The following is a 288,358-nucleotide window of genomic DNA, read 5'->3' on the forward strand; positions in this document are numbered from 1 at the left end:
AAGAGCCTGCACCTTTTGATCTAAACAGATGTGGTGGATTGTAATGTGCTAAGAGTTCCATAAGGTACTGTGGGGCAAAACCATTAAGTGCTTTGTAGGTTATTAGAAGTATTTTAGAACCAATATGAAATTTTACTGGGAGCCAACGTAAAGTAGCTAAGATAGGAGTGATGTGATCAAATTTTTTAGTTCTAATAAGAACTCTGACTGCTGCATTTTGACATAGCTGGAGTTTGTTTAGGCACTTATGGTATAGCCAGATAGTAAGGCATTACAGTAGTCCAATCTTGAAGTAATAAATGCATGGATTAGTTTTTCTGCATCATGTGAGGGGAGCATGTTCCTAATCTTTGAAATGTTCCTAAAGTGGAGAAAGGTAGTCTTATATATAATGTTATTTACATGGGTTTCGAATGAGAGACTGGGGATGGACGAAGAATAGCTAAATATGTTGTACTCAGCACACTGAAGGAGAATGGAAGTGGCCATGATAAGTAATGTTAACATTTCGCTTTTCTATGTTTTTGGTAATTCTTTGATTATAGTTTTTGATTATTAATTAGTTTTCGATATCTTTTGGAAGTGACTGGTTTCCAGGTAGAATGTATTACAGTAAGTCCAAGGAAACATTGATAAACAGCTAGACAGCAGTAAGGGCATGTATGCTGAAACAGTGGTGAAACAGTGATGAAACAATACCATTTGACAAGTAGAAACGTGTATTTCCTGAAGAGTGCAGGTTAAAGGATTCCCACAATGCTAGGGCCTCCCAATTGGTTGCTATGCTATTGCTAGTGTTTGCTGTGGTATTCTATAATGTTGCTATGCTTTTGATAAGTGTTTGCTATATTGTACTAGGTGGTTGCTAAGATCTTGTTGGAATTGCTAAGGTATGCTATGAGACTTCTATATGCAATTGCTAGTTGTTTCCTATGCTACTAATAGGAGGTTGATTACTGGTTGCTATGGTATATCGGTTTATTGCTAGGGTGGTGCTAAATGATTGAAATATTATCCAAATTTGTTAATGTTTTCCTAAGTGGTTGCTATAATGTTCAAGGTGGCTGCTATGGTCTTTTTATTTGGTTGCTGTAGTATCTCAAGTGACTACTACGCAATTGCTAAGTGGATTCTATGGAGTTCCAGGTGATTGCTATGGTCTTGCTTATCATACACAATCATACACACTGGGGCATACCAATAGTGATTGCGGACACGTGATGTGCAGAAAATATAGGAAAGCCAAGATAAATTACTTGGAAACAATATTTTTATTGTATTTAATTTGTAATATCAGGTGATCTTATTAAAATTATGCTAAAAATCTAAAAAACTGTGCTTTTCAGAAACATAATAGTCTAGCTATAAAACTGCCTTTAGCATAGTCAATGAATTAAGCATTTTTAATATTTTGATCTTTGGGTTGCGACAAAGGTTGACTGCCCAGTTTGTAGCCACAGCCTGACGTGTCCGTGTTCTGCTCAGCACCACCTTACAGGTGAGTAATCTCCAGTGGCACCATGAGGACGAGGGACACCTACGCTGGTTTGGCCATGTTAGATGTGCAGCTCCGGATACTGTTGCAAGCATTGCCTACCATCTTGAGGTTAACAGCTAGCAATCACATGGACGACCGAAGCAAAGATGGCAAGACACAATAAATGCAGATCGGAAGGCTGCACGCTGGCACCCTGATGATGGATAGAGTGAAATTGGAGTTCAAAGATCCAAACAGATGACCCTGCACTGGTGAGACAACACTAAGAAGAAGAAAGAATTAACCATTTTATATTAAAACTTGTTGAAATGTAATTTCCATCAGGTCTTTCCACCACACAATGATGCTAGTGGAAATGACACAATGTAATAAAAATGTTGGAAATATTTTTATGCTTTCTTTTAAGACATGTTAAACCCAGATTATATGATCGATTATGGATGTAATTGAAATTCTGAGTTTTAAAAACTATGAAATCACAGGAATAATTTTGATGTTGATGTTAACAATTGTGCACTTATACTAAATCGCTAGTGCTTCAATTAATATGTCTGAATGCACAGATGGGTTATAACAGCAGATGACCATTTCAAGTGCCACTAAGGGAAACAGAAAGACTACAGTGGGTCAGATGAATCCAGATTTCTGTTGCACCATGCTGGTGGGGGGGACAGAATTTGATGTAAGCAGCATGAATCAATGAGCCCTTCCTGTTAGGTGTCAACAGTTCAGGATGGTGGAGATGTAATAATGGTGTAGAGAATGTTTTCTTGGCACACCCTGGATCCTTGGATACCTGCAAATAGATATTTGGACAGTAGGGCTTACTTAAGCATTGTGGCTGACCAAATTCATCCCTTCACGGCAGCTGTTCACCCAATGGCAAAAGGACAATTTAAGCAGAAGAATGCACCATGCCACAAAGGTTACATAGTCATGGACTGGTTCTTGCATGAGTTTTCCTTGTTTCCTTGGCTTTCACATTTCGCACAGATGTTAATCCTATAGAGCATCTCTGAGACAAGGTAGCATTCACTGTTCAGAGCATGTCAGTACCTCTATCTAATTTGTAGCAACAGTGGCTATCATATCCACATGGGCAAAGATTCCTAGACTCATCCCTGAACCTTTACTAATCACAAGAAAGCATATGAAAATTACTATGTCTGGAAGAGATTGTTTCTAGAATTTGCTAGATCCTTGAACTTTGGGTAGAATGAGCTAGATCTAAAATTACTTTGTCACACGTCAGTCACCAGTCAACCAACCATCCTACAATGGTCATGTACGTTCATTTATCCAATCACAATCACCTGATTATTAGTGATTATTAAAAAATTAGCAATTTTCACCTCATTTTCTCTTAACATACTTAAATCCAAAAGGTACCTCACACCATTGCTTTGCATTCGAGTTTGTGGATCATCTGCTAAGCCTGCTTCCTGATGGAAGGACTGTTCTTGTCAATGCATTATTACATTCTTTGATTTAATTTGATATTCTGTTTTTGGTCAATTTTCATTAAAATTCAGTTCCATTTTTAACACTCGCTTCTTGTTTTGTGATTGTCAAAATGTCACAAGTGACTTGCATAAGTAGCCACCCCCTTGAACTTTTTCACATTTTCTTGTGTTACAACCTGGAATTAAAAAAACAAACAAACAAAAAAAACCCCAACAACTTAAGTGGGTTGTTTACCATTTCACTGACTTTTTTAATGTGATTTTTTGAACAATTTAAATGTGAATAAATTGCATAAATACCCCCCCCCCAATGTCACATGACACTTTTCTGCAATTAAATATGCAATTTTTAGGATATGTTACAATCAGCTTTGCACATCTAGATCCTAGTATTTTTGCTCATTCATCATGGAAAAAATTGCTCAAGTTCTGTCAGATTGGTTGGAGACCATTGGTGTCTCCAACAGCAATTTTCAAATCTTACCACATATTCTCAATCAAATAGAGTTCAGGGCTTTGACTTGGCCACTGAAGTTCTTGTTGTTGAATCACTACTGTGTGGCTTTAGCAGTATGTGTAGGGTCATTATCTTGTCAGAAGGTGGACTTCTGTCCTAGTCTCATGGCTCTTCCAGACTAGAATAGGTTTTCTACATGGATTGTCCTGTATTTGGCTCCATCAATCTTACTTGCAACTCTGACTGCAAATTAAAAAAATCCCCACAGCATGAGCCTACCACCAACATGATTCACTGTGGATCAGGTTCTCAGGGAGATGTTTGGTTTGGAACATACAACACTTTGGAACAAAGTAAATAAATAAATGATCATCATAACACAGAACATATTTCCATATTTTTAAATGGATTTTTAAAGAAAGGCTTCCTTCATCTTTTCACTTTTTCATAAAGCTCTCTCCATTCTGTCCATTCCAGATTTGTGGAGTATTCAGGAAATAGCTGTCCTCCGCACATTTTTTTTTCTTCCATCCTTTAGAATAATTTTTGGGCTCCACTTTGGTATCCACTTCTCAAAATTGTTGACCTCCTTAGTTGGTGTGACAGTCATGTCAAAGGAGTGGGATGCCAAACAAGTCTCCTTTCTCAAACTGGTCTTTGTTAATATGACAGATACAAACCAAAAACAACAATGCAAAGAACAGAGCAAGACTCACGAAACAGTAACATTGCAACAACCATCAACATTAAATGCCACTTGTTACAATATTTAACATACACTGGGTTAAACACTGACACCACACAGCAGAACAATAGGGATTTAAATACATGTGTTAACAAGGAACATAACTACAAACGGGAGGAGTCTAGTAGAGGGGGCCGTGCCATGACAGTTGGTCACTGACTTGTAAAGGATGTCATTGTATACGTGGAATTGTGGTTGTGCCATGTTCTTTCCATTTCTTAAGAACAGATTTAATGGTGTTCTGTAGAATAGTAAACTTTGTTATAACCATACCCTGATCTATACTTTCATATAATTTTGTCTTCATGATGCTTTTGTAGGTGTGCTCTCAAACTCTGTTACCTCTGGATGGCAATTGGCTGCACCAGGACTAATAATTTTTTTTTACATTTTTTTTTTCCTAGCAGTGGGGGGAATACTTATGCAATCACAGTTTTTATGTTTTTTATGTATGAATAATTTTGTAAAGCTACTTGTATTCATTACATATAATTCCAATTAGATTAATTTCAATTCCAGGTTGTGACACACAACAAAATGTAAAATCAATCAATGGGTGAATACATATGCAAGGCAATATATAAACAAATCAGCTGAATTCTAAAACTAAAACAATTATTTTGCACTTGCATTTTGTAGAAATCTTTATTTATTTACTGCAAGTGTTACTGGTTACTCTAAGAAATGTACAGACACAAGTCTGCATACATACATGATGTACTTTTTGCTTTAATTTGATGAGCATTGCTAAAGTTATTTATTCAGTTTAACACCTAATATGTTTAATTTATGAAGAAATTGATTGATTTATTATTTTTTTAAAGGTTGAAAAAATATTTATGGCATTTGACACAGACGCTAAGAGGAATTGTTATGGTGAATTATTTTCTCATAAAACATTATTTCAGTTGTAGTGGAAATAAAGAACAAACTAAAATTACAATATTATCTGGTGATGAAAATGCACGCACTTTATGATCTTGTTGCTAGTCAAATTACTTAAACGACTAAGACGGAGGAAAGGCTCTTTTGAGAGGCCATTTTTCCCTCAGGATTTACAAGACTGAAAGTTTCACAATTACCCAGGAATTAAATGCACAAGAATCAAAGTCGGGTGATCATATGACTGTCAGGTCTTGTTGTCGACCCTGTGAGAGTTCGCCTGGTATAGTTGAGAAAGGGAGTGTGAGGAAAGGAACATCCACTTTCCAAACAGCGTCTTCACAAACAGGGCTCACATGACCATTTAGTTTTCATGTTTAGATCTAACCTCATCATGCTGTAAAGCATTGACTCCCTCCACCCCCACCTTTTTTGGGTTTCTGATTCCAAGTGCAGGATAAAATTCCAGGAGGGATTTCTAAAAAAGCGAGGGTGTTTTGCTGCATAAACAGGCTGAGACCAGCTAGCGAGGAGTTAGCTGTTTAGTATTTATAGCTGTAACTTCAGAGAGATCATATTCAACTTTTGGACAGTTCTGTATTATTTATGATTGAAGTGATGAAAATCTTGAAGCACCGCAAAAGTTATTCATGGCATGAAAAATTATTTAGCTGATATGAAGTTTACATAAGTGATTTAAATCAACAGGGAATTTAACTGGAAAAAAATACTGAAAATGTCAGCAGCATTTCTGAGCTCTTGCATTAAACTAATACAACAGGTGAAAGGATTACACATTATTGACCTCTTCATACAAGTTTATACTGAAAACCAAAGTAGTATGTCACAGTGGTTTCTATTTGAGCTAATTGTATTCTGTTTTATTCTATTTTTATTCTCAGTGTATTATAATGGTAGTTACCCGTTTAATGTCATTAGCAGGCTCTCAGGAAAAATAATCAACATGCATCACTCCCTCTATCACTCCATTTCCCAGGCACCTTCTGCACATTGGTTAGTAGCAGTAACCAATAAGTTACACCCAGCTGTCTTACAAAAATAGCTAAACCCATTTAAAAGTGCCCCAGTAATGCAGTTTGGTGCAGGTCAAGAATAGTATGCTTATGCCACACATCTTATGTGTTCTGGTGAGATTAGGTGTGAGTAGATGCCATTGCCCCCCATTATGTTATGCCATGCGTTCAGTGGATTTCAATGTTCCAATATATCAACATTCATGTTATTCAGTGCACTGAGACTGAACCAAAATGTCAGTCCATTACTTAACAAATGCAAGAATGAATGGATACGGGGGTTCTAATTTACTTAGAGACACATGATATTTAGAACATATGACAAAATAGCATATTTGGATGCAAGACACTTAAAAATGACAGGCTAATCAAGCATACCAGTGTTCAAATATTCAATTGATCTTTATTTGTATTAAATTAAAAATATATATATATATATATATATTTTATTTATTTATTTTTTTGACAGGGTCATGTAACAAATGCAAGGAAATATATCAGTGATATATAAAGCCTCAGGTACCATATGCTGTAAAGTTCAGAGGAAAGGTGTGCCCTGTGCTGAAAAACAAAACAAAAAAAACAACACCAACAAAAACTTGAAATGGAAGAGTGTAATAAACCTAAACGTCCATAAACCTTTCTGAGAAAATCTATTTAAAGACAGACATCACACATTTTTTTCACAGTATACACAGGATTCATCCATTTGAAGCTCATCTGGGGCAGTTTGTGTGCATATAATTACAGAAATATTCCTAAGAACAGTATGGTCTAATTTTTGAAACATAATTTGAGTGAGGATTACTTTAAAGATAAAATAAACTCGCCAAAAGTTGTTTTAATAAATATAAGCTACATACACTCTTTCACACATTGGGGTTTAATTGGACAACCGAAGTACAGTATCTACTGTATCAGTAAGGTACAGTAGATAAGAAGCCTCATAGAAAGGGCCAGCAGTAGATGGTGTATTTCAAGAGTTCTCGTATCTTCCAGCAAGTCTTCTACACACATATTTACACTGTATAACAAAGAGAAAGATGGATGATAGGCCTTAAGGGAAAGGACAGAAAAAATGGGGCCACAGCAAATAGAAAAAGCAGATAGGCCAGAAGTAGTCAACGTCACAAAGCAGAGTTTGATACAAATCTTACAAAAGGTGTCGGGGAAGAAGAGAACATGACAGCACTGCAGACATAAGGTTCAAATCAGCACAGTACAATCACCCATGATAAATCAAAACCTACAGCATTCCACCTTAAACCAGCATGAAGACAGTGAATTACTGGTGACAGAGGCCAACGATGCAGGTATTTATCTATGTCCAGGTGATTTTACTGTAGAAAGATCACAATCATAAAAGTACACACAGGAACTGACACTATGCCAGACCACTACTATAGACACCACACACTGAACATAAATTAACAAAGTGACAACATAAAATGAAAATAATAATAGTAATAAAAATTCAGATATGAGAGTTTCCCTGTATTTACAATTCCATCTTGTAAATGCCTTCTGATGCTCTATAAAAATATTATTCACATTTTTTTAGTAACAACCACAAGATTATCTGTCCTCATGCCCATAACAATGCCCTTACTTTGTTGGCTCAGAAATCTTCTAAATTTTTCACACATTTTTTCACACTTCTACATTTCACACACACAAAATTCATGTGTTTAATCACTTAATTTTATATTACAGTTGTGTGCAAATTCTACTGCTTTTACTAGTTAGAAATTGTCATTTACAAAGACAAATATGTAGCAGTTAACACTTAAATGTATGTGATATGTCTGATGTGTATATATATATATATATATATATATATATATATATATATATATATATATATATATATATATATATATATATATATATATATATATATATATAGTGCAGTCTGTCAATAAATGAATGCTGACACATTTTTTGTTGTTGTTGTTGCATTGGACCTAGGTGTACTGAATTTTGGGAGGAACTCTGAACATGAACGTGTTTCCATACAGACTATCAGTTTGAATTTAGGTGGCATGTATAGCCAGGAATTATAGCCCATTTTAGGGATCCAAAGTATATTGGGCAAGTTTACCACCAGGTTTGCGCCACTGAAGAACCAAATGACCAGGTTACACTATGCTGGAACACCCACAAAATAGCCTGTAGAGTTCTTGGGCAAAGTGTTATGTGTGAGATTAAAAATGAATCTGTAACAGAGTGATGAAAAGCAGGAAGTGTGTGTGTGTGCGGCAGAGGAAGCCATCGCTGAGGTTTCAAAACACCCCACCTTCTCTGTGAGCCATGATGGGGCGGACATTACCGCCAGTGGAACTGACTCACTTGCCTTTACTGATGACATGACTTCAGAAGGGTACAGAAGCATTATAACTGCTCAGATCCAAAGGCATAAAAAAATCAGAGGAACGTTCACTTTGTAGCACAACAGCCTCAAATGAAACATACATCTGTAACCCAAAGGGCAGAATGTTCTTGACTGTCCCAGTTCATCTTCCAGACCAGTATAGCCTTAAGATACTGCATGCATTTCAGTCTTTAAAGACAAAACAAAGACTAAAGGCAGAAAGCCACCAAAACAAGCAGGAATTGAAAACTGTTGCATTATAGGCTTAGCACTATATAAATACATTTTAATTTGATTTAACAAATCAATCACTTTTAAGATATGCAGTGGTTGGTGATGCCTGTGTTCCCAGACTTTAGGCACACATTTAGTCATCCATTGCAACCAAGTAAATGGCAACTTAATTAATTAGACAGATTATTAGAATTTTAAATAATGTTCCTCTGAAATTGGGGTACTGTGTATAAAAATAATTCTGATTAGTATATGCCTCACCCTATGTATATGTAAATTACCAATTCAATAGATTGATATAAACACCAATTTAATTAAATACATTGAATTAGAGCATACATTCTTTACTTTAACCTCAAAGTCATCATTTCATGTTCTATGAGTTAAATATGGAAGTACTATGCAGAGACAAAAAGAGCAACACTGTCCAGTTCTTTTCAGATTCCACTGAATATGCCATGCAGCCCATGGCAAGTGAATTCAAAAGAAAAAAAAAAAGACTACTGCAGAGATTCAATATGTATCACTTGCTATCTCTCAGCCTGATTAAACAAATATGCTTCTTTTCCCATCCCTCATCTATTAAATACTATAAGTCATGATCATGACCTTGGGGCCTGTCAGTGCATATTAAATTATACATTTCAGCGAAGACTGGCCCATTGTGATAATGGACCTTTCCTGTCTTTAACAAAACTGTAAATCAACTTATCTGAAAATGCTAACTAATAATTGATTTAATGATATTTGAAGATAAGGCTTTATGAAAATTTGGCAGTTAAATACAGTTTGCTCTTTAGCAATAGTCTACTTTCTATAAGTCCATTTGTAGGAGAAAACTTGATTATGTCTGCAGGTTAAAACACATGTATGTAAAATAGAAACAGTCTTTAAAACACAACTGTTTACGTGAAAACAGCCTCGATCAAAGAACACTGTTAACAAAGAACAAACAGATGCAAAATACTGTGGGCCTGCTTTTAGTGCCATGTCCACTATATCTTCTGCATTTTAGCTTTGCATCCTGCAGCATCAACCCAGTGCCTATGAATCTCATACTGCGTTAAAACATGTTTTTTCATGCCTTTTTCTGGCTTTGTGCTTCTGGTACAAACAACTTGACTCTAATTCAACTCTTTGCCCTGAGATCTGGATATAATAAATCAGTGACCTGTCCAGACTTCACCATGAACCTGTCTGTGCCCTGTGGAGGGGTTACCTCCAGAGGTGGGTAGAGGTGGGTACTTACATTCACTAAATTATTTTTGATATATTTGTACTTTTTAAGTCTTTCCACTTAGTCAACTATATTTCTGAAAACAGGAAATAGAAGTTGCTCTTTGTACTAAGAGGGACATTGCAGATCTATAGGCAACTAGACACTTCAGTAGCTTTTTGGCATGATCCTTTTTTTACTCATATTCAAATTTATTTTTAACCAAGATTTACTCTTACTAAAGTTGGTGTCTAATTTAACTTTGAGTCATTACATACGTGAAGTAAGCCTTTACATTCAATGTGGTTTAGGCTACACTACTTGCCAAAAGTAATACATCCTGGTTAAATGCGGCATAACAAGCAGTCTACAGCATGGATCCCCTCATTACATTGCCCAAAGTGCAATATAATATGTTGATCCAGAATGAAGAGAACACTCTATTATTACCTGCTGGAGGATAAATAAATATTGAGTATTCTTTTTATGAAGGTTCTTTAAGTACTCCTGGAAGAGTTTGTACACTGGAAGGGTTTCATGTCTAACAGTTTTAAATGTTACATTATTTAACAGTTTAAGCCATTCCAGTTTCATTGATTTACCTTTTTGTGTTGAAGCTTTTGGCCATTAAGGTTTTGAACAATTTTAAACAAAATGATAGTTGTTTCAACCGTAAGTAACAGTTCTTAGCTTCTATTATGTTTTTGGATTGTTAAAGTAGCTGACATACCACAGGCAAAGTGAAGGGACAACTAGTGAAATTCATTCACATTATGACCAGGTTTTAGACTCTGCTATGTTTGTATCAATTCTGGAATTAAAGTAAAAAATCTGTTTTGCTGTAATTACTAATACATGATACCAGATTCTGAACCTTAAAACCAAGTCTGAGAAATTAAAGAAAATGAGGTGTTTCTTTTTCCGAGACAATCACATTTAGTCTTTTACAATTACAATATAAACTGTCAGTGTTTAGCATTTATCTCCTTTACAAAGTCTTGAAGTTACATTAAGTTCCAGATAGGATGAAGAAGAGGTACACATGGTTACACTTTTTTTCTCTGCTTTGCCTGGGCAAACATTCTGGGATGAAGTCTGCTTGGAAAGATTGGACTGACCTACTTTCCATGTTTAGTATTGTATTTCCTATCTCAGGAGCATCTGTTGTAACAGGAGAAGGGAGCCAGTGAGTTCAGTGCATAAACTTTCCAGGAACTGCTGAGGAACAAGGAAATATGTCTTAAGGTGCTGGTAGAGGAACCAGGCTCCAGAACGCAGACAGTCAGGACTTTATACCACAGTATTCCTCTGCCGGTATGGTGGAGGAGGCAGAACCATCCCTGTCTTCATGCCAGACTCTGACAGGTACTCCGGATTCTCGGCCACAGCAGACCGCATGCGGCCATTCTGCTTGTAGAGGAAACTGTTACTGCATACCTGCGAGAGGTCTTGCGGGTGCTGCGTGACCTTGGCTGGGAGGCTGTGGTGCCAATACTCTGGATTGTCAAAGGTGCTTGTGTGCATCTTGTCCACCATTATTGTTCCAGTGTGACTCATTTGAGGAACATTGCTCTGGTGAACAGTATGACCAGGGAGACCAGTAATGCTGCTTTTACCAGCAGCTATACACTTTGCCAAGGGACCCTGTTGGTCTGAGAGACCCCCAGGGACAGGGTATGTCACCTGGACCTGGTGGCTAATGTGACATATTTGGCCTGATGGTAAAGGATGACCAGGCTTACTGGGGTGATCGTTAGAGACCCCCTTTATCGAATGGGTGCTGTGACCATTTTGACTCATTGGTCCACTCTGAGGAGGCTGAACTGGTGGAATTGCAAAATGAACAGTTGCTCCTTGGCTGTGGTAATGGGGTCTGCCTGCTTGGTTGGTGAGAGGGGCATGGCTGTTTGTAGTTTCGGTTATGGTTAAGGATTGCAGAGGAACAGAAACCCCGTTTTTCTTCAGTGACTCCTGACTCACCTCACCTGCATTGTGGTAGAATGGCTCATTGTTGTACTCATCCTCGGCACTGGGATGCCCATCAGGGGTGCTATGGTATCCGGGGTTGTCAAGGGCATGAATCTCTCTGTTTTTTCGACGAGTGACAAACGGATTCTCTTCAATGGGATTGGAGGACTCTATATAAATTAAAGACAACTCACAATGAAGTTTATTAATATATACAAAGGTACAATAAATTCTTAATAAATTCTCCTTAGTTAATAGTAATCTCAAGTTGTTCACTAAACAAGATGCACAATTAAACGATTAGTAAATACTCCCTAAAACAGACCTACAAGAGGTATTTTTGCTCACAGACTCCACGTCATTGCTGAAATGTGTTCATGAGGATTCTCAGTGCCTGTGCTTTAGCTAGGTAGCTAGCTATCTAGCTAAGTAAGTGGTTCACCCAAAATGGTATGCAATGAAGCATTAAACAACTTGTTGCCTGTTAAGAGTTCTCTTTGTTCCTTCATTAATCACATAATTAAGTAGTTATACTGGTGGATTATATAAAAAAATATTGTGATGTGATGATTGTGAAGACAATAATGATGATTACTGTAATTATTAATGTAACTGGTGCCATTTTGCTCAGTGCAAAAATATAGCTATTTTTGTTGCTCTGGACTTACACAGATGAGCTGCTATATAAAATCAAAAGGCATAGTTATATGCAAGCTATGTAACATTTAACACTGCATTCATTATTATTATTGTTTTTTCTTAAGGGTAACATAAGGGTCTTTTCATATGAGCAACTACCCATACATGCGCATAAACAAAACATTTGGATAAAAGTATCAGCTAAATAATGTAAATTTAATTGTAATGTAAATTTATGTTAAAAACTCATTTATACTGTTTTTTTAGCAATCAACAGCAGACAACTGAATATTCAAGGGGAAGATATTTTTTTTACTGGAAGGGACTTACCTGAGGAACTCTTGTCCTTTCTGGGTTTCACATAGCCATCCTCAGTAGCAGCTCCTCTCTGGGTTTTCTCTCCCAGGAAGACAGTAGGGTCGGCACTGTAGCGCTGGCTGCTGCCATCCTCCCCAGCTCCAGGCTGCTTCTTCAGGCTCCCATTACAGCGCTGCTCTTCCTGGGAGGCATGAGCCACCCGCTGGACTCCTGCTGGAGCTGATGGGCTGACTGTAGGAGTGGCAGCTTCACAAGACTGTGCTCCTGCAAGCTCTTTAGGCTGAAGAGCTCCATCGTGGTAACAACACTGGTTCTGAGAGGGAAAGGGGTTATAGCACTCCTGGCACCTTTTTTCTGAAAAGAGTATACACCGACCTAACCCCTAATCACCATGGAAGGATAAGAAAAGGAACAATGAGGTCACACTACTTGTGTAAAACTGTTTGTTACTGAATAATACCTTCTCAGACTTGTAACACCTGCTATAGACTGACTCAGAAAGCAAACACCAATCATTGTTTCACAGTCATGAATGGACTAATCACAGTGGCATGTTTTGCAAGTTAGAGAAGTTCTGTTGTATTTTTTATTTGTTTTCCTTTGTTTACAGAAATTAGTTTTTGGAGGGTCGTTTAGAATGTTATGCTCTTGCAATTGTGATTCTGTGATTAACAGAATTAATGTGTGTGTGTGTGTTTTCTTTTTTGTTGCCTCCTTTTGGCCTTAGACCATCGAGCCAGTACAATAGGGTCATAACAACATCTTGGGTCCTGTCCTGTCAAGGAAATCTAGGAAAGTGGTAGTGTCCTCCCCCCAAACTCTATGTAACTGGAAATTCTTGAGAAATGTGTTTATTAAAATCACCATTTATTTGTTTAAAGCCTGAATTTCAATAAATGATCAAAAGTAAATTGTCTTCTGAAGTTCTAAGAAAACAAATACGTTGAACATATTCTTATAGTGACAGAGGTAATTCTCTGTGCTCACCCGATTGGAATCCAGATAAGGTCTGGAGGTGTGGGAAGAAGAAGGGGTATTACAGGGTTGTGGTACCAAGTACTCCTCAGCGTCCATCAGCTCTCCCAGATCTTCCTCACCCAGAAGACTCTGGAAAAACTTACTGTGGGTTGGACTGGGTGGCTTCATGCAGTCATCCCCCTGAAAAATGAAATAAAAAAAGCCTAATTACTCTCCACCTGAGAAAGTGTAAGAGCTAAGAGAGAAAAACAGTTTCTTTTTTATATGCAGGGACATAACAACAAAGACATTTATCATGTTGCCATTTGCACTACTTACCTGGATTACTAGGTATCTCTGTGGGTCTCTGGCCATCCTGCAAAACTCCACAGCAAGCTCTTTAAACTTGGGCCGACTGTCGGCATCGATCATCCAACCTTGAGGGGGTGATGGAGCAAGACGACATAAGTCACAAGGAGAAGTAAGCCCCTTCACACAACACAGTGGCAAACTTATCGTTATGATCATAGAGTCATTGGGGTACCATAGTGTTTCTTCAGTATAATGGAGTCTGTTATTAATAGATTGTGTTCCAAATACCAGAATGAAATGACATGAAATGATAAATTGAAATTCTTAAGCACTTGACCTTTGTTCAGGAAAATGGAAACAAAACAATACCTCATGTCATCACTGATTCATTTGACGGAATTCATTAAAGGTAATCTGAGAGAGTTCAAAGGTTACAAAAAAAAAAGGTGTGAAAGAAAATTGTCTAGTGTCTGCCTCTTAACCAGTCAGTTTCATATGTTTAGCTGACATCCAGGACATCACTGCTGGATGAATCAATTTACCCATGGCCATCATTTACTTGAACCCACCTCATGTTGTGTGATCCTCATTTCCTAACAATTATGATCCTCTTGGAGGGTATACTCCAGACCTTTATCTAAATGAGCAGCAATTACTAAAGTAATCAAACTGAATTTGATCTCTATCAATAGTTCATTATCTGTGAGTTTATTATGGATAAGGTTACAACTGAGTCTAATTGTAGTTAGATTTAATGCTTCTAATCTACATTTCTTGTGTACGTTTTATTTGGTTGAGAAAATTCACAATAGATCCAAATACTAATGTCAGGGACTTCTTTTTCAATCTACATATAATACAGTGTATGCTTAGAGCCTGTACTGTGATACTGTGATCTGGCCTATCTAGATATCCATGCTGAATACAGTGGGTTGAGCCTCCATATGAGACTCACATTTGACCATCACCATGTAGACATCTATGGTGCATATTGGGGGTTGAGGCAGACGTTCGCCTTTTTCCAGAATGTCTGGAATCTCACGTGTGGGAATCCCATCATATGGCTTTCCTCCAAATGTCATCAGCTCCCAGATAGTCACTCCTGGTATAGTTGATATCATAAATGTAAAAACATTTTTACTTATATTGCATGGCTCCTAAGTAACAAATTTATTAAAACTAAGATGGAATAACCAATTGTAATGTTCAATATAATACTTGTTTATTTAGGATGATAGTGGGAATGGAGCTAAGTAAATATATGATCTATTCTATTTGTTGTTTGGAGAGAAACTACACATACGTTGGAGCACGGTTGAGCACAGTTCATTTCCTTCCTGTCTACAAGTGTACAAAGATTGTAGCACACAAAATTAATTCTAAAACGTTGCACCTATCAAGGACTCTAAATCTACCACTGTGAGACCCATTTATATAGAAGCACTCACATAACTACTGTTCACAATGTAGGAAGTTCTCTTAAATGAGAATATAAAATACTCTTATTGGTAAACTACTAGCAATCATAATTCATCTCACCATAGCTCCAGACATCACTCTGGTGTGTGAACTTTCTGTAGTGGATACACTCCAGTGCCATCCATTTGATAGGCATCTGCACAACAGTAAGAGAGTGATAAAGCAAGAAAACCGCTTCATTTGCCTTTAGCAGGAGTAGTGAATAAATCTAAACTTCATCAATGCATAAGTTGAATGATATTTTCACCTCTTGCTTTTTGTATTGAGAATATAGCTATGAGCCAGGACAACTTACTGTTTGTGACAGTAAGAGTCTGGTCTGCTTCCTGACCTTGCCGCCATCTGCGTTGTACTCCTTCTCATCAGCATCAAGCAGGCGAGCCAGGCCGAAGTCTGTGATCTTGATGTGGTTGGGAGATTTCACCAGAACGTTACGGGCAGCCAGGTCCCTGTGGACCAGCCTCCTCTCCTCCAAGTACATCATCCCCTAAAAGTGTGGAAGCCAGAAAAATAAAGGAAAATATGTTAGTCTTTATTCATGACCAGAATCTGGCTGCAGGTGATTGTGGTAGCTATTGTTATGGATTTTCATTAAGGGTTTTATCACGTTTATTCCCATCTGATCATATGCTGTCATTAATATTCACTTCATGAGCTATTTCAAAACTGGTATTTAGGGATTTAAGTGTAACCCAATTCAATTGTGACATGCAGCACTAACTTTATGTTTTTCATAAGCACAGAAGTCTGTGTGACATAAAAGCCTCAAATGCAGATTCATTTTCCTCCAGACTATTGGGAAAATGAAGACTCACCTTCTTTGCACTCTTCTCTTTCACCTTATGGGTGATTCTCTTTGACCTTTGAGTGAGCACATCAAGGCTTTTTTATTAAGACATGTCATATTACATTCTGTCCCTGCAGGCAGGCTGGAAATCTGTACAACACCTTACATGATGACATCTCCTTGCATCCTGCTGTTCCACACATGCCCATCTAACCTCTACATGTGTGAACATGTACCAAACAATGATTGATAGCATTTTGTAATGTATAAATTAGTTAATTGGTGGAGGAAATGCATCAATTTTAAGACAGAATGCCGTTATCTAGGTAAATGTTTGAGGTTACACAGTTATACAGTAGAACCACTTGTTGTGTTTTAAAATGTTATATTATTATGTGTGTGCATTTGCATACACATCAGACAGCAAACTGAATCGAGCATACCAAACCAAGTTAAATAAAGCGATCGGGTGCGTCACAAAAGGAAAGCACAGGTGGATTATAAAGATAAGGTTGAAACTGAAGACTGAGGCTTGAAGACTGGAAATGTAAAAGAAGCCTGGCATGGATTGAACAAAACGATGGGAAGGAAAACAGAAACCAGATCCACTGTAACATGAATCTCTCAAATAAGGCAATTTTATTCAAGATTTGATGGGCATGATTTTAGCATAGTGTTTGAGGTTGCTTTTGTTGGTATGGTTCCACGTGCCATGTTTTTACAGGACAAGCAGGTGATTTCAGTGTTTCAAAGGATTAATCATCATAAAGCCACTGGGCCAGATGGCATTAAGGGGAAAGGTTTAATGAAATGTGCTGGGATCAGGCTTTACTCAGCTATTCCAAACTTTCATCATTGCAAGTTTTGTGCCATGGGCCTGGAAAATGGCCACAATCATCCCTATGTCCGAAAAAAACCATTAAATGATTTTAGTCCTATTGCCTTCATATTACTACTCAGCCAAAAAAATAGAGCACGTAGAGTACAAGCATAGAGCACTGAGCAAAATCATGGAGCACCTACTTTGGAAAGATCTCTAATCTCAGTTTAGTGAGTGTGTGGATCCAGTGCATATTGCTTAGAATTATTATTAACTGGATAAATAATAGTAACTATTATTTTACTGGATAAAGTTCACAATCACAAAAAAAGCAAATGTTCATCTCAGGATTCTTTTTATGGGTTTATCTGCAGTCTTTAATAAACCACATCTTCACCTCCTTTTAAAGTGCTTGTGCAATCTGCATGTCAGTAGAGGCCCGGTGTGTTGGATCTGGGAATTCCGGGAATTCCCCAGTGAGTCTGTTTTAAAAGTGTCCTGTTTGACTGCCATGTTCTGAATCCTCAAGGCTGTGTCTCCTTTGCTGTTCTCTCCCTTATAAGGTATGGAGATCTGGCCTTTTTTTCTTGCCAGAAAAATGCAGACAGTGCTCTCTACATCAACAGGTATTCCTATGTCAATACATCAATGTTGTTGTTGTCTTCAGTTTCCTATGGCTACAGAAATGGATATAAAGGTTTTGTCATTGTTGCTACAATTTTATTTGTGTTTAATTTAGTCAAATTAGTTATATTGACTTTTATAATGAATTTTACTTTACACTTTACTAAATGTGTAGTGTTTTATATGTCAGTGCCAAAGAACATTTTCCACATAATCTAAATTAAGTGGGCATTATTTCTGATTCTGATTCTGATACCTGATTAGAATTACTTGCTCAAGGGTCTCTGTACCAATGATGGAAAGGCACCAGAACAACTGCATTTAGATTCTATTACAGGTCTACAAAGCAGCTTTGTCAGTTTTCAGGATGATTAAACACCATGAAAATTGATGTCCTGCCAACACATTAATTATTTACATCAATGAACTCTAAGTCTAAAATGGAGGCCCATGGAGGATGGACATGGACAGAATAGGCACAGACAGGAATTTCTCATTTAGTGCTCAATCACCTAGTTATTAATGCTGAAATGAAAAGAAAAAAAAAACATCCTAACCTTCGAACCCATCTGGGAAAGACAAGAGTTCTCACAGAACAGTGCTGACTGGGAAACAGAACATAAAAAGGCAAGTACTCAAAGCTATGATGGCAGTCTGAGCAGGGGGCTGCATGGTTGTCCTCAGGAAACATTCCTTTTTTCTGTGCTAAACAGTGTGCCAGCACTTTGTAAGCCTTCTGCCAAAGACAGGAATCATTGCTGCTTAAAACTAGTTATACTGCAGCCACTGAAATTTATGTGGACATGCATAAGGCGGACAAAAGCTGAGTCAAGAAGATTGCACTAAAATGTATTTGGTACTAAACCTTTCCAGCGCACCAGATGAATGTGTGAGTTAATCGATGGAACAGACGCCCTGCGGGGAGAAAGTTGAGGATTCATCCATCATCACACCACTTTTAGAGAGTCACTGCATCACAGAACTCACAGCGCAGGAAGTGTACTAATGTCAGCAAGGTCAGCCACATTCACGCACACACATGTACATGCACACAGAGACACACACGCAGGCACAGCCTATCACTCCAGAGAGAGAGCTGAATTATAGTACAGCAAATTTAATTCTCCGCTAACACATTAATGGTATCGATTCCCTTGGATTGTTTACACAGTCACTCCAGTACGGATTCCAAGCTGCTGTTTTTGCCATTCTGAAAATACAAAGCTCCCCAAGATACATTATCCAACAAAGGATTTCACTCCTCTCCCTCGACCCCACACCTCCCCAACAGTAATACTGCCTAACAATAATCTGGTATCCAGCCTATACAATTACAATTGCATAAGATCCTTTGTGAGTACCACTGAAAGTGGGCCTAAAGTAGATTACCTTTGGACCCTGGACAACTGATCAATAAAGATGCTGTGATAAGGACCTGCTTTTCCTTTGCAGATAATATTAATCCACCGTCTTAAAAGTAACCGTACATGTGCATTAATGTACTTGATCAATGAGTGATAAAAGCGATGATTATTAAAAACAAATGTGCGAATGGAGGTAAGAAATCGAGGCTGATCTCTGATTCCAGTCCCTTTCGAGGGCAAGTATACATCTTAAATCATACCTAAGTCACTCATAGTCACTGATAGTCATACCTAATTAGCCTGTGAATATAAAGTAAATTCAAAATCATGAAAAAACTCTATTACAAGGACTACTACAACAAAAATAACAACCATCTTCATCAAAATCATTATTCAAGTATAGAGAGCTATAGTTAGGTTTTGTGCACTATTTACATCAGTGAATAATATACTAATCATCAGAGATTAAAGCTATTAGGCTAAATAATGCAATGTGATGCGAACTATAAAACAAACACTTTGAAGTGTGAAAATTATTGATGGACATTGAAACAACTTCAAGAGGGTGTGAGAGATCAAAGAAACAGTATGACCACACCAGAGGCCTTGAACACAACGTGTGTTGCCACTCAATGTTTGCTCAAAGCCAAAATTTAATAAATAAATTTTAAAAATTCAGTCATCCAGCAGTATTAATATAGGTCTGGTGGGCATGTGTGTGTGGCTTAGCATTACAAACCAATTCATTCCCCTTCAGGGTAGAGTAAGCCAGCCATGGGGCAGGCCTTCACATGCTCCACTAGAGATACAGTGGTGTGAAAAAGTGTTTGCCCCCTTCCTGATATCTTATTTTTTTGCATATTTGTCACACTTAAATGTTTCAGATAATCAAACAAATGTAAATATTACACAAAGATAACACAAGTAAACACAAAATGCAATTTTTAAATGAAGGTTTTTATTATTAAGGGGAAAAAAATCCAAACCTACATGGCCCTGTGTGAAAAACTGACTGCCCCCTAAACCTAATAACTGGTTGAGCCACCCTTAGCAGCAACAACTACAATCAAGCCTTTGCGATAGCTTGCAATGTCTTTTACATCACTGTGGAGGAATTTTGGCCCAGTCATCTTGTTGTAATTCAGCCACATTGGAGAGTTCTTGAGCATGAACCACCTTTTTAAGGTCATGCCACAGTATCTCAATCAGATTTAGGTCAGGACTTTGACTAGGCCACTCCAAAGTCTTCATTTTGTTTTTCTTAAGCCATTCAGAGGTGCACTTGCTGGTGTGATTTGGATCATTGCCCTGCTGCAGAACCCAAGTGCGCTTCAGGTTGAGATCATGAACAGGTGGCTGGACATTCACATTCAGGATTTTTTGGTAGACAGCAGAATTCATGTTTCCATTTACCACAGCAAGTCTTCCAGGTCCTGAAGCAGTAGAACAGCCCCAGACCATCACACTACCAGCACCATATTTTACTGTTGGTATGATGTTCCTTTTCTGAAATACTGTGTTACTTTTATGCCAGATGTAATGGGACATGCACCCTTCAAAAAGTTCAACTTTTGTCTTGTCAGTCCACAGAGTATTTTCCTGTGGCTGTGTGGCTGAAGATGACTGGGTCAAAATTCCACCACAGTGATGTAAAAGACTTATTGCCAGCTATCGCAAAGGCGTGATTGGAGTTGTTGCTGCTTAGGGTGGCCCAACCAGTTATTAGGTTTAGAGGGCAATCAGTTTTTCACACAGGGCCATGTAGGTTTGGATTTTTTTCCCTTTAATAATAAAAACCTTCATTTAAAAATTGCATTTTGTGTTTACTTGTGTTATCTTTGTCTAATGTTTAAATGTGTTTGATGATCTGAAACATTTAAGTGTGACTAACATGCAAAAAAATAAGATATCAGCAAGGGGGCAAACACTTTTTTCACACCACTGTATGTAAGACGAGAGGTAGAGGTAAACCAATCAAATGCTGCTAGAGACCCGAGGGACAGGGTAGGAGTGATTGGGGTGGGGGGCATCAGTGTGGCTCCACCCATTCCTGTCCAGCTGGCATATGTGCATTACCAGCAGATAAAGTTGCTCTGCAGTGAAAGCGGAGATGCTCCCTATGTGCCCTATTATAACGGTATCTTGCCTACGGCTGGGGAAATAACAACGATTACACTTACACCATGCTGAGGGCCTCATTAAGGGAAATCTGGTTCTTGAAACAAAGGTAGAGGTTTAGCTGTAGAGAAACAGTTACAGATACACTGAGGACAGTAGGGGAGAGAGAGAGAGAGAGAGAGAGAGGACAGAGGGGGACAGAGTGACAGAAAGGCAGAGCAAGAAGGTGAGAGAAATGGAGAAAGATGCAGATAAATGAGAGAGAGAGAGAGAACAAGTTGCCATTTCTATCTTTCATTACAAAAGTGACTCGAATCTCAGTGATCCCACAGTCCACTCAGCAGATGGTTTCAGATTCCAGACCACTGCCCAGAAAGTTGGTGGTTTGAAATCTGTGGCTGGTTAAAAAAAAGCTAAAAACAACATATGACTTTACAAATAAAGTTTTGTTCTATCCTATGAATTTTCTCAGTAGGAGGCTTCTAAATATATTTTGCTCTGTGTTTGTATGACTATTTTCTTCTGACAGCAGCCAAAAGCATTAATACAAACACACACACACATACACACACACACACACACACACACACACACACACACATATATATATATATATATATATATATATATATATATATATATATATATATATATATATATATATATATATATACACATACACACACACACACACATATATATATATATATATATATATATATATATGTAAGTATATTTAAGTTGCTTTGGCTGTGTCCGATACTGTTACCTGGACCTCTCTTGGAAAGGTGTCCAAATGCTAGAACAGTCTGGGCGCCTTCGTTAAGAGTTTCACTAATCCAGGCATGTGTTAAGGAGTGAACAACCCTGTGACCAGTAAAGGCATATAAATGCAAATGAACCTGTGGACATGCATCGGTAGGTAGCAGAACAAAAACATCCATGCAAGGACATAAAAAGAGTGTGTTCAGAATGTAAAATGGCTAGTCTCCTGCTGGCCAGGGGTGGTGATTTTTAATATCTTGACATGCGCTGTAGGCAGAGAGTCATATATTTAATAGCTATCTTCTTTCTTGCCACATGTGTTTACATCCAAAATCTTTTGGACAAGCTGGGGTCAACATGACACAGAGTGGGGGAAGAGTCGATGGCTAGGCTCTTCTCTTTTAAGCCAATAACAGAACAGGCCAAAACAGGCCGGAACAGGATAGAACTGGCTAGAGCAGTCCAAAACAGACCAGAATAGGGCAGAACCTGTGACGTAGATGGCACAAATGAAGTGAGAGGCGAGGCAGAACAGACTTGTTCTTTATTTTCCATTAGGAATGTAATAATATGAAAATACTCTAAGATGAAGCGTCTTTGTAGTATTTGCGTTGCACCGACAGGCACTTGAGGTTTTGACTGCTAATGCGCAGTGCAGTCTCTCTGAACCTGCAGAAATATATAGTGACAGGTAATGAGGAGCAGGCATCTCCTGTCAAAAGGCAGGTGATTGTGAACGGGGCAGGTTAGTGGTACAGTCACTGTCTGGAGTAGGTGTGTCCCTTCTGGTAGGAGACCGGCCTACCGTGACAGAACCCCCAACCCAAAGACCCCGCCAGGCTCTTGGAACGTGCCTCGTCCTGCCGACTCGGGGCAGGCTTCAGCAAGTGCAGCCTATGGAAGGAGGTAACGAGGTCAGGGTTCAAAATCTGGGAGGCCGGAACCCAACTGCACTCCTCCGGACCGTACCCCTCCCAGTCCACCAAATATTGCAGTCCCCTCCCTCTCCTTCAGGAATCCAGCAGGGTCTGCACTCTATACACCGGGCCCTCTTCCATTTCCAAAGGTAGAGGCAGGTCACCCAAGGAAGCTTCCTCTTCTGTGAGGGACCCTGTAGGACACCTCATTGATCTGGTCATTTATGGTGTAAGGGCCCTCATACCTGGCCTTGCTTGTGGTGCCAGCAAGGCCGTCCTTGGTGGAGACCCACACCTTCTGTCTGATCATGAATTGAGGGGTTTCTCCCCATTTTCTGTCCACCTTTATCTTGTAGGCAGTGATCACCTTACGTAGTTTCTGGTGCATCTCCTCCCAGGTCCGTTCGCTCTCCTTGCACCATCTCTCCACTGCTGGCTGTTCTGATGCAGGGGTGTTCCAGGGGTAGAGAGGTGGTTGGTAACCTAAAATGCACTCAAATGGGGTGAGATCAGTTCCCATGTGGCACAGAGTTCTGCACCTACTCCACCCATGGGAGGTACGTGCTCCATGTCTCTGGTGCTGACAGTAGAGGCGCAGGAAGTTACCAAGTTCTTGGTTCACCCTCTCCACTTGCCTATTAGCCTGAGGGTGATAACCGGATGTTAGGCTGACTGTGATGTTCAGCTTACCTAACAGTTCTTTCCATACCCGTGATGTGAACTGGGGGCTGCGATCCGACACAATGTCCTCAGGTAGGCCAAACTGTCTGAATACCCGGCAGAATAATATGTCTGCTGTTTCTAGCACAGTGGGCAGGGCTGTTAAAGGGACAAGATGAACCATTTTAGAGAACCAGTCCACGATACTTAGGATGGTGGTATTGCCCTCTGAAACAGGTAGGTCCGTGACAAAGTCCACCATCAGGTGGGACCATGGTCGAAGGGGCATAAGAAGGGGCAGAAGCTTACCTGCTGGAAGAACGCATGTCATTTTACTGTGGGCATAGTCAGCGCAAGAAGCCACATATCTCACCACCTCCTTGTTTATCACTGGCCACCAATAGTGCCCCGATCAGCTGTGTGGTGTGACTGGCACTTTGGTGTCCTTTCCCCAAAGATGTATGCACCCACATGATGAGAGCTTCCTGATGTTTTGGTGGCACATAGATGTGATTAGGAGGGCATTGTGGATGCGGGTTGGCTGCCTTTATTCATCGGTCCAACTCCCACTCTAGAGATGCCAAAAAGCATGAGGGAGAGAGAACAGGTTCCGAGCTCAACGATAGGGCTTCTGCATTGTGTTGCCAGGAGAGCGCGTCCGTTCGAATGTTCTTCTCCCCAGGCCTATAGGTGACCCGGAACTGGAACCTGGAAAAAACAGATTGACCATCTAGCCTGTCTGGCATTTAGTCTCTTGGTGGTCTGGAGGTATTCTAGGTTCTTGTGGTCCATATACACAGTAAAGGGGTGTCGCGCTCCCTCTAGCCAATCCCTCCATGCCTCGAAGGTGACCTTCATGGACAGCAGCTCCCTATCCCCAATGCTGTAGTTCCACACTGCCAGACTCAGTTTTTGGGAGAAGTATGCAATAGGTCTTAGACCGCCTCTCTCTCCTGTATGTTGAGATAGTACAGCGCACACTCCTGTCGGAGGCATCCACCTCCACCACAAATGGACAAATGGTCAATCTGGGTCAGGCTGTCATAAAACTGGCATTGTTGAGAAAGCAGTCTTGAGCTCTTCAAATGCCTTTTCTACCTTGGGGGTCCATTTGATCCTTCAGGCGGGGCCCCGGAGCTGGTCTATAAGGGGCCTTGCTAGAGAGCTGAAGGGTCAGATGAACCTCCGGTAGAAGTTGGCAAAGCCAAGAAAATGCTGTTGTGCCTTACGTATGAGTGGTCTGGGCCAAGCCATGCGGCCAGAGTCCAAAATTCCATGGGTAGCTCCGCCGCAGATCTCAATCCCTGCTTCAAGCATAAAAGCGCTTGTTCGCAGAGCCTCCCTTGGTGGGGAAGGTTAAACACTGCTCGTAGTTCCCTCAAAAAACTGGACGCGAGCCTTATCCGTGAGCTGGGAGATAATAAATGCCACTTTAGTGCGGTCAGATAGTTGTGGCTGGTAGCCGAAAAACAGTTCACATTGAACTATGAACCCTTCGCAGGTTTCAGGATCTCCTCTGTACGCCTTAGAGGAGATGATTCACCCCTTCAGGCACCGGTGGGCTAGCGGGGAGGTTGTTTGTGCCAGGCAGTTGACGTACTGGCCGAGAGTCTGTACCATTGATCGAACTTCCCCGATTTCCTGCCATTGCTGCTCCAGCGCCACCATCTGGGTAGCCAGCAGGTGAGCCCAGTCAGGGCTGCTCGCTTCGCTTCCTGGGGTCTGCACATTCTGTGACATAGGCAGCACAGATGAAGCGAGAGGCGAGGAAGAACAGACTTGCTCTTTATTTTCCATTAGGAATGCAATAATACAAAACAACTCTAAGATGAAGCGTCTTCGTAGCATTAGCGTTGCACCGACGGGGACTTGAGGTTTCGACCGCTAATGTGCAGTGCTGTCTCTCGGAACCTGCAGGAATATATAGTGACAGGTAATGAGAAGCAGGTGTCTCCTGTGAAAAGGCAGGTGATTGTGGGCAGGTTAGTGTTATGGCCCCTGTCTGGAGTGGGTGTGTCCCTCCCGGTAGGTGACCGGCCTATCGTGACAGAACCAATAACAAGTTGTCACTAAAAGAGCAATATGAATTGATGGCAGAGAGCTTTCACAACATGTACATCCACAAATTAACTGACATTATTAGTAAATTAAATACCTGGACAATAATTGTTTTTTAGTAGATGTAAATGCAATTGATAGCTCAAACAAATTGCTCTAAAGTAAACAAAGAAACCTAGGATACGTATTTCAATTTCAAATACAAGTAAAACAACATAGTGCAAATAGTTTGCGCTGAAGAAATGCAACATGCATATAAAATAATACAATTCAATAATACAAATAATAAAGTAATACAATTGTCACAAATAAATATACAATAAAACAAACTGCACACATACAGTGTATACACAATACAATGCATATAAGTATAATATAAACAATATAAGTCCAAAACCAATCCCGCTATTTATATGTTTTGATTTTAAAATTCTTTACGTGTTTCTTCTATATAATTATTAAGTCTTGATAGAAAATTGAGAATTGACCTTAATTTGCTCATGTGCGTGTCACGTTGGAACATCTTGTGGGCTGAAGAGACCCGTTGTCTTCGTGTCCTTTAGATTTCAATGTTCTTCTCGTACTTTCATTTTAGAAGCTGTCTATTTAAGGTCTCAGGTGATTAGTTTTAGTATCAGCGCTTCCTCCCTGAACTCGTGTCAGGGGAGGGCGAAACCCTGGACTGGACTGGAGATACAGTCTGTTATGGAGTTAAACCCTGACCTGGACCTGAAGCCCAAAACAGCCAATGCCACCACAAGCATCTTAGAATTCTCAAAAACTGTACCACTTGGCCAATAAATCATGACAATAATCTGACTTGCTCTCATAAAACAACACCAAGATGTGAAACTTGTCCCTATTAAGACCTACACATCAAATCACGAACATACTTTCAGAGACAGCTGGGTGGTTTTTAATATGCAAATGATGGATACCCTACTGTATATATATCAAAACAAAACATGTATGAAGTATTAAAAAACAAAAAAAGAAACAAACAAATAAATAAATCAGAAAATCAGCCTCTATAGGCTACAGTGGAAAGTATTTAATGTGACCTCCCCTTACACTTGAGCAACAGCAGGAACCTGGCTCTCTTAAACCTAAATAAAATGGAACCTGAATGGAATGTTATCCCAGAAGAGTTCAAGATGTGCTTAGCACCAAGGGAGGCCACAGTAAATACTGACTTATCCCTGTAGAAGCCATTTTGTTCTGAAAAATAGTTTTTAAAGATTTTTTTTGTACAAATTTCCTGTATTTTATGTTTGTATCTTAATAAAGAGACTGAGAAATAATTATATATGGTCATTAAACCATTGCTAAATCAAAAAATGTAATGGGAGCCTATATATATAATTTCTGCACCTCAACAGAAGGTTCACCAATCCCCTTTGTACTCTTCTGTTCCACCAATGAGAGGAGATGTGCAAGTGGATGGCGTGTGTTGATAAAAATGCAAATTAAAATGGAGAATGCCATCAATTTTCGTGTCTCCCTCCTGTAATGGCTACAATTTCACTGACACTCGTGCTGACATTACTGGGCGTCTTCCTCCATGCCATGTGCTGCAATTATCTGCAAATTAAGCCCTGATGGCAACAGTCTTGACATATGCTCACAACCCCTTGTACTTACACACACACACACACACACACACTTACACTTGTGCGATGACGTATTTGATAAATGACTGCTTATATATATATATATATATATATATATATATATATATATATATATATATATATATAATGCTTGTTTAAATATATATATATATATATATATATATATATATATATATATATATATATATATATATTTTTTTTTTTTTTTTTTTTTTTTTTAAACAGGCATTATATATATATATATATATATATATATATATATATATACGTTTAAACAAGCATTATAATCTCCCATTACTATGAATAATGACTAAACAGTCAAAATATTTGTTAACCTGGAAATGATAGATTTCTTTACCGATGGCTTGAAACAATTTCTTGTGATAAAAGCACTTTACAAGTAAATTTGAAGTAAGTGGTACTAGCAACTTACATGTGTATCAGATACTGTTTAAAACAAAACAACATACATGTGCATGAGATATTGCCTAAAACAAAATAACAAGTGTATGAGATACTGTCTAAAACAAAACAACATACACAGTTCCCCATTTCATCAGTGCGTCTCTCACAGCCAATATGTCTTCTGGCATTACTGCTTATGTTTTATTACACATTATCAGGAAGTCACAAAACTGTGATAAATTATGAACATTTCCTATGACCACTGGCATATATATCCATTATATCTAAAACCACTGATATTGTTAGGCACTAAAGGCCCGCTTCCTACACTTAGATTAAGCTTAAGCTTTGACTGAACCGATTGGTACTACAGTTTAGTCCAAGGCCATTTATGAGAGATCAAAACAAAACAAAATTCCTCTGATAGAAGTAGCCTAAAAACTAAAAGTTAGAAGGATTAGCCACAGTGCCCATACTAACTTGGAACTGGAGAACTGAAGACAGAGAGAGAATGAGAAAGAGAGAGAGAGAAAGAAATCTGTACACTGCCATAGACTGAGATATTATCCCCACTCCTATCTTCAAATGCAAACATTGCTAAATCATTCATGACCTCAGAGTCCCTGCACTGCTGCGGAGGAAAAGGTAGTTGTTGAGTTGGGTTGCCTCTCTCTAATTTGCCTTCATCATACCTCATTTTTTTAAAATATTTCCCCTTTTTTGTGACGTGCAAACACAGGCTGACCAATCCAATCAAATTCTGCAAATGCCCCCCCATCATGCCCCCTTAAACTGGCCTCATAAATTCTAACAAGTAATTGGCAGATTTGGGGTTTATGAACTTAAACCCCATTTCTCACAGCTTTAGGATGCTTAGAAAGTTTGGGCTGGTCTGTGTGTGTGAGCACATGACTGTGTGTGTGAGTGTGTGTGTGGGTGGGTGTGGGGGGGGTTGCCTTTTAAACATAGGAGAGTGAATGCAGCAGATAACCTGGCACGCATTCACTTAAGCTAAGGTGTCTCAGATCTGTTTGAAATCGAATATTACCGTGATGGTTTGTTAACCCTAGCTGTGTTTGGCGACCAGTCCTTTAGTGCAGAGGCTAACATTTTCCATGCCATGCCACACTATATTCGGTTTGTGAAGGGCTCCATAAACAACAGATGAGTCCATGTGAAGGTGCAAAGCATGCAATTCAAATAATACGAGCCACCGCACAGCTGTTACATCTAAAAGAACCTTCACTGGGCTGTTTGAGTGAAGTTCTCAGTACCGTCATAGACACATGTGTTATCAAAATAGGCATCGTACAAAAAACAAAACAAAAAAAAGATGCGGTAAAAGAGAGGCTGGTGGGATGTGAGACTCCACTAATGAGGCCAGTGTAGAGGCATTTGTTCGGCATGACAGAGCTATCTGCCCCGAGAGCAGACAGTACAGAGGTGGTGTCAGCAGGTGGTCTCTACTGAGAGAGAACCTGTAGAGTGAGAGACCTGTGAGAGGCTTGCTTAATTACGGCTGGTGACGTGTATGGCCACTTTGCTTTCCTGTTTTGACTAAACATGCTGTGGACACAAAAGGAGGCTCCACTCACTCACATTTTTTAAACAAACAAACAATTAAACAAACTTCGCACATTGTCATGTCATTTGAGGAACTCACTGCACTTGTGCGCCTGTGGTTAAATAAAACACTTGGGCTCTTCTTGAGTGACTCTCAGATCCATTTCTATGCATATACAAAGGCATTGTTTGGACGGATTTTGGAGGTGTGGCAGATTTCTTGATGTGTAGATGTTAAGTGTAGAATATAAAATGCCCTAACCAGATGGGTTAAGAAAGGCCTCAAATTCATAACTGTTTTTATAAAACACAAAGAATGTTCCCATGTTCAACAAATAATTGAATTAAATATTCATAAAAAGTACAGTAAACAATTCTTCAGGCAATGATGTTTGTTAACACTATGCTATGGCTGCAAAGCAACACTGAGCATGTGTATGTTGAACATTTTACAATGGCTTGCTATGGGACTACCAATTATACTCTAAAACTGGAATACTAATTTTTGTAGTTAATCACAACCATTCTAGCTATTTTTAGGAGGTTTTCTAAAAACAATGGATGCTATTTGCCATGGATCTGGCAAGGATCCATGCTGGGTGTTTTTAAGCAAGCGATGCAGCATCATCAGATTCCCAGTGCCCATGATGCAGAAAACAAGCTGTCATACAAAATGGCAAACATGCTCGCAGTCATTTGTGATGAGGTCTAGGACTGGCAACACAGACTCATTGAACAGTGGCGAGAGGGAGACAAGGCAGTGAGAACATACAGCACAGCACCGCTGACAGTTACAAGAGGACGATTACATCTGTTGAGCCACGGTGACTGATGTGTCTGTTTAAAATGGCCCGTCCGGTTACGTCATTGAAAAAGGCATAGCTGACAGAAAATGGTGAGGGTAGTGCCGCACGGCAGGACGACTCAGCACCATTACGCCCGCATTCAGCAAGTGTGCTAATTTATGCCGCGGGTATTGGAATGAGCCCAAGCAGAGCCAGATACAGCGTGGACCCTTGGATGCCAAGACGGCCTCTGTGAATGCTAATGAGTTCTATTATAGCCAGCACCAGTCAGTGGAACCGAGAGTGGGAGTGTGGGGGTTCAAGGAGAAGTAACTGTCTCATTTTTTTTTTACTGAAGAATCTGTTCATCAAAATGTACTTCCACAGCGAATTGTTTCATCAGGGATCCATTCAGCAGTAAGTGTAACACATTGTACCATTAGCGGAGCTTCCTGGCTGAGATAGCCGGTATAATTCAGAGCTTGAGGATCCTCGCAGTTAATCTGCTTTACATATATCATGTCCCTATTACTGTAATCCCATTGTAAGCATCAGGGTTATTACTCCTCACCATGTGGCTGTGCAGAGGACCTGCCGTGAACCAGGCTGCCAGCGCAACCAGGGACGACCTCCAGCAGCAAGCTTGTGCCACTGGTGAGTGTGCGTAGGGGCAGGGCCAGGTCCGGTTTGCCCCTGTGTTGTTGGCTTCCTCACAAACTCCTCCACTCCCCACTGGCTAGACGGCATGATTAATCGAAATCGTTAAGCTGAGGGCCTTGCTGAAGTGCCAGCTACTGCCTCATGGCCTGTTGACATGCTTGGGATGAAACAGCCACTGTGTGAGCTTGGCGACAGTGTAGCATCGGGTATAGTGAAACACACAGGCAGAAATGGAGAGTTGTCTTCATGAGACATGCCATGCTCAGCTGGGAGCTGCTGCTGAGCTCTCTCCCTCACAAATTCAAAAATTAAGACTGTAGAACTAGCTGAAATAAATTACTGGAAGGTTGGACAGGAAATGGGATATCTCAATGTATTAGGCAAGCTCTTGTCTAAGTATTAATACAAGTTAGGTACCTGGGAAGGTTCTGGAAACTTTTTTTATTTGAACATATTTTTCTGGGGTGTTTTGAAGTCTATTTATTTAGTCCACTTAAAAATGTCTCATTAGCTCAGCATTCCATGAGACACTTTCCTTTGTGGGCATCTATGCACAGAATCTATCTCTCTCTCTCTCTCTCTCTCTCTCTCTCTCTCTCTCTCTCTCTCACTCTCTCTCGCTCGCTCTCTCTCTCTCTCACACACACACACGCACACACGCACACACACACACACACACACACAGACACAGACAGCCACAGGGGAAGAGAGAACACGACCAGTTCTGCGGTTTTCAGTCATTTCTTTAGGCCTCTCACTCTCAGCAAGGCACAGGAAGATGTGTTTCTACTATTCCACTTTTATAATCACTCTGTTTTCATGTTCCAGCAGTTCTCTTACTACCCTGAGAACCAAATCTTTGCTGCCATGATTTTCAGAAGGAATATTAAAACATATCTTCAAATAAGAAATATAGAGAAATATAAAAATTAAATAAAGAAAATTAATAACAAAATGTGACTAATGTGTGTCTGATCATATGCACTCACTAGCTTAATACTGTGTTCCCTGTTGGTCCCTCCTTAGCAATGTCCTCAAATTTAGGAAAACATCAAGAAAATGATTTATTTGATGTGATCAACACTATGGCAAATATTCGTAGAAATGTGAACTGAGATCTCTCCAAGAACTCTAAGGTTAAGATTCAAATGACCATTACAAAACCTCAGTCTGCAGACTCACTAACAACTGTATTAGAGGTGTTAATGTCCTAAAAAACATTACAATCAGCGATGAATGAGAGCAAGAGTGGCTGATAACTTGCCCATGGTAACAGACCACAGAGTGGATATGATTATGTTAATGTATATTTTAATGTATCTGGCGCACCGGCACCTATAAGACCAATATATCCACTGAGTGTATGTGTTAGGTATGTGTTCCTAATAAAAGAAGCAGTGGATATATCTCTATACAGTAGTACATATATTGAATTCAATTCAACTTCATTTGAATATACCTTTTTATATCAGGTATTGTCACAAAGAAACTATAGAAATCTGTTTTAAAGAAAATCAGGGTTCAAGCCCCTAATGAGTAAGACAAAGGTGACAGTGGCAAGAAAAAAAAGTATGTCATAGTTTCACCCCTCTGAAATCTAAGTTCCCATAGTAACATTGCCTTGTGGTCTGTGCTTTGTTTTTGTTCTGTATTATGTTTCACTTTCTCCACCCCTGTCTTACTGTGTTCACCTGTGTCTTGTTTATCCCTTTTTAGCCTGTTTATTTAATCCTGTCCATATTGTTGTATGTGGTACATGTTCCTGTTTGCTGTTATGTTTTTTTGTTTTTTTTTTTTGTTTTTTTGTAGCTTGTTAAGGAAAACTGTTTTTTTATTCTGATTTCCTTTTTTTTCTTAGAATTGTTTGGTATTGTTTTGTTCACTGGGGCCATGGTGCTTTATTTTGAGTTGAGTAATTCTCCTAATAAAGCACTCTCTAAGGCTCACTTGACCTGTCTTGACCTTGAACTGTCCTTCTTGTTGTCACCGAGGAAGAAACCTTGACAGGAAACAAGACACAGAAGGGGGAGTCAACCCATCCTCTGATGGTTGACACTGGGACGAATTTATTAGAAATTAATTAAATTGCATTTATTAAGCAACATTACCTTGAGAATTCTTAAACTCTTTGCAGTTACGCGAGGAACATGATTATTACACTGCGAACCCTCAAAAAGTCAAGTGGAATTAGGCAGACATTTGTGTATTAAGTCACAATGAGATTGTAACCTGCTAATCAGCTGAAGCATAATTGTCCCTGTAATGTGGGTTAAATGGATTCTAATTACAGAAATAAGTGGTTGCTGAAGTAATCAACTGTGGAAGTTCACTGAAGTAATCAATAACAGGGTGGAATATGCCAAACGCGCATTGACAGCTTGGGGCACCTGAGACTTTGTGCTCATGGAACTGTGAGATCAGTCCACTGAACCATTGCAGCAAAGCACAGCTCAAACCACATCCTCACATCTGCTGGTGCCACGACCACGGAGGGTTTTGTCGGCAGGGACGATGAGTTAGCGTACAAAGAGGAGGTGCAGCAGCTTACGGACAGGTGCAAAGTCAACAGCCCGCCTCTGAATGTGAACAAAACAAAAGAGATGGTTGTCGACTTCATGAAAGGACAGAGTGATCACTCTCTGCTCATCATCGATAGAACCTGTGGAAATCGTCATGAGTGTCAGGTGCCTTGGTGTTCACCTAGTGGAGAACCTCTGATGGACCCTCAACACCAGCTCCATAGTCAAGGAAGGCCAGCAGTGACTTTACTTACTGAAGAGCTTGAGGAAAGCTCATCTTCTCACCATCATCCTCACCACATTCTACAGAGCATCCTTAGCACCTGCTTCACTACCTGGTTTTGGAGTTGCACCATCTTGGACCTCAAGACCCAAGAGCAAACAGCCCAACACTGATATTTACATCACATCTGCAAAGCCACCAGGATTGCGTATGATCCCACACATCCCTCATACAAACTGTTCTCTCTCCTGCCAACATTGAAAAGGTACATAAGCATTTGGGCCCACATGGCCCGTTATTGCAACAGATGCTTCTCCCAAGCCATGAGCTCCTCACCTGTCAGAGACTGATCTGACACTACTTCATGTGTACACACACAAATGCACACACACACATGCACGCACATGCACACATGCACACAAACACACACATATACTTGCGTGCATATTTAAGTAACACCATCTTACTCCCTGACTTATTCTGCATATTTAAATAACACCTGATGTCAGAATACAGTATTTAACATTACACTGAATTTCACATTCTTAACTCTTGCATCCAAAATACACTATTTAACAAATATCATATTCTATTTAACAAATATTGTATTCTTACATTATAATACTTTATTATTATAGTTGCTGCTACCTCAGTGACTGCTTGTTCATATATGCTATAATTGTGTCTAATAAATACTTAGATGTTACATCTTACATTATGTTACTCACTTCAGTAATGGTCGGTGTTGCCGTGTTCCTGTATTTCGTATTATTGTTGTTTGTACTTTTGTGTCCTGGAGGAGCTTTATCTGAATTTTACTGTGTGCTTGCATATAGATGGAATGATGATTAAAGCTTATTAAGTCTTGCCTTTTGCTACCTTTTCCCTAACCTTAACCATAACCTCCTGGTCAAAGAGAAAAAAAAAGGTAACTGCTTGTGCTTAGGTTACTTGGTTATGAACAGAACAGCTTGCTTACTTCAGAGAGCTTGGATAGAATGTTCACATTTCAAAAAACACTTTCTTTTTTTTTTTTTTGCTGATTTGAATTGTTTTTTGGACACAAGCCTCAGGGATCCCAACTGGAGAATGCAGAAACATACATACACCTTTACAGTGTTGCTATTCAGTTACTGTAATAATTTGCAGAGTGGCAACAGGACTAGACACATTTGGTGACACTAGGCTAACTTAAATGCCATTACTTAACAGCTACTTAATTGTAATGATTTACTACAAGTAGGCCTATTACTCAATACATTTAAGTTCAGAATAATAAACGAAATTAATACAATTCACCTAATGTACTTATGTTTACACAACAGTAAATATGTCTGTTGCTCATAGTCAGTTTAGGAAATAATTTATGCACAGTTACTTAACCCTAAAGATTAAGGCAGTTGGAGTCCTCAGACCATTTGAGGTGACTTAACTTGGCTGCTGGTGTCACCAGTTGCTCCCATCCTGTCTCATGAGAGACACAACACACATGAGGGCTACATCAGGATAAAGAAAACCAAACAAGGTTGGCAGAATTGGTGTAGCTGGGCTCTGAGCATACTCCCCCTTGCAAGTCATAAGCAAAGTCTCATGGCATAACCAACAATCGTGTGTGGAGGCGGACTGGAAACACAACATTCGCGAAGCTGTACTCGGCCATTCTCACCCGCCAGCATCTGCCCATGCCCCCCACACCCGACACCCCTGCCCTCCAGCATCCACCCCGCCTTCCTGCTGCTCTGCCTGAATGTGCCTAATTTGCCCATGGGTTGCGCAAGCACACTCTTGAGGAAGGAACGTGGGAAAGCACCAGCCGGCGCAAACATTGGGTGGAGCAGGGCGGGTGCAGGGGCGGTCAGGTTCATGGCCTTGTTGAACTCTCGATGTGGCAGAGGGGGAGGAGGGACAGCACCATCTCAGCACCTGAGGATGCTAACGGGGGCTCTGCAGTGTCCTGTCGCAGACGGTCCACACAGCTGAACTAGGAGCACAGTTGCTGAGCTAGTAAACTACCTCAGCTTCCAGCTGCTCATGGTTACAGCTCTTAACTGAAGGGGCCCCTGACCAGCTCTGCATGTGGGCCCTTCCCGCTGTGATGGGCCACATCTTTTTGGCACTTAAGAATTCCAAGATTTTATGGACTTGGACAGATGGGGAAAAAGATGAGTAAAGCCTGGAGAACAATCTGTGCAGCAACCACATTTTGACAAGGAAGTGTCTGGGCATATGATATGGCAAGCATGTCTGATTGGCCGATAGCAAGCACTGTAGTGAGTGACAACTTGAAAACATGTGTATAGTGCAATATGATTGAAGCCTAATAAATTATACAAGCATACACACATGCATTTTCTAAACACACAATCATGCATACAGATGCACACTTGTGGAGATGAGAAAGGGCAAAAAATAAAGGGTGTGTGTGTGTGAACCAATAGGGGGCGCTCTCACCTTGGCGATCTGCACACACCAGTTGAGCAGCATCTGCGAGCCGATGTTGTCCTTGTGCTCGTGCACGTAGTGCAGCAGGCAACTGTGGGGCATCAGTTGAGTCACCAGCTGGACGGTGGGGCTCAGGCACACGCCCAGCAGACGCACCAGGTGAGGATGCTCCACGCTGGCCATGATCAGCGCCTCCTGCTGGACAGGAGGACATCTGTCAGCCAAGTAACTTTAAGCAGTGGCTAAGGGGTCTTATTATAATCTTTTATAAAACCGAATCATGCCAGTTTGGTTTCGGCTCTCTGTTTGGAACGTTTTGGAAGTTTTGATCTCAAGTCCAATCTCATCGCACATTACCACAGTGAAAAGCACAGGTTTAAGAGAAAAGGATAAGGGCCAAGGAAAGAGCAAAACTGGATGTGCTGCCCTTTAAGGATAGACTGACCGAAGAACAAAGGAGCTTTTAGTGCTCTGAGGAAGACATGCGAGGCGGCCAACGGTGGAGCTACAAAAGGCCTCTCAAATCCCAGAGAAAACATTAACATTAACCCTGGAGGAGGAAAGGGAGACAGAGAGAGATAGTGAGACAGAGACAGAGAGAGAGAAAGAGAGACAGAGAGAGAGAGAGAGAGAGACAGACAGACAGAGAGACAGAGTGTGTGAGAGTCCGTGTCTGTGACATTCTCCTGCTTCTCAGTAGAGGTGACCCCATTAGTGAGACTGACCCCAACAATGTGAGTGTGTAAATTTTTACATGTGGTGGATGTGTCCATGAGAATGAGTGCATAGGGAATTTACAACACATAACTAGGACACATGGTGCATGAATACATATTGTGCAAGAATACAAATGGTGCATGAATACACAGGGTACACAAATACACATGGTGCGTCATGCATGATCCATATAGATCCAAATATACCTTATATACACACACATACACATGCACACACATGCGGGCATGCATACACACACACACACACACACACATACACAAACACACACACACACACACACACACATACACACACACAAAACATACTCATTAACACACTTTTAGACACCCAGAGAGAGAAAGAGTCAGAGAGAGCTCTGTCAGATTGAACAAGGCTATTTATTTTTGGCGTATGCATGTGCTGGGGTAAGCCTCACAATATGATGTGTTCCTGTACTTAGGTATGGGGTGCTGTTCAAGAAACAGTTTATAAGCTGGGAACACATTTAAATATCAGCAGTTTAGATATCAGCAGTGGTAGTTCAGTGGTTAAGGTACTTGACCCTCAGTTGCTCAAGTTGTACTTGGTCATAATTGTAAGTTCTTTCATCCTTACCATTTGAAAAAGGCCCTGCCCACCTACAGTTGCCAGGGCGTTGGTTGCTGGGGGGTTGGGCACGTGAGGGCACTTGGCCGCTCGGCCGTCTGCTCGGTGAGCCCACCTCAGTCCAATCAAAGGCAGCCAGACGTGCCCGACCCCCACCTCTCTGCTAAACACGTTCTGTTGGTGACCTCTGTGATGCGTGAGATAGTGCTCACTCAGATATGAGGTGAGATCAGCGATTAGCAACCATCTCACGTTTCTAGCTCCTCATGGCCTGCTGAGCGGTGCCTGGCGGCTCAGAGGAGGACTCTGCTCGCACTAGCAAGTGCGATGCTGTTATGAAACTCACCCGGAGCTCCTCACTTCTCCTCACATTTTATTCATTTTTACCAGCAAGCCACACTGATCTGGCCTGTTGGCAGGTCAAGAGAGTAGAAAACTGAAATTGAAAATTGAAGTTAAAAATTAAATTCTTTTTCTGTCTCTTAAGCACTGAATAGTTGTTGAATTTGTGGTGGACTTAGTGTGCCGAGCCCCCGAGCTGGTGGAGCTTTATGTGACAAGATAATAAAAATGGGACTTTTCATTCACCATGATAAAGGAAAAACATGACATGCCATTAACTGATCGAAATAACTGCCATGCTGATGGAAAGCATGAAGGCTGCATTAATTCCACTCACATCCATAAACTCCACGTTGGCTTTTGGCCCTGTTGTTTCATTCAGGATCTTTATGGCCACTGGGATCTTCACACGCTCACCCTCTGGGACCCAGATGCCCTGAGAGTGCACAACACAGATAATGACCAATAAGAACTGTGAACCTTGTACAAACGGAGGATATGCACTGACAGTATACATCCTTTATGTGATAATAAACACTTATCTCTCACTCACACTCACAAACACGCAGAAAACAAACTCATGCTCATTCTCTCTCTCTCTCTCTCTCTCTGTGTGTCTCTCCCCTTTACCTTGTAAACAGTCCCGAAGGCTCCAGTACCCAGGATCTTGACCCTCTTGAGTTCGGTCTCTTTCAGTATGCGCAGCTGAGCCTGGTTCGGTGCTGTTCCACTGGGTGTCAGCGGCTCCACCAGCTGCTCAACACAAAGCAGATCTCATTCTTTCAGTGACAAACCCATGCACAGTATAGACCTGTACACCAATATACCAACAGATGACCTAAGATCAGTTATTGCAGGGACAAACCAATGTACAGCACACATCTGCAGAGAGGGTGCTGATCCTACGCCAGTTTTTTTATTTTTTATTTTTTTTATTATAGACCCAAAGGGCAAATCCAAGCTCTGCAAATAAAGCCACAATCTGGTATACATTGTCATACACATAGCATTACACTTACTACAGCCAAACTATATTCATACCAGGATCAGATGTTCAGCAATAGCAAACAAACTGATTCCCCTTGCATCCACCCTCACACACACACACACACACACACACACACACACACACACACACACACACACACACACACACACACAAACACACACACACAAAAAAAACAAAAAAACAAATCTTTTGAAACCTTTACAAACTATACATACACTAATGAACTGTTCGTTCAAGCATGATCGCCCTGGTAAACACAGGAAGGAATTAAATGGCTTCATCTATCAATCTCTCAAGCAGAGCTGATCCTTCAATTCTGCCCAGCCCAACCGATTCATTACATAGAAATGGAAGTGGTTTTGAGGTCATTGTGTCCATTACGAGAACTGCCTTTCCTTGGCAGACATTTGTGTTGCTTTTGGGGAATGTAGGTACGGATTTAGCTTCACATGCTGAGATTAACAGAGGAAAGACAAATTGAAACCAATGAGGACTGGGATCTCAATAGGAAGAAAAGATAATTAGGGAGGGGGTGAGAGACATATAAAGGCATAGAAACAGAGAGGCATGGGTGGGGGGGGCAGGCATTGGTTATATTATCAAAAATATACAGAAACAAAGAGGTGTTGACTTAAGCAGAAATTAAAATAGGTCAGACAAACAAAGAAACATGCAGTGTAAACTAGACAAAGAAACATGCATAGTGTAAACTGAAGGGCAAAATGCAAGCTACGCAAGTGCAAAGTGTAAGTGTCAAGCCACTTGGACACACTGCTATTGTTCTACCCAAACACTGGTTTATCGCTGCAGCTCACACAGTGGCGCGATTGTCCAAGTTTTTGCCTTGAGCTGTCTTTGCGAAAGGCCAGCTCGAGCACGACACTGCTCTGTTCAGGCAGTGCTGTTATTCCTGCCAGCATCTGCCTGCTTTTTAACACATGCTGTGTTTTCCCTGGCACAGCAAGATGCAACCAGGCATTTCTGGAAGAAGCAGGAACCTTAGGTGGAAAAAGAAGGAAAAAAAAACAATAAAAGGCTACAGTGACAAGTTCCAGTTAAGTGTACTCAGCCACTTTACTGGAGCCTCTAAAAGTGATTTAAACATGACTTAATGGAGTCTGACTCTGGAATCAGTGCATTAGAATAATTACTGAACAAGTCATGGAGTGTATGCAACTTGCTAATTAATACCCCATAAGACAATTGTAAAGTGTTTGGGCCCTTTTGAAGCACACGTTTCAAAACCAGGGAGCTGACCAGGCATCCTGGTGCTGAAATCTTAAGCATGAAGTGTTTGCAGGAGCTGTCCATGTCTAGTGCTGAACCATAGTCTCAACATTGCACTGTAAAAAGACACTGTATGTTCATAAAATAGAGCAGCACTGTAAAAATGTCAGATTTTGTGCAGGTCTATTATTTACATTGTATATAATAAGGATGTGGGACAGCACACCAAAATAGAAGCACATGCACTGATAAAAATAATTTCAGAAACGAGAAGGCAGACCTTAACAGGTTTTCTTTAGTCCTGTTGTTGTTCATACTAGTCAGTGTTCTTCTGCTGTGACAATAGGAAGTTAGGGGAATGTTCAATGTACCCCATCACACTTCAGTTCACAGAGAGAGAGCGAGGGAGAGAGAGAGAAAGAGAGAGAGAGAGAGAGCGAGAGAGAGAGAGGGGGTGGGGTGGGGGGGGCAGCAGGGAGAGGGAGAGACGTGAACTTTTTGCTTTTATTTGGTATTCTATTTGAGCTTCCATTTCCATTTAAGTGAGTGAGAGCCACATTTGAAAGGAAACTTGAGAGAGATTGGGCACAAGTCCCAGGACAGAATTGCTCTCTCAATGAATCACACACACACACACACACACACACACACACACACACACACACACACACACACACACACACACACACACACACACACAGAGGTTTGTTTAAATAGATGTCGGTACTTGAGTGTATCAAGCTGTCCATCAGCTTCTGGACATGAGGTCGTCTCCTCTGGCTGTCTATAGCACTGATGCTCCACATGCACATTATTACTCAAACCTGCACTGGCAGGTCGTGTATTTTGTTTAACGGAACACCCAGTTCTTTAGGGTCTGAAGCAAAACTTTCCTCCTCTCCAACTCCAACTCTTACTGTTCACCTCGAGCAAACGTTTCCTAGTGCATTACCCCTCACCTCTGTTTCCAGGAAGCGCCGCAATGCCCTCTTCTTCTTGATGCTCTTGCGCCGGACGTAGACGGCAAAGCCGAGCGCCACGACGACGGCTACAAACATGCCCCCGATGACCCCGGCAGCAATCAGTGGAGTCCTGCAACAGGTCACCATTGGTATTGACAACAAAACAAATGAAGTTTAGGCCATAAAAAGAAAACCTTAAAAGAAAACCTGCTCCAATCAGCACTTATTCAAAAAGCTTTTACGTCCATGATGAGTGAAATACATGCCTTATTTCTATTCTGCATTTGAACAGTAGAGAGGACGAATGCAAATCACTGAGTTCAATGAATCTCACTGCATTTCATCAAGGGAGCAGAAATGTGAATATAATGTGAATATTGAAATGTGGAGCAAATACTTAGGAAAATAGAATTGGGCTTGTGGGAGTTATTCATGGGGGGTATCTATGCTTTTGGTCTTTAATGTGTGAGAAAAGAAGTGTGATGAGACGTAGAACAAATTGACAATGTTAGACGACTGTTGAGGTTCACATGAGCCTTTCCCAAATGTTAGCGAGCTGTATTGAGTATGCCAGTAGGTAAAGCCTATTGTTGTGAAATTAGTCATTCATCTACTGTTTGTTAGTGGAAAGGATGGGCAAATTCAATACAGTCTATGTGTTAATGTGTTAAAATCCTAACCGATCTATTAATTTGTAAAAATATTGATAGTTGTTCTCAAATGGTAAACTGCGTTTGCTAAGGTGATGGTGCATGTTGTCAATTCCAAATACACAGAGCAATATAACAAATATTTTTGCACAACACTGAGCACTTTCTCATTGCTTGCACATCAGTCTTCATGCCTTATGGACATTTTGCAAAACATTAGACATATTGATCATTTGGTAACAGAAATCACATGAAAATGTCTGATTAAGCAAATCACAACACAATAACTGAGGCTGCTAATTTCCAATCCCAAAACATTTCCTCAAATTGGGCCTGATTTGCAATTGCTTAACCATTGCCTGCAAATCTAACTCTAGATTGGTAAATCTAACCAATCAAACCTATGATTCAAGTCATCAGCCAGTGCTATGTAGTCATATGGGACAGTGTTCTATGTCATCACACATCTGCAGAAGCCCTGGTGGACAGAACCATCCGCAAGGCTCTGAACTCTCGCACTGCTGTCTACAATGCGGGGATCATCAGCGGGAACATGGACGAGTACAAGTCTGCAGCATACGGAGTGCGCAGGGCGGTGAGAGAGGCGAAGCGGCGCTACGGGAGGAAACTAGAGACACAGTTCCAGCAGAGTGGCTCTAGATCCCTGTGGCAGGGACTACGGACGATCACGGAATACAGGAGCCCACCCTCCGGACTGATGAGTGTGGATGAGTCTCTGGCGAATGAGCTGAATACATTCTTCGCTCGCTTCGAGGCTACATCTAGCGGCGCTAATGTTAACAGCGCTAACGCTAACAGCACTAACTGCTAGCAGCGCTAGTGCTAATGGTACTATCGGCGCAGCCAATGGCGCATGCGCAGGGCCCACCATAGAACAGCGCCCTCTCATCATCACGGAGAGTGACGTGAGTAGAGTGTTTAAAAGGGTGAATACCAGGAAGGCGATGGGACCAGACGGTATCTGCGGGAGGGTCCTCAAAGCCTGTGCAGATCAGCTAGCCCCGGTATTCACGGACATCTTCAATCTCTCCCTGACGCTCGGTATCGTCCCGTCCAGCTTCAAGCGATCCACCATCGTCCCCGTCCCAAAGAAACCTCGACCCTCCGACCTCAATGACTACCGCCCTGTTGCCCTCACATCAGTCGTGATGAAGTGCTTTGAAAAGCTAGTCAGAGACTTCATCACATCTTCACTGCCAGCCTCCATGGACCCACTGCAGTTTGCATACCGCCACAACCGCTCCACTGACGATGCAATTGCACATCTGCTCCACACTACACTGACTCACCTGGAGAAGGGAGGGGAAATTATGTTAAAATGCTGTTTGTCGACTACAGTTCAGCATTTAACACTATCATCCCCTCCCTACTCACTACTAAGTTGGGGGATCTAGGACTGCATACATCCCTGTGCGACTGGATCTCCAACTTCCTAACAGACAGACCACAATCAGTACGGGTGGGCAACTGTGCCTCATCCACCCTCACCCTCAGCACTGGAGCTCCTCAGGGTTGTGTCCTAAGCCCCCTGCTCTACTCACTGTACACCTATGACTGCACAGCCACTTCCAGCTCCACCATCATTGTCAAGTTTGCTGACGACACCGTTGTCATGGGTCTGATCTCAGACAACGACGAGAGGGCCTACCTGGAGGAGATTAAACACCTGGAAAACTGGTGCCAGGAAAATAATCTCCTCCTAAACATCAGTAAGACAAAGGAGCTGATCGTGGAGTGCAGCAAGAAGCAGGAGCAGCACTACCAACCTGTGAGGATCAGTGGAACCACGGTGGAGAGAGTAGATAGTTTCAGGTACCTTGGTGTTCACATCTCGCAGGACCTGTCCTGGTCCCGCCATACCAACTTCCTGGCAAAGAAGGCTCGTCAGCGTCTTTACCACCTCAGACGCCTAAGAGACTTCAGACTGCCCTCCAAGGTACTGCGGAACTTCTATACCTGCACTATCAAGAGCATCCTCACGGGGAACATCACATTCTGGTTTGGGAATAGCACCAAGCAGGACAGACAAGCACTCCAAAGGGTAGTGCGTTCAGCAGAGCGCATCACTCACATGGAACTTCCTGACCTGCAGACCATCTACTACAAGCGGTGCCAGACCAAGGCCAAGAGGATTGTGAAGGACCCCACCCATCCCAACAATAGACTCTTCTCTCTGTTGAGGTCAGGGAGGCACTTTCGCTCCCTGAAGACCAAGACAGAGAGACTGAAGAGGAGCTTCTTCCCACAGGCCATTCGGGCCCTGAATCAGGGAAAGTGATAAACTGTGGGGACCACCAAAACCATGTAACATAACTGTATAACTGTGTGTGTGTGTGTGTGTGTGTGTGTGTGTGTCTGTGTGTTGTGTGTGTGTGTGTATATATATATATATATATATATATATATATATATATATATATATATTCAATTACCTTGTAACACAACAACTGTAAATATGTTATTCTACAAAATGGATCTGTACATTCTGTAGATTGTGTACATATATACACAACCATATACATTGTACATTGTGTATATAATCATAATATACATATATTGTACATACATTATTAATATATTTTGTACATACATAGAATAGATATTTCTCTTTGCATATATATATTTCACATATATAGAATATCTATATTTCTCTATGCACCCCTGTTTTCTTTTCCTCAAGTTTGGACAGACCATTTCACTGCGAGTTATACTGTGTATGACTATGTATGTGACGAATAAACCAAACTTGAAACTTGAAACTTGCAGTGAGGGACTGATTTAGGGCTCATCCACACATCTGTTGAATTTCTACCTCTGTATTCCCCACTCAATCCTACTGACAAAAATCGTTTCTGCCTAGAGATGGAGAGAATATGATCACCATTCCTATGACCAAATGTTACTTTCAGATGTGATGACTGAGGCATGTCAGGCAATCACAACATCAGCCTGCCAGGGTCGGATCAGACACGTCCCTAGAGTTTTCCCACGTTGCATTGCCAGGGAATCAACATTCTTTCAAATGTTGATGAACATATGTGGCTCGATATCAGGGACAGGGTCAATCAGGCAGAGTAAAGCAAAGGACAAACCTTTGGCTTGTATTTTCTATCATCTTACGTATTTTTGATTGGTTGATATTTTGTGTTTAAGTATACACTTTTAATACAGTACTGTTTGTATGAAATCCAATAAAGTGACTGTAGTTACATTTAAGATGTCTTTCACTTTGTCACAGTATCTCTGTGTGTGTACTGATGATTTTACTGTAATTGTAGTGAGTCATGGTGGATTACAGTACATCGGTAAGAAACATCCATAGCACTTCACAACTAACTACAGGTTGTGATCTGCATCTGCGACACATGCAGTTAGTGTTTTACCTGTCAATGGTTCATGAATGCTTGTGTGTTTACTGTTGAACTGCTGTGTGTTACTGTTAAAGTTATACTGTTTGCAGCATGCATTTATTGTTTAGATTTAAGTAGAGAGTTTTGCATACAGGATGAGAAGTTTTTGCAAGATGTGTTAGAGTTTAGATGCTTTGTTGGCTGGTTTGTCATTAGGAACCTGAGAACTAACAACCAGTACGTATAGATGAAGGTTGGTAGTTCTCACTTAGTGTTAAACATCTCATTTTGTTTACTGCTCCTAAAATACACTCCAGCTAAAAGAATGCATAACAGTAATGATTCAAATACAAGCTCTCTTCACCAGCGGTTTATAGAGAATGTTTAATTCCTCAATTATCTGATCATTAGTGACAATCACTGTTCCAAATCATATTCATTTACGCTAATGGTCTCATCCACAGAGAGCTTTTCAAAAATCCTTTGCTCAGCTCCATCATGAATTGGACTCCCAGGAATCTTCCCTGCAAACTGCAAATCACCTGTTGCTGAACTTAATAAAGGCTAAAAATGGTGTATTTGCTTTTGCTATCCCAGCGTGCTTCTGGGTGAGAACAAACTGTGTGGCTTTCTTAATTATTAACTATAATTAATCACAAAAATCAACTGATACGTAACAAGGTGAGATACTGTTCAGAGGTGTCTCGCTGTATCACTCTCACTACTGCTATATCTGCCATGTTTTAAGAGAGCCTGCACTATTCACATCCAGTCCACTTTATAGTCTCAGAATGCATGCTGACTCCAATTTATCGTATACTGAGCTTCGATCAGTTCCACTCTCCACACAACTGTATTCTTTGGATCTAAAAAGATCAAGTGTGATCCTCCAACTGGGCTCTTCCTCTGAACTCTGATGACTTAGTGCTGTTGGATGGAAGCGCAAAGTTCCCCTGTCGACTTCTGTGTTGACACAAAGCTGTCATTTGTACTCAGGAAAGCAATCAGATTTCACAAACAATTTCTATCAGTCATCTGGGCTATTCTTCAAGCCGTGCTGAGTAGGTGCAGAGAGCTTCGTTCAGCTTCCAAGCCAAAAAATAACTCATTTCAAATGAAGACAAAGGGACTAGGCCTTACTGCTTTTGCCTTTACACCAGAGCATGCATTTTAAATGCTGTAGTTGGTTTGTAAGTATTCTTCAAACTATGTGCTTTATCATAAATATAAGCTCTCAGAGCCCTTGATGTTTTTAGCACTTTTTCAAGCACTAACTAACCTTGTCCACGATGTTAGGTTTTCAGGTTTGCTTTTCAGAAAGTGGCTTTTTTTTTTAGAATGTCTTCAGGGGCTCTCTGAGGTTCCTGCTAATCATCTGCTGATGCTTCACCGTACCTGTAGCCCTTGTGTTCATATGTTTTTATTTCACTGTCCTCAATGTCAATTTCATGCCCTACACATTTTCTCTTGGCTCTCTCGCTGAGTCTCAGACCTGGTGTTAAGACAGGCTTTTAAGACTCTTTTAGATACAAACTTTAGTGTAGTCCGTAAGCAATTGGAAAGTGACAATTTTCATTGGTTTTGCTCTACGGTCCAGTACATTGGATCAGAATTGAATCAATGGCCATGAATTTAAAGTGCAAAATGTCTGTTTTAGTTTACATCTCTAGTGGGTGAACTATAGAGCAATCAAAGCCCCCTTTTGTACATTATCACACATTTCAAGGGACCATAAGTAATGGGGAAAAATCACATAATGTTAAATAAAATGGGTTATGTTTCATATTCAAGTAACGACTGTGTGACGTGACGAGGAGGCAGAATGCCAAGGCTAGTCTCTGTTTTGCAAAGACATTCATTACACATGACACAAACCAAAAGAGGAAGAATGGCAATAAACAATAACTAGATGCAGAAAACGACAAACAACAAAGCAAGCAATACAAAACAGGGCGGCGGAAGCACAGTGTGTAAGGCACACACTATGCCATCCTGTCACGGGTGAAGAATGCATAGACAAAAGGGAAGAAAGAGAGCAAATGCAATGTCTCCAACCAAAGTATTTAATGAAATGAACGAAAATGAAAACGAAAATAAAACAAACGAGCCAACGTAACAAGTGCCATCGGTCATGTAACCCCCAGGTGGTGTGGTAAAGCACAACACACACTACCTGAGGGAGGAGTGGACAAACATAAACAAGACATGTGATAAGAAACACAATATCAACATAAGCATAAGTCCAGGTGCGCCGCCAAATGCTGGTAGCGGCCAGCAGGCGGCAATACTGTGACAGACTGCTAGAAAGATGCAGCTATGACATAAACCAGATGCTGGGTACCTTCCCTGGTGACATTCGTTAATGTCTGCAATGCAGCCATTTTCAGGTCCTGCTTGTTTCAGGACTGTGTATTTTCAGGACTGTTTTACTTTCAGAATTTTCAGAAAAAAATGCATGCTCAGGAGTGTTCTGACTGAATGATTCACGGTCAGTGGAAAACACTGGGAACATTACAGCACCATTTCAATCCCATTGCAACTCTACATAGTCTCATCAACAGTCACATCATCAGTCCAGAAAATGAATCAGCTCTGTGCCACCATGTTTCCCAGTTGGGTGGTATACTTTATTCTTTGCTTTATTACAAGTTAATTGCTGACTCATCCTTCCGTATGCCGTAGCACTCTACAGGTTTTTCATTCACTTCTTGAACCTTTTTTTACAATCTGCAACCTGGCCTTTCTGTTCCCGAGCTTGCACCCTGTAAATAGTGTTAATGATGTTTTCCACAGTTTTCATCATGATTTAAGGTCTTTCATAGCCTGCTGGCATGTTTGCTACTGCTAAGGACATGATTGTGCTTTGTAAATTTGTCCATGTGCGAAACAGCTGATGTTGATGCAGTTTTGCTCCATTTCAGAATAATTCCCCCCAATCAGACATGCTTACAGAGGACTATTGGACAAACTATCATGGAAGGCCGGCTCTACTGCTTCTGGGCCTCATGTTTAAAGGCAATACTAACAGACTCCAGATGCAAATGTCACATCTAGAATTAATTCAGCCCTTTGTTAGCTGTCTTTCGTATAAATTCAAGATACAATGACACACAGCTACCTAGTAAACAACAGTTCCATTACTGCATGATTACCTCACATGGACAAAATCTGAATATAAAAATAGATGCAAATACCTTTGAAATTCTGCACTTTTGACTCTGAAGTGTAGAGCCAATACAAAACAACAACAAAAAATGCCACACTTCAGTTGCTTACTACACTGTAACTGCAACTCTACTGCTTTTAAATGTCCTGCACTATAACAGGCTCAATAATAACAATGTGACAATTCCAGATCAATCTCACCCAATTTTATTCCTCTTTTGATAGCCAATAAAGATCAGCCTCATAAGAAGATCTTTTTAAACAGCTATTCTTTTTAAAAAGGTACAGCTCTACAACTTCAGGAAAAATTCTTAGAGGAAAAAAAATGAAGTAGACATCTCAGCAACGGAACCGGGGGGTTGGCCCTGAGAGGGAGCAAACACTTCTTGGGCAATCGACTTACACCAGTCCAAACAAACATGAAATTCTGTGAAGGCCAGAGGCATTGATGTGCAATGGAAGATTCAGAATTTCTAAGTGAAGACATTATACATGTTTACTGCATGGTAAGAAAAAGTGCCATATCCATATAAAGGTTCTGAGGATAACTTAATGTGTGTGAAAAGATTTTTTAATAGTTTTTGTACTACATCTATTTTGCTTACAATAAATTAGTACATTTTCCCATGGAATGGCACTTAAATGATGCTTATTTTCCAATGTGCTGGAACATTATTCCACACATATTAAATGATTTAATGGAATTACATTGCCTGTCATAGTGTGTCACATAGTATGTCACATATTAATTAGGAGGAAGTGTGTCTCATAGAAGGATGCAGGCTCTTACCTGTCCAGTGTTCCAGTGCAGTCTTGGATACGGGGTCCGGTACACCTGAAACATATGCAACAAACTACCATAATATTCCAAAGTCTAAAGTAACAATTATTTTGCAATACATTGAATGGGCACATTATTAGAGGCATCCTTCTGTTAGCACATTAGACCTACTTTGGTCTTCATATCTACAGCAGTTCATCATGGCATAGTTTCCAACAGGTGTTGAAATCTTTCTGCAGGAATATTTGTCCATGTGGGCAAGTTAGGTTTTCGCTCTTGCTGCAAATTAGATGGAGGTGCTGACATGCTCTGAGCAGCCTATTCTGCCTCATCCCAGAGATGCTCTATAGGATTAAGATCTGTGGACTGTGAAGGCCAGGGAAGCAATGCAAACTGTCATATTCCTGGTGTATTGTACTGCCATTGGGCAAACAGCTGCCAAGAACGGATGAATTTGGTCGCCCACAACTCTTAGGTGTGCTCTACTGTCCAAACATCCATCCACAGGTATCAGAGGACCTAGGGTGTGCCAAGCAAACATTCCCCACACCATTACCATTACACCAGCCAGAACTGTTGACACCTGCCTGGAAGGGCTCATGGATTCATGCTACTTGTGCCAACTTCTGACACGCCAATGTTTCATCTGACCAGGCGATGTTTCTCCATTGCTCAATGATCACTTGTTTTTACTAATTTCTACATGTTAAAAAAACGTATCATACCAATGAAAATACATATGTGATTATGCTGTGATAAACAAATATCTTAGATAGTAGATTGTTCACTGTATTGTATTCTATTTTATGATGACAGCTTCATATGCTCTTGGCCTTCTCTTAACAAGCTTCATGAGGCAACCTTGAAAATATTCTGTCTTGAAGACATTCTCACAGATGCAGAGCACATGTAGGGTGAGGAACAAAACTTCTGAAAGAAAAGTATTTCCTGAGGGTGCATCTAACTAATATATATATCTATATCTATCTATATCTATATCTATATCTATATCTATATCTATATCTATATATATATATATATATATATATCTATATATATATATATATATATATATATATATATATATCTATATCTATATCTATATATATATATATATATATATATATATATATATATATATATATATATATATATAGTAGAATGACAACAAAAGAAAAACATAAAAAACAAATGTGTAAACTCGTAAACTGTGTAACATAAATGCATCCCTTAGACAAGTCGCAAGTTACATTATCTGACCTGGCTCAGGCTATTTGTCCAAAATACACTGGAATAGGAGCAACGGAGTGGGGCAAATTAAAAATGGTGGCAGGGAATTAATTCTCAGCTGGACTCCTCTCAGTAATGCCAGACTCAAGCAGGCTCCAATTGCTAATTAGCTCACAATTTAAGTCATGTTGTGCAGTCCTTTATTTCTGGAATGTGCTTATATAAAGCCCTTGTTAATCAGCTGCATGGGTCGAAAGCTTGTTTTCTAAGTGACAGTGTGTCTTCCTGCAACAGTCTTCCTTGTTTAATCAATGCAGGTGAAACTAATATGGTGTGACCGACATTCTACTTGTCCTGTGGTGAGCTGCTTTGCACTGTTACTCCTGTGCTCTGGGCCTGGGGAGGGAGTCATCCTCAGATGGCATTCCTGCTGTCAGACTCACCTGATGCTAATCTCAAAAGCCTGTTATCAGTCCCATGGTCGGAGATAGACAAGTTTGGCATGTCGCACAGAGAGAGGGAGAGAGAGAGAGAGCCGTCTTCTCACACTGCACGGCTCCAGAATAACAGAGAGGCGGAGTGAAGATCAGTGGTAGGCCTGACAGTAACCCTGGGGCAATGACTGTCACACGGAGATGAAGAGAATGGTGATGCTATGGAATGGAGAGAATGGGGCCTTTGATTTTGGTAGCAGAGAGAGGAGAGGGAAAATAAAAAAAAAATGGTGAGGAGGGCAGAATCCCTTGCCTCTGTTGTGATGGACTGATCCTTGGACTGTCTCCATGAAACAGAGGTGAGTTTCTGGTGGTCAAAATAGAGCACTTCAGGTTCATATGTATTGAAGAACTGAACAGGATGATCCTGACCCAGCGATGAATGAAGTTTAAGAGGATGACATGGATGAGCTATGTTGATAACATTTGTTATGACATCACTCAGAGCACTCACCCCCCCCCCCCCCAAAAAAAACCAAAACAAAACAAAACAAAAAACAGTGTAGTTACACAAACATATACACTCACCCCTGGGTGCAGTTGGGGTGGCAGGGATGACACTCATTGTTGGCCTCAGCGTATTTGAAGATGAAGCTGTTGGCTCCTTGCAGGCCATCGGGGCATTTCTCCACACAGTTGGGCCCGTCTTTCAAATGAAGACACTTTGTGCAGTGATCTGGACCCTAGAGAGGTGCAGGCAGATAGAGAGAGAGAGAGAAAGAGAGAGAGAGAGAGAGAGAGAGAGAGAGAGAGAGAGAGAGAGAGAGAGCGAAAGAAAGGATAATAGAATCAAACAAGAAGGCCTGGTAAGCATGAAAGTTTTATTAAGTGCCTAAAGCAACAAACACAGTTCCATAGCAAACCATGAGTGGTGTACTGTACTAAATGCACTCATGGTATAAGATGAAAAAAACATTAGCAACTTGTCAATTGCAAAGTTTTAAAAAAACAAACAAACAAACAAAAAAAGGCAAGCAGCAGCTAGTCCACCTCAGCCCCGGTTTAGCAATGTTTCTGTTATTCAACACAAATGTGTACACAAATCAGTGCATGTAGGAACATGTCTGGGGAGCTCTTGGGAATCACCTAAGACTGGAGTAGAGCTTCACGTGTCTCTCATGGGTCGATGCGAACAATATTTAAATGAGGATTAGCTCACAAATAGAAGCATTAGCTGGTTGGAAAAACAAGGATGACACGTGACCCTCACCATTCCTCAGAGAGCTCTGCTTTCAGCCTTTGCCTTGTGGCCTTTCGACTTTTTGTGGTTTGAGGTTTTGATAATGAGATGGGCCACTTGAAAGCAGAAAACGATCCTCCATTTTCTGACTTAAAGTCATGGCTTGTAACGCTTGCTCTTGACAAGCTGCCAGCATTTTGGCTTTTGTGCAGTGAACGTGAACCATATGCATTAGTGATGTACTGTTTTTAAGAATCAGCCCGAAGTCAGACAGCCAGGCAGCCAGACAGCTAGACAGATAGACAGAATGAATGTATGCATGAGTAAATGAATGTATATAGTAACTTACCGGACCATGGCAGGTCAATGTTCTATCTCCAACCTTCTCACACTGGTTGTCACATTCTACACACACTGAGCCATTAGCAAACTCCCGAAACGCTCTGAAACACACACACCCACATCCAGCCATTCAAACACCAATACACCCATGCCCACACAAAACGTTGAGGCAGTAGCAAAACATCCAGTATCTCTGACACACAAAAAACTATTTTTGTTTCCCAGACATTTTTATGAGTAAGCATTTTATCATGTCAATCAAGGATTTCAGTTTTAGCAATGTCAGCAGATCGGAAATAACCTCAACCCATTATTATTGTTTTCTTGCTTTCTTTCCTTGGCCTCTGCACTCCAGAGTTGGACAAGGTCCGCACTGATGAAGTGAAGCCCTTAGCTGGGTCAATATGGTAACCAGCCCCCAGATAATGCGGCTGAGGGTGGGGGAGGGTGTGAATAATTTACCATGGAGTAATTCTCTGACAGGTAGTGCCTTTACTCCTTTAGACATAGGGGGAAGGAGGCAAGTGACCGTCCCTGGCCATGTCTGTGTCAAGCCTGACAGATCGCTACTGGGAGGCAGAGGGAGGGGGTTAGGTCCAGGAACCAGGGTGAAAAGAGGCAAAATAAATCAAAGCATTGCATAGGCAAACACGAGTAGACACAGACCAAATACTGATGTGAAAAACATCAACTGACCAAGCATCCAACCAAACACAAAACCAGCGAACACCATCAGAAACAGGAACCTCATCATCGCGATGGCAATTATATTAAATTATATTAATATTAAACCAGGCTTTGCACATAACCTGGGTAAAATAGGCCGGATGTATTTAGGGCTTAATGAATCCATGGACGAAGAACAGGTGTGGGTGAAGATGAGCAGGTGGTGCCAGAGTAAGGCTGTATCCAGTGTGGACCAATCAAGGACGACGAAATTGGCTCTGAGTCTCTAGCACAGTGACTCCCTGACAGCTGAGAGGAGTCCACAGGCTAAACCTGCTGGGAAACCACCTGGAAGAGCTGTCAATACCTGTCTTTGTCTCTGCATACATCAGGGTCTTTAAGTCTTGAGTTCACTACCAAGGACTGTGAAATTTGGCACAGAGATCTGTTTTGCGCACAAGAGAGCAATTAACTAGGTCCTTAATTAGGTCATTAACTGCTTACAAAATTATGTTTACATTTTTACAAATGGCTGGAAAATTGAGTCGGTATTAGGTATTAATTGGTAATAGATGCAAACAATTAACACTATGCTAAGAGTATACATTTTACCATTTGAATGAAATGTATCATGCCAACAACTTAAAAAGTCGCCAGATGGTGTGCAAAGAGAATATTCAGATATATTACAATTTTATACAAGGGCAGTTTAGGCACTAGTAAAGAATTACAGGTGCAGTAACGTTAACATGAGTAATAGTATTTCCAAATTAATAGGGACTAGCTAACATTAAGCAGGTTATACCGTGGTTATACCATGTTATACTAGCATATACAACCTCTGATTCACTATTAAACAGATTAACAGTTGTGATTGAAGTGGTTGAAGAGTGGAAGGGAAGCAGGAATATCAAACAGGATCTATTGAAAGTTTAAGAAAATGAACAAAAAAACTCAAGTACTCACTTAAAATCTCAGGAAGGAACATGGTCTGTCTCCTAGCAGGAAAGGAGCTACTAAATTCAATTAATGAGGAGGAATGAAAACGTATCTATAGATACGCCTGATACTATTGTTATCACCTGGGCAATAGTAGCTAAGCTAAGAGCCGCTCTACTGGGCTTAAAACTTGTCAGGAAGGAGTATTGCAATCTTTTATCTTAAAGGTCTGGTATTAGAGTTCAGACAATGCTATTCATGACAGGAATACCTAGACATTACATTATGATAGCAAATTCAGATTCTAAACTGACTGGAAAGACACTATATAGACAAAAGTATTGGGACCCACCTCTTAATCATTGATTTCAAGTGCTTCATTCAGTTCCATTGCTACAGGTTTAAAAAATCAAGCACCTAGACTTCACAAACATTTTTGAATGAATGGCTTGTTCTAAAGAGATTACTGAATTTGACAATGGTACTGTAATAGGATGTTTTGATATCTAGTGTACTGCTGCCTTCAGCAATGATAATCTAATTTACATTTCTATCTGCTACATCAAGCTTTCAAAATGGAGTGAATTAAAGTCTGCAAAGTTATTACACTGTCACCACAGCTAGATCACTTGTTCAAACAATGTTTGAGTGCTTCTACCACCCCCAGAGTGTTCGGATCCTTCATTTTAAAACTAACACTGAGGAGCTGCACTCTGTAAAAATGTTTATCAACTTTTACCTCAACATACTGTGATTAAAAAAGGCAACACTGTGTGTGTGATACTAGAAAAAATGTGAGCCACAGTGCAGTAGTTAAACTCGTATGTCTGATGCATGTGTACACAGAAGGGTGATTAAAATGTTCACTCTTGCACTGACAGGATGCAAGAATGACTTTGACCAGCCTTTCAAAAAGTAAACACTGTGCTATACATTTGTTATCACTCATTGATACATTTGTTATGACTCATTGATTTGACATGCTTGCTTGAGAAGAAGGAACAGTTGGACATACTTGGAAATAATAACACCACCCTGCCAATGACATACATGTACACAACACCATGCTTAATTTGCCTTTTTTGCTTTGAGGCCATTTTTATTCCTACTTTTAAAAGCCCCTTATAGGTACTTACTCTTTGATGGCAGCATATCCATAATATATGTCAAGATATTATCCTGCCCTCCAGTTCACCCCAGGAGGGGGCGGGGAGGGTAATCCTCCAACCAGGGTGAGGGCCCACATCTCAGATGTGTGCCAATGGCAAGTAATATGACCAGTAATAGTAAGATAATTCACACTTATTTTGCTCTACAGATGATAAGAAATTAAGAGAACACAGTGCACGTAGAGGCAAAGACTTTACATGATCATGTAGAGCCGAATTTCTTGCGCATAGTGGGAAAACAAATCCAAATCTTGTGAATGGGACGTATGATCTTTCTATTAATAGCTGTGCACAGAGAAAATCTCAGAAAGGTCTCCATGGGATTAAAAGAAAGGTTAAAAACAAAGATAGGGAATGAATATAATTAGAGAATGCCAAACCAAACACATCAAACCCAGCTCCATTCATCACTTATGACACCCCCCACCCCCCTATAGCCACTATCTATTGTCAGGTTCTAAATTAAAATCTTCCTAACACAGTGGAGCCTTATTCAGACTTGGGGATCACTATTGTTTAATGGATACATGGGGAAAAGCCATTTTTCTAGTCACCACTGGGGTAAAATGGTAATTTTCCTGTGTGAGAATTGCATCTCCCACTTAGTATGGGAAGGATTGCATGTTCTGTCCATTTGGTAAGTGCTGGGGGGGGGGGGGGGGGGGGGCATTAGAGATATCATGGCCCATTCGATCCAGGAGAAATTAGTATTGAGGCTAGTTCACCAGCCCAAGATGAGGGTCAGAGGCCTGCTCCATACACACATGGGTTCGAAATGACTTTGGTCCAACAGCAGTCTAAGACAACAGACGGCTGTTGGTGACCACGCTAGGATGTAGACCACATGACAGTGGCCCCCGGTGAGAAAGTCATAATCTGATCAGCAGTGTGGCACCTCTCCACTCTGCCAGCCAGCTGGGCCCTCAGTCTACGCACTGGGAAGTCCTCCAGCCATTCAAACACAGTGAACAACAGTAGCATATCAGCCATGACAAAGACTGAAGTTTGATATTATCTTTATATAGATTTAATCAGATTAAATCTATATAAATAAATAAATTAAATATATATATATATATACTTATAGTGTGTGATATTGGAAAAAGATATGAGGTGCAATGCAGTGGTCAAACATAGAAAAGTCATTAAAATGTTTACTTTTGCATGGTCCATGGTTGAGATTTCAGTTTCATAAAGGTATAATAACATGTTTAAGTGGATGCATACATGTACAGTCATTTGGAACTGTACACACTCACCCATGGTAGAGATTGCAGGACTTCACACAGGTTCGCCCCCGACTGTAGTACCTGCAGGACAGACACTGGTCTGGTCCAGGCCCCCAGCATCCTGCTTCTGAGCACAGCTTATCACACACCATTCGCTCTTGGGCTGTTAAACACACACACACACACACACACACACACACACACACACACACACACACATACACACACACACACACACTACTAAAATAGCTGCTTTTGTCTTAAAATAATTGCTGTGAATGAGAAGATGATTGATTATGACAAATACTTAAGTGATAATTACACACGTCCAAACAAGCTGTAAATGAACTAGATGCTTCACTGCTTTATAGAATAAACTAGGCATAATTGTCTTGTAGTTATTGACACTGTGTACTGGCTTCACCACCTGCAAACTGTGTGCCACTCCCATCCCATGAGTTTGTCCTCCACTTTAAGGTTTCAAACTCACTGCAGATTTAATTGAAAATATACATAGAAATAACCATCAGGCTGAATTTACCACAACTGCTGAAATACAAGCATTTCTTCATAACACACCACTTCCTTTAATCAGGCATGTCACACTGGCAAGCTGTTTCTTAGATTCTTCAAGTTTTATTATTTACCTGCTATCACTAAGCATGTGTGCAGACTGGGCTATAGTGAGGGCAGCAGCACTGGTATGTGAATCTGTCTCTGCTGTTGATCAGCATGGATAAGAGGCTAATGAATGAGGCAGCTGAGAGAGCCAAGCCACTTTGCCACTAGAGCGCTAATTCCAGCAAAGCCAGCCTGGCGAGGTGGTGCAGGTGGGAAGGAAACAGCTGTCTGCATGCCAGCGTCTTCATCTGCCGCTAACAGGTTGCTGCATGGAACGTCCACCTTGCTTTTTAATCAGCCTCCACATTCATGAAGGAAATGTTTAGATTTCAGTGTCCTAGATTACCCTTGATAGCACACTTTTTAATGTTTCACATTTCAACAGACCTATTTGTACGCAGGGCCAGCTCATCAACTGATGAAGTGAATCAGGGAAATAGATGTCTGCACATCTGTGCTCAATTTTTATATCAGTCTAACAGGAAACAATTTTTTAAGCTAAATGCCAGGTATTCATGAGCAGAAAGCAGTGTCAAATTTTTAAACCATATAGTTGCTGATTTGCAAAAAAACCCAAACATTTTCAAAACATCCTGTTATCAAGATTTCAAGTTATTCAAGATTGTTGTTTGAAGCACTTAGCAAGTAAATGAGATAAATAAATAAATCCTTATGTTTGTTCTTTGTCAATTGTCACCGGTTTGTCAATTGTCTGCCTCTACACATCATGCAAAACTGCAATTTGTCATTTTGCAACATCAGTCAAACTGCCCCACCCAGTCAATGTCCATTGCAATTGTATGCACTCCATTTCCATATATTTTAACTATATTAAGATATTGAGTTTCCTCAGCTGGCTGAATTACTCCAACAGCCCTGTCTAATTTGTGAAATAATACTGGATCCTTTGCCCAAACTATAATAATGCAACTTGTGCCACCTAAAACTCAAATTTTAGCCAGTTGAATCAGAGGTACATAACAGCAGCTATGTAAAAAGGATAAATATTTAAAGAAGTGAGGTAAAGTTTTCATCAAGTTTGTAAGTTCACTCACCGCACTCTCGGGGGTCCCTGTTGCTCTTGAGCAGGGCCCTCTGGCCCGTGGTGCGGAACAGGCCCGTCCAGTTGATGGTGTTGTAATAGCAGAGCTGGCTGTTATTCGTGATGTAGACATTGCCAGCACTGATCTCCTGCAGGGACTGGAACTGTAGTGAGGAGATCCAGCGCTGCTTAAGGATCAGCAGAGAGATTCCGCTGAGAAGGAGAAAACAGGGGACATTGATATCCTGAAACTGGTTTCACCAGGAGATAGCAAAGCATGGCAAAGCATCTTTTTATCTTGTCCAGAAATCACTGGTACTTTCAAAGCATTTTTTAAAACTTTGATAGAAACACTTAATCTAAGTATTACCACTGTATGTAATACTGGATACATCCACTTGCGGTATATTAGGATACTGGTTAATGAGTTAATAAGTCACAGAGTGGAAGAATAGGAGGGACATGCTTCTGTGACTATTTAAGAAATAAACCTCAATAAACTTTATGCTCAGATCAACAAAGTCCAAGACATGACCTGAGTTCAATGAGATTCTGACAAAAATAGGCCCTTACTTGAATCCGACGAGATCAGGAAACATAAACCAGTAATATATATTAACAAAGGCTTGCATATTAATCATAGGAACCATTTCACTGCATCAAAGGGGCCATTTGAAGGGGAGGCAGGAGGAAGCCTGAACACGACAAACTGCTTCATTAGTATGATCAGCATCAGGACAGCGAATGCTGCTCTTCGCTTTCCGAGCTGCTCTGGAGAAGAGCCAGAAAGCCTCTGGGAGGACCCAAGCAGGACCCAGACAGTGCGAGTTCAGGGGGCCTCTGCCTATGGGTGCTACGATCTGGCATCAGTTCAGCCAAATTAATAACTCTGAATAATTACTTATGGTAATTAATACCACTGGCAATGCACACGGATTGATGGAGATAGAAGCCATGATAAAGGACAGAGTTGATTTGTTAGGCCCTGCAAATAATGGCTTGCCAAGAAGTGCAAGTGGAACATAGGTGGAATGGGTGGGAAGTCCTTCAGCTTGGTTACAAGACGTGAAGCAAAACCCTCATTGAAGATATAAAGACAAAGCCACTGAATCCATATAGATGGATGTCTGATGTTCCTCGGCTTGACGTTCCTGATGACCAAATAGCAGTTTTCTAGATTTTGCATTTACCCTTACCTGTAGAGGGATCTTCCTCCAATGGTTGCAAGGTTGGAGAAAACAGCCAGGTCTGTCATGTTCTCTGGCCATGACTGAATATTTAGGAAACCTAAAAACCAGAGTTAGAATTATTGAGTTAAAATGGATTGATGTGGGAGCAAGTGTGTTACATTCAAAGCTTATTTACAAAGTATACTCATGCTGATAAAAGGAATAAAATGATAAGAACAACTGAAGAAGCAATAAAGTAACGACATTTAAATCACCCCACAATAGCTCCTTATGTACTGATGCTTTTCTAGTATTTTCTGTGGTGGCAAAGTAAGCTCATTTAAAAGAAACATGTCCTGTATGGAGCCCAAAACCCTAAATGCATAAAGAAATTTAAACAGTAAGTCAAACGAACGGGTTTCATTATTTGCCAGCAAGCGCACCCCGGTGACACGTGTTAATGATCGGTAAAACTTCAGCAGATAAGTGTGCCGGGATGGTGGGCTTGGTTGGAATGGTGGAGGGAGCATCCCCCACTCTTTCTTCTTCCTGGCGTTTTCATTATGAGGACGCTGTTTCGGCCCATTAGCTGTCTGGCACAGAGTTAAATGTGACAAAAGGCTGTGGCAGAAGATACAGCAGGTCGGACCTTTTACTTCCAATTAGATGTAATCAAACAAACAAACACATTACAATGCCACACAGGAGATGAAATCAGAGTAAAAGAAATTGTCATATAAAAAAGTGATAAAAGTTTAGTGGGACGGAAAGTTTTCCTCTTGGTAATATTGTATATAGCACTCTCAGCTACGGCATGATGCTATACAGAGCAGAGAAGTGATGAGGCTGTATAGTCATGTTTGTTTGTGCTTTATCAATGTGCCAACATTGTACAAATGTGATTATCCAAATCAACTGTGAAATTATGTTCTTTATGTTAAGCAGAATGCATCACTGGACATGTCTGTTTACCTTTATATTAAAATGCTTATCAAAATCACTGTGAGTTTTGGGTGATTTAGCGAGATTCTACCAAATAAAAAATGTCACGTGTTCACAAAGCCACTTGCCAGCTTCTTGCAGATCCGAGAGTGCAGCAGACGTCTAAACAAGGTACCCTGTGCCTGAGATCGATGCCTCACCTGTGACTTCTTTGACTGTGCGGAACACACTCAGCCTCTCTGGGTCCAGGGCCCCGATACCATGGTACATGTCCCTGTTATGGAGCCGAGAGGAGAAAGATCAGAGGCGAGGACATGACAGCACCACACCTATGAGCGTGTGGGCTCTCCACCTGTGGTTAGGACAGGTGACGCATCATAAGTGACTTCCTGGGATGTGCGGAAGCAGAAAAGTTGGTGGATTGAATGCTGAACCAGCTGTGTCCTATAAGACTGTAAGTTGCACAACATGTCAGCTGACAACAGTGATCTAGTGGTAAAAAAAAAAGCTGAACCTTCATTGTGCTCCCAGACACTGAAAAGATCGTGAGTCAAACACATAAGCCAAGTATATTTACCTATATTGTTATTATTTCCTGTAAGCTAAATTGCAACTTGATTTTTAATCGGACCTTTTATTTCTAATATGAATTTAATTAACCAAACCACCTTTAAAATTACTAAAACCTTTAAATATATTTCCAGTTGGGTGTAAAGTGATATATGTCTGTGTTTGCCTCCTGATGTAAAGCCTGGTTTATTAGTTTGGTTTTGGTATACAATTGGATAAGTTGTTGTATAATTTCTGTCCATTCTACACAAATGTTTCATATGGACTATTCACTGCTTTAAGATGTTAAGTAAATTGAAACTGACCTTTTATCATTACTAAATGTAATTAAAACAAGATGGGATATTTACCATTTGAATACTCTAGTGGTAGAGCACATGTGCGGGGGACAGTTTTGGAACTCAATTTGCAATTTGTAAGGCCGTTTGGTTTGGGAGAGCAGTGACAGGAAGTGAAGAGAATATGAGAATGTAAACTTCCTTTGGCCATTTGTGAAATGTAAACAGAGAAGGGAGGAGAATGCATGTGTTTGGATTGCCATCGCAAATGCAGAGGTCCAACTGCAATGTCAGTTTTCTATTCAATAGAATGTACTGTGAGGATTTAAACTCTAACCATTATAATAAATATGGTAAGTGAAATAAAACAGTATTATAGATTTGGGCTATGATCAAACAGTCAAATTGATATGTTGGAAATACAACATTATGTTAAATATACTGGTAATTATATGCATTGGTGGAAAGGACAGGACAATGGGACTGGTGTGATAAAAACAGGAGAAAAAGTGAGAAAGTGAAATAACCTCACCCCTTGATCCCAGTGATGAGGAAGATCAGATTTCCATTGATTTTGGTGCAGTTGACGAACTTGTCAATGTTACTGGAGTCCACAGTCTGAGCCATCTGCAAGCTGCCTGTACCAATGCCATCGCACACTGAAATACAGACATGGCCCAAACACAACACAGGCTGATGTAACCAAAAAAAAACATCATCAGTCATCAGAAATCAGCAAGACAGACATGACCCAAGCAAAACAACACAGGCTTACATAATCGTGAGAAAACCTTAGTCATATGAAGTCAGCAAGAAAGACACAACCCAAGTGGACCCCAGACATGTTTCCCATCAAACCACAGTGGAGTCTAAGGATCTTCATATTTATTAACTTGGCTCCCAAAGTTATAAAATTGTCACTTTTTATTTGACAGCTTGAGAAAGACAGTGGCAAAGTAGCCATTCAAAACACTACAAAATGCCATTATTCATTTTGACCTTGTCACAGTTCCTGTCGACAACACAGCTTGTGTTTCAACCATTGGCTATGTTGAGTCAATGAACTCACTCATGGACTACATTTCCCAGGAGCCAGTAGGAGGTCACATGAAACGCTTGCCACCTTGCTCCATCAGTTCACTTCTGCAGAAAGCACATTAATGTGAGATAATGGGAAGGCCTGTCCAGTAAATATGGATGTTGGAGTTTCACCTTTAGGACATATGTCAGTGCACGGGATGCACATCTTGATGCGGTTCTCCTCCACCTCCATCTTGTTGCTGGGGCAGGCCCGCACGCAGGAGCTGTGGTCCACCACAAAGTTATCTGTAGGGAGAGCACACAACAGGGCTTTGCAGTTTGAAACGCATCACACTTGCAGCACCACACTTCATACATCCATGTTACATGATTTGGAAATTAATAATGCTGATTATTCACATCTCACTTTATTTCCAAAATCTCAAAATGATGTATATAATTTATTTATTTATTTTTTTTGCCTTCGAGGATAGGCATGATGGCTATGGTGACACTCACGTGGGCATTTCTTGACACAGAAGGCTCCGTAAGTGTATTTGGCTTTGGGGTTGTGCTCCAGCTGGAAGGTGGTTGGGTTGTAGACAAAAGGCTGAGGACACTGAGTAACGCAGGCACCGCTGTCGTTGAAGTTGGTGCAGGCCTTTATCAGACAAGAACAAATAATAAAAAAGATTAAAGAAGAGATTATTGGGCCTGGAAACCCTCCAGGATGCCCTAATTATATTACGATCTAGAATATGTCTTCCTGTAGTTCATTAATCATACTTGTGGTGACCATTTAAGGGTTTGTTTTGTCATGAACTACAACGTAATGTTCAATTTGGGTAGAAAATGTGAGTAAAATTGGAACAATTGATCTAAGTCATGAAGCAGAAGGGTGAAATGCTGTTCTAATTAAAACTTTTGGCAGGTATACAACCAACAGCAGTGAACAGCAATAACCAGGATTAATCGAAACTCATAAAGCTGTAAATAATAAGCACAATATTTCTACAATGTGGTGAAATCTCTGAGTACCAGAGACCCATTGATAACCCATAATTTCATAATATTGATACAATTATTTTATACTGTCTGTTGTTTCCAGTACTGTACACATACTAGCATTGCTAGCATTAAAGTCGCATGATTTGACTGCAGTTAGTTTTCAGGAGGAAGCCAAGTTATGAACTAATCAATCAATCATTAGGGCATTAAATTAAATTAAACTGTACTGAAAGTTGACTAGTCTAGAACCAGGCTTAATATTGTTTCAGTATTTCAGTACTAACTCTAAAACACCTGTATCTATTAAAAACGCACAGTAGAAAGGTGTGCAGATGTATGTATAGAAAATGACTGCTTGAGAAATGCAACCCACAAAGCAGTCTGTGTCTTTAGGTCCAGAGCAGCCTCCAGCACACTCACGATGGCAACAGTCGCTGACATAGGGCCCAAAACAGCGGCCGTCACACTGTTCAGCACACACCGTCTTCGTCACTGGGCAACACACACAATCTGTGTTACTGAAACATTACACAACCTTAACCTTACCTGTATATAATTCATATAGCACACACCGTCTTCCACACTAGGCAACGCACACAGTCTGTGTTACTGCAACACCACAATCACAATTTTGATGTTACATATATATAATTCATATAACACACACCATCTTCTTCACTAAATAAATACATACATCCCTCTTATTGACATTTCCCTCATACAACCTTACATGCAATTATTCATATAGCATGCACCGTCTTAGATACCCAGACAGACGCAGCATTAAAGTGACCGTAATTCATACTGCACTCAATCTTCAGTTATGTTACACTTTTATAACTTGTACAGAACTCACTGTCTTTGATACTCATTTAGAGATGGGTGCAGACAAATAAATACACTTAAAATGGAGTCAGTGTCTTTGATGTAACAAGAAATTATAATCCAGATTTTTAGTGCACATCTCTTCGCACATGTTGTCTTTGCTCTCTTTACTGTGGATAATGTAGTCATGGGTCCACTTCAATGTATCTTATGGAAAGGAAAATACAGATTCTTCTGTTAAATTGGTCCAAAGAAAGTGAATAACATCCTACACCTGATTCCTAAGGGATTCCATTTCAGGGAGTTAATCTCAGAGTGTCAGATGAGATAAACTGAAGAATTGTTTTAAGGTGACACTACTCTGAGAGGTAATTCCACATTAAGAGGATTTTTATTATGAAATAAAAAAGGACTATATCTTTCTTATAAGTGGTATAAACTCAGCAGAGTAATCTTAAACTCAGAGTCTCTTCTTACAATCAAGAGAGACTATTCTTATTATAACCACCAAACCGAATAATAAAAACTCAGGAAATGTAATTTGCTCCTTATTAAGTAGAAGTCGCAGAATAAAAGTCAACCTCTTCATCCTGTTGTTTGTCACCCCTAGTCAGTCCTGCCAATTTTTTTTATTTTTTATTTTTTTAATGCAGTTTTGAGTCTAATTGAACTGTAAAGGCTGAAGCACTCCAAACACATGACAGGAGAGTTTTTGGCTCCCGACCTTTGCCATTTTCCCTTCACCTCATCTCCTCTTTCTTGCTCTCTCTCTCTCTCTCTCTCTCTCTCTCTCTCTCTCTCTCTCTGTATATATATATATATATATATATATATATATATATATATATATATATATATATATATATATATCTCCTCCCTCTCATTCCCTTCATTCTCCCCCTCCTGAGCTCAGACCTCCCTATGTAATTAGTGTCCTTGCAGCAGGGATAAAAAATCCCACCCCCTCGACTGCAGGTCACCATGGGAACTGTGACTCTGACAGGGAGGGCTCCTTGTCCAGCCAGGAGTCAGAGTTTCCAGGCCACAACGGGGGAGGAGAGATGGTGAAAAATTGCCCCCTTTTTTGTATTATTTTTCCAATATCTCCACTAATGAAACTCTAAGCATCTAAGGCTCACAAATGTCTGTAAGACGAATACTTAAATTCATTATATAGACTATTTATGAAGACAAATGGAGGGCAATAAGATGTTACAATATTCAAAAAACACAATTTTAGGCTTGGTTGTTTAGTCTGACACTGACTGGCTGATGCGTGTTACTTCAGAAATCTAAGATAACTTTTATTGTTGTTTCTGTAGCTTTCATGGCTGTTGTTTCTGTAGCTTTCTAGACTTTGCCTTGTGGTGCAGTTGGCTGGACATCAGAGTGGTTTGATTAATTATTTTCCAAAACGATGTCACTAAACACATCAGTATTTAGCATGATCATTTAGTTCTCTTGGTGTGTACATCTGAGATGCTATTTTGAAACACAACACATTGAATGTTACGTTGATGAGGTAATAACACTATCACAATGTGATAAAGTAACAAAGGCGACCGAGCAACTTGTCATGGTGTGTTTGCTTAATTAGCTGGTGGAGAGCTGGTCACTCACAGCTTTGGCACTGTTCCTCCTGGTGACCCCAACATCGTCCATTACAGGATCTATGACATCGTTTGCCTGTGGAGCACATCCGACATCATCACTGTTCAACTGTCGTTACCGAACAGGTAGAACATAACAGTTCATTCAAAATGTTAACAAAAAGAAGTTCTTCATTGTTTTTGTATCAGACCTGAATGGATTGAAAGAACCATGGATTGCTTTCTTCATCCCTTTCTTTAATTAATCAAACAAACCTAAAGAATAATAAGGTCTGAAGGATCCATAAATATAACAAGACAAAGCAATATGTTGCAAGATATGCCTTCACTGATTACGGTATTTCAACAGTAAAATCACTTTCACATCATATCCCAAATCCCTTTTAAAAGCGACTTTCATAAACCTAAGCACAGAAAAAAATAAAATAAAAATAAAAAATCTTACATGAAAAAAGCTCACAATAGAAGCTCACATCCACAGTTATGAAGTTAGAAAAGGATCATTGTAAGGATGAAACAGATGAAGCTAAAATCACTTTTCATAGAAAACTCATCAATTACTACAAAAATGCACAAAATTTATGAAGTAGTTGATGCACTGGTAGGGGGGGTATGCGTGCTGTTATTTTCTCAACTCTAAAAGACCACCCACTTTTTCCCATGGCTGCTCCACCAGAGCAATATATAATTTAATAGAAGAATACATTAGCTTCCATATCCTTGATGTTTTGTAATATCATAATTGCTAACTGAACAGCACATGAACTTTAGAATATGTTTAGTGCATTATGTTGTCTGTAGATGGTAGGTATTATTTTATGGTTTTTGCACAGTATAAAGCTGTATTAGCACAAAAAGCCCCCTACAAGTTCCTATCAAGCTACATTTTCCATATTGGAACTACAAATTAAGTACACTGTCTGCGTAAAAAGTGATCTCTGCACCACAGTATCTATCATTTTGCTCTATAAAATAGATCTAAAATGATGAAAATACTTAAATTTTAGCCATTTTATAACAGTAATTCAATGTGATGGCATACTTTTGAATGTTCAACTAATAATCAATTTTTATGGCATTAGTCAGCCAAATTTCCTCAAATGCTCATAAAAACAGGGCAGAATTTAGAAGCACCTTCAAATTATTAATAGCACAGTATAAATCTGGAGTTTACAGTCTTCTAAAGCATTTCAGCCATTTTCAGCCTCTTCCCTTTTGAAAGTTGCTTTGTTTCAGCACAACTGATAACAGCATGATAACAGCATCCTCAGCAGTTTCCAATTAGGGCAGGAATTATTGAAGCCTGGGAAGGCAGCATTATTGCACACTGCTGTGATGCTCCAGATGAAACAGCATCACTGTCAAAGCAGAATATATGTTAAGTGGGACAGGACACCATGCAGGCTTTGGCACTTGTTGAGGAAGCAAACATGCCAGTATTTCGGGGGTTAATTGCCTGCCTGGTAATTACAGAGTCAGACTGAGCTTGATTGAGAGTCGGCTTTTCCTTTACTGAAGGGTTCGGCAGACTCCATTTTGCTAAGGGCCTCAATTTGCCAATCTTTGATGCACATGCACACACGCACACACACACACACACACACACACACACACACACACACACACACACACACACACACACACACACACACACACACACACATATGGACTCTTTTTTAGCTACTATAATCCTTTGTTCTTCACTGAAGCCCAAAACTTGCATACACTTTAATTTCTTTTACTAATGTAGTTTCAAGATGCTAATACATTAATGAATCAAACAAGCAAGAAGTGTGTTTACATATTGTTTCACATCATGGCCACGGTGTAAATTCACATCATCTAATTTTATTTTTTATTCACGTTCTTGCTAGGATTCACCAATTTAACACTTTTGCAAGTTATTGTTGTATAATGTTGACACATTATAAGGGAACTGAAGAGAAAGTACTGTGAAAGAGCACTCTGACTCCCCTACTCTTAATTAATCCTGAGAGAGACTGAAATTACACAAAAATAATTATAAGAGGGTTTTTTTTACCCCCCTGCAGGGTTTTTCTTAAAAAAATGACAGAATAAACATAATAAACATGCCAAATTTGATAAGCTGTTCAATAGCAAGTCATTTATTGTACACAAAATGGATCACATCACAAGAGCCTGAAGCACATTTATGCTGAGAGAGTATGTTGTTTACTGTAGACTGTAAAAATGGTTGTGAGGCGATTTATAATGAATCTCCAAGCAGTGTGTATTCCTGTCTAGTTCATATTATCACTAACCTATCATTTCTCTATCTCATGTCATGACTGGTGTTATAACTGATTATAGATCAATTGGCCCTGGTAGACCAGTTATGGCTTGCATACACAAGCTCCGTGGAATACGCACATGAATTGCCGCTGTTGTTAGAAGGCACCACAAGCAGCTCAGCGTGGGGGTTCTTCACAATATCCTGCCAGTGAATGGTGTCTGCATGGCAAAGGAACTTATTTTGGTCCACATACACACCACCATTAAGGATTTCTGAGGAGGGAAGAAAAAAATAATCTCATGTAGTACAGTATGATGAGCATTCATTTTGACTTAACAGAGGAAAAACACTTAGAAGCAAAAGCAAGCATCAAGTTTATTCCAGTGCATCTTTCCAATATGAAAGCACTGTAGCCTACTTTTTGAACTACAAAATAATAATCCAGTGACAGTCACAGGGTTTTCATGTGTAATCAAAGTCACATTGAATGACATGTAGTCAAAATCACAACACTGCTTTGACAGATTTTCAGGACAAAAAAAACAAAGCAATCAGCTATACCTGGTATGCATAAAGGCAGCTTGTAAGAGATTGGTGAAGATTATGAAAGTGTGTACTGTCTGTCCTCCTGCTCATCAGAGGCATATGAGTTATGAGGATGCCATATGTTTTCAGGGTCAGAGGTGAGGAGTGACGCTCGGTCTATGTATTCCATTCAGTATATATTCAACTTATTTTATTTCTGTCTCTTAAGGCTCGTTCAGAAGGACATGTCCCAGTCTCAACTTTAAATTAAAAAAAAATGCCTTTCCACGATTTGATGTGATTTGTCCAGATCTGATTGGCCGTGAAAAGTGGACAGCCCATCCAATTCACGCCCTTCATTTCCGCATGAGCAATTAGGACGCTCAAAGGGGGTGGGGCTGGGAGCTGGTTGGGGAGTGCGAGGTGGGGTATAGATGACTGCTGTCTTCACTGCGGCTCTCTGTCTGACAGCCATGAAACGCCTTAGCAGTGGGAAAAGAATGTTTTCGCATGGCTCGTCCTCGCCATTACCCACTGGCCATCTCTCCTGCACTAGTGTAAGTTCTCCCCAGAGGAGAAACAGATGTCTCGACTGCTTCTGTACCCGGCCGGTTTTCTGCTGGGTGTTCTGAATGGCATCTCAAGGAGAGTGCCCCAGAGCATGCTGGGACTGCACCTATTTACACCCAGAATTTACACATTAAAGTCACACTCATTGTGTTTTATTAATTTACACATTTGTCTTGAGTGCACTGTTGCATTGCACGCTTTTAATGTGTCCTCTTAATTTGCAGTAGGCAATGGCTGCAAGAGTGTGCAAAAAAAACCCAAAAACAAACAAAAATGAAAAACACTGCTGTACCGTTTCCTTACCAGATCACTCAATGTAACAGAAAACTAGCAAGTTGTACAACAGAATCAAATGCAGAAAGTCAATTGTATGTAGAGTTCTGTAGAAAAACTAGCCCAGTAAGACACTGTGTGGAGAAATGTGAATGAGATGTAAGGGATGATATTGATATGATGAGCTAAATACTTTATGGAAAATTGTATTTCCTCATTTCATATACTTGAAAATAAGTCTATCTTACCAACCCATAATATAGTGTCAGTGCTGCACTGTTGATTTTACACTGTGGCAGCAATGTAAGTTTCTATATGAATCCTAATAAAAAAACTTTAAGATAACGCAAAATAAATTCTTCTGTTTTCCCTTTGGCATAAAAAAGTCAAATTTATTAAGCAGTCAAATTTTCCTCAAAAAGACATCCACCCCATAGCTTCAATGAGAGCATCTGCCACAGAGCATCCACCATAGCGCTTCTTCATGCTCCTTTTGAGTGTTTATAGTTTTCCAGTTGTTTGAGTTCTTGGTCCTCATTTCTGAGCACTAGCTGTGTTACTGCTGGGTCAGATTAGTCCTGAAACACTTTGCTTGCCCTCTCACTCTGTAAGCAATTTTTGTTGCTAGATTACTCCTTTATTCCATTTAATTAAATGTCAGGATCAGCACACATTACCCACAGAAAACGCCAGACGCCTCTCCTGGGACTGTCACATCTAACCCATTCCAGTGGAGTGACGTTTTTGTAAAGATGGCCACTTTTGTTTTTATTTCATTCTCAAATAAATCTATATTTAGGTGAGATGCATAAAACATGACAGTAACATGCACAAAATATGTGACACAGTAATTCCTATTCATAAGGTTACTGTAGCAATAATTAGCATACAAGTATCAACTTACCAATGTACTAAATTCACCTGAGCTCTAGTTGAAAACCTATCAAAACATTAAAGACAGTTGATTGACTAAGTGCAGTCTTTAGACCAGCAGTATGCTAAAAACTGCAAGTTACACAAAAATGTAACTTTCTGTAACTTTCACCAAGGCGGGAGCTGCCTGGTTCCACAAGTTGATGACATCAGTGCTTCTTCTAAATCATGGCAGGACAGTTATAACTCTCCTCAATCTATATTTGTTTATAGTTTGAGCTTGAGAAAGGCACGGTATAAATTAAACATACTATTATTATTATTTCTTCCTCTGTAACACTTAAATTTGCATTTCATATGGCAAAAGCTTGCAGCATTCTGAGGTACCTTTCAAGGAAACCACTTTGCTATTTGTGTACTGCAGTTACAAAGTTCCCCACCATGCTTAATCCAAACAGTCCAAAAATGTGCCTTTTACAATAAATTTGTCAATTATCTAAGTGATCATTTGATCATTTGCACGTATGACCAAACTCTGTTACAAAAGATCTTTCAGACCTTATCAACTACTGTCCAGGACATTTACCTCTGGACAGATTCAGTTTTTTTTTCTTTTTTTTTGCTGAATGATGTTCTTTTATGAATTATGTCTGTAAAGGAGGTCAAAACACGTAGCACCATGTATCGCACAAATATGCCAGCAACTCACATTTATGAAAGAGGAAAAGTGTTACCATGGTGCAATTTGTTGTTAACATCACAATAAATTTGACAGTAGGTTTTACACATTTGGTCTAATGTTTTCCTGTGCAGAATGGGTATGTGTATTTCACCAAAATGTCATTTGTAAATCATATGTCCTGTATAACAAGTGCAACCCACGAGCGATAGACCTGGGACATTAGAACTAAGGTATATGTGTTTTTTAATTTTAGTTATGGAATTTTAATTCTCTTTTAACAACCTTTGCAATGTCATAGTGAGGCTAACAATACTGAAGTTGAATGGAAGAAGAAAAAAAAAACTAGAGAGGTAGCTTTTTTACCAGGTAAAACTCTGATATATATAAAAAAACATAAGTCTTTTTTCAAGAGTGACCTGTGTCTGGACACACATGAATATACATGGGTGGAAGTGATCTATGAAGTACAAGAGTGTCTGTTGAACTTCGTATAATCCCTCACAAAAGCACCGCTGCGAGATATGGGGAGCTCAGCGGAGAAAGATAAAAGTATAGTCTCGGTGGACCCTGGCTCGAGAGAGCGGAGAGGTGGAGAGAGAGAGAGAGAGAGAGAGAGAGAGAGAGAGAGAGAGAGAGAGAGAATTTAACATTCCCTTAGCAGAGGGCAAAGGGGTCAGAAGGTCAAAAGCAAGGTGTGATGAATGTCACCAGATAGTCTACAAAATGTTTGACATGCGCAATGTAGCTCCAAGTCCAGTGCATGATTATTTCATTCATGAATTCCTCATTCATGAAGTACAAGTCATCTTGCCAAAAGAACAGGAGAAAGACAAAAGAGTAAACTACAAATCCCATAAATCTTCACCCAATAACAGTAATTTGAATGAGACCACTGAGCACATTAGAAGGAAGTAAGAATGAAAGATGGGGTTGTCTTTCAAGCAAAATTAAAAGCACAGAGAGGGGAGAAAGGGCTCACGCCAGCCAGAGCACTGGAGTAAAACTGCATTATGGAGTCGTTTGAAGGGCAAATGCTCATAATGGAGCCCCTATCCAGTGGAGAAAATTGGGACCTTTTTATATGCACTCGTAACACTAACCATCCAACTCCAACTGTAAACACAATTTAATCAGCTCAACCAACAAGAAAAGCTGCGAAAATCCAATCAGTATTTACCAATAAGAGAGTAAAGCACAAATTAAAGGTTACTAATGCTAAGGCTAATAATAATAAAAATAATAATAATAATAATAATTAAAAGAAGAAGAATACATATCATTATTGTTATTAGATTTAAACTATTAAGTTTACAAAAAATCATTAATTTTGGTTCATTTTTAATTCTACACCAGGACCAGCAAGACTGGCACTTGGTGGCACTGACACCCATTACTGGCATTTACTGCAAGAAATGTTACTGCCTGGACTTCAAAAAGAAAACCCTCAGTGTCTCTCCAGGAGTTTTCAGAGTCAGCCGGGAGGAGACAGTTTAGCATGACAAATGGGGGTGTTAGTATAATTGTGGTGTGCAGAGGTAGAACCCCCTCTTTCCTCAGTGCCCTAAATGGTAATTAGGTTTCAGGCCTCTGATTGCATTTCACCCATCCCAAATCCTATTGTTTCCCAATGAGTCAGGATGAAAAATGCCACCCGCTGAAGGATTATGGGATTCCTCATAATGGAGAGAATCTGTTAGAGGATGAAGAAGATAGTGAAGGGCTCCTTGGTGCATCAAAGACTCTTCCTCCAGGGCCACTCAGGTAGTGCCATTTTAAGAACAGAGATTTGCCTGGGGAAAAAAAAAATTGACACTATATCGGACCTTACAGGACTTAAAAATAGTGATGACGCAAGTTCACTCTTGATTTACCATGTCCATGAACTGAGCAAAACCCCAATTGGTAATTATGCAGTGGTATATTTATGTACAGTATAGCTATACATTTGTCACTTAGGGTTACTTGGGTCATGCTTGTAATAATTAGTAGAAAACTGAGATATGTGATTGTATGAAAATAATAAAAAAGTCATATAAATACAATGGATTCGACTGAATTTAGGTCAAGCGAGATTAGAGAGTGAATCCTCGCAATAGCCAGCCTGTGTCTGTGAGGTTTTCTCCTCCTCTAAGCCATTGAGTAATTGTTCATTTTCTTTTCACTATCACACGAAAGTTTTTTTCTTTTTCTTTTTCTTTTTTAGAGGTGACACCAAATGCAATCGGGCTGAACTGGGAGCTGGAAATCTGATAAAGGTGGCGAATGAAAATGTTCATCAGAACCACAAATGCATGAGAGTCTGTTATTTGTCCACCTTGCTGCCTGCTTTTAAACAGGCCTGACCATTTAATGGGTGTCAAATGTAACTGGGAATTAAGTGATCATTTCAAATCAAAGGAGGCTAAATTCTACTTTTCTGCCATTGCTTTTTATCCAAATAATTTTGTCTTCATTCGAGATGCTAACTCACACTTGCTGTCATGCAGTCATGCAGGCACACACACACACGCACACACACACACACACACAAAACAAAACAAAACAAAACAAAAAAAACAACAACAACAACAAAAAAAAAAACCTGAGCATCTATAATCAAAAATTATCAAGCAGGTTAAAAAAAACTTTCAAACTTTGAAATATATACACTTGACAAGTTCTCTCTTCATAAAAAAATCCGGAGTGTGCCTCCAGGACATTTCTGAGTTAGCTGGTTAAAACTGAACTCTGCTTTCAGAACCCCAGCCAAAGTGCCAAGGTACCTTACAGACCTGAAATATCTCACCGCACCAAAGTCAGCAATATTTCCTGGGAACATGTTGGAATGGGAATGTGATTGCTGTTATCCTGATGGGTCTGACTGCCATGCTGTCAGACCTGGGGCCAGTTTAAACCTAGCTAGTGTCTTTTTTTAGTCCTGCATTAATATAATCACTGGTCCAAAGGAATTCACCAAGGGATGCGCAATTAAGAATACATCTGTACTTGGGAGACATTGTGATCTCCACTACTGTGTAAGTTCTGTAGAAAGAGTTATTCCTCTATGTACAGCTACAGTAGAGTGCAGACTGTCTTCCAGATTACAGAGGCTCCCATGCTTGGCTTGAAGAGCAGACTCGCTCTCATACTTGCATTATGGACTCAAGTCAGTTCATCATCCAGTGAGACCCCCCAAAAATGTCAAATCAGTAATGCACACAACCCTTCGGGAAGACAGGTTGACAGCTTCTTTGAATACGCAATTAAGACCTGTCATAACAGATTTGATGCTCTGAGAAATACTGTATCCTACCCAAGTCCCTGTATGACTGAAGCCTGGCAGAAACACGTCTCCCAAATTACAACAATGGTGTAAAATAAATTACGTATATCAAGTCCTATAATAACAAAATAACAAACAAATATGGTGGGGGTAGAAAAACAAAGCATTTACTTCAAATGGATTAAACTTCAGTTGTGCTTCACATGTGAGATTTGTTTCAAATTAATAAAATAATAAAAACACAGCTAATTTCTCTCCCTTTGAGACTTTTAGCTACATGCACTTGAAAAAATAAAGGAAAAAAAAAATCCTTAGGGGCCAATCAAGATCCATTAAAAGCTGTTAAAAGGACTTTCAGAGATACTTGACCTCTAATGGAGACAAATCTTGGTATTCTCCGCCACATCAATCAAAGGCCCAGGGCCAAAGCACCAATGGCAGTTTTTGGCTGCAGGTGAAACAGGTCACTGCAGAAGTAATGCCTGCTGGGAAACGAACAACGATCCCAGACTGCGCCCTGGTCTCTCATCATCACACCATCATCATCATCATCATCATCATCATCATCATCATCATCATCATCATCATCATCATCATCATCATCTCTTTTATTTATATTATGTCTTTCCCATGCACAGTGCTGCTTCACAATCAAAACAAGCAGAAAATACACAAATAGTAAAAAAGTGCATAAGGAACACTGATAACAGTGAAACCATGTTCTCTCTTTGTCTATCTCCCCCCTTTCTTTCCCTGTATCTGTCTGACTCTTTCTCTTTCTTTCTCTCTTTCAGACTATTTTATTCTTTTGGCTTTCATCCCCTTTTCTCTCTTTCTCTCTCTCTCGTTCCCCATCTTTCTTTCCCTGTCTCTCTCTCTCTTCACTTGCCTACTAATGTCCTCTCAGGGCCTTTGTTTTCATTAGATTCAGCTTTAACGAACAGTCTTCTGAAAGACTCGGACTCAGCTCAGCCAATTATTATCCATAAGGCCCCTTCCATCTCAACTCCCCTTCGCTATTGACCGTAAGATGGGAAACTTTGGGAGCTGAGATATGATTCAATATTCATGCCATTTCCAGGGCTTAATGATTCAACAGAAATATAATCAAAGGACTTATAATTCACCCCAATGGCATGATGTCTTAAGAAAACGAATTCATCAGGCGGGGTTACGGGTGAAGATAATGAGTATGCGCAGCATGAGTTTATTATTGAGTAGGCTGTAGGTGTTACCTCTGCAATCGCTAGTGGGATGTTTTGAGCATTCACGTTTTTCATCTGAACTTCAAATGCCTAGAGATATGCTGGCATTTCCCCTCCCCTTGCTTTCACCACAGACCTTTTTTGGAAAATTGTTGGTGTGGGGGTTTGTTTCGAAAAATGAACATGTTGAAAACAAGTGAGGCCACCTCTGAAGCCATGCACTGGTGTAGGTTTTAAACATTCTGCTTAATACTGATAGTGCTGCATTCATTATTGATGGAGTGGTTTTCTCAGTTTTACTTTTCTTCAACACACCAGAGATTTGCATTAGTGTCAACATTAGCCACACCTATTTTTTAGTTTAGCTGCAACACTTTTTTTGCCCTGGCCTAGGCTTAATCCTAAACAACAAAACAACAACAAAAAGCAATACAAAAAACAACAAAGAAAACAAACATTAAGCAACACTAACCAGATTAAACAGTAAGTCAGGCTGCCAAATAGAAAAAAAAACCCAAAACAAAGCAAAACAAACAAACAAACATAAAAAAACCCAGTAAAATATGCTGTTCTCTAGTCTCTTCAGCAGCAAAATGAGGCCATATGATATTGCCTACAGACAGTGCTTGCCGAGGCCAGCTGGCATGGAAACTCCAAGCACACTACGAGAGGGGCGCTTGGCTCTGATTGGTTGTTGGTGGATTGTGGCTGCAAAATGGACCTGGCAGTGTGTTCTCTACATGCACACACACACACACACACACACACACACACACACACACACACACACACACACACACACACACACACACACACACACACACACACAGACACAGGGAGTTTTGTGTGTGTGTGTGTGTGTGTGTGTGTGTGTCTACCTCATTGTTTCAAAAAAGTCTCACAGGTTGAATAGCTAGCCAGAGGCCATGTCAAATATCCATTGCTTCTAATAACCATTACTCTCTCAAATTATCTTTATATTACCATATTTTGGGTTTGCAGGTCAGATTTAGCCCGAGCCATAAATCATCTCACAAAAGTCATAAGCTTTATACAGCTCAAGATGTGCATCTTATTTAAAGTTAATTACAGACATTGTTTACAAAAAAAAGGTTATTTATGAACCTTTAAAGTTCATAATAATTTAAATGCCAAAATATACATTTCCATATCATTTTGGGTGTAATAGGAAGCATGAGCACATCATTTGATATTTTTTTGATTTGGGTTCTTCTCACACTTTGGCCCTGATGGAAAGTTTCAAAGATAAGGTTTCAAATGATCCACAGCACACACCCTCATCTGTGAAGCATGGACAAGTTTTATGGCTTGGATGCACATGGCTGGCTTTGGACTCAACTTACTGGCTTTTCTTGATAACTGAAGCAGTGTCCTGAAGTAAATGGGAACATTTTGTCTTCCAGAAAAAAAAAAGAAAAGAAAAAAAAAAAGAAAAAAAGAATGAATGAATAAACTTAAAATGCCTAAATGCCAACTGATCAAAAAGGTTATAAAGTAAGTCAGCATTTGTTAAATATACCTGAACATGCATGTTGCTTGCAGAAGAGGAAATACAAATACAAACAAATCTTGCAAGTGTCAAACACTCTCACATGAAGATATCAACAACCTGTGAAAGGTGAGGGTCCTGAGGCTTAAAGGAGTCAAGGCCATTACACCCTATTTTTTTCCATGCAATTTATTAGGATGACAGTTGTGCGAAAATCTTGTGCTGTGTTGTAGTCCAAGAAGGAGACTATTGCAGACAGTAAAATGTAGTTTAATATAAATATAAACTTCATATAAATGTTTGTTAAGTCATATATATCCCTCTGCTTGTTCCTCATAATCCTGCAGTGGTAACTCAGTGTTTATGGTACTTGACTAGTAATCAGAAGGTTGCCAGTTCTAGCCCCACCTCCAGCAAGTTGCCCCTGTTGGCTCCCTAAGCAAGGCCCTTAACCCTTAATTGCTCAAATTATACTCAGTCATATTTGTAAGTTGCTTTGGATAAAAGTGTCAGCTAAAGGTCATAAATGTTCCACCACTGTATATGTAATCAACACTGACTTAATGAACAGTTCTACACATGCACAAATGTTTAAAGGTGTTCCTATTCAAGCCATGCTAACCCACAATTTGCATCTCTGTGCTGTGATGCAGATACAAACACAGTTTGTGTGTATATGTGTGTATTTGTGAAATCCTCAAACACTGAGGCAACCAATCTTGAGTTACTTTGTATTACACTTCTAAACTGATTATTATTGGCTGTATCAAATAAGATACTGTTAAAAATACAGGACATACAATTGAAAACAGTGATGCTTACAAGTGAGCTGTTTTTCTTTTCTTTTCTTTTCTTTTCTTTTCTTTTCTTTTCTTCTCAGTCTCTACTCATCTGCTTCAGAAATATTTGAAAAAGAGCCAAAGATGCTTTCATATGTATCTTATGTATCTTGGGAAGGGCAGATGAAAGTGAACCAGGATGGAAGGGTACTACTCTAGAGATTTGTGACTCAGCCGTCATTCGCCCTTTTATCAAGAGGCAAGCAAGGATGGCCTTTTCAGAAAAGCAGGAAGATACATTTCACATTTCAGGTGCATAGACCTATATTATCTGGGTTCTTGGATGCTGCTTTATTTGAGGTGTTGATCACATGTTCTGGGAAAAAAAATTGCCTGCAACCTCACTCCAAATCATATGATAACAAAGCAGCGCCCAGCCAGTCCAGGAGCCACTGACACTGACATGTCCGAACTGACACGTCGGCATGTCGGCAATGACACTCTGGGCTTTAGAACTTCGCCAGTAGAGGCCGTCCAACACCCATCAAGACTCCATCCACAATAATGCAGCATTATGCTTCTGTGTTGCATATGCTGCTGTCATGGCTCCAGTTCAAAGGGATCATGTGAGATGGAGAGGATGGACTCTCCGCGAGGCCTCTGCACATGGCCAGTATGCACTTGGCCTCACTCATTAAGAGCGCGTACTAGTGCATGCCGTCACCAGATGGGCCGGCAGTCTCATTCGAGACTTGGCAGCTTGGCCCAGCTCTAAATAGCCAATAAACACTGATAAAGAGACAAAAACAAAGATGAGGTAAACAAACAAACATCTCTTCTGCTTGACTTGTTTTCCCACTCCATTCAGTTTGCATGACCAATGAGACCCCTGACTAATCATGCATACCCACTACAAAAGTCACTGACAAATTAATGTTATTCCTATTATCTTACAAACAAATGGATAATATGTCAGTTTCCTACATACCTGATTAAAAAATAAAGCAAGTGGAAAAGATGATGAAGAGGGATAGGATAGGAGTAGGAATGATGTGAGCAAATTCTATGTATTGCGGTTCTTGACATCAACAGATTTTGGTTATTCTGATGAGGCTTGAAGACTTGATGATCTGATCAGTATGCACACGGGCTAGCAGCTCCATGCTACGTGTTCTGAGAAGCATTGTGGGGCCGAAGATAAGTGTGCTCCAAGCTTGCAATTTATTAGGGATCCTGTAGAGGCTGACACTAGAGCAGTATGGCTGAGCTGTTAAGAACGGTCACTGGGGGCCAGCGGACATCACAGCGGAGGTCGCGTTTGCTTTGGCAAGATGGGGTCACCGGTTGACTGCTTTGACAGATCTACAAGTCATTGTGTTACTTAGCTGCAAGCTGAGACCCTGTGAAGCTGATCTACAGGGTGGAGGCACAGAGTTTGCTGCTGTCCTTCGTGTCAGTGCTTTGAATTGGAATTAAGCTTGAAATATGATTCCAGTGGCTTTTTTTCCAGTACCTCATATTACACATCAGCATTTGCCTAATTACCTTTACTCTCTTTTCCTGGCATGCCGTGGTTTGCCATGGATACGGCTGCTCACGAGAACTGCATCACATGCACCACATGCATCCTGCATCAGGGAGCACTCAATAGGGTTCAGGTTTAGGAGCACTCCACAAGAGAAAATGCAACCATCAAATTCAATGTCCATGACTGACGGTGCGATCTCTGTCGTCTTCCACTCTCGTGGAACCCATCGATGGCGCACACCTTCGGAAAGCAGGCGAACGGTAAGGGGTGTAAGCCCCAGTGGCCCCCATCAAAGAAGGAGGTGCTGCATCTGGCTGGCGGGGGGAAAGTGAGAGTGAGGGAGGGCTTTCATCCATTAATGCACACAGCCAGTCGATTAGACGAGACGGAAAACAAGCGGGTTTGTGTTGAACCTTGCCGCCCGCCTGCCTAGCCAGGCAAGCAATTTGGCTTTTGTAAGCACACCTAGGTGCATCCCGGGAGTGCTCCTTTTCACCCCCCACCCCCACTCCCCCGGCTTTCAGACATTAGGTCGTGTAATTAGAAGCAAAGTCCATTAGATGGTCAACACGTGGCGTGCACTTTTTTTCCTTCTTTCAGCTTCCGTATCCTTAATGGAAGCAGCACGTTCAGGGGAAATGGTTTTGAAGTGCCTCCTTGATTCTGACCACCAAAACAAACAAATGCAATGCCGAAAGCAGTCCCCTCGCATCAAAGGTAGCTGGATGGAAGCAGACGAGTCGCATCAGGCACCCCTCGCAGGAAGCTCGCTGGGCTCTCGGCTGGCGTGTTTCTGTCCGAGATCAGCTACCATTGTCCCTCGTGCCTCTTGAATGTGGCATTACGCAGATACGGCTCTGATCTCTTATCTGTTTACCTGCGATCGAGCTCATGCAAGCTGCATTATCAGGATAAAAAAAGGTAAATAAAATTTTTAAAAAGCTGTGTTCAGTCACTGTTATTTCCAAGTTGAAAGAAATCCACCGCCAGGAAAATTTCATATTCATGTCTGCCATCCAATTAACATCAAGTTGGTAGTGGTTCCAGGGTCAGATGCTGAGCAGTGATAATGGGGTTAGGGTTCGTCTGTGACTGTAAAACAGTCCGTGGTTGGTGAAGGTATAACCAAATACCTGGCCATGATATTCATTCAATTCTGCTATATACTTAGCTCTGGGACAAATTATAAACTTTTATTGTTTAATTGTTTTGACAATCACAGACATATAAGGATGGGGAGGTTTATTCTCATTTGCTTTGTTTAAACGGAACTTCTATTTTCTTTTTCTTGTGCTTAGATATTAATTGGCCCGGTCCAACAGTGTACCAAAAAAAAAAAAAAAGAGTTAAACTTCAGGTGTACCTGCACACATACTCCACTGTTAAGAAATAGAATCACAATCAGAATCACACACCTCTCAAGTGCATTTATTTGTGTGTGTGTGTGTGTGTGTGTGTGTGTGTGTGTGTGTGTGTGCCATCAAGCAGTCACTACCCTCCTGCAAAGCGTGTTGTAATATGTTAACAAACATGACTGTACTTTAAGTTTTAATAAAAAATTAAGCAAAATAGTGTGGCAAACAGAGGAGGGTCAAGTGCATAAAGTTTCACATCACCCAATGGGTCTAATTCCTGCTGCTGGCTTGATCTAATTATCAAATCCTGGCACTAGAGAGGACTCTCACTTTCTGAACCTGAACTGCAGAGGCTCATTATCTCAAACACATGCTTCGGCCCTGAAACCTCCCTCATCATTAAGAAAACAACGCATTGCATCAGTTGGCCTCGGTTGACTTTTTTTAATCTTTAAAGCTGCAAACAGAATTTAGCAATACAATACTGGTGCCATGGCCATACCATGACCTGTAGTTTCAAGTCATTATACTTGTAAATGCAAGACATGGATACACTGGTGGTTAATTGTTGATAATTTAAATAGTGTTGTAGTCTAAACCTGTGTGAGTGGAGCCTGTGTGATTTTATTACACACACACACACACACACACACACACACACACACACACATATATATATATATATATATATATATATATATATATATATATATATATATATATATATATATATATATATATATATAATATATATAGCCAGTACCTAACCATTTAAGACATCTTTACAACAGAAAAAATTAGATCCTAAACTAGCAGTGAACAAACATCTGAGCTGCAAAAAAGTCATAGACCAATTTTTGTGAGAGTAAAATTCCCCAGCAAGCAAATGAATATTCAAAAACAACCTACTTAGCAATAAAAATAAGAATAAAATAAACAAAAGTGACAAGACGCAGCAGACGTTTGTGCCAGTGTACTCTTACTGGAAGACACACATTGTTTCACAAAGCTTAAAGCCTTATCATAAAACATAATAATGATAGCTAATGCTTGCAAAATTTACCAAACTCTATCCCCCAAAATATGTAGCAATAATAATAATAATAATAATAATAATAATAATAATAATGTGCTGATTAGAGTGTGCTGTTCAATTTTAGGTATAGAAGAGTTCTGGAACAGGTGCAAAATGTACAATGTTTGAAAACGTTATATGACTCAAAATAAAATGCATAGATACTGAATGACAATAACAGTGACTTGTTTTCTGTTTTTTTTTTGTTATCTGAGTGCAATTTTTATTTAAGCAGATAAATAACTGTTTTATTCTGTTTCAATAGATTGTTGATATTCAATATTGATAGAAAAAAAGTGTTCCTTTTCTAGGGAAAAGATTACCTCCTAAACCCGAACCTGAGACCAGACTGAGTGTAAATGAGAGACAGAGGCTGGATTGATACCGAGACCTGACTCGAGAACTACAACACCACTAAATCCTAACCTCTGTTCTGTTGCAATATTCCTAAATATCCTGACGGCCACTGCTGTCCCTGATGATGTGCAGTAAATAATGATAAGGGGGCCGGGCTCGGATTATACAGCACATACTTCTAATCTTTCATTAGCGGAACAAGAGATTTATTCTGCCTTCACTCGCAAACTTCTAACCCACAGTGGATTTTCAGGATGATCTCCCTTCCCCAGTATTACTGTAATGTAGTTTTAGAGCATCAGGAGCTGGCCAATGAATCCTTTGCTTGGCATGTGTAGCCATAGAAACCAATTTTATTCTTTTCACACTTAATAATACCTGCTCTGACTGAATTTTTGGAAGCCAAGAAGTTATTACTTCAGTCTGGTTTGAAGGAGTACTTTCTTGCAATACTGTGTGGCTCTCAGAGGAGTGGATCACTTGCTCTAAAATGAACTGTTCACTGGGAATCTTTTTTTTTTTTTAATGTAATAATAAATTAAAATTGCACATATTATTAGTGTTTCAAAACAAATTTTAAAGAGGCTGACTTGGGATTTGTCAGCAGTATATAGGCATAAGCCCAATGAGACAACATGTTTCTTAGAACTGATTTCACAACAAAGAAGATTAGAGAACATTGTGTAAAGAATATCAATAATCATGGCAATTTAGCAACTTACAGTTATGACAGAACACAACTTGTGCAGTCTTGCTCAGGGGCCCAACAACAGCAACCTGCTGGTGGTGGGGTTTGAACTGGCAACCCTTCGATTACCTATACCATTGAGCTACCGCAGCCCATAATATAACATTGCATTTCATTGTAGAAAAGGGAGTTAGACCTGCTTTAGTAAATGGGTGTAACACTGCGTTCCACTTTCTGTTTGAGTGGTGATTTGCATTCTGCAAGTTAATTTGCAAAGCTTTTTTTTTTTCTTCTGGTAAAACGTGTGTTCGGAGGTCAAAAAATGGCATTTAATTGGAATGGAAGAGCTGCACAGTGGTGGAGCCAAAACCATTTTTAAAATGCATTTCAGTCAGTGGCAATTATTTCTCCATCTGAACTAACAAATTAACAAGTGTGACTAATCATGATTTGGGTTGCCATGCTAATTGAGAACACATAACAAGAGCCATTTCAAAATGTCAGAGTTTACTTCATAGGGAAAGAATCAGTAATTCATTTAGAGGTAAAGAAAAAGGGGAAGAGAGAGAGAGAGAGAAAGAGAGAGGGGGGGGGGCATACCTGTGAGGTTCTTGAGGCCCAGCTGTCGGAGGCCATAGTAGCCGTCGCGCCTGTAGTTGAGGAAGATTGCCAGAGCGTAGCGGCCTTCATACAGCTTGGTGCCACGGATGAAGCGCAGGTTCTCCAGAGGCAGGTACTCGAACTGGTTCAGGGCCACCAGCAAGTAACCCGTCACCTCCCGGATAGACTGTGGGACACGCCAGATCAATTGTTTAGAATAGCCACGCTCACACTCTGTGAGAGCCACCAGGCAAAGTAACAGACTTTACAGCTTTTATAAGAAGTAAAAGAGAAGAAAATACACTCTGGTTACACTTGCAGTCTTCTGAGTTGAAGTGCAGACCCAGGACAAGATACAATTACAATTCCTAACATTAGTAAAGCAAGAAACACTGAGTTCTCCAGCTCCAGTCCTTGAGCCCAATGGCATGTTCCTGTACAAGAAGCTTGTGAACAGGCAATAAAATTCACCATAGAGCCACCAGTACTGTTCCACTTGTATACAATGTCATTCAATTTTGTGAAAATGTAGATAGATAGATAGATAGATAGATAGATAGATAGATAGATAGATAGATAGATAGATAGATAGATAGATAGATAGATAGATAGATTGATAGATAGATAGATAGATAGATTTAATTTGAACTTGAAGCAACCTACAAAGGAATATTCATTAAGGGAAACATAACTTTCACTTTAGGCACAATGAATATCTAGTGACATTTCACTACTGTTAATTAGGGCTAAACTAATCTAGCTAACTAAGACAATGACAGTGATAGTGATAAATGTTAATCCAATCGAGATGAACATTGCTGGTTGCAGACTGAAGTCTTGAGCTTTTTGTGTGTTTTGTGTTGGGGTTATTATTTTCAAACAATTATGCATTTAATTGTGTCTAAGTTATCAAAGGTTTATATATTTAATCTATGCATATACCTCAGAAATCAACCATGTGAAAAAAATTTTCAAGGGATCAAAAACCTGAGTTCGTTTCCTGCTTTGCCGGTTGAATTTTTCATCCTCTTAGAAATGATCATATTAAAGGCCATATGGATTGGCCCCTAAATAGTGAAATTCAAGACCTGCACTTGACTGCAGTCAGACGTAAACGTCTATTAGACTGCTGAACCTACTCTCTCACACCAGTATCGATCATGACAACCTCCAGCCCTAGATTCAGCCCAGCTGTCATCGGAGAATGGGCTTATGACATGGCCATGACATGACTTCCGGCCGTCTGGCTGATCGCCGGAGGAGCTCGAGTGCTGACCGCGGTGCTCCATGCAGAGCCAGTCATCCTGACGAGATGCTCAGCGCTGATGAGACTCACAGTGGAGGCTGACAGAATGATGCCTTCCAGTAAAGGGGTTTGAGCTAATCATTACTCCCCATCAAGCTGGAGACACAGAGGCTGGTTGGGTGAACATGGCTGTCACACTTATGTGGAAAGCAACAACATTGATTTGTAAACTTTGTGTTGACTAATGGTGCTGATTCCCTGTCACCTCCTGCAACTTATTTCAAGCCCTATACCAGTCCTCCTGATTCCCAACTCTCTAAAACCTGGGTGTGTTATGATAAGAATTCCTTATGCTGACATATGGGCTTGTGTTTTTTGGGGAAAAAAATCAATTACAGGGTTAATCCTTTTTTTCTCAACAGTCATCATATACTGGCATATCTCCAAATCTGACTTGACACTCAAAATCGTCTTTAAGTGAACTCCTTAAGTAATTTTTACACACTCTGTCAATGTACATGATATGCTGGTCAAGAGCTAATCACCTGCCTTTGTACAATTTTTACTGTCTTGTCTACTTCATGCAATCATAAATGCAGCAGTCGCACCCATTGCAGATACACCATATGCAAGAATTTGTTTATTATATTTTCTTTAAATGACCCAGTCACAAAAATGAACATCCACTGCTTTGTGACACCATATGTCCTGTGAAATGTGCCTGTAGTGTGGTGTATGGTGGTGAGGATGCTTATGTGTTACACCCGCATGCAAGTAAACACAGAACGCGGCATCACTACAGGATCTGGGAAAAATACTGCTCTATTAAAACAAGCAGACTGTAGCATCAGCAAATGCAAATGTTTCCTGATAAGATAAAAAGGGGACTCAAAAAGGAGACTTAAGAAAGCTATTTTTTTTAAGTGAGACATAATGAATGTACAGTCTCAGTGTAAAGTTTGGACACACCTTACTATATGTTCTTAATAGTAATAAAGGCATTTTAATCTAATGGATTATGCTTAAATTTGTTTCTAAAACAAATAAAAATAGTGAAAGTTGATATATATGAAAATATTTATGAAATTTCCAAAACAATATATACAGTATACGATTTAAAAATATAATAATAATGAAGTTTGAGATTAATTTTAATTGTCCCTTCAGCACATTCAGAAATTTAGTCCCTCACCCTACAAGTGCTCAGTATACATGAGAATGTCTTCAGGACATCATAGGCAGCTGCCTCATGAAGTAGGTATGAGAAGGTAAGAGAATACCAAGAGCATCCAAAACTGTTATCCAAAGCTGTCAGGTAATCGGTGGCTTTGAAGAATTTTGAAGAATATAAAGAACGTAAAGAACAATATAAAGATATTTGTTTAACATAGCATAAACATATTTCCTAATTCATTATTTTAATACCTTCACTGTTTTTCTAAAATGTAGAAAAATGTAAAAATAAATAAAAGTAGCTAAGTCCAAACTATTTAATATATAAATGGTATGGAAATTCTGCACTGACAAAATGTTTAGGACCTATACTGTATTGTTACCTACATATGTATACATCCTTTTTATGCTCATTTTATGCAAGTCTGATGAACACCTACAAAATACCAAAACTTTTCTGCTGTTATTAAACTATTACCTGGGGAGCATCACATCCACTGTGCAGGTGTTCTCTTCACTCCTTGTGGTCAGGGCATCTGGAAGTCCTAATTTCAATTGTCTGAGGTTAATTGGTTTTGTTAAAAGTTAGGATTGGCTCTAAATTTCAGACATTTTGTGCACCCTTGTAAGCACATCCCTAATTATTCCACCGCAGCTCTTTTCTGAACAGATGGTTGAACAAATTTGCAATGTCTTTGCTTTCATGGCCACATCACCAATTCGTTTCCTAGTCACAGCACCAGCTGCAGTGATAAAGATTGGTAAGGACAGGTCTCCACGAAGCCTTTGCCTTCAATGTTTGCTAATGCTGAAAGACTGTACGGGAGGATATCTGTGCAGTAGTCACCTACGTCTCACATAATAGCTGCCAAACTGAACTGTGCTTCATGTTACTCCCCAAGTAGACAGGAACTACAATTCCCAGTGTCCCCTTCTGACATCACACACAATGATCAAAGGTACAAGCCTGCCGCAGGCTGCAATTAGGAAGATTATACCTTTCAGTCGGTCATATCATTAAGTGAAAAACAGTTGTTGCATCACTGTTCCAAAAATAAGTCTCTGCCATTCATTTCACTTTAAGGCACGGTTTTCAATGAGCAAAAGTGGGAAAATATTACTTTCTACATTTTTACTGTACTTTATTTCCCACAATATTTCCTGGGAGAGTTACTGTGATTTATTATTTTTTTTTATAACAAATAATGCTTTATTATTTGTTTTACAGCTTTAATATCAGTTGTACTTTTTCCTTGTATCCAAAACTTCAGTCTGTTTGGGATCTGAAATTATTAACAACAACAAAAAAAAGAATATTGGTTAAAAAAGAAGGTAACAATCTTGTTACCTAGCAACAAGGACAACCACAACAAAGGGCACCCAAGCTGTGAGCTGGGCCAGAAGCCAGCAGCGGAGATTTGTGTGTAATTCACCTAATTCAATTGCTCTCGTGCCACTTTTTGCAACCTTTATCTATAATGCACTTTACTCCAACAAGATCCAATTTTCCCGACTTTCTCTGAACTGTTATGAGAGAGATGCCAAATCATTACAGCTGCATTGCCAAAAGAGACAAAAAGGAACCATGCGAGTCAACATCCTGTACAGTGCTAGACCTCGGCAGAGGCATAACAGACATAAGAAAATGATAAGCAAAAAATGTGGTGTACTTGTTTAATGTTATTTCCAAACACCTATCCTCACACATCAGCTGTGGGAAGAGATTCTCAATTAGCCCATTGAACCAGTGAACCAGTCAGCCACACCCTATTAGATCAATGCATTACCCCCCCACTCTCCCATCAGGCACAGTCCCGGACAGTGTCCCCTCCTATCATGCGCTGTGCTGAAGAGTGTGCCTTCTGGCCCTATTTCATTTAAATCCCAGCAATTATTAAAAGAGGAAACCAAGTGTGAAAAACACTTTTTGGGTGCATTTTTCGGCCTAACATTTTCTACTTCCCTCCCATTTTTTGTAATTATCTGCTCCACTCAGATAACTCTTTCAACACTCAGAAAATAACTTTGACACAACACAATTACAGTGCTTACATGCACTGGTCTGAATTCACACAGTGGCATCATTACATAAAACAAACAAACAAACAAACAAACAAGCAAACAAACAAACCAGAACAGTTCATTAAAGCCAAGACCAGGGAAGGTGCTGCATTAAGATTACTAAGCATAATTGTTACACTAGCAGATAACAGGCATTTTTTAAATAAAACATATTCACGTATATTTAAGAATAGGTTATTTAACATTAAATCTTGTTTGTGTTTGCCCCTGGGGGCCCTGGTGACTGCCTACCTTCACCTAGTGCAAAGTCTGCTGCTGTCAGTTCCTCAGATCCTGGCAGACATGTCCACAAAGGTTTTGTTAAGTCAGGCTAATGTCACCAATGTGTTCTGTGAATAAACCTATAAAAATGACTATTTAAGCCTTTTACACTACTCTTCTTCTCAAGCAAAGTGGTCACTGAATGCTACCCTCCATCCTGTAAGAAAAGAACTACAAAAGGCAAAATAGTGATATTTGTTTGCAATTACCATATTTGGTTGTGTCTTGCCGTTACTCTGAGCAGGTGAATGTTTCTAATTATAAAAAATAAACTGGTTATGATCTGCATTCTGTTCAGTATGCAGTGTTCTCGAGCTGCATCCGGACACGGTGTCCCCAAACTGTACACTATGGAGCACAGCAGAAACTGTGGAAACATTTTCAAATATAAATAAATAAATAAATAAATAAATAATATTTAAATTTACATTTTTATAGCATTTATCCAAGTGTTGCTTCCCTATTTTAACATCAGTGGCCTCATTTCGGACAAAAAATTTGTCTAGTCTTGAACTAATTGCTACTGTCCACAGGGATTCTCCGGTTAAAAAAAAAAGAAGAAAAAAAAAAGCTTTTTCATTTGTGTCAGAAATATTGGCTTTAGACACATGAGGGTTTGATTAACCCCATTCTGTTTGTCTGACTGCAGTCTTTGTCCCTGTGAAGTGACAAAGAACATCCTTTCCAGTGTTCACTTGAAGTTAGTCACTTTAAACATGGCTTTGTTCGTGGTTATAAGCTTTCATTTCAAACTTGAGACTTTGTTGGATTCTTGGCAGCACAATCTCCTATCAGTTGATGTGTAAATTTATCTTCATTCATTCTCCATTCCTTTCAGCTGAAATATTTGTGTTTTATCTTGACCTCCATTTTATTCCTTTTCATTTTATTCCTTCTTTCCAATAGTAATTGGGAAATATCACACACTGAAATTATCTGACAACTCCACTAACGTGTAGTTTTAATGTTATGAGTACAGTTGTTGGGTTGAAATTGTGCATAAGATAAACCTAAGTTTATTTTAGGTTAAATTAAAAATGCATCTCTTAATTAACACTAAGGGGTCGTTACCGACTTAACACTCAATGATTCCACAATTTATAAGTTGCATTTATTGTGTTAGGTAAAGATGGAAAGAACAGACATCTGACAATTAGGATGGTGATACTTATTGTGTCACAAAAACATATTCCATCATTTAATCTTTTGTGATGTTGCAAATCTAACCTTTAGAAGCTGATGCAAGTGATTTATGGTAATTTTGACACCTTTTCTTCTTGGTTTCATAACTCCAGCATGACTCCACACATAGAAGAACCTTTCCAAATGTAGCATTTTCATCACTGTGCCATAAAGCAGCCACGAGTAATCATATTTCTACAAAGGCACAAAAATCTGCACTACATCAAAACAGAGGATTCATATCTCAGATTTTTTATCTGAAACTATGATGCTTGTTTTGGTCTGGAACTTTTATTTCATGTCTCTGCATAAATGTAGCATCTTTATCATGGTCTCTGATTCATCAGAAATAGGCAATAAACTAAACAATAAACTTTATCTTACAATTGAATTGCACTGAAGATAAATATTATAAACAGCTAATATGATATAAATATATTAAGCTAATAGTACCTACCAATCTCAATCTGAAAAATAAATACATTTCAAACAGTAGTCATATAGACCCTGAACAAAATAGCATGACTCTTGCAAGCTGTCAAAACATTTTATCAAAATAAAAATTGAATCAAGAGGAGAGAAAATCAATAAAAAAAATGTCCACCTTATACTAGTCACACATTTTTTCACAGTACTAAGCTATACAATCACCCACTTATAGACACTCCATCTAACATATTCTGAAGAGATTAGGCATGATTATTCGCTGACTGGTTTGAAGTAACCCTAACCCTACCCTTGTTCGCACACCGGGAAAAGTCTATAGAAGCCTCTGTTTGGGACAACTCAGAAAGCAAAAGTAGAACACATGAACAGTAATAGCTAATTTATATGTTCCACAATATTTAGAATAACAATGCTGCTTAGATGCTGAGGTGAAGAATATGCTACTGAGAGTGTATTGTGTCATAATAGATCCTTCCAAAAGGTTGCAAACAGACATCGTGGACTTATTGCTTCAATAGATGCAAATAAGGGCCCAAAAATACCACCATTTACATAATGCATATAATACATGGAATTTAACAACAATTTTCATGGAACTTGAAGTGCCTGGCAGTAGAAAATCACTGAATGGTGATTCATCAATCTAACTGTAGAGCACAGGTTTACCACTGTGATGGAAATTTTGTTCAGTATTACATTTATGGCATTTACCTGAATATTATGCATATATATTTCACTAGTTAAGACCTTTTTTTTTAGGTTTTGTTAATAACTCCCAGCCCTATGTGGAAAGTTAATGAAACTAGAAAAGAAGATATGTATTAGAAAGACATTTACCAAATATGGTATGATGAAACTAGTTCTGACACATGCTGAGCAACAGTAGAGCAACCATAGGTGAGGGTGAGGGAGAGATATAAAGTTTCCACCACCAGGAAAATTTCATATTCATGTCTGCCATCCAATTAACATCAGGTTGGTAGTGGTTCCAGGGTCAGATGCTGAACAGTGATAATGGGGTTAGGGTTCGTCTGTGACTGTAAAACGGTCCGTGGTTGGTGAAGGTATAACCAAATACCTGGCCATGGTATTCACTCAATTCTGCTATATACTTAGCTCTGGGACAAATTATAAACTTTTATTGTTTAATGGATTTGACAATCACAGACATATAAGGATGGGGAGGTTTATTCTCATTTGCTTTGTTTAAACAGAACTTTTATTTTCTTTTTCTTGTGCTTAGATATTAATTGTCCCGGTCCAACAGTGTACCAAAAAAAAAAAAAAAAAAAGAGTTAAACTTCAGGTGTACCTGCACACATACTCCACTGTTAAGAAATAGAATCATAATCAGAATCACACACCTCTCAAGTGCATTTATTTGTGTGTGTGTGTGTGTGTATATGTGTGTGTGTGTGTGTGTGTGTGTGTGTGTGTGTGTTTGTCTGCTCAGGCCTCCTCTCCTCTCAGCTTCTCTGTGAGCAAGACCTGGTCCTTCTTATGCTTGGAAGTTCTTTTTACTATTAAATCTATTTCGCTTTAAATAAGGTCTAAGGTGTGATGAATTCCTAGAAATTCCATGACAACCTCTTCTTATCGTGTCATGATTTTTGTTTGTATTTATTTTGCAGCCTTGCATGTGAACTCGCAGGCTACAGATATGCAGCAAATCTACGTCGTCACTCCTCAGGATGATAACGGTATTGTCATGTTCATGTCGTTTGTGATGTAAGGTTAGCATATGGGGGGGCAGCAGCAGTAGGGCTCAATAGATAACAATTTCCCTCATTTTCCCCAGTAATAAGCAATAATTGCACCAACACTAACACACTAGTGCCCACACCGCTGCAACCCAGTGTTCTGCACTCACCACCATGGTTACAGCTCTCTCCTGCCACTCTTGGAGCGGGAGCGTGACAGTTTTAGTGCTAGCGGGTGCTTAGCTTCTGCCATGGAAGCTCCAAGTCAGAGTAGTCAAGTGACCTCTTTCAGCATGGTCTAATTTACAGCCCTGCCCACTCTGCTGAGGAAGAGGATAAGGAGCCCTACATTTTGAGGGCCAAAGAGCCTTCTAGAGGGGGGAGAGGGTAAAATTGCGACACATAGCTCACTGTGGAAAGGCACAAAATGGGAAAATTGCAGGCTTGACATTTTCACTCCAAAATAGGTGAGCCTATGAAGAGTTCCAAGTGCACTGAGAACAGGAATAGGATTAACCCTTTCATGGCTGTGGGTACAATAAAGCAATACATGCCCAGAAGCTGACACTGAGCCATTGTTAAAGCCACGTTTACATCAATTCTTGGGTAAATGGCTCTCTGTCTCTGTCGTAACAATATGCAATAGGGGTCATGGAAATATGAAAGGGTTAAAAGGGCAGATGTCAAATGCACCATATATTTTACATGATTCTGACATGTTTCCAGAACGCTGAAACACGTGAGGATAATAATTAGATGTCCTCAAAAATAATTTTAATTGTATTATTAAATGACTGCACATTTCACAGGGACCTAAGTCAGGGAACGTATTAGTTTGGGGAGGTGTGGGGGGGGGGTGAGATGTCTATGCATTATCTTGATTTGAATGTAAAACATGTATGCATTTATGCAGAATCCAGTGAACTGGACAATCCTCTCTCATATGGGTGAGCTTGATTTATGACCAGCCCCATTCTTGACTAATTCATAATTATACAACAGCAACAGCAACATATATATATATATATATATATATATATATATATATATATATATATATATATATATATATATATATATATATATATATATATACACATGCTGTGATTTGGAGGGAGTAATACTTAACCCTCACTTTAAAAAATGAATGGAGGCATTGATTATATCCCATATTTCAACAGTGCCAAAAGATTCAGCATTACCAGAGACTTAGTCTCATAGCTGCTGTCTCTTCAAGAGCAAGTCTCCCTTGTGGGCCATGGGAGGGCACTGAAGTCTAGTGGGCAGTGAGGGTTACGTTGATTCCAAAGCAGAGAGCGACCACGTGGAAAAGACAGAAATGCACAAAACATTCAAGGTCTTCATGAGAAGCGGCTCAGTAAAATGCCCAATGCCACCTACCCGACACACCCGCTAAATCCATCAACTCACCACACCCATCACAACCACTACACCTGGCTGTTCTCAGGAATGGTCTGATCTGTTCACAGTGCCAATTACACATTCATTGTCATTGTTTAGTAAAGTTTAGTAAAGTAATAATCATTGTTTACTAACAATTTGTTTTGTTAGTAAAACTGATTGTTAGTAAAGCAAAGTACTGCATAGAGAGGAAGATTTCAGACTGAAAACTCAAAAGTTTTTTATGTATACACTCAAAAATGTTTGTTTCACAGCATGTGGTAAAGGAACTTGACAATGTTGCATCCTACTTTATAGCTGTAGCTGTGTGTATGCATGTATGTGTGTGTGTGTGTGTGTGTGTGTGTGTGTGTGTGTGTGTGTGTGTGTGTGTGTGCGTGTGTGTGTGTTTGTGTGTGTGAGAGAGAGCTATGACACTGTACTGTACAATGAGAGCGTGAGGCTTTGAGAGTTGTCACAGGCTTGAAAAAGTCTAGATAAAGACAGACAGGCTCTGTGTATCTCTCCTCCTCTCTCTACCTCTCTTTCTCACTTCCTCTTTCCATCTCTTTTCCTTTTTTACTGTGGCATCCCTTGAGCTCCACTGTGATAAGCACTCTCGTCCATCTCTCCCTCTCTTTTAATGTCAGAAAAGGACTGCTATTATTCACTTGTGTGTGTGTGTGTGTGTGTGTGTGTGTGTGTGTGTGTGTGTGTGTGTGTGAGTGTGCATGTGTACGAGAGAAAGGCAGAAAGAGGTCGGGTGTGTATGCCTTGTATTATCATCTCACTTTTCCACAACTCCACCTTTCAAACAAGGCTGCAAACTCATGGATGCCACAGACAATGTCAGCTGATGGTCTGTGGGAAAGAGCTCCAGAGTGAGTGTACAGTTGAAGCATTGTTCAAAACAGAGTGGGCTATACTGGCAGGTCATTGTGCACATGCTTGTCCTCCTGAACACAGCAGAATCCACGCCACTGAATGGAGAACGACCTACCAGACATGCATGCTTCACATTTTTATGACTTACGTTTCCTTGTGTTAGAAAGTTGGATAACACCTACCCAGTGAACAACACATGAATATTCCTCTTCAAAGGAAAAAAGGCAGACAGCTTTGCATTTCTCTCGATGTGCAGTGAAAATTTACATTCAAACATGGTTCATTATTCCCATCTGATTATGATATGTGGGAAATGTGTAGGAAAAATATCTTCATAGTGAGTAGGGAAACAAAGCACAAACATTTTTATGCACAAGAGTGTGGCAATATGTGTCTGACCCTGCTGGGAGAAGCCTGTACACTTTTGGGGGATGTTGTGAAGAAGATGACCACATGTTGCCTGTGAGCACTGGCGGGCCATCTGCCTGGAGAGCGTTAACGGGAGGGAGAAAGAGGATGGAGAGAATTCAGGGCTGTGGGAGCAGGGCCGCATTCTGTGAAGTTTGTTGTCTCTGAGCCTCTGGGTCTCTGTTACTCAGACAGGCAGGGAAACAGAGAGGGAGAACAGTGAAGAGAAAAGAGAAAGAGAAGAGGGTAGGATAGGAGGATAGCTGTTGTTTCTTTTCTACCCCAACTGCTTTGAAATGTGCTTTGAAATGATGTCCCTAAACACCTCTCAGTTTGTGATGGAGGTGTGATTTCTGCAAGAGTTCACTATATGAAGGAAACAGAGTGAATAAAGCTTCTGACTTCTGTGGGTCAACCAGGCAAATCATTTGCAGGGCAAGCAAGCATAACTTTTCTTTGATTGCTGTTTTGGCTATAAGGCATAACATTGAAAATTAATGAGAGAGAGGGAGAGAAACAGCATGAGAGAGAGAAGAGGAGATACTGTTTGTACACGTGGTAAATACCATTATCAAAGTAGTACTCACAGACACCATGGCTGATGTAGCACTGAATTTTCAAACCAGGCTAAAAAGAAGGAAACACAATGATACATGCCTAAACTTCACAGAGAGCCCTGAATACCAGAATCAGCTAGATATGTAATGATCAAATCCATCAGTCTTTTATCTGTATGCATTGACTGTACTAATGGTTTGGCTTCCATTGGGGTAATAGAACAGTTTAGAAGTTTAAAGAGTTTAGAACAATTTAGCATCTTAAAAAAGTGAGAAATGTGTGCATGTGAGAGTAATATACCTATTGGATGAATGGAAATATGTTAAATAAATAAATAAATTAATTAATTAATTAATTTAAAAAAAAGAAAGAAAGAAAGAAAATGAAGATTCATTTACAGATCTTGGTTAAATATGTGATATATAATTTTCAGCCATGTAGGTTTAGCTTGGTTAACAGTGTGCCATACTGAGAAAACCTTTTCACAGTGTGTTTTTAGAATTCATTCCATTAAATGGAACACACTGTGAGAAGGGTGACTACAAAGGGCCTTTCAAGCTATTTTAAATAAGTACTTACATTTTTAAAGACAAATTTTCTAATAACATTATCTTCTAATAACTAAAAATGAGCAATATTGCTAATATACAGGCCATTTGGCATGTGCAAAATATGCTTATGCTAACGTGCCCATTATGTCTCTAAATCAGGTAGACACAAAGACTGCTTTGTCAGGATTTAGCTGTCAGGCCTTAGCTGAACCACCCATCAGACTCTACGCGTGCAAGTGCGACAGGCAAGTTTTCACCAAACAGTCATCTGCAGCCATAGTCTGGGAGTGTCTAGGAGTGTCTGGAGCATCTGGGAGCATCTGGGACTGTCTAGGAGTATCTGGAGCATCTGGGAATGTCTGGGTGTGTCTAGGAGTGCCTGGGAGTGTCAGGGAGTGTCAGGGAATGTCTTGGAGTGACTGGTAATGCTTGGAAGTGTCTGAGGGAACTCTCACTCTCTCACTGCTCTTGTCTTCCTGGCAGCTTAGGGTATGTTATCTTCCTACCTAGGCAAAAATGAGGCAAATCTGGATACAGGCAAAGACTAAAATCAGGTGTAGCTAAATCTGGGGAACTTGATACTTTAGCAGTAATGGTATATTTTAGGAGTAGGGACATGTAAGACATATTTTACCATGATTTCATTTTTAATAACATCTTCTGGGCAGCATATCATTTGCACCGTCATTAACATGCATCATTATCCCCAAAGGTCATGTAAAGTAAAACCTCTCATGTGAAGTAAAATATCTCAAATTCTATATGTATTAAATGCTTAGACTAAAAATACACATTTTTTCCCAGGAATGTATTTAGCATTACATTGCAATAGGTATGCATCATACAGTCTTCACTAACTTCCATTTACTGCTAACCACATCAGCATTTTTGGACAAAGCAAAAGCAGGGGTGTAGGGGTAGCTCGAGTCACTTTCAATGCTCGGAAATGCCCAATTCAAATTGTCAAAGGAGCAAACTTCCTTTAGCTATTTAGTTATCTCAACTGGTTCAAGTTCTTTCCTGGGGTTCACTGATTGGAATTATGTAAAAATTACTAAGTAATGCAAATACACTAGAATAAGTTTTGATTAAGTTCTGATTAAAGACGGCCAATCAGGCTAATAATGGCCTGAAATTCACAATCAATGCAGATTGTGAATTTGTCATATGCCTTATTAAGCATCTCAGAAAGTTTGGCAAACGATTATCCTTTAGTAAAACTTCCTCTCTACTTCTGATCCCTTCTTGAGAAAGTGATGCCATTACCCAAGCTGTTTGAATTTCAAAACACACATCATAGATGTTCTGCATGTACTTTTATTTACTCACTGTGACAGAAGAAAGTTTCTGAAACACTAGTCATGGTCAACACAAAGTTCAATAAGTTCAAACCGAGTATATATAAAGGGGAAGAAAGGTGGTTTAAGTGGCATGGTTGTTGGTGCTAAACAGATTGGTCTTTGTAATTCAAAAAGTACTAATCTACTGGGATTTTCATGCACAACTATCTCTGGGGATAGAAAGTTGTTCTCAAAAGACAAAATAACTTGTTGAGGCCAGAGGTTAGAGGAGAATGGCAGGACTGGTTAGAGCTTATAGAAAGGAAACACTAACTCAAATAACCATTGTTACAACTGAGGTATGCAGAAAAGCAACTCTGAACGCACACATCAACACTCGAAGCAGGGCTATTGCAGGGGAAAACCACACCAGGTACCACTACTGTGAACTAAAACCAGGCAGCTGAGGCTACAATTCTCACCTAAATTGGACAGTAGAAGATTGGAAAAATGCTTGCTACCTGGTTTGATGAATCTCCATTTCTTCTGTGACATTCAGTTGGAAGGGTGAGAATTTGGTGTAAACAACATGAAAGCATGGATCCATCATGCCTTGTATCAACAGTGTAGGTTGATGGTGGTGTTGGTGGTGGTGGTGTAGCAACTGCATGGTGGTGTTTTGGTAGTGGTGGTGGTGTAGCAACTGCATGATTCTATCATGCCAATATGGATAAAGATCTCTGAGGAATGCGAATGGTTCTAGCACCTTTTTGAATTGATGCCATGAAGAATTAAGACAGTAGGCAAAAATGGGTCCAACTTGTACCTAATAAAGTGGTCAGTGAGTGTATATAGAAGAAATATGTGGTTAGCATTTCATATTGATTGATACAATTTCCTTAATATGCATGGCATTACATACACAGGTATACAGATGGAGAGAACACAAATTAGGGAACGTTTCAGACCCCAGTGGAACATTTCACACATATACACAGCTGTATGTGTGAAAGAGGGTATAATGGTAACAGTAGTAACAATATATTATTTAATATAAAAGCAAACCTAAACATGTAATAAATAATGTTTCAGTTGCTTGAGATCAATGGAAGTGTCAAAGATTAAAAGAAAAGGCAAAGAGGGATTCCTTCGTGGGCATACTCTTCCTGAATCTGGGCTGTCAGATAAGCTCAAACCTCTCATACTGTGGCAGAGACTTTGCGCAAATGGCCATGAGACTAACCACGCATATGGGCTAGAAAGAGAAAGAGAAAGAGACAGACATAAAGAGACAGAGGGAGAGAGAGAGAGAGAGAGAGAGAGAGAGAGAGAGAGAGAGAGAGACAGAGAGAGAGCTTCATACCTACCAATACCCCTTATCAATCCCCCAGATGCCTAATTGTTGTGCTAATGACTCCGTGGCTAATGGAAATGTTTATGGACTCTATTTTGAAATGGGAGTGTGGTAATTAGCTGTGACTCAGTTCATTACACATGGCAAAAGCCAGAAAGGAAGTTTGCACTGGATGTGCAGATTGAGAATAGGGGTTACTCTGAGTATTTGCAGCAAACTGTGACTGCAGCTCTTTAAAATGTGACTCTTTTACAGATCCAATGCCAGAAGGAACACTCCCTTTTATGATTAAGCAGACAAACACTAATAAGCTTTTTACTTCATTATTTTTACATAGTTTCCAACCCAGTTTTCTCCTGGTGTTGGTCATACTCAACTCACTGCAAGTCTCCACTTGCACACATTGGTGAATGTGAGGGTGGAGCATAACACCCATAGTGACTGTCTGTAAATTTCAGACCACTTAGTGCTTAGCTGGATTTGTATGACTTGGCCCCACTGGCCTGAGCTAAAAGTACAGAATGGAGAACATAAATTTCTCTATTAGGAAAAATATAAGAAATGAAGCAGTAATGAAACAAAGATATCATTCTCATAAGTGAAGATGAATGAACCTTAATAACAAGGCAAGGCAAGGCAATTATCAACATTTATAGGCCCTTTCTCTCTCTCCTAACAGTAGCTTCAATGTGGGTGTCAAAACAAAAGAGCTGTAATGTAGTAATTTACTCTTCTTTTTAAATAATGCAACATCTTATTGATATTGTTGTGCCTATTTCGATGTGAGTTCTTTTTTTGAGATGACATGATTGAACAAAATTGTGATTTACAATTTAGAGCTAGAGAACGGGACATTCAAATATTGTCTACATTTCACTTGTCTCTTATCGTTATTCAGATGGAACAAATGTTTCTCAAGTCAGCAACAATATGCACATTATCTGAATTTCAATTTGAAAGTATATCTACTCTTGCTTAGAAACCGTGCTGCACTGACAAAAGCAAAATCAAGCTTATAAAGCACTAGTCGACATGGTAACATACCCACAGCTTACATTTCATATGGGCCATTTTACTGCACCAAACATGCATTTTCATCTTCTGCTGATATACTCATTGTTTCCACTGCAATATTCTGATGTAAGCAAAATCTGCAGCAGTGGAGTTTCATGCTCTCAACAACACAACAGCATGGAGATGGTGATGGAGGTGGAAAATTCAGCTTGTTAGGGGTTGCAGTTTGGAATTATGACTGGCCTACTTTTTTATGATGTTGATGCGGTGGTTTAGAATGAGGCTTTAGATTTTAGGGACTGATCAAGGTTGGCTTGACTCACATTTAGAATGCTGAGTTTGTGGTAAATTAGGTTTAGCAATTGGGATTTAGGGTTTAGAATTGTAGAATATAAAGGTAGAACTTGACTGTCTCACTTTGAGACTACAGTTAGTTAGGTTTAGGTCTGATGATATAGGGTTTATGTCAAGCATTGGCTCAACTCACCTTCAGAAAGTTGAGGTTGCGGTTGTGTTCGATGCTGGTAATCTCCAGGTTGCCCATCACCACCTCACAGTTCTCGTAGAACTTGCGCAGAGTGTGGTAGTGCTGGTCCAGATCTGACAGGGTGCTGAGCTTGTTATCAGTTCCAGGACACACTGTAAAACAGACAGAAATATGTGTGAATGTTTGAAACTATGCATATAGATCATCTGTTGCACTTGGCAACAGGCAGCTCATCATACATTGAGCTCATTATGCATAATAAATATTATAATATGCATAATTAACTGCATATATAATGAACCGCATAATACAAAAGACAAAATTTGGTGAAAATGAAGTAGACACTGGATTCAATGTCTCTGAAATGTTAAGTTGAATTCTAAGCTAAAAGCCTCAGGTCTGTAAAAATCATATATGATTGAGTTTAATAGCTATATTTTTTGTCATTTTTAAAACATATTAGACCCTCATTAGTCTTGTCGTTTGCAGTTACAGTTTTCATATGTTTTGTATTTGACAGATTCTTATAAATATCCTTTTATTATGAAGTACCGTTTTGACATGCTGTAATGGCATGCTCCCCCACCCCCCAGGCCCGCCACATGCTGATGTAATTGTTTCTTAGTCTGACAGCTTTGTTTGAACCCCCCGCCCTTTAGTTCAACTGAATTTAATAACCAATTCAATTACCAATCACACCTGTCTCATTTGTATCTTGTTAGTGTATGTATTTAAACCCTTGTGTATGTAGCCTAGGTTGTCGTTCCATGTTCCATGCACTGACTCTGTCCTGTGTTCTGGGTGCACTGCTTGCACTAGCATCACTCTGCTGTAAGCCCGTACATGTTCATCTACAATTTGTTGTTTGCTCACCAGTTTGTGTTTTACTTTCACTTTGACTAAATTCTGCTCTGTGCTCTCAGCTTGCTCTACATCCCATGTCTCGCCCGGGATGAACCCCTTCATCACACGTGCTATTATAAATGTTCACTAGAGTTAAAAAGGGTCAAACCCAAAATTAAATATAATGATCCTAAAAACATTAATCAGAAAATTAACAAGTAACAAAAAAATACACTCCTAAAATATTATATAATTTTTTCTTTTTTTTGCCGTTGTTGTATACAACGTATTGTATATGGCTTATTTGATTAAATTATTAAATGACTTTTCCATAACCTATGCTAACCTATGGTAGTGCATTCAGAACGTAAACCCTGAGGTTGCTAAAACAACTTCATGATTGGACTTTACTAAAAGAGAACAAGTTGAATGACTTTGCTAATAGAGAATTTTACTAATATAGAACAGGGAAAACAAACTGGCTTTCATATTACCATAATTCTGTTATTCAGAACTCTGAATTATCGCAATGAGGGATTCCTTAAGCAAGCACCTTTTTGCTCATTGGTTAAGTGTATTGTTTAAAATTCAAATAAAGAAAACTACAAAAACTAGGGCTGAAGAGCAAGCTCAGGTGACCCCTTCTCATATTTGTTGGCCATAACCTTGCTCAATATGGATGAATCTGTGTATGAAAAAGCAATAGGAATTTATTAGTCTGATTACCACGCAAAGATGCACATGCGGTTGAACCTCGTTCCACCTCCTTTTGAATCATCTGGAAACTGTGTGCCAGAATGGAGACCAAGGCCCTTACCTTTATGTTTGCCATCAAATGTAACAATGGGGCTTAATGGTCATGTACTTGTAATGACAAGTGGTTGCAAGTCTCTTCATGACATGACCTCCAGATCTGTGTTTGCTCACTGCCTCTTCCTTAAAGTGGAAGGAACTCTTATGTGTGGGCTTGTGGCTCCTGCCTGGGGTGAAGAGATCAGGGCAATCGGTCGAGCACAGGGCTCCAGGCCTCTCAGCCCTGACATGCTGACTTCAGCCCCGACATGGGTGATAGACGACGTTTAATTAAATCCACCTCCTTCCTAACATCAAACACCTTCCTTGGGTCATCCAGAAACCATCTGCTCTGTCTGCAGCCCCCAAACACCCAAACGGCTTCGCATATGGTACAGTGTGCAAGTGTGAAACCAACTGTGTCATTCTGCCTGGGTCCTCAGATACAACACCCAGTGTGTATGTGTGTGTGTGTGTGTGTGTGTGTGTATGTTTGGTAGAGAGTGACAGATACACCAGGGCTCTCACATCCACTATAGGGAGAGTGTGTGTGTTTGTGAGTGTCAGCATTCTGTTCACAACATGTGAATTTCACTAGAAAAACTAAAAAAGTCAAACTTATTTCATTTGAACAAGCTCTCTTCTCACACCCAAGTCCTCACATGGACACCAATGTTTGCATGCGCAAGTCTATTGCGAGCATGTGGCGACTCTTTTGGCACCTCTCACATCTTCGTGCCATGGTCCATTGAGCTTCTCTGTGCTCCAGCCTGGCTGTATTTGCACTGCTCTCATCTCTGGCCAGAAGAGGGTCACTAAGCCCTGGAGGCGAAATGGTGATATACAGCTGAATGTGTGGTTAGCACGTGCATGTGTGTGTTTTCAATAAATATGAGTAAATAATGGTGGTAAATCACAGGTGATGAGGAGAGAGAGAGAGAGAGAGAGAGAGAGAGAGAGAGAGAGAGAGAGAGAGATGTACTGAACTGTGAATGCTAAAGGTTGATATATTAAAATTAATCTTTGGTAATTCTGATTATTTTTTTGCATGGGTGTTGAGTGAGAAAAATGGGTTTGCGTATATAACCAAACCTGTTTTTATTGTGTGTGTGTGTGTGTTTGTGTGGCCACTGTTACCATTCGAGCTGCAGACAGGCACGTAATAAGTGGTTACTGAGCCCTTAAGGTTCTCCACTCAGCTCTGTTATCCTCTCAATTCGAGGACTTCTGTATTACTCTACCTGGTCACAGTCCCCAATAATACCCACTCATTACCAGAGTGAACCAGTGTTCGGAGAGAGCCCAGCAGAGTGAGACTGTGGATTCAGCAGGAAATTTAGCAGTCCAGACTGGAACATAGGTCCAATAGTTGTTTACAATGACCTTGCAGTTTGTTAAAGAACTGCGAAAGTTTAAAGCAAAGTATGCCCTTATTTAAAATTAAGGTCCTTACAGGAAAACACAAGTAATACTTGACAAAATGTGAATTTAAGCTTTTTTTTCCACTTTCCACTTTCCATTTATCCTAAACTGCAGGAGATATTCCATTGTAGAACACCATTTAACCTAAATTATAGGCTGTAGAAAGTCACTCAACAAGAGCTATTCAATGACAGTTACATGCACACTGAAGAATCAATTCAAACTAAAATGCAATAAAATAAAGTCTTTCACAATGACCAAAAACAAAAGTCGTTGTCTTTTTTCCCCCCAAAACCCACATAATGTCACGGTGCATTTACAATTGAATGAATTTTCTTCCAGGCGGCACACTCAATTCACCTCACAGTTCGAGAATGAAAATGGGATACTTCCAGCCTTGAGGACATGTATCCATGCCAGCCCCGTTTCATTCATTCTCTCTGTGAATTCGCAGGTTAGCAATACAGATTTAGAAAGCTGTGATTCCAACTTGACACCCCCCCCCCATCCCTGCCAAACCCTACTAACAAACACTCACACACACACACACACACACACACACACGTCCATGTGCTGGTTGGGGGGGAGGGGCACTCGTCCAATCAGCTCAAGGAACTCCTGAGCTGAGAGGCTGCCAAAAAGGAACAAAGCACAGACCCCCGCTAGCTAACAGACTGAAGCCTTGTCACAAGCACTGCTCTTATTTCACAAGGCAGTAGTCCAAAGTTTCCAGCAGGCCTGTTATTATCCCTGCTAGAGCAAACTGTGTAGTGACCACATATGACCATAAGATCCAGGACCACCCGAGTCTTCGTGACATCAGGCCTGTCATTATCCCTCCTAGAGCAGACAGTATAGTGACCATAGAATCCAGGGCCACATGAGCTTTTTGACATCATGTCTGTCATTATCCCTTCTAGAGCAGACAGTATAGTGTGACAGTGTATAGTGTGTGCAGTATAGTGTGACTGGGCATAACTTTGGACAACCAGTTGTTGTTCTCAAATCATGTTTCAAATCTGACCCAGTCTTGCAGGTTTCTCCTTTGTAACATACAAAGAATTTGACACTTTCTCTCACTGGAAGCTGCCCAGGTGCTTGTGCAGTCTCATCTCAAAGCTAGACTATTGAAACTCGATACTTGCTTGTCTTCCGCTAAGAGCCATCAGACCTCCACAACTTGTCCAGAGTGCAGCAGCCTGTCTGGTCTTCAATCTTTCAAAGTTCACAAATGTCACTCTGCTGCTGTGGACCAGGCCCTCCATACATGATGTCAATGGTCAAAGCCATTGAAATATCATACTCCAAGTCTCATGGAAGACAAGCATCGAAACTGATTCTCTGTCCTGGCTCCCAGATGGTGGCTCGAACTTCCTGACCTGTCCAGACTGCAGAGTCCCTTGCAGTCTTCAAACACAGACTGAAGACCCATCTATTTGTGGAATATTTAAATGAACACTGATCCTACACCTATGTTGAGTAACTGAAACTATAGTACTTATTGTAAGGTATGGTTTAATGCACTTATTGTTGTCTGTTACAGAGCTTATGTGCACTTTTAGGCATCAACATTGATCTCTGTATTTCAACAGTATTCTAGTTCAATGGCATCTTGAACTCTAACCTACTGTACTGGTTAGGATACATTCTGTTAGTAAATGAAAAGCACCTTTGTAAGTCTCTCTAGATAAGAGCATCTGCCAAATGCCGTAAATGTAAATGTAAATGAACTTGGTTACTCTTTGTACTTGGGTACCAAGCATGCTGGAATGTATGGGCCGAGCTTGAAGCAGTGCTGATCACTGATAGGTTAAACGCAATTGACACAGAATCATCAGTCAAGTCACATTAGGACAACTGCCATTTTAAAAACCCAGTGGAAGACACAAGCTTGAGTAGCTAGCTAGAATTATTTACAACCTATTTATCTAAAACTATACCAATAAAGGCTAACTTTAACAGATGATTAGCTAATTATCTGCATTAGCTCTTTGTGCAGACCAACAAAAGCTATGTCTTTGTCTTCCAAAGTTTGTTTCTCTTTTTGAGTGCTCTTTTTTGACTGGTCTCCCTTTTTTCATTACCTTTTTCTGTCTCTGTCTTTTATGTAAAACCAAATGCTAAGCAAAAGGTAAATCAGAATCAGAAGCTTCTCTATTGTTTTGTGTTTACTGTTTCCATGAGCATTGCATAGCATAGCATTGCATACTCTTCCCACTTTTACAGTTCTGTTATGCTACGGGAAATGGAAACAGGTATTTGGACAAGGTTTGGATAGATCTTGGTTCGGAGTAGGAATAGGACAATTACCACACTGCCCAGTGGAAAAATGGCAATAGATCCCGGATCTGGAATGTCCATGCTTTTTATGCCATCCAGGTTTCAAAATATGGTGAAGGATCTGCTTGATTCTCTTTGGACCCTGTACTTTTCACCAATTCCATATCCTGTCCATTTCAAATGAGGTGCTGAGAATTGCTGTTCCATCACCGAAGCTTCAAGCCCAGACCCTGGCAATGGGCAATGGAGAATGACGTCCAGGTTTTGAGACGAGCAATGAGAGCTCTCATCCAGAGCGAGGCTTACCTAGGCCCAGACCAGGTCAATACAGTGATGAATCGCCGCATTAGTGCTGATCCTGTTAGTACTCCCACACATCATCTGTGACTCGACATCTTGGAGCTCACAGCCTGTTGATGAAGCAGCTTGGCTCGGCTTTAGTTCCTTGCCCTTAACGACACCCTAATCGTACATTTGGGCCGTCTCACCTCCCAATGCGGGCTACACTCTCCCCACTGCACATGAACTTGCACAGCAATCTCTTAAAATCATCAGCATAAACAAATTTTAGCTGAGGGTGGGAATGCTTCATCAGGTAAGATCTGAGGTTTCTGAAGTTCCACTTGTGTTGTTGTTACACATAGAGGCACAGTTCATCTGGCCTGGACGACCATACTAGGTGGACCATACAATATGGCAATAATATTATATTGTGATTGTGAGATGTCCTGCATTATATGCATTGATGAACTTAATGTCACATGGTTAAAGTCTATCTTGCATTACTATGAGCAGAATTATTGCCTTTATTAATCAAAATGATTGCACTTATTAAAACATGTGAAGTGTATCAAGATTTAAAAAAAAAAAACCTATTTGTCCGTAGGCTCATTTGCACATCACCATCCTCCGCAATTTCAGTACTGCAAAGGTCAGTATTGTGATAACAATTAACCAGCGATCTATTGTGCTGGCCTAATTTACACGTTCATCTTTACATCTCATTTACATCTCATTTACATCTTTACACACTGAGACAAATGAGAGCAAGGAACCAGTGACTCTGGGACTAAGCATGCATGGCCAAGGCTCTCCCTGGGTGTGAGTGTGCAACGATGTGAACAGATCCCCTTTGCACATCAGGCCCATGGATCAATAACAATTTGCTTAAATGGCATGAGGAGAGGTGTAAATAGTAGCAACAGTGACATTTAGAGCGCAGCTCACGCACCGTGCCTGGGCCAATATCGTCAGAGGAATGGGTATCTGATCCATATTCCTATTAAGACCCATGCAGCAGATCTGATTTAAGGCCCAAGGCTCTGCCCCCAGTGAGGGCGGGTTTTATTGCAGACCTCCTGAGAGACATGGGCCATGGCAGGGAGGGTAATGGGGGAAGGTGGTGTCCGGCTTTTCTTTGGTGGGGAAAGTAATTTTCCCCAATCCTGGAGGGTGGGGTGGGAGGAGTCTCAAGTCCCAGATTGGGGGGGGGGGGGGGGGGGGTTTGAGGGTGAGCAGAGGATGAGTGAAGTGATGCATGGCGGACCTACACCTCAGACAGATGACATTTATTTGACTGTAGTAGTGACGGAGATAGATGAGTGGTAATGGAGAGAAAAATGAAGGCCATGAAAATCCCGTGGCTCTCTTGCTAAAGGGAGGACTTCGAACATCTCGTCCAGGCCGACTGGAGGCATGATGGATTCATCTTTTTCCTCCTGCACTACCACAAGCGTTCATTAGCATCCGTGCTGCTTTTTTATAGCACGCCAGCTCAACTCTCTTTTGGTGGCAGTTGCACTGCCTACAGAAATAATAATTCTCTTGCAATACTTCACCAATTTCAAAAGAAAAACAGTTCCTGTATTATTAAGTAAATTGTGAATTAATTTCTGGAAATGCTTTCATGATGGTATACGAACCAGATATTATTGTCATAGTTACTGGATGAAATAGTTAGCTGGTAACATACAATGTAATGCTTACAACCCCCCCCCCCCCCTTCCAGATAGTAATAATGGCTATCATGATGTAAAGTAATACATCTATTTTGCCTTTTTCTTCTTAACCCTTTGACAGCCATAATAACCATTTGATAACCTTTGATAATTATCTGAATGAATATGAATAGGTAAATATGTACATATGAGGTCAGGTTGTGTGGTATATGGAGCTGCACTTACCATCGGGCTGCTGCAATTCCAGTGCTGCAGTAATTGGCACTTGGACTGTGTCCTGCCATTCAAGCCATTTTGTGCGACATGATGCAAATGACTGAGCCAAAAACTGCTTCATATTCAACCAAAAAATGGTACTACATGCTACATAAAAAAATGCTACAAAGTACAAAAAAAAGGTACCTACTCAGCAGGGCGGTGTCTCCTCCGAGCTGGAGGGGGCATGCGTCATTTGTCAGTTTATGGTATCAAAAAGCATCGAGTTGAGTTTTTGCTTGGTGATGCTGACTGCCATCCCCCACCCCACACCTTCAGTCAATCTCCCTTTTGCTCTGTTTCTCTTACTTTATGTTTATTTCTCACTCTCAGCCTCTTTTTTTCTCCATCTCCAGGACACACTAAAAGCAATTGAGTAACCCCAGCTGACATAGCTGAGATCTTGTCTGCAGAGGTCACTCTCCATGCCAGATGGGAGCATCAGATCCGACGCACACTGATCCTCCATGACCCCAGCCTCCATGTACATGCCCCAAACAAGGCACAGGTCGACTAGCTCAGTCTGTTTGACAGTCTTCATACAACTCAGTGTATGCAATGTTCCTGACATGACAGAGGTCTTATTAATGCAGCTATAATATTTTCAAAAAAAGAATAACAAAAATAAAATTGCAAACAAACAAACAAACCCAAACAAAATATAAGCAAGAGTCTTCCACAGCTTTAATGATGTACACCATTTGGCTGTATGAAAGTCCACACTAGCAGGCCATGACCTGCAGCAGTGGCTCAATAAGAGCTAGATTAAGCAGGTGCGAATCTAAAAAGGCATTGACCACAAACACACACATACACACAAACCCACACACACAAATACCCATACACACCCACACATGCATACATGCATGGCTGCACACACACACACACACACACCTCCCACTTTCTCTACTGAGAGCTTAGCACGAAGCGTGAGTAAGATTTCTAAATGTCTACATGTCAAAGGCCCAAGATCAGCGTCTTAAACAAAGTAAACATATACAAAACAAGCAGTAAACATTGGAAGAGACGGACATTCACTGGATTCAGCAGATGACCTCAAGAAACCCAGCACTGATAATAACAACGCTAGTTACTTCTACTTCCAATGAGAATAGAATCAGTAGACCTATGCATGTTCTCTCTGTGTGGAAGGTTTATAGTTCCCTACTATGGCTCAATCATCATTAGCATCATTAGTTTTGTTGAGAAAATAGATACATTTATGTTATGATTTTCTCTGGATGTAGTTCTGTAAATGGAAGTGGAGCAGTCGGAGATGGAGGGTGCGTTAATAACAGGCATCAAATAAAGAGAGCAGGGTTGAATGGGACCCCAAGACCGATCACAAACCAACCCCCAATGACATGTGGTGTGAAAAGGAATTGCCCCACCCACCACAGCTTAGCTTTGTCCACTTCGAACCCTCTACTTCCTTTTTGTCCCCTCCCACTTTAAAACCAAACTGCTCCATTATTTTTTTATTTTTAGGTTTGCTCGTTTGATTTTTCATCTCTTAGCTTTATGGTGTATGGAACTTTTTCCATTAAACCAAGGTCTAATTGTAATGATATGCTCCCCGATTCATAGATAACGTGATATGGCCTGCCACGTCACTTGTTACACTCGCACCCTGTTAAATCATCTGATTTATGTATGTATTTAATCCCCAGTGTTTGTAGTGTGTTTGTCCGTCAATGTTCCTGTTTCTCCTTTATACTGTGGTGGTCTTTGTCTGTCTGCACTGTTCTCTAGTCATTTTACTTAGTACCACAAAGTTTATTGCTCATGTTTGTATTAGTGTTTATATATATATATATATATATATATATTCCAAATGAAACATCGTCAACAACAGCTTCTTCTTCTTCTTCTTCTTCTTCTTATTATTATTATATGCAGAAAGTAGAAAGAAAATCTGAAGTAAAAACACCTTTTTATACATGCATACATATTCATCAGAGCACTTTATTCATCCAATTTTGTGGGGTTTTGATTCTTTTGGCAAACTAGCAGTGATTTTTTCCTTCTGGAGATCTGCCATAGAGCCCAGAAAACCCCCCCAAAAAACATACAAAACAGATATTACCATAGGATGTTTGGCTGGCAATAAAATGAGCCATGAATAGTGAGAAATGGCCATGAGCCGCAGGTCTCAAACCAGCATGTAGAACGGTGAGCGACACACACAGCACAGGTGGTGGGCGTAGCATGGGGAGTGACCATGAGTGTCTCACAGTCATCAGCGGGAGCGGCATGCGAGGGCAGGGTGATGTCATCGTATTATCAAGGACACGAGGCTCTACAGGGAGGACAGTGACGGGCTACTGGTCCTGCTAGACGTGGGAGGGGCACAGGGACGGTGGGGAAGGCGACCTGCGTTCTGATAACTGAGCACTCTGTGTGTGTGTGTGTGTGTGTGTGTGTTCCAGTAGAATTTTCAAGGGGAAGACTGAGGAATCACAGAGGGAGAAAGGAAGGGGGGGATGCAGGTGGGACAAATGGCAGCTTGGAGAACTCTGACAGGCACTGCGCTGTACTGGGGATCCCTGACAGGCAATGGGCAATACTGGGGAACCCTGACAGGCAATAGGCAATACTGGGGAATCCTGACAGGCACTGCCCTGCACTGGGGAACCCTGCCAGCCATTCAATTGTACTGGAGAACCCTGACAGGCATAGTGCTGCACGGGGTAAGTCTGAGGGGAACACTCTGTGGGGAACACGAGACACAGCAGTCCCAAAACTGCCTAATTGTTATCTGTCATTGGAATGTCATTCCCACTTATTGTGTCAATCTTAGCTTTTAAAGCGAACTTGAAATTTGCCTACATTCATCGCCAACCTGCTCGGGCTGTCTGCGTGGAGTCTGTCTCATCACTCCTGAGCATCAGCCGGCTGGATTAGCATTCACCAGACCCTCCCGGCAGTCCCCCTGGGGTCAGAGAGAGTGGGAGTGAGGCTGCCAGGACACCCCCGGAACCCACTGCTGGGCTACAGCTTGAAATGGACCAAAACACATTTATCACTCTGCTGCTAGGGCTGTAATAGCTCCACTCTTGGGGCACAACTTCTGCTGCACTAGATTTAGCTCAACACCGGCTCCGAAGTACACAGGCAATTATAATGAACGTGGAACTATCCTTTACATTCCCCAATGTATTATTAGAATTCTCCTCGCTCTAAATTTATAAGTTTAACATATCCCAACAGGTACACGGCTTTGTAATTAATATTCTATAGCAACCTACAACCTCAGTTCCCAGCTGCAAAGAAGCTGTTACACATGGCTCCTTTCCTTATCTGCATATTTCATTTGAACTATCCATCCCTCTGCTGATGTCCCCACTAAACAAGTGAACTGAATTGCCCAGGACATGGCACTGCATATATGCAGTACAGTCATGAATAGCAAAGCAAGTAAAGTTTATTTCTAATATAGCATTGCAATTTCGGCCCAGCAGCCGCTGAGCACCCCGTGCCATTGTGAGTCACTGTGGTTGTTTTTGCTTGCCAAATTACAGAAACAAAAGCTGGATAGGTGGTAAAGAGAGATGAACTGCTTTCTTGATCTGACTTGAATTTTCTGAATTCCAGGAAAGGGCATGATTCACTCTGAGTTTATTAATTTCTTCTACAACGACCCATATTGTGATGTTAGCTAAGGCGTTTTAGTTCACTGCGGACAGCTTTCTTTTAGATATTGTTATCGGAAAGAAAACTATAGAGTGATAAGTCAATAATTGATGTCCGCATGGCGGACTAAAGAGCACTCTTTGTTATACCTACGACCTTGACTCTTGCAATTCCTTGTTCTGCATCTCTGTCTTTCTGATAATCTTGGAGACTCCTGCTCCCTGTATTGTGACATATTGTGTGTGTTCCTAACCTGCTGCCTATGTTCCTGACCTGCCGTATGTGTTCCTAACCTTTTGTCTGTGTTTGTGACCTGCTGCATGTTCCTGACCTTCTGCCTGTGTTCCTGACATGCTTTGTGTGTTCCTGATCTTCTGCTTGTGTTCTTGACCTGCTACTAAACAATAAAAAAAAAATTCAAAGTGTATTTATACAGAGCTTTTTATAACAGATGTCACAAAGCAGCTTTACAAATTTCCAAGTTAAAGCCCCGACTGAGCAAGCCAAGGTTGACAGTGGCAAGGAAAACTCCGTAGACCATGAGGAAGAAACCTTGAGCAGAACCAAGACCTGCTGTGTTTGTTCCTGACCTTCTGACTGTGTTCCACTTTGGGTTTGCCTGTATCCTTGGCTTGTGTACTTAATAAATTGTCTGTAATTGCATCCTGCATCTCAGATAATTTCTGACACTATCTTTGCATTAATTTCTGTTCAGTGAAGACACATGGAGCAGGATTTGAAAGGGCTGTTTTTTTTCTTGAGAGAACATTAGACACTAACGGCAACCTAACAGAGGCCTTGTGACTGGCTAGGGACATCATTTCCCAAAAACACAGTGGAATTAAGAAGAAAGTTGGCAGTAGATGGTCAGATGTGTAACATGAAGAACATTCTCTTTACTGCATCAGGGTGAGTCCTGGGCCATGATAGATAGTCCTCAAAAACCGCTAAGTGACAATGTGCTGTGATATCAGCTGAGTCTGTTCCTAGCAAAGCACAGACACAGAAATAATAGCAATAATGTTCATGGCCACCGTGCTGACCATGAGAGAAGGACCTGGTAAAGTTCATGCTATGTTGAGAGGGGAGCTCATAGCTGATCTGGTGCCCCATGGCCAAGACCATGAAATTGCCATGAAATATAATGAAGCTAACATCTACATGTAGTATTCCCAAATTCAAAGTGTCCCAATTTAACCCACAAACCCATTTGACCAATTAAACTAATTGGAAAAAACAATTAAACATGTAGGTGAAATTCCTTCAAGATGTATATATGCTCCTCAACTTGCACGACTGTCAAGGGAAACAGCTTTGTTTCTCTTGTCACCATAAAACCAGACAGTGAGTCGAGGAGCCAGCCTCTGAAACACCGCCCCCCTCCCCTCCACCAATCTTTGCCTCGCTATCACGACAGGCAGGAGAGAAAACAACTGCCCTTCAATTATGGTGGAGTCAGCGAGAAAGAATAATTGCGTTGGGCGTAAGCGTGCTCCCACAGAGGTCGCGCGGGCTTAAGACTCAGCGCTGTCCCATGCCCCCGCAGCGGATTAGGCCTGAAACTCTGTCTGTGTGTGTGTGTGTGTATGTGTGTGTGTGTGGGTGGGAGGAGGGGAGGGATGTTGTCCAGGCCACTGGAGTGGCGAGCAGCATAGGTGGGGGATGACTCAAGTCCTGCATAAGCACACTTTCGCACGAGAGCCCGTAGGTTGCCAGGGAATGGGCAGGAAAGCTCCGTCGCCACCGTTGGCTCCCAATGGAGGACGTGCAGCTGTACAGCTGGACTGAAAAGATAGCTCTGCTTTTGTTGCTTGTTTTTAATCAATGCTGTTGCAATTGAAGGATCTTTTTTCTTGTGTAACATTATAACATAAATTAGCTTCTTAAATGCTCTGGCTGATATAGTGCAGTCCCCTAGTTATTGCTAGTTATTTGTATGTCATGGCATCCTTCTTCATCCTTCTTTGTCATAACTGTCTGCTCTCCACCAGGCAGATGTTATGTTTTCTTGAGGAAAAAACAAAACAAAACAGTGTCAGGTGTTTTAGTGTTACCCACACCACACAGCATTGAGAAGCATCCATGTCTTTTTCATGATGGTCATAAGAATGTGTGTTTAGAGCAACTGTGAGGGTGTCTTTGTGTGTGTGTATGCATATCTGCGCAACTCATTTACCTGTGTGTGTGTGTGTCTGTGCATGTGTGTGTGTGTGTCCTTAAGAAAGAAAAAGTTTTGTTTCTTACAATTCTTACAATTCTCACTGCCTGAATGCTTCTACCTTTTTATCAAATAGTATATAAAGGTAGAAGTAAAATGTGAAAAGCAAAACATGGTGATGGATCCAACAGCGCTGAGCGAGCCCTTGTGAAGAGGAAGGGAGGACCTTGCGGCCTTCACCTGTCCGTCTCCGGCACACAGAGACCTGCTGAATGGGCGGGACGAATGGAGCCTAGTTCAGGAACGCTCATCTCTCCTGGACTCCCATCACTGCACACGGGACAACCACAAGTAAAAAAACAAAACAAAAACAACAACAAAAACACTGAACTGCACCAAAATGCAGAACTGCTTCCCTGCAGAAGGGGAGAAGTCAAGAGGGATTTGTCTCAATCTAACGAATTTGAATGAATGAATGCATAACTAATATAAATTTTTCCATGATGTTTATTCGTGCTTCTGTTTTCATTTATGCGGGTTGTTACCCGGAGACTGGCCAACAGATGGGGAAGCTGGCGATGCCGGCAAAAGCAGACGGAAGCATCGCAGGAAAGCAGATCAGACTTGCTGCTTGTGTCCCTCCCTCTGGGGGTCAAGGTGCAAAGATCACATGTCTGAAGGGGACCACTTTAATGCACTCGTGCATGTGTAGTAGCCTTCTGATTCCTTTCAGGATGTTTCGTAGTGACATTCTGGATCTGCCAGCGGTTTGCAAAGGGACGTGGGTTCCTGCCCTGTTCCACACATTATTAAACAGGTTCTGCCACTGGGGTAAGCATCATCTAATGTAGGCTGAGGATATCAAAGGGTATTACTGTATATAAGATTGACAGAGCACACAGACACGCACACACACACACATACACACACACACACAAACATACAGACACAGTTCTGCACAATTCAGTTTCCCAGATAAACCTCAGCCACAGTAGAAGAAAATAGCCATATCGAGGCAGATGAAGTTCAGAGCTCTGTCCGAATAAAATGATGTGGCTCAGTGCAAGCTGGAGACAGATTTTTTCAAGTGCCACAGGTGCTGCAGTGAGCCTAACCACAGGATCTGCCGAGCCAGCCACTGGGAAACAAGCAAACAGAGGAAAACCCATCACAATCTACGGATCTCTATTTTCACTTGATATGCTGCCACCCTGGTTTCACACAGCTTCTCTTATGAACAGCATCATGGTGAGAAGCTGCATTTACTAGTGCCAAGTGGATGAAGGGAGTGTCAGACCTGTTAGCTGAGACAAACAAACAAACACACACACACACACACACACACACACACACACACACACACACACACACACACACACACACACACACACACACACACACACACACACACACACACACACACAGGAGCTCTCAGAAGCGAAGCACTGGTGTGGGACATGTTTGTCAAAACACATACAATCACACACCATGCGCATGCTTTTTTGCATCCTCACATGCAACTCTTTCCTTTTATTCCCTCTCTCTCTCTTACAAACACACACACACCCACACACACACAGACACAAACAAATACACATTAGTCTGCACTGCATTCTTTATTCCTGCGGCAGCTGAGGGTGAGAGAGGTGGACTCAGACCATTAGAGAGGGCTGCCTGTGTGTGGGGAACAGAGATTTATATATAGAAATAAAAAGGTATTAAAGTGAGAACAGGATTTGTTTTCTACACTCAATTTGGTGTGTGTGTGTGTGTGTCTGTGTGTGTGTGTGTGTGTGTGTGTGTGTGTGTGTGTGTGTGTGTGTGTGTGTGTGTGTGTGTGTGAGCAAAGAGATGGATTAACATACACCAATCTGAGTGGATTAATGTGTTGAAAATGCTGGTGTCTCATTTCTGCTCTTCAGCTGCAGCTAATATCTGACCCATTCCAGCCACACACACACACACACACACACACACACACACACACACACACACACGCGCGCAAACACACACACACACGCGCAAACACACTTTTATATCTCTCACTTTTATATCACAGGGCTTAGTGTTATTGCTTGGTTTTCAAAAAGCCAGTGACCTTTACCAAGTCAATCAACCACACACACACACACACACACACACACACACACACACACACACACACACAAACACACACACACGCACTGCCCACTTCAATGCATACTCCAATGGTCACAAGTTAATCCTTACTCTCTGGGAAGTCGCTGTTGGAGGCTGTTTAACACATTACATAACGAGTCTTTTTTATTCCACATTACAGATGATGTAGGCCAGGTGTGCTTGGATCTGACACAGTGCACGTGCGAGGCAACTTTGAAGAGCTCTGCTCATTCTCAAGCTCTGGTCTTAGTGTCCTTAATGTTGGCTGCTGCTATCTCTCCAGACTCTGCACTGATCCAGTGCAATTTTGTGTCAAGAACACGACAATTGAATCCTGGGAATTACAATGCTGTCCTTTAGTTGCATCAATGCAAATGAGCTTTATTCTGTGAATTAAAATTTGAAAACTAATTTGCAATCATGTTGTTAGCAGCTTCTGATACATGGTGTACACAGAAAAGGCATATAGAACTGATATTAACTGATGGTGACTTTCATCTTTTATATTTAAAGGAAAAGGACAGTAAGCATTGGGGAAGAAAAGAAAAGAAAAGAAAAGAAACCTTTCTGCTGCCACTTCCCTCAAGCGAGTGTACCTTTCTGTGCCTTTCTGTGCTGAGTGTCTTTGGGCAGAACTATGTAGCGAGCATCGTGGAGCAAAGTGCCAAAGGTCAGTTGATGTTTACAATAGGAAAGTGAGCCCGAGGGTCTTGCTGGAGCATGAATGCTACCAAAGTGTCTTCCGAGCTAATCGCAGTCTCCGTCTCGCCATCAGCGTGATGAACGCTTGTTCGGAATCGACTCGACTGACCCCGGTGAAAGGAGCAGACGCCAACACGGGGGAGGAAGACGCAGGAGGGAGGACGATGTCGTGTCTTGGGCCTTGAAGCAAGCACGGGTTTTTGCGAAAGACACCCTCGTTGCGTGTTCCCGTTAGCTTGCAGAACGTGCATCCGTCCTTGGAATCGAGGCGGAGGAGCTTATGCGTGCCTGGGTGCATGGGGGTCGTCCCTTGCATGTCTGCCCGCCCCCAACCTAAATCTGCTCCTTCCACTCTGGTCTCCGTAGCTGTGGCTTCTTCTTTGAGAATATGAACAAAATCGCTGCTGAAACAAAAAACAAACACTTCTCAAAGAGTTTGTGTAAAGTCGGCTTTGCTACTGCTTGCTTCAAGATTTTTTTAAATCTCGCAATTGCTATGCTTGAAAGATTCCATTTCACCCCACCTCTCTCTTCCAAAGGAAAGGGTTACCAATTTCCAGTAATTCACCACAGCCTCACCAACGTAGAATGATTGAAGGCAAATGACTCCTTGAAAGGAAACAAGTACCTCAGAATAACAATTGCTTAAATGAACTTCTTTTTGCCTCATACAAAAATAAGCATGAGCAGCTATATAAAAGTAATCCATTAAAAGAGCTGAAATGTGTGATAAGGTTCTTTCTTTGTCCCTCTCTGTTCACCATTCTTTTTCTGTGATGCCTGTCATAAATCCAGCCCCAGCATCTAGACATGCTTTATGACATGCTTTATGGCATGCGCACACACACACATGCATGCACACACACACACACACACACACACACACACACACACACACACACACACAGGTCCTCTAAAGGAACTAAAGCGAGATGGCCCATAAATCCCAGGCAGAGAGGCTGAATCTGCAGAGCAGGACAGTGACTACACACACACACACAGACCCTTCTGCACGCCCATGTCAGCTGGAGCTTTTTCATTATTGACAAAATGTAGCAATGAAAGGGGACATAAAAGAATTACGATGGGGAGCCGTGTTCCTTGCCAGCGCGCCTGTGCCGGAGGCTGCGGTGTTCGCTGAAGCAACTTCCCCGCTCCCACCCACTGCTTTCACATCATCGCCTAATTATTCGGCCCTCTGTGGGCCCAGTCAAGGGCTCAGGGTGGAGATATCACTGAACTCTGCAATAGGTAGTGGCCCTCTAGGGCCAGGCTAGTGTAATCACGATATTTATTATTACAAAATTGGCACTGCACTATAGAATTTACTGTATTATACTGTGGGGGGTTTGGGGGACAGAACAATATCTTTTCTCTCTGTGGCTCACTGCATGTTGGGCCCTTACTGGTGAATGTTTCCCAAGTAGAGTCCATTACAACCTTGCTATATAAGTGTGTGAAGAATTTTGTTCACAGTGTTTGCAAATTCTTGAGGCTGCTCCTAAATGAAACTTTTCATTTTGCCAGCAGAATATCCATCAGAGTTTCAAAGCCACTTCAAAAGTAGCATTCTCCAAAGTTAGTTAAGGACACACACAAACAAACACACACACACACACACACACACACACACACACACACACACACACACACACACACACACACACACACACACACACACAGAAAGAGACAGGGACATGGACATCTTTTTCACCTTGATGCATGCAAGGTTTCCAAAATCACTACCTTGAGATATGGGCTGATTATTCAATGACATTATCAGTGTAATTCCAACCCACATGGTCACCACCCTGTTTTCCAGAGCCCTGTATTCCAGCAGACTTCAGTTCAAACCTAAACCTAAAACACCTGATCCAGATAGTCAAGCTGGGGAGTGAGTATGAACATCCATCTCTTTTCGTCAGTCCCATTTGTCTTGGTTTCTTCTCTGCCCCCCCCCCCCCCCCCCCCCAAAAAAAAATAAATAAATAAATAAATAAATAAATAAATAAATAAATAAATAAAAATGCATACATAAACACACAAATTCATTGTGTGTCTTTGTAAGTGGCATGTTCTTTACAGAACAGATCTGATGGTGCCTTTTCAGTAAAACCAAACACTATTCAAACATTCATGTGGCTTGGGTTTCTCTTTTTTTCTGCCATTCAAAAGGGCTAATGTTTAATGCTTAGAACTCAGATCATTATTCACCTCTGAAACCTCTGAACCATTTTGTATGATTTTTGTGTCTCTTAATAATCCATTAAAATAAAAATACAAAAATGCATAGTATTTTATGATGGTGTTTGAAAAAAAACAGCACATATTAACAAGCATTTATAAAGAAAAATATCTGTTATTATTATCAATGTTGTTTTTATCATCTTCATCATCATCATCATTCTTCTTCTTCTTCTGCTTCTTCTTCTTCTTCTTCTTCTTCTTCTTCTTATTATTATTATTATTATTAACTGAATGAGATTGCATGCCCCATTCTCACTATGCCAGCATCTAAAAAAGCCCAGCACATGTGGCTTATTCTGTCAGTGGGGCATGTGGTACAGAGATATCAGACTGATTTCAAGGTGCACGGTTTCAACAATGTAAGGTTGAATCTCAGCAAGCTTCCATTATGGTACTGGCTCACAACTCCAACTCCTTTTGATTAATTCTGCTCTAATATCATTTTAAATACCTGTGCTATCTAAGGCACAATTCAGCCATTTAAGGGCCCATTATTCCTATTTGATTATTTTCTCTTGAACAGAATGACCTGTCAAAGACAGAACAATCTAGAAATGCCAACAAGGATATTTTAAAGAGCCTTGACAGTGTAATTATCAGCCTGTAATACACAATTCACCAGAGGGCTGGGTGGCAGTATGTGCCAGGATACTATTTTCAGTATAGCCCTCTTTCCATTAGTGCAAGAGAATTTGCATGTGGGATAGGGGGGTCAAATTCTCACAGGAAGCTAAGGAAATGTCACCTAAACATGGTAATAATGCTAAAAATAATTAGTTATTAAGAACTAGTAAGCATATCATTACTGCACAGGGAAATGTAATTTATACACCTGATGCTAATCTGTGGTCGTAAGATTTATAATTCCATTGCTAAAGTGTCTTGGCTGATTGATAACATTTGTGGTATGTAAAAATGTGATTTTCCTCCGAAATCATTGCTTTACTTGACATATTGTTGTCAGATGAAAAATACATATGTCCAAAGTTCCACTTTTTCAGGAACACTAAAGTGTACTTCTCTGAATGTAACGGTGAAAAAAAAACACAATGTACTTTAGACATGTCAGCACTTGAATGAAAAAAAAAGGATTCATTTTGGATTTAGAATATACTAACATGTAACAAGCACCATAACATTACTTTTTAAAATAAACTATAAATCAACTATAAATTGCCAGGATTTACATATGTGTATTGAGTATTCATCCTATTTTTGCATCCCGTCTGCCGACGTGTTTTTTTTTATTCGCTGTTTGACTCGATTGTTTCAATTTCTGGACTTGTAACAGGACTACGAGTTTGTCTTTCTCTTATATACCATTTGCCTCTGGTCCTGTTGCTGATCGGTGGCTGTATTGTGACTTTTGGAATTACCCATTGTGAATAAACCGATGTCGTCTGTATTTTATTGCATGCGTCTGACTGATTTAGACAGCTATTGAAGTTCAGCTAGCCATTTCATAAACCGAAACTAAAACTGTCCCTAAATAAAACATGCACATGCTCCTTCAAAATAACTGACTATTTGAAAAGCAAAATAAAGCGAAAGGGTAAATATACCTTGAATATTTGGATGAACACATGGCAAGACTTTTGCCATGTTCTCAAACAGTATTGCAGGTGCTGTTTGATGAACTCATCTTGCAGAAGGCCTATATAGACATTCTAGTGAAATAAATGTGACTTTTCAATTTTATATAGGTCATTGCCACTGCTAAGGACAGTCAGATGTATGGCCACATTCCATACATGGAAAAAAAAAAAAAAAAAAAAAGGTAAAAATTGCTGTTGATGTTTTTGTTGTGTGCCATGCCCCACTCAGGTGGTGTGTCTTGCTTCAGTCACCACAACACCTGTGTGTTATTATGTTATTACGTTGTCTAAGCTTTTTGTGTTTGTGACCAAACCAAGACAACTGTACCGACCATGTTGTTAAAATCTTAAATATACTTCATAAGAAGCAGAGCTGTTGAATTATGAGGGTCAAGGGGGAGGGATTCTACCATTGAGATCTTAAACTATACCATTAACTATAAAATATTTCATCCTTAGTTCAAGGCACGAAAAAGGCTAAGGTTATCTGGGGCTCAACGGCGTGATTATGGTCAATATGGTCAATGAGGACGATGAGGTCTACAACCTCTACGATGGGCTTTTAGCGCCCAGTTTAAGCCCTAATAACATTCCCACATGTGGAAAGCTGTTCCAGGGAGGGATTTGCTCATTTCTTCTTTTTTGCTAGTTGTGCAAATCTGGGGAAAAAAGTCGGCACCAGCACTTTAGGAGCACTTTTTTTGTCCAGTTGACAGGGTTGGCATGGTCAGTTAGATATCTGATATCTGAGTTATTAAGTGTGATGAAGCAAAACAAACAAACAAACAAACAACAACAACAACAACAACAAAAAACACTGGTTTTATGGATGAACTTGTTAACTATAATTTTGGAAGTGGTCACAGCGGGGACATCCTGCTTAGTGATATATGGCCCGTTTGGGTCTGAAGCGCGTAGAACACAGCGCTGCCTAAACAACCTAATCCTGGTTTCTACTGGAAATTACCCTACATAATGAGCAGGGGGACTGCCACACAGAATGAGCATGAAAGAGGCAGACAGACGTGAAATATGTAGAAAGCAGACGGAGGGAGAGAAAGAGAGGGGAAGGGAGGGAGTGGGAGGGATGGTGGAAGGGAGGGAGAAAGAGAGAGAGGGAGCAGGCAGTGTATAGAAGCCTACAGCGAGGTGCCATCTGTAGGAAGCATCCCCGCCAAAACCCTAATCAGGCTATCCATCACACCTCCACCTGCTCCTGCCAAACACACCCTGATCCAGTCACTGGCCCCAACAGCGGTGGACGATTTGTACCTCCTGCTAAATTACCTCATGCCTGACTGGACCCTCATTTAGCAGGCAAATCGACTCTGTGCGATGCACAATAAAAGACAGGCTACAGAGAAAAAAAACAGCCTCATTTTTAGGTGTACGCTAATGATGGTTTAGTCCAAAAAAGAGAGCGAGAGAGAGTACTGGCTTTTGTCATCATGGTTTATGTGATGGGTTCACAGGCTGGTGTATTTAATAACAGCTTCTGTCTGACTCAAGATATTGGAGAAGGATGTTAATGGTCAGATAGCAGAGTCTCTATTGATGAAATTAAATCAGACCTGTTTTTGTTCTTTTCATGGCTGTCTGTACATGTTTGGCCATGTGAGCACAGCATGCAGAGAGTGATTCATCTATGACCGACTGTAAGTGACACAGATGAAGCCCTGTTGGTAGTGTGGTTTTACAAACTGGAAAAAGACATGGCTTCAGGCTACCTTCAGCCTACCTCTGGGTGACATGCTGTGTAACAATTTCTTTCAGTTAACCAGATAACCTTAACCAGGGACTGAACTGCCATTTTATAAGAGACCACTTATATTTGACGGCCTTGACACTTGGCTTATGTTGTACTGCTTACTGAAAAAGCCTACACTGTGAGATACAGTCTAACACACACACACACACACACACACACACACACACACACACACACACACAGAGTAGTTAAAACCCACACAACAGAATCCATCAACATATCCGCTTGAAAATCTTAGAGCCACATCATGCTTTGAAAGGAAACTATGTGCATTCATGTTCTCCCTGTCCGCCCATCCCACTGCAGGTCCAGCCATGCAAACTTCAAGCTGATATGATTGCTGAGTCTCTCCCGGGCACCATGAGCAGTGCCGTGACTGTGCATAGAGAGGGTTTGCTTCCCAGAATGCAGTCCTCCAGTAAACAACCCCCTCTGAAACAGAGGTGAGGCAAACTCCTGTGGTCGAGTTTAAACGAGCACAGAGGAGAAAAGGGGGAGGAGGAGAAAGGACAGTGTTCGAGGGTCCCGATCCTCTGTTGTGGCGTGGCTCGGATACTACCCGTTTGTTCCTCGCTGATCAAAACAACCTCAGCCAGGCGGTACCCCAGCTAACAGACGCTTCCAACCTGCCTCATATGATTTACAGTGCCACAGTCCATTAACATATTATTATATTCACATATTAGCATGCCCTTGGCATCACGTTCTTCTCGCCTAACGGCTCCGAGATCTTTGCCGGACAGTGCTGAGCCCAGGTAATTTGACGTGGAATAAATTCTAATGCATCAAGTTAAATTACCTGGTCAAATATGGAGATGGATTTTATTACAGTAAAAAAGGGTAATAAAAGCTTCATCATGGAAACCTTCATGGTACAGTGCTGGTGCCCACCAAGCTGACTCCACTGAGCCTGACAAATGAGAAGGTCACTTGAAATTTCCACTTTTGTTCGGTATCCGGTATCCAGTATATATATATATATATATATATATATATATATATATATATCTAATAACTTTCTGCCTAACCACTCAGATAGACCTTCAAATAGGTCCCAACAGCAAGTTGCGTTAGCTAGCTAACCAAATATTTTATAATACATATAAAATAGTGTACACATGTAATACATATAGTAACCACAAGAATATTCAAGGATGAATTTGATCTGTATTGACTTAAGGTTGCTGATTTCCTCATGAGATGCACTGCTTCTCTTTGGAGGTGTTCAGTGGTTTCTCAATCAGTCCCATGCTTAATTCTTGTAAAATTAAGATCACCTAGTTGTCTACTGGGAGCCTTTCACCAAATGAACATGAATTCAGAATTGATTTTCCACATCGCTTTCCCACATCTGTGAGGTGGCTGTCATTTTTCATAAGGAAAAAAGATGACCAGCTGCCATTGAGGAGGGAGGCCGATTCCACCTCAGTGGTTTGGCATATTGAAGATATTGTATAATGTCAATGACATTGGAAACAGAAGCTAACAGAATTCTAATGTTGTTTCCCCACTGGTAGTCACGTTTTCCTTTTTAGGGGAACAATTTTCCTCAAACACACAAGATATGTGAAGTCACCAAGAAAGTCAACTATTATATAATTTTCAACAAGGAACTTAATTAACTCTCCTGATCTGTTTTCAAATTAACATTATGTAGAGTTGGGGACCACAATGAGCCAAAACATCTTTGTTGAGTTTATAGCAATATGATACTGATAGCAATACAGTAAAAACTCATTTAAAAATATGCAATATACTGCATCTTGTCTGCATCTAATGCTAAACTAAAGGCTTATAACTGTACGAGATGTTTAATGTATTTAAAAGTCTCTACAATACATTTGCTTGTCTACTTAACAACTATTGCTAAACTAAACAGATTTATTTCTGAGTTTGTGTGTATGCATGTGGCTGGTGTGTGCACAGGTGTGAGCATAAATAAATGATGGAGGTAAAGTGACAGGGAGCTAAATCACATATCACTCACACATGGCAAAGACCAGTTAGCTTTTGCTGATATATTCTAACACTTATTTAACCCTGTTACTCAAGAGTGTGAATGACTCAAACATAATCTCTGTGACATAAATGTATATATTTTGTCTGTGTGTTGGCAGGAGGTGGTTGCACATACACCAATTTGAAATGTAGTTTGTTTGTTTTTTTAACATTCATTGCAGAGGCTAAGCTAGTCGTCAACTTTGATGTTGCCAAAATCATTTTGGTTGTCCTTTCAGTTAAATACAGCTGTACATTTGTGAACCAGACAAACTCTAAGGGGTTATTAAGAAAACAAACAGAGGAAGACGAGGGCGGGGTGGTGACCGGAGAGGAGATTTTGTGATCAGGCACAAAATCCACACCACACCAGAGCGGCGGGAGCAGCTTGGCTGGCAGCGGGATGGCCGCACCAGTCCTGTGCCAATTGCGTCCGTGCTGGCGTTAAATGGGCCCACCTGCCAATCACCCCACCCTCCACCACCCTCCTCCTACGGCAGTGTCTGGCAAGCAGAGCAGCCGCAGCTTCTCTTGGCAGGCCTCAGCCTCTATTGTCACACCTCCAATTAGTGATAGTAAGGCTGTAGTAAACAGGTTATGGACTGTGCTGAGCTCATGCACAATCTTCAGAGACAGCAAGAGAGCATTAAAAGTTGTCCAGAATGAATGAGTGAATGAATGAATGAGTGAATAAATAAGTAAATGAAATAATGAGTAAACAAGTTAATTGACTTTGGTAACAAATTAATCAATTAGTTTGGTCATATATACTGAGAAGAGCTCTTCTTCAAGATGTTCTTTTCACCATATTGCAGCACAAAGAAACTACCATTGCCTTTTGACATGATTCCAGAAACTCCCCATCTTAGAAGTCTGGCACTGACGTGGAGTCATCTCCGGCTGCCCCAGCCCCTGCCGGTGCGCAAGCCATCTATGTCAGACTGCACCACAGGATTCCGACTTCTCCTCAGAGGCTCTAAGATTCTCCGGTATCCCCACAGCCCCAGACACTGACACTGTGAGACCCTGGTATCCTGTGGATTGTTGATTTTTGGAGGTATCAGCCTCTTTTTTCTAAATAGTCCTGTAGCACACCTGCTAAAACAGCCATAGTAAGGCACAGGTAACACCAAGGACATGAGGTTCGTACACATATGTGTTGTCATACTGATAAATACGTATGTTGCTCTGGACAAGAGTGTCTGCCAAATGCTGAAAATGTTAAATGAATGCCTGCATAGCGATATGCACAGAAATCAGGGAATTACTTCCCTGCTCCTGTTAAGGTCCAATATGATTACAGAAATGCAAGTGGTAATTATTGTAAATGATACTCGAAGATCTCTTCACCATTTCGAGTAAGAGAGTCGGACTGCTGTGCTGTCCCTGAGAGAATGAAATCATTACAGACTGATCTCAAATGACATTACAGATAGTGACAGAGCGACAAAAGTGTAAATTATTTAACACAGTGGATGGAGAGCTGCATATCACTGTAATGAACACCCAACTGTTTCATTCTGGCTGGTTTGTAATGAAGAAAACCATAGTAGCTTGCCTCTACCTTTCTACCAGGATCCATTCTAGAATCTTCGGTGGGTGGGGGGATGGGGGGGGGTTGAAATGTATTTGAAATTAGTATTTATGATCATGGGGTTATTACTGAAATAGATTATGCCTTAATTTTGACACTCATTGCCTTTCTATGAAGAACTGTGAAGTATCATTACAGGCCAGTCTCCTGAATACTATTCTGTCTTCGTACTGGCCAAAAAGGGGTACTCTCATGGTTAATCCTCATTGGCAGAGTCATTTAGTTAGTTCAAAAGCTTATTCTTGCAAGACTCTGACGTAGGTTTACAGCAGTGCGCCACACTGAGCCATAGACTAAGCTTCTGGAAAGAAAAAGAAATGGCGCCCAGTTTGGGCTGCCGGCACAGCTGTACAAATGACAGCCCTAATATGTTCACAGCTGCCAGGAGCGAGCGGATGAATCAGTGTCCGCTTCCACCAGCCTACACGACCTGACAGGCCTCACTGTGTACGCCTGCCACCCCCACCACGCACACATGGTCAGGTTCTCTGAACAGTCTGACATGATATCAGTCACTCGCACCAAGGGCAAGGTAATGGCCACTGCCAGCACGCACACGGTTTGGCTTACTCTCACCAAACAGCGCTGAAACACACTCCACATTAACACTTGGCCTGCCTGCAATCTGTCATGGGCAAAGCAACAGATAAAGACCCCGTCACCCTGAAGCTCAGTTTAAAAGCAGTATAAGATAATAAAATGTAATTGTGAACTTCAAATTAGCATTTGGTGTTTATGACATCAGGGACGGAATTTATTAGGTGAATAATTGCTTATTTACACATGGGTTTATGGGCACAATCTTTTATAAACTGAGGTAGTTTAAACAATTCCTTTAAGTCTATAGTACTGGCAAGGCAAGCAGAACCTATTTTTCTTGTAAAAAAAAAAAAAAAAAAAAAAAAAAAAAGTCAGACGACCTTGGTTTCCTTTTATATTCTACAAAGTTTTTGAAACATTTAAAACATGTCCATTATGGAAGAGTGCCAGCATTAATCTGCTGCTTGGAACCACACTCAAAAACACTTTTAACTAGTCACTGGCATTCTTGGACTAACACTGTTTGGCAAGGTCAAGAGTTTCTTCACTGTGCGTGAAGTCATTTCACCGGCTGAACATCTTGGCAGGACAAAGTCAACACTGTGTTGTGGTGCATACGAGTGCATGAATTGTCTACAATAGTATGGATATCATTCTTCTCTGATAACTTAGCTCACCCGTGAAGACATCAAAATACACAATGTATGGTGTGAAAACCTGTGTAGAAACCTGTTTAAAAACCACTTCATACACCTAGAATAATATCTTACTGCCACAACTCAGATTTTTGGCAAAAGGTGTTATACTCATGGTGGTCAGCCTGACAATGTTTGCCTTCACTTCACGTGTATTTTTTTTTTAATGGAATGTTTGGTCCTCAATAAGAGTTAGATAGATGAGTCATGCACATACCCATAAATGTGCGCTCGATTGCGCAAATGTGGTTTTCGATCACAATGGGCCTGCGGGTCCACTACACTCTCTGTGGAATCATCCTCTTTCTCATTTTCCTGCTGCAGTAAATCCAGCACCATGAGAGGGATGATCCTAAATGCTGCATAAGCTCTGGTGTGACATCCATAAACAGCTCGTGGCTCATTCATGACATCGACCTGCAGTGGTGAGCTACTGTCTGCTTCATGACCAGAAGCTCTTCCAGTGAAAAACCGCCACTTACATTAACTTTTCTACATGCCTACAAGGCACTTTGGCATTCTAATCCTATAACTGTATCATCGAGTCATATAAGAGGTAAACAAGCATTCATTAATTTATTCTTTAATTCATCCATTCACCTAACCATCCATCCATTCCCTCACTCACCCATTCGTCCATTTTACTTATTTTTTTTAACTATGAAAATTAAAGCAGTAGTGCCTGTGTGAATTAGAAGCATTAGAAGCGCCCTCCTTTGTTTTCTCCTTATTGAGGCTAAGCACACACAAGCCTATTTCACAGCTGGCCACTAAAGGGAGCCTGCATCTTGATCATTAACCAACAATATTCTCTATCAGGTAGTGATGAATTTGCCTGCTTGTTTTGTTTCCTTTACACAACAGACTGAAATCTCAGATAGTGCTTTGCTGAAAGATGACTACTGACCGATTCGAATAACTTATATCCCTCGGATACAAAGCGAACTTCTTACACGTTGAAACTGCAGAAGCAAAGGGAATAAACACTACATGTTGCTGCAACACTATCATCCTGGCAGGTGGCTTGTCCAGGATGCAAACTGCAACATTGAAAGGTTTACTCTAAGCACGAGGTGACGTGGTGTCCTGGGTGAGCTCGTCGGAAATTCCGGCCCTGTAGGCCGGAACACGAACACTTATCCATCAGAGGAGAAGAATTGCGATGTAGGAGAGAATTTGTCTCCTCTGCGCTCTGTTTCGCAGCACTTCCTCATACCCACAGCTTGTTCTTTAGCTCTTAGTTGCTTGCTCATTTCATCTCAGGTTTAAAAGGAATAAACTTTTGAGCTGACGAACAATTGAGCAGTTAATTTGCTCTGCCCTGGCTCCAGCCTTGCCTCTAATTGCATCACTGAAACTGGGGTGCAGAACTGTTCTTATAGGGTCAGACTCTCTCTCTCTCTCTCTCTCTCTCTCTCTCTCTCTCTCTCTCTCTCTCTCTCTCTCTCTCTCTATCTATCTCTCTCTCTCCCTCTCTCTCTCCTTCCCTTTCTTTCTCTCTCACTCTATCTCTCTACAACGCTGTGTCTTTCAGGTTAAAGCTACACGTGTGTGTGTGTGTGTGAGCGAGACTTTGAACGAGAGAAAGTAAGAAAAGACTGAGAAAGCAGGGATATCGGGGTAATCACCACAGCCATCACATACTCCCTCATTCTGCTCTGAGTGTGCTGAGAGGCCGGCAGAAATTCTCTTCAGCACTTACTGTCCCAAACGCCTCTCACTTTGTTCTAGCTCTACAATCTCATCAGACACCCCTCACCTACTGGAGAAGGAGATGCCTGTTGCGTACTGAACCATTTGACTACTTTTTTTTTACAACATGGAATACATGATACACAAGGCTGGACTGGGGGTTGGGGGGTGGGGGGTATAAAGGAATTCCATCTCCCCCAGTTAAAAAGGGAACAAAAACCTACCCCCCTATAAAACTGCCATCCCTGCAGTTAATCTTTAATTGTGTTCTTCAAACCAAATCACAATAGGGGCAAAATATTAACCTCATTTTTGAATGGAAAATGTAATGGGCATTTCCCATTATTTGGTATTTGAAGAATATTGCTATTTGGTATTTGAAGAATATATATATATTCTTAAAAAAAAAAAAAATATATATATATATATATATATATATATATATATATATATATATATATATATATATATATATATATATATATATATATATGTTTGTTTGGTTTTTTTTACAATCAGACCACTAATGGTACATAATTTTACACAGCACACACAGTTCGAATTCATGTAATTAAAGGAACTTTATGGGCAGTTATGTTCACACTGAATTGCAGAGTCAGTGGACAGTGAGAAAGAAACACTGCCAGGGAACGTGTTTAGATGAAAGTAACCTAATGTTTATCTTCTTAGCACTGGGAGCCTTTAGCTTGTATTTAGGTTCTTGTATTGCTTATTTCCATTATGGTCCATGTCTGACCTGAGGCAACAATACACTGGCTGTATTTATCCAGCTCACCACTCTGTCGAAAAACAGAAGAGCCATGAGGTACGCTCAGGCACCCTCGACATGTTTTCATAATTAGTCTACCAAGCTGGAGAGAGACAGAGAGGAGAGTAAGACCCAGTGAGAGAGAGAAAGGGTCTGTATGTGTGTGTGTGTGTGTGTGTGTGTGTGTGTGTGTGTGTGTGAGAAAGAGGCAGTGTGAAAGAGGGAGAGAGAGAAAGCACGCATGGGAGAACAAGTAAAAGAGAGGGTCTGATAGCATGAGAGGCAGAGAGAGCGAAGGAGATAGAGGGAGAGGAGTTTAGCATTTCATCCGCTAATTAATTTGTGATGTGGTGTGTGTGTGTGTGTGTGTGTGTGTGTGTGTGTGTGTGTGTGTGTGTGTGTGTGTGTGTGTGAAAGAGGCAGTGTGAAAGAGGGAGAGAGAGAAAGCACGCATGGGAGAACAAGTGAAAGAGAGGGTCTGATAGCATGAGAGGCAGAGAGAGTGAAGGAGATAGAGGGAGAGCAGTTTAGCATTTCATCCGCTAATTAATTTGTGATGTGGGGTGTGTGTGTGTGTGTGTGTGTGTGTGTTGGGGGGCACTAAAGCACTTCTCCTGTGGAGGAGCCTCTTGCCTCATACCTGTTGGCATGGACCACGGTGTGCTCCATTGCCTCTATGCGCTGTAATTTACTCAGCCGAGTGCTCGAGCGCTTGTCAAGTGCCAGGCGGAAAATCAGTCAAAGAGAGGCTTGACAAAGGCCCCTGAGTAATGCACACACTGCATAACTGCTACCACTAGCCAATCGCAGCGGATGACCGTGGCTATTTCTTTGCGAAAGAGTATCTCTCAATCAGTACCCGGACAGGAAGGGAAAGTGTTTCCTGAGTAGAACAGTTTGGGTATAAAATACTGACTAAGACGAGTCACATAAGTGTTGTAATCTGTTCCCAGAGCTGGAGGTCATCATCTAGCATGAACAGACTGGGAAACACACATTGCAAAGCGACAGGGAGTTGAAGCCCACACATTTGATTATAGACAAATTGTCCTTCCTGAAGGTTAAGCATATCAGAGAATTCAAGATGTTTATATTTACCTTTTCACTTCTTTATCTTTTTTTAATGTCTTTTTTTAGCATGTCACAGGCAGTACAGACATTACAGGCTTTAGAGGCACCCACCCCACGCACACACATTAATTAATCTAATGTGGAATCTAATTTGGTTAAATATGCAAAATTATTCATGAATTAAAAATGACAGCTCTTATTATTGTAACGTCTTTGAACGCAAATAAACAGGTTTACTTATTAGAAATGATAAATTAATGTTGCAGCATAAAATAAATTTTGGGTTCCAAACTTATGGCCAAGAAATAGAAACACTCAAAATGCGGCACTGGGATTGTGTGTGTGTGTGTGTGTGTGTGTGTGTGTGTGTGTGTGTGTGTGTGTGGGTTGTTTGTGTGTGTCTGTTGTGTGCATGTGAAGAGCTGAAGATTCGTTGTGATTTCTTGCATGGAATTAACAGAAGAGAAATGGAATGGGATTTGGAATGAGAAATAGCAATGTAAAATATTGAATAAAGCGGCTCCAAACGGCCTTGTCAGGACTGGCTTATAGATTCCCAGTCATTCCCTGAGTTGGGGCAGAGTCCGTCTGGAGCTCGGAAGCCCAATTGTGGTAAGGAAGGGTGGAAAGCAGTGAAGCCGTCATCACCGTATGATTGAAAAACCTCCGAAGGCGGATAGTGAACCATATGTGTGAGAAGCTTTTAAAGATGGTGGGTGAACCGTATGAGTGAGAAGCTTTTGAAGGTGGATGTTGAGCTCCCACCCGGCTGCAGGCCGGCAGGCCTTGCTAGCCATGCTGCAGGGTTAAGTGGTGTAGCAGAAGATTGACATTATCAAATACCAGCATCTCGCTGCTTCAAAGAGCCCACCACACCCGTGTGCCCAGAGCATGTCAGGGGAGATCAAAACCAGACATGCTCAAGCACACACACACACACACACGCGCGCGCGCGCGCGCACACACACACACACACACACACACACACACACACACACACACACACACACACACACACACACACACACACACACACACACACACACACACACACACACACACACACACACACACACACTCTCCCTCCATTTAAGCTGTGTTTTAGTGTCTTCAATAGTCACTTGACTGTAGAAGAACAACAGACAGAAAAAAAGGCAGCAACCAAAGTTAATATTATTATGATTAAATTACAAACACATAAAGGAAGAAACATGCAGGAAAACTATATTCTCATCACATTATGAAGATTCCTTTTGAAAGGTGTTTCCCAGTGTTTTCCTCGGACACACCCACTCATAACATGTGCGTGTTAATGAGCCAAGTGAGGCATATCAGGAGCAGGGGGCATGCCCAAGAGCCAGGCACCCGCGTGATTGGATGGCTCGCACGTCCCACAATGCTGATGGGTCACATCTCCCAATGCCTGTGCCTACTAAAGTGGATGATGAAAGAATCCACACCTTACCGTCCCCTGCTCCACTGGCACAAGATGAAAGAACGAAATGGCAACATTACCTAGAAAAAAAGGGGAAAAAAAGGTAAAAGCATGTTAGATATGCGATTTCAACCAATGACAAACACCACATGCATTTAGTATTCGGAATGCCGAAGCTGTAGGACAATGTAGGACAACCATTCAGTGCCAATTTTTTCTTTAATCAATTGCCAAACAGGTTTGTATGGGGTTCAGAATGTGAACGGTATTTTGATGCAGGTTCAGTGAATACAGGCTGTGTAGGAAACAACTCATTTGCCATTGTTCTGATTACTGCTATGCTTGTTTTTCTCCAGCATAGTTCACTTTCAAAAACCCAGTGCCCTCAACCAGGGGCTGCAGTCTCTTTAACTATATGGTACTATATTTAACTATAAGTGTAGAACTGGGTCAGGGGTGCTTCTGTGTCCTGGACTACAATACATCTTTAGCACCAAATATATGAGTGCTGACCTTTATGTAATAATTTAATTGTTTGACAGTCATGCCTTCTTACCTACTGTGTTGTCAGCTCAATGCCAAATACCCAAACTTTTCCTATCACCACGTAGTGCCACTGACTTTGGAGACCACTGACCTTGGCTCATCTACCAAGGCTTTCCAAAGGATGTTTGTGTGTGCATGTGTGTGTGTGTGTCTGTGTGTGTTGGTGGGGGATATAATATTTTTGGAGTTTAGAGCAGATCTGTAAATGCAACTGTATCGATTTACTAAAAGAGCCTTCTGTAATGCTGGTGAAATTTGTGCACAACATTCCTGTATCTCCTGCATCGATCCTGTTGACTTTCTGTTTGTGAGTGTGTATGGGTGTATGTGTGTGTGTGGTGGGGGTTGGGGGGGGGGTGGTATGCGGTTGTATCAGAGAGTGAGAGGAAGAACAAAAATTACATTGCATTTGGTTTTCGAAATTGTGCTTCGATTCAATTCTATGGCATAAATTAAAGCACAACAACACCTTATTTCACAGATGCAGATGCACAGATTCCCCTATGCAGATGTTTATTTGCAAGAACAATCATGAAAAAGTTTTAAAGTTTATATGGAGTATTTCTCAATGCTCCCAAATGGTTTTGAGTGGAATATTATATTTTAGTCAATCACCACAGCAACAGTCTTTACGTTTGTTGATGTTCTTGTTATTGTTTTCCCATTATGCTCATCTGAACTACTTTGCTCTCACTTTGGAGCTTTTCAGCCAAAAGTATCACAGGAAGAAGAACAACACCCAACAAACTTTAGTTCCTGTGTTGATACCATAGATTTTATTTGTACTAAGAAGTTATGTTGTGGTTCTATAGATAAAACAGCACTTCTCATTTTGCCCAGATACCTTATTGTCTCTTATATTCTACACAAGCTGCATTCTGATACCTCTTCCTTCACTGTTATTTCAGTGAACTAACGGTGCATTTACTTAATTATGGTGTTAAGGAACTCTAAGCTACTATTACACTTAGATAAATAAAATAAAGAAAGAAAGAAAGAAAGAAAGAAAAAATAATCTCGAGCTGTCTTCTTTGTTTTAAGTTTGGTGTCCTGTTCTTATATATCAGCTGTCACACTCCCATCCCCTGTCTCCATGGTCACTTGTCACTTCCGTGTTTTGCAGGTTCCCATTTCGTTTCCATGGTTTCCTTTCCTGTTCCTGTTTATTTCTTGTACCTGTCCCTCATTTAGCCCTCGTTAGTCTCCTGACTTAAACCCTGTGTTTCATCTCTGTCTTCACTGGTCATTTTCCCTCTATCACTCTGTCCTCGGATTTACCTGTTTGTCGTGTTATTCTCCATTTGGTCCTGGTTTGTCTCTGTCGGGTTTTTCTCATTCAGGCTGGTTTCTCTTCTACTTTTGATTTAGTTTCTTCTGGTCCTACTCATTGTTTCCTGGTTCCTCTCATTTCCATCTGTATACTTGTGGTCCTGTCTAGCTTTCCTTATTTCCACTACTTTATTTAGTCTTTTGCCTTTCTGTTCTGTTAGCTATAGTTTATGCTTATGTGTTCTCGGTTGTTCCTACTATTGGTTTTTCCTGTTACCTTTCGGTCAGTGTTTTTGCTGTATTTTGGTTTTGGTTTATGTCTTCATATATGGTTAGTCTGTTCTGTTGTGTTTGGTCATATACTGTATTCTGTTACATTCCCATTTTTGTATATGATTTTGTTATTTTTATTTGTTATACACATCCTTTAGTTAAATTCATCCCACCTGTCTTAGTTATTTTTTCCACTACATACCTCCTTGACTTGAAGTATATGTGTTCCACCCATTACCTCCCTGATTTGTATTCATTGACCTTTTGGCCTCATATGTTACAACAACACTGGCTACTGTGGTTAAACTGAAGATGGAACACACACGTACACACACATGCCCACAGGCGCACACAGAAACACGCACGTCTTCACAGAGTCAACACAAACTCTAAGTGCCTTCCCCAAACAAATTACCACATTGCGACATCAACTAAGATCTGGCCCAAAAACCGTTAGAGATCCAGCACAGACATATGGAGGAATTATGGAAGTAAATGCCACTGACTCACAGCTGCCAAAGCAGACCATGATGGAACTGTCCACTGGCCAATTTCTAAAGCAGGCCAGCCAGGACAGAGGAAAGGACATTTGACACACATCCACATGCACCCTAATGCACTCGGTGTTGTAACTGAACAACTGTAGATCACTGCATGTCAATCTCAGATAGAAAACAAAAATTAAAATCCACATGTATATCTGTGTGGATATGCAGACTGACATAGCCACCAATTCCCAAAGGACACACCCCTTGTAAACATCTACCGCATGTCTGCTATTTGAAGCCAATAGATGTTCATAAAATTTGCCATCTGCCAGTGAGTAAGTTTTAATACTTGTTAATTTAACATGACATTTTGCTAGGAATGCAGGTACGAGCTGGAGGTGCACATCTCTGTCACAGCTACAAGGTTCCGCGTGACTTCCAGTGGTCAGGCTTAATGGCACTAAACTGGCAGAGTTAATGTGACTGGCAGCAGGCTTAACGGAACATCCCACTGAAAATACACAGTTACATGCAATCCTTTAACAGGCGTGAGGTTCAGAGTAAAGCAGGACAGAGCTCGCCAGGACCTCTGTCATTTGACTCAGAGGTTTACGAAAAAAGAAGGCAATGCCTCACAAAGCTAACAGGTTTACCATTACGTGCATTGCGAGAAAAAGCTATTCAAAAAATGCGACACAAATCCCATGCTAAAAGAGCATGCTCGTGCTGTCACTTCCAGACCATGCTACCTGCCATGCGTAGTGAGGAGGAATTAGCAAATGGAACTAAAGCTGAACAAACGTGTTGGGCCATTGGGGACAAAGTGGATGAGAGAAGAAACCCTGGATTTCCTGCTGCCTGTCCCCATACCGCCTCCATGGAGTGGAGGCACCGGCTAGCGTGATTAGTCTCGAACATGAAGAAATGCCCTCCAAACATAATTACTATGGATCTCAGTGGTGCACCCTCTTGCCGAATTATTGTAATTGTTCAAGCTGTGATCAGCAAAAAGTAAGAAAAGAAATTTGAGTCGTATTCTCTGAGCGTGCGGCTGAGGGGTTTTATTAACATAAGGGCCATGTTCAATTAAGAAGAAAGTGTAAAAGAGGGCTTTGTAAGATTTCTTTCTTTCTCCTCTACATTATGCTCCGTGTAGCTTCTGGGGATTTTCAGGTCAGTGAATTTAGGTTTTAGTACTAAAACAGACTATTAAATGCCAGCTGCTTTCGATTTCCTGTGGTTCATTCTCTTAACGAATCACACGGTGTAATATTAGAGTGTCGGAAAAAGGCAAGCGAAGGCAGAAAACAGGCTTGAATTGACTTCTGTCGGACTGGGCTTGAGTGTGTGAGTTTGAATACTTTGCAAATATTTGTCCCAGACCACTGAAACAGCATGTACACTATTGCTGTCATGGGTAAATTCAACTGACAACTGTTTAGTGTAAAATTAGATTTAATACATGTGTAGAAAAATCCACCAACGTCTAAATAATTCCAGTGTCCCTCAGTGATGTCACTGCAGCCAATGTAGCTACAGCAGGAGTGCATTTATTACCGAGGAGGGAGCACTTGGTCCTAAACCCAGACACACACAGGCTTAAAGGAGAATTGGGCATCACTCGCCAGTATGCTAGCTCGAAGCTTAAAGCTTTTCCAGGGTCCTTCAGAGGTTTTTTTGTGGCTTGCAGACAGCAGAGGAGCAGGCATTTGTAAAATCAAAAACCAAAACAAAACTGAATATCACACACTCAATTCAACTTGTTTGTTTGTTTGTGTGTGTGTGTGTGTGTGTGTGTGTGTGTGTGTGTGTGTGTGTGTGTGTGTGTGTGTGTGAGAGTGTTTTCAGGAAAGACCTTGACAATAAACATTCACACACAGCATAAGAGCAAAATTATAGTTGCGTACACACACATACATAAAATCAATGTATAAACACAGATGGCCAAGAATGTAAACCAGAACACAGAAATACACACCTTCAGGCAATGTAAACAAGTATTTAGAGATTCTCTACACACACACACACACACACACACACACACACACACACACACACACAGAGAAAAGGGAAAAAAACAGGACTTTGTACCTGACTACTGGGAAATCATCACCTGGCATTCAACAGTTCTCTAAGCATAATGAACAGGCACTTGGACTTGCCGTCTTGTTTCCAAAGCTGACACTGGTAAACGTTCTGACTGACTTATCTGCTCACTACGGCTATCGACTTGGTCTTGTACCAATTACTCTTTCTTGTTAAAATTTCTCTTTTCAAAAATGGTGAAACGTGTCAGGCACAACTGACCATGGATGCTATACTTATGCAAAACCCCAATATGTACGTGATGTGGTGATTCGGTTTCGGACTGACCCACTGACTGCTGGAGTTACAGTGTAGATGACCAGCTCCAAGTTTTATTTAATTAAATTTTATACATAAATCTCACTGTGATTACACATATAAATAAAGAGAAAAGACAGCATTTTTTACGCTGCATTGCTAAGACAAGAGAGTATGAGAGTATTATAGATTCATCATTATGAAACTGTTTCCTGCAGTGGTATCATTATTCAAAAACCTGACCTTTTTATCTCTGTGACTGATCTACAAAGGTTCAGGCAGGAACTAAGAAATTAGCCAAAGGATCTTATCCCTGTTTTAACCTGAACTGTACCAAACTAAACATGCCTGAAACATGAGGTAACCCTTCTGGTCATAAAATACTCTATTTTTATTTTTTATTTTTTTAAACAGTAAAAACATTTTAGATTCACTCCCTCACCATGAAAAATGCAGAACGACATAATTGAAACATCATCTCTTTATATTTCTCCCTTCAGTGTCTCAATCAGATTTGAGCCGGTGATAAAGCTTTCAGCGGTTGCTGTCAACCCAAACAGGTGTTCGAGCAAAGCCGAATTAACAAGCCATTACAAACCATTAGAGAGTCATTATACAGTTGGGTAGATAAGCATGGCCTGGACCTCTGTTTAGCTCCTGTTTAACCCCCAGCAAAGTCCACCAATACCCTCACTGTTCTTCTCTTTCTCCATAATTATTTGAACATTATCTTTAAATTCAGTTTTAAACAAGAGCATGTTATAAGTCTATAAGCGAACAGAATGAGGTGCAGCATTTAATGAAGAAAGCTGTGTGCTTTCATAAACCCCTGTTAAGCTAATACAGTCACTAAAGTAATTTTGCGCAAAGAGGAGCTTATTTAAAAATGCTAGTGTGATTAACAATTGAAGAAAACTACTACAGAGCAGTTAGCATGATTGCACACCAGGGCTCAGCCTATAAACCACAGGACACAGCATATAAACACCAGGGTACAGAAACACACACATACACACAGACAAAGGCAATCAAGTTAAGATAATGTAGCTAACAATTAATGTAACTAATGTAACTGATACCCATGAGCCAATGATCCTTATTTGCTATTTTTGGGGTTTGCATTGTGCAAAACACAATCAGATGTTAACTGCCTTCTGTGCCAATCCTACTAAAAGGTGACTAAATTGTGCTGTAACATTTACAGCAAGACTGCTGTTCGCTCCAGTTTGATTCTCTGAGCAGAGATGGCACAGAACCCAGGAACAATGCATAGGAAATTAGTTGAGTTACTTGGTGAGCTTGCTAAATTTAGCTGCACCATTTGCTAATGCTAACCCGATTTAAATGTCACTATTTAAATTCATTCACAGAGTGTCAAGAAAAAAAAATGGAAAGACTGCCATTTGCAGGAAACACATTCCTTAGGTTTCATTTGTGATGTTGAGTGTTTGGTCTATGCTCTGGATTCACTAATGATTTCCATGTAAAGCTCTGATAGGTTACGTATCCTTGCTGCTTTCTATATAGGAACATTGGAAACTTGAGGAATGTCAGAAAACCACATCTACTTTCCACACAGCATTTGCAGCTAATAGTGTAGAATATTCAGTGATTAAATTCCCCATGGTGAGAGATGCCAGTAACAGGTCTACACAGACCTATAAAATTGCATTTCAGTGTGATTTCTAAATATCTGCGACTAACAACTCCAAGTCACCACTAGCTGTTATACTCACTTCTCTTACTCTATGATAAAAAAGGATTGCAGACAGGATTAAGTACTAAGTAATTATGCATTTCATATCTCTGCCTGTGTCTGCTAAACCATTGCACCTTGTTTGTAAGCTAATGCTTGTAAAGTAATTTGAGTACAATGTGAAACACTGATGTATACTTTAGTATATACCTGGTGTATGTCAGACTACTTGTAGTAGGATATTACCTATTACCGATTTCCTATGTCTGTCTGTCTGTCTATCTGTCTATCTATCTATCTATCTATCTATCTATCTATCTATCTATCTATCTATCTATCTAGACAGATTCTAATGTGGTACCATATTTTCTATGCATATAGTATTATATTCCTTAGTATCTTTCCATCTACATAATAATCTATCTGTCTTTTGTTCTATGTACACATACTGACATGGTCAGCTGTATGTATGAAGTTTGAGGGCATGTTCAGACCTATGCTTCCACACTGCTGTGGGTCATGTAAGGCAATGGCACGCCACGCCACACCCCAGCCACTTTTTCACATGCATCCACACTCTCAAAATAGCAGTGTATTGGGCAGACTATAGGTGAGATGGGGCTGGCAAATTGTGGGAGGCCTGTCACTAAAGAGCTACTAGGGTGCCAACAAATGAAAGTGGGCGCTTAGTGGCATTTGACTGGAGGAGGAATTTCAGATGGTCAGACACACAGAGCTTAACTGCAGCTGATTAGCTAAGCTCTCACTTCAAAGGATGCTGAATGGTTTTGGCAATGTCAGTTATTCTTTTGACTAATTTGCGCTCATGATGGGTAGTAGTTTTGGCAAACACTTTAGTGATTGTAAGCAAAAAATGAAGGGCCGTGTGTTCTGCTGCTTAAAAAGAGCAGATTTTGGAAAAGAAACAATCACTTTCTGCTGTTGTATCATCAAATACACAAGAGAGGATATATTTTGTTAGGAGTTTGAAGATAAAGTGTGTGCATGTTCCCAGTGGAAACCTGCAGTTCTGGCTAGTATATCACATCTCAGCAAGACTTGTGGTGTTTCTTGTGGGCTGTATCAGCCTCAGGACCACCATCCCTATACTCTCTCTGCTGCTCTAGTCCAGTTGGCACATCCACGAGGCTTTGAAAATGTTTAAATTATTCATCAATGCCTCATAAATCTCTTCCGGAGCTAAAGTCTTTAAGTAAGGAGAAAAAAAATGAAATTGAATAATTTATTCGGGCCAAACAGAGAACTATTTTAAGAATCTGTGGGGTTCTGGATGGGTTTATTTTGCAGTTGTATGTTAAGAAGAGAAAGTGGGTCCAACTAGCTTTCGTGGCAATGCCTGGCAGAGGTGTGAAAATGGCCAAGCCGTTCAAGCACTGCTCAACTTTTGACATGTATTCATGAAAAGCTTTCTTATGATGACAATAATACAAAATGATCTGGCTCCATGGGGAATCCTTGTTAATCACACATGTGCACGCACACACACAAACACACACACACACACACACACACACACACACGCACACACACTGTTGACTTCACTATCATATTAAATCTAAATATTACATTTATTTAATTTTAAATATTAAATCATATTAAATTATGGAAACAGAAATCTTGTTAGCTCCTAACAGAGTGAGACACTTATGAGACTTTAAAGCTAATTAATACACATGACCATCATGAAGCTGATGGGTTTTGAATTTAATTTCCTAAACTTGAATGATGGAGGAACATAAAAGCAATGACTTTATATAGATATACCATGTAGTATATAGTATATTACAAGATTAATATGTGTTTGAAGGGAACAGCTGTATTTCAGAAACCTGGCAGGGAGTTTTACCAGCTGTTGACTTCAGTGTCACCCTCATTCATCCAACTGAAGGCAACAGACCATAAAATAATACCACTGGCCACTGCAGTTGAACCCAGCCCTGGGAATTTGGCCTACTGTATCGGCCCTAAATGGCTTAGCCTTTCATCGGCATTCATAGCCATTTTGAAAGCTTTCCTTTATATTTCTGTCAGAGTTTAAAGTGATTATATATTGGACTTCACTCATTTATTTAGATTTTACCTTGGCACTCCACCACACTGCGTTTTAAACTTAAGTGATGAGTACCTGACACTTTTACCAAAAGCGACTTACAATTATGACTGAGTACAGTTTGAGCAATTGACAGTTAAGGGTCTTGCTCAGGGGCCCAACAGTGGAAACAGGGCAGCAGTGGGGCTTAAACTGTCAACTTTCTGTTCACTAGTCGAGTACCTTAACCACTGAGCTACTACTGTCCACTGAGTATAAGTTTAGCGTTCAAAAACTCTAAGATATTTACATTTATATTGGTCAGCTCTATCAGCAGTTTATCTCTTTAATACACAGTCACCCTTCTATGTTGCTCAGTGTTCAGTATTGTCCAGCTGTGTGTTGTTGTATCATTGGTATATGTGCACAAGAGCTTACAAAATGTCTGGAGTTACTGCTAGATGTCCAGTTTTCCAGCATTTGTTGCAGGCCAGTGAGTGGACACCTAGTACTAAACAACTATATCAGTTTTCAAGGCTGAATATGGCAGTTTTAGATTGTCCAAGTTGATCTCATAAATCCTACTGAGTATTAATTTCACCTGGACTGGAGGCCAGACACAAGACCGGAGACAAATAAACAGAAAAGAATCAAGCAGGAAATGAAAATGGTTACATTACAGTGCTGCAGCAGTATCGACAGGGAAGATACTGTGCACACTGACCGCAAAGGATCTGTGAATAAGTATTAAATCTGACTGTTTGTTTGAATATACATTTCTGAGCAATTTTATGCTTTGCTTTCTCTTTACAGTATTATGTGAGGATATTTATAGCTCAATTATATCTCGAAACTTTTAGTTCCCTCAAATGAGGGCCTATAAATGTGATTCCAGTCTGCTAAAGCTGCCAATCCGCACTTCAATCACTTTCATTTCATGTCTAATGCGTTGTATAGAGCCAAATCGAACACAAAAGAGAAAATGTCCAATTACTATCCAATTACTTATGGCCTGTGCAGTAGTTTAGAAACATGTTCTCTTGTTGCATACTGATAAAGGGTAAAAGCCCTGAGAAGCCAAATATGAACACGTGAGGTCACTGAATGGGTCTTTGAGATGTCTTTATGAACTCAAATATTTCTGTCATCACACATAGTTCTGTTCATCAGTGAGGCCACGAATAGTGTAATGAGGATATGGTGCACAGAGACTCTTACAGTTCAATCTAGGAGTGTTTATTTTTCAGATGTATTAGAAAACCTGTACTTGGAACAAAATGTTGCACACGACCAGCACTGGCTAGAAGCAGATGCACTAACCTGCATCATAGCTTACACCCTGATCTATGGTGCAGAGCTGAACATTAATTTTCATGAAATCTTATCTTTGGCCTGAATCAGGCCAGTACATCCAAGATAACTCAGTACATCCAGGATAACTCTTTTCAGACCCGCAGCTCATCGGGAACAAAAAGGGGAAACGCGGACCAATAGCTGAAATGTATCTTCGTGGACTGGAATACCACAAAGTACTTTTGGAGAACTCCACAGACACCCATCAGTAAAACCCTGAGTAATGAGCCCAATTATGAACTCTAATTAGGCCTCTAAATCACCACTCAACATGCAGAATGCAGATTTGATGGACTGAGCGTCAGTTACGAGGAGCTTCTGCCGAACGGGTACTCGTAAAAGAATTTACTGCTGCGGCTGGCAGCCTTTAAGGTGTGTAAATAAATCTGCAGAATATGTGCAGGACAGTCATATTTCCTGCAGTCCCAGAGGGCACATCCATCCGGCAGGGTTCAGCCCCTCTTCAATAGTGCTGAAGGAGCTCATTACACAGTATCATCTGATCAGTCAATAACCATCACTGTAGTCAATGATGCTTACACGATGTCAGCCAGCAAGGAGCTCCAACATCCAGCAGGGTCACAGCATGGCACTGTTAACATTCTCCACATGATTCAGAGGAGCAAGATTTGTTAGAACAGGGAGAACACAGCAAGGAGGGTGCCCCAAGGCTAAAATTTAGGCACTATAATTTTACCCAACTGAGTTTCTAAGCAGAAATTTAAGATAGCTGAAAGAAAAGCATAAGGCATTAGCGTAATGAGGGGGCTTGTGACACTGAAGGAACTAATACTGCAATTTTTTTTATAGGTGTGTGTCTAAGAGATATTTTAAAAAAACAAACATTTTCTTAAGAGAACTGATTGAACAACAGCTTATTTTTCTGTCTGGAATGATACAGAATTTTCAGCCATACCCAGTAGACAGCTGTCAAGAAGTGGCAAAACAGAATTATGCTCTTCTAAACCCAAACAACAGTTTGGGGAGATAGTGGTTTTAACAAAGAGCTCCCCTTCTTCCAACAACTTTTGCCAAGTTAGAAGGTTATACATCCTCATCTCTCTTTGAAAAATGACTGCCCTGCACTGCTGTCACTGGATCTAAGGGGATTTTCTTTTTTTTTGAGCCTACAAAGCCAAGCTAAGGAAAAGGATTGTCGCTTATCTACTTTTCTCAGTACTAAAGAGAAAGGGCACTTCACCTTAACACTTATCCGGTAGCTCAGTCACATATAGCCTAGTGCAAAATGTCAGTCATGGATCTTATTACTGTAGAAGAAACTTCCACTTTTACACATTTGTAAAAGTTGAAATTGACTTTAGATGTTCATCAATTTGGCCTTGACCATGACAGATTACTAAAGCTTGCCTATAAAGAAATGGCCAACTTCTCTTTCAGTTTAACTCCACCTAAATCTTCTGATGGAGACAGGCATCACAAAAGCTGTTTTATTTTCTTCTGAGTCATATGAGGAGGTTAAGCTGGTTCAACATTGTGAATGCAAGAGTCGGGGATGAGACAGGGCTGGTTTTCTAGCTAATGGAGAGGTCAGTATGGAAAGGCCTGCAGTTGCGGCTGAAGCCATCAGTCATTGATTTTGACCATCAGAAGATGCACATATTCCCATTCAGGAGAGAGACAGAAAAGCAATTTCAACAAATAATATTTGCTCCATGCTGCTGTAAATATAAAATGCGACACAGAAGGAACATGAGGGGATCTTCATAACTGGGGTGGCTGCCACTCTGCCACTCTGATGGCAGATGTTGCCGGACACTGGCTATCTACAGCACTAGCTTGTTTTGGTCCCTCGCCACCTCCCTCTCACAGCAACTATTTACTCAAATATGCACGCTCACGGACACATGCATGAATGCACGAACACACACACACACACACACACACACACACACACACACACACACACACACACAAACTCACATATGCACATTCATGTACTCTTAATCAGGCAACTTTCCTACACCTTCACAGCCATTTGAGTTGCCTTGGAAGGGTGCTAGCCATCACACTGTTAGACTGGCAGTTTACATCTCAGGATAAGCAGAAAGAAAACAATATACAAGCAAGCTTTAAATCACACAGGACAATTTACAACTACCTTACAACTAACAAACAACTTATTACTAATTTCTGGAACACAAATGCAATATAAATAATTTAAAAAAATCAACTGACAAAGCTGTCTAGATAAGCTTCTTTGCCATTAAATATATAATACACAGAGAAGGTGATATTTGGTGGACTGCTGTAGGTGCTCATGACGTGGTCAAACACATTTGTAACCAACTTGCGAGAGATCCTTTTATCTCTCTATCCACACTGACTCCTCTATTAATATCGCTCCATGGCCACTGCCTCGCCTCCTCTGACCTGGCTGCATTCCCATAAACACTACTTCGCCTCTCCTGCCCTGGGCTGCATTCCCAGAGTGCCTGGTTGCTTTTAACACCAGAGTTATGCCGTTAGCATCCAGCAAGGGAGGGAGCAGCAGCTGGGGTGACCTCACGGCCAATGAGACTTTAAAAACAAAAGGAACAGAGAGTAGGGAGAGGGAGAGAGACAAGACACAAAGAGAGGGAGAAGAGTGAGGGAAGGAAGAAAGAGTGGGTGAGGAAGTGAGAGAGGCAAAAAGAGACCCTTCTTTTAATTCAATGGATATAACAGAGGAATTGTTTAAAGAGAAACAGGAGAAAGAAACAGCCTAAAGAATATTGTGTGCCCAATTTATTTGTTCTGAACTTAAAAGCACTAAGAATTTTGCCTTCTGACAGCAACATAGTTCCATTTGTTATTGATGCATGAAAACAAACTTTGGACTAATTTGATCTGGTCCTCTGTATTTATTGAAAGCAGTATGCACTCCCATCCCTGTCTTACCCAACAGTTTGAAGTTGGTTTTTAAAGCAAGCAACAGATTAAATTGGTTTTTGAAGTAAGTAAATATGTAACATTTAGGGAGAACTTTCCCCTTAATTATGATTTGAACCTTAGCTGATCCTCTATGTGCAGACTTAATCTCTGTGGAGGGCATTCTGTGCACCAGGTCCGCTGCTTGTGTCCAACCACAATGACCGCGACTGGCCAGTAAGCAGGATTACCGCGGTAGGTGCTCCCAGGTCGTGACCTTGAATAGATTGCATTTATTGTTTGTTTTTGCTCTCCGCTGCTGGAGGTCAATGTTCTCCCCGATGTCGCCACCCCCCGGTCGCGGCCTGAATGCTTTCAGGGTCGAATGACGAACACAGATTCTCTGTCACCTGCTGCGGAATTGGATGATAAAGCGTCTGATGCAGCAAACCCCCAAGCAGCAAAAGCAATGGCTTTCATTAAGTGGGCTCGAAATGAACGGGTGCAGCTTTTCTTGGAGGCTGTGTAGGGGATTTTGGGAACATGTCTTTCAGAAAAGACATTGATCATGCGCAGCTTTTGATTGCTCACTTTGGGGTTTAACTAGCATAGTGTAAACAAGTAATACTGAAGCGAGAGAAGAACAGTTGCTCGAGTCTCCAAACAGCTTGAGAGAAAATGTGAATAGTAATCTCCCCTTTCTCTCTATGTCTCCCTCTATCTCTGCCTGTCCTGCATAGTAAGTGTACTTGGGTCCTGTACCCGATGAGTACCAGCAGGTGTGGGCTTGCATGGACCAAAAATATCTGACCGTGAACTACAGACCTCTTCCCGACAGTCAGTCATGACCAGCTCCTCTCTCATTAAGCGTCCTCCTTGCGGTCACACAGACATGGCCCCCATTAACCTTCAGCAGGTCCACACTAACCCTTTATTAAAGGTAAAGCTAAGTTTGTGCGACAATATTAAGCACATGAAAAGACCAAGGGATTTACCACACAACACACAGAAGCCACAGATTTATTCCTTCCAACATTCTTCTACACAGAGAGAGTGAGGCTGCTGGTCGAAAGAACTGTTTACAGCGTGTTTGGAACGTGCCTGTCACCATAACACACAAATGCATCCAGCCGTCATCCTTAATATGGGGGTTTGCCTTTAGACGTTGCCAAGACCAGAGCTGTCATCACCAGCCATGTCTAACTCTGATTCATCTTCATACTGGATGTCATTCATTCCACTCCTCTCCCTCCTACGCTCTTTATCTACCTCCTCTTTTTCTCCCTTCCTCTCCTCTCCCTTTTCTCCTCTCCTCTCTCTCCTCTTCTCCCCCCTTTTCTCTTCTCCCTTCTCTTCATGTTCTTTGCATGGTGTATCCAAACAATGTCTGTATTTTGCAGTACCTACCAAGTTTTACCCCGCCAGCTCGCATCTGTCGCAGCAGGTCAACCCCACATCTGTCACCTGCTATAGTCATTCCTGAGTGCTGCTCCCATAATTTCTTTGGGGGGTGGGGTGGGGGGTGGTCTAGTCTGAGCAGACTCTCAGCGCCTCAGTCTAGGACAGAGCTACTTAAGTTTCTATGCTGAAGGCTGAAACTTCAGAACAATAAGTGCCAGGGCACTTAAGAAAATTAAGCAAAGCAGACTGAGCAAAAGCAAAAGGGTGTAACAAAAAGAAGGAGAGATGGAAGCAGTGGGGGGAGAAAGCAATTATTAGACAGATAGATAGAGAGAGAGAGAGAGAGAGAGAGAGAGAGAGAGAGAGAGACACAAAGATAAAGAAAGAGTGAAAATGTCTGTCCTCTGAAATAGCACAAACAACCCAGACAAACTGCGAACAAGGCAAATGACTGCTGAAAGTGAAGGAGTTTTGGGCTTGCAGGCGGAAAATAGCCGTGCTGAGATCAGACACCTCCGGGATACCTCAAAGGGAGCTGCAGGGCAGAATTCTGGGAGAGCGAAATCAGACACGCTCCCACTGAACGAATGGAAGAGGTTGCCCATTGCTTGGTCCAAGAGGTGTTCTCTCTCTCTCTCTCTCTCTCTCTCTCTCTCTCTCTCTCTCACACACACACACACACACACACACACACATCTTTCAAGTATGTGTAATGGGTGCCATTTTCCCTGCGACTCTTATGGGAATTCAAGTTTGGACTCAGACAAACAGCCTTTTATTCCCTCTCTCTATCTTCCTCACTTTTACCATGAAGTACAACCCCAAGTACTAAAATCTGTAAATAACAAAGAACAAACATATATGGTCTTGCCTTAGTCATTCATTGGGAATCATGAAAACTATATCTCCTCTTTGGTGTCCTTCATTCTCTCTCTCTTTCTTTCTCTCTCACTCTCTTTCTCACTCAAGCAGACACACACATTCAAATGCACTCTCTCTGATCTTTTGGCTCTTAGATGATTACCTTCAAATGACTCAAGTCTGATGGCCTTGCCCTTTTCATACTATACCTGACTTTTACCTGCCACTGTTTCCTGGATTTCAAAATCCACAAATTAGCCTTTTCAGGCATTAGAGAGACAGTGCGAGAGGGAGATGGATGACAGATGGAAAGATTGAGACGGTATCTCGGTCCATGTCTATTATGCCCTTCCCCCTCTGATAGACTCAGCCCTCACTGACAAATTCTACTGCCAGAGCCTCATTTAAACCTATGGTAACCCTGGCCTTTGGATGGCACTTATCTGTGGGAGATACCAGGGCCAAACAAGGGCCTTCTGACTCATTAGGGCCAAGCGGAGTGGGTCCAGGCAGGGGGAAAAGTGCCTGAGGAGTTATGTGTCAAAACGCCAGAGCCGGAACACCGGCTGAAGACGCAGAGTGCACAGCAACATCTGGAATGTGACGCTGCCCATATGGCGGCTGAAGCTAGCCATGCATGGCCATGCACGAGAGACAGAAAAGCAAGAAGTGTATGGAAAAATAAAGATGAAAGAAAGAAATAAAATAAAAATAAGATGCTGCAAGAGCTGAACTCAGCAGGTTACCAAAGAGTGTTTGATAAGACTTTCACCACATATACTAACAGAAACAAAACATCAGTTGATAAGAAAACAAAATCAGTAATATGTAAACATGAATTATTTTCATCATGTTCAAAAAACCTAACATGGTTTCATATTTCATATTCGTTAAGAATGATGAAATGGTCAAATAACCGTGATTATCTGTATCACTGACATTGCTGCATGACCTGTGATTAAGAAGGACATTTTCTTACAGTCCTCATTAAAATTCATGACATCTTCACCCAGAGCAGTGTAAAATAAAACAATAGAGCTCGTCATTTTTGAAACTGCTTGACACCGCAGTATAGAAAGTTATTTGGGTCAATGTAATAATGGATGTGCCATTTTTGCATGGTGCCAGGTAGAATTACAACAGCCTAGCCGTATTGTAGTGCACCATAAAGCAATATGGGATCTCATCCCTTCCAGCTCTCTCTGAATGGGAGTTCAAGAAGTCCAGCCCGCAAGCACCTACACGATATTAAAGACTTCTGCCCTTAACCTGTCTATTGGATTGGGTCATGGTGTCGGCACCTACATCCCAAAGTCCCGAAGAGTGTAATTAAGTGTTGGATGAGGAAAGGAGAAGACAGGAGGCATAGTGAGGGAGAGGAAGAGGAGGAGGAGACATCCACCTCTTGACAGACAGCACTAAATTACCATGTCGCCCTGAGCTCCTGCGGCCGGAGGCTCTGGGACAGGGACAGAAGGTGACAGCCTGAAGAGAAAGGGGAGACATCTTTAACACTGAGTGTCAGAGCTGTGTCTCCTGGACACGGGCCATGCCTTCTGCTTAATGGGTCGGTGTGATGTCATAAGCCCATGCCACTTGCTTGACAGGAGGGGTTGGGAAATATTCACTGCGAAGGTAACGTAAAAGTGTTCAGCACTTTGGGCCAAAATAAATAATAACACAACAAGCATGCTGGCATCAGGAAAACTGCCTCAGAAGAGCACTATTTTTACTAGTACCTATAAAGACACAGCCAAGTAGCCAACTTACCTTGTCAGTAAACTCGATAATTTGTTAGAGCAAGTCTTCACTAAGATTTAATGAGTTTAAATAGATTTGGCTACTATGTTAAAAAGTGTATTTTGCCAACATAGATTAATTATGTCTGCATCTGTTAAACTGGTGGCAGTTTAGAATACTTTTGATGACAAAGCCTGCCCTGTTTTCATATCGGCATGACTGTCAATTGGCCACAATGCTACTGTGTAAACAGAATGTACTGCTGAATAGGGCCATAAAGGCCCCCACATTCTCACCCCATCTATATGTGTCATGATAACCTCCTCAGCACAGCAACCAACCTCCAAGGTGTAGAACAAACCTCAAGCCAACGCAAGCCAGCGGCCCATGTAATACCAAACAATCCTCTCCTGCACATTTTATAGTTCCAGAGTAAAAGTAAAGAGAGAAAGAGTCCATTCCTGTCTTAGAAGAAAAAGAGAATTTGTGGAGTGATGACGGCATTATTTGTTTGCTGGTATGAACATTTCTGACTGCACAGAGGGTATAAAAGCAATGAGTCTACAACTGTTGCTCACTTACTCAGCTATGTCTTCCACTTTTATCACTCGTATTTTAGTTCCTTCAGCTGCTACATGAAATTCATGGACCTTTGAGAAATATGCAAATGAATAATAATAATGAGCTAAGAAATATGTTAATGGTCTTATCAGTGTGCTAGCACAGATTTATTGAGATTTCAAGATCATGCTAATTTGTCTCTGTTAGGTTGTTCATCCACTGTTAGCTTTTAGTGTTATTGGAAGAAGAGCTCCTTCAAACAGGGCACGTGAAAACACTCTGGGTCGTGCTTTAATGTCTGTCATAACTAAACAACTCAGAAAGCAGTAGCAACCTGTCTTATCTCCAGCAGAATGTCACACCATTCTTCTTCATTATGACTGGTAGCTGTAAAAAAGTGACTGCTGAGGCACTGTACACTGTTCAGGCAAACATTATTACCACATGCCATTATAGTATTATTATTATTTTTCAATTTCGATTTACCTGCTAGATTGCCTGGGTAGAGTGTAATTAATATCAATGGTGTTAACTTGCTGCCTATGGAACAGCTTTACAAGGATCAGCCAATATAATGGAACTGACATAGTTGGGAGGGGTTGCAAAAAAAATCGAGCCAAGATTTTAGCACCGCATCCCACACTTACCTCAGTGAGATTTTCACTGAGATGACCCAACGGCTTTCCAGCAGGTGCCCAGTGAAAGCAGACTGGGAGGGTGGGGAGGCTAACAGTTTTAACAGCGTTATGGCCTCAAGGATCAAGCGCATCTGCAATGTGCATATGGGCACCTGTATTTAGACCTGCAAAGTAAAGTTTTATTACTTTACATTTATTACCTTATTACTTTTTTATTCAGGCAATTGAAGGAGTAAGACTAAAAGTGAAACCAAATTTAGGGAGATTGTGTTTAGGAAATCATCCAAATAAACAAAAACCTAAATACGACATGAATTTCAGATTAAATTACCGTTACCTGTAAAATCAAATAATAGCATACTTGTCAACGAATGTATTGTTTAGTTTAGTAAGCAATTATCTTTTTCTAAAATACATACACAAAGGGAATGTTTTTAGATATGTATTTTTGTGAGTGCCTAATCTGTAGTTGTGGCACTTAAAGAAGTACAATAATATATAAAGCTCAGCTGTGTTTTATTTTTGCAAACTTCCCTGGCTGAACTCAAAAGAACTCACTGAAGTGCAATGACAAAGAGGATTAGAGCATACCGCACATGCCAGAAATGATGCCCAAAATACCCTCAAGCTCTGCCCATCAAAATACCCCTTAAGTACAGTAATAGAAGTGGGATAAATAGTTCAAGTGCCTCCAAAAATAACAGGGTGCCATAGTTAAGGAGTATGGGGGGGGGGTTGTTAGGGTTCAGTTGCTCAACTTCTTGTGACATTAAACAGAGACATGGTTGCCTGGAGTCTAAAGAGTGTCAGAAGAGGAGTGGGTGAATACAGCCTCACCACAGGAAGAAAGTCATGCGTTATTTTTCCAGAATAAAGGTCCATAATGTGCTGCTTTCATCTTGTGCATCACTGAGACCACCGAAACCTTTCTGAAAGGACATTGCCAACTGTACATCAAGGGATGGTGAGATTATCCCTTACGGATTAACGACTGCCTATCTATCCCACTGAAAATGGGATAGATGGGTGGGCATACTGCTTGCTGATACACAAGATGTGAACTCAGGAACTATGCAGCTGATAACGCCAGCATTCTCTGTAGTGAGTCCTCCGGAGGAATATGCAATTAACCATGCCCCCTCCCCCCATCTCCATTTATAAATGAGGGCACACGCTTCTAGGCTGGCAGGTTTGAGCAGTGGCATGTCCTCCAGAGCCAGACAGACAGACAGACAAACAGAGAGAGACATACAGAGAAAGAGAGTGAGAGATAAGGTGTGGTCAGTGAGAGAGGTACAGTCAAGATAGAGCTTAAAAAATAAATAAATAAATAAATAAATAAATACATACATACATACATACATACATACATACATACATACATACATATATATATATATATATATATGTATATATATATATATATATATATATATATATATATATAGAGAGAGAGAGAGAGAGAGAGAGAGAGAGATAAGAACTTGGTGTTCTCCTTTTCTCCTGTTTTTGCCAGTCTTTCAGTCTTTCAAGTACAACAAACAAACCGATCCTGGCGCCGTGAAGACGAGCGCTTGGCGTACCTTGAAAATGACACCATTAAAAGTCCAGATTGCTGTCACACACTCCCACTGTTTTGTACACAGGTGGAGTTGTGGAGGCAAATGAATTTTTCATGACAATTTTGAAAGATAAGTACACACTACACTGACAGTAATGTATTTCTTAAAGGGAATCTGTCAGATATTGTAGCAAATTTGAACATCCTTTTCTAATGTCTTTTCTGTGTCAGTGTACTATTTTGATTGATTGCTTGGGGAGAATTTTTGTGCTCTTAGGTTGGTAAGTTCAGATCAAATCCTGTGTTAGAGATGAATCCCGAGCACATATTTATGGAAATATTTATTCAAATAAACATAAAAAGCCTCCATTTAGTAATCACTATATTTCCAAAATTATCATATCTTGCATCAATACTTGCATGAGTAACCAACCATAATATCAGTGTGATGGTGGGTCGTGGGTGTCGGGGAGTGGTTTCCTTGTGTTTAGTAATTTAATTATTTGCATCGATTTCTCTTCCACTGGGCTGTGTTTTCAGTTCATTAAGACTTATTAAGACTCATTAATAAACATTCAGTGTGGATAAGATGGGCAGGACTCAGCACCTTCCTCTGATTGGTCATTAACCTTAGAGGAGGTAGAAAGAGATCATAAATGCCCATGCAATACGACACATCCAAGGACCACTGACATGGACAGAGCTTCCTGCTACTTCCGTAGGAATGGGTCATAAGCGGTCAGGCACAAGGTGGGAGGGGGCTTTCTGTAGCAAGCAATACATTGCCATGCTGCCGTGTTTCCTTTCACTACCGGACACCTCACAGATCACTGAAAGAGAAAGAAAGTAATAGTTCAGAACCGATTGTAAGTGCCACACAAGGTAAACGCCATGATGCTTCACAATCTTTACAGAACAGACCCACAAACTTTATCCAAGAGGTTTAAAGCAAAGGTCTGTCTCACATTTAAGGGAGGAGTTTAAAGCCAGATCACTGCAAGCCATATAACAAAACATATACTCTAGGCCCAATTGGGTTAGATTCACTGATCCTTATAAAATATTAAGTAAAGTTGAAAAATGTGAGACAAATCAGACATTTCACAACTCAGTGATTATATTGCAATATTTGTGCATCCTTAATCTAACCACACACACACACACACACACACACACACACACACACACACACACACACACACACACACACACACACACACACACACACACACACACACACACACACCATGTACTAGTGAAGACTGAAAGGTAGAACCACCCCCAAATTACACCATAAGTCTCCATTATCTCCAGCAGCTGGTTTCTCCTAATGCCCAGATGTCAACTGCTGTCACCATACCTGCAGGACATGATGTGCAGTGGAGTTGCTACCCTGACTGATCTTGCTCACTTTTGTCAAGCTGTGGCTACCTCACCCAATGCTCACCCATGGTCTGCATGAATCCTCATGTCAGCGAGCCCATCATGGAGTCTGGCAGGGCTCGGGAACGGAAGAAAGATGATGCAAATATGTTCCCAGGGCCCATGCTGTATCCCAAAGGATGTCCTCTCTCAGTCCTGCAAACTCTTCTATCCCTCCCTCTCCTTTGTCAGGCAAAGCCTGCGCCCGCTGCTACAGGCTGGTAGGCTGTCCATCTGTTTAATAGCTCCACCCCTCTTTGTAATGGTGTTGACCTTAGCAATGGGTTTTGGGGAAAACCAACCCTATATGGGGTGGCTGATGAAGGTGAGAGACAAAGACAGAGAGAGAAAGAGTGACAGAGAGAGACAGGGAGAGATATTCAAACAGAAAGAGAGAGAGGGGGAGTATGAGAGTGAGAATAAAGAGATAGAAAGGTGGGTTAGTAGGATAGACGTGCCTGTAGGGCTTCACATGTTGTCATTTTCCCTTTAATAACTTTTTGGTGTGTTGATAATTGCCATTTGTGGCATCGTTTTCTGTTTACAGTTCTTGAAGTTCTGGTTCTACAAGGCAGACGTCTAAGGCAAGTACAAGTACCCGGAAGCTTACTACATGTATTATTGCTTGTCAGTTAAAGAAAGTAAAATAAGGTTGCACTTGTCTTGGGTTTGGATTGAACTTAATTGGTCGAGTTCTACAACTTCTACCAATTAGGGCAGTAATTTCTGAGAAAGTAAATTTACTTTTATAGCAGGTCATAATATAGATATTCTCACAATGTAGAGGTCTAATGACCAAAATGACAAAATATGCTCCAATTGTTCCAAAAGCTAAATCACATTTTCATATTTCATGGGTTCTTCTCTCATTGCAAATATTGTATGCATGTTATCATGAGCACAAGTTCTCATTTACTAGTGTGTACCCATATAAATAGGAGAAGGGAAAGAAAAGAAGCAAACCTTCAAAAATCAATGTGCTGTGATATCAACGGGTCCTTTATTAGACTGGCATGTTTCCACAAACATATTGCCTTCCTTTTCAATGCAACATGGGTAAACGCCTGTCACATAAAGAATTCACGGAAATAGACGCGTCCCGATTCAGAGTCACACATCAGCTCATGAAGAAAAATGGACATCGCTCCAATTTCATCTCCGCTAACTTGCTCTATGTGATTTATTAGGACACTGGTGGGCACGTGCCGCTGGAATCATGCATGGTAAATCAGTTCAGATTAAATCGAAGTGCCATTCCCACTTGTCTACATATATTTCTCTCTAATCTTTAAATTTCCCAGAAGGACCAAGTAGAGCACCTCTGTATTTCTATCAGTGCTATGATAGCCAGAGTCTTAACACCTGTTTCCATGTTCTCAGGCAACAGTATCTGTCTGCACACTGCAGACCAGTGGGCTTTCATATATAGAATGCAAATTGTAAATAAAGTTCATGCATCAAAATATAGGCATGCCTTTTACTCTGTGACGCTGTATGGATAATTCATGTTTGGACTCAAAAACATGTCCATTCCATCTGTAGTCTGCAGACAGACCTAGCTCTTCTCAGATGAGTCATAATCTTGGGACAGTTACTCAGTGAGGGGTGGGCACACTGAGTGTACCATTGTGGGTTGCCCCATCAGGTTAGCAGCTTACACCAGTGATAGATATAAAGAAATATATTGGTCGGCCCCAGCTCTATGGTTTTTCAGAAGCAAACAACAATTATCTGGAATGTGTTTTTTTTTTAACCCTAAACACTCTCTCTCTCTCTCTCTCTCTCTCTCTCTCTCTCTCTCTCTCTCTCTCTCTCTCTCTCTCTCTCTCTCTCTCACACACACACACACACACACACACACACACACACACAAAGATAGAGATTTCTGGGAACCACTGAACTGTTCCACTTGTGATTACTTTGCTAACGTTGTGATTAGCAACACTAATGAAGTCAAGTTTGAGCAGACTGAAATTAATTAACTTAGTGTATGTTGCACAAGGAAGTCATCTTGCTGCTGTTGCCTCTTCTTTTCATGACATTAATAGCTGCTAATGACTTAAACATGAAATAGTTGAATTGGGAAATGACATCTTCCCACCACAAGGCAAACCATATTTCATTACCGACTATTGCTTCGTATTTGATAGATCCTGCTGCTACTTTCATACTGGTTGATACATTTTCCAGAATGCTACAGTGATAGAATGAAAAGGTTCACTGTTTGAAACCACTTCAAATTAGTTTTATTCACATTTAGCATAAACTTGCTTTTTTGTCCATTTGACTGATTTCATTCTTAAATTTGTTCACATTAAAATATTGAACATATTGCAGATCTAACCAGACTGCTTAGTCATGCCTTGATTCAATGGCGTAATTGATTTTTAAAGGCCAGATTCCACCTCAGTCTCTTATTGAGCTGGAATCTCTCGCCATACAGGCCTGCTCTTCCAATTTCTCAAATCCAATTTCTGGTGCTAAATTCTGCAATCACTTGTAGTTAACTGAACTGTTACTATAAATGATGGTAGGTGAAAGGTGACAGGAGAGTAGAATATCTGTAGGACATGGGCCTTGATAGCTGTGATTTGATTACCTGTGCTCTAGGACCAATTAACTACCAGTAATGAGTAAATCCTGGACAGGATTTTGGATTCAAGATGTGGCACTAAAGAGCTAAAGACCTCTGCTAGGAGGGCCATTGGGGTTTAGAACTGCATCATTTTATACAGGCAAGGATTGTGGCTTTTTCTCACTATGGCCCTGGGGACTCATTTGGAGGTGACACCAAGTATGTGGCACACAATATTGCAGGACCTTGAGCCAACAGTGCATGACAGGTAATTCCATTACTCTGTGGAAGGGGTCGAAGGTTGCATGGCGATCAATACAACACACTGAAATCCAGAGCTTAGTGTTTGAGTAGCTACAAGACAAGAAAAAAAAAAATCCATTGTGTTTCCATCAGAGTGTGTGGCTTTGCTACTTGTCAGAGATCTGCCGGACACAGATAAGCATTAGGAGATCATAAAGTAGAAGAGAATATGGAATCACAAAAGTAGGCTTCATGTTCAACCTCCATGTTTGTGTGTGTGTGTGTCAGTGAGCAGTAAGGCAATATTTGGGAGTTCTCATAAAATGGGCCTAAAAATAACCATTGCACATTCTGTCTTAATAAGATTTGCCATTCAGCTGCCAGAGTAAGACATCTGGGGTACGATCTTTTTGTCCAAACAAATAAGTTCTGCCGATTCTTTAATTAACAAAAATCTTACATCTCCACGGATGTGATTCGCAGAAGGGGAAAAGATGGCACAATTTTGAATTCTGTGACTTCAGAGCAGGGGAAAAAAAGAAGAAAAAAATACTGTTTGGCATAGCGGCATTGGTGATGGAACACACAGCTAAACCCACAAAAAACTCAACATATGGGATCCCTCAAAATGAATACAGAGAAGCTTATTCACAATGGCTATAATAGCAGCGAGAGGACTATCACAAATGATCCTGTTTGTCCAGTCAACCTAGCTATACTGTTAAAACATAAATGGTGAGGGGGTTAAATGTAGCATTCGCTCTTCCTTCAGTGTGATTTGCAATGGCAGCCAGTGTGTAGAGTCTTGACACTTAGCCATTCAGCCACTACTCAGAGGGTATGTATTATTCTGACTTGAAGAAAAGCTCAGAATTAGGACCAGCGTCCACAGTAAGACAGAGTTCCCCACTGCGGACACCTTCCAAGCGCTTGGAAAACACAGCCAGCGCTAATGCTATTCTACTATGAGCTCTCACTGAGAAAAAGAACAGATCTCATATGGGTACCGCGGCTTGATCTAATTAAAAATAATCCTCTTTAATAAAAACCAAATATAGCATGGCCAACATTCCCCTAGCTTCATATGCAATAACAGGAAACACAAGTTGTGCGTATCAAGGATCTGCGACTCGCTCTGAACAATGGGCTTAAACCATAAGGTGATTGTCCTCTGGTACAAGTAGCTATGACATAATGGGAGGCCTAAAACATGCTAGCACATTTCTTTATTTATTTAGAATATCACATCAATGGCCTCTGTGAGCTACTTGCGTTGTCAGCTTAAACAATTCATCGTTATTGCAGTGTTATTGCAAAGCTGTCATGTCCCATGCTATAACTTGAACTAGCATAGAGGTGACCTCTCAAACACAAAGTAGATGCGCAAAAAGCAACCCCTGCACGCAGTTGAATTTAATTCGCACTGTCCTCTAAAACGAATTGCTGTGGGTTTTAATGAATTACGCTCTAACACAGCATCTGCCGTCGCTAGCGGCTAGCGCACAAACGCTCTGGAAACTCGAAAAAGCGGGGGTGCAGTTTGCCTGACTTCCCATCGAGGTTCAACTTAGACATGCAACAATGCCACCATGTAAATCATTGCGCCCCCAAAGAAAATGAATTTTGAGCCCACCTGCGACTAAAATCTTCTTCTCTGACTCGATTTTTTTTGTGCAGAATAAGAGAAGGGGACGAGAGAAAGAAAGTGATTATATGGAAGGAGTGATGGAAGGGCAGGGAGAGCCAGGGAAATTCATTAAAAAGTGGGCGAGGGCGATGCACGGTGACACAGAGACAGAGAGAGCGAGTGTTGGCAACTTCGCTAATAATGAAGGCCATGTTTATTATAGACGGCGATCGGTGCTATTTGTCATGAGGTGAGCCCAAGAGAAAGAGAGACAGGCGGAGAAAGTGCATGGGGGGCTGTGAGAATAAGATAAGACAGCGAGATCGGGGGCGGGGGGAGGAGGGGTTACGAAGTAAGCTAAACAAATATGAAAATGAAGCTGGAGGAATAAGCGGAAGGAAGAGACAGGGAGAGACCCCTGTGTTCATCTTCGGGTAATCAGAGGCTCGGAATGAGATAATATTCCCCGTTTCTCTCAGAAAGAACAGATAAACAAGCGTGAACATACAGACACATGCGAGCGCGCACACACAGTAATCAGTGTTTTTTTTTTTTTTTTTCTTAATCACAGGAAAAAAAGAAAGGAAAGCTTGAGAGTGATACGAGAGATACGGAGTCAGACTGGGGTCAGATATGGGGACATACATACTAATGAACAGATGAAGGGACAGGGCACTGTGGGTGAATATGGACACGCACACACACACAGCCAGATAAAGGATGAAGGATGACAAAGAGAGAATGACGCTGTGTTCAAATGAAGCTAGTGAGCCTCTATTATTACACTCATAAATCCTGAGGAAGAACTACACAATACACTCACACACACGCTCGCACACACATGTATACACAAACATGCATCTGAGCATGCTCACATAGTCATGAACAGCAAACATTCTTTTGTGTTTTTTCATGATACACATACAAACATTCTCTTTTGAAACAAACATGCAAACATATCAAACATATGTACTTATATAGCACACACACACAAACACACACACACACACACACACACACACACACATCAAACATATTCTCTTTTGTAACACACACACACTCATCAAACACATTCTCCTTTGAACACACACACTTACTACACTCTCCCTCACTCAGATAGGTGACCATTTCAAAGTTATTTTATATTTTTCTTTTTCTTTTCATTAATATTTAAACTTAAACCACCACACCAGATACTCCAGTTAATTATTCAAGTTCCTCTTACCAAACATTGCAAAACATCAGCTACAAGGAAACAGCATGGGGTCTGATTGAACTAATTTGAGAACTGCCATTAAGGACAGTAAACCAGCACTCTGCAGCTTTTAAGCACAATTTGTTCAGAGCACAATTGGTCATGACCCTATTGTGAAATAAGTACTTTATTTTTATCTTATTATATGATGAAAGGTGAATCTTGATCTTCTAAAACCAAGTAAAGACTCAGCAGTAGATGGTAAAGCAACATGTACCGAACTGACTGAATTCCTGAGACACACAACTCTCAGAGTGAAAAAAACAAAGACAATACCACGGTCCCCCAAGGGAAGAGGACATATATATATATATATATATTTATTTATATTTATATTTATATTTGACATTTGCACACAAGCGACATTAAGTGGCAAAATGGGCAAGGAGTTGTGATCTATGCAATTTCAAGCCTACTGAGCTAACTATGTTACTTAGCTGATGCTTTTTATTGTAAGCAACTTAAAGCTAGGACTAAGTACAACTTGAGCATTTGAAGGTTAAGGGCCTTACTGAGGGGCCCAACAGTAGCAACTTGGCAGTGGAAGGGCTTGAACCAGTAATCCTCCAACTACAAGTCATGTACCTTAACCACTGAGCTACCACAGCTCCACAAAATTGGTATCTATCTCTTGATGCCCTGTTTTGAACTGACTCAGCTCTAATTGTTTTGATTTCTGCAAGGACATAGAACTGTGCGTCAAGAAGCTGATTGGTAGTGTATGACGTGAATGACTCACCGATCAAGAGGTGAGTCAGCGAGACCAGCTCCCCTTTTATTAGCCCAGCTGCAAATGCATCAAGAGAGAATTGGCTAAAAATCACTTGCATTTGTACCATTTCGAAGATGCTCTTATGCAGTGCACCATGTTCGACCTGATCTACCAGGGGAGCCACAGGAGCCATGCCAGCACAAACTCACAAACAAGTGCACACCTGCATTTCTTCAAGATGATCATTCATGACAATGAGGTTGAGAGAATTGTTCACTGTGATTGGATCAGCAGATTTATTGGAAAAAAGTTAAAACAAGCACTCCCATTCCGTGTATGTGTGTGTACACCTACAGTTCAGTCCAGGATTTCGCTCTCTGTTCTTTGTCAGAGTGCATGCGCTGGTCCTGCCTTTAATTAAACCACAATCAGCTGAAGACAGTTAGCGCTCATTTGCTCTCATTGAAATGAGCAGCACTGACACCTCCCAGGAGACCACACAATTAACCGACACGAGCCCAATTAGCAGCGAGGCTAACAGCGGCGGCATCACGCTACATCTTCTGCATGCTGCAAGAGCCCTCTGATTAAAGTTAGCAAAAGGGCACGCCAGATAAAATGTTCATACAAGGAAACAGCTTAGTTCATACCTGTGGGTTCAGGTAAATGGTTCTGTGGATGTCTAGATTTAAGGAGAGAGAGAGAAAGAGAGAGAGAGAAAGTACTGAATGGTGGAAATCTAGTTGCATATACCCTACTTTTTAAAACAACAGGCTATTCTTTTTATTCTCAGAAAGGAGGCACCACAACACACCAACCAGAATTTTATTTTACTTTATTTAAAAAAAAAAAAGGCAACCACAAATTGCCCAACAGTGTCATTTGAATAACCCTAAAAGCCAAGAACTCATCAATGAAAATAATGCAATGGACCCATCTGGAAATTAAATTATGGTGAAAGTATTTTGGAGCTGAAGTGTGGAAAACAGGAAGATATATTAGTTTGTTTTTGGTAGCCAAGTGTATGCTCGGTATTTTACAGCGCTCAAAACACTCATAATGCTCTATCAACGCTGATGGCGGGCGGCTGGGTTTTTCGAGATAACAGACGGCAGCTCGGAAAAGCGACAGGGAAATACAGAGCGCATGGCCACAACCATGCCATTCCTCTCGGCTGGTGCCAAAAAGAAGTGGGAAATGAAGAAACATATATAGTGAGCATGCAGAAAGCAAAAGGGGGAAAAACATATTGTTTCTGTTGTTTCATAACTAAGATCAAGTCATTTTATGTTGCCAATTGAGAGTATATTTTAGTCTAAGGTTCATATAAGATTTGAGGAAGAGAACACCACTAAGGAGAAAAAAAAAGCTTGCTTTGTGTGTTATCATGGTTTGGCATGTGTGTTAACCTGCTTTGTGTGTTATCATGGCTTGGCGTGTGTTAGCTTGCTTTGTGTGTTATCATGTTAGGCTGAAAAATTCCTTCTCCAGCCTAACATGATAACACAAAAAGCAAGCAAAGTTAGCATTATTTTAGTTGCATTGTGTTAACAAGCCTCTATCTGGTTTCAGTCATTAACAACATTAGCATTTTTGGATGAGCTACTCCTTTAAGCAGGAGCACTATGAACAATCAGATGCAGTCTCTCTACAGTCAGCCAACATGAGGTAAGCTCTCACACACACACAATACACCTTTTAGTTAGCTTACTAATGGGCCAGAATGACAGCAGCTGATAATTGGCTCTCCCCTCTGGTTTCTCCAGACTTTACCAATCAATATCTCCTCCTTCAGGATGCAGGTAGGACCAGCAAAGCAGACAGTGGATGAATCTCTCTGTGCCTTCCTCCCAGATGGATTAAGGGGCTAGTGTCACTCTTACTGAGTCTTTACTGGCTGGTCTTGGATCAGTTTTCCCCATTTCGACCTGAAAACCGCATCATTACCAGCAGTCAGAGTAGAAAAGGAACAAACAAACAATAGAAGAGGATGCTAGTTAAAAGGAAGCTGAGAGACATTGCTAAGCCATTAGAGCTCCCACTTCCATAAGCAGCATTTTGAGAATCGCTAAAAGGAAATTTAGCAGGAAGGGCTTGATTATTTTTGCTACTTTTTCTTGATAATTTCTCTGATAATTTTAGCTGCTGCCTAGGGGAGAGTAGTTTCTTAGTTCAAGTCTGTTTGAAAACCTTGCCAGTGCTTTTAAAAGGTACCCTTAATGACTCCTGAATTATGAAGGTTTTTTAATTATTACTGTTTATTTTTAAATTATGGACCTTTTTTTCTAAAAGGTTGATAGAGTGGAGGCCAGACAGAAATAACATTTTCAAGGTTCTGTGGTTCCTGTCCCTTTGCAAGGTCCTCAAGATCACAGGCATGTGGTGATAAAGCACACGCCTGTGATCTTTTTGAACCACTGACGTTAAAACGTGAACAGCGTACGCAGTGTCCAGAAAGCAACAGCATGCCAAGCAACCCTTGTTAATCAAGGGTACCACATGCTGCACGGGTGCAGGGTGCATGCTGATATCAGACCCTGTGGAGTTGTCTGGATGTGGGCCTGTTGTGAATGCAAATGGCCTCCTGCACATGCTCCATGGGCAAAGTCATGATCACTCCATCTCCAAATGATCACCTCTCTGAGTCCGGTCATGCTGAACCAGTTCGTCCTCGGCAAGCATCGCATGAGGATCCATTTGAATTTTAAAGGAAGCACACCTGTGCAGTGACTGGTGTGTACAGGGTTTTAACACCCAGTTGATTTGCAGATACCAAGCCATGCTTAGTCGTATGAATTTCACAGGTTAATGGCAGGGAAACAGGTGGCTCAATATGAATCCAAAGTTAATCCAAGCACAAGTTGCAAAGTGAACATTTTAAATAGGGTCTAGAGGGCCGTTTGCGTTTGACGCATCCCTAAACAAAACTGTCGTCAGCTCCAGTGATGCTAGTTCAGTTTCCAGTGGTTCCACAGCTAACTCTAACTGTTTGTGTTCTTATTAGGTGAGAAGGGCATGCTCCTCCCTTCCTGCTGATTAGCCGATTCCCTGCTGGGTGGAGCCAATTGAGGACCTTGAGCATGTCACTTACATGCAGGCCTTCAAGCAGTAAGCGCCTGTTCACACCTATTTTGTAGGAACCAGATCAAGAAGGTGTGAGTGGCTACATGTGTCATGGGGATAAAGTCCATTTGCGAGGTATTCTGGTTGTTGAGAAATCAAAACATTGCTACCTGCTTGCTACCATACTGTTTCCGTTAAGAGGGCCTCAAGACTCACAGTACTTAAAGAGTTTATGGAGAAAACATCAGCATGCGCTTCAGAGCAAAACAAAACAATGTTCAGTGTTCGGTTCCCTTTTCTGCTTTACGTACCTTACTTCCTAACAACTGTGTTGTATAGGAGAGTAGCGGAAAAGCAAAGCAAAGCAAAGCAAAATAAAAGAAAATGCAGTGTTTCACAGTTGGGCCATTTGAACCTTCCCATGTTTAGAACCTACATTATTTCTCTGTGATGTGTGCTTGAAAAGTGAACTGCATGTCCCTCTCTCTCTCTCTCTCTCTCTCTCTCTCTCTCTCTCTCTCTCTCTCTTTCTCACTTACACACACATACAATAATGTCTCCATTTGTGACAGTGAAAGATATTTTCTCAGTAGTTCCTGACGGAGTTTGACTGGTTGTGTGTCAGTACTTTCACTGGAGAGTGGGGAGATGCCCTCAAGAATCTTGCATGCATCCACGTAATTAAGTTCTGCCAGATATGTCATTTACACATTTTGTCCTACATTAGAAAGTGCTGGAAGCTGTGCATGACACTTATGCCCCAATAGTATAAATATGTATTTGTGCATGTAAAGCCAGACATAAAATAAATCAAAATATCAAGTGTAGTGAATGTTGCAGGAAGTGTTATTAATACTTGTTACTCTCCTGCAAACATCATCGTTCACTGGTATAAGTCTTGTCCAGGCTTATTAAGTTACACAGGCTACAGGACTAAATGGCCCTGCCTGTTTAGGATAAACTACAAACAGGTTTAAACAAAGGTTAAAATTACCCCTATTCAAAGATTGCTAGAATCCTGTAGCAACTGTAGTAGCGGAATTGGTAGAAGTAGTAGATGTAGTAGCAGTAGTAGTAGGTGTAGTAGAGAGACAGCTTGTCACTAGTAATGTGTGTGAGAGAGAGAGAGTGTATGTAAAAGAGAGAGCAGAACTGACTCTGGGTCATTTATCAAACCTGGCTGGTCTTCAGCTGGTGAATAAAGCTTCACCACCAGCTGTCCAATTTCATTCGGTGTCGAGGGTTTCTGCCACCTCCCATTGTAACAGGCATGGCAGAGTGAGGCACCAGTGCGGCCACACACCACGACGCACGAGCTAGACACAAAAGCCGACAGCGTGTTTACGAGCAGCAGTCACTAGTTAATTGTTAAAGTGGATGTGAGTTAATTGACTGGGGAACTAAAATGCTGTGAAGATTTAAGGCCAGGAAGAAAGGGGTCTGGTCAAGCTGTGCATGGGTGCATGTGTGTGTGTTTGTGTGTGTGTTTGTGAGTATGCATGTGCATGAAGAAGAGTAGAGAGAGACATAAAGAAAAGCGTGTGAACTTCTGTCAAAACAGCGGCAGCCGCTACAGAACAGAGAACCTAATTATGGACTTAATTAAGCTGTGGTGTGTACACATGAAAGAGAGAGAGAGAGACTGAGTAAGTGCCCGAATAGGTTTAGTATATGTGTTCCCTTGTGAACATTTGGTAAATAATTATGAGCTTGCATTGGGGTTGAGAGTTTAATAAGGTGGAAGGTTTGTATACAAGGTGAAGTTAAAGTTTCTGAGGAAACGCCCAAATAGGAGCAAGCAAAACTATTTAAAACTGCCCTCTTCCTATAAACAAGACCGACCAATCATAAATGATCTCAGACACTCAAAACAATGCAACTTAATTGCTTGCTTTGATCTGCGACTAATTTTGCTAATGAGGAAGACTCATTTTTCTTGTGCTTTGTTTTCGTGAGCCTCTCCTTGACCATAGCTGATTACTCATACCGCCACTACAGCACGCGGGGGACTTGCGAAATGCACGAGCACAGAAGACGGATTACACACGCTGGCGAGGAGTTCCAAAAGGCAGACACGCGTCCTTCATCTCTGTGGACAGGTGTTGCGTGTAGAAAATGAATTGGCCGTGCAGATTCTCTCAGCTTTGAATAGGGATTATAAAATGAAAGAAGGAAAATGAGGGGGAAAAAAGAAAGAAAGAAAGAAAGAAAAGGCTTGGTCTTCATTTGATATAAATGGATGTTCCCTTAGTTAAATTAAACACAACCCAATCATTGAAGCTCCTGATTATTCTGCACTCTTTTCAAGACTGTTAGGGAAGAGGTTTTAAGGGATCAGGTTTTCTTTTCACCCTCCAAGGGACACAGGGGTGTGACGCTGATGCACTCTTGGACTAATCTGGGCATGTGGCTCTCCAGTTCACATTTACTTTAACACACCTGCCTCACAGGAAGCACAAGAAGACTAAACTTGGAGCCGAAAGCCACGATAAAAAGGTTCTTAGCCAGGGTGACAGTAAGAGCAGGGGTAAGAGAACTTTCATCGGGTGCTGATTCACCTTCCCTAGGGCTAGATTTGGGATTTGATCCACTTTATGGTGTGGTGCCCCTAACTACCTATCTGGTATGAAGGTGGTCTGAGCCAGGGCTTCTTGTTTACACTCTCTGTGCTGCATAGGTTAGTCTTCTCTTCTCTAGCCTACCTGATCTGATCTCTGCAGGGCCTGATCATTAGCTGATGGGATGTGTCAGAAAACGAAAGAAAACAGTAAAATATCGCAGTGCAGCTGTCCTCTGGGACTGGAGTTGCGAACTGCTCTCGACACATATTGCAAAGATAAATAAAAACACCCAGTGCTAGTGTTCAGGTAGATGCTGTCAGGATTGCAACAGCAAACAATGTATTACACCATTCCTCCAGAATGGTCAATCCTTAGGCTGAATCCTCTCTGAGTATGTCAGAAGGAAGATATAGTCCACACCTTATCTGGTGATGAACTGAGGTTGTGTAGCGTATGCTGTTGTGTTGTCGGCCTTTGCACAACTCAGCTACAGCTCCAAAACAGAATATGCTCTTCCTTTCCTCATATGGCTCTTCCTAAAATAGTTAGTCGTTTAGACAGCAAAAAAAATAAACCCTCTAAACCAGCAGTTAGAAGGACCAGTGGAAAATGTACAGAAGTAGCTTTAAGAGTTGAAATGTAGGCTTCAGGGACTGCACATAGACTAGAGCAAATATATTTCAAGATGTATTTCAGAAACACAAAGTAAAGGGAAAACAAATACATGTCTTTGATAGTGGCTATTTTGCATTTATGCACTGTCTATTTGTTGTTGTTGTTTTTTTTTTTTACTTTTCCAATTTTGCTTATATCTGTTTTCCAATGGACAACCAATGTGAAGATGAAACCAAGATGAAATTTGGGTGACTGGAATTACACTGTTAAGAAGGAGGTGTAACGGTCCCATAAAAAGGTTGGTATGATCATCATTTGGCCTGAGAAGCAAGACCTTTGATAATCTGTACAGCATTTCCAATGATGTCTACTGCAGTGCACCCTCTCCTTTAATAATGTTCCTGAGAGAACATTAGTTCTCCCTCCCATTTTTCATCTCCCGTCTCGGTTAAAACAGAGTACGAAGCTAGCCAGAGGTCTTGTTGTCCTAATTAAGTAAATGAGAGCCACACAGAAGCAGATGGTCGGAGAAAGATGTTAATAATCATGTTTCCTGAACCACTCCATCAGAACTGCCCTGCAGGTTGACAGCAATGTGGCACATTCTAATTTTCATCTGCTCTCATTCGAAGACGGTTCAGTCATTGCCATATATATATACGGTATATGAACAACTGCTTCACCTCTTCTGGCATCAGAAGTCTTTTGCTTGCACAGCTGATGAAGGACTTCCATGATGAAGGACTTAATCGTCCTGGTTGGAATGAAAGTATTTGTACTACAGCATTTTTTTCAACCCCCTTTCAACCTCTTCACTCAGAGAGTAGCTTTTTGAAATGGAGAAGCAACCGATCTTTGTTGCTTGTTTGTAAAACCCTAACAGCTGGTACAACTCTGCACAGGAGAGTGGTTGCTTATCAGTCTTTTGTTTCTGGTGTTGCTGCCATAATGCTGGATGATTTGTCCCCTCCTCTTCCAGAATAATGATTCTATAATGTCAGCCTCATACCACAGAGTTCTTCGCACTGATATTTTTTTTAATTACTATTGGTCATGAAAATGTATCTGCTATGAAACAGGAAGTTTATGTTCTAATGAGACCAATGCTAAATGCAATCCATTAATTAATCTCTCTCTCTTCTGACGCACACGTTTACATTAAGATTAATAACCATATCAAAGAATACTACAACATTCTCAGTCTAGCCTTTGCAGAACCCAAAGCCAGTCCAGGTTTTTTTCTGTTCAAGCTCCACATGCTAGACAAATAATGAGGAGCTATTGATTGTCTGGTTCATATGGATGAGGTTCTAGAACAGAACAAATACCTGGACTGGTCCAGAGGTCCCAGAGGCTTGAATTTAGAACCTCTGTTCTAAAACACCCACCCCCCCATCCCCAATGCACACACACACACACACATACACATATATATATATATATATATATATATATATATATATAAACACAGAATAATATATATATATATATATATATATATATATATATATATATATATATATATATATATATATATATATATATATATATATATATATATATATAAACACAGAATAAAGCGCAGAAAATAAAGATCTTCCTGAAATACCCCATTAAATATTTACAGCCTCCCCAGGGAAGTGATGATCTCCCAGCAGGATGGGGAGTAATGAAGACTGAGTGGTAGAGAAAGCAAGAGAAGACGAGATGTATTCCTTATGACAGACTTGGGAGTAGCGGGAAGGGACAAGCTTTGAAAAGAGTTGCAGAAAGGGACTGGAGGAACAAGTGACAAAGGGCAAGTGTCAAAAGACAGAAAGAGGGAAATGAGGGAAAATGAAACAATATGAGAGCAGAGGATGATTGAGGGAGAGAATGTACAAAAAATGATGAAAGACAGAGGAGGAAACAACAATGAAGACATGACAGTTACGTCAAACATCAATAAGGAGGGATGGAAAAAAAAAGTAAAATAGAATATTAAGCAAAGCCAGCCCTCTTTTCCCTAAAAGCTAAAGGCTTGGTCTTCTTTCTGCCTTCATAAGCGTCAAACCCCGATTCCATCTGCATGTAAACCAAAGCAATCAACAGTGGTTGGGAGAAGAGAACAGGATGGTGCAGAACATCTGGCCACAGCCAGACAGCGGCCCCTGGCAGCCTAGCCGATCAAACCATGTTGAATGGAATCCTCCAGCCCCCTGGGCCAAGAAGAGACTGGCGACGCTGGCACATTTCAACCCCTGATACCTCCTTCCTGGCCGGGGACATTCTCCTAATAAATACTGCGCCAGTGTTGCTGCTTATAAACACAGCTGAGTCGTCACACGGGCTGCACCGGGCCCATGTCTTATGATGTGACTACCAAGGATGACTCTGGAGACATGGGTTAAAAGGTGTATTAGAGCATGAGGAGTCTTAACAAAGTACAGATATGAAAATATGAAATATTAGGCTAACATCAAATCACCCTAAGACAAATATACTAGTATAGCAAACATGACATGAAAAAAAATTGAGTAGTTGGCTCAGAAGGTTTAATAATGCAGGTGCAAGACTTTGGCAACAGGAAATATGTAATGATGGACCAGATCGGGTTTTCAGCATCCTAGAAAACACGGTAGAAGAAATGTAAGTGCAACATCAGGGTGGGGGTACTACAGATCAGTCTAAAGCAGCAGCGCTCACCTCTAGTACAGGAAATCTTCTCCTCTGCAGAGTTTAGTTCCAACCCTAATTTAACACACCTCATCCAGTAAATCAAGTCCTTCTGTAGTATCTACTGTGAGTCTGTAGATCTCCAAGAATTGGGTGCCCCCAGTCTACAGCCTCTAGAAATAAAAGCAGTCTGAGCAGGAGTTGGCAGAGCTGAACCTTAGTGCGTGGGCAGAGATGCTGATGTGTTACAGTGGTTATCAACTGCAGTCCCATGCATTTCCATTCAACGCACACTCTCATGGTTTCCTTTATATAACACACCTCACCTGGTTTCATAATGGACTGATAACCTAATGAGTAGTGTGAGCTGTGACGGAGTTGTTCTCACGAATGTAATGGATTGTAATGAAGAATAACTGCTGTACAGTGCAAGACTGAGCTGCTCCATCCTTGTTCCACAAGGCCTGGTTCCATCAGACTTTCCACACTGCATTTACCTAAGAGTCAGATGCGATGAAGTAGTGACCAGGCAGCTGAATCAATTGCTCAAAAAATTGGCCTGGGTTTGGATTAAAGCACAAGGATGACTAAGTATGTTTAATTCCAGTGGCAAGTTTATCCTCTGCTACAAATATTCCCAGACAGATCAAATAAGATGAGTTTTGACTGAGTCAGTGAGTTTGCGCTTGAACAGCGTGGGAGTATGCAGTAACACTCAGTCTCACCTCTACCAACACAGAACTTCACCATCTAAACTATATTTAGCCAGAAGCGAAGTATGGTCAGTCAGTATATGCACAACATAACATGTCTGATCTATCCACTATCCAGGCATAATAATCAGACCATTAACTCTAAGAATAAAACATACATTTATAAAATACAAAACTAGAAAATGTAAGAAATTATGTATTCACAGTTTTTTAAAAAGCATTCTGTGATCATCTTAAAATGTGTACAGATTGATACTCATCCCCACATTGACATTTTTTTTTCTGGTGGATTATAGGAAGAATACAGAAAATAAGTGTGCTATGTCAATTCTGCATTTGTTTCCTACTGGCAATGAGTATATGTAGTCAAGGGTTTTAAGGCTCTTTATAGATTGTTGTCAAACTAAAAATTGTGCAAACATTGCTACCACTGGTTGGCCTTTATTTAATGGCTTTACTATAAAAAAAAAAAGCAGTGCTTCAATTTTTCTTCATTCAACCCATGGCATATGAGTTTAAAATACAGCTTTGATCATATTTATTCCGAAATTTCACTGTCTGTTAGGTAAGGTAAATATATAGGGTAAATAAACTATTTCTGAAGATATTTCTGAAGATAGCTCACAAGGAGAGCTGGCAAGTGACTGAGTAATGAAACTGGAGTCACAACATTAATTTTACCTGATCTTAATTTATATTACATGAGCTGACAATCAAGTCCTATCACTGACTATATAGTCAACACCTGGTTATTACAGCAATGAAACAATTTCATACACAAAAGCATATTTAATTTAGACAACTGTGAAAATTTTGTATTTCTAAACATGCCTAATATAGGATAGTAAATTATACTGCCCAGAGATTCAAAGAAGCACATGTAGGAATCATGATTGCTTATTTCTGCTTATTTCTGTCCCTCTCAGGTACTCACTGCTGACAGTACACTCTTCCGCAATATGCCCTTGGGTTTACAGCTAACACATACTCAGCCTATACCTGTATACCTGCTTATTCATGTAATTAGCCAGGCAACTGGCCAATCACGAGGTAACTGTTCAAAGCATAAAATTATGCAGTTTAACTTATTGTTCACATCAAACATCAGAATGGAGAAAACAAACAACAAAAAAAAAAGATCTGAGTGACTTTGGCCAGACAGGGTAGTTTGACTCTTTCAGAAATTGCTACTTTCCTGGAATTTTTCCAAACTAAAATCTCTAGCGATTACATTAAAAAACAAAAAAACAAAAAACACACCCTGGACAGTGCTCTTCATAAATATAAACCATCCAGCATAGTGCTCTTCATATGCATTCCATTAACGTACAGCCTTATAATTGATCAAGCTTAGTGGCTTCCTCAACCTCATTCTTTCCCTTTCTCTTATTTCTCACCTACAGGCCTGTAAGGTCCACCTGTCCACCACATTACTGTTCTGGTCAGCACAGTTGATGGAGCATCTAAAAAGAATCACCAATTCAGCCTGTTTTAAAGGCCCCAGGGCCTTTCATTGGTGTGTAATTGTACAGCTTTGAATGTGTGGCTTGCCAATTTACATTAAGGACCATTTTAAAAGGCAACGGCAAGTAATGTAGCCAATGAGACACAAACAAATGTCCCAAACACTGTTTCAGCACTCTAGCTGACATTCTGTTCACATACTGCAGACCAGCTGGGAACGGAAGAGTGAAATGGAAGGAATGCCTCATTTGAAAATGTTAATGCTGGTAGCAGAGAGTGCCAGGGAGTGCCATTTGGCATCATGACCATGGGCTTTTTGGGTGAAGCATTCCTTTAAGGCCTATGTCTGACCAAGAAGGCACCATTTGAGAGAAGCAACAGAGCAAGATGTCAGATAGGAAGGGTGAACGGGATTCTGGGATAGCAATGGAGCTGGAAAGAGGATGAGGAGTCATGGTGCTGCCCCATCAGAAATAGGGATCCTTGGATGTTTGTTTTTTGAGAGGAATTCCAAGCAGAGTGGAACACGAGCCCTCAAGCAACTGAGTAGCGAATCCCTGTGGCTTCCTTTGCATCGCTAAAAGGCACAACCAGGAGGAATACACCCTGCTGCAATAGCTTAACCCACACCCAGGAGCAGCCAGACAGCCCGGGGATGAAGGTTGCTATTCTTGAGTGTTGGAGAGAGGAAAGAACGAGTGTAGAGCTAATTTTTTTCACTCTTTCTTTCTTTAGGGTGGTGATTTGCTTTGGCTGCCAGTGTAAGCCTGTCGAGGAAGAGCTGGCATGCCAGAATCAAAGGAAGTTTTTTTTTTTTTCTTCCTTACACATGAGAGGGAGAGAGGTTAAAACCTTAAGCCCTGTGGACAGATGAGGAGAGAAACAAGCATTCTGTGAGATAATGCCTTCTGAATCGAATCTTCTAGAGATTTTCTGTCTCATCATCCAATCCATGCTAATATTTAGATATTTGATGTTTTCACTTGAGAAATTATTTTTATTTAAGACAAATGTCTCTCTTTTCATCTTTTGAAGCCTTTTGAGAGTGGAATTAAGACAAAGTAGCAAGAGTTAAGACAAATGTTTCTCTTTTCATCTTTTGAAGCCCACGGAGAGTGGAATTAAGACATAGTTACAAGAGTTAAGTGGCAGTAGTTCCTCCTGGTGCACTAGGCACATTTAGTCTTATAATACAGCTAATCCTCGATCTAAAGCCGTCCCAGAATTCAGCAATATACTTCATTACTCTCTTATTATTATTCACAACCACTAACAGACTCTCTCGGGCAGTGATTGAGAGAGGGGTGTTACCAACCAAGTTAATAAAAGCTACAAATGGAAAACAGCGTAATCTGAGTCGATGTTGTTTATTCCCGGGATATCTGACAGTAATTTTCCTCAGAATTTAAACGTCACTACGCTGACCGGGTCAAATATAGTGCCATCTGCTTCTCGACAGAGCAGAGGTATGAAGAGACTGGGTTAAACAATCATCGAAAGGTCTTCTGACAGAAACGTAAAACATTTGATTTTTTCAGCATTCATTCACGACTCTGAAATATTTTAATAATTTAGATTATTTAAAGTCACAATAAATTACAAATGAATGAACCCTCTCCCTTTGTGCTGCCTGTCGTTTCTTTTCTGTTTCGTCATGTAGGCAGTGGTTGTACGATTTTTTGTTTTTTGTTTTTTAAGGTGCGTGACATAATCTGAAACAGCAACAAATAGCCCCCTTTTGACCAACTAGCGAGTTACAGGACACTACTGAGGTTGCAGGACGCCGAGTGTACTTCCATTCAAGTCCCTCGTTATATTACCGTGACTCTGCTTTGTATCAACTACAAGTGCAGACAGCCACTTCTGTCTGCCGCTGTACTAAACAATCGCTCGACGTGCAATAACCTTCTGTACTATACCACCACACTTTTTTAGTCTAATAAAAATGTTTGACAGGCAGTTTGCTTCGGCAGTCCTCCCTTATTACAATAATCACATTTAATACGTTTCTCATGACACAATAGGCTATTCTATAATAAATGTGCAATGAAACAGACCATAAGCACTTTACACCCACAGAACTAAGAGAGCTTAGTTCATTAACAGCAAACCACCAGTAAATTAAATTATATGCTTATTAGACACACTTGGGAAATGCGGGGTACCCTTGGCCTCGTGCAGCGCGGGGGAAATTCTGCTATGCGTGCGTTTCCGTTACGTGCCACCTTCGCGAGCATACCAAGTTACAGACCCACGCGCAGACCTCCTAGAATATGTGCTCCCCTGACAGGAAGAAAATACTGCTGGTATGCCTGAAGTATTTTACGCCTACTGAAGTATTAAGATAAAGCATTAGTGTAATTTTTGTCTGTGTACTTTGCATTTTTATTTTAATTTTTTAAAACAAATGAGTCATTTTCATATCGGAATATATACCAGTTAAACAGTGGAACAGTGAAATAAGTTTAGGCTCTGTCAAACTCTCAGGCTAGCGCGGCCACATCTGACGGACGGGGGAGAATACTCAGAACAGATCAGGCTTACACATTACATACCACCAAACTTCCCTCAGGACGTAGGCAGGAATGATGAGATGAGCTTATCTTTAAGGCATATTTTAGAAGATGTCCATGAAACACTGTAAATCTAGTGAATGTTAGGTAAAGCAAACGTCACTTTTTCAGTGCATATATAATTGATTACTCGTCTAAAAAGCAGAACTCCGAATCGAATAATCGCCATTAGCTCGAGCGCAAGACTGAGATTGACAAATCCACGCATTTCGGACAACTGGTCCAAAAACAAGCCACGGACACCTTGCGTCTTACGCACTTGTGCCGACACTTACCTGACTGCGAATAGATCACTCGAATAACCACGGCTGCCAGAAGAAAACACTGAAGAACAAGAGATGGCCCCATTTTCGTTATGTTGAAGAAGTTGTACCTCCATACATTCACATGTTCAGAAGGGAATCCTGTTTCTGAAGGGCAGTGATGGCTCTCTCCAGTCCGCAAATCTGAATATCACACCCGCGCTATTCAGAGGCGTTGTTGTCCACATGTCCCGACGGCAAATAAATTAGTCTGGTATGTTTTGTTCTGTATTATTTTTAAACATGTCAGTTACTTATCCACGATACAAAACTTGAAACCATTACCCAGTTACTGTAGCTCAATTCAGCGCCGAAGTTCTGCTTTCAGTGCCAGGGCACGCCTCCCAGTCTCATTAACACCTCCTACCTCTCGAGTGATTGGCCATAAGAAGGATTTTAACCGCGTAAACTGCGCCCACCTCATACTTCATTGGTTCACCAGTTAAGGAGTATTTAGACATTTTTTCACAAAGACTGGTATTTCGTTCATACACCTGCAACGGAGAAAGCTGGAGAGACAAAGAGAGAGTATATGGATTTTAATGGGTGTAATATTATACAATCACATAACCTTTTGTGGTAGTTTTGCTCTCAAGTATTTTTTACAAACTATTTACCAACGTGTATAAATAATAGCACATGGCCTAATGTAGAGGAATGGATGGATGGATGGACACCTAGGTACATAGACAGACAGACAGAAACTCTTATAGGCTCTGCATTGTTCAGCTTTGTGTATTCTTTACACAATATTTCATTGCTTTACATTTTTCCATGCTTGCATACTACTACCACTTCAACTGAGTATTTCTCACTTCAACGTTTTATTCACTTTTTATACTTATTATAACCATGCCCAATTTTAACTTGAATCTGTTTTTGCTGAAGCATAGAGGAGGTTGTAAATGAGTTATTGATTGAAAGGCAGTTTATATTCTTTTAGAAGACATAATCACGGTGCCTAATTTATTTTGAATATGAATATTGGAGCCATGTCGCTTCCCTCAAATTTGTCATTCCACTGTCATTGTTTGTCAACAATAGAAATATATCTCCTAAAATCTTCTGTTACCTCATGGTAGGGCTGCTTGAAGGTACTGGGGTTTATAAGATGCCTTTAATGGCAATAAAACCCCTTTTCAAAAATGTATTTTACTGTAATTCCATGTTCTGAGCTAGTCAACACAGTGGAAGTCCTGAACCAGACATTTTTTTAACTGGAGAGGCAGACTATTAAATTAATTAAATAGCACAATGAGTAGAATCAGGGAAAGCACTAAGCAATGGTAGTGCAAGAGCAGAACTGGAAACCCTGGTCTGGATAGTAAAAGTTGTCTGCTGCCCCTTAACTGCCACTAGAGGCTCCACATCACCGATTGAACTTCAAACTAAACTCCAAGCCTGTGCATTAAAGTTCCACAACAAGAATCAGCACAATTACATCTGATGACCAGTTCAGTCAGTTGCTGGTGCGTTTGGAATTATCATCTAAAAGTAAATACTGCACATATTTAAATATGTGATTGTATGATAAGATATTTTGAATAATGATTCAAGTTATGTGTGATTAGATCAAATGGAAGATGTATAATGGAATGAAAAACTGTATTTTTGTTATAGTAATGAACTATAGTATACTGATCCTTTACACTGAAGGTGACATCATTTATTATTCTAATGCTAAGTTTTAATTACCCTAGAAAAATAGTATTACAAAGAACTAACACCGTACTATTATACTATTAGACAATATTTATTTAGACACTATTGCTCAATAAATTGTTACATGTGGACGGAGGACTTCCAAATTGTTCTCAGAATAGTATTATGCCTGGCTCAGTCAGAGCACGAACAAAATCTGAAATTATCTTGTATCTTGTAAGGGAAAAATCAATACACTTCGGTTCTGCTGGCTCAACGTTACATGCATAATGGTCATGGTAATTTTACATCAGGCTAATATTTAACTGTGAAGCAATTCAGCAGGGTCCAACAGACATCCAGATCTCTCTGCAGTACATGAGGGCTGTATGCCAGCACCTTCTCAGCACTATGTGCCCAGGGGTCTCCAAGAAGTGAGATGAGAGTGACCCACGTTCAGTGCCAAGAGCCAGAACAAAGGGGCATGCAACTTATTGATTTACCCTCCCACTCAACCCTTGACACTTGACTTACAGTATGCTACCCCAGACCCCTTGGCTGCTCAATCTTCATAAATTTCTAAAAAGCCTAATCGAATAAGCTGTGCTCAAAGGCTGCTTAAAATTGTACTTTAACAAGGATGGTCAATACCAACTGGTGCTGGTTGCTGAAAGTCAAGGGTATCATCTTTTGAAAGCTGGCATTGGAAGGTTGTCCATGTGTGTTTCAGTGAAGAGATAATTGCCTGCAGCTACATTTAGGCACATGCAAACAGGTTCAACAACAGTTTAAAAATGTAAACAACAGAGAAACATGGTTATTTAGGTAGCATATAATCACTGTTATATTGTGGCCTCTGATATTTTAAATTCAATTAGAATGTATTTATGGACTTTTCATGGGTATTGTCACAAAGAAGCTTTACAGAAATCAATTTTACAGAAGTTTTGTCTAGGTGTACACCTCTTACAAGCTAGCAAAATGTGGCAGTGATAAGCAAAGAGAACTAGAGGAAGAAACCTTGAGAGAAAAAAGTTTATAAAAGGAATACATCCCATCAGTTGACCTTGGATGACTAACTAATAAAAATTGTCATAAGAAATAACTGTAATACAGTGAGAGGCTTATTTGTTTGCTCCTCTTGGGTTATATGATGTCACGTGAGCCTGATTGATGCTAGAAGTGTCACAGTGGTACACTTAATTTCTTTCTGCAAAATAAGATATATGCTTCATATGGAGCTGTCCTGAATTATGTAGCATGAATATTCATAAGAACTGGCTTCTTAAAAATCAGTTGCATTAAGATTTCCTTCTGCACAGATTTTCTTACACTCCAGACTCATTCTGATACCAAATGTCCATCTCATAATCCTCCCATGCTCTGTATCTTCCATCACACTGATCTGTTATAATGTTACTTCCATTATGTACACTGTAGTTATAAACCTTTAGCAAGATGCATTTTTACCCTCTGATCATCGCATTGTTACTCTCATTTTGTATATGCGTTTCTGGATGTCTGGACCATTCACTGGCTGAATTGCAATGATAATTTCACTAGATGCTACGGGGATATTGCAGTGTTGAGGCGTTCTGACCTTCGGTGAGTTTGTGAACTGGCCCTAGGGGAGGGGCAGACGCTCCAGATGAACCGACTGACGGCCGGAAAGTGTGACATTTTATGACGAGCCCCAGAGGCACGGCCCCGGAGGAGCCAGGATGAATATGAAAATGCTGTGGCCATGGGAAACCTGGGCTTCATGCACTTCCGAGTAAATAAGCGGCTTGTTTCATTGTCTCTAAGCAAACGGCATGCTCATCTTTGCATGGATCCTGCTATTTGCACACTGAGAGTGCTGTAATGAAAACCAGAGCATGGAGCAGTGCAGCAGAGAGGGCCCAGGGCTCTATGACAGACAATGCTGCCATGTGATGAAAAGGAAATGGTCCATTATACACTTACAGTAGATGATTAGAGCAGGGTACAAGGATAGTGATGGGTGGGCCTGTTAGCTTGGGCATGGAGAGGTGCTCGTCTCTGGACAGAGCTGATTATTCAGATTCCAGTTTCTGATATGCATCTACTAGATCATAAGGACTATTAGAAGTAAGTGTTGCTGGCTGTGTCAGTTTATGATCTATTAAATGCTATAGTGTTTTAGGAAACACATCAGTTTCTTGTGTTTAAGATAAGATAACACTTTATTGCTGAAATAAACATTGAAAGAATATGTTGCTAAGAAGAGCTGGGTATAAAATAACATTAAATAAGAAAACGGCATTAAGGGAGAAAGGGAGAAGAAAGTAAGTTCAGTTGCAACAATTAAAAAAAAAAAGTTTAGCATATCTCTTTGTGTTTTTAAGGTATTGTTGTGTGATAGAGGGAGACCTGCTATAATAGAAAAAATAATGGACAAGGAAGCAAGAGTGCAGGGTTAATTTAAAAACAGCTGGTCATTTGTACTTCATAACCCAGAGGATTGTGTGTGTGTGTGTGTGTGTGTGTGTGTGTGTGTGTGTGTGTGTGTGTGTGTGTGTGTGTGTGTGTGTGTGTGTGTGTATTTAAAAGTTTCACGTGGGTGGATAAGAAATGTCCAATGTGTGCCAAATTATCCTCTTTATAAATAAATAAATACAAATTTTATGTAAAGATGGACTATAAGATGAGTGGCTTTCATGTTTATATACCTTGGAGACATTTTGTGCTTCAGTATATTAGCAGAAGAGAGTGCATCCAGGCTAATTGATGCAGTTAAGTTATTTACTCTGCAATGCGCCATGACGATTATATAATTGGTTAATTAATTACTACACAAAACATCTTAAATCAATGTGAAGGAAAGTAATTTAATTCAGGTTTATGTGCACAGAGCTTTGTGGGGCAGATATGCCATTGTCTCAAATGTGCTTTGAGGAGATCTGTGTCCCTAGTGCACAAGCAGCAAGGAAAATCCCCCGAGATAAAATGAGGCTCAAAGCTTGAAAGTTCGTGAGACCCAACAAGGGGAATCCAAGGATAACCCACCCTTCCCTGGTACTGGGTAGCATGGATAAGAAAATGAAAGAGAGATATTACAATATTAGAAAATTAGAAGATTGTTGCTGGTTAGCTTATATTATTGCCATAAAGGATAAAATAAATTGAAATAAATTGGGGTGATGACAAGGTCAAGTCTGATAACTTGTGTATTTGAATATAATAAAAGATGCTTATCTGATGTTCTACTTGACATTCTAGTTGAGATGATGTAGCTGAATACTATTCCTGTCTCAAGGAGCTTTTTCCCCTGTTAAAAAGTGTTTGCTCTAAGAAGTTATTTTTTTTAAATTTGCCCAGAGTGTTGAGCCTCGGGAATCTCCCGTCGAATCCAACTCCGACTTACTCTGCTAAATTTGACACATATGCTTTTCTCCAAAGGACACTCAGATTAGCAGCAATATGTTTGTATATAATTTAATCATGAAAGATTTTATGCAGTAGAAACTACTGACTACTGACCACAGTCTCCACCCAGGCTCCACTCTCCCCGCTTTGTATTAAGGACACAATAAAGGCTTGTATAAGTACAGTGACAATAACATTAAGGTCTCTCGCTCCCATGGTTCAGCGTCTAAGTTTGCCTTCCCTAAAGTAATCTGTCTGCCACGTCCTGGTCTCTTGCCTGTTACCTAGTCTATGAGTACTGTTTGAGCTTTTTAGTAGCCTTTTGCTGTCTGTTTTTAGTTTCCTATTATTTTCTGTCTGCAATAAACCAATTCAAGTGTGTTCATCCAGCCTGGTCTACAGAAGCAATAAACTTCTGTTTGTTTTGAATCATTGGACAGGAATGATTGCAGGAAGGACATAAGGCTTGCAGTGTGAATAGTCTGAGACCAAGTCTTTCTCTATGAAACCGGCATAGAAAGTGTAACTAATAGACGAAGTGACACACTTTTGATTCATTTTAGTGCCTTGTTTAGTGCATTAAAACAACCTGGCTGCCATTTTATGCCAGCATAACAAAAAAAAGGAAAAACAAAGTCTTAATTGGGTCTGGATCAGTTACAGCTGCTGAGCTAACATCAAGGGTCAGAGTTTAACCCAAATTACTGGTGGCAGCGTTTCTGAAAGATCCGTTCGATGCCTGACAGGCGTTTGCTTGTTCTGCACAGCAGTGTGATCTTCATTTCCTCACAATTAATTGCCTCTTGAAGCTCACTCTGACACTTTATCTAAATGAGCAGCAATTACTCAAGCAATCAAACTGAATTCTATCTCTATCAATATTTCACTGCGTTGTTATTAATGCAACTGGAATAACAAAGAGCTCCAACAGTCAATATGGAATTACAATGTGTCAAATGCCCATCTGTTTATGTGCTTTTGATATTATCAAATTGAAAAGAGAGGCTTCACATTCATCCCTTCTGCTAAATTTACATTATACATTATTACAGACGATGTGCAAACAGCAAAAAAAAATGGTATTATATAAATTATTACATTTAAAAAATCTTGTCTCACTATTCTCACCAGTCCATTCATATCTTTTTTTTTCCTTCACATTCAAGCCTTTATCAGAGACCTGGGCGTGTGAAGGTGCGTAGCATCTCTACTGTTCCTAGGATTGTGCCTTTCTGGACTGAGATTGTTGTTAATCCTGGGATTTGTTGAGACCACTCCTCCATCTTAAGGGGTCACAGCCCTATGTGACCCCTATAGCAGAGTTCATAATTCTGTGTTTGAATGCCTTATGTAATGTTTCTCCATTTCTTTGTCTACTGTTGCACCTGGTATGTTCAAGACTTGCTTTACCAGATGTGAGGATAGATATGTTTGAATGTTTATTTGTTTCTTTCTGATGTAGTGTCTGTGAATCATCCATCTGCATCCACATCCATCCATCACCATCTACTTCTACCATCTACCTTCTACATGCACTCATACCTCATTCACCTTTACCATCTACTTCCATACCATCCATCTTGCATCCTCCTTGTGCTTGTGAATTATACCCTCTGATAATAAAGAACTGTCTGTTTCTTCACATCCCATCTATGTGTTTTTAATCAGACAAACCATGGTGTTACTCTTTGCCTTGAATTCTCCCATTTGGACTTGGAGGTGTCCAGATCATATGCCTTGAATATGTTTCTTTGTCCCTGTATATGATTCATACTACTTGATTGTGTCTCTCACTGTATGCTTACCCTACCTGCATCTTGTATCCTGCTATTAAGTTCTGGACTGCCTTAGATATTCTCCTTTGAACACTGGATGCCTGCATATTGGGTCTTCTCTGGCATGAGACACCTCTGTTTTGACTGTGCTTAATGCTTGATCATGCAGCAATGATTCATGCTTCTGTGCTCTCTTCAGTCATTCAATCATTTACCTTGCTCTCCTGTGCTCAACTTATCAGCAAAATCTCCCTCCTTTTCGCTAGCCACACCACATAAGAGGGATTCCCCAGTAATTGAAGCCATTCTTACATCAAAGTGTAGAATTTTCCCCAAATGGTCGGTGACGCCCTGCCTTTGTCAAGCCCGTCTCTTCTTTGCTCCCACTTCAATGTCTGATCACTTTTATTTTAACTTAACTCAGCAAAGGTATGACTGATGGAGCTAACATTATTTACAGCTGCAGATACATGCTGTTTGTGATGCCACTGCTGAGGCCACTAAGCAATTTCTTTTCTGACACTCAGTCTCCACCACAAGAACCTCCACCTCACATGCTAAAATATTTCTTCTTTTGGCTTCTTCTTTTCACTCTACCATCATTGTCATGATCACATACAATGGGGGACGACGACGACTGTGTGCTAGGAGGGGTATACTTTGTGTGTGTGTGTGTGTGTGTGTGTGTGTGTGTGTGTGTGTGTGTATATATATACACATTTACTTGCATAGTTAATGAAGGATCTATGTCCTGTTTCTTTTTTTTTGGAGGGGGAATTTTTCCCAAATGTTTCTCCCTATTGTATTCCGAGCATTTCCCTCCTTTCAGGCAGTTCTCCCCTGTCACAAAACAGCTGCCAACCAGGCATATGCTTCCTCCAAGGCACATGCAACCAATCACCACATCTTATCAAGCAGCAGCTCATGCGATGTCAGGGGGCGGAGTAATACACTGAGAGGATAACACTATCTGCCTCCTTCTGATGTATGAGCTCACAGATGCCCATGATTGGTCAGTAAACTGTTATTGACAGGGAAGAGTGAGTAAGACAACCTTCCTTGAGAGCACAGCCAATTTTGCTCTCTTGGATTCCTAGCTATGGATGGATATTGCATCATCAGGGATCAAACTTACAATCTCTCAGTGCCAGGCCAAACACTTTTCTGGTGCATCATTCGTGCAAAGTTATTTTTTGTCACAACAAATAAAATTAAATTAGTCATCAAGGCTGTAAAATAATGAACACATACTGAATATTGATGCCCTACCTCAATTTCATCAACATCACCAAAAGTATTTTTACTTTTCTTGAATTATTTACATTCCTTTATACATAAATGTTCATTAGTTTTTTTTATTTTATTTTATTTTATTTTTTAATTTGTATTTTTTTTATAATGTTTTCATGAAGTGGTAGTATATGTAAAGGTAAAGAATATAATTTTTTAGTTGAGCTCTGTTAATGCTTTGTTTGTTTTAATTTTACTTTAACATTTTACAAAGGCATTTACATTTTTATATAAAATGTTTAGTTATAAAAGTGTGAAGATTGCTGTAGGTAGATAATCATTTCAAAACTGTTTCTCATTTACATTAATGTAGATGAGTGCATCATGGTTCTAAATTGGGCCCTGTCCAAATGAATTATTTCCCTTTTGGCAGACTTTAAAACTCTATGACACCTTATCAGGCAGCGGCATGTCAAGAAGGGATGGTTAAGGACCTCTCTCTGTTCCCTAACATCTCCTCTGTGTCTCCCTGTCATGCTTCTTCCTGTCCTGTGCAACCTCTGTAGGCAGCTGCATGTTAATTCTAGACAAAACCCTTCCTCTGGGCTTTGGCTATGATTTATAGCTTTATGTTAATCGAGGATTAAAATGCAATTACCTGGCCAGTGGGAGGAAAGAAGAGTTTGACGATTTGGAAGGTACATCGGATTTGCCAAGACTTGCGCTGAGTGCATCAGTGAAAATTCATCCTTAATTTTAGGGTTAAATAGGATCACCCATGTTCACAGTGACACATGGCAAAATGTTATGGTGCATGTGTGTGTATGTCTGGTTGGTGGGTGTCTGTGTGTGTGTATGTGCTTGCAAATTGCCAAATTACAAGTTTACCAAATTGCAAATGCCATTAACAGCTGGATAGTTTTATGAGCAGTAAATTCTGTATGTATCTGTATCTGTGTCTGCATATGTGTATGCGGAGTGTGTTTTGTGTGGGAGTGTGTGTCTTAGGAAAAGAGATTTGGAGAGAGCGACTGAACATCTTTTCCTCATGACATGTTACTCAATTCCTGTTATGTCCAAACAGGGGTTAAAAATTGTACCTCAATGCTGTCTCATGGCACTTGGGAAGGTAGGCAAGTGTATCGGGGGCACTTGGTGGACAAACATAAAAATTAGAGTCAAGCAGACTGCACCAGAAAAAGATAGAAAAATACATTTTCATTGCTGTAGACAAATGCATACATTAATCATTAGGACAGATAACTACTAAAACAGCCAAAGACCTGTCTTTTGAGAGCGAGAAAGAGAAAGAGAAATTGACTTCTGACTTTTACACTAGAGGCATTCTAATATTAGTCTTCCTGTATACATGAGATTTTTCCAATCATATTAGTGAGGTTAGACATAAAATTTTAAAAAGACATGCTTGATTGATTAATCTAATCTAGATGTCAAAAGACAGTTGGTTACCATTACTGACAATCTGATGCTCTTGGATTGCTAAGGTGTTTACTCAACTTAGAGATGAAAGTATCTTAGATCTTGAGTAAAGCTTTCATTGTGTTCTTGATCTGCTAATTTGAAAGAAAAACATAAAAAGAAATGGTTCCCCTTCTTTACTTTAAGTCTGCATGGATCTTTGCCAGCACAATTGCAATGAAGGGAAGGATAGCCTACTGTGTGCACCACTGAAAGCTAATTTCAAATAGATTGGTTCCAGGTCCCAGTCACTAGATCAATAGAGATGCTGATTACAATTAGCCTATATATATCTGACTTAAGTAATATTATCCCATGTGTCTTCTTAAGAAATAATTAGAAATCCATAGTTCGCATAGCCCATTAATACACTTCTTACTTTATTGATAAACTAATATGGGCTATACCAAATGGAAAGCTTTAATGATCTGATTTGGAGTAAATTATTTTAAGATAGAAGGATTAAAATGGAACGGATAAAATCTATGTGATTTGTTTTCATTATTTAGTATTTTCAGTGAACTGTTGTACTGTAGGTGCAGTCTACCTTTTATACAATTAAATGAATACAGTTGGGTCAAAATGTATAGGGAAACATGGGCAAAAGTGAGTGTTGATGGGGTCAACTAGTAATGGTTAGATCTCAACTATTTCTAGAGCCATCAAAACAAAGCCAGTTTAAGTTCAAACAATCAAAAAACTGAATGAAGCTGATTAGTGCTTCCTGCTTTGTGTAGAAGGGAAAAAAGCAGAAAGACTTGACTGACAATGCTAGTTTACTATGCATCTGGCTGCATGTAATGTGGAGCGATCACCAGGCTGACACAAACACTGAGAAAAGTGAGATTTATTAAGGGAAAATCCATAATCAGAGTCATAATAATGGTGCAGAGTTGTACAGCCAGCATGAACAGATGCAGGATGCATAATAAAACAAAGAAAAACACAAAATTCAGGAAAATAAACAGAGTGTACAACATGTACAACATAGAAAATGGTTAGAACAGTGAACATGACAAAAGTTAGAACAATAAACACAGGCAGCATAACCATGACAGGGTTTTGTACAAACAGAGACCTTGACTAACGATGACCAGCAACAGCTGGAGGCAAACATGGGGATTAAATACATGGACAAATGACAACTAAACAAGACACAGGTGAAAGTCATGAGAGGTGAAGAAAAAACGAAACTAAGGAATGGAAAACAAGGAAGTAAATCAAAACAAAGACATGAGACAGGGTAACCAAAGAGGCAGGATGTTAGGGAGCGGCCAGCAGTGACACTACAACTAATTATCTGGTAATCAATGCATAACAGCAACAACAATAACAACAACAACAATAACACTATATTTCTGCAGCACTTTCTTGTGTAACAGTTTACAAACTACTTTACAAAAAAAAAAAAAAAAAGAAAACACATAGGAGGACAATAAAGCTATTTACATTTACATCCTGAGTTCTAACACCTCAGGAAGGCATTTGCCAAAAATCAAAAGAAAATGATACACATATAATTAGTAAAAAATAAAGTTAAATATGATTTATTTTAATTTATTTAAATAGAAAACTAAATAGAATAAAATGAAATGAACCTAAAAAGATAAATTAAAAATTAAAGACATTAAAAGAAAGATCATTTCAAGTAGAAGACAACTTAAAAACCACCCTTGCAAGGTAAAAGTGAAAAACAGCATTTAAATAAAATGTAAAAGTACAGTTGAGGCAGAGCAGTTTAATTACAAACCTTACAAAAGAAAAATGTCCCATATTACTTATTTATTGATTCTATTAACAATATTGTGTGGCATGGCACTGTAGTCATTGATTGAGGCACAAATGGAGCAATAGGCAGATGTTTATTAAATAATATAAAGTAAACTTGGAAGACAAAATAAACCAAGAATGCAATGAGCTAATAAGTGGTTGATTGGGATCTGGGAAGTGATTGGGGGTGCAGATTGGTGATCAGTGTGTGCAGGTTCAGGTGCTTGGGTGGGTGCTGACTGGGGCGTGAGGTATTGAATGGGTCTAAAGCTAAAATGCCTACTTTACTGCAAATAATAAAAATTAGTGCCCCAATAATGAATTATAATAATTATTTGAATAATTATCTTATAAATTTATTTTAAAATGTTTTGCTGGGCTTTGTATGGCAGAATGACTTTGTAGGGATTCAAAAATATGACTCTACTGTGGTGCAACAAAGTATTTAATTATCATAAAAACCCTACAGATTCATAATTCATTCTTTTCAACAATTTAAATGCACACTGCCTAATATATATATATAATTCAAAACCACCAGTTACATTTAGTTTACTGCATTTAGCTGACACTCTTATAAAAAGTAATTTATTGAATCAAACTGAAGGTTAAGGGCCTTGCTCAGGGACCCAACAGTGGCAAACTGGTGGTGGTAGGGCTTAAACTGGCAACCTTCTGAGCACCAGTCATATACCTTATCCACTGAGCTTCCACTACCATGGTTAAGTGACTAACCCATATCTGTAACTCGGAGTTTGTGGAAACTCAGCATTTTCCCTTCCAAAAACTGGACTTGGAGTAAGTGTAGGTTAGTTGCTATAGCAAAATATGTTGTGAAGCTAACCTGCCATCTAGCAGGTTTACTTAACCCTAACCCTAATCATTCGATCATGGTTTGTCCTGTTCTAGAGGATCCAGTTGACGTCGAAGCTCAAATTATTTGCAGAGCTCCTTGGCAGGGATGCATCATTAGATCCTGGTTAAATGTCCTGTCATTTCCTGACGAATATCTCTGCAAATGTTACCGTTTTTCATCACAGGCAATTATCTACCTAAACAACATTTCACACATTTCAAACATTGTACTTCGTGGATCAGCCCTCACTTCTCAGCAGATTTTATGCATTGCTCTCTGTTTTTTGCCACTGGACGTTTTCTCTACAGCGTAGGTGTAACATATTTGCAGGGACGACACAAGAGGTAGAATGCAGATGCAGGAGGTTCTTCAATAAATGAGGGAAACTAACCATAGGAGGCAAATAAAACAGAAACACTGGGAAAACACTACAGCAAAGTAACACACGAACTAAGCAAACAAATAAAACAAGGATGATAACAGAAATAATGACAACGACTCCACACATGACCAAACTTACCAAACTAAAATAAGCGACAACATAGGTAACAAAACACAGGTCTTAAATAACCAAGACAAGTAAAGACTAACCAGACACAGGTGAACATAAGAACAGCAAAAAACAAAACAAGGAGTGGAACTGAGGACGAGAGGCAGAGAAATTGAAACCAAGAAGCAGAACAAGGAAGTAAAGGAAAACAGACGCGAGAGGGAAAGTATGAAAATAGGAATGCCAGGAGCTTGGCCAATCGTGACAGTAGGAGACATCAAATAGATATTCTGCAGAATGGCAGGTTTGTCTTTATTAACAAAGAATCAAAAAATTTGGAAGCAGTAGATAAATATCTCCACAACATTTAATCTTTCAGGATTTACAAGAGTCATTGGCTGCATGGATGGAACCCACATTCCCATCACAACACATTCAGAAAATAAAATGGATTATGTAAAATCCTTCCATAGCAGTAATGTACAGGTAGTTACCATTATAACCTTCATAACCTTCATTAAAAATGAACATTTAATAATGTACTGCAACTCACTCTTCTCAAGCTACCCACATCTTCACAAATGCTGCAGCCAAACAGCTGGGTTTGTCCATTATTTTTTTGATAGTTTACACTATACAAGAAATTTAATCAAAGTTGGCCCGTTGCACTTTTGTTAGGAGTGTGGTTCACATTCAGTGTAATGGTTTTAAATCATTGCAACCCTCTGTGTGATTACAGGACAACATGACTGCCTCATCCTTGCAGACAGCAGGTATCTCTGCCTCTTCCATGTGATGACACCATATCCTGACCCTGAACGTGGACCACAGTCATGCTACAACCTGGCCCACTGCAGAACTAGAGCAAGGGTTGAAATTATTATTGGTATCCTCAAGGCTAGGTACTAGTGCCTGTGGGGGCTCAGGGTCACCTCACAGAAGGCATGTGACATTATAATGCCATGTGTTGTATTGCACAGCATTGTTACCATCAGAGGAGAGCAACACCCTCCCATACCCCAAATAGCTGCTGAAGAGGAACATCACCTCCATGCAGCTGCCCACAGAGATGGTAGAGTTGTCACAGACTCTCAGTAGCCATTTCTCTGATTAACCGTTACATTCCTGCACTTTCACCAATCTGCCCTGTAACAAGAATATGATTTAAAGATAATTTCAGTTCAGTTTAATGATTTCTGTAAATAAAAATACAAATGGCATTGAATTAATTTACTTCTCACTATTCTTTAGTAAGATTATATTTTTATACACCCACAGCGCCTAAACCCGCCTTTAACTTATACTCCAACAACTAGATTTCTAGCCTTGTCTTTGTGATTTGGAGCTTAAAACGATCCATCTGAAGATCACACTTTACAGTTTGTTTCTCCAGATGGAGCTTGTGTATATCTTTTACAGGCAGCTTGAAGGAAAGAAATGTTATGGTCAAATAAGTAGCATTCTGTGTTCGAAATATTCAATACATTTAGTGAGATACAGTATGAATATGGTCTTACTGTTCCAAACTGAGCTCTGGAGTTGGATGAGCCCTCATCTACCTCATCAACTGCTAGTCACATTCCATTAGAGGATAGTCACAAATATCATCTTGGTACATGAAATTAAATGCCATGCCAACATATACCTCTGTAGGCCTTGCAATATTACCCTGCTCTGAGATGTTTTCTTCATTATCCTGTAACAATTATTTGTCTTATTTAAGGGTACTCAAACCCATCAGGCAAGATTTAGGCACATTCAGTGATCACATACAGTTGCAGGAAGCTCAGTTACAGCAACAACACCATCAATCACTGTGGAGAGATGGCAATACATAAAGTGTTCTGACTATCAGTAGAGGGACCATTCCACAGTTCATGTAGTAGAAAGGGGATGATGTAAATTAAATGTAATGAACCTGCCTTGAACAAAAGCACTTTTCTCCTGGTGGGTTCTTGGCTCTAATGAGCTGCCTCCAGGGATTCCATCAGTTATAGGCTGGCCACTGTTCTTCTGGGACAGTGCTGGCTCTTCTGCCTGTGTGAAAGTTTGTGGAGGTGGCCCCCTCCTGTTTCACGTGCCTCAGCCTTCTTATTAGCTACAGAGCCACTGTTAACTGTTAGCCCTGCCTAGCTAGACAATGATTAAGAACATTAAGTAGTTAAATCAATAAACTATATTTCAGAAGTTTTTGTGATTTAATTTTGACTCACGTATTGACTCAGTAGGCAATCTTTTGACATTACGACTCCCGTTGCTTTGCAAACACTGCTGTAGTACTTTCGTGTCTAAATATATGCTCATATTTTTCATATACAGGCATCAATATTTCAAGTTCCAGTGGTGTGAAATACCACACTGTACGCTTTTTCTCATTTATATTCATTTTATGTGAATCCTTTGATTGGCGTGCTATTGAGAACATTTTTTTTTCTAGTTAACCATGAATATGCTTCTAGTAGGGTCAAAAAACTCAGAATTGACAGATCTTGATTAACTAAACTCTTATCTGCTGTTCTGGAACTGAGAGCTCTGGATATGACATAGCGACGTAAGTGGACTCTGAGTTCAAGGTTAAGTGTAAGGTTTGTTAAACCCACTTTCTGGAATACCCCACTGGTTTATGTGAATGCTAACTGGTATAATAGCTAGTTAGTGAATAGTGGCTGTAGACTAATCTGGGTAGTTAGATCCTCAATTGAACCGTATCTGTGTTAAGACTGATAAGGTTTGCCAGAGGAAACTAATATTAAATAATAATAATAATATGAGATTTTTTTTTAAATCTATTTTTATCCCAAAGAACTCAGCATTTTTTGCATTTTTTAAAATAATAACAAAAATTGATGAGAATCATTTTAATGCCAATATGGGAAACAAGGAATACTATATGGTGTAATTAAACAACTGCCATATCAAAACAATTTTTAATCACATCAATGCTGAGAAGCCTGTATAACACAATTATTCACACATTATTTCTACAGCATCATTCCCACATTGTTGTTGCTTGTGAAAGTAATTGGTCTTCTCTGCCACCAGATTTGTGTGAAAAAGCTATTTATCTTATAAGTGCAGCCTCATTATTGCATTATGTTGATATGCTACTATAATGTCCCTTGGCATAAGACAGAGTTTATCCTCTCTATACTCTCCTGGATTCTTCTACATATGAGCAAACCAGGTAGGAAAAGCTAATTCTGGTTAAAACAGTGCCAGTGGGAGTTTTGCAGCACAATAGATCACTTGCTTCATGGCCTGGGGAGCTAGGTTTTTTTTGCATGCAGGACTGGGGGAGTGTATATGCATGTGTGTGTGTGTGTGTGTGTGTGTGTGTGTGTGTGTGTGAATGTATATGTGTGTGTGTGTGTGTGTGTGTGTGTGTGTGTGTGTGTGTGTGTGTGTGTGTGTGTGTGTGCACACCTGTATGTGTTTGTGTGTGTTTATGTGTGTGCGTGTGAGTGCATAGTCTGTTGTGTGTTTTAATAGAGGCTAAGGTTTGTCTAGCTTGTAAGACAAGATGGTCCCTTTGTGCCCTGTTAAAACACTTGCCCAGCTCTGATTGGGAAAATAACAAAGATCAGATTCACACAATGCCCAGTACTTAATTAAAGAAGAGAAGGTCCATTCCATAAACAGATACAGTGCAAAGTTCAGAATGTGGTGTGTCAGACACAGAAGACCCCCTGGTGGACAGGATGTGGAGAAACAAGGCCGATAAGAGCAAATAAATGTGATGTTTTTTAATTTGTTTGCTTACATGTTCCTTGAGCTGTGGGACCAAGTTATAACAGAAGTAATATTAGTGTACTGCTATATCACTCACAGGTCATGCATTATTAACATGCCACACTGACCATGATAAAATGGCTCAGTAATATATTTCCAGTGCTGTGCTAGTCTTTGTCAGGATTCTGGAAACAACTACACTGCTTCATCATCGAAAAGAAGCTCTTAAAAATTGTGGGGAGAGGGAAGGAGGGGAAAAGCTTCATATTCAGCCTCAAAGACTCACCATATTTAAACTGTGTTGTACCCTCTGGTGAGGATATCATTCTTTTGCTTGTTAGCTCAAAGGCTGTAATGTATTGGCATCTGTAACACAGGAGGCGGCTAATCTGACAGCTGTGAGGTATGTGTTTAGGGCATTCCATCCTGTCAGACTCCCATTAAAAAAAACAAAAACAAAACTGTGCATCTCTAGGCTGTAGGTGATGAGTATAGTGCTGTGAACAACCTGCTGTGACAGAAGAAGACAGAATTGTCAAGAGGGACTGTGTCAGAACAGAGGAGCACAGTGTGATTAGTTCTGGGCAATTTCTGGAGTGTATGATCACTGTAATGTGGAGCAATAGTGAGCCGGACGCAATCGCAAATTTATTAGATTTATTTTTGGCAAATCCAAAATCAGGGTAGTTTATACAGTCCAGGGTCAGGGCACCGAGATGAACAGAACCAGGGAGGGGCCGACCATGACAATCACACTGTCACAGAATGCTCTCCTTCCATGAGTCACGTGGTTTGGCCCACCATGTACAATGGGAGGGTCTTGTTTGTTTATCGTATTTGTAACCACACCTGGTTTAGTCTTGTTATGTGTATGTATTTAAACGCAGGCTCATGTGTGCAGTGTTGCCGGTCATTGTTCATGTTTGCATCTGTTCACGGTACCTTTATTTGTGCCTTTGCTCAGTGTCAATGTTAGTGTTTACCATTTACGTTATGTGTGAGTGCCACTGTTGTGTGTTAATAAAGTTTGTCACTACCGAGGGAGTCTGTTCTACATTTTGAAAAGAACAACTTAAACAACTAAAAATTAACCTCTGTAATTTACAGAGGTACTGTAATACAGTGTACTGCATTAATAAATAGACCTCAGTCCCAAAAAGGTTAAGGTTAATCCAGTGTTAAGGGACCCCTTGGCCAATCAGGTTTTTGTCTTCCATCTTATCATCTGCCTGAAGCAGGTAATTGAGGACTGCAGAGCTCTCCATTAAGGCCTAAGGGCCCCAATGATTGGGCGAAGAATCTCTGTGTTAGACTGTGTCAAGCTTTGTGTTAGACCATGTTAAAGTGTTTGAGCGCATTGACCTATGATCATACATGGCAAAAGTGTTGATATTCAGAAATGGATGTTCCTAGGGTGTTCAGTATTTATAATACTGCAAAGTTTTAACTAACAGTACTGATGGAGGAGACACCCCACATCTTTAGCAAAGCATATCAAAGGAGTGGCACAACATGAGCAGAGGGAGGTGACAGATTCATGAGCGTTCATTGCACATACTTGAGAGTAACATACAGAATAGATACTGCTGGTATCGGTTTCAGCATGTTGTTTCAGCCTGTGCACTTTCCTTCAGTCATTTGTAATGACTGATCTGACAGCTCTGACGACAAGTTAAGGTCACTTTGCAAAGTACATTTCTGAACTGACAGTGTAACTTGCTTTTAATGTTACTGTTAACTTTCTGTCATATAATAGCAGGATAATGTTCTTTAATGTCCCTACTGCTAGCAATAAAAGAGCAACAGCATCATGAAAGGAATACAAATGAACAGTTAGGCAGCTTGCTCATAAATTCACATATGAATAAACTGTAATGTCAGCTTCTACAATACTGACAGAGACTTTTATAAATAAATGCAAATGAATAAAGTCATACACCAATTAATATACATTACCAAATGCCCTGGCAATATAACCTGAAGGCGGGGTAGTGGTGGTGTGTGGTGGTTGGGGTGGTGGTGGTGGGGGGAAACTGGCTGCTTCTTCAGTGGTCACAATCTTCAAATTGACTTTAGAAGAACACATGTAACACCAGGTTTGTGCCAGGTGTTCTAAACAGCTCTCTGGGACCTGGAGATTGACCAATAATCACTCAAAGAGAAACTCTTCGAGACCATTGAACCCTTGATCTGTCATTCCACTTAATGACAGTTTGAATATCTCAGACAGCTCTTTAGATCAGTTTCGTCTGACATCTGGACTTTTTCAGTGGCAAGACAAATTTGTTGAACTGATATGCAAAGAATAAAACACTTATAATAATAATTGCTTTAGAAAGCATGTACATTCCAACCACTTCTCTTCTCATCTTCATGCACTCAGTGTGAACTGGGGTAGAAAACAAGCAAACAAACAAACAAAAAACCTAATGCAAGAATATGCATTAGTCTATGATTTCCCTCCTTTGCTCCCGTTCTTCAAATGCAAACATTACTAAATCATTCATGACCTCAGAGTCCCTGCAGTGCTGGGGAGAGGAAGGCAGCTGTTTGAATTGGGCTGCCTTGGTCTAGTCTGCCTTCGTGACACCTCAGCTCTTTTCTAGCCTTCTTCCTGCAGACACTGATCCAGTCAGAGAATCCCCACTTTTCCAACTCCCCCATCCCAAGTCCTGGTGCTGCATGTTAATTAATGCCAGCAATCACTCTGGCTTGCTGCCAGAATGGGGGGATCATTTACATCTCTCTTTCTCTTTTTGGGAGCACTCTGCTAGTACAATCAGTCAACCCAAACACAAATTGTCACATAAGCAAATAAATAAACAGACAAACAAACAAACCAACAATAAATAAATATCACCAGAGGTAGTGCCACTGTAAAATTCCCCATACGTTCAGTAGCAGCTGTTGAATACTGATGAGTCCTGTGCTTCGTTGTGTTCCCACTTGTGCAGCCAGATGTCTCTGCAGCAATTAAGCAAGCACCATTAACACCATGGAAGCAGAAAGTAACTCCAGAAAAAGTTAAAGGAAAGATCAATTTTCCTATTGCTGCTTGCTTGATGCTGTAGTGAAATTAGAAAGATTTTTGAGTTTGAAAAGTTATATACTTGAGACAATAGATTAAAAAGCAAGAACAGGCAAATGATGGACAAGTCCAAAAAATGTTTGTAGTATCTTTTAAATTGTGTTTTCCAATTACAAATATAACTATAGTTCAGCTATCATTTTGTTGTTATAATTTCATTACTGTTCCATTACACCACTGTCGAAAGCATCTGGCAAGTTTACATTTTTTTCTTCTTTTGAACCTGGTGTTAACACAACACCAAGAGAAGCCGTGGTTTGACCATCCAGCTCAGGACTCAGTGGATCTATCAGCAGACAAAGGTTGGAAGGGACAGAAATAATGAAATGAACATAAAGGAGCATAAAAGAGGAGATAGTGGGGAAAAGGACAAAATGTAAACATAGGTAGGGAGGGAGGGAGGGAAGAGAGGCTCGAGAGAGGCCTGAAGCAGCTATAATGAGTTTAAAGTAGAAATGTCGGCTCAGCGGGAAGGAGCCATTTGCATGTGGAGAATGGTAGCAAAGTGCTCTAGGCGTTTACACATTGGTTCACCACTACTGCCTTTAGAGCCATTTTAGAACCATGCAACTTTACAAGTCTTTATCACTCAGTGGTATTTGGAGAAGCAGTTTCTGACAAATGTATACTGTACAGTTTCAAGGCCTTAAAAAAGACAAAAGTAAAAAATGACCTGGATTTTGTGGCATGAAAAGGAGCTTATGATGGTATGCACACAATATTAACTGCATTTTTACATTATGGGGTGTTACAGGGAACTAGGAAACAACTTTCCAAATGCAAAGTCTACATGTCAGTGCTTTTGTTCACGATTGGTCATCTCACTAGCAATGAGAAATCAGAACTAATGATTTTGTGTTTTAAAATGGAGTCAGAGAAGACTTGATGGTCAGTACAACCCTTTTGGCTCCAATCTTTAGGATTTTTTTCCTGGATTGCATCCAGCTCTCTTACCACCCATCTGCAGCATGGACTGTAGTATGGACTGTAGTATGGACTGTAGTATGGACTGTAGAATGGAATGTAGCATGGACTGCAGTACAGACTTTAGCATGGACTGTAGTATGGACTGTAGTATGGACTGTAGAATGGAATATGGCATGGACTGCAGTACAGACTTTAGCATGGACTGTAGTATGGACTGTAGTATGGACTGTAGTATGGACTGTAGAATGGAATGTAGCATGGACTGCAGTACAGACTTTAGCATGGACTGTAGTATGGACTGTAGCATGGACTGAAGTATGGACTTTAGCACTGACTGTAGAGTGTAAGGAACTACAATAGCACTGTTCACCCCATAATCCCAGTAACATAATCACCACATCACATCCGAACTCTTAATTTATTAAAAAAATCCAGTTCGCAATGGCTGAGTGAAGACAAAAACCTTAGCTAACAAAAACCTTGAGAGAGCCAGTGACATACGAGAGGCCCCTGACCCCAACCTGTTCCCCGATAGACAACTTTCCCCTCATCACTGGGGTTCTTAGGTACTTTGAATATATTGTCCCTTGATAAGATCATTCTCAACATAAGATTTTGTTCCTCTGTACACAATGATATGAGTATTGCTGTTTGAGGACTACATCACACAGCAGGTTACCCAATAGCAGCACATCTGGGTCAAACTCCAGTGGCAGGTGTTGTGTCACCATGAGAGATAGTAGTTAAAAGCAGGGACTGGGACTGCAGCTTTACATTCAACCCCACTCTTTTTTTTTCTCTCTTTTTAAATTAATGACTATCATTAAGGAAGTCAAAGCCCAAGTCTCTCAGCAATGAAAAACTTTGAGCTGATGACATTTGCTTCAACCTTTTATAACAGAGGCACAGTTCATGTGATGTGACCCAACAAGTTAAAGATGAAAAATTGCTGTTTATGTACTGATTTAAAATTTGTGTACCTGTTGAGAGAAAAGAGCAGTAGTTTGGCTCTGTGTGGGAGGAGCAGACTCTAAACAGAGAGTACCAATACAGACATATAGACTTTATACATCGAGATACACATAATGGATCTGAGAACAGTCCTACACCAACATTTGGATGGAGTTTCCCTCTTTTCCTCCCTCAGTCCAAAAGCATGGTTATGTTGATTGGATGCTCTAAATGTTATGCATGGAGGTTATGTTGATTGGATACTCTAAATAAACTCTATCCTGTATTAATGTGACATATATATATATATATATATATATATATATATATATATATATATATATATATATGTGTGTGTGTGTGTGTGTGTGTGTGTGTCTGTGTGTGTGTGTCTGTGAATGTGTGTATATATGTGCAGTGATGGTTGGTGCTCTGTCCTGGTCTTAACCTGCTCCCCTTCCCCTGCACTCAGTCCCCCAGGGGGTTGTGATTTCTGATAGAGAGTATGCTGTGTGCAAATTGGCTGTCGCTTCTCATAAGTGTGTGAGTGATTGTAAAAGCCGATATCTGTATGTAAAGCAAAGCATCAACAACAACAATAATAATAATTTAGTGAACATAAATATTTACTCTTCTTAAAAGGGTCATTAAATCCACACCACATACAACAGTGCAGCAAGCCCCAGATCAGTTAACACAACTAAAACTTTCTTATCCACCCATACACAGAACAAATTCTAGGCCATTTAGTACATCCCCCAATCTATATCTTTGTCATTCTCTAACAAGGTCTTGCCAACCCACAGGAATGAATCAATCACACACCCATCACCGAGCAGGTAAATGAGCTCATCTATCAATCACTCAGCCACGTCTGCAAGTTCCATTCCATGCAGTTCGTTCACGTGGAATCATGGGACGTGTTTGGCTCCACCTCCTGAAGTTTGGGCTGTAGACAGTGCTGTGCTATAGTGAGGTGAGAGCTCACTGGAGGTGGGAGTGATGCCATTATTGAAAACATGTTCAAAAAATGAGAATAGCAGTAGATTTCCTCTAGTTTCCAGACAGAGAGACTGAGATGGATGGAGAAAAGAGAGAGACATTGTGTGAGAGAATGAGAAAAGAGTGCCGCCATATATTATTATAACTGTAGTAGACAGAAAAGAGGGAATTTGTAAGGACTTTGGGAAAAAGAGAGTGTGAGAGAGAGAGAGAGAGAGTGAGAGAGAGATGAGCAGGTAAACACAATGGTTTGTATATGTCACAATCTCAGGTAAAATGGTTCTGTAAAATGTCATCACTTTGATCCATGTTTTCTATTTGACATTCATCACCAAGGGCTATATTTTATTCATTTCAATGGCGCTATTTCAAGAACATCATCTGTGAAGGAGATTCCTTTCACATCCAGCCAAGATGTAGAGCTAAAGTTTACACAGATGAATACACATTCCAGGAAGAATGTCACATATTGAAGTAGCCATATTTGTATGGTTTTTTTTGGTTTTTTTTAACAGGTGAGAGGTAAAATGATGTCTGATAAACAGCTGCTGCAGATGCATACGTCACTGTCCTTAACCATACTGTAGAAGCAGAGTCCAGCTGTAATTTCTTAAAACAAATTCTTATTTGATCCATTAATTCAGTTTAATGATGCGAGATACATCAAGGGTAACAGCAATGTTTACAGTCTTTGCATTTGGATTCATTACAGCCTACTCAAAAACACAACATTCAACTGTGAAGTCATAGAGGCACCAATAGCCTGCATGGGCTCTGAACAGACTGTGCCTAAAATGTAAATGCTTGTCAAATCAGGTTTGCTTATGTATATATATATATGCATGCAGTCAGGAAGAGAACAGAGAAAGTCCTGCTTGAGCACTTATGTCAAATTGGTACATGTTCAACCTGAGCTCATAGAGAATTCATGGACAATGAATTTGTTAGCTGTCATGTGTAGGAAGCCACAAAAGGAGAAATTCTTCTGGGATTGCTCCTCGGAGGAATAACCAGCAATCCCAAATCTTTCACGTTTCGATTAATTGGTGTATAAAAACTTACATTCATTAGTCAGTCTGTGTCTGTGTGTATTAGCCCAGGCAAGTCTTCTTTTTTTATTCTGTGCCCTTATCAATAGTTTCTTTGCAGGGATTATTTTAGCTAGGCTAGCTTCATACAAGCTGAGCATAGATGCCCAGTTGAGGTTGAAACATCTTTACGTGTAGAAGTATTTATCCAAACATTACCTTATTATTGAGTTAAATCTTTTAAATCTATCAAGAACAGAATTATTTTCTCATTTTGATTTTAGCTTATCATTAGTGAAAAGGAACTGGTCACAGTAATAATAAAGTTCTTGCTTGTCTGTTGGACAATATGTACCTGAAATTACATGATCATTGCCATGCTTTAAGGTCAAACCAACATTTACAGATCCTATTGCCACTTTCTGTGTGCTGCTATTGGGGTTGAATCTGAACAGTGCCGAGAAGTCTTTATAGGTAGCCATTTGCAGCATAGCAAAGGCATTCTCCTGATGCCTAAGGCAGAGTTGTTCACAGTTCAGGCTCCTCCCACCTTGTATAAATGCTTATAAACAGCTGAGCTCAGAGCGCAGGATGGACAATAACATCTACAATGATTCCTTTCTGTATCACACTTCATTCTGTATCACAGTGTCATTATTGTCATTTGTGATTTCTGTGATTTCTTTGTGAGAAAACATTGTCTGTCTAGGTTAAATGCAGTCTCTGTTGAGTTGTCCATACTAACATCGTACCCATAACTTGGGTCTTGGAGGTGACCATTATAGTTTCTTTAGCTGTAACATGGGTGACTGTAGGTTGCACCACAAAATGTTGTTTATATCATACAATGCAATACGATCGATTTGGAAAGCTGGCCTATCCTTTTGGCCCTCACACCTTCAGTACCTGCTGAGAATGAGCTCATTTGTATTCTAACTGTGCTTCCCTTTCTGATCAAGAGACTGAAGCTATGTGAAGACTGACCAAGGGTCCCAAAGCGAAATTTCCATTTCACTTCCACACTCCCACCTCCACACAGATCTGTTGTGGAAAATTTGCTGAAATGTGTTCTGGGCTTTTGGTCAAGCTGCTGGACATGACGGTGTCCCCTTGGGCAGATCTATAACACTGATGCTCCACCAGCACGTTATACTTCAAACCTGCATTGATAGTCCATGTTTGTTAAAGGAACGTCTAAGCATCCAAGAATGAACACATCACCCATATCATTCATACCTAGCATCTAAACAAAACCCTCCACAACATTTTAATACAGAAATGTAACTGTAAATGTAAATGTAACTGAATATAATAAATTTAATAAATCCTTAAACTACATAAAAAATACACAAAGGTGAAAAACTTGTCTGACAGATTAGACAAAAACCCAAACACTGAATTGGAACATGTTTATAATTGAGGTGGTTTATGCCTTTTACTTTTTCAGTGCCATTGAGCCCAACATTCTTAGCTATTTATTTATTTTTTAGTTTGTATATTTATTTATTTATTTATTTACACGCAGCTTCCACAAATGTCATCGTAAGGTAGAGGCTTGCTGTGGTAAAAGTCCAGCAAGAGATTGCGTTTCCACTGCCTTGCTCCCACTGTCCGCCTCCGCTGCTGATTTGGTGCACAGCATGCACACAGTAAATTGGCAAACAGTGTCTTGATGGTTCCATGGGCAGAAGATGATGACAGACATGATTCCTCATAAAAGGTGTAAATCTGCCATTGGAAAAACAGTAGTGCAGGAGGGTGATCACAGAGCATGGCACACCTGCCAGCATTTAAACCCAAAAAAAATCTTCTAGGGGAAAAAAGAAGAAAAAACAATAAAAAACACACAAAACCTTCAGATATGGTGATAATACCCGGTTTAATACCTAATTAATATGTATTTTCCTAAATACAGCGGGGGAGGAGTCTAAAAAACCTTTGATTTGTTTAATCATAATCCACGAATATATACACTCATGCTAATAATGGGGGAATCATCTAGTATCTTACTCAGCACCTTATTCAAAAATAACTTTCTCAAGGGATCAGACTGCAAATCACCTGCTATAGCCGAGTGCTTTAATACCAAAAAAAAAAACTGAGAAAAGTACAATTAAAGGTTTTTTAATTTTCTTTTTTAATGGTAAGCTTCTTATAACCTGACCCAAGAGAGCGGTTTTTATCTCTTGCCTATTTGTTGAGACATTTTCAGGAAGAGGGTTGAGACGTTACGGTAGTCCTTAAGTAGTACTGTGTTAAACAGTTTTCTCAAGGTCATAATGACACTATGCATGTATGCAGTGACTTTACAACTGAAAACGTAATTCAGATTTATTGCAGCAGTCATTGGGGCCTTTACCAAATTTTCTTGTGGTCTGGTCACTAATGAGTTAATGTGGGAAACATGTAAAGCTATATCCTGGTATTTTCACTCTCACTTCCCCCACTCAATGTCCAAAAAGATGGTATGAAACTGTTCAAATAATGCCACAATAATTACTTAATTACAACTTTTAGTTTGGATGTACATATGTTTTAATAGTAGTTTGATTTTCTAAGTTTCAGTTCACTTGGCAAGTAATGTTTTTGTACATCTCTGAGGAAGTGAATATGTTCTAGAGCTTTGGGAAGCATAGGCATGGCTCGTAACAAACTAGGTGTGTGAAGTGTAGGTTTGTTGGCTGCATGGAGAGAGAAATAAAGGGAATGAGAGAATAGGAGTGAGGCTCACGTGGAAAGAGCGGGAGTGTCGCAAAAGATCCAACCGTGAAATGGAACATTTGGAATTTCAAAGTGGACTGAGATTTGAGGTAAAGGGACAGAGAGAAAATGAGGCACTGAGATGTTTTACTTATGAAGAAATGGACTGTTCCTTTGATTTTATTTTTATTCCATCCTATATTATCTCAACTGTCTGGCACTTAAGTGAAATAAGTTGGCATTAATATAACTACAGTAAATGTATCATTAAATGTATATTTCTATAAGTACAGTAACATAAAACAGCTGTAAATTAAGTAAATAGTAGATTCAATTATAAAAATGAAATGTGATTTTTGGTAACATAAAACTTTGTTATGTTGTCCTACTGTGATTTAATATCCCTGGCAGGCCCAGTAATTGCTGAAATGTACAACGCTAAGGTTGAATTCTCAAAGAAACATTTGAATGTGACTAACAGTGGGGCAAAATTAAAATGGTTGCATGGAATTTAATCTGGACTCTCCACAATGACACAAGGTTCCAGCGGGCGCTAACTGCCAATTAACTCATGGTGATAATGCAATTGTTTGTACCCACCAAAAAAAATTACATATTAAGTCCCCTTCATGCAATCAGTGTGTACCAAGCCACCTAGAGCGCTGCTATGTAATTCTGTCCTCTGAATGTCACAACAGAAGAATTCTTTGGCTTTGCACTTGTGTCTGTCAGCTGTACTTATGGCCACTTCTGGCCAGATGTCCTGGAGCCAGCTGTGCTTATTTGGCCCATAATCAAAGAAATAAATCAGCAACAAACAAACCAGCAAAATAAATACATATATAAATAAATACAAAGGACATACAAGCTGAAATATTCTATATTTCAGAAGCTTTTTGGAAGTCTTTGATGGATAGGCCAGATTCCAAAGTCCAGGAGAAATGGGTTGTTTAAAGCCCACTTCTCTGCACTCAAACAGCTGTGTAAATAACCTTTGCTGCTATCCTCTCAAGTAACCTTTACTCTCTCTGTCAATGGGCCACACTTTTACAGGCAGGCTCAAAACATAACACCACCTACTTGGTGTTTCAGTCCTGGGTAGGTCTGGACAGTCACCATTTACAGAACAAAAAAAAAGCTGTCAGCTTGCCTGTTTCTCGAGGTGAAAGACTGTGCCAACACAGCGCCAAACATGAATGAATTAAACAATGAATAGGATTCTACAAGAGCTAAGTCATCAATGACATTTATGACAATTATCATAATCTAATAATTGTTCATGTATTTTTATATTTCAGCTGCCAACTTCAGCAAATGTTTCAGTTAGAAACAATGAGCCCTCCCTCTTTGTTCTAAGCTATATTAGTGTCTTCATTAGAGAGACAGGCCCAGCTGTCTGGAGACATGCCCCAATGGCCTGTGGGGAGTTAACAGCTTAATCTTCAAATACACTGAGGCCAACAAGAATGCCATCCTATCTGTGTGTGTAAGAGGGGGTGTTCATATGTGTCAGTATCTTTGTTTGTTTTCATATTCTTTCAGGAATGGGTTCTCTGTATGTCAAAGAAACTAAGGAAAATGGGTGAATTAGTAAAACATACAAAAAACAAACAAAAACAACATTAAAGCTATGTTTATCTTTTAAAGGGTATAAACATTTTTGGTCACGGAAATGAAGGTAGGATTAGACTTAGAGTAAACCTTATATAAAACATATATTGATTGATTTATACATATGTCTCACATGTTTATGCGCATATCCTGGCAAGGTATGAAAAATAATTATTTGTGTGTGTGTGTGTGTGTGTGTGTATGTGTGTGTGTGTGTGTGTGTGTGTGTGTGTGTGTGTGTGTGTGTGTGTGTGTACATTCCCCATCGCGCCAACTACACCCAGGAGTGTCCCTGACAGAACTCCAGTTCCCCTCCACCTGTATCAGGCTTTGCCACTAGTTCCCATGGTGCCTTTGCTGATCCTCCATGCAGATCCCTACAGCTGCTTCCTGCAGTCCATGCTTCAATACCCTGCTTTCATGTTTGCTTGGAAAACTGGGATAGTATTAGACCCATGAGATCAGTAACAGCAGGTATCAGTGGGCAACAGCACCTAAACCAGCAGCAGGGTGGTGTTTGGATGGTGATACCACTACAGGGAACTGGATGAGGAACATGGAATAAAGGACCACAATAAAGTTAATTTTCACATTTCCGATTTTGACATATGGGTGCTAATACCCAAAACCAGTGAACTGCCTGCCTACCCACAAATTTAACAATGGTATAAATGAAAATGAAAAAAAAAAGTTGAAGACTTAATGCAAGGCATGAGCAGATAAGGAGACATATTTAATAATTCACTTTAGTGAGTACATGTATTTGCCACAATTAAGGCACTTCATCAGAATCGTATTATTATTAAATTTGTTGAAATTCATACAAATATCAATTTTATAAAAATAAACTGCCATAACAATCTATCATCATGTCACATCCAAGTATATCCATATGTAGTATCCCGGCATCCATATACATATCTCAGAATCTGAGTTTCCAATGACTCTTAAAAGTTTTTTCGAGAAACTCATTTCTGTTGCCTTCATCGCCTTATTTACATATCATATGCATACAACATGATTTAATTTCCCCTCATATAGGTATCATTTGCACAAAATGCTCTATGAATCATGCATGTGTCATGATTCTGAGTCATCAGTAACAAAGAACTCTGTAAAGTTCTTGGTAAAACTCATTTCAGTTGACTGGGGTTCCCTTATTTACATATTATATGAATATAACATGCTACAGTTTTATTTCAAATAGATATTATTTACATAAAACACACCCTGATTTATGCAGGTGTCACAATACTGAGCCATCTGCAATACAGTTCTGCAACATTCTTTGGTGGAACTCTATTCTGTTATGCCTGGTTCCTCTGTGTCATAGTTTAGGCCAGATACCACTGAGATTAAGATGAGCCTTGAGCTACAGGCCTTTATGCTAAACTCATGAGAAGGAAGGCTGTGAATAATTACGCATGTTAATTAAACAGCCAACACTCCTTGGCTCCACTTGTACTGGGGGAGGAAATGAAAATTATGTCATCTTCTCTACTTTGCCTTGAAAGAAGACTGTGAAGTGTTTGGGGACTTAAGACGGCTGCTGCCTGTTTCCTGTTCCAGTTGGCCAGAATCTGTATCGGCGAGCTCTCTGACAGGGAGGGCGGGACTGAGAGAAGACCTCTGAGAAATGAAGTGAAGGTGATTAACATTAATCGAATGCTGAGTTTAGTACAACCCTGATCTGCAGCAGGGAAACAGTGGGGAGCCAGTTACACAATATAACAGTCTGCAACACACGCTTGCAGTGCATGTGAAATCGGAGGCATATTTAGTAAGTTTGGGACCCTAAGCGAAAACAGGAGTGTCCCCCTCATCCACACGTTATTGGCTTCCCTCATCTTCCATGCTTACTTGTCTAGCCTGCTTTTGTCTCCGGTAAGAGTAAAGGAGGAGGGCTATGTATTTATGTAAGCAAATTATGGTGTAAGGACTCCATTATAACTGAAAGTCATTGCTCTGTGAATCTTGAGTATTTGATGATTAAGTGTAGACCTTTCTATTTACTGAGCGAGTTCTCTACTATCGTTGCCACTGCTGTTTACATGCCTCCCGACGCTAATGCCAAGTTAGCCATGGAAGAGTTGAGTACAGCAATCAGCAAACAAGAATCTGCGCATCCAGACAAAGTTTCTATTGTTGCAGGTAATTTCAATCACGCAAATTTACAAACTGTGCTGCCTACATTTCATAAAAATGTCTCCTGCCCAACCAGAGGAGACTACACTTTGGGTCAGTTTTACATGAACATTGTAGAGGCATACAAGGCTGTTCCCCTCCCCCATGTGGGACAGTCCGATCACCTCTCATTGTTCCTGCTCCCCAGGTATGTGCCACTCATCAAACATGTGAAAATAGCAACAAAGGCTGTTAAAGTGTGGGCAGAAGGGGCTGCCTCCTCTCTACAGCTTCAGTTTCATAACACTGATTGGAGTATGTTCTCCTCACAAGTCACTGTGGACTCTCACAGAGTTCTGAAGAAATACACCTCTGCTGTCACGGACTATATAAACTCATATATTGATAATGTCACCACTGTTAGATATGTGAAGATCTTTCCTAATTAGAAGCCCTGGATGAATGCCGAAGTTTGCTTACTGCTGAAGGCACGTGACATTGCTTTCAGGGCCAGGGATACTGAGGCCTACAGCTCAGCCAGGGCCAACCTGAAAAGGGGCATTAGGAAAGCTAAACACACCTACAAACTGGAGGTTCGCGTTCAATGGACGGATGCATCAGGAGCCGCACCCCTTGAGAGGGGGTTCTGTCATGGAACACTTGCCTCCCGCAAGTCACGGGTTTGGCCCGCCATGTGACTTGGGAGGATATGTTTGTGGCCATGCCTGCACACACTTGTACCTCGTCTTGTTTGTGTATTTAAACCCTTGTTAGTGTGTGCAGTATCGTTGATCATTGTTGGTGTAGCGTGTGGATGTCAAGATTAGTCTCGTTATTGTTAATGTATTCATGTTCATTATTCGTGTTATATGTGAATGCCGTTATGTTGTATGTAATGAATGTTCGTCCATGTGGATGGAGTCTGTGCATCCTGCTCCACACCCTTCGGCACTCGGGCCACCACGTTACAGGTATTGTGTGTAGGATTTAGAGGGGAAATAATGAATTTAATTCATTTTGGAATAAGGCTGTAACATAACAAAATGTGGTGAATACTTTCTGATGCACTGTGGGTGTGTGTGTGTGTGTGGGTATGTGTATGTGTATATATATATATATATATATATATATATATATATATATATATATATATATAATATGCCATAGTTATATACTTAGGCACATTCTGGCACTCTTCTGGTTTGCACATTGCTACTGTTTGCACTTCTGCTGCTAATTGCATTTCGTTGCCTTGTACTTGTACTGAGCAATGACAATGACAATAAAGTTGAATCTATCTATCTATCTATCTATCTATCTATCTATCTATCTATCTATCTATCTATCTATCTATCTATCTATCTATCTATCTATCTATCTATCTATTACACTATGGGCTGTGTCTGACCATCAGGGCTATCTGTACTAGTGATGCATTTTTCTTTGAGCTGGGTCTTTTAAGTGAATGATGGGATCATTGAAGAGCAGAGCATTTGCTTTTTTTTTAAAGAAATAGTTTTTAAGCGAAATAGTTAGGTCCCATGAGTACAGCGAGAGCCTCAAGTGAAACTTCATCTCCATGTCTGAGTCATATCTGAGTCAAATCTTGCAATAATACTGAAATATTTCTTTTGTTCTCACATTTGAATTATCTATTTCGGGTCCAAAAAAATTGGTTCTTATTGGTAAACAGAGCCAATTAATATAACTCACTAAAAATGCTGGAACGTCCATCATTAATGCAAAACATTAGAGCTAGAATTATGGACAGTCTATGAGGCAGCGCAATATTCTGAATAAAAAAAAATACTCTCAGAAAAAAAGATTCTCTTTTATTCCCTTTTTGCATTCTCTGCTCCACTCAAGTATCTTTTTATTTTATTCTCTGTCAACACTAAAAAAATAATTTTAAAGCACATCCTAAGTGCCATGTAATAATATCACTATTACTTGTTTGCCTGCATGCACTGGTCTGCATGCAATTTAAAGTTTAAATAAATTTAATTAAATTTAAATTTTTACATTTTTTAAATTTAAATTTACATTAAAAAAAATATTTAATAAAATTTTTATTAAATTTAATTAAAATGTAAATAAATTTTAAATGTAAAATGTTTAAATAAATGTTGTTAAAACAACAATAACAGTTGTTGTGTTAAGATAGGCCATGTGTCACATCCGCAGACCTGAACACTCCCCGTTTCCCTAGCAACTGAGTCACTTCCTTGTTTTCGTCTCCATGGTTCCATGTCTCCTCCCCTTTGTGTCCAACTGTCCCTAGTTTGTACCTGATTGTAGTCCTATGTAAAGCCCGTTCCTGCATCTCTTGTTTGTCGGTCATTGTCTCATTGTTTTGGTAAGGTTGTTTCTGGTTAGATCTTGTTTATCCTCACTCCTTTGTGCATATGTGTTTTGGTATATCTCACTAGATTCTCATTCCTTGTTCCATGTTTCGTTACCCTCTCAGTATATGTTACTTTCCCTATTCAGAGTCACTAGTTCTCTGCTGCATGTAATATGTTCTTTCTATTTTTTCATCTAAGTTGTTTGTTCCATGTTAGTCTCAGCTTCGTTTAGGTGTCTCTTTCCCTGTTTATGTACGCAAGTGTTTTCCTTTTTAGTTCCACTTACCTGTATTTTTTTATTTGATCATAAGTAACCCGGTTCAGTGTATTCCCCTTTAGTTCTAGTTACATTTATCATCGTTATTCTTCATTAGCTTCCCCGAAGTGTTTACGCCCTCTTTACCCAGTTCTCGCAATCACCTTGTTAGCCTGTTGTTCTGTCTGTCCTTTGTTCTACTCTTGCTTGTATGTTTCTGTTATTAAATCTATTATTAATTATATTCTATTAGTCTCGTTCATTATGGCATCCCTAGTGAGTTCCGTTTCACATAACATCCAAGGTGCCAGCACTTCGCAAGTGTGTTCACTCTCCACCTCCAGGGCGTTACACCATGAGATATGTGAAGATTGGAAATCCTAACATTTATTATTGGATTTTTTTTTTCAATTATATCAGATCAAACATTTAGACGAATCATTACATACATAGAATATATATATTTATATTTATCTTGCATATATATATTTTTCTCTATGCACCCCTGTTTTCTTTTCCTCAGTTTGGACAGAGCACTCTCCACCATTTCACTGCGAGTTATACTGTGTATGACTATGTATGTGACGAATAAACCAAACTTGAACTTGAACTTGAACTTGAACTCATTGCCAAGGTAATACCCCATGTGTTAGAATAGTGGGGAAAAAAGGAAGGGGACATATATTAACATATAGAAATACACAGAACTGCTTTGTACTTCATAAAATTATACCTTAAACACTAAAATATGTACTAATATAATAAATGTCAGGGTTAGGTAAACATGGGAGATTTTGCATTGTCTCACTCGTAGTATTAATACGCATGCTGAAAATACAAGTTAAGGTGAAAATCATAAAATAAGGTGGTACTGAAAAGAGTGGTACTGAAGTAAAGGTGTTAAAATGAAACACTGACCCATCAAAATACTCTACATGGTGTCATGACTGTTCTCTTGCTGTAAAAAAATTGAATTTATCAATTAAATGGAAATTTATAGAAGTCACTAAAAAAACTGAAGAGAAAGAGAAAATAAAAGATGGCAAGACTTGAGAAAGAGAATTAAAAAAACAAAACAAAACAAACAACATGCCTTTGGCACACTGGTTTTAGGAAGCATGGAAATTTCAAAGCAAATCTAACTGCTTCTAAATGTTGCATTAAATCTTCACGTGTAATGATGAGTGCAGATACTGTTGTGTTTTAAGTGTATATATATATATATATATATATATATATATATATATATATATATATATATATATATATATATATATATATATAATTTTCTATAACAGTGAAAAGTAGGATACTTCAGATATGCAGGAATCATTGGCTCTTGAAATGCTCTTGCATGTGTGCATGCTTCTGTGGGTGGGTGGGTGGGTGTATGTCACAGAGACCCTCAAGTTTAGTTTTGACAGACATAGATCACTTATGCATGTATGCATGCATACATGTACACTATTACACACACACACACACACACACACACACACACACACACACACACACACACACACACACACACACATTCACTTGTCTGCCAGCGTTGCAGCTATGGTCTAATTTGACTAGTTGCTAACATCTTAAATAAAAAATTATGACTTTCTTACAGGAAGTGTTTTATTTTTGTATTATTATCTCTTGATGCTGAACCTTATAGATATATTCTGGACATAATACTTGTTTTTTTTAGTTCTTTGGACTACTTTCACAATCTCAGCAGGATCTCAGTGTGTGGGAAGAGAGCTTCAAAGTAGGAGATATTTCTGTAGTGTACATATTTGTACTGTACAACCAGAGAGGTATCCCTCTGCAGAGTTTAGCTGTACTCTAATCTTACATACCTCATGAGTCACAATAGTAGTTTTCTAGGAGAGTTTGACATACTTGTGTAATATATTCCAGAAGAGGGTAGAGAAGTAATGAAAGTCAATGGTTCCACAACAGATTCAGAAGAATACAATAAAGTTCACATAGAGACAAAACTATGCACTTGAACTCTTAAACTTTAAAAACAGAGATGGAGTTGTTTTCTTAAACTTTTAAACTGTAAACCACCCGGAGCAGCGGACTGTAAGTTCTCTTTCCACAAGGCAACACAGTTGCAAACAGGGAGGTTTATATCAGCATATTATGGGAAAATTCATATTCAGACACAATAATGGCAATGCATGGTGCCAAATCAGGAATAACAATAAACAATGACATTTCTGAGTCATATCTGTCATAACAGTCAATAACAAAATAGTAATAGTATCAGGATCATTATGTATTGAAGATGGACTACACATTATTCCCCTGATGAAACTTTGACCTGGTCAAAAAGGGGGGGCTCTCTCCTGCCCCCTGGCTACGGACCAGACCCAGGACCCGTTGTTGCTTTAAGGTTGAGCAACAAAGCCATAAACGGCCTAGCTATTACTGGTGTTCTGACCCTCAGCCCTGTCTCCTTTGGTGTCATAAACCCATGGATGAGAAGGTAATAGCTTATATAGCCTGGTGATACTTTAAGAAACTGTGACCATGAATTTCATCAAACTCAATCCAGGACAACCAACTTTTCTCATCTCACATATTCACAAAGTAACAACTTGCAATTTAATCTACTATGATGTCAAATGATAACCAACCAGTGATCTATGGTTATTTTAATATATATCTCCAATATATTGCTCCTGTTATTTTATAAGTATCTGTCACATTCTTCATTTCATTACTTAATAGTTATTAATTTACATTATAAACCCAGATTACTTTATTTGTATGTTGCTTACCTCATGCATATTGTAAACAAATTGTTACTCCTAGTTGTATTTACCAGAAATCCTAGATGAACCAGTAGGACAATATATTTTTTAGTTAGTAGATTGTAACTTCTAGAAATTAGGAAAGTAATTAAAGTGATTGTCCAATTGCTCTACCTCTCCCAGGGTTTGTTTGCAAACCATTCTAAGACCAGGAAGCAGGAATGGGTAGTAGTGTATGATTTTCTTTATTTTTCTTTATTTCTTTATTTTTCTTTATAGTTAATTTGTGGTGGATCCTATGTATATCCTAGAGAAATTCCTCTCCCCCATCACAGGAACAAAGTCTATTGAATGTGCATGAACTAAGCATGTCCCTGTTCCCCAACATATACCTGGAAAGGTTTGGCTCCTCTCACTTAGTCTGGCATGAGGTGTTAATCTGTGTGCTGCTTACTTGCACAAAGGGAGTGGGGGGGCAACTCTCACAAGCTTCTAAGAGGCTAGACATAAACTCTGATTTTTTGTTTTCTAAACTAAGTCAATAACCGTTCTCTAAGCAGCTAGAAAGACTCCTTTGTTTTCTTTCTTTTGTTTTATTAGTTGACTAGTTTCTTTGTGTGTTTGCTGAATTTGTTTATCCTGGTTTATGTTGAGCAAACTCACCTAGAGCTCCATGGTACATTAGAGCTCCATGGTACTGCTGGTAACAAACCCAAACTACTGATTTGGAAAGGTCTGCCTGCAAAGGCTATGGCTGGCTTTATTGTCTGAGTCAGTTCCAAAGATCCAGTCCCTAGATCTAAGGACCCTGATCTCCTCACCATCATTGGCCTTCATCACTCTCAGAGCTACCAGAACGACTACAAGGAATCACGGTAATTTCAAGGAAAGGATGTTTCTTTCAGTGCCATTCCAGCAGTTGGAGTAAGGACTGACCCTGTCTCCTAACAGGTTAATCTGGCGGTCCAGAGTGTGCTCCAATGGTTTACACGCTTCTTTTCTGCACCTCTAGATGGTTCATCAGGGCCGAACATCAGTGTGTCATTAGAACTGGCATTTCCCTTCTACGTATCCAGTCCATATCAATAGGAACGTTAATATCTATTAATCAAATTAGATTAGTTATCTCTTCCCTGGCATATGTGATACACTACTAAAATAGACTATTAATTAGACGATTAGATTATTAAATTAAAATATTATAAATATAATCCGAGATTTCAATTACGCCTGCATGAGGAATTTTGTTTGAGTAATAAATTTCTTTTGTTGGCCCTGTTGTTTGATAAGTAGATTACCCTTTGGTCATTCTTAGCGGTTGCCTTTCTCTTTTTGTTTCATTCCTTTATTCCTTTATTCCCTTTATTAGCCAGCTGTCTTTATCCACCACAAATTAACTGTGTTAAATTGGTTTGGTTGCCTGTTAGGATTGTTATTCTAGTAAATTTAATACTCCTGGTCATAGAATTCTAGTCAATGATTATTGTGCGTGTTTTTCCTATCTACGCTAATAAAAAAAACGTGATTATTTCTTGTAATAACCAATGTATTGAATTTTAAACTGAATTGAGGCTGAACTTGTAATGTTTGCCCAAGTGCCACAGGGTGCGGAACAGGACACACAGACTCCTTCAACATTGTGCAACATTTAATGACATGGAACGTAAAAGACAATGGTGGCACTCACACATAACATTAACAGTGAACATGAACACACTTAATGCTAACAATAAAGACTGTAACATTAACACAGGCTAGACACACATGGATACTAACATTATACCCAGACGCTAACAAACAATGGCCAACAGTGAGGTACGCACTGATGGCGGTTTAAATAGACTGACAAACACTAAACGATAAACCCGTACAGATGCGTGCTATCACGGGGGTGTGGCTACAGACAAGTGAACACCCCTGCACATGGCAGGCCATACCACATGACTCATGGGGGGGGGGGGGGTGTCCCGTGACAGAACTATAATCAGGATGGTGCTGCAATTAATCTGTGAGTGGTCATTTATATTTATATTACAGCATTTGGCAGACACTCTTATCCAGAGCAACTTACAAAAGTGCTTTGTCTATACTCATAGAATATATCCTAGCCAGTACAGTAGGTTAGAACCCAAGATACCAATGACCTAGCATTCTGTTGAAATACAGGGATCAATGCTGATGCCTAGAAGTGCAAAATGCATAAGCTGTATCTCAGATAACAATCAGTGCAATAAACAATATGCGCTAGAGTTTCAGCGCAATCAGTGCACTAAACAATACCCTACACTAAGTTCTAGAGTTTCAGGTTGTTTTTTTCAGTTTTCAGTCAACATAGGAGCAGGGTCAGTGGTCATATAAATATTCCACAAATAGATGGGTCTTCAGTCTTCATTTGAAGACTGCAATGGACTCTAATGTTCAGACAGCTAGTGGAAGTTCATTCCACCATGCTTCCATGTCTTCCATAAGACTTGATTCATATTCCATGAGTCATATCTTCTCAGTGTGTGGTCATACCTTCTCAGTGAGTGCTCATGTCTTCTCAGTGCGTGGTCATATCATCTCAGTGAGTTGTCATATCTTCTCCGTAAATGGTTATGTCTTTTTGGTGAGTTGTCATATGTTCTTAATGAGTGGTCATATAATTTTCCTCACACTCGAGCCTTCTAGCCTTCTAGCTGCTACTATCTGTGACTCCTGCCATTTGTAAATGGAGGTGTCCAACTCATATTCCTTGCAGTTATTCCAGTCATGATGATCCCTGCCATGTGGTTGTATTTCTCAGTGTTTGGTCTTCCTGCCAGCCTCCTGCATCCTACCAATAAGATGTTTGATTCTCTCAGAGGCTTGCTTGGTATGATACAGCCTTGCTTCCACTCATTTGCTTTGTGCTGATTCTTGTGCTGCAACATTAAGGGCTTATATGCCAGTTCTGCCTTTTTCAGCTATTTGTAAGACATGAGCAATCTATCTATCACCACTGTTGTTTTCCGCTCTATCCACTATCATGATGTATCATGATGTTGTTTCAGCAATACTTGCTTATCTGTTTGGATCAGGAGGTCCCACGTAATTTTAGTCTTGTCCTCTACTATTCAGTCTTCCAATTTAGACTTGGAGGTGTGCAGCTTGGGGGTGTGTCCCTCTACATATCCTGATCCCTGCCACTTGGTTGTGTTTCTCTCAGTTTATGCCTTCCCTGTTTCTCTGGAAGCCAGGTGTACTTCCCTGCAATATATATATATATATATATATATATATATATATATATATATATATATATATATATATATATATATATATATATATATATATATATAATTTTGACCTTGGAAATTCCAGCCTGCACTCAGCACAGATGTTTCTGTATACAATGCCTGCCACTTGGTTATGGCATCCCATGTATGCTTTATGTGCTAGCATCTTGCATTTTTGCACAGCCTGCATCTGAGGTCCTGCTTAGTGTGGTAGATCCCAGCCTTTATTGATCTTGTATTCAGAGCTTCCTGTGCTGCCATGATTAACGACTCCATGCTGTCTTTTAATCCAGCCTTTTCCATCCATTGGTAGGATTTCTCCATACCAACAACTTCCACTATATACTCATGTTGTGCAGAGGTTAATCCTCTCATGATGGAGAGTGTCCATCTTTCATCAGACTGCAAGGATGACACTGAGAGAGAGTAAATATTTTCCCCAGCATTACTGGTTCAACAGTGCACAAGCGATGAAGGCCAATGACGGTGAAAAGACCAGGACTCTCGGAACAAGGGACTGGATCTTTGGCTCTGACGAAGAGTCAGAGGCCTTCGCAGACATGCCTTTCTGAAGCAGGAGTTTGGATTCGTTACCAGCAGCACAATGGAACTCCAGTCTTAATCAATACAGCCAGATGAGTTTGCTTGAAGTAAGATGTGATGAACAAATTCAGACGAATACAAACTAACAATAATACATTAGTAAACTAATAAACAAAGAAAGAAGAAAAACATTAAATAAACTAAGATAACATGAGATTTGAGAGTTTCTAACCACTTAGCGAGAGATTATTGACCTAGTTTAGAAAAAGTTGGAGACTTTGTCTCTCCTCACAGAAGTTCTTTGGAGGGTGTTTCCCTCCAGCTTCACAACAGCTTCACACCTTGTACCAGACTGAAAAGGGGTCAAACTTTCCAGGTATATGTTGGGAGACAGGGCATTCCTGGTTCATGCATATTCAGTAACATATTCAATATATCTGGATGTATAATGCAATTTAATAGGGAGCAGATAAGAAATATCATAATATATTATGTTAAAATACCCACTCATTACTGGCTGATTACCATTTGAAATTTTAGTAGGTTAAATGACAAGTTGTTACTTTGTGAATCTGTGGGAAAGAGATACATATATCTGTGAACATATCTCAGTGCAATGAGAAAAGTTGTTTGTCCTGGTAAGGGTTTGAGTCTGATGGAATTTATGATCACAGTTTGTAGAAGTATAACCAGGCTGGAAAGAAATTTACGTATGACACCCAAGGGGGCAGGGTCAGAAAGCCAGGCTAGCATGATAAGATAGGCTGTTTATGGCTTTATTGCTCAGCATCAGGATGCCAGAGGGGTCCTGTGTCCTGTCCGTGGCCTGGGGGGTAAGAGAAAGCACACCCTGACCAGGTCAAAGTTTCATCAGAGGAATAATTTGTAGTCTATCTTCACTACATTGCTTTCAACATCTGCTATCTTACCTGCTAGTAATATGAGCCCCTCAGTTCTGGCTATCTTCCATCTCCTTGTAACAATTCAATCACACTTATCCAGTCTAAATGACAGTTCGATGTCGTTGCAGTATTTTCTGGTGAGATGGATTAGTGAATCGATGTCTTGTTCACTTCTGGCATACAGCTTGATGTGAACCATGTAGGGGATTTGGCTGAGGGTCACTCCATTCTGTAGCCAATATCTGTAGTCACTCGGTGATGATTTCTCTGAGGGGATTCAGGCTTATGCAAAACAGCAGCGAGGACAGGGCATCTCCTTGGTAAATTGCACACTTCATGGTGACTCGGGCTATTGGCCTGAAGTTGGCCTCTAGGTTTGTCTTCCACAACTCTGCTGACTTCTTGATGAAGGCTCTTAGAGCCCTGTTGAAGCTATATAGTGTTCCAGGATCCATGTCTGGAGCATTCTTTCTTGTAAGCCTGGGCATCCACAAGATAAAGACTGAGAGTGTCTGGCTGAGAGTGTCTCTCTCTCTCTCTCTCTCTCTCTCTCTCTCTCTCTCTCTCTCTCTCTCTCTCTCTCTCTCTCTCTAAATATATATATATATATATATATATATATATATATATATATATATATATATATATAGATAGAGAGAGAGAGAGAGATAGAGAGAGATAGATAGATAGATAGATAGATAGATAGATAGATAGATAGATAGATAGATAGATAGATAGATAGATAGTGAGTGAGTGAGTGAGTGAGTGAGTGAGTGAGTGGGCACTGTCCATAGGTTACAGGCTACTCTTCTGCACAGCAGGATTGATTACATTTCATCAACTAATTCTGAAAAAGGTTCAGTTCAAAAGGTGTAGAGAAATTAGATGCTCCTGCCCAGTTTCAGGTTTTTATTCAGTGACCAAATTAAAATTTTCTCATAATAGGGGAATCCCATTCCCCAGTGGTGCAGAAAAAAAAGGAGTAGCTATTATGTGTGGTGCACCCTAGGAAAACAGTGCTAAACATGTCTCTGTGCTACAGAATACTAATTTCCTATCTGCAAAACATTAATTGGGTTCCTCTATGAGTGGGTGTGGCTTTGGGACCTCTTGGGGCCTGATGCAGGATAAATTAGCTGGATTTTCTATGGCATCACTTAGTCATTGCCACCTGTCCATATTCTCAAAAGCAACTTTTTTTTTTTTTAATTAAACATTGTCTCCCCTTCTCAATCTCTGAGCAGCCAGTCCCAGAAGGTGGGTGTTTATGTGTGTGTCTTGGCCATGTTGTGTTAGGAGTAGTGTTACTTCAGGAAGCTGCTAATTTAACCAAATGCCTCAGCAGTAGTATTATGGTAAAACAGAACTAGGAACATACTCAGCATAGTGTTATCAGAAAAAAAAAAAAAATCTAATGTAGGTCTGTGTATATAAATTCCATAAATCTCATTACAGCCTCCAACATTTTCAGGTCCACTGATACACTGCAGTGTAGACATTGTTCTGAAGAAACTGCTAAATGTTCTTTGCACCAAAGTCAACAAGACACTTGATTGGCCAATTAAAGAACACAGAGACCTTGATGTCCTGCTATTACCACAGTAAAGTTATATCAAAATAGATTTATCAGTGCTATCAGTGCTCCGCTTAAGTGCCTTTTTGTTTGTTATCTCAGCATAAGAGATGTATGAGCTATTTTTCTTCAGCCATGACAATAAATGACTAGACTGGTGTTATGGTTTGCAGTAAAATTATGAAACATATGGTATATTGTCATGGAAGGCTCCTCCCCCCACAAATCATGTGGTACAGCCCGCCTCATGCAGGGGGTGCATACCGGACTCACATGTGTACTGTTTATAAACACACCCCCTGGGATTGCACATACCTGCACAGGGTTTACTGTTGAAAGTCTGTCTATCTATTTAAACCCTTGTCAGTGTGTGCATCCTCGTTGGTCATTGTTGCTACTTATGTGTTAACATCGGTCTCTGTCAAACATTGTTGTAGCCGTAACATTGATTTGTTTATTGATTAACATTGATTTGTATTAAATCAATGTACATTGATTTGTATTAATGTGTATGTGTTCTTCATTTAATGTTAAGTGTAGAGTCATGTTCACTGTAAGTGTTATGTGTGAGTGCCACCTTTGTCGTAGTTGTTTAATGTTAATAAACATCTTGCACCATTGAGGAAGTCTGTGCGTCCTGCCCCGTGCCCTGGAGCACTCGGGTCAGCAACATTACATATATAAATTTGTTACACTACTTATGCGTGCAACTGATATGTGTCCAGTTATCATGATACTCTTACAACCCTCAGCCCCGCACAGCCATGCCCAGTCGCGTACACTCTCGATCTGACTGGAATTCTAGCACACACCTGATTCCTATTCTCCTCATTACCAACCCCTTCATAAGCTCCTCCTCCCCATATAATAGTTGCGAAGTATTGCTCCTATGTGGCGTACCGAGCATTTCCTCATCCTGTGTACTTTCCCGGGTTATTGACTCCTGCTTGCTTTCTAGACCTCATCTCCTGCCTGACCCTCGGACACCTCCTGAATGCTACCCCGTGCCACCGACCCGACCACACTTACCTGTATTACTGTATGTAATAGATTGGTTGCTAAAATAAAACCTCTGCAACTGGATCCTTTTATCAAGTGTGCAATCATTACAGATACACCATAGACCTTCCTTAAATGCCCCAGTTTACACTCATTTCTAATTATAAAATAATTTCTACTGATGTGTCAGGAACTACTGAATAAGAAACTACTTAATAATTGTTTATCCCCAGCTTTGTACCAAAACACACCACTGTACCTGCACACAAGGGAGGTTTTCTGTGCTTTCTCTATGATAAACATCATTAGGTTTACTTTAAGTGAAGCTGTCATTGAACAAGTTATTTAAATAAAGCGTAATGTGTGACACCTAAATCACAAACCCAGCACATTGCAGAATCCATTTGTCATGCCCAGTCTTTGGAATTTTAGCAGCGTGCTATGAAGCTCACATCTCTGTTTTTTTGAGGCAATACATATAATGAATACAAAGAAGCAAGACAGTATATGGGTTTTGGTCTTCTTGTTCAGTAATTTTGTTTTATTTTGGATAAAATATAAAATTATATTAAGAGGTATTTGGTATTTGCTAAAGGCCCATAATATTTCTTCTTTCTGAACAGGTAATAGTTTAGTGCATAACTGCTTAAAATTAGCCTTCAGGTAGTAATTACAGAGAATGAAAATGGGTTGGAGCTGAAGTTGTCACTTCATTGAGGCATTAAAGATGCCTATCAGACAATTGTTCTGTTTATTTTTTTTTAATTTATCATTCTCCTGCATTCTCTGCCCATGGCTTTGAAAAACACATAACTTTATTTTAACAAAGCCTCAGTCTATGCTAAGACCAAGTGTAATTAAACACGATAATTATGTTTATTATCAGAGTTGGCACATTTGTGCTTCCATTGCAAAGTGTTTGAGACATCTAAATTATGTGAGGAATTGTTTTGGAAGCTTGGAAGTCTCAATGTATCTCACCATTCAAAAACAAATCCAAGCTGACCGAAAATAATGAAATAATGTTTCCAATAGATCAGTCTTAAAGTCTTAAACAACCCTAGATACAACCACAATAAATAGTAGAATACACTAATTAGATGTTTACCTGCCACAACAGAGCCTGGTGTCTACGAACATAGGGCTTTTCCTGGACAACTCACCTGATGTGTGTATCGGTCTGCTTTGATGATCAGTGTGGATTAGAGGCTAATGAATGAGATAGCTAACAGAGTCAATGATCCCCCTCACCAACCTACATTGTCATTAGCACACTAATTCCAGGAAAGCCAGCCTGGCGAGGCAGCACAGGTGGGAAGTAAACAGCTGTCCGCATGTCAGCACCTTCATCTGCCACTAACAGGTCGCTGCTTGTAACACATGAGCCTCGGGAGAGAGCTGATCTGCCGGGACTGGATCTGATGCACTGTAATCCATCCCTGCGGAACAGGCCAACTCTGTTTCAAGATCAGCAGAGATAATTAGGTCAAATTAAAGAGCACAATGTCATAAGTATAGAAGGCTGAAACATCTTTTCAGATGCTAATGGAAGATTATTTATGTGGTAAGCAGGTTCAGAGCAGTGCCATGTCTGACCAGCCCACACATAAGTCTGATCTACAAGTAAGCCATCTTGTTCATTCATTCATTCATTCACTATTTTGTTAACAAACAAACAAGACAAACATGCAAACAAATTTTGAGCATATTATCTTTCTTATGGGAGCTCACCAAGCATCAGGAGAAGGGAACATTTGGATGTAAGTCTGAATAATTGGGGGTAAAAAAACTTTTTTTCATGGCATGAGGTAATGTCCTTGATATTTGTTGTTCTGTATTTGGATAGTTTAGCCAGATAGGCAATATGTAACATCTGTAATCTTCACTAAATAATGCAAGGCAATCATAAGGTAATCAACTAAAGCTTTCAATAACAGTAAATAATGACTTGTGAAATATTGTCAGAACTGGCTATAAATAATTCTGCAGGGAAGGTCTTGTTTATACCACAGAAGATAAATAGCATGTTTCTAGCACTTTATAAGGAATTATGCACTTCTGAACAAGATCAATCTTCATATGACATTCACTATTTTCTAAATTATATTAATCTACCAAAACTGGCCTAAGAAAATGCAGAAATACTGGAAAACCAATGATTGAAAGTCTTCTACAACAGTTTAATACAGATGCTGAATAACAAAGCTCCTGGTCCAGATGGCTCCCTGCAGAATTTTATAAACATTTTTTGCATATTATCTCCTCTCAGTTTTAACACGATATGAGATATACAACACAACTCTAAAATTTCACCTCATATGTGTCACGATGCCTCCCCCCCAACCATTGGCCTCCCTCATATAGCAGTGGTTTTGCATATGGCTTGTGTTTGTTGTTGTTTATTGTTACATACGTATATCTTTTGATTTTTTGCCACACCTCCCTCAGGTGGTGTGGCTGTGCCTTATTTGTCACACCACCTGCGGGATGTTATGTTGTTATGTTTATCTCGTTATAAGTCTTTTGTGTTTCTCTGGCCAATTGTCGGTCATGGTTGTAATGTTGGCTTCCTTTTGTTCTTTTTAGAGCACTTTTATGTTCAGTTCTGTTTTGTTACTTTCATTAAACACTTCAGTTGGAGACCTGCATTTGCTTCCTGCCTTTTTTCCTGGCACCTTCTATGCCTGTGACAATATGAACACAGCCCTTATCTCACTACTGCTCAAGCCTGGCAAAGACCCAGCACCTTCCTCCAGTTATCACCCTATATCACTTATAAACACAGATCTCAAAATAATCAGTAAAACACTGGCCAATCAAATCAAAACTATCATGCCACTAATTATTCACCCAGATCCCAGTACAGGATTCATTAAAGGATGACATTCTTCTGATAACATGTGCAGACTATTCAATTTGATTTTCATGTGTCAACAAAATCATCTAGATATTATAATCACCTTATGTGCTGAAAAACCATTTGACATGGTTAACTGGAAATTTATTTTCATGACTCTAAATTTGGCTTTGGAAAATTATTTATTCATTGGATAAGGACACTACCTACTTCACCCCGGGTCACCATCACAGCTAATAGGCCCAGAGTTCCACCCTACACAGAGGCAGCACACTGTCCCTTTCAATTTTTATATAACCAGTAGCAGCAGCAGCAATCAGACAAAATAGAATCATCAGAGGTCTAATCTTGCAAAAATACAACATGCAAGGTCAGTCTCTATGCAGATGACATACTGTTATACCTCCAGGATTGATCCAACACTGTACAGAAGACAATAACATTCTTAGATACAATTCCCAAAATATCTAGCTACTCAATTAATGAGGGAGAGAGTAATACAGTATCCTGACACCCATTCTTGGCTTTCGCTATTGGAATCATTAAATACCTAGGCATCACCATATCTTCCAAACTCTCAGAGCTATTGCTTCTTAATTTCAAATTAGTATTGAAAACAATAGAAGAAAATCTGCACTGCTGTATGAACTGTATGATCTATTTTACTGCTTGGCAGAATAGCAACTGCAAACTGTCAATCGTTCTGAAACTAAATGATTTAAATCAAGTTCACTACTCTTGGAGGACTTGAAGAACTTACACATGTAATCTCTAGCAATTAAAGTACAATATATCTTCATCTGGTCACATCAAACAAACATTTTACTCATGTTTAGAAATAGAACAAGAAACATGTAAGGAGTTGTCCTTGTCAGACCCTCCATTTGTGGATCACACAATAAAATGCCACAATACGATCATATTCACTATGACTGATGGCTTGTGGAAAATTAACAATATTAACAATAATTGCTCCTTGATACGATGTAGATATAATCCAATCTGGCATAACCCCAACTTTCTACCTAACAGTTGACCACTATACTTCACTGAATGGAAACAGAAAAGGGTCGTACATCTTCATCATGTTTTTTCAAGGATAGCACATTTATTTCTTTTGACGATCTGATATGAATATCTGTATCAGGAGAATATCTGTATCAATATTTACAATGTCTACAACTTAAATGTGCACTGAAGTTTAAAATAAATCTTACAATCTTACAACCTTCACCTGCCCAAATTAACTGAAGAAATACATAAAATAACACACAATAAAAATGATAAAACAATCTATAAAGTTCCTGCCACTATGGACAATGCTAATTCACTTCCAAAAGATATTGTGATCAACACTTATGGAGTCAACGATACTTAATGAATACTTAATGAACAACAATATTAATGCCCAGCTGATTCAGTATAAAATATTTCATAGGTCACATATCACACAGCATAAATTATATAAAATGAAATTAACACACACATGCTCCTGCTGCCCTCTAAACACTCCTGATAACTGTTTTTATGCTCTGTAGACATGCCCACTCACACAGCAATTCTGGCCCTCTGTCACACACTTTATATCCCTCACCTTGGGGTACAACATCCTACTATCTCCCTCACTTTGCCTGTTAGCTGACCATGCAAAAAAAAGAAAAGAAAAAAATAATTATTTTCATAACTAATCCTAAACATGCAGGGATTTGACTTATATCCTGCTGGAGTGGACCTGTCTAGCCATTATAATCTTTCTGTTAGTGACAAATTGGCTGATTATTGGAGTCACAATATTCCAGTTGGCTTTTTAGATCACTGAATTTTTGACATGCTTATGTAACACCCCCCAAACTATTTAAACATTTAGCACCATATTTTTGAAAAGAGTGTTAACAAAATCTATTTTATTGCACTATGAGCAACATTGTGCATGAACCATTGCGTTTTGAATTTATTCCAAGAACTAAGAAAAAAATCCTTTAGCTCTACTAAGTCCAGGGGATGTAAACTAGCTATATAAAAAACCCCAGCATATTAATCAAAGGAACCCTTTCACTGCATCAAAGGGGCCATTTGAAGGGGAGGCAGGAGGAGGCCTGAACAGGACAAACCACTTCATTAGTATGATCAGCGATAGGACAGCGAGTGCTGCTCTTTGCTTTCCGAACTACTCTGGAGAAGAGCCAGAACGCGTCTAGGAAGACCCAAGCAGGACCAGGGTCCAAATTCACATGGCATGGCCTACATATGATGTACTGTGGGTTTGTACAGAATTAACACAGAGACCATAACCCTAAACACCAGCATACAGCAAAGAGCAAGTAAGAAATTGGGATGAAGAACAACACTAATGTGCATGCCTCTTTTGCTTTGGGCTCTCTCTTTGGATACTTGCTTGAATGTCATAAAGCCAGGTACTTGAAATACCAAAGTAAGTGAGTGAGAATGATAATATTTATAGTGATTACAGAGTTTCTTTGTTATGCCATAGAAAGGCCCTGCATTCTTTGCCTTTTCAGCAGCTGTTACATGTCGATGACATCATACCACTCTATCACGGGAACAAGAAAGGGTGAAGGTATGTCTTTCACAGAAGAACCCGTGAGCATGCATTTTATTGTGTGTGTCTACAGCCCACTGGAGAGATAAGACAAACTGCACAGATATCTAAAATGGAGAGAGGTGAGGGTCAAGCTGGCATGGTGCAGGTTAGATCGGTTAGATCGTGGAGAAGCAAAAGGTAAATCAAAGTGGAAATGAGAGCTGACAGTATGCCAGCGAACTGGATCAGTTGCACATGGGCGAATTGAGGTTAGCTCCAAAAACATCTGCCCTAGCACTGTTCTCCTCAACTTACCATGGCACATTTACAATTCTGACTTTTGTCAGATATTAATTTACAAGAAACAAAATGAACAACCCCCCCTCCTCCAGATATTAGCTACAAAACCCAAAGCTACAGCCTCAAAATCTAGTAGTGTAAAGTTTGGAGATGGCATGTACAGAACTTTGGCACGATGGGTGTTGTGGTATGAGTGTGACATTGTTGAATAAATAAAGAGAAAATCCCTTGGGGAAATGTGAACACAATTTACAAACACAAATGATAAAAAAGCAACAAAACAACAACAAAAAAAACCCACATATAGATAGACAGACAAACAGACTGTCTCTCTGATGTAAGTGACAGTGACAACTGCCGACAAGCCAGTCAACAAATCTATCAGTGATGAATGGCATCAGTGAATCATCTGTTTTCATACCACCACTCAGTGATAACAAGATGCCCAAACACACATGAATACATTATCCAGCTTGTAAAAGCTGTGTTTCTTCAAATTCTGTTCTGGCAAATAACTGAAGAGCAAGTAAAAAAAAAAAAAAAAAAGTGAAAAAAGTGAGGCACATGTCAGAGTAATGCTGCGCTCATTATGCTGCATTCAAAATGCCACATTCATAGTACCTTACTCATAATGCTTCACTCATAATGCAGCATTCATAATGTTGCACTCATTAGGTCCATGTCAAGTGAAACATTTTAAGTGGAACATGACATAGATGGCGAAAGTAGTATGCCCCCTCTACCCCCACTGTGAGATTATTAATTTTAAATCCAAATAACATAAACTTTAAAAAAAAAGTTAGTGATATAAGGTGATTAATTATAAGTGACTGTAATAGCTGTTTGGCAATTCCTGACTACCCAGATTATGTGGTATCCCAACTGGAGATTGGAGGTTTTAGAATTTTGGAGAGGAGTAAACATTAAAGTAAGAGTTTGTTATAAGGTTGTTATGAATCTGTGTAATAGTCTGGGAATTGAAAATACTGTAAATATTTATATATTTTTTTTCCCCTACACAGTCACATTTCTTGCAGGTTTGGAGGAAAAACAAGACATGTTTTGCACATTCTGTAGTTTAATTATGCCAGTAGTTTAATTATTAAACAAGTTCTTTCCTATAAAAACAGCAAATGTTTTATCAAAAGTACCAGACATTCATTTCATCTTTACGCTACAGCACTGAGTATAAATTATGTTGAGCAAAGAAGGACTGTCAAGCTTTTAGAGGTGGTCTAACAGGTAGTGTGTGTTGTGAATAAAACTAACCTTAATTGATATCTATATATAAAAGTGTTCTTTGAAAGGTTTACAGCAAGAAGGAGTTCTGTATTGTAAATTCTGTATTTGCTGTAACTGTGCTACCATTTGGTGGACTTATTAAAATATTCCAGGGTGCTTTACTGGATTTCTTTGCTGCTATGCTGTTCTTCATGTAGCTGGTTATCAATATCTACTCAATTGTCCCCTCTGTGTGATTAATTTCTAATTCCTGAACCAAGTATGCTTGCACAAGCCCCCAGGCTCACAACTAGAACCACTGAAATCTTGGCTGATTTTGTTGTATGGAAGGAAGCACAAACAAGCAAAAAATAGACATACATACAAACAGACATGTTAGCTTCCCTCAGAAATGTTCAAAGAATGCATTTTTGTTTGGTGAAGGGCTTGATATTGATCTTACAGCAAACACTATCACAGTGTTATTGCTCCTCAGAAACACCTGTGAACTAGAGCCTCATGAAGGCTAATGAATGTTACTCCCCACTCAAGGGCTCAGGAAGACACTTCCCTAATTCTGAAAGATCATTAGTACAAAGGTTCAGGCTATTCTTCAAAATCCCACATTCTTTCCTCAACTGCAACTACAAAGTTTGTACAAGAGATTATTCGGCCCACTTTTTTGTCTTAGAACAGGAAGCAAACATATTCAAATTCATATTCTGGCCTAAAGCATTTCCACTACTGTGCTTGCATGCTGATTCTCAGCATAAGTAGCTCCAAAGGTAAGATAACTCCCAAATATTGATTAATACCACACAGCATTTACAAGTATATATAAAAAAAAGTGGTGTGACACATTTTGCTGATTGGTCCAGGGTGAGTGGAGGCACAATTCACAAAGCCCTGCACCTGTCCCAAAGCTGTGGGAGTGGGTGGAAGGCACATCATGGTTGTTGGATTAACATGACACTGCATAGAGTTTGTGTACATGAATACGTATGAGGGCTGAATGCAAAATGCAGAAGTTTGCGTAGTGTAAGGGAATAAGTAAAGCAGCAAGGTCAGGGAATGAGGAAACCTGCCCTAAGGAGAGAACAAACGAAAAGGTTTCATTTACATACTGTAAATTCTCACTTGATACATTTGTTTACAATGGTTTATTTCATGTAAAACTAGTTTATAATGTAGTGCTGCTCCATGTCTAAAGCTGTACCCCAACCAAAATCAATAGTTAGTGTGTGATATTTTGTTTGGGGAAAAAAAAAGCTAAGGTTACCTGATTTTCCTGTATTTGGAGAAAAAAAAAAGAAGAAGATTGATGATTTAGCAAAGTTAGCCAATGTATGATTTCAGTTTAAAAGTTTTGCTGATAAAGCTATTTAATATATGGTGTGGCTACATTATTATTATTATTATTACCGTTGTGGTGGTGGTGGTATTGTTCTTGTGTGTGTTTTTAATGTTATTTATTATTATGTTGTTACTGTTACTTTTTTTAAACCAGTCATATTTTACTGTCTGTAACCAATAGAAATAATATAAATCTTGAATCCTGAAGAATAATCCTAAAATATAATGTAATGATGAAATGTGAAAGCTATTTTGTATAGTCACTTTAAGTGCAAGTTCATTCAATTGTTATCAAACATTGTAAATGAACACTCCAAAAAGCCCTCAAATCAAGCTGGTTTTTAGAGATTTGAGGGCTATTTGGAGTGTTCATAAAACACGTGTCTAGATATCCCGCTTCTAATTACAAAGCAAGAAAAATTGTTTTTACTCATCATTCTATATAATATGAAATTAATTAGCATAATACCTCAAATCAGATCTGGTCAGTTTTAAATCAGTTTAAATCAGCTTCATTTTTGCGCACAAGGAGTACACTGTGTCATGCAAACTGAGACCTCGCTGGAACTTGGATAGGAAAGAGGGCTTTTATGAGCTCAGAAGTCACCAAAGCATCTTTGCACAGATGGAAAGGAAGTAAGTACATGAAGAGCTCTCATTAAAAGCATTACAAAACAACAAAATGATCACAAGGCATATACCTTATTTCATCTGTCTTATATCTGGATTGTCTTGTGACAAGATTTTAACTACATGCATGTGCATTATTAGTTTGAATTGCAATTGCTTTTTAATGTGTAAAATGAATTTTTTTTTACCAACTGGACTTCCTCTCTTACTATTTTCTTGTTGTCTATGTGTAAATAATGTTTGCTACTTCAAAAACACTAAATTGTCTGTTTTTCATTTTTCTAAAGTTTGAAGAAAGATGCCTTCAGTGTTTTCACTTTGTGGTCATTCCTGGACAGTTGCATCATGTGACATGACATGAGGGCAAGGTTGTTTGGTTGTCAGATAGGGATCAGATAAAATAATATATTTACACTTATAGAATGTCACGGTTGACCGGTTATCCAGCAGGAGGGACACGCACACTCCTGCATCTACCTGCCCCGCTCCCAATCACCTATCTATTAATTGTGTTCACCTGTTCCTTATTTTCATTCACCACTATTTAAACCCACAGGTCCTGGAAAGTAGTGCTACACATTATCGGACCACGGAGGTACGTGTCATTACACGGCGCAACGCTACTTGGAGAGCTTTAATGTTTTTTTTTTCTTTTCATCAGTGCTTGTGGATTTTAACTTAGTATGGATAATAAAGAGTGCTTACCCACAACCTCACCTCTCATTTCTGTGTCGCCCATAGAATATCTTACTTAAATGCATCTCAGTTTCATCTCCTGATGTGGTTTGAGTGATCAGATTTAAATCTTGTTTTTAATGCATCTTGGATTTATTCATATTATTATGAATTTGGTTATTTCTCTTATTGCTACACACATATATTTGTCATGGTGCACCAGGCACCCAGCAGTAGGGACATGCCCTCACACACACACACACACACACACACACACACACACACACACACACACACACACACACACACACACACTTATTAGTCATTACACACACCTGTTCCTTGTTTGCACTCTTTTTTTCTGTTATTTAAGCCCACAGGTTCCTGCCGTCGGTGCTGCGCATTGCCAGTCATCCTCCACCTGGAGCTGTTGCCTGTAGCTGCTCTCAAGCACCTTCAAGGCCTTTGCTAACTTACACCTCACGCTATTACTGCTGAATTATCAGCTTTTTTCTCAAGTCGAGTGTTTTGGAGAATAAAGATTCTCTTGACTTTCATTCATGCCTCGCTTCCTCCTTGCTACCAACATCACAGTAATATTGTATTGTTACACATGGATGACAGTATAATAAGGAACAGTGAAGAGTCTGCATGACTAAAGGAATTTGAGCGGATATCCCCTTGCACTAGCATGCACCTCATGACATAGACCCTAAGGACTGTAGAGATAGATGTGGACTTCATAACCCTAAACCCACCAAAAATATCAGTGGTTTCCACTTTGGAGTCTCCCGCGTTCCTGGTCATGGACTATATCCAAGGACCTGAGATGGGATGGCAACATCGTCAACATTCACATGAGAGCAAAGCAGAGGATGTTTTTTTCCTTCTCTCTGAGGTAGCAGGGGAATTAGGGGCCATCAAAGCCAGCCCAACCAGTCTCATGAACAGCTTTTTATCCAATGGACTGATGACTCTACACTAATCGCAATGGACACATAATCCAGTGTTAGCAGTATGTATGCAGCATGTTGCATGATGTGCCCTCACTCACTAAGACAAATATGTCATATGTGCTACACATAAAACTAACAATGATTTTGATTACTGGCAATTTGTAATGGACTTTTTTGTTTGTTTGTTTGTTTTCACTGAAGTGGTGAAAAATGTGTTTTCATTACCTATACTCTTATTATCTAGAAATTATATATATATATATATATATATATATATATATATATATATATATATATATATATATATATATATATATATATATATATCAGTCATTGGCTCATGCAGATAGTATAGCACATTAATTATTTCATTAAATTATTATCAGTTAAACTGGTAAAAAAAAAAAAATTAGGTACAGTAAAAATATTTCTTTCCAGGTTACAAGTTACAGTGTATTACAATTACCGTGACTGGTGGCGCCATTCCTAAAAAAAAAACATGATGACACCTCTGTGTGAGAATATTTGTGATCACTAAGCTGTTAATATATCTGCTTCTTCTAATGTATAAGGGTGAACCAGGGGTCACCCTTGTGGTGGTGAACTATGGGAAAATAAATCGATAATCTGGAGGTATCAGCCAATGAGAACAGTACATTCAGTGATCTTATAAGCTGCTTTATGAAGACTATTGCTCATGTGGCACGGCACTAGAGGGGCAGAGCATGCCGAGGCAAGAATAAGACATCCAGCGGGTGCTTTGTCAAGATGGCCTTTAAAGAACACAATGACTGTTTCGGGAAGCCAGAGAGATACTATCATCTCCTGAGGTTTCACTCTATTGGATCATGGCTGGTGCAGAGGTGCCAGGATCAGTTCACTTGACTTTTCATAACACTATTACGCAGATGACAATCAACTCCATTTCACCCCTCTCCCATGCCCCATCACTCAGATCTCTGGAAGAATCTGACTGTTTTATGTGATATCCTGGGTCACTAAATAAGGTGGGATCTTGAAAGAATCAAATAGTTGTGCTTTCAGAATACATGAGTCCAGGCTTGGCTTGAAAATATGTTAGAGGTTAATACTGTAGCTTTTACACACTACCTTTATAGCAGGCACTGCAGAGTTTGACCTCAGGAGCTACAGATTTTGACCTCAGCTACTCTAGAGTTTGACCTCAGGTGTGGAAGAGTTTGACCTCACTTAGTAATGCACCTTTAAGGAGCTTTAAGGAGATTAAGATGATAAACCTTTAAGAGTAACTTAATTATGTATCTATAATTTGAATTTAAGATGAAATTCTTGCGTACTGAATTTTATCTGAAATATGGGCACTGTTGAACTTCCTGTGCCAGATTAAATATCTACAGATTTAGAAGTTAAAATGACAAACATATAGGGTATGGTTAACACAAATAAATTGTGTTGATGTATTTCCCATGCATTTAATTCTGTATTCTTTAATTATTATATCTGTGCTAAAACAGGTTCTCATGAGCTATCTTAATAACGGCCATTGATTGAACTGGGACCAGGTGGTCACACAAGGCACCTTCACAGATCCCTTCACCTCTCCTTGTTTTCTCATCTACTCACAACATGGTTCAGTGCAGATGTATCTAGGCAGTCAGTTGACTTTGGTGATGTATGCAGGAAGTCACGTTGGCATGTCCTTTGCAGTACAGAATTACATATTGGTGCAGAACTCACATGAGTGCATGTGGGCTCATCATCCAATGCATTTCATTGGAGTGGGAGTACAAATGGGAGTTGTGAATGAATATTACATTGTATCGTGTTGTACTTTTATACTCAGAAGACTATTTTTGTTTGACTTTTAGTAGAGTCAGTGAAAGATTAATGAAGCAGAAATGTAACTAGGATGGTGTATTCAACAAGTTGTATAATTCACAAGTATATGCAACACCATCTCACAGTTTTGCTTCAGAAATTGTGCACATAAAACCTTTTAGGTACAGCTGGCACCAACATGATCATTCCAGCACTGATTACAAGCCATTTTACACCATTGGTGTAAGTTTTGGTGTATAATATAGCATCTGCATTGCATGACATCAGTTTTGACATGAAGAATCTTACTGACTATGTCTGAATGGCGGGTCACTTTACCAATGAGCATGAATGAAGTCCAAAGTTCACTCCTGGGTTATAGGAGGTTTTGTTTTTTTTTTGGCTTGCTGTTAAAGAAGGACAAATACAGTATGGCTGAATTTTATCTTATAATTCATCTTATATTATTTATCTTATATTTCAAATTTCTCTTAGCTTATCTTGAGCAAATCTACTAGCACTAAATAAATTCATTTCAGAAAGTCATTGTCTTGGTGTCAGCCACTGATGGCAGTTATTGGTACTCAGCAGTGGTTATGCATGTGGACTTGTGTTTATGTTATTATTTTACCTGTCACTTGTTAGTCCATGCCTCCCTCATGTGGTATGTGTTGTCTATTAGTAACCACCTGGGGTGTTATTACATCATTATGTTGGTCTTATTTAAGAGAAAACATGACATAATGATAGTCATTGACCTAGAAAACTCCAAACACTTATCTGAGTTTCCATCATCAGTGATGTACCCCTGAAAGTCTTCCTGGAATGATTTGGAAATGCCCTTATTCCAGCAGTGCCAGGGGATTTGCTCTTAATGGCTTGTCAGCATTGGGACTGAATTAACTTTGGATGCTTTGATGAAGTAGCCAGTTTCATCCCAGCAGAACAACCACATATCGGTATGTCACTTGCTGTGTCCTTCGGTGACTGGTCATTATCTAATGATTGGTGAGAGAAGACAGGAAACAAACACTGAGCAGAGCAACTTTTATTAAGGGCAAATGCAGAATCATAGTCGATGGAATGGTCCAAGTTTAAATAGCCAGAAAGATCAGACAGCATCAACATTAGAATAGGCGTAGATAACAAACACAGGAAACAGAAAAGGAAAGCAAAACACAAAACCTGGCTAAACATGGACTAGGAAAACAATCACAAAGTGGGAAACCAAAACACATGGGTGCCGGTAGACAGGAAAAACTAATGTAAACACTTACCAACAACAAGACAGGGTATATACATTTCAATACACGAGGTAATGACAAGTCAACAAGAAACACATAGGACAGTAAAAAGCAAAACCTAGAAACAAAACTACAAAACTCATGTGGAAGCATTTGCCATCTCTATGAGGAGGGAATCATGATACCATGAAGAGAATTGGCAGGTCTTTAAATATCTTATTAATCAAACAGTGATATTACAGAGTGCATTGCCCGCAAAATCAATATTTTATTATATGACTCCTTACAGTTTCAGCAAGCTCCATTTCTGCTGCACTCTTCACCCCATTCTTTTCCCCTTTGCCTATAAATTACCAAGTCTTTCAGCAAGTCTGTCACATGATATTTAGCCCTCCACAATTCCATATGAATAGAGTGTAGGATCATTTCTCATAGTTGTGGCTATCAGGTTGTGTGGAGTGATAAGAACACAGACTTCATCCATACCTGCTCAAGCTACAGTGGGGAGGCCTTACAACCATTTGGCCAGGAGCTGTAAGGATGTAGAGGCCTCTCTGCCTGGCTCTGTCGATGGGAGATCAATCCCGCTGCTCAGAGGAACTCAGAGGAGCCAAAGGGGGATCGCTCTGATCAATGACAGGAGAAAGCTCCAGCTCAAAGAGATATGGGCCAGCAGATTCCCCAGGGCTGGCAGGATTACCCCAGCTGCACAACCATGAGAAAGTTGGTTTTAGCAAAACTATTTCTCTAGTGCCTTCACCCTGAACTATGGTCCTATACTACTCGATTGTTGGCCTATAAGATGAAAGGAGAGAAACAGTAGGTTATACAAAACAACTGGAACAACTAATATTGTAGCATTGATATGAAAGAAGCCATTTCTTCTTATAAAATAACAGCACTTTATTCAAGGTGGACTTTTTAATAAGACTCACATATCAAACAAGGCAGAAAGACAACTAACCAGCAGGGTAAATGGGGAGGGGATAACAAAAATGGCACACATGAAAAGGGTAATGCAACTTTATCTTGTTACATAAACTACAGAAGGCAAAACAGAGTTAAACAAATACATACACACAAATTCACAATTTAACAACTATTTGCAAAGATGTACTTTTTAAACTAAACAAGGCCTGCAGAGATGCAAAGATTATGGGAGACCTCGTCTTTCTCCTCTCCACTCCCCTAACTAACTTACGCTGCTGAAGTCTGTGGCTGAAGCAACAACCTATGTGAATGAAATACATAGGGGCTCTCTCTAGCAAGACTCCTTCCTGTAATTTTTGATCAGCATGTTGAGAGATACTCATAATCATCTGATGTCATGAACTAAGAGTGTGTTCAACTCAAAACATTAATGAGTTGTTTAGTTTTAGTGACAGATGTGCCCACAAATCTCTAGGGCACACAGTGAATGCCTTTTGGCATTCAGTCTGCCAGTAACTGATTTGGTTATTTCAAAGTTCAAGTCCTTTTTCATGTTCTGTTTCTGTTATTTTTGTCATTTCTCATCTGTGTATAGTTTTCATGTGTAGTTAATGATGATCTGTATTTAAATCAATTCTTTACAAGCATAAATATCTTTATGAAGTTAACTGAAAAATGGAGCAATGTTTACCAGTTGTGCTGCTTTTTTAGAAGAGTAGGTTTCATAAGAAAATATGTTCAATTTTAGAATGTAAAATTGAGAGTTTGAGTTGAAAACTAATATATAACAGTGCTGCTTTTGCAAAGTCATTCTTTTGATAGCAATATGTATAATCCTAAGCATATAAATGTTTAAGGCAGGAGACATGTTTATAAATGTGCTGTAATACTGTTGGGCCCTGGCTTTTCTATATTAGAATCAAGAAAGTATTTAAAGAGGGTGAAGAATGTTCAAAAAAGGAAGTAAACAAACATATGTCTCTAACTGAAGGGTTACACCTGCAGTGACAGAGTACATCTGGTTAACACACTCCTGGTCATCCCTCCAGACTGACTGGCCTGCCCACATAACGATCAGGCATGGACTGTTAGGCCCCTGGAGAGAAGAGGGGCCCCCTCACTGCCAATAAAAAAATCCAGGGAGAACTCCTTCTCTGGAAACAATATTGTTCTGGACACCAAGACTTCAGTCTTCCGGGATGGGATGAAGAGATCTCTAGGGCAGCTTTCGTTCAGAGATGGCTCTTGTTTTATAACATCCTAGCTGCCATGGACAGTAGAGCCAGAGCACCTGGCGACATATGGAAGCAGCACCAATGTCCCTGGTGAACTACTGGGGACCATGTGTCTTGCCTCCAGAGCTTCAGTGCTGGTATTGAGAGCTTCAAACTAGCCCCCCACAAGTTCCAGGTAGCACTGCCTCAGCACAAGCCAGGTAAATGAGTCCACAGAGGGTGCAATGGGTAGAAGTGTGATGCAACTTGCAGGGCTCAGGATATATTCTTGTGAAGTTCCAGTGTTGTGGGTGAGGGAAGATGAGACATGTCTTCCCACCTGTACTGCTTGTGATCTGCTTGTCAGGATGTTGGAGATGCATTGACATAGGGATGGGTTTAGTCCCAGAACCTATGAAATGGTAAATGGTTTAGTATTAAATGGTTTAGTGTTAAATGCTGAGCTACATTCAACAAACAGCATTTTAAGAAAATTTCCAAGGACCCAGATGAGTCAGAGCCATGTGCAATAAGCATGTGTTGGCCTCATCTGTAGAGTGGTTGCAAACTGTAGTGGGTCCAGACTGTCAGAGGAGGCCAGAGGAGGATGAGCCCCCTCCTTTGAGTCTTGGTTCCTCTCAATGTTTCTTCCTCATGCTCTAGGGAGTTTTTCCGTGCCACTGTCACCCTTTGTAAAGCTGCTTTGTGACAACAACTGTTGTAAAAAGCATTATATAAATAAATTTCACTTGACAACTGAGGTCAGGGTTACTGGGTGATAATCATTGAAGCAGGATTGCTGGGATTCAGGACAGGAACAGTAATAGACAGTTAGAAGCATGTGGGAATTACAGACTGTTACTGGGATTGGTTGAAAATATCCACCAGTGCTAGCTGGTCAGTGCAATGTCTGAGGACCAGTCTGTTTCATCGAGACATTTTGTAAAACAGCCACAAATTGGTCCAACCAGCACACAACCTTCCACAGTGCAGCTGCTTCCTGTTTCAGCCTCTGTTTTTAGGTATGAGGAAGATGGCAGCATGGTTTTATTTTCCAAATTTGGCATTAACATGCTTAAGGTTGGCACTGTTTAAGTCACAATGAGCAGTGTTTTGGTGTTGAGTTCGGTGAGGCGTCTGAGAGGAACAACACTTTTTTGTCACACTAGCTATTGTTCACCATCAAACTCATTGCACCTCCTCTTGACTTCCCCGACTACACTGTTCCTTTCATAATGTAGACCAAGAAGAACTCAGCTGGCTGGATGGTGTGATCCAGTACCACTGGGTTCAACCATATCTTTGTGAATCAGAGGATGTTGCAGTCCTGAATCTTTATTTGGAACTTAACCCTGGAGCTGTGGTTATCCAGCTTGTTCGTCCAAAGACTGGACATTGGTAAGCAGGATACTATGCAGGGAAATGCAATGTGCCTGAGCCCTCAGCCTGTCCCTGACTACAAGGAGTGAATAAATTGCAGAACAATATAAATAAGAGTATTTTTATCATAGCTTATATTGTCATGTTACACAGGTAAAGGAATGTGCAAAAAATAAACGGGAAAAACTTGGTTGGAGCAGTCTTGACAGCAGCTGACCTCACCAGTGCCATCTTGCTTTTGGGCTTGTATCCCCTAAGTCCACTTAGGCAGTAAGAATTGCTTGTAGATCCTTCTTTCGGCTACACTCTTAATTTATCAGTTTTAGTCCTACCTCTACAATTCACACCTAAGGCTAAGCCGAATCTGCAGCTGAACTGACCAATTAGTAATTATCACCCGAGACAAGACTGAAACTGACTAAAGCCAAGCAACCATTAACATAGAAACCCAGAGCATATCTTACCTAGCAGAAAAAAACACAAGCACACTGATTCCTGAGTGGCTACACTCTTAATTTATCAGTGTTATCCCTGCTTCTAAAATTCACACCTAAGGCTAACCTGAAACTGCAGCTGTGCTGAGAAGCAAGTATTAACCAAGAAACCCATATCCTATGCTACCAAGCAGAGAAAATACAATTCATCTAATACAGTCATTCACTGAAATGCAAAGGCTGAAAAAAAAAAAAACCGAAAACATTGCCATTATAAAATGCTTTTCCTGAGATATCAGTCGTGATGAAATAATTAGGAGGAGCAAACTTGACCCTGTCAGCTGAGGCATATGTATGTACAATGTGCAATATGTGCAATATTTGTCACTTAATGGGAATTTAGTGTAGATGGCAGTTTTATTTGAAATAGCTTTAACAAATTATTTAATTAATTGACGTAAAAGCTATCTGAGGTGCAGTTTTGTGTCTTTCTATTTTATACAGCTGCTCTGACTGGTCTCTTCTCTACAAACACACAAATTTGGTTTAGAAATAAAATGATAATAAAAATGCAACTATAGATAGAGTTAACATCATCAAAAATACTGAAGGTTACTGATTGCCTCAGTAAATATATATAGCAATATTTGTAAACACGCATAACAACACCATCTTCAGATAGAGACTGCCAGTGGTGATAGAAACTTAGCAGTATTTTGTCACTGTATTAGTATTTTCTCTGTCCAGTCCTGACAACTTGAATGCTAACATCACTGTGAAAATGCTCCAAGCTCTCAAACTTTAGGACACCCAGCTGACAACAGCAGTAACCAAGATGATTTATGGTTTCTACTATTGTCTGATATTAAGCAGTTTGGATGTGATGTATATGTTCATGAATAAGTCAAATGAACAGACAATTTTGATAATAGATATGGATACTAAAGCCATTTTCTAAAATAATGAGTATTCCAGAGAAGATTTTATTTACAACTGTTTTTAAGTTTAGTTGAATTATATTGTACAGTGATTCTATACTTCAGTGTACAACTGACTTGTAGTTATTCATGCATATCTGTGGACAAGGTGATTATTTGGTAAATAAGCAGATCTGTGTGAGAGAGAGATAAAGTGAGTTTGAGATCAGTAGATTGATAGAAACAGAGAGAGAGAGAGAGAGAGAGAGAGATACATACACTTGATCTGGATTCCTAAATCACTAACTTGGTTACTCTGGTATTTAGTAATGTAGTGATGAACACATGGTAATCAGTCTCTACAATTCAGTGAAAGGCATTACTTGGATAGTTTATATGGGATTAAGAACTGTCATTCGTAAGTTGACTCACTCTTTCAAATTTACACAAGGGGTTTTAAATGCTGCAAAATAGTCTGATCAAAATAGGTGTTTTGAGAGTTCCTGAATGATGTCAGGGTGGTCATACAGCGGTGGGGAGGAACAAGTCAGTCCTGGCTTCCCTCTTGTGCCTGCACATTCTGTGATGCTGGCAAAGAAGGAGCGAGACACGAGTGCAAAAAGGAAGGGTTTTTTTTTTCCAAAAAATATAAAAATATATATATATGTTTATAACAATCTTTTTATAATAATATAAAGAAGAGAAATGCATGGTGGTGAGCTGGTTAAAAAAGAAAGAGTAAAGGCTTGAGGCATGTAGATACTGGCAAGGTAGCAAGCTCAAAGTTAACAGCTGGCAGAACACATTGGTGTGTGGAAACACGGTAGTCGAGACATAATGTACAGCACTGTACTATGAGCTTCCTCTTCAGCCAGGGGAGGATGCCCACCCCCTTGAGTCTTGGTTCCTCTCAAGGTTTCTTCCACATGCTCCAGGGAGTTTTTCCTTGCCACTGTCACCCTTGGCTTGCTCACTTGCTTGGACTCTGACATCTATAAAGATGGTTTGTGACAACAGCTGCTGTCAAAGGTGCTATATAAATAAATTTGACTTAGAGAAAAGAGGCACAGTCTGGAAGTTCTAAGGTCAAAGTGGGATACACCTCTGAAACTGGTGGAGAATGACCAAGCTAAGATCCCGTGGAACTTCCAGATACAGACTGACAAAATGGTAATGGCTAACTGACCAGACATAGTAGTGATGGACAAACAGATGGAGATAGACGTAGCAATCCCAAGTGATAGCAGCATCAGCAACATGAAACATGAAAAGCTCAAGAAACACCAAGGGCTGAAAGAAGAGCTAGAAAATATATGAAAGGTGAAGGCAACAGTGGTTCCCATGGTAATTGGTGCACTAGGGGCTGTGACCCTCAAACAGAGAACGTGGCTCCAGCAGACCCCAGGAATAACATCTGAGATCTCTATCCATAAGTGTGCAGGTCTGAGAACAGATAGCATACTATGCAGGAACCTCAAGCTCCCAGGCCTCTGATGGAGTGGGAGGGCAAGTACTTTGGGGATAATATTTATAAAAAGTCACCACATGCTTATATAAAACACTTTGGTTAGTTTTTGCATTTCACAGAATATCAAGGCATTGTGGAATTTAGAGCATGTTGCTGACAGTTGTGCCCTGGTTTTTTTTTTTTTTTTTTTTGTGTAATTTTAGTGTTATTATTATGTTATATTTATATAGCACCTTTTTGTCACAGTGTGCAAGGCACTTCACAGAAAGGACACATCCACTCACACACACACACACACACACACACACATACACACAAAACACTACACACCTGCCATAGTCCTAATCACCCACATATTAGTCATTGCACACTCCCGTTCCTTGTTTGCCCTCTTTTGTTATTTAAGCCTAAAAGTACCTGCCATCAGAGCTGTGCATTGCCAGTTGTCCTACGCTTGGAGGACATATGCCTACTCTTACAGCACCTTCGTTTACCGCTGTGGTAATAGCAGAGTTTTTTTCCGCTGCTATTTTCAGTTTGTTTTTGTTTTGAGTAAACTTGAGCCAGGTAGGAATGGAGAATAAAGACTTTGCTGACTTGCCTCTCACTCCCTCCTTGCTGCCAACGTCACAGTTTCCTAATACACATGGATGCATGCATTAAATATTATGCACAATGAGGGTGATGCAATAATTAATAAAATGATAATAATAGCTATAGTAGTAGTAGTTCTAAGATTTCAAAGGCTCTGAAATGAGTCATGCGAGACATTAAGATGCAAAATAACAATGTTATTTTGGCTTGCAATAGGCCAAAGCAGCCCCCAGCAATACAGGCAGCAGTGTAGCCAGTAATATAGACTAGGCTCTAATGGGCACAAAATATTGCAATTTAATATGAACACTCAGAGTCCAAAACCAAAAGGAAGGCTACCAGTGATAGCAGCAGTGCTACTTAAACTCTAATAAGGGAAAGTTTAAAGGATGTAATGACAAATGGAGAAGTTTATAAATGTGGCAGGTGAGCAGCAAATGGAGGGGTCCATGGCCTGAAACAAGGCCAAGAGTGTAAGTCTCTGAATTACTGCAATTTGAAACACCTTTCCACGAGTGTTGGCTACATATGAATGCATGGCTAAATTTGGAGTAGCCAATGTTGTGCCAGCTGGGTCTTGTGCCACTTTACCATGTGTGCAATAGCTTCCCACCATATGGGTTCTAAAACTACACAGTGGGTGCGGTTTCAGCCCCATGTCGGCCTGTCTGGAGCAGCAGTAGCTTTCTCCTGCTTAATGGACAGGTCCAAAGAGGAGTGCATCAGTGCCAGGGTGTACAAAGCTGCCCTGCTCTTGACTAAACAGACCTGTGGTCATCTAATCCGACGATAGATTGAGTCACCCTCTGGATTTGCACCCTTGCTCCCTGGATACTCATGGGAAAAAAAATGTTTGTTTATGTGCCTGAAACGTTCACTCATAACAGTATGTGCATGGATGCTATATTAAGAATTTTTAACATTTTCCTTTTGCCTATAGAAATAAATAAGAAAGGCGAGTGAAGTCCAGATTCTTCAGAGTGGACGAGTGAGTGTGATCTCCATCAACACCTCTCCAGACAGCTTGGAGCTGGCAGCTGCTCCCAGGATGCTGAGTGCCCGAATCCTGGCAACCACTCCATCAGCCCCAACCCAACCCCCCGCCCCCCGAAAGGAAAAAAAAAACCTTTAGCAATGCTGGTTCTCTGTTACCTAGCAACAAAGCCAGCCCTCCAAGGTCAGACTGTGGGTCTTGGACAGGCTGTGTGGTTGTGATTTGCCTAATTTATTTAAACAATGTTCCCATGTAAGACCATTTATTTTGACAGCATTCAGCCATTTGCTCTTGCTGTCATATTATGGGAGTCACTCGATCGATATGCCTGCCAACAAAAGCACTGGCTCTTTCTCTTGTGTTCCTATGCTCAGCAATTGGCTCCTTGTTCCAAAGGTCGCTCAGGATGTGAGCAATCCCACCATATTGTGCCCCATGCCAGTTCACCATTATATATTCAAAATTGTAATGAATTACACAAGGTTTTCTGAGAAACCAGACATTTTGGACAGATGTCCTTCATCGGCTATGCAATCAAAGTGCTTCTGAATTTGTTCTGAACAGCTTATGTGTTTACATAGTTTATGTAGTTTCATATATAAACTGGTTCCTCATCATACAAATTCACACACACTTTGCTTGCACAGCTGATGAAGGACCTCTGTCTGAAATGATCTGTTTCTCTGGAAACCTTGTGTACTTCACTACAAATTTAAATATCTCTACATCACATCCTACAATACACTGCAGATACTCACCTGGAATCTTCTTCAGAGATGGTCTTGAAATTTGAAAATGACAGGCTTCAGCATAGAGCTGGTTTTGTTTTTGTTTATTTATTTATTGAAAAGGCAATGCATATTTAAAGGCCTGGAGCTATGGGAACACACACACACACACACACACACATGCACGCACACACACACACACACACACACACACACACACACACACACACACACACACACACACACACACACTTGCTGAGTTGCTGAGTCATTCTTCCATCCCAATGGGTAACAATGGGAGGTCACTCTCTTCATGCACTCAGACAGAGATAACTTTGGACAGACTTCACTGCCAACTTCCAACTGACCAACTAACAGCAATTACCAAAGAAAATTATCAAAGCTGTGTCTTCTTTCAGGACATGTTTAAAAAATGAATAAATAATCTTCAAGCAGCCCACTCAATGCTGATTTAAACATGACCTAAAAAGACAAACAATCCATGCTATTGTGGCTGTCAGTGGCTGGAAGGTGATGATGTTAATTAGCATTATGACAGATTAGCTGGTATGAAATCTTTTTGGACATGTTGGCGCTGTTTGACTGACCCATCTCCAAATAAGTGTAGATCTGGTGAGTAGCACTGCAGCAAAAAAAAAAAAAAAAAATCAATTTCAAAATGTCAAGTGATTTTCCAAAATTGTTACCTTCAGTGATGCTGAAAATGCTTCTCATGTGCTTAGAAAGGTTTGGCACCACTTTGTACTACAAATGGACTATGTTAACAGGACATTACCCATAGCATGGACATCACCCCAGAAGGTACATTAAGAGACCATTACATTTTGAAGTTCAGGAAACCTGAACCTCCTTCATTTCTGACTTTTCAAATTGTTCAGCTGTTTTATTATAGTGAACTACAATCACCAAGGAGAGGGTAAAAAGCACCTGAACCAATAGCTATACACACCCTTGAAATCTTGGGAAGTTTTTTTTTTGTTTTTTTTTATGATTGCTTGCATGCATTTATCAATATTGAATTTACAGTACTTTTACAAAACTTCTCACAGACTTAGCACAACTGTGGTGTATGTGGAGTAAACTGTGTATCAGCTTTCACTGCTTTGGCACAAATTGTATTCAGTGACCTCATTCAGTGACATTCCAAATTTGACATTCCTTGTCTCACTCAAACTCAATCACCACCAGTATTCACTGCATCTTTTGCATGTTTAAATATTCTTTTCAGAACTATTCAAACTCTGTTGAAGGACAAAACAAATTTGAATATGGGGTATATTTGGGATGAAATTTGTATGCATACATGGACCCAAACTGACATAGTGAAGTGGCTAACAGAGACAGACGTGCAGGCGCGCACGAGAGAGAGGAAGATGAAGGCAAGGTAAAAGACAAACCATTGTCTCAGATGAGATTAGGCCTACTGTGATTGGCCATGTCATAAACAATTATCTATCAATGAGAGAAGCAGGTCTCAGAGTGCAGCCAAACCTAATGTGCTCAACAGTGACATCTGTGGTCTGAACTTTCACGTAAACTACAAGGCATTTGACTGAGTAGTAAACTGGTCAAATTCTCAGTGTATAAATATTTTGCTATACTTGCTTTAGAGTCCAAAAGTTACCACACAGAGGGGGAAGAAGCATTATTTTTGCTAAAGACCAAGAAACTGCTATAGATGATATGGTCTTTCCCAATAATGCCAGAAAACTCATAGATTCAGGATGGAATGCAAACATTTGTGATTGTTTGGAACACTGAGGCATTTCACCACACCTGTGCAGTAACAGAATGGTTCCAAGAAAAAGATAATTCTCCTGCCTTACTCTGCTTGGCTTAATCCCATAGAAAACTAAATGCAGTTTTTATACATTGGAACAACCACATTGGGACGATTTTGGAACAATCATGGTTTTGATAATCACTGCTATTTGTATTTTAATTTTTTTATTTTTTGCTTTCTGTAATAAATTTTGTAAACTACATAGCTGCATTCATAAATCTAACTGAAGACCCTACAATTGACTGGTTTATGGTTTTAATGCTGCTAATTAATACTCTTACCACCCAATTAGCAGCCTGAGGTTGTTTCAGTGGCAGTGTGCTGCTGATGTCAAGCTGTGGTCGATTTACTTGACGCGATTACAATACTGGGCCACATTTCACTGCAGGTTAAAGGAGCAGTTGGCAATAAAATGATGCACATCAGTGTGCAAGTAAACATGCATTATAAATGGTGCTAAGCACCGAAGTAATTTTAGTCGTTGTGTCCTAAATGTCTCCCACTGGACCAGACACTAGGCTGGGCGACCTTATCATCTCCCTCCCCAGTTCATAGTGAAGCTCATAAAAAACCCCAAGTATACTAAATGTTTGCATGGCTATAATGGGCAGTGCATACAAAACAGAGGTGAAACAACTGGGCATCTGTGAGATGAATCTCTTATTACAGCTATCATTGCTATCAAGAATGATCCGTCTTTACAGTTCACAAACCTACTGAAAAAGCTCTGATTCACTTGATTCACTGTGGAATGTATTTTATGGTTTACTCCATGATGAGCATTAAATGTCAACCACTTTGTTTTTGAATTTATTAATGTTTCAGAAGCATCTGGTGTCTTGCCATGTACAGAAAGATCACCGTTTGCACACAAGTGGCTAGAATTAATGGCTACTAATAAGGGGGCGATAGGTCCATATAGGCTTCCAAATTAGAGCACTGCTGCTGAATATCAGGAAGATAGAGAGCCTTCCATGGAAGCTCACCTGAAAACCATGGTGTCACTAGTTATGTCTCATCTGTGTTTGGAGAGGAGGACCTGTATGGAAAAGTGCATGCAAACAAACAAGTGATGAATGAACAAATGGCTGCACTCATGGAGCCGCCTGATAAGGTGAGTGCTCCTCCTCCATCCCCCGAGGGAGCAGTGGCTCCATTCTTGTTGTGTGCCACACCAGACACCAGTCCAGTGTGCTTCTGTGTGCCCACATAGCACTGCCGGAAGCTTTGGTTCTCTGACAAAACTAAGGGCTGTGGTATATTCGAAGTTAATGATGCATACATGTACACACTCTTCTGCTACACATCTTTTCATGCTAGCATTTTTTGTTTATCTGGAGCATTAAACATCATATCCACTAGTGGCAGTTAAAAGCCACAAAATCCCACAAATTTGGATAGCTGCTACTGTCCACAGCTGTATGCATGAGCACGGCATCAACAGTAAACATGACAACAGTAGAAGAATTTTCTATCATGCATGCACATAATGGACTTGTTTCCATTATTGTTTCCTTGTTTCCAACTTCAGTTTAAGTGATTTCATACAACTACTCAGACATGGAAAGGTCATATAAATTAGGGTGTTTTACAGAGAAGCTCTCTTAGCTTCTTTTCAAAAGTTTCTAACATGGTCATCATTGTTCAGTCTGTTACTGATGTCACAGATCATAATGAGGTATACTGTCCCCCCGTTTCCACTGGTATTGTAAATGGTGGATATGTACAGCCTAGGTTCCAAACAAACCCAAGGATGTATGATGCATCTGGTGCACAGCAAGTTAACAGCAAGCATTCTGTACATCTGTGTGGCCAGTAGTTCAGAAAGGTGCTAAATAAATGCATTTCCCCAGCAATGTAATTAAATTCATGTATAGACTGTAACTGCTTCTTTTGGTGAAGAACATACCATATATGAATCAAATGAAAGGTACAGATTTTTTTTTTTTTTCTATGAAAGCAGCAGTCTTATGGACCCTTCCAAGTAAATACTAAAAGCTAGTTAGTGGATCCACTCAGTATTATGAAATGGTTTTGAAAGGAACACAGGATTATGAAAGAATAAAATAATGTATATCAATAAAAGTATATATTTCTGTTTTGAAAGAGAGCAATGCACAAATAATGAAAAAGTGCAATTTCACTTAATGAGAGTGTCCCTGAACCTGGAAGTATGTCTCTGCTTTGAACTAATCAGGAAGCTCTTTAATAGATTTCACAAACTAATTACAGCCTGGCTCTTTGTCACAGTCAATACCGGCCAACTTCCCACTCCGTGACAGAGCCTCCTGGGTGAGTGACGAGCTCTCCTCTGTGGCCTCACCACTCCGAATTTAACAGCGACCATCTCTCTGTAGCCATAATGACTGTGACGATTTCATTATGTTGCCGGGGGGGCAGTGAGAAGCCTTCCGCTTCGCCGTGTCAGATCTAATCAGGCCATCAGCCACACGATCCACGGCGGGATTCCCACCCACCACCTTCTGTGGCATCTGGATGCCATTCAAAATAAATACAGAAATAAATAAAAATATTAAATAAATAGAATCATGCCTAAAAGTGAGTTGCCACTTTAGGGGCTCTGACAACAAATGCTGGGAATTTGTATGACAAAAAGAAGGGCAAAGTGCAATTGATGCTGCCATTTGAGCTCACAGGAGAGTTTCAACCACCTGCTGACCCTGCTGGCAGCTAAAGCTAATTGGCGTGGGATGGGCTGTTAGACTGCACTGGCCGCCGAACAGTCTTGCGCATGCAATCCGCTGAGCCACACACTTGCCTGTTTAGCCGTTGCTAAAAACTAATAAACACACACCTTACAGTGCGTCAGAGCACCGAGCCCTTTCACCTTGTATGCTCAAACCTAGACACACACACACACACACACACACACACACACACACACACACAATGCACACTACATTTAACAGGGGATCCCAGAAACAAAGTGACATTAGATGATTTATAAGCAACTCATATGTCTTATATATTCATCAATCTCACAGTTTCCAATTATTCTTTGGGACTATTCTCTACATCTTGGCATAAAATTATAGTGGATTTGGCTCAAAAGTTTATTTTATTTGTCTGTGTTTATTTGTTGTTTGCTTACATTCACTTTAACTTAAACCTATAAAGAGAAAATATGTGCTGGATAATCGGGGAAAGTTGCTTGTGTTTAATAACATGGATCGCTGTTCTTTTTACTGACTCCATAAGTAACACACACAAACACACACACGTTCACCAGAAGATAGGCATCAGTAACAGACTAAGAGCTGTGTTACTGTCAGTGACAGCATCTGACAAAGAACCACTGCAGCAGTCTGAGTCACGTAGGAATCATGACATTCACCTCCTAAACCTCCAGGAAATGTATACACTTACAAGTATAGCTATATGACATTACAGTGGATCCACGTGAACAAGGTGGATGCTTCAAAAATTAACAGGCACTGGGGTCGTGTACCAAAAAAAGTTTTTCATTGTGTAAGTTATACAGAGCCGATTATTTCAGTAAAGTCACACATACAAGATATGCACAAAATAACAGATAATTTAGACATTGATAATCAATTAGAAATTAATTATATCAAATCACATTCAAATTATCAGAGGATGCAATGTATGTATCTGTATTTCTGTACTGAGCTTGTTCTGAGTGCTGTGAGAAATGCAGACATGCCCCTTATCTGGCGGAGAAGATTATAGTTGGGGAAAACTTCCAGACATTGGAGAAGAATAGGATTAGTAAGCAAGGGTCAGGCTCACTGTTAGAAACTCCATTAGTGAAAGATAGTGTAAGTCCAGCAGTAGTGCCCTCACTCCTTGATAAATGGATGCTGCCTTGGTGGTATAGTCGCAAAGACAAAGGTAACTCTTAGCCACCTTGAGGACCACTTATTTTCAGCTCTAATTCATACGTCCAACAGGTTCAACTCAATGAGTTGCCTGCTGTGAAGCCTGTTGAGAGTGCTCTTTAGTAAATGATTGTACATTACATGAAAATTGACCTTTAGGGGCATCAGTTAGCTGTTTACTGGGAAACAGTGCACCATATATAACAGGGAATGTTAACAATAACTAATCACAGGTTTTCTAGCAGTTATTAACATAGGTGCTAAAGACTGTGGAAATCTGAGATTACAAAGAATTATATTACAGAGGTGTAATGTGAAGTAAAGGCCAATCCAAATTCAGAAAACAGATTCCTTTTTCACTTTAGCAAAGGCAGAAGGCAATAGCCACAACTGGCCTCAAACTCAGGTCATATAAGTGGCATACACACACGCCTTGACCACTAGTGATGGCCTCTGTCACTCAAGAAGGTGAAATGGGTGCTCTGGCTGCAGTACCAGAGAGCTGGCTCTATGGTCAGGGCATGTGTTTGCCACATCTAGGACCCACGTTTCAGACTGGGTTTGATTGATCTCTTCGGACTTTGCTAGAAATGTTGTCAGTAGAGGGATGACACTGTGAGGCCATAGCGAGCATGGTTTTGGAACCCTGCCCTGTTGTGAAGGGAAGATGTAAAGCCCAGTCTAAATCCCTGGTGTGATGCTGGACGAAGGGTGGATGTGCGAGGGACACACAGAACTTGTGAAGCGCTGGGGTGTGCTTCCTGAAGGCAAAGACAGTGTGATGGAGACTCACTCACTGAAGGAGAGGACAGTGTAATGATAACTGTCACTCAGGAAGGTGAAAAGGGGGCTCTGTCTGCTGGATCAGAAAGCAGGCTCTTTGGTCTGGTGGTCAGGGCATACCCACAGTGTTTGTGAGCTGTAGGACCTCGTGTGGTTGCCCACACTGTCATCACTTGTTGATGATATGATGTGCAGCTATATCACTATGCCACTCTGATGTATGGACACTGCTGATACCAAAAGGTGCTATTTTAATTTGTCTGAAAACATGCACATGAAACAAAATTGGAAAGGGTATGAATCTGTGCATTTATAAACGTTCAAGATATTGAACATGAAAATTGGACATTTATAAGATCAATATGAAATACAGAACAAAAAGTTTAAAATGCAAAATAAAGTTGAAAATAAAATGCTTTTTTGCTTTTAAACTGGAACTAAAATGAGACTTGTATCTGTTTTAATGTGCTTAGTGAGATGCTATTTGTCGACCTATGCTAATGAGGTGGAGATTTGATACTGTAGGCAGATGCCACATACTGCAATAAAAACTTCTTCCACATCAGATACACCTGTGTTTCCATGCTGTGAAAGCCCTCTCTCTCCTTTGTCCTTGAATCCTCTGAATGTGTTTAGATAATTGATATGTGTAGCATTATCAACACCTGAATAAACTGGCAATCAACATTGATAAAATGAATTGTGGCACCTCCCTGATTAGCAGGGAAGATTAATACATTTTAATTATTATTTCATTAATGATTGTTAATTCAGTCTGAGCTTATAAAAGTTGCTAATTTGACAATATGTTTATTTCTCGTCTACTTGAGATCAGATTCCTTAGCATTGCAGCTAAGGCTGCATTTATTGAGCAATCAAAGATGATTGGACATATAGACAGGATAATATGTAAAACATCTTATGCCATTAGAGCTCTATTAGAGCTTCACATATTGCCCTGCTTGCTCTCTTCAATCCAGCAACCACAACACCTTGAGCTCTTCTCAGTGGTCATCATGTAGGCATCTCCCTTCAAAGGTGTTTTGTTGAATTAAGCCCACAACACCTCCAGAAGACTCAGCAGTGAGGTCTGGCATCCCAGCCTCACCCCACTCCATGCTCACTTTTTTTATTCAAGCCACACCTCTTTAAGCACTATGCAACTAGCATACACAAACCATAAAATCCTAGATGGCTTTCACAGTGACTAAGGCCGTAATCAGCACCAGTGGCACTGTTAACATGTCCTCAGTGCCACCAGCTCCAAATGAATTTTACCTATTATAAGAAAAATGCATAAAGAAAATAAAAGAATATGTTAATAATCACCGGAGGTATCAAATTCAGTAAAAAAAAGGCTATAGTATAAGAAATGTAACAAAACTAAATTAACCAGACAAGATTTGTGGTGAACCAAGCATAACTAAACCAAGAAAAATAAATAAATTAATACAAATATTTTTACTGAAGCATTTCGTGAAGGGAACTGTTCAGTAGTTAGTTCCCCTCATGAATTGCTTCAACAAAAATATTTCTATTGATTATTATTTTTTATTTTATTTTTATTATTATTATTATTATTTTTGGTTTAGTTATGCTAAAGTTAAGCTACTTAGCGGATAGTTAAGCTTTAGTTAAGATACTTAGCGGATAGCTTGAGTTACCTAAAAAGACGACTTGCCTAATCCAATTCGAACACAGACACCAACTTTGCCTGTACCACCTGATGATATATTCAACCAGATCTGGACGGATAAGAGTGTCCCCTTTCTCTGACGTTACTGTTTCACAAGCCTACATACATAACACAGGGCCGAGTGACAATGAAACAACACAGCTGCCCTTGCTCTACTGGGCTTGATTCCTGCAGTGGGGTTTAGTCAGACAGCTAGCTGCATTCTTTCTAGAAGATAACAGCAGTAGCTTTGGTCCTGGTGGTTCTGTAAGCTGTTCTTGCCTTTGCTGAAGATTCTAATAATGGTTCACTGGTGGCATACCAAAACTTCAGTCTCTATCAGCACAAACAAAAATGAATTTGCTTGATTAAAAGCATCAGTTACAAAAGGGTTGTGATGAGAGGGTTCCAGTGAACATGCACTAAAAGATAAATTAGCTAAAATGATACTTGTATCTGTTTTAACCAGGTACTGCACCAATGCCCTCTAGCGGGCCTGCCGGTAGGCCTAAACTAGCATACTCAAATAAATTACTTAATAACATCGGATATTCTTAAAGTACAGTGCATTTATCAACATAATATTTATTAGGACTAATACAAGCACCTGCTTACCGTTTTTTTTTTTAGCCATCTACATGCATCTGTTTGCCAGAAATCGCACGCTGAAGACATCATGTTTTTCGGGTAAATTTCCACAACAACGTGCCTGCCCTTTTATGTGGCCTTTTAAAACATTTTTCTGGTATAAGATAAGTCCAGTTTTTGTCAGATAATATTCAATTACAATCAAAACAATTGTGTGACATGTTTAAGTGGTATATAGAGTGTTAGTAAAGTTCTTTAATTGCGTGCTCACTTCTTTGCATAAAAACATGCGTTTGGTTCCTTCATAAGCAAACCCAAAAAATGCAAGCCTTTAGTTAAATGAAAATGCACATTACTGACATAAAGTGTTCCTGAATAGAACATTAGACCCCCCTTTTCTATTTTAGATTGATTTCTATTGGCCATTGCAGCACCATTGTCTTGGAGCGACAGCAATTCTCACCTATGTGTGAAGGGGGAAGGGGGTGGGAGGGGAACTTTTATTTACTTCCAGGCATTTAGAAGTGTTTCCAGGGCAAGTGGCGTGATTGGCAGCAGTTTCATCAAATAGAGGGGGTTTAGACAAAAATGTAGCCCCCTCAATTGCCTTATTTAGTCATCCCTTTAATGTTTAAAGGTCTGCTTTAAATTTTTAAGGTCCCTTTAATGTTTAAAGGTCAGTGCTTCAGTGTTGTTAGCAGATAGCCTAGTGCATGGGTTTGATGCTGTTTGGCGAAACTCATACAACCTTAAGAATAATTTCGCCAATACTTTTGGACATCATGGATAGGAAGAGGCTTATTTTAGCTGAAGTTTATGTGGAGTTGTTTGGGTGCTGCTAGCATTGACTAGCTTGGCTGCTAGCATAGACTAGCTTGGCTGCTATCATGGACTACCTTCAATGTTTGCATAGCAAATCACTGGATGTTTCCATTCACTGCTGGAAAAATTCGTAATCCTGCTACAAATTGTAAGTATAAATGAGAAAGTATATTATTTATTTACAGTATTACAGCATTTAGAGTATTTTCCCCAGCATTTACAGTATTAGCTACAGTATTTTCTCCTAATGATGTTAACAATGATGCTATGAAGCTAATATTGTTGTGGAACTTACTAAAGTAACTTACTGTGATGTTTTAGCAAAAAGAACCATGCAAACTTGATGTATAGTGATTAATGACTTTGTGTGCATTTTGTGAGATTTTTGGACACTGAGGAGAAGTCTAGGACACCTAGACTAGAAAACATTGTGTAGCTACTTAGTCATTTCATGTATATGCACAAAATTGTTCAATATATTACACAAGACCCTGGTGAATCAGAAAATGCAGAGTATGAGTAAAAATGAATCTCCAGCATCAATAGACACATACCCCCCAAAAATCAAAGGTGTTTTTTTTTTTAATTATTATTATTATTTTTTTTTACATTTTCTTCTGTATTAGATGAGCTCAAATGGAACCTAAATGATGGACAAATAAGCCTGGATGTGAACGGATGTCTAGTCCCAAGTGTCTACTTCAATTTGAATCCTGGATGATCATTGTGCTATCTGTACAATTTCAGATACCCAGTGTTAAAGTGAAGAAGTACAAATTGTTCAAAAATGATCTTAAAACTGCCCGTGCATATGTGCTTAGTGAGATGCTATTGGTCCACCTATGCTAATGAGAGACACTCATAGGGTTAGCATTATTATAATTTACTGTTAGTCAGATTATCTTCAGATTTAGAGGGTTTGTTTAAGGAACACCATGTCAGCACTCATAATTTGATGGGAGAGAAGCAATGTATATCTTCTTAGTAATTACTGAAATGTTTTATTCCTAATACTTAGTGCACCTCACACAAAAGGGAGTAAAGGTTTGTTAGGTATAACCATTTTATGTGACTGCTGAATTAACAACCATGTGATTTGGATTATTTACCTTTGTTTACAACCTAGTTTGGACACTGGAATCCCCAACGAGTCCCATAGGGGATTATTGTGATTTATAATGGCTTTCTGCTTGGTTTCATGTCGAGGCCTTTAAGATCATGCTCCATGGACAAGGATCCTGTGTCAAGACTGCAAACAGCTGGAGGCTCATTGTCTGTGTCATCCTTGTTTATATAGGGAGTGACACAATTAGTGGCATCATATCACAGGGTTTTACACTATGTAGATGATCAGTATGAGATCTTTAGCCACATCATCTGATGCTGATCCAGGCCTTTCCAAGAGGTCTTCCCCACTGGAAATACCTGACCAAGTGCTGTTGGCCAGGCTTACTTGCAGTTAACTCTGCATGCTTTTTTGATTAATATGCTTGATTTTCTATGTTCAAATCAACAGGATGCTTTAATGTTGTCTTATGTGTTGACAGCCCACCAGAATTCTACAATGCTTGAAAGTCCACCAGATGCATTTAGCTCAGTGATAGTAAATATGTTGAGACACCAGAATTCAATCTCTACAGATTCATCTACACTTGGCCACTGATAATTACCTTCACTGAATGAATTAGGGACTCGCAACTGGAACAGCTGTATCTGAGACATATTTGAGAGGATTGGAGACTCACACTATGAGATGCTTGCACATAAAAATTAGCAATACATCTTTACTAGTATGAGGTCCATCCAAGTTCATAGTCAAGGTACAGATGGAGGTCAAACCCAAGAAAAACAATCCTTTGGGAAAAGCCAGGGGAACATCCGGAGAATAAAAACAAGAGAAGCACAGATGCACAGGCAAAAGTTCAAAAGGGCCAAACAAAAAACTAAACAAAACAAACAAACAAACAAAAAAACACAGGGAAGGATGCTCAGCATGCTTCAGAAATACCTAGGCAATACTTTGCACAGAAGTCATGGGAGAGATGGATATAAATACATCTGTGTGACTGACAATAGGTGTAAACATTTAAGTTACAGGTGTAAACTTAAAGATCTATGAAGTGGTACCTGATTGAAGAAGACAGGTGGTGTGTTTTCCACCTGCTGTGCCAGGAGCTGTTTACAAATGTAGTTTGGGGCTGCAAAGCTGGGAGGCAGCGTGACACCTATCGACACTTGTTGCAACAATTCTCAGTCTTTATTGAGTTAGTAGTACTGCAGTTTAGATTAAACAAATAGCAACACCATCCCTTAACTTCACAATGATTGAAATGGTATATAGGTAAGCTGTCTAGCTTAACTAACCAAATAGCTATATGGGGATGCACTGGATTTTTCAGTTATTTGCAGGCCTGGTTGCACTTCATTAACTTGACCATACAGTGATGGTAGAGGGTAACCCTTCATAAACTTCACAGCTGGCCACAAGTGGTTGCAATTCACTATTGACCTCACAAAGACTCATGTCAGCCATGATGCATTAACTAGTAATGCCCATTGAGGGACCATACAATTATAGGTCCCTAAAAATTATTAATTAAAGATGATGGAGGGTAATCAGTCTCTGGATGACTGGAGGAAGACAAGCAATTAGAGATATGAGAGTCACCACATAGGTTCCTCTCTAGTGAGAATGTGTCCAATTTCTGAATAAAACAACATTTTAAAGACCCTCAAGAATTGTAATAGCAGTACAATCAACATAAATCTAGTTCAACTTGCTGCACTTCCCAGAGCACAGGGCATGGTAGACACCACTGTGTCACAGCAAGCACCATTCAATGCAGAACCTCAGGGCACAGTAAATCTGGTGCACAGTAAACATCGCAAAACACAGGACTCATGGCATAGCAAACACCGTGAGCCCCAGAGCATGGTGGCCACCCTCTTCCTCAGTGGGGCTTCCTCTTGCCATTGTGGACACAGAGGCACAGAGATAACACCCTATACCCTTGATTGAGCCTCATCTGGGCATGGAGTTGGTGCCCTCTGATGTCATCTGAGCCCTCTTTGTTGATTGGGCACAGAGACAAAAACAAAAGGGAGAATTCAGCTTCCACAAATGGTCATGGGCAAATAACATTCAGGAAAAAGAAAAGAAACAAATGCAAGTCTCCAAAAGAAGTGTTTAATAAACCTGATACCAGAACTAAAGAAAACCATTGTAATTTCAATGACTGACATCATACAAAAATACAAACAGAAATGGCTTATAAAGGAAAGAACATAATGACATAATAACATACATCTAATGCAATAACTGAGACAAAACATGCAGCACCTGAGTGAGTTGGGGCAATAAACAAAAAGAGAATGTGTAACAGAAAACAAAACATTAAACAGAAGCCACATGGAACACCACTGGTGCCTGACACCACTGGCTGCTGGAGGTTGTATGCTCACAAAATCTGTGTGAAGGTCCTTTCCCCCAGTGGCCAGATACATAATTATGTTGGAAAAACAAAGACAAAACCAGAGCAGAAAACTAGGCAAAGCTCACAATGATCAGAAAACTGAAAAATCAGGAAAACTCTCAACTTGGGAATTTGTTGACTAAAAAAAACAAAAAAACAAAAACAAACAAAAAAAAACAAATTGGTACAAAAGAACAACATCCAGTTAAACAGTCAGAGAGATACTGATAAAAAAGGCAACACCCAGACATGGGTGAGCACAGTAAGGATTAAGAAAAACAAAACACATGAACTAAACACAAACAAACACATGAAAACTAAACACAAATAAAATAATTTGGTGCTGTTGGCATAATGCTACCATGGCTCGCCTGCATTGTTGGGTCTGGTGTTGCTCATCTTCTTCTTGACAATACCCCATAGATTCTCTATGAGATTTAGGTCAGGTGAGTTTCCTGGCCAATCGAACACAGTGATACTGTAGTTATTAAACCAGGTATTGGTACTTTTGGCAGTGTGGGCAGGTGCTACGTCCTGCTGGAAAATAAAATCCGCATTTCCATAAAGCTTGTGAGCAGAGGGAAGCATGAAGTTCTCTAAAATGTCCTGGTAGATCGCTGCACTGACTTTGGACTTGATATAATACAGTGGACCAACATCAGATGATGACATGGCTCTCCAAACCATCACTGATTGTGGAAACTTCACACTAGACCTCAAGCAGCTTGGATTGTGTGCCTCTCCACTCTTCTTCCAGAACTGTACTTTGCAAAATTTACTTTCATCTGAAAACAGGACTTTAGGCCACTGAGCTATAGTCCAGTTGTTTTTCTCCTTGTCCCAGGTAAGATGCTTCTGATGTTGTCTCTGGGTCATGAGTGGCTTGACAAAAGGAATGCAACAGTTGTAGGCAATGTCCTGGATATATCTGTGTGTGGTGGCTCTTGAAGCACTGACTTTAGCAGCAGTCCACTCCTTGTGAATCTCCACCAAATTCTTGAATCACCTTTTCTTGACAATCCTTTCAAGGCTGTGGTTATCCCTGTTGCTTGTGCACTTTTCTTCTACCACACTTTTTCCTTCCACTCAACTTTCTATTTATATGATTACAGCACTCTGTGAACAGCCAGCTTCTTTAGCAATGACCTTTTGTGGCTTTCAATGACTGCCTTCTGGACAACTGTCAAGTCAGCAGTCTTCCCCATGATTGTGTAGCATACTGAACCAGACTGAGGGACCATTTAAAGGCTTAGGAAACCTTTGCAGGTGTTTTGTCTTGATTGGCTGATTAGAGTGTGACACCATGAGTCTACAATATTGAACTATTTCAGAATATTCTAATTTTCTGAGATACTGACTTTTGGGTTTTCATTGGCTGTAGGCCATAATCATCAACATTAAAAGAAATAAACACTTGAAATAGATCACTCTGTGTGTAAGGAATCTATATAATATATGAGTTTCACTTTTTGAATTGAATTGAATTACTGACATACATTTTGGATGATATTCTAATTTATTGAGATGCACCTGTACACACACATATATATATATATATATATATATATATATATATATATATATATATATATATATATATATATATATATATATATATATATATATATATATATATATATGATCTCTCCAGGACATTGCGAACAGGAGCAGAGTTCCTGCTCATTTTCCCTCCAAAGCAGTGTGACCACTGTGGAGCCACCAGCATGTGCCACTGACCCTCCAGTTGAGACGAATAAGCTCAGCTACATGTGTCAAACACTATCCTGATGAGATTTAAAGCTGCACCTGGGTGTCATGGAGACTTTAATGAACAGTTCATCACATTCTTCCTCTGTTTTGCACTCTCACTAGAACGATTTGTAGCCTGTATTCACATTCCGTTGATGGTTTATCATCATTATATCATTATTTTACATTCAACCTCATCCAAAACTGTCAACAAACTGGATATTAAACATCACAAAATTGTTGCCCTATTGTTTGTTAAAAACAGATATGAATACTAAAGGAAAACAAACCTACTATACAGAAACTGTATTATATCCCATTCACACACAAAAAAAAATCCACCATCTCAATCAAACAGCTAAAATTGCTTGTAGATGTGTTTACTGGACAATATTATTACATTGATATAATTATTCACCTTCCCACAGTTAACCAATGACAGTTCATAGGAATAAGTTTTCCTGCATTTTCCTTTTTAGGATATACACTAATCTTATCCTGTCACAAATTTGTTGGTTTTAAATGCACTACCTAATGATTACACTCACTTAGCTTCTTTACCCTGTTTTGCTATCCAACATTGACAAGAGTATTTATTCCTCTTGAGATTTCTTCTCATATGGTTTTTCCTCAACTGTTGCTTTGGTTTGCTAATTAGGGGTGTGGATCCACATTCTTTGTGAAGCTGATTTCTGTAAAGCTGCTTTGTGAGAATGCATGTTGTAACAAGCACTAGAAAAATACATATATGTTTGAATTGAATCAGCATATTATTCAGTTTGTTGTCATTGAATTTGTTATCACATTGAATTTGTCATTGAATTTGTTATCTCACATAAACAAAATAAATGTAAGTTCCTGTGAAATGGCCAACTGTATGTAAAAAGAACTATGATTCCTCTACACATGTATACAACCTGAAATAACAGCCAACCTTCCACATATTAACCACATACTCAATATTTCAGTACAAAAACAAACAAACAAACCCTCACTGGTCTGGTATTTATATAGTGCACTGCATGGCAAGGCAGGATTATTTATTTGGTACATTTCACATCTAACCAAAACCTACAGAAAAAGGATATAGAATATATAAAATATTATTTGGGATGGAGAAATATGGATGGCTGATAGTAAAAATGTTTTAAAGGGTTATCAAGTGCATGTAGTGTAAGACAAGATTCTATCCACATCCTATGAACTATAAAATAACTTCTCTTTGTCTAGAGTTTTCTAGCAAACATACAAGTTTCATGGCAAGACATGCCTAAAGTCTGAAATGTAGGCTATAATTAGTAAACACCTCGAAGCTTGTTAGCCTAGGTGAAGAGGAGTGAGCAGTAACAGCACACTGATTTCTCATAAAGAGCTGCAATTACACTAATGTTAGTGCCCAGACATGCCCTTGAATTATCTTTCTGCCTCCTATTTGTTGCAGTTGTAGGGTACAGAGATCTAACGAGACAGCATTATTAGCCCGCCGCAGTGATTAGCACTTTCTCTCAACACCCTCTCAAACCTTTGTTCTCTTTCATCACACACATTGTCTCTCTATGCTGTAAGTGTTGGCTGCTGCGCAATGGAGAGTATACAGGTCATTCGCAGCCAAAGAAGAGACGAGAGAAGAGTCAAGCGGTTCCATCTCCTGCCTCTCAGCTAAATTACAGTCCCACTTCGGCTGCTCGGGTTCATAACGAGTGGCCTGTGATTACAACCCACAGAGAGAGAGAGCGAGAGAGCGAAATAGGACACAGTCCTGAATGTTATAGGCTTAATAATTTTATGTGCATGAGAAGAAGAAGACAGATCAATGTGTTACACCACTGACTTCAGTAGAGGAGGACTGAGGTTTGATTCCTGAGCAGGGATTCTAATGTGGTTTCTTTGGCAAGGTCCTTAATGCTGTCCTATATTTATGCTACTGCCTACCTCACCTGCAATAAGGAAACAAGAGTGTCACACTGGCTCTGACATTACCTGGCTCAACAAGGCCTGTTTCAGGTGTTACTGGAATAATACATGACACTCATGGATGAGACTGGAGACTAGAGTACAGTGAGAATGCTAGTACACAACTAAATCCAGTGTGATAGAGTATATGCAGAGGAAGTAGGAGCTATTGATGCTTCAAAACTGAATATATTACAGGATGCAATAACCCCAAAAAGGATCTCAGATTTGTATGAAATGCTGGACAGCTTCAGGCTTTGAAATGGTCTATGACTACTGGCTGAATAAGCTAAGTGTACCTGGCAGCACAAACTAACCCACCCTAACTGCCTAACTGATGGACAGACAGTCCTGATCCTGAAGGACTCCCAGAAAGGGGCCTTTCCTGCCTCTGCACAACATGGATGAATGAATGAATAAAGTTATATTTATATTTACTTTCAAGGAAGCCAAGTTCACTTTGCAATTAACACACACGGCTTTTAAATCCAGTCACAGACATGAGTGAGAAACAGCAGCACGTTGCGCACAATGTACTATCAACTGGAAACCCCAGCCCCCTAGGGGACTGAATCGGGTGCACCCAGGACAGACCACCATCCACCACTGGGAACACATGACCATTCGCGCACACACACACAACAAACAGACTGACTTGTGCACTGCCTGGATTGACTAAAAGAAAGCCGCTGATTCAATGGCCCATATATGGATCCTGGAATCATAGAATGGATTCTTGAGGCTGTAACACTGACAGGACTCTAAGAGCCTTCATCAAGAAACTGTGGAAAATGACCTTAAAGGCCAACTTCAGGCCAATAGTACAAGTCACCATCAAGTGCTTGATGTACCAAGGAGATTCAGACTGGATAAATGTGGTTGAAGGTGACAAGGAGAAAGGAGGTTACAAGGAAGATAGCTAGCAATGTCTGGGTAACATAACAGACATTGAAAGCAGCTACAAGTAGCTTGGAATCCCAGAGGCAAATTGGAATCTTGAAGAGGTCACAGGAAAAACAGCTACAGCCAAATTACCTACACAAAGTGAGGCAAGTCTTGATAAACTTGCTGAATGGGAAGAACCAGATCTATACTATCAACACCTATGCTCTACCAGTCGCCAGATACTATTCTGGCATAATAAGGTGGCCAAAGGAGGAGATAGAAGCCACTGACATTAAGACAAGGAAACTTCTCATAATGTATGGTTTCTTACCAAATCCAGCAGTCTGAGACTATACAGTAAGTGGAAAGAGGGGGCTGATTTCTAGTCACCATCAGAGCTACTATCCAGGATGAAACAACCAAGGTCCAGGAGTACACCAGTAACATGCCCCCAAGTGATGAAATTCTTAGTGTATACCTCAGACAGCAGAAACCACCAATGTGTTTGAGCATAATGGGAAATAGCAAATAGACATATATATATATATATATATATATATATATATATATATATATATATATATATATATATATATATATATATATATATATATATATATATATATTTACACATACATTTAAATACATTTATATTTACACACACATTTCCTTCAAGCTCAGGTCCTCTATGTCTGGTTGGTTAGCCATTACCATCTTGTCTGTATCTGGAAGTCCCACGGGCTCTTACCATGGTCATTTTCCACCACCTCTGGGGGTATATCCCAGTTAGACCTTGGATTGTCAAACTTAAACCTGAGGTTGTGAAGCCCACTCTTTTTCGGTACTCTTACCCTTCTCTCTTGCACTCACAGACCCACTCCCACAGACCCACAGCTTTCCAAACACTGTAAAAAACATATAACCTTAAAAAGATCACAACAAAACAAAAAAGGTATAACATTTGTAAGATGAATACTGCAATGTTGAATATGTAAGGTATAGACACTTACAATGAAGAAACTGCAATGGGTTGAACAGTCTTGCATGTATAGTCCCTAGTAAGACATCAGGTCTCATTACAAAAATATTCTATTTATTATTTTGCTGAATTCAATTTATTTGTTCTTATTGGGATTTGATTATGTGGGCTTGGTGATACACAAATAATAAAAACATACAGCAGTGTTACGTGAATGGAATCTTTGATTGCACATTATGTTGAACCTTGAAGGTGGACTACAAAAGTAGAAGACCACTTACATATTCTGATGTTGAGGTTACAAGCACATGACCTCTAAAACTAGCTGAACAAAGATTGAAAAAACCTTGCCTGCATTGATGAATCTGGATTTCTGCTATGAAATGAAGACTGAATGGTCAGGATATTCAATAATTGCAGGTTTCCATAGCACCATGCTGCCTTGTATCCACAATATGGGCTGATGCTGGTGGTGTAATGGTGTGGGTAAAGCACATCAGTAACAGCAGGGCTATATGGATTCTGGCTAAGCATTATCATGGACCATATTGATGGTTCATCCTTTTATGGTCAACTCTTTTCAATTACATTTGACAAGATAATGTCAGCTGCCATAGCTACTCTCTATCTTTTTAACTATGCTACCATAGCTAGATATGCCAGAGTTGATCTTTGCACATTATATATACCCTTGTACCTGGCCATGCCCAACCTGTCTCAGCTGCCATGGCTACTACTCCCACCACCCTGATGTCCCCTGCTATAGCCCACCACAACTCCACCCCAGCCAACTACTCTCCGTTGCCCTTAATTGACGTTCTATTGCAGGATGGGTCTCAGGTACAAGCATAGCTTGGAACAAGACTAGGACCTCCAGAAAGTTGGACAAGACATTAATTGCTTATTTTAAAAATTTTATATATTTTTTTTATATATTTTTCTCTTTAAATTGTTATTATTATGGTGACCATTATCGGCCAGAGGAGGATGCCCACCCCCCCCTTTTGAGTCTTGGTTCCTCTCAGGGTTTCTTCCTCATGCTCTCGGGAGTTTTTCCTTGCCACTGTTGCCCTTGGCTTGCTCACTGGGGGCCTGGACATTTGTAAAGCTGCTTTGTGACATCTGTTGTAAAAAACGCAATATTAAATAAATGTTTAATTGATTTGATTTGATAATGTCCCAAACCATGCATCATCTCAGGCTGTTCCAGGTAAATTCTGATTAATCAAATAGCCTTTAATCCAACAGCCTATACAGTCCACTGATCTTTTGGATCAATGGCAATGCCATTAAGCTGAACAGAATGTTTGTGACATAGATTCATGAGTGAATCTCAATAGCTGCATGATTGCATGCATTTCATGCATTGAGACAGCATGAATTCAGCAAGGAATGTTTTCAGCACTTGAGTGCAAAAGGGGGTCATACTTGGTACTACATATGTGTAATAGGATGAACACTCAGTGCATCTAATTCTCTTAATGGGATCTTCCTATTCAATACCTAGTATATAAGATTAAAATATTTCTATGAACTAAATGCTCAATGGAAATTATATACATCAGCAGCTAATTTAGCTTCACTCAATAAATAAATGTTTTTAAAAAAAATATTATATAAGTGGAATAATTGTGTGTCCAACGTGCAGTGTAACAGATCTCATATAAAGAAATATTGCTTTAAAGTTTATTGTTTTTTTTCTTCCAGGAATGTCATTTTGGTGCATAAAACATGTACTATGTTTCTGCACAAAAAAACAAACAGGAGTGGCTGAAACTGTTCATTTTGTTTGCAGAAAGAAGGAGAGAGAAAAGAGAAGGTAGCAAGGAAGAGGAATCATCCTTTTGCAGCCTCATGGAGGAGTAGGTCACGTGCTAAACTATGCTCGATTAGCTGTGCCATGGTGGAATAGCAGGGAGGCTAAAACTGCACACTTGAGAGCATAGTGGTGCAGAAGACTGGGGATAATGTTGACTTGACAGCCCATGCACTAACCCAAACGTTCAGAGCTGGCAGGGTCCCTGCAGCTCACACAGTTCCTGTTTCCCCTGCCCTTATATGCCAGATTCAGCTTGTCAAAGCTTTGATAAAAAATTGAGGAATTTAATCAGACATGGCACAGGTGAAAAGTCACACCATACAGAGCATGTGCATCTCCCTGGATTGAACTTGAGCAGTACCTCATAAGATAATGAAATAGTTAGGGAGTTTGGCAAAGGGTCTAATGACATCAGCAATAGAGGACATCAGCTCATGCTCTGACCACACTGGATAGTGAAAGTCAAGTGTCTTTCATTTGGCTGTGGGCAGTATCAGATAATCCTCTGGAAAATCTGGTAACTTCGTAGTGTAGTCAACCACACTACTAATCAGGCTTGATGCCCAACAGCTGGGCTAGATCTATAAAAGCCCAGTGACCCACTCCTTCAGTGTTGGGTCTTTGCCAAAGTTCTGAGTCAAGCTCCTAGCTGGTAACTTGAGGTCTGTGAGCCCTTATGCTACACCTCACTTCTGCGCTGTGAGGGTGTCTGTATTTTTACACGTCCCCTTCCCTCTCCAATTTCTCTCTCCCCAAGGCTTCCCTTAGCCATTAAAGGTCCTACCTGTTTTCTGGTTTTGTTTGGGAAGTTTTAGTTTGGTTTTCCCCAGTGCATCGGGGTTGCCATTCTTCCTGTGGCATCCTTTGTTCTCCTTTTTTCCACGCTTGGTGTGGTGTTTAGATTTTCCTCTTGTTTTACCTGATCCAAGAGCTAACTGTTCTGCCCATGGGCCCCCCCATCATTAGAGTGTAGTTGCTCACCCAGTAAGCTGTTGGTGTCATCACCCATCTGACCTGGGTTTGAGCCCATGTTACATAAATACCAAGTGAGCAGTCCAACAGGGCAACAATATAAATATGTGATAAAAAATAAATACAATATGCAAAAATAAGTCCAGAGAAAGAGGTCAAAAAGCAAAACATGAGTACATACATTCAGAATTGGAGACCATGAGCACACATGACTTACTGAGAAATTAAATACCTTACAAAATGGCAGATAGCTTGTGGTGAAGTGGTAACATTCAAGAGAGGTTGAACTCTGCTGACATAGAGGTGAACCAGCTTTGGCAGATGCGTAATATACCCTCCTCTTGATGAGTTGCAACTGATGCCTATCTACAGTACAGTCTTCTCCTTGTTCTCTGGGTTGGGACAACCTGGAACGTCCCTGTGAAAATCAGCAATGAGAAAGGTTTCCAGGATGTCATGACCCATGAATGTCCCTTTGTACTGTACCCCTCCCAAATGACAAGGTAGAACATATGACCATCAAAGTGCTCAGTGAGTTAGGACTGTATTGAAAATGTATGTAGGACAGCCATTTATGTCCAAAGGGGGAGGAGGAGCCACAGAACCAGTAGCAACCTGAGAAGAGACAGGCATCAGGTTGCAGAAGATGACGGGAAACATGATCCCTCTAGAAGAACTTGTCAATGACTTCTGGGTATGTTCCACACAAGAGATGTAATCATTCCTCAGAAACATGAGATACATCTGTGTTTTTTGGAAGGTGGACTGAAAGTGACTGTAAAACAGAAATGTTAAAGAGAACAACTGGCTTGTCTGAGATTCGGATGTTTGGCAGATCTGATGAATTCTAAATTGCAGTGTACCAAACCATATGGGTGTACCAAACCATATGGCAGAACCATGTATTCATAGCACCTCTTAATAATACCATTTTCCATTCCATCAGCCCATGTAACCCTAATCCTGTTGTATACACTATCCAGGTCTAGTTTTGTAATAATTGCGGACACACTCAGCTGCACTAATGCAAAATAATAGGGTTGAGTTATACAAAGATGTAGTCCTCCATCCATCTTGTGGAAAAAAAACAAAAACAAAACAACAGCCACTTAGATTCAGGAATAGACAATGGGATAAATTACTACTATGAAAGGGGGGCAGGGGCAGATAGAATATCAATTGTGCAATTCTAAGATCTATGAGGTGGCAATTGGCTGGCCTTATCCTTAGAAAATCGTTAGGTAAATCAATATAACAAACATGAATTTAAAGTAGCAAAGAACCATTTTGGCTTTCAACATAAGTGGATGTGACAACTTTAATAGAGTTTTGAAAGCAGCCATTTGCCCATTTAATTATTTCTCTCTATGAAATGAGGGGTTGATGCATTTTTAACGAAAATAAGAGTTGATCACCGTATAGGATAATGTTTCTTCAGAGTGTTATCATCAAATCACTTTTTGACCTGGAGACCTCTCCATTTTCCAGTGGATGCTGTCAGCTGTAACAGGGTAGAGAGGCAAGTCATAGGGATGTTCCAATCTGTGTTTTTAGCAGCCCCTGATTTGATCAATGCTACAACAGGGAGACTCTCTGAACACCATTTCCACTTGCAAATCTCTTGAGACCTCTTTTTTTCAGTGAGGGAAACAGCATCATTCTAGCTACTCAGAGTGCATAACTTTGTTCCATAATCACCTGCAGAGCAGTTCCCTTGTTTCACGCCAACACCACTGCTTAGACCTACGAGCCCTTACTGCTCTCTAACTGTTTAACAATTTCTATCCTTGGACTTAACTACATTCTACCTGGAAACCAGCAACTTCCACTAGACATCGAATACTACTTTATCATCAAAATCTATATCCAAAGAACTACCTAAAATGTAAATAATGTTAACATTTTCCTTTTTCTATCATGGCTGCTTCTGTTCTTGTTCAGTGTGCAGAGTCCGTCCTTAGCGGTACTTTTATCTGTGAGAAGTGTAGATTAATTGCTAGTCTGATGTAGAAGATTCTAGCACTAGAGATGTGCATTTAGATCTTAGAACATGTTAGACCTATTGAGGAATTAGAAGTACAAGATATAGCAAAATTAACAATCCCTCAATTTTGATGCTACAGCCCTCACAGTGGGGCGCATGGGTGACGTAAAGTGATGTCCGATGCTACCCCAGTCTAATGCCATCTCAGACCATTCCCTCATTTCATTTGAACTACATATGAGCCACACTATACTAACCTCATCTCACTACCACACCAGATGCATTATCATGTCAGCTATTGCGCATAGATTTATTGCAAATCTCCGGGACTTATCATTCGCGACTAAGATACCCTCAAACCCCAAGGAACTTGATCAAATAACTGAATGCTTCGAACCAGCATTTTGCTGCACATTGTATGATGCTGCTCCATTTAAGAATAGGGAAAAAAGTTAGTACCTTGGTATAATGATTACTGTAATGGTGAGTGGTAAGGAGGCGCACACGTGCAGAGAAGAGCGAGATTTATTAGGGTCAAATCCAGAGTCATAGTTGTTAGGGTAGTCCAGGGTCATTGAGCCAATACAGAGAGTATGAGGATACATGATAACAAAGAAACAAACAAAGTACACAAAGGCAAACAGGGGAAGCAGGCTATAACAGAGGCTAGGATAAACTTGGAAGCTAAGATAAACTTAAAAGCACAGAGTACAAACTTATATACATACAGATAAGGGCTTTCAAAAACCATCCAGACTTACATCCTTACAATGAATATCCAAGACATAGGGCACAAGACAGGGTTTAAATACATTACTTTAACAAGACTAAAAATGATGAACAGGTGTGGAAAACCAAACAAGGGGCAGAGAAAACACAACTGCAGAATGGAATCAAAATAAAACAAGACAGGGAAACCATGGATGATAGGCAGGACTAACTGTGACAATCACATTCACAATATAAAACAAAACACTTGAAAAATAGAATGTAAATGGTGCCACAAATGGTGTCTTCGAGTTTGCATGGAAGAAAAGCCTTCTCAAGTATAGAAACGCACTTATTAACACTCGAACATCTTATCTCTTGATCCTAATAGAAAGAAAAAAAATCTAATATTTCTATTTAGTACAATTGCACATCTAACTAGGAATAAACCTACACCAATGCTCAAATTACAACATCATATAGTAATAATCAGGTCATGAATTTCTTCAATGAGAAAATTAAGCACATTAGAGATAACATTAGATTATTACTGTGACATTGGGCAGCTACTTAGAGATCAGAACAACCAAGCCAAAAGGACTCTAGAATCCCTTATACCTATCCAAGAGCCAGAACTTACATCTCTGATCTTGCACCTAAAATCCTCTACTTGCTTACTAGAGACACTGCTCAAACACTTTCTTAAGGAAATTCCACCTAAAGGAAATCCTATCTCAAACCTTACACTTATTTCCAAGAACCTAGAAAAAGCTGTTTCAGTAGCTAAGTTCATACCTTAATCAGAAACAGATACATGAAGTCTTTCAGTCAGGGTTTATGGAGACAACATTGATTAAAGTAGTTGAATGGTTGTTGGCTTCTGACTAGGGTTATGAGTCTTTATTTATATTGCTTATCTGAGTGCAGCATTTGATATTATAGATCACAACATTTTACTAGGTAGACTCGAAAATGTTGGGATAAGGGGAATAGCTCTTTCCTAGTTCTTTTTTTCCTTTTTCCTTGCCACTGTCGCCCTTGGCTTGCTTACTGGGGGCTTGGACTTGGACATTTATAAAGCTGCTTTGTGACAATATCTGTTATAAAAAGCGTTATACACATACATTTTATTTGATTTGCTTTGTTTCACACAGAAAAAAAAGACAACAACTATTCCATCTTACACATGATCAAAAAACAGCTTTAAAAAGGATGCCGGACTGGGATTCTGATTTCAAAGCCTCATTTTTGAGTGAACATAAGTCAGTGGCCCACTGTTTAGATCTTCCCATATGCAGGGACAAAACAAAATATATTTTATTGATTTCGGAGTGGAACAGTTCTTGTGTAAAATATACAAGCTTCATTGCAATATAAACACTCTGCAGTGTTCTGCAGAACCATCACACCTCTCAGGGATAGCAATGGTTACAGCTGGAACAGTAAGAATAAAACCATCAACAGAAACAGCCTGAACTGACAGTTATGACAAGCCAGATCATAGTGTTTTTTTAATGCAATGTAGCTTGTATATTGAACACAACAAGAACTGTTCCACTTAGAACTCAATAAAATTTGCTTTGTTCAATATACAAGCTACATTGCATTAAAAACACTACAGTGTTCTGCATAACTTGCACACCTCTCATGGTTAGCAATGGTTACAGCTTGAACAGAAAGAATAAAACTAGCAAAAAAAGCAGACTGAAATGACAGTGGTGAGGAGTGCACTGTTGCAATGTTGTATTAGTTCTTGTGCTAACCTCAATAGTTCATCTATCCTCTCTTCCTGCCTCAACATACTTTCTTCAAAATCTGCTGGCTCCATGCTGTGCTGAAGTCTACTCTCAAGTAGTCCTCCTGAAACATAATATAAAGTGCAGAATTCATGAGAACTGTGGTCAGAAATAAGCAAGATCAGAAATCAAGTGAGTAGTCTAACAAAGCAACAAAAAAGAAAAAAGAAAACAACCCACGTATTATTCCCAATATACTTAAAACAGAATACAGAGCAAGTGGTCAAAGCCAGTAAATCAGCAGATGAATACAAAATATTTATGTCATTAATGGCCACCCTCCTGGCATCCCTGTTTCTTTGGTTTCCCTGTCATGTCTGTTTTCCTTTACTTCCATTTTATGTTCCTTGGTTTCATTTTCTCTCATCTGTTCCTTAATTCCAGTCCTTGTTTTGGTTCTCCCTGTTCCTATGTTTACCTGTGTCTGGTTATTGCCTAATTGTCTTCGTTATTTAAACCCCGAGTTTGGTTTCCCATGTTGTCAGTTAATTTGGAAAGGTTGGTCATGTGTGGATTCATCACCGTTTTATTTGTTTGATTAGTTCATGTGTTACCTTGCCTTAGTGTTTTCCCCCATGTCTGTTTTATTTGCCTCCCATGTTTAGTTTCCCTCGTTTATTAAAGAACCTCCTGCATCTGCATTCTGCCTCTTGTCCCTGCAAATACATTACAATTACATACCATGATCACACAAGACTTCACCGAGAACTGAACTAATGGAGGGCATCTGGCTTTGTCATGGATACTTAAATATAAATTAGTGGTCTTTTTATTTGCAAATAAAAAAAATAAATGTAGACATTTCATACATTTAAAAAAAGTAGCCATGATATTTTACTTAGTATGGAGACCATCAGGAAGACTTCCATAACTTTTCATCCCCAGAGTAAAGCAACTGTGTTTCCATACATTAGATCTAATTCTATCTCTTAGTAATGACCCATACAATGCATCAGTCCTCCCTCAAAGTGAGGCAGTATCTGACCACTTCCTTATAACTTATGAAGTGTTTTTGAACCATGATATTTGTTGACTACAAATGTTACCATTACATCTGATGCTATCGCTGCATCTATTGATAATTTACCAGATTTAATATGTATTTACCTGTAAATCCAGAAGGATTTGAGTGTATAACCAAGTACATCAAGAATTTATCCCATATAACTTTAGACAAGGTTGTGCCATCACAAAAAAAAAAAAAAAAAAAAAAAAAGAGTGAGAAGAGCACTTTGATACAATGGTCATATGTATAGTCAAATAAAGTTCAGAATGAAAATGCTGAATTAGAGGTATTTAAAGTGTCAAGGAAAAATATCCACATTGAATACAAGCATGCCCTCACTGCAGCAAAATCAGTATACATAATTATAAACAATACAATATTCTTATATAATACTGTATAAAATCTAACTAATCACATTAAAATTGAATCCCTTATCCTACAAGAATGCATTAGTAATACATTTATGAAATTGTCAATGACATCAAAATTGAAAAGAATCAATTGAAAATATCAGGAAAAAAATATTGCAAATGCAATATGTATATAGACACCTACCTGGTTAGCTCAGATAAACAATTACAATTATTTTCCCTAATCTGTCTTGAGTAACTAATTTCTTTGATAAATTCTTCCAAATCCTCCTCATGTTTACTTAATCCAGTTCCATCTTGTTTAGTCAAAGAATTACTGCCTTTTGGTATAGAGCTTATGCTTACTATAATTAACTCTTCTCTGGGCCTTTGTTACATTGCCAAATCATTCAAACTTGTGGCCACTAATAAAAAAAACAAAAAACAACAAAAAAACTAGTCTTAATCCCCATGAGCATTCCAATTACAGGCCAATTTCAAATCTGTCCTTTATTTCCAAAGTACTAGAAAAAGCAGTTTCATCGCTATTATGCACCATTTTGCAGATAAATCATGTCCATGAACTATTTCAGTTTGGATTTAGACCACATCACAGCACTTTAACTGTGATAACTAGGGTAGTTAATTATCTTTTATGTATCTTTTATCAGAGGATATTATCTTTTCTTATACTTTTAGAGTTTAGTGCTGTGTTTGACACCATCGACCAGAATATACAGTGGTGTGAAAAAGTGTTTGCCCCTTCCTGATATCTTTTTTTTTTTTGCATGTTTGTCACACTTAAATGTTTCAGATCAAACTTAAACTTAAAAACTCAGATCAAATTTAAATATTAGACAAAGATAACACAAGTAAACACAAAATGCAGTTTTTAAATGAAGGTTTTTATTATTAAGGGAAAAAAAAATCCAAACCTACATGGCCCTGTGCGAAAAAGTGATTGCCCCCTAAACCTAATAACTGGTTGGGCCGCCCTTAGCAGCAACAACTGCAATCAAGCATTTGGGATAACTGGCAATGAGTCTTTTACAGCACTGTGAAAGAATTTTGGCTCACTCATCTTTGCAAAATTGTTGCAATTCAGCCACATTGGAGGGTTTTTGAGTATGAACCGTCTTTTTAAGGTCATGCCACTGTCACATCCGCAGACCTGAGCGTACCTCATTGCCAAATCACTTCTGGGTTTTTCATTCGTCTCCATGGTTCCCTGTCTCCTCCCCTTTGTCTCCAGCTGTTCTGAGTTTGTCCCTAATTGTAGCCCTATGTAAACCCCATTCCTACGTCTCTTGGTTGTTGGTCATTATGTCAGTCACTGCGTTTGTGTTTTGGTAATGTGTGTTTAGTCATCTCTTGGTTTCGCTCATGTTTGTGTCTCTTGTAAGATCCCGTTGTCCTAGCTCTTTGCTCGCACATGTTTAGTATTGTCCCATTTTGATCTTGCTCCTCGTTTTATGTACTTTTTCCCCTCGCTCCCTGTTTAGTTACCCTCGCTGTCTTATTGCTTTCCTTGTTTAGTTCTCTGCTGTTCGTGTGTCTATTGTACTTTCACTCTGTGTTTGTGTGTATGCTGCCTTACCCATTATTGCTATCTGTCCTTGGTTCTGTTCTGTGATTGTTTGTTTTGTTTACTATTAAACTTATTATTTATTTATCATCAATTCCATTATGATATCTCTTATTAGTTCCGTGTTACATAACATCCAGCGCGTCAGCACTTTGCGAATGTGTTCGCTTGTCATCCCACCATCGTTACAGCTACAGCATCTCAATCGGATTCAGTCAGGACTTTGACTAGGCCACTCCAAAGTCTTAATTTTGTTTTTCTTAAGCCATTCAGAGTTGGACTTGCTGGTGTGATTTGGATCATTCTGCTGTTGCAGAACCCAAGTGCGCTTCAGCTTGAGGTCACAAACAGATGGCCGGACATTCTCCTTCAGGATTTTTTGGTAGACGGCAGAATTCATGGTTCCATTTACCACAGCAAGTCTTCAAGGTCCTGAAGCAGCCCCAGACCATCACACTACCACCACCATATTTTACTGTTGGTATGACGTTCCTTTTCTGAAATGCTGTGTTACTTTAACTCCAGATGTAATGGGACATACACTCTCCAAAAAGTTCAACTTTTGTCTCGTCAGTCCACAGAGTATTTTTCCTAGTCTCTTTTTCCTAGCCTCTGTTATAGCCTGCTTCCCCTGTTTGCCTTTGTGTACTTTTAAAAATGTGTTTTTTTATATAAATAAATTTGACATTCACTTTGTTGATTTAATGAAAAATGCAGATCTCTGCAAATATTTTATTGGTCTTGATCAGGGATTCACAGCTCTAACTCTGATGTACCCCAACTCTACCCTTTAATGCCTGCTTGTTGCACAATTGAATTACATGTGTTAGAGCTTGTAAAATATGCAGTTCAGGGCTACCCCAGAATAGCAACTGGGAAACACTACTTATTCCCTTGAAAACAAGTTTAGACTGGACCCCTAATGGATGACCCACTGGGGACCTAAATCTATTCAAGTAATACAGCTAATGTTTTCCATAGAATTTCAAAAATACTAGAATTTGAATGCCAGAAAGTGCATGTTCATGTTTGGCAATTGTGAAATGTATCTAAATGCAAACCTGGAGGTTTCTATGTGTTACTGAGGTTGTCTGCAGGTATATTGAAGGAGAAAACACTGCCTCTGCCTGCTTTCATTGTTGGATGCAGGGTTACAGTTTCTGAGCAAGTGTGGGATACCCTCAGGGCAGAATTCACACCACATTAATCCTGGAATTCGCATTACACGCTAATGCTAATGGACAGGCATGGATATATTTTCACTTACATTTAACAAAATAAAGGCATTTGATACTATACATGTGATGATTTGCAGAATCTTGGTTTAGATTTCATTTCCCACATCATGATCTAAGCAACAGACTGGGGACATACAGTCATACCTTTATGCCAAGACTTGTCTGAGCATAACATGCAGTGGCTACACTTCCTGCAGTGTTGTCACAAGAGCTCCAGTCATTGAGCATACATGCAGACTTGGTCAATGGACCACAACCAGGTATTCTATAATAACTGCTGTGAAGTTACAGGTCTACAGCTATGGACCTACACAAGGGAGCCCCTTCTCAATGTATTCATATTATCCTTTTCTTCCAAACAGGTAGGTGAGCATCTGCCTCTCATCCTCAGAAGAATGCAACACAGACATGGAACCAATAAGTGGATTAAGCATGCATGCGGACACACACAGAAGCACATGTGCACACACACACACACACACACACACACACACACACACACACACAGAAAGTGAAACTGTATTAAGCATATATAAGCATTATACCTACCAATAACCCTTATCAATCCCCCAGATGCCAGAACGTTGTACTAATGAAACCGTGGCTAATTGAAATATTTTGTGGGCCCTGGTTTGAAACAGCTGAATGCTAATTAGGCATACTCATTAAACACAGTGGGATCCAAAGCAGGAAGTGGCACTGAAATAGCTGAGTGAGGGCAGTACTCATGCAGGGGTCAGGAGGGGAGGGAGAGTAGGCAGCTCAAGTGGTGTTCCCTTGAAAGCCGCAGCAGAACATGGGACTTTAAAAGCAGGTGTTTTGTTAGACAGTATCCATATTGCTATTTTCTAAGATCACCATAATGATTGGGGCTCTCAACTCAGTAAGTCAAGTAGAGATAATCAAACACACACCGGGCTATTAAAATGAGACATAACAGTGTACCTACATCTAAACGTTTAGGACACCACAGATTCATATCATAAAACTGACTCTTGTCAACATTGATGATGATCTTCCTTTAACTTGTTGATACAGAGCTAGTGGGATGGCAGGAGTGGGTTTGTGGGAAGTTAGTCCCAGTGATGGTGCAGTAATCAGTGCTTGGCCCCACAAGCTGTTGTGTTGGAGTATGATGTAAGTGTGTGTTTTGTGTCAAATTCAGCCCTTTCACTGTCCCTGAATATGTGTGTGTAGGAGTATCTTAGCTGATCCCAGAACTGCCCTTGTTCATTCTCGAGGGAATGGGTAAAACCCTCCAGCAATTGTTGGTGTTGTCCAAACAACTGTCCTTGTGAAGACATTGTAAATTGTGACAATCTGCTGTTTGCTTTTTAGGCAAAGATGTTGAATATCAATTTACTTGTCTAAAGACAGTGGCAAGACGTTATCCACAAACAGGCAGTAGTCAGAGTTTGTACCTAGGCAGAACAAACAGGCAAAGTTTTCCAAATCGTAGTCATGTACAGGCATGGGTCAAAACCAGAGTAACAATAAACATGCAATGTACAAAAAGGGCAAAACCAAAAAGCAGGCAAGGTAGAAAATATGAGATTTTGGATGAGGCCATCCAAAGTGAATGCTGAGGATGCATATTAGAATAGGTAACACTTTTGCACTGAGGAATAGTTACAGCTTTACTTCAATATTATAAGGATAATTAGAGTCAGGTGTAATCAGTATTCTGGAGATGTTGTTATCCTGAGGCATGATAGGATTTGGTGGTGTTTTGCTTGGTGGAGTACAACAGCGTGGCACTATATATATATATATATATATATATATATATATATATATATATATATATATATATATATATATATATATATATGAAAAATAAATAAATAAATAAATAGGAAAAAAATTATATATATATATATATATATATATATATATATATATATATATATATATATATATATTCCTATTTATTTATGTATGTATTTATTTATTTATTTATTATTGCAGTGAGGGTTTTCAGATAAGCAGGTTGTGAGCCCCAGTCCTACAGCTTCAAGAAAAAAAAAGAGCCAAGAGAGCATCAGCATTGTATAGAGCAAGCATGGTATGCAGCATTTTCTACTGAAGCTACCTGATCAAGTGCTCTACCTCCCAGATCATGAGAGGACAGGCAGTGTTCGTGCCACTTGGCGGTTACTGGGGTATTCGTGTCCCGTCTCTTCCTACGTGTCAGCATGACCAGTGAGCTGTCTCAGGCTGTGCTTTCATGCAGGACCACTTTTGGGAACCGTTCACCAAACAATGCGCTGGCCCTCTGAAGCTGTGACACCTCGAAAAATGTGTCCTTTTCCATGGCAGGCTAGATAATTTCTGAAAAAGAAAGAAAGCAGCACAAGGAAGAGCTTTTTTTAATATTTCCATTCCCCTCCCTCTTTCTTTTGTCCTCATGGCTGTTACTTGTGGAGTTGTAGAGGAACAGGCGCACGAAGCACTACGGGACCTTTCACTTCACTGCCACCTCATGAGGGAGACAGCTTCATCCTGAGAATACAAACAGCACTGGCATTAGGAATGACACCAATGACACCAAAGTGCATTACAAATTACATTAATTAAAAAATTATAATTATGTACATTTTTATCCATTTGATCCAATTATAGATAACTTAAAATTCAAATAGCGTTACCAAAAACTACAACTATATTAGTACTAAACTTAATAACATCTAATATTAAGTACTAATCTTAACATCTGTCATGCATAATATATGTAATACAACTATGTATCATCTGTGTATCACCCAATGTACAAAAATCTCTTTATTAGGTAGGTAGAGTTGGTAGTAAAGTGCCACCAACTCAAAGAATGACCAGAGTTAGCCTTATGAATAAGCATTTTATCTATATGGTGAAAAGAGCTCAGTCTGCCCAAGAAACCAAGATCTCTTCAAATCTAAAGGACTTTGAGGGACAAAGAGGAACTCTAAGGAGAAATTAAGAGAAAGCACTCCTGGAAGCAATTCATGAGTGAAATATTATAGGAACCAGGCAGCAAAATGAGATTATGCCAATGCGATGTTAACTGCTGTCCACATGTCTCCATTGAGACTTAGCCATGTTTGTGTGTGTGCATATATATATATATAGTTTTTTTTCCCCTCTGAAGTAGCCCTGGTACTTCATTTGAGCACTTTTAACTAAGCTCACATGAATCAAGGAACTGATATTTGATTGATGGTAAGTAGGTAGCATCATTTACTGGCACACATATAGGGGCAGGGGGACAATCTCCCAATGCTCTCCCACATCTCTCCCTCCACTACTTCTGACTCTTTCTTTCCTCTTACTTTCAGATGTCAAGAGTGGAAACCATCACACCAAGGCTATCAAGGGGCAATGGGAGTACAGAATCAGCATTATAAAGTTTTTTTCATGCCAATTGTTTGTGTCCTGTGAGGCAGAGCTGCCCAGAGTATTAATACCTAATTTTCTTGTTCTTTCCTATCAAAAGTAGCTTGATATAATGGTAGTGGGTGTCACAGTGAAGGTGTTTTTGTCAAACTGCAGAATCTCGGGTGAGAAGGGCACATGTTTCAAGTCCGACAGCATCATAATAGCCACAGGACGTTAATCGTGTTCTTTCATAGTCATTAATGGGTTGTGAGCCTGAGACGCAGGTCCACATGGGACCACTTTGCAGCTTCTGTGGATAGTATGGGTTAGGCCAAACCTAAAGAAATCTTGCTCAAGATCACAGTGGATTAATCCATGCTGAGCCCACGGTATCTACATTCCCTCGTGGGTAGGCCAAACCCATAGATATCCTACATGGGCCCACTATGGGTTACAGATCAGTAATAGTACTTCAAGAATTTCATGAAATACTTTAACCTTCACATTGATTAACCTTTAGATCCAGTTAATGTTAATTTTACACTCCTTTGCTGAACTCCTTTGATCTTGCACTGCATGTTGCAATAACATGGCCATAACTTAGATCTGTTGCTTTTACTGATGAATGCTATCTTTCTGTATGATGTTTATTCTGACCTGCAACTATACTTGAAATTTATTAGGAAGCACTTTTTACTGATGATTCAGCAGCAACTTTCAGTCCTCTTCTCTTGGTCCTACCTCTGACATCTTTGGCAACAGCCTAGTTGAACATTTTACCTTGACACTTAAAGAATGCCTTTATACTTTATCCCCACTACAAATTAATTCTGTGTCTAGACAGCCCTGTGGAGAAATTCAACCATCATTTTAAAACTAAAAAGACATTACTGTAAAGCAGAATAAAAATGGAGGCACACTAGGCTTACAGGCTACTGCGACATTTAAATAGTTTAATGATTGAGTTGAAATAGCCTTGAAGGCCTCATTGACAGTCATAAAAACAGCCATCAGTTCCACTTTTCCATAATCGATAGGCTGATTATCCACATGCCCCAAGCTCTATTTGAACTCTTAAAAGACAAACCTGATGGGTTTGATTATTTTTTTGGGAGTAAAATAAATTTCTAGTACTAGATAGCATTGCAAATAGAGATTGCTTGGCCTTAGAACTCATTTACTTATCAAACATGTACTAAAGGGTTTTCAGTTCTCAACACAATTAGCTGCCCTCTAAATCCTCTCACATGCCACATTTTTCAAACAAGCGTTTGGCTTACTCTCAAAGGATATTATGGATATCATCAGTCCAACAAGAAATAATACTCCAGCACAGGGCTCAGGAAGCTATGACAGTGGAGGGTTTTCTCTTCACACGATTTCCACCAAAACAGCCTGCTGTAGCTGCCAGCCTGTCAGACTCCCTATCAGTCCCTGTTTCTGGTGTGAAAGAAACCACCCAGTTAATTCCTGCCTTCGGCATGAGAGACATCGCCAGGCCAGTTCCTGCCTCCGGCGCAAGAGACGCCGCCCGTCCTGACCAAGTTCCCGTCGCTAATGCGAGAGACGCCGCCCGTCCTGACCCAGTTCCCGTCTCCGGCATGAGAGACACCGCCCGTCCTGTCCCTTCTCCCGTTCCTGGCATAGTGGATGCCAACAGTCCTGTTCCTGACCTAGTGATGACCGCAGCTGTGCCTCAGGACCCACCATCACTGGTCACCACAGTCGCGCCCAAGGAACTGTTGCTGACTGTCGCGCCCCCACACCAACCCTGGTCTCCAGAGCCACACCCCCGGATCCATCGCTGGTTGCCTCAGCCATGCCCGCTGACCCACCATTGACTGCCACGTCTCCGGACCTTCCTGGCCCACTACTGGCCAGCACAGCCCCGCCTCCAGACCTCCCGGACCCGCTGCCGCTGAAAGCCGTATCACCAGACCCACCAGTTCCTGTTCCTGGATTGGAAGAAGCCACTCCACAAGGCCTCATGCCAGGCCAGTCCCCGTGCCTCATGCCAGGACATTCCCTGTTATTTCTTCTCAAGACTCCCCTGTGCCCCTAATAGCTGCTACAGGTGTGCCTCCAAAGACGTCTAGGACTCCTTCAACCACACATTGCAGAAAACCAGTGACCCTTAAGACTTCTCCATTGGCCTCCCGTACCCCTACAATTCCTGTATCCTCATCATGTACTCTTTCTGTACCTCCTCTGCCCCTTGAGGCTGCTGCAACAGCCCCCTTACTTCACCAGAGTCGGCTTCCAATTTTTCTTCAGTTCCTGTTTTGCCTGCTCCTGTTCCGGGTTTCGTCTGTGTTCCGGTCTATACATCCATGCCTGCTTGTGTTACCCTGGTGAAATCTGTTACCCTGCCTTGTGGCATTTGTGTTCCCTTGCCCTGTATCCATGCCTATTGTGTATTTTGTTCCTGTTCCTGTGTCTGTTGTGTTGAATATACTTACCTCTGTCTGTGCTTCTGTCTCTGTTCCCACTACCAGTGTGTCTCCTCTCCTTTCCTCTCCTGACTTTGTGCCCGCCTCCTCTTCCAGCTGCGTTGCCAGTCCCCATCCTACTTCCATCCCTCTATCTACCCTGACTCCTGCACCTGTCCAGGGTTTGGCCTCATATCCCGTATATGCCCCTGGTCCTGCCATGCTCCTCCTATTGGCCCTGTCTCTGCCTCATACAGCCCTTTTGTTCCGACTCTGTGTCTTTCCTGATCTGCTGCCTCTGTTTCTGGGTCATGTCCTTGCTCCGCGTCTTACCCGTTCCGCTTGTATCTCATCCTGGTGCTGTGTTTTGTTTTTTTGTTTTTTTGCACGCCCCGGTGTTGCTGCTTTGGTGGGGGGTTTCTGTGACTATTGGCCACCCTCCTGGCGTCTTTGTTTTATGATTTCTCTGTCATGTCTTTGTTTTTCCTTCACTTCCTTGTTCCATTCCTTGGTTTCGTTTTCTCTGCCCCTCATCTGTTCCTCACTTCCAGTTTGTATTATATTTCTCCCTGTTATGTTCACCTGCATCTGATTATCCTTGATTGTCTTGGTTATTTAAACCCTGTGTTTTGTCTTCTAGTTTGTTGGTTATTTTGGTTCATCCGTTGTGTCTCGCTTATATTTGCTGTAGCATCGTCGTCCTTTCCCTTTTCGGTTGCTCAGTTTTTGTGTTAATTTACCCTCAGTATTTCCGCTTTGCCTCTCTTTGTTTTGCCCTTCGTGTTTGATCTCACTTGTTATTAAACACCTCCTGCATTTGCGTTCTGCCTCTTGCCTTGTTCCTACTGGAAACTTGACACTTAGAAATGAATTTAGATGTAGGTAGCCTATTTATACGTGTTCTTTTAGATGTCAGCACTGCTTTTGATACAGTTGAAAATAAGACAATATTTAATGGCTATAAATTTTGTTCATCCTTTCAGGCCCTTTTAGATTAATTCCAACACTTGAAACTCAAAGTATATTGCTTTGTCTTAAGGATTTCTTCAAGGTTTGGTCTGACAACCAACACTATTCAATAAATACATGCTCCCTTTAGCCAGGATAACTAATAAATCTAAGATTTCTTTCCAGGAGGATGCAGCTAATATGTAACTGTATATGTCCCTAGCTACTGACCCGATATCTACTGATATCTATAAATGCCTTGAATAATTGACTAGAACATTTTAAATCCTTATTCAGCTGAACAAACTGTAAAATGTTGTACTGATGCACTTAATAGTCACTATCTGTGAAGGATAAAAATGGTCAAATAAAACCCTGATTTCTTCTCAACAGTGAACTTAGCTTTAAGAACCGTATATGTCATGTTTGTAAAACTGCACCTGAGAATTACATCAAAGTCCCATGACGTTTTCCAACTGCTGACAGTAAAACTGAAAAATACATGCAGTTGTGTCAACTCCTCTGTAGTAATGTAATGCTTTTCTTTCTGGTCTACCAAAGAGTTTGCAATGAGTGAATAATGTTGAGGAAAGAATTTTGACAAAACCGAGAATGAGGAAGCATTTACCTGTTGTCACACAGTTGCACAGATTTTAAGATACTCATAATAACCTTCAAATACCCCATTGTATCTCAGTGAATTGATTATTAGGTATGTGTGCACAAATACTCTCAGATCTACCAAAAGTAACATTCTTCATGATTAAAGAGCTAGTCCTGAGACCTTTTTGATTATCTACATACATTTAAGAGGAGGGTTAAGATACATGTTCAGATTAGCATTCAATTAGCATGTAATTAAATTTGAACTGCCTTTCTACCATTTATATTTTGATCTTGGATTTTATTGTTGTTTTTTTGTCTTTTCTTTTTATCTTAATTTAGGTAATTTCATTTATACTGTATCTTTCTTTAAATCACTTTCTAAACTTTGATTATTATTATTATTATTATTATTATTATTATTATATTGTTATTATTATTAGTAGTATTGTTGTTGCTATCTATAATAATATTGGGCACAGCAAGGGGTGTCCATATCATCTTATTCATCTAGTAGTAGGTGACTGGATGAGTAGTATAATCTTGAAGGCATTTTGCCATCCACATTTTGCCATCCTTCACCAGTTCAGATAAGTGGTGGGAAATTTTGCAGCATTTAAGCTTCTATGGGTGATTTATGCCTACAGTGTGATTTATGGCTGTATGAAACACATAAAAGTCACATTGCAAAGTCCAGAGGTGTGAACTGGTTTGAAATTGCCAGGATAAATCTGCATGTATGGTGTAAGTACAGGATAAGTCGTGCTGCTGTTCAGGGATGGTTGCACAAGCTTGATACAGATGGCCCCTTTAACCTACTTTCACACCAACTGTCAAATATGTATAAAGCTAAGGGAGGATGCGCTCTGTATGCTAGGAGCTTTCCTCTGCTCTATGTGTGTAGTGTAGCCATACTCTCATCCTTCCTGCAATAGCTCTATTCCAAGATTGGTGGAACCTCAGTATTTAAACAAATCAGCCATCTCCTCTCTCACCTTTCTCTTTCAGTATCTAAAAATGTGTTATTAATGACATATTTCACTAGTACTGCAAACATAGTCAGTGGCCCAAGTAAGTCCCCTCTTTCTCCAAGATCATACAATATGCAGTTTCTCATTAGTGAGAATATTGTCCCTCAGCCGACCATGTTGCCGTGCAGTTCAAGGGTGCCCATTCTTCAACAGATGGCAGAGCAGACAACTCATCAACCAACCCCGATCACCCCCCCCCCACCCAACAACCTCATCATGTAAATTGGACCAAATTCCATGTAATATAATATACATGCATCAGTAAAAAGGAGGTGAAGAAATCAGAATATCAAAATCCCTTGGATATATAATATCAATGCAGGAATATGTTTACAGTGAGCAAGTTCATTATGTTGTTTCCAAAATATAAGAAACATAAGAATCATCCTTGAGATCTTCAGACTACAATTTAAGAAAAAAGTGTGATATGTTAGTAATAAATGAGTAATTATATAATAAATGAGTTAGCAATTAACCTTTGCCTTGTAGTTGGATCCTTTCAAGGCAGAAATGTTCTTCATAAACTGAGTTCAATGCAGTAAACTGGTAAAAAGTAAATTGGTTCAATACAGTAAATTGGTCACAAAATGTGAAATATGAATAATTGGATTTCATATTACATATGAAAACATGGTAAAACATGGTAAACATGGCAAGTTGTAGCTTGAATGTTGATTGACCATAAAAATGACCAAGATTCGTGAGACAAAACACAATATTTAACACGTGTTAAGGTCAGTATCACAGTTTCACCCCTTTAGCATTGTCGTTCCCAAGCCGTCAACACCATATACTTTTGTTGTGTTTTATCCTTGTTACCACCATATTTTCTGTTTAGCATTCTCACCACTTGTTGTGTTCACCTATATCTTGTTTCTCCCTTATCAGTCAGTACTTTTTAATCTTTGTGCTTCGCTGTTCATTTTAGTTAGTGGTTAGTATTTTTCTGTATGTATACTTTGTCATGCCTCTACTTCAGAGGAGTCTTAGTTTCTGAGTTGTCTTGGGTCCTCAGAAAATTCTTGGATTTGTTTTTCTAAGTTTATTTGACCTTTATGTATCTGGTCACCAGGGTGATGGACTGAAAATAATGCTCATTCATGCATTTGTACTCGTCATCCTCTTATTGCTATATACATTGTCTTCATGTAATCTCATTGTTATATACAGTTTGTTAAAAAATGCTTTATTACTGTCACTATAAGGATATTAATATGTTGCAATGCCTATTTGGACATCCAATAAAGACATTTGGACATGTCTTGAATAGATAGATAGATAGATAGATAGATAGATAGATAGATAGATAGATAGATAGATAGATAGATAGATAGATAGATAGATAGATAGACAGATAGATAGATAGATAGAGTTAACATTATTATCTTCTTTTTCCCCACACTTCCTCCAGGGTGGCTGATAAAACATGCAGCCAGCTAGGACACTGTGCCTGATGAGGAGACACTTGATCAACTTGCAGTGAATAGATGAATGATAATAATAATCTGCACTGACCTAAGGTAACCTCTCTCCATCATGGTACGGCCCCTCCCCCATCTTCGTGTCCTCGCATCCTGCTTTACCTCCTCGCATTACACTCTCCCATAGGCCTCAACATGAGGTCCAATGTGAGTGCCAGCAGGGACTTGTAACTTGGCTGAAATGGAGAAATTGTTGGGACAGACCGTATGCCACTATTCTTGAAAAACTAATTTGGCTGATATTCATTAACATCTTTGATCACAAAGATGATCGCATTATTTAAAACATGCTCACTCTAAGAATATCCTTGTTGGGTCAATAAAGATGATTATATATGCTGATTAACTGGGTGGTGTCCTGCTTAACTGGCAAAGCAATAATCATCTTCATCTTAATGTTAAAAACAAAGCCAAGGATATCTTACTCAGAGTCTAAATTCTCTTATTATTTGTCCAGATATATGCTCAAATAACCCAACAGTTTGGTCAGGTTTTGATTAGTTTTCTTCAAAGAACAGCAATTTCCCAAAGCTCCAACAGGGTTGGGTACCTGAAGTATACTAAACTGTATCAGAGTTCATTACATTCCTACTGGGTTTACTTGCATGTCACTTTGGTTTCCATCTGGAGCTCATGTTGTAATAGTATTATGAATATGTACTATGTATGGATAGTGAAATCATTTGAATCATTTTGAATTTGAATTATTTCTATTTTCATTCCAAAGCAGACAAGAGTCATATTAGTAAAAAGCGTGAGAGCAATACTTGTATGATCCTTTGCTTTGAATAAAAGAAACACTGTGATTTTGGAAATATTGCATGCATGTGTATCAAACAAGAAGGCAGAATTAAGCATGACTGAGGTTAATTCAGGCCTCAGCCATGTGAGTGAATGTACTGGCTTGCGCAATGCGTAGTACAGGGTCAGGAAGTTGTTGCCGTGGACAGCACTGCCACAGTTAATATTCCTTGCACCACTGCTAGAATTTACTGTGTGCCTCTGCTCTGGCTCTCTGTGTGGTGCTCAGAGAGTGGCGTGTGCACAGAAGAGTCTGTCTCATCACCCCTGAACAGTAGCCAGGTGTATTAGCATTCAGCAGTCCTCTCATGACAAGTCACTGGTCCCTCAGCCTGGATTGAGTAGGCAGAGCCTGCCTGGACATGCTTGGACCCCAGCATTGGGTCAGAGATGGATAATTTATCCAGCCACCACTATTGCTCTGTCTAAACGCCTAATAGTTTCACTCAAGGGGCCCCTTGTGAAGCTATTCGGCATAATTTAAGGGGAAACCAGCTTTGAAAGTCAATAGGCGGTTCATGCATAATTAGTGTGGCTGCTGCCCATGAAAGCTGCACAGTAAATGGATGGTTTTTAAGTGTTTGGTGATGCCTTGATAAGTCGCTTCGAGCAATCATGCTGGTCCCCTCTCTGTGAATGCTGCAATGATGAGTTTGCTTTTGCAAATCATTTGTAGTCAAGAAAGGAAGTCCACCTGTATGTCAGCCTCAAGTGCACAAACAAACACATGGATATGAATGTGAAACTCACTGCATCATAACTAAGGCCCATTAAATATAATTATCTGTCCTAAGAAACACAAAAATGGTTCTGTGAAGGCTCATGCACTCAGTGAAATTGCATGCACACTTTGTAATTAGAATAACCATGAGCCTTCAATTCAGTATTGCACTGTGCACTTCCTTAAAGAGGATGGTTAAATAAGAGGAACTAATAGTAATATGTTAATTTTGAGTACTTTCTGCATTGCCTGTAACATAGTGTGTTGTCCAGGATTTCAGACTTGACAAAACAGTTTTGTACAGCACATGGGTCACCCAGGACTGGACTCAGTGCCTGAAGAAGAGGTGAAAATGTAGGAATCCATTAAAGCCAAAATACATCCTGGACATAAGACATGACATATAAATACTTAACGATGTTTTATATCAAAGTATAATAGAGTTTAATCAATCTATGCAAATAAATGGAGAATTTGCAGGTCCTTACCATGTGTAGTGTTTTGAAAATTCTTGCATGTGTTAACAGAGGTGGGATAATGCGGGCTGAGAGGATTAGTGCATGTTAAAGCTCCGGCTGTCTCAAGAACTGATGAAACCATTTGGATAAGTGGTGAAATGTTTTCATAAAAAATATGAGGTTTAGTTGATATGATTTAATGAACTCTGTTTTTGCTGGTGTTTTTGCTGGTGTTTTTTGCAGCTGCAGCTAATATGAGCCCAGTTACACCCATTAAGCAATTGGAAACACCAGCTGCCTGACTGTAACCCCCTACCACACACACACAAATTTTAGATAAACACAAACATGATCATGTCACTCTCTGTTTCACATACACCTTGACACTGTGAGGTATGCTTGCTGAGTGAGAGGTTCAAAAATAGGAGATGAACTCATTGCACAAGTAAATGAAGACACCTCTGTGTTCTTCAGATCAAGAGAGAACTGGGAATTAACAAAAGAGAACCACCTAAAATCAACAACTGCCCTCATGTAAGAATCACTTATATGAACATATTCTTCCTAAATTGACAATAATTTACAACAGTTCATTTTGCAATAGTCACCAGTTTCTTGGTATTTTGTATTTTCTGCTGTTTGTGGTATGGACAAAATGTCTTGAACAGCTATTGCCCTCCAATAAACAAATAAAGAAACAAATAAATAAATCTATAGATCAATTAAATATATTTGTTTTGTTACAGAACATTTTACAAAAATAAGAGATCGATGGCAATATGAATGTTATTTTACCATATCACAAATAAAAGTGACTTTAGATAGCTATGGTCACATTTAGGCATGATGTCTGCTAATAGCTAACAAGCTAAATGTTGCTTCTGTGAAAAATTATTGAAATTGATTTCTAATACATTTTTTAAATACAGTTGTCATGTCTTTTGTTTGACAAAAGGGAAAAAAAATGACTGTCCGTTAGTAAAAGTTTACTTTGTTAAAGTTTTGTATGTGTGTGTGTGTGTGTGTGTGTGTGTGTGTGTGTGTGTGTGTGTGTGTGTGAAAGTAAGCTAGTATAGTATAGATGAATGGAAATATTTTAGCCATACTGATTACTGTTCTGTATAGCTTGGACCTTTCTGTTTTTTGGTTAGAGTTGTAATGCTCATTTTTCAGTTGTACACATGAAGCTTGATATATTGCTATTCTATGAAGCTTGTTATGTAATATAGAGTCATAGTTCAGTCACATTTTATTTCAGTCCATCGAAGATTTGGAGTGACAGACCACACTTTTACTCAGTAAACAATTGTACAAACTGTTATTTTAGACATTTATTACACATTTCTAAACATTTACATTTATATAATTTAGCTGACAGTTTTATTCAAAGCAACTTGCAATTCTTACTGAATACGGCTTTGAACAACTAAGGGTTAAGGGCCTTTCTCAGGTGCCCAACAGTGGCAACATGGCAGTGGAGGGACTTTTACAGGCAACCTTCTGATTGCTAGTCACTTACCTTTTATACCATATATTTCACTGCTTTTGTGAACCAAACACTTTGGTAAACTTATTTCAAACACCAAAACAGTTGACTTATATGGGTAAATGTATGTTTTCAAACTAAATATGATACATTTCTAAAATTGGACCTGATATTTTCAGCTTTATGTCCATATTATTCCTTTATGCAGTGCTCTAGGTCAAATGGTACCTCATTAGGAAGAGAGCTGAGATTGGTCTGAACATATTAATATGAAACATATGGGAATCATGAAAAGTAAGAACCTGCTATAAGTAAGAAAATATGAAAGAAAAAAAAAACATTGAAAATGCCCTTAGACTTCAGAGGGTTAAGGAAACATATGTTTGAAAATATAAATTAAACTTGATGATTAAATATGTAGTGTTTAACATTTATGACAGCAATGTTTGACTGCAATCTCCCGTGCAAATTCAAAGTTCAAAGTTGAAAGTTTGTCACATAGTTACATACATAGTTCTACATGACATCCATGACATGACAATAGCGAATGATCAAACAATCATTCCATGGCCACACTGCCAACTAATTGAGAAATGAGCCTTTAATTAAAAGTCATAACGTTGGTACTGATTGTGGTTGGCCAGGGGAATATCCTCAATTACGGCAACACACAAAATGTTATGCAATTGGATATCTGACTTCCTAATTTCTCCAATTTTAGTTGTTGTTTTGGATTTATTTATTTATTTATTTTTTACAATTTATTTACTGACCTCTGAAACCAGACGATATGCACTTTTTACCCTTAGATGGCATTTTTATGAATGACTCTTCAGACTAAATTGGCAAAGCCTAATAAGGCATTAGGGGCCATTAAATATGCAAATTCATGGTTCTCACACACTTGCATAGATAAAAGCCTTTAGAAACCTGAAGTGGTACAGTCATACAATCTGACTTTTAAAAAAGTTATGAGAACTCTGTTGCCAATTCGTTTTACTATGTGAAAGAAAGAAATACCTGTCTGGTTCTCCATGTTGAAAATTATAGATATATAATGTACAGATGATATATATATATATATATATATATATATATATATATATATATATATATATATATATATATATATATATATATATATATATAATCAACATAAAGATATACATTTTAGCAACCTCTGGTCTTTCAGCCACAGCTGTTCCAGTGTGGAAAAATAATAATCTATACACTTAATCTATATGCTGAGCTTTACATTTATGACATAGTTTATTATAGTGGGGCCTGTTCTGTATTCAAAGGTCAACATGCCAGACAAGTTACACTTCCAACCAACAACTGGGGGGGCACAAACTAATCAATAATGTGAGTCTAGATAACATAGTACTTGTCATGGATGAAGAATGTATAGAAAAAAGGAAGGAAGCAAATACAGGTCTCCAACTGAAGCATTTAATGAAAATGAATGAAAATGAAACTGCATAAAAGTGTACGAATGCGATCAATAGAATCCTGTGTAACAATTGACAGACAGTCATGCAAAGAAATCAGTCTTAAATAATTAGAAACATAATGACATAATATCCCACAGGTGGTGAGACTGCTGATGGACAACATACAGGGAGATGTGGACACATAAACAAGTGACAATTAACTTACGAACAAGTCCATATGCTAGACTGCTGCCGGTAGCTGTCAAAGGGACGGCACCGTGACAGTACTAAAGTATTTTACTCTTTTTTAATATACAAAAATATCTGGAAGAACAATAACAAACAAACAATAACAACAACAACAACAAAAAATCCTCTTTCCCAGACCTTGAAAATCCTGCAAAAAATGAAATTGTCTGCATGTCAAAATGTTCTACTTCATCAAATCTGCTTAAAATCCTAAGATTTTGAAATACATAAAACTCTAATTTGCCATTGTAAGCATAGGAGCTTGAATCCTGGATGCAAAGGAAGCTCAGAACCAACAACATGACTGAGTCATGCTGACAGTTCTTAGGCTCACTTCAAGGACCCGAACCCTTTGTCTGTGCACTGTCCGTCTGCTCTCCGAGGAACATGACTCTTCCCTCAAACTCGTGTAATTTTAGCATAACCCAGCACAAACTGTTTTCCTCCCTGCTGGAAAAGGAGCCCTCCGCTTTGAGAACTTGCCTATGAGAGGAAGAACTAAAGGAGTGTAGATCAATGCCAGAGTCTGACGAAAGCAAAGCCAACGGCACTCCCCCCAACCCATTCCAAATCCCTGGGTGAAATCCGGCAGCTCGGGATCTGTTCGGAGGAAGGCCGGCCACGTCATCTGACCTCGTCTAAGCGCTCCTCCGCTCCTCTCCTCTCTTCAGAGGACAAAGGCGGTTCAAACGAAACCTCTCACTCTTCGCCTCAAATAACTTCAAACTTACGCTTCCACTCTCTTTGTTGTTCTATCTCTCTTCCTCCCATGTGTTTACTTTTGCTTCCTCCTGTATTGGGCTGCTGTTCCCTACTGTATGCAAAAAGATGGTAAGATGATATAACCAATCAGAAAGTCATGGAAGTATGAGTGCAGGCACTGCAGCTCAGTTGATCTTCAGTGCGGCTATAATCTCTCCCTTTTAGTAGTCTGACATGTTTAATTGCTCGTATTACATGTCATTCTCTCATTAGGCTAAAGGAGGCAAACAGAGTCAAAGGTGCAGGGAGTTGGAAATGAATGTGCATAAACTATTTACAAGTCATAACAAGTCCGCTGCTTTTTTTCAACTTTGATGTCAAGTTGACATGATGACTATGTCAAGTGGTACAAATTTTTGGCAACATTAGAATGTGTCACGACACAGTGTGGAATAAAATGACAAAGCACAATATGACAACAACTCAGTAGAAAGATATGCTGACAAATAAAGAAAAACAATATTAGCTGAATACAACAGGAGGTACAGCTAATCTACTGAGCATGCACACATCAAGGAGCAATGTTCTGGTTCTTCCCAAGACTTTGGCATTGTTTTACTGGACGTCACTTATATTACGAAACCCAGGCATACACTGTGCCGAATTTGAGCTCCATCGGCCGTCATTTGATGTTCAGTGTGATGGGAGAAGCCCATGTCTGATTAATTGCTCAAATGAGCAGTGACTGAGTGATCATATCTTTGGGAAATTGTGGCATGTCAGAAGTTTTGTTGGCTTCTCTTGAGGCTTGAGCAGTCTCACATGCCAATTTGTAAACGTTGCAATCCGTTTTCCTGAAAGTCCTTATGACTGCACATCAAAACCAGTCAAAATGATAAACAATGTTGTCATGATGTATATGGTAGACCAAAGAGTTATAGTCTAATGGAGCTTTGGCAACATCATTTGTACCTCTATGATCTTTCAGCAGTCAACTAATATGATGAGCAGGAATGTGAATAATCCTGTTAGAGCGCAGCCGGTGGCCTTCAGGTTCCAGGTAAGCTTTGTTTGGTTGTGATGTTTAGCTATTCAAGGTACCTGTTGATACCAGAGGTGACCAGGGGTGTATTTCACAGAGCTGGGCTGGTGTTTGTAATATTTGTTTTGCTGGTGTGAGAAGTATGCATCAACCTGCCCAGAGACTGCAGAAGAAACTTTTTGACTAACTTTGGCACATTTACATCATAACATAATGATTTTGAGTGAAGTGTGTTGTCCCTGTTAAATTGCAAATAACTACCCAATAGTAATGTCCACCAGCTCTTTCCTTGTTGGACAGACTTAACTCCAGGCATGAAATGAAATGAAAGCATTAGCCTGAAGAAATAAATGTTAAACAGACAGAAAAACTGATCAATAGTCCTACAAAAAGATAGAGATAGATAGATAGAAAGAGAGACAGAGAGAGAGAGAGAAATGTATATTGCGAGTATCCTAATTGTAGCTTTGATCATTTATGAGCTAATGTTTTCTAGACTTATTTATTATTAGCCAGTGAACTTGTAAATCAGAGCAGTTTATCTTATGAATAAACACATATTGCTATTTTACTATAATCCTACACTGTTTGGTAGTCGACTGGCCAATGTTGACAATTAATGCCTGATAAAAATTAATTTGCTGATAGCACACTTTTTTTTTTTTTTAGCTATGACGTTATTACTGAGCGCCCTAATATACGTTCACTTCCTGATACTACATTTAAAATTTAGGCTCGATGTGACGAAGGATGGATGAAAAGTTGTTTTTTTTTTTTTTTATAGTGCCATCTAAACAAAGTTGTCAAATCATCTGCCCTATCAGATATTAAGTTTCAGGAAGATTGATAAAATTACTGTTGAGATTTAGCTGTTAAAGTAAAGGAAGCTCTACCTCTGAGCTGTTGATTAACACGAAATACACACTTTATGCAAATATAAAATGTCATAAATTCACAACTCAAAAGAAACTAATAAACATACTTGAACAGAGCTGGTTCTAATATCGTGGTCATGCATGTGCAATTGCTCACTAATACCATAAACATGTGATTCTGTGACTAGGTATCTAACCTGGTGAAATATACCATGATCGCTGTTTATTAGCTAGGTACATAACTAGCTATAAGTTGACCGGTAAGGAGGCGGCCGCGTGTGCGGAGAAGAGCGATATTTAATAGGGGAAAACACAAAATCAGAGTCGTTTAGGCAGTCCAGGGTCATAGAGCCAACACGGAGATACATGAGTAACAAAATAAACACACACACGAAGGCAAACGAGGAAGCAGGCTATAACCATGGTTAGGAAACACGGAGTAGAAACCAACACAACTATACGAATAAACATGCAAACATTCAATGAACTAAACACATACACAAATCATTCAATCAATGAACAGCCACGACCAAGGCACACAACAGAGTTTAAATACATGAACTTCACAAAACTAGAAACGAGGGACAGGTGTAAGCAATCAGACAAGGTGAGGACAAAACGAAACGATGGTACGGAACTAAACACAAGACAGGAAAAACTCGGAACACGGAAGATGGAAGGGACTGATCGTGACACTCTACCTCATTATCTAAGTTAATTTTAGTTGCTAAGGCTTTGAATGCAACCTAAACGATCCCCCCCATTCCAGTTATTTAATTCGCAAGACTTGGAGTAAACATTAGGCAGCGCATATTTTGCACACTAAGACTATTTGAGCAGTGCAGACTTGATCAATGGCAAGTTGGTAGATGTTTTTTTTTTTTTTTTTTTTTTTCCTGTGATCTTAATATAACACTTTAAGAATATTAAACAATAATATAAATTTAAGACAACTGGCAGATTTAGTTAACAATTTATTATTTCTTTATGACAAAAGCATAATGCAGGTTTATTGTTATCCATTTATTTTTACATTAACACATGATAATATACAATTATGCAAAGTTTTGGGGGTTTTTTTATATAGAAACCTCACTTATTTTCAAATGTATTTATTAAGAATTTGCAAATTTACAGTTAAAGATTTTAGCCATTCTGTTTGTCTTAATTGCCAAGTAAAATATACAGAAATGTTTAATTACACTGTAAAAACCATCAGGGTCAAAAACCTAACTAATCATCTTTGTGGAGGTAAAAACACTTAAGTACAATTGTAAATTCATTAAAATGTTATAATTATTTTGGTACCACCAAATTAAAGGAAATTGTAATTAAATTTTTATTCAGTCTTTACACCACAAGCTCTGTAACTATCACTGATTATCTACCAAAAATTAGAAGTATCACAATAATGATATAATTAATATAGAATAGTTGAATATGAACCATAGTTATCAAATACTCTAAAAATAAATCTATAACAAATAAAAATTACCAAACAAGACAATATGTAGGTATAAAGGGATTTTCCAAAATAATTATAATCTACAAGCATTACAGTTACCCAACCGGTGTCAAGAACTACACATATGAGGAGAGTTGTGCCTTAGTCCTGATCAGCAAGTTCCCAAATTCAAACTTGCCATCTGTCCATGTTTTGACTGCACAAAAGTTGCATTGCACTTGTCTGAGCCCAAGGATTAGCTTGGCGGCTCGGAATTGCACTGCAATGACCCAGCTGATCGATGGCTCTTCCAGGAGAGGATAAATGGTCTTCATGCTTTCTCCAAAGCTGGCTCAGTAGAATAGATGCTTTTAGCCATGACAAAATGTAGGCCATCTCGATGGATGATGGCATATCCACAGCCTTACTGGTAAGCTCTATATTTTATTCCTGTTTTTGCTGGAGATTATGAAACCAATTAATTGCAATCCACACTACAGAATCTTCCATGCCTATCAACAACAAACAAACAAAAAACAAAATGTCTACTTATTCAAAAATGTATGTCAATGAGAAAGAGTGTGATGAACAAATTAAGACAAGAAAATAAGGTTCTTTATTTTGTTTCCTCTTTCTTTTCCACTTATTACTTTCCTCTACTTGCTTAAACTGTTCATCACACAATTTTCTTCCCAAAATCTCACTTACTTCACTAAACTGCTCTTGGGGTTAATAGGTAAGACACACATTTTCAGGTTCATACGTATTTATGGTTCAAGCAGTGGTTTCAACCTAGGTGTGTCATATGTGTTAGGATAGTTGGTATGGTGTGGTGCTTAGACTAGCTATACAATTGGACCAAATAAGATGCAACATTTGCTTTCTTAACAGCATATACATCCTTCAGGGGCTGGGGTGGGGGGGGGCACCTCACCAACAGCAATGAATAAACACTCACTCCTGTTAGTGTAGTATGCAGATTTGTCCTGTTAGTGTGGTAAATAGTGTTCCCCAGTTGGTATGATAGGCAGATTTATTTCACATGCATTGACCATGAGGGCGTTACATTACCTGGGTTTGCAGCTTGGACAATGTCAGCACTGGGCTTAGTGAAGCATGGGCTCCATATATGCCAAGCCTAGCACATCATCACTGGGAATGCTCTGTCCACACAACTGTCAGCAAATCTCGGAATTTACACAGGGTTATTGCCCTGTTTCCAGCAATGCAAATTATGGCCTGGGCAGGGGCCATATCGTCACTACTGTATCTGTAGACAAAACCCTCCTGTTGTGACAAAAACTCGCTGTGATGGGACAGGGATAAGCAGTCCCTATACATGGTTCATGGTTACATAAACGGACTGATATTTGCAAGTCTGGAATGTACAGTGCATTTTCCGATGGTAAAGCGACAATATTTATACTTACTATAAAGCTATTTTATGCTTGGTTAAATGAGTTGGTCTGAGGCATAATTTAGTGAACAATAAGAATGTCATGCTTAGGCCTAAAAATGGAGTATAGAGCTTCAACTCCCTGCAAATCTGTAGAGAAGTAACTTATTATGAAACCTTTGCTACTGTTGATGACTAAAGATTTTGAATGAGTTGTCTTACAGAGTAGGGCATTCTTTATTAGAGGGTTCACGTTTTCATAATTCCCTAGCCATTACAATTAAGCTTTTCTAACCGAAATTCTATCTAAGGTGCTGATGAAAGTTTAGACTGGGGGGGTTAAAGTTCTAAAATATTCCCTAGCCAGCCCTCCAGAGGGTCTGGGATTTGGCATTCCATTGTTAGAGATTGTTAAAACAAGTCCCTTCTCTCTCTCTCTCTCTCTCTCTCTCTCTCTCTCTCTCTCTCTCTCTCTCTCTCTTTCTCTCTCTCTCTCTCTTCCTTTCTTTTCTTTCTTTTTTCCTCTTTCTTAGGAGAAACTCATTTATCTCATTTATCACATCTATGCTCAGCCACTAGCCATTCCTCATAACTTGTGTGTGTGTGTGTGTGTTTGTGTGTGTGCGTGTGCGTGTGCGTGTGTGTATGTGTGTGTTAATATGCATGCATGTTCATGTGTGTGGTTCTGCGTCTGTGTGCATGTCCACAAGCAAGAACGTGCTTATTTCAGTGCCTGCTATACAAAATGTGTAAGGATCAATCACTGGCATTTGGGTCACAATGGAAAATAATTTGCTATTAGCTGGAATATTGATCAAAAATAAATAAATAAATAATAATGGTTGACTGCTATGTCTGTGAGCCAATTATAAAAGCTTTTCATCCTTGCAGATGTGAAAAGGATCAGAATTACACCTGTACTCCCCAAACTTTGCCATTTGTGATAGAAATAGGCAGGATGACTGCTGACTAAAACGTCTCATGTCAGGAAAAATGTTTGAGTGACAGCACTATCTCCCAATGTAACGCCCTCGGTTTGACATCCCACCTGCACTCTTCTGGTATTTGCTGGAGAAAAACAACAGGCACTCTCCACAATCTTCCACAAGGGGGAGGCCTAGAGCTATGCAGGACTAACCACAGAGTTCAGTTCCGCAGAACTGCAGTGCTCTCCTCAAAGCTGGCAACAGGCAGTTAAACGCAAGTCAGTGATCCCAAATCAGTTAAGCTGCATACTAGCATGACCCGGCATTCATTACAGAAAGTGCAAACACTCAGAGTGTCATTAGGAAAACTGCGGTTCCATGCAGCCTCTGAACAGCATACAGCAGGCAACATAGTGCTCACTGGAGTCATTATCGTAATGGGAGAGGAAGTGCTGACATTATCATGACGAGACATGAGAAGCAGTGGAATAACAAAGGTTTCTTAACCTGTATGTAGTGTGCAGCTCATCTGAGCCATGTGTTTCATTTACAAGTAGGGAATGAGTGGTGTGATTTACTTTTTTGAAAAAATGGTAATTTTTATCTATTAAAATTAGAGTGTAGTCATTAGCTTTATGGGTGA

The 288,358-nt window shown here is 39.8% G+C and overlaps 1 protein-coding gene and 1 long non-coding RNA gene across 6 annotated transcripts; both read right to left on the bottom strand.

Annotated features, from left to right (window-relative positions):
* Positions 1-6,519: 6,519 nt before the first annotated feature.
* On the bottom strand, positions 6,520-171,960 carry LOC113579187 (receptor tyrosine-protein kinase erbB-4). 5 transcript variants are annotated; one of them, XM_035534874.1, is made up of 28 exons: positions 171,631-171,960; positions 98,644-98,795; positions 82,615-82,801; positions 67,470-67,604; positions 65,089-65,154; positions 63,017-63,135; positions 62,155-62,296; positions 61,828-61,941; positions 61,148-61,274; positions 59,968-60,041; positions 58,853-58,943; positions 57,670-57,869; positions 56,024-56,156; positions 51,998-52,091; positions 50,997-51,151; positions 48,754-48,798; positions 40,775-40,907; positions 38,210-38,332; positions 37,917-38,015; positions 35,924-36,112; positions 15,869-16,060; positions 15,634-15,709; positions 15,050-15,196; positions 14,122-14,219; positions 13,813-13,983; positions 12,838-13,138; positions 11,886-12,038; positions 6,520-7,103 (listed from the first exon to the last, which is right to left on the bottom strand). In XM_035534874.1, the coding sequence occupies exons 1-28, from the start codon at positions 171,701-171,703 to the stop codon at positions 7,099-7,101; spliced, it is 3,594 nt and encodes a 1,197-aa protein (XP_035390767.1). In that variant the 5' UTR covers positions 171,704-171,960; the 3' UTR covers positions 6,520-7,098. The 5 variants fall into 5 exon arrangements, with proteins under 5 accessions (XP_035390767.1, XP_026868745.2, XP_035390765.1 ...); XM_027012944.2 differs by lacking the exon at positions 6,520-7,103 and having other exon boundaries at positions 8,978-12,038; positions 15,905-16,060; positions 35,924-36,109; XM_035534872.1 differs by lacking the exon at positions 6,520-7,103 and having other exon boundaries at positions 8,978-12,038; positions 35,924-36,109.
* LOC113579188 lies at positions 108,125-148,044 on the bottom strand. Its single transcript, XR_004776993.1, has 6 exons — positions 148,013-148,044; positions 147,700-147,767; positions 130,255-130,309; positions 112,530-113,122; positions 112,225-112,314; positions 108,125-111,833 (listed from the first exon to the last, which is right to left on the bottom strand). It is a non-coding gene; the product is annotated as an uncharacterized LOC113579188 (long non-coding RNA).
* Positions 171,961-288,358: the final 116,398 nt, after the last annotated feature.

This window comes from Electrophorus electricus, chromosome 16 (genome assembly GCF_013358815.1).
Source record: "Electrophorus electricus isolate fEleEle1 chromosome 16, fEleEle1.pri, whole genome shotgun sequence".
NCBI classification, from domain to species: Eukaryota; Metazoa; Chordata; class Actinopteri; order Gymnotiformes; family Gymnotidae; genus Electrophorus; species Electrophorus electricus.

Bases quoted from the DNA above. Each gene is read 5' to 3' on its own strand.
- LOC113579187 (XM_035534870.1), bottom strand. From the start codon at position 171,703: ATGGGGCCATCTCTTGTTCTTCAGTGTTTTCTTCTGGCAGCCGTGGTT. The intron at 56,157-57,669 runs GTGAGTGAACTT...TGTGTTTAACAG, and splicing joins CAGGGACCCCCGAGAGTGCG to CCCAAGAGCGAATGGTGTGT. The intron at 16,061-35,923 runs GTGAGAGCGCCC...CCACACTTTTAG, and splicing joins GGTGTGTGCAGATCGCCAAG to GGGATGATGTACTTGGAGGA.